The 237,232-nt window shown below is 40.5% G+C and overlaps 2 protein-coding genes across 2 annotated transcripts; one reads left to right on the top strand and one right to left on the bottom strand.

Annotated features, from left to right (window-relative positions):
- Window positions 1-3,344: 3,344 nt before the first annotated feature.
- Window positions 3,345-15,549, bottom strand: LOC126480923 (phosphoglycerate mutase 2). The gene is made up of 4 exons (XM_050104334.1): window positions 15,351-15,549; window positions 14,856-15,088; window positions 3,968-4,232; window positions 3,345-3,852 (listed from the first exon to the last, which is right to left on the bottom strand). Exons 1-4 carry the CDS (start codon window positions 15,484-15,486, stop codon window positions 3,686-3,688), a joined length of 801 nt encoding a protein of 266 aa, XP_049960291.1. The 5' UTR covers window positions 15,487-15,549; the 3' UTR covers window positions 3,345-3,685.
- A 58,827-nt stretch (window positions 15,550-74,376) lies between these two features.
- On the top strand, window positions 74,377-174,896 carry LOC126481901 (protein D1-like). Its single transcript, XM_050105859.1, has 6 exons — window positions 74,377-74,458; window positions 127,727-127,819; window positions 155,380-155,500; window positions 155,683-155,820; window positions 174,669-174,745; window positions 174,795-174,896. Exons 2-6 carry the CDS (start codon window positions 127,760-127,762, stop codon window positions 174,894-174,896), a joined length of 498 nt encoding a protein of 165 aa, XP_049961816.1. The 5' UTR covers window positions 74,377-74,458; window positions 127,727-127,759.
- The last annotated feature ends 62,336 nt before the right edge of the window (window positions 174,897-237,232 follow it).

Below are 237,232 nucleotides of genomic sequence, written 5' to 3'. Positions count from 1 at the left end.
TGACATCTCCACAGTTTCAGAAAAGTGTAATCTGGAGATTTTCCATATTTTGCGTGATATGTGCTGTGTTATTTAAGTAAAGGAAAGTTACAGCCATCAACACAACAAATATCTGAGAAATACATTTCAGCAACTTGCCAAGTGAAAATGAGCTTATTTGTCATGAGCAATCTCCAGATGCGCTAGTTCTGCAGCATCATAGGTTCAGTGGATCTTTTAAGGACTGGTTAGAAACCAGCAACAAAACGAGATTTAATCCACGAGATGTGCCTGAACAGCACAATTTTGATAGAAACTGTACCCCAATTGTCTAAGTCCACCACACAGTTAATTTTCACTTACAATTACCAATGTTATACTCCATTACAGTATACTGTGTGTTTCTTTACAGATAATTGTTTTTATTACAGTTTCATACCAAATAACAATTAGTTATTTAGAAAACATTTCATTTCAGGATCTACAATTAAAGAAGAATGTAAGGAAAAGTCAAAGGCTTCTAAGCACTGATGCAGCAGCAGTGCACTGGCTGGCCTCAAGATAAATTTCATGAAAGAAATTTCACAATGAACAATGAAGGAATCTAAACCCATAGAATGAAACATTTATTGTTTTTACATTTTCAATGTAATATTACAATCTATCACCTTAAAATGATGAAATAAGGGAATACCTCTCACTGGAGGTACTTAAGTGACAATTTTTGTATAGAATAATTAACAAAGTCATTGAACAGTGGCCCATAATCTCTACACATATGAAGGAAACTTACACCTAAAGCAGCCAAAATAGTGTTGAAACCTGCTCGGTCCCATGAGCAGTTCTGAAGTGGAGGGCTGGGATTCATCTCTTTTGCGACATCTAAATGACCTCCAATTACAACATCCAAGTCAGGGATCAGAACCAACAATTAACTAAGACAATTACACCACACACCAATTACCACTCCGCAAGGCTTAATTAACACTATACGTGTTTCACTATGTGCTCAGAAAAGCAACCCTGGTCAACTTCATATACACTAAGGTATAACCTCATATGCAGACCAACAACTAAATACAGCAAGTAAGCCATTTTAACCAAAACAAGGTATCACGCGTTAGCTCCACTCCAATTCAAACCTATCTTAAGGACCCCAAAGATTAATCATAAATAACCATTAACAAGCTAAAGAGATAATCTCTTAAGGACCCCAAAGATAATTCGTAAATAACCATTGAAAAGCTATAGAGAGAATCACAACACTAATATTAGAAGAGACTTCATCTCTCACTCGCTACTCCCGTGACTGACCCTACTTAACTTCAAGAACCAGTGAGCCCCAGATAAACCTAATCTGAAAAGCCACTGAAGCACAGACGAGACATCAGAAAATTTTGGTGACCCAAGCCCACTCAATTCTCTATGCACTGCAATATAACCATAAGCAATGTCACCCCCATTACTATTTACTAACAAGCAGTATAAGGAAATACTTGCAACCAAAGGCAAGCCTCTTCACAGACATGCTTGTATGGGAATCAACATATCACCAAAAGTTAAATTCTTAGCCCCTACTCGTATTTATTTAACACCAGCACAGAAACTTGCAAACATTGGCAGCCAGAAGCTAACCGAGGTAATTAACGATCTCTGACTGAGCAATACTTCAAAGCACCTCCACCAGAAAACAAACACATAACCACTCATAGCAATTCTCAAAGACGATGTGTCTATGACCCACCAGATATGCCACCCAGAAGATTCTGTCCAACTCGCCGCCATTGCTCACCAGGCCGCCACTAGCACTCCTCTGCCTAACGTTAGAGGGCACTGCCGCTTATCCAGTATGCAACAGTTTGAAGCAACAAGTCTTTTAAATTAACACTGTAGCCCACCAGGGCGAAAGGTGAAAGAAAAACTTGCAAAGAAAGATCATACAGCACGGTGTACTGGAGGAAGTAAGTTTATATTACCATACTCCGAAGGAACAATAATTGGCACTAAATGTGTTGCTCTGCGTACATAATGCACACTTACTCTGTCAAAATTGTGAGAATAGCTCAGATGATGAAAGATGGCTTCTGTATTATCATAAGCTCACATCTTTTTATTTTGTCTGTAACATTGCTCAAATATCTTGATATTTGAAGATCTGACAGTATTTTTGAACAGGTAATAGTTCTTGTATATTGTTAACCAATATTGTTTAATCCCCATTCTCAAGGGACTGCACCTGTAACATATCTTTACTACTGAAGGTAGCAACCAAGTATGCTGACTTAAAGGCCACTTAAGAATTTCTTATGTTCAATTTACTACTGACTTTCACCACCAATGATGGGGAAAATTTTGACACTACTTTGTGAATGTTTTAGGATACATAATCCTACACTAACTTGGTTTTACTGGATCTTTAAATTGAATTTTTTATTTAAATGTTAGATGAGTAACTTAAAGCCAACACACAAATCACCATTTGTTGTAACCAAGTGTTTCTATATCCTTGAGGCAGGATATAAATAACCCCCTTAACATGAGACATTTCTACAATCTAAATTGAATGTGAGTACTGAATGTAATTAACAGCCCTTATTCTAATTGTGTAACCTTGTAATGTGATCAGACAACCTATTCTATTTCTAGGCAGCCTAAGACAAGGCTTGCAGGCCTTTAACTTGGCTTTATTCCAAACCTGCTGCTTTGATGTAGTGCACATGGAATACGCTGTGGTCCATTACAAAAGCTTATTTTTAACTTATTTGCCAGATACTGTGAAACTCTGTATAATTACCATAACAAAATTTGATGATTTGTGGAACTTACTAGTAAACCCATTATGTATCTCTCATGACAAGAAGAAAGTTTTACTATTTTATAACTGGCGCATACGACATACTCATCAAAATTTAAGTCTCCTAAAGATCAAACAAATGCGTGCCTCACAAAGAGCAAATTTCAGCTCCAACGTGTCTTCATCAGTGATTAAGTAGAATGTATCTGTAATTAGTGTGTGAATGAGAATCTTATCAACCTGAAAAACCCCTCTTGAATATATTACAAGATATAGAAATTTCAATACTTGGATAAACTTTACTGCCAAGAAAAAGAGGACATGAAGGAGATAATGTTGGAGGAAGCTGGACTACCCACAGAACAATTAGTCAAACACTGCTCAGTGTGTGTGTACGGAATCTTGTATATGAAAGCCCCAATAACTGCACCTTTAATTAATGTGTAAGCCTACTACACAAATGCTTAAATATTTTATGCATGATTCATGTTCAATCTGATATCTTTTATTATCAAATCAGAAACAGATTACTTGAACAAGGGCAAAATAGTAGATAGAATGAAACCACAAGTATTGTGACATCTTTATTATGTAATTAAAATTAATATTTCAACAGGTAACATTTATTTTACCTCTCACTATTCTGGTCTTACAATTTCTCTATCTACCAAAACATATCTGGTAGTATATATTTTACATGACAAAGGTTTTAGTAGGTGTGATCTGAAGAGCATAAAAGTTGTACCCAATTTATTCTCAACAATCCTTTTTTTCATAAATATCAATTATGAGACAGCAGCTCAGCAACAGGTTTTAATTATGCCTTCAAAATTCATAATTTACTATCACATTTCACATACATACAATAAAATAAATAAGTTACCTTTTATAATTTACATAAGTTAATCGATTTTATTTCGTTTTTCCTTGAGCTGCAACTGCTTCCATTGCTGCTTTCACTGTAGCCTCATCTCCCAAAAACTTCATCGAAACAACTGGTTTTAAATTGGCATCTAATTCATATACAAATGGTATTCCAGTTGGCAGATTCAGACCCATAATTGCTTCATCTGACATTTCTATAAAAAAAGATATTTTGAAATCAAACTGATGGCACAAACAAGTAACACCAACAACAGTACCATTTATGCAGCAAAATTTGAGGACAAATTTAACTGGGATATTTATACTCACCATCCAAATGTTTTACAATTCCTCTTAAACTATTTCCATGAGCAGCTATCAATATTCTTTTCCCAGCTTTAAGCTGCGGCACTATAACATCATTCCAGTATGGTAATGTTCTTTGAATTGTCAGCTTCAAAGATTCAAACATGGGAAACTCTTCCTTCTTAGGACCATTTGCATATCGAGGATCTTCCAATATTGTCTTGTAATACGGATTTTCTTCATCCATTGGAGGGGGAGGAACATCAAAGCTTCGTCGCCATATCTGCACCTGTAATAATATAATTAGTACTGCAGACCTGAGTGTTAATAGTGATAATAAGACACTACACAACCCTCACATGGAGGTGAAGTGAAATTCATGGTGATGAACAGTACACACAGTAAAGTGCTGCATGTCCAAATAAGCAAGCATGAAACATGAGATGGGGTGAGAACAGCAGAACTATACAGGCTGCCCACACAAGTAAAGATGGTCAAGGATAGAAGTCCTGGCCAAATTGTGGGTAATGTTTGAATCTAAACACTTCAATGTCTGATTACGACCAGCACAGGCTTCTTATTTGTGGTTTTTATCTGTAACCATGGAGTGAGAAGGAAGCACCACTGTAAGGAGTAAAACAAACAATGTGTACACACTGAAGAAATGGAAGGGGTCCAAAGTGTCATTTGGAATAAATTTCTGTTGGTTGTAGATGAAAAGAAGTCTACTGGATATGAATCATGCATCAACTGCTCTACATTATTATATTCCCAGTCTGCTCCTTCAGTGATAACAGCACAGTAATTAAAGGTAGTATTTCAGTAAAGTGTACTGCAGTGTGCACTCAAGATATGAGACCTTTCAATGCCGTTTCTGTTAGAGGCTACAAAGAACTAGGCCAACAATTAATAGATCTGGGTACATGTTATGGAGGAGTCAGCATATCATATGCCACGGAACATCTCCCTACTGCAAGTACAGATTTCAAAGAACAGGCCAATGTAACTTTGAACAGCATAATGCCTTTCACTATTGCAGAATTTAGTAACAGAAAAACAGCTTTTACAGCATAAGCAGCACACTAGCTTGAGAGATAGGAAGGTGGGCCAGACCAATAATGAATCCACATAGCAGATTCATGGCAATTGCAGATAACCAGCCAGCCTGAGAGTTGTTTTTGACAGTCTCCACCAATCATTAAGGCAAATGCTGGGGTCTTTTCCACCTCAAGGCACTGTCTGCGTAGAGACAGTGATCCATTATTTCAACAAATGTTTATTTTTGTAAGATTGCATATAGAAAAAAACATAATAAAACAAATACAATTTTGAGTAATATAAAAGGTACTACACAGTTAAATTATAAATATATGTCAGTTTCAATGTAAGTCACTGGCCTCTGCCATGCACACACTGTTCTACATATTTTATACTTCTATAAACTTCTACAAAACTTACGCATTCCAGTACTTTTTATACTGACTAGCAGTATTGCATAATGTTTTTGACTACAGTATGCACAGCACACAATGACTGGGTGTATACATTAACCTGGACATCAGTAACTATAAGCTAGACATGCAGCACTGTTTTGTTGTACCACTGATTCATATGTACTTCGTTTCACTGGTCTTAATCTTTAGTATTACCTATGCTTTCTTATATTTTAGACATGTCACTTAACTGATTGCTTTTCTTTACTCCATTGTAATGGATCAATGCATTAAGTTGTATGGTATAACGAAAATCTGTAGTTGATGTAAAAATTCTGATAAACTATTCATATTCTGTAATGTACACTAAGGTTGACTATCAGATGTGGATTTGCATAGTTATTGTCTGCTACAGAAACTTTTTAAACCAGAGCCTTATATCATATAAACTTCACTTTTGTTGGGACATTTTGTCTCAGTCTTATTTTACACTAGCTGACAAACCTGGCAGTGCCCGGGTATTCTTTTCGCCAATTTTCTATTAGAAACAAAAACAAAAATGAACGGTGTTTGTAAAGTGATATTGAAAAACTCATTTCTATTTATTTGTGGAAACACCTTTGAAATAATACAGTACACTATGCGAGATGCTTCCAGACAGCTTCTGTACACTAGGTGCAAATGCTTTGCTTGATTACAATGCAATTCTGTACGCATCTCCATGGCACCACTCTATCGATGGCTATTATTTTCACATATAGATTCACACTTCACAATTGAAAGCTGTCAGAAGTGCTGCCGAGCTTCAGGGATTTCCTTATGGTGACCTGACTGTAGGACTTTCTTAGTAGTAAAAAATAGCTGTTTTAGAACTTCACAAATGATGCGGCATTTTTTAAAAGATTTCAGTGTTTATGAGCTCTCTGGATCTTTGTGCCGTACAATAACAATTTAGTAGGTACACTTAGTGGCATATGTGGATACTATCTGCAAATAGTGTTAGTAGAAGCAAATGCACAATGCAGCAGTTTTTCACACATCTCAGTGTTTATGAAGTCTTATCTCCTGAACTACGATACGCAGATGTTCTTATGCCCACAATGATAATTGCCTGACAGAATAGGATACCATGTACCATGTTTGGCTGAAATCAGTCCAGTGGTTGAGGAGGAAATGTGGAGTGTACAAACATAAATAGATTTTTATAATATCTATTGATTTTGGCTGTTATACACATCACGGTAATTGCCACTATTTTGTTTATTAGTTTTCTATCTCTAACATCATAGAGATGTACGTTGACACTGCTTATTGATAATGAGCAAATACATTAGCCATCTTAATATTTTGTGTAATTTTTATGCCAATCAATGCTAATGAGATTTCTTTTACCTGTGCACATAAAAAATACTTTTTATGCAGGTCTATGTAAATTGTTATACCATTACACCAACGAAAACAATTTTTGACACAATAATTAAATTGGATGGATTACAAATCAACTCACCAAGCAGTGGCAGAACAAACACACAAAAGAAGGTTGTAATAAGGCAAGCATTTGGAGTCAATTGCAATTTTAAACATTTTTTGTTTTCATTTTATAACTTAATTGTATATTAACAATTATACAACTCGAAATTGTGCTATACTTTGCTGCCACCTTCCTCACTTTAATGTCAGTCAGTCTGTTTATGACCAGCTCATGGAAGCCATTACTGTCACCATACAGCATGGCTATCACCGCTGTCACTTTGAATGTAGAACAGTGCCTCTCTATACTTCCAGTATGCTCATGTTACAAGAAAAAGTTAAGAGGTATGCCTTTAAAGTTTTTCCATGTAACTTTCAAGTTATTATCTTTTGATTCATGGCGTGACTGGCTTACATTATGATATGTCTACATCAATTTTATGTAAAATTTTGATAGCTGATTTATATATGCTTCATAGCTGACATTCCGTTGCATTGTTAACGGCCAACTGACAAAATATCCCCATATCTTACACATGGCTTTTTATATTTTAGTATGTACAGTTCAATATGTTTTTTAGAATATTATGTAAATACCATTGGTGTTAGGCAGTTCCTGTCTTGTTACCCTACATTTCAGCTTCTCTCATATATGACGATCAGAAATACTTTAAACTAGTAGGCTATTTTCATACACTACCTTTGCTGTTAAACATTTTCCAAACAGTTAAAATACCACCACACAGAGATCAGAGTTTACACAATTCACAGACACGTCGTGTACACAACTCCCCTCCCTCAGGTAACTGAAGGCCGCATCAACAGGAAGGGTATTCGGCTGCAAAGTTCAATACAGCAAATTTGCCAAATCTTGAGTAATGTGTACCTCGACTAGGTGGGATTAACACTCAGTCAAAGAATGAAGAAGATTAATAAGATGTGGGCTTTGAGAGTTTCGTTTGTACAATCAGGTACACTATTTGACACTTCTAGCACATTAAGTAAATAGATTTCTCTCTTGAGAATAATTTTTTATTTACAATCAAATCCAGAGATTAAGGAGAGTAGTAAATATTATGGAAAAAACAGCATAGAGAAAGGCTCATTGGAATGTATCGCCAGATGTGTTGTGTAACTGTTTTTGTCTGACTAGTGTATTACTTTAACTGAAGCTTTGGAAAACAATGAATAGACTCCTTGTGCTACTTACTGTATTAACACAGCACACACACACTTTCAATGTAGATAACTTTGGGTTAAAGACTGCTCAAACATTGCAGCAACAATAAATATTGCTAAATTCATTGAACAGTACACAAAGTACATCTTCTCATCTTAGCATTCACATGTAAAATCTAGAATGTGAGTTCCACTATACTGGAGTCCTTGCCCACTCAGTTGCTATTTTAATGATGGACAATTATTCCACTTACAGAGTGCAGGGACACGATAATATTATTGCACGATGAATTATGCATTTACTGAAACAATTAAAAGAGACCACATAAGAAATAGAATGTGAGAAAGGATTCACAATAGAGTTCTTTGATTTCACAAGCCACAACAAATCTGCAGGGACATCAACAATGTCTGAAGTGAGTAATTACAGCAATTAGAAGTACAGTCTCATATGAGGAAAAGACACGATTTGTGATTACTAGTGTGACTTAGTTATACGATTACTTCCAAATAAAAAATTGCCTCATTCCTTTGTCTTTCTATGACCTCAATATTAATAAATGAAAAGCCATATGTTAATAATAAATCACCACAGCCTATTAATTACAGACTGTGTCACCAATCTATTGCTTATCAACAGTAATTATTTATTTTCTTTTCTTGCAAGCAAGTGAAAACTGAAGAATTCCAGCTATAAATACTTGATGGTTTGGTATGATTCCTTTATTAGGTCAGACTTCAGCTGAAGTATACTTATGATGTTAGCAGCTCTTGTACTGCATGTGATGTTGGCAGTTCCTTGACATTGGCAATAGTTGATCAGACGATAGTATACAGTAGCTAATATCAATCTCTGACTAATGATTTTCCTGCAGGAGATATGAACTAATTATATTTGTTTTCGATATATAAAGCACCAGAACAACTTCTAGTGATCTGTTCATCTGGAATTTCTGTGGTGACTGAAGAAACAAGATGTGCTGATGCAGCATAGCCCAAAGCCCATGTGAAATTACTTTAGTGTTGGCAAAGCCAATGAAGCCTGACACAAAAGATTGTCATTAAGTTGACATGTAATGTAGGCACACATGTTTGTCTTTGTGATAACCTGCTTATATATCGTCATCATGATTTAGCTGACAATTCTAATAACATAGTTAAATTTTTACTGATTGCCAGCTAACTTTATTGTCAAGGTAAAAGAAATTATGAATGAGCATTCTGATGGGCTACCTACATCCGATTCCTGGTTTATTGTGTTGATTTGCCATGAACTGTTACCAACAGCAACACAAAACAGAAAAGCCACAGACACCATAAGTGCACCTTTACCTCAGTACCCTAGATTTCAGGGATATCATCTGTTCAGATATGAGTCATTTCTTTTTCTGTGACCATACTGTGGGGGATATATATAGATATATATATATGCAAATTATTATCTCAATTATTTTGGCTGTGAGTGTTAGCAGTAATTCTTTCGCTAGCACATGGATTTAGTTCAAATGCAATTCAACTACTCCTGAGACAAAATGCCACTATTTCACTAGATGTGTTAAACCAAAATCTTAAGAACTGACTGCATATTTGTACAGTTCTTGTTCCTGACAGCACTTCAGCACAGGTAAGCACGTTCTTTGCAAATCTCAAAAATCTTTTAACACGAGTTCTGCACTATCACCATGCAGTTGTCAGAAGTTTTTGAATGGGCATGAAAAATCCAAATACACTCCCAACAATGACCAGAGCACTTACGAAAATGACAAAAGAAGGTGATCTGCATAAATTGAGTTTTACGCTAACTTGATGAGGCAAGAGCAGGCGTTATCTAAGGGCACTGTCACACACATCTACATTTATACTCTAAGCTACCACATTGTGTGTTGAGGGTGCATCTAGAACTATCATTTCCCCCTTCCCTCACTGCAGACGCGAAGCCTCTATGTGAGATCCAATATCCATTTTTCTCATCATTGTCATTTTGCAATTCTTCTACGAATTTCAACCATAAATCATTCTACAATTCACTACTCCTATGTAGTAGCTTTTGACACTATAGTTTCCAGATCATCTCTGTAATGCTCTCACACTCTCTAAACAATCCTATGGCTAGCGCAGCTGCTCTTCAATGTACCTTCTCTCCCATTAATGCAACATGGTAATCAGTCAAATGACTTTTGTGGAGGAACTGCATTTCCTTGACATTCTTACAATGAATTTCAACCTGACACATGCTTTTTCCTGTAAGTTTTTGCAGTCTTTCTACTTCATATCTCTGCAGATGATATCTTCCAGGTATTTTATAGTTTTTACTGGAGTACACTTCTTGCAAAAATCTGGAGCTAGCAGGGATAAGAAAAAAAGGTTATCTACATCTTTTCCATAAAGCAGACTACCATTATAAGAGAAAGTACATGAAAAGGAAGCTGAAGTCCAAAAGGGAGTGAGATGGGATTGTAACCTAATGTTATTTTATTCATAAACTGACTGAATGTAAAGTAAACTCTTGAGGAATGGAATCAAAACTTTGAGGTTTGTTGATTACATAGTCATTTTGTTGGAGATGACAAATGTCTCCCGATTTTGGTTATTCCCTACAGAAACATTACTCCATGTTTATTACTGGAAACAAGAGATAGCTACTTAGTCTTAAACTACAATGAAGTAACTTTTACATCACCAGTACACACTTTTTTTTTTCATTCAACTGCACTTTCCTTAAAGTGCCAGATTGTGGACTCATAATTAAAACAAGTCTTTTTGCCAGAAAAACAGTAGAATAAGACCACACACCTGTTGCTTTAATTTCCTTTACATTTAGTCAGATTTGTTATGTTAAATTTTATGAAAGTTTGGATTACTAGGTAATAGATAGTAGGAGAGTTTGGTTAATAGAAAATAAGGCTCTTTGATGGAAATGTCAGCTTATTTATACACAGAATAAAATGTTGACATATAATGGACACTAGTGAAGTTTTGCAATACAAGGCTTCAGAGAAAAATCTCCTCTCACTATTAAATATATTTCAACCTGTCCATGAATGCACTGTAGCCCTCCCATTCTGCTTTGCCATGGTTTAAGTAGCAGTGAAGTGGGTTGGGTTGGCTTGTTTTGGGGAGGAGACCAGACAGCGAGGTCATTGGTCTCATCGAATTAGGGAAGGACGGGGAAGGAAGTCTGCCATGCCCTTTCAAAGGAACCATCCCGGCATTTGCCTGGAGCGATTTAGAGAAATCATGGAAAACCTAATCATGATGGCCAGATGCGGAATTGAACCGTCGTCCTCCAAAATGCAAGCCTAGTGTGCTAGCCACTGCACCAGTAGTCAAGTGAAAATGAGAGAGGGGAAAAAAGTGAACTGATATTTAAAAAGTAATCACCATAACTTTTAATAGCAGTATCCCACAGAGAGGCAAGATGTTCAATGCCTACACAGAACATTATTTGCAGCTGCCTATGGAACAGTCACTGTATCCAACTGCGTACCTTTTCAACCAAAACAAGTCTCTTCAGGGGACCAAAAATAAGGAACTCACTTGTGGAGAGATTGAACAACCTTGCCAAGTGTGGGTGGGTCCACTTGTTGCTAAGGTTGTTTCTATTACACTGCAGAAGTTTTGCTGGATAGCCCTTATACATCCTCCATAAATTCAGAACTGCTCACCACGCAATTTCCCCATTTTTTGAGCCCTGAAGAAAAACATTGTGGCCAGAGATTTGCTTTGAACAAAGAGGTGCACCTGGATGCAATGAAAGTTCTGGAAGAAACCACAAATATTTTTCCAAAAAGGCATTAACCATTTTGTCTCACAGTGGGATACATTAATTACTAGTTACACTGATTACTTTTGAAATTATATATAGTTTTTGTGCCCTTTTGCACCTGTCTCGTTTTCATTTGACTGCTACTTATAGATCAGTTAATTCAAGAGTTGCAACTCAAGAAAGATCAGAGAAATGTTGAGTGTTACAATTCTTTGAGAGCCAACCATGACCATGTACTTCAGGAAAATGTCACCAATGATTGGAGGCAATGTTTCAGAAAGGTAACTTCAGTGTGATGTATGCTCCCAACTGAAACACCTAGTCACAGTGTTCTGCTTTATAACATACCATTAGAGCATGGAAGTTTTGTCCATTACATGTACTACAGTCCTTTACAGAAGCTACAATCGCATAGATATGGCCATATTCTAGAAGCTTCCTTCACAATTTGCCCACGAGATCGTTCTGAACAATAATAAAATTACAACCTCTTATTAAGTAGAATATTTTTGTGTTTAAGGGTAAGCACATTCATGAAAAATGTCTACTATTTATTGTTCAGATGACAGATGAGCTAGTTTCTAAAAATGTTTGTGTTCATTGAAATATACTCAAGGCTGGATATTCAAACGCTCACACAATATGTTGACATTTAAAGTTTATTATGCACCTCTCCTCATACAAAATCCCTGATCTGACAAGAAGGGAAAAGTGGGACTTCAGAGCGCACCTGTAGTGAGACAGCATCATCAACTCTTGAAAACGCCGCAAAGAGATACACAGGATCAAAGGTAGGTGTTTAAAATTTTCTTGTGATCAATATATACAAAGAAGCAAAATCATCTTGTTCTCTTAACAACTCAAACAATGTCAGAGCCTATAAACAGGTAATGTGATAACATGAATAGTTTACTGTAATTTTCATTGTACTATTAACATCACAGCTCTAGAGGGTCTTTTACTTAAATGAAACCAGAGAACATGATATGTATCCCTTTTCAATTTTAGCGTCTGTGAAATCAATCTTGTTTTTACTGCAGGTGAAGACTGTTGCAGAGAAATACACCATAATGTTATTTCAACTACAACTTAATAGCATTGAAAACTTACCCCACCAAACTTAGCACTGATCTGTCGATACCATTATTAAGACTTGCAAAATGAAAATCTATTTTTTCTTTTCAGTGTTACTCTTATGGCAGAAACTTCAGGTGTCCACATCAAAGAGAATTTAAACTGTAAAAATCACATTTTGGAGCTCCTGAAACAGCTTGGTTCAGCCACATTTGCACTTAGAATTATTGCAAATCTTGGGAAGATGAATCATTAAGTTGATAAATTTTCATTCAACCATATCAAACTTAACATTTTACAGTAACTCATATTTAAGAAGGCCTTCTTTGCCCGCAAATGTGCTTTAATGTGTGTCCATCCACTATTACCTTGTAGACACCTATTTATAAGGAGCTGGGCATTTTTATTGCTGCTTCACAGTAGACTTATTCCGTCAAGTTTGTTGTAAATGATCCACTGCAGTTCAACATGAACAAAAATTCATTTTTTTAATAAAAATGGCACCCATTACTCCACATTATGGTTTTCTTTACCATGTTATATAAAATATCTGACAGACAGCAAACTAAAGTTTGAAAACAAACTGCAGAAGTTTCTCCTTGACTACTCTTTCTCCATAGAATAATTTCTGTTATTGCAATGTGTGAAAGGTGGTGGGTAGAAACTACTAATTCATGACCAAAAACTTAATAATAAACAAAAATGTATGAATTAGCCACATTTACAAATAAAGGTGACTGAACTCTCTTGTTCCATGTTATTACAATTTACTGTGCATATGATCCATGGAACACTAACACCACCCCTTTATAATTCCATATTTTGTTTCTCAGGTGTGTTTTCTTTCTATAGTTTCTCAGTATATCAGAAACAGTAAAATGACATTTTCACTGACAGTCATATCTAAATGAGGCAGAAGACACAGCTGTCAACCCAGGCATGGTTCTATTGTAGGTAGTATGCTCTAGTTTTGGTTTAACCTTCAGACTGAGTTAACTACTTATGAAAGGAGTAGCAGGTTAATACCGATTCAGAGATCATGAAGTAATTTTATTTTCATGAGCGAAAAAATAAGTCTGAGAAAAGAAGGAATAAGTGAAAAATATTACGGCCAACTAATAATTGTACCCTGATATTTGGATTTGTAAGTTGAAACTTAACCACTGATACTGAGTCATGCCCAATTTAAGACTCCCTTTTTTTACTGAAAATCACTAAAAATTCATTGATGCGTTTTAGATAGGCGCAATACCCCAATTTTGGATGACATTGGCAAACTCAATTCCATGACTGAAACATTGCATTTAAATAATTGCTGCATGATATTTTATTTTGACACAGTGCTGTTAAACCAATTTTCATTACAATAAACCAATACGGCCTTCAGTCTTCAGTACTGTTGACACTTTAGGAGATGAAAACCTTGTGCTGAATAAGGAGATAAACTCAGACCGTTTGGGGACATTGCTCTAATTTTATAACAGTGTTTAGAGTTAATGTGAGGCAAAAATCAAATTTTAATAAATTAGGGAAACAAAGAGTTAGGAACCGTTTATATTGATATTTGTTCACAGAAAAGCACAAGCAGCAGACTTCACGTAGGCCTATATATTCATATGACCACACAATGTTTACCAACAAAAATTTTAATATTTTTTGGAATCGACATACGGATTAGGTATTACAGCAACCATCATATGCCAGATTAACTATGCAGAATCTTGCATTATGATAACCCTCGCGTTAAAACAGTCTAATACTTTCCTGCAGCCATTTCGAGGTATCATATATCTTTAATAGAACATTTGATGCGAGCTGGAGTTACACTTCCTATCATACACTGAAACTAAGCCAAAACTTTACCAAGTTTATGACAAGTCGCTACCGTTCAAAGTACTTTAAAAGAGACAGTCTCTCTTAAAATTTAAGATTCCTGTGGGTAATAAATGTAACTATCAATTTGGAAATTATTTGCATTTTTCCGACATACCTGCTCTTCTCCATATTTTGCAGCTGTCTCTGCTTTATTGAGCCCCGTGAGTCCGCCATAGTGCCGCTCATTTAAACGCCATGTCTTTTCCACCGGCAAATCTGTCTGACCAATTTCTTTCAGTATGGCTTCAAGAGTCTTTTGCGCTCGGGTTAAAACTGAAGTATGGGCGATATCAAACTTAAAACCAGCATCCTTTAAAGCCTTCCCTGCATTTGTAGCTTCTTGCTGACCTGATTTAATACAAAAGAATGATAAACACGACACACACATACACTGCATGTACAGGAAGACAAGTGATAAAAGTACTGCGATACTCCAATAATTACATACATTTATCAGTGAATCTATTACTAAAATGTCCACTTAGCGCAACGCGCGGCATCAGCACTTCTTCGCTTATTATCAGCTTACATGAACCTGATTCACTTCTCTACAAAACTTAAAAGCCGCTAGTGTCAAGTGTCACGTACATCAATTTGTGAAGCATCTTACCTTTCTCACTCAAGTTGGCATCATACCATCCACAGAAGAGATTTTTCTGATTCCATTCGCTCTCTCCATGCCTCACCATAACAATCGTGTATTTTGCTTGTTTTGGATCGGTTTTTCCCGAGCAAGGGCACGACATCCTGCTGCTTTTTGAATGACCTCTGCAGACACTGAGCAAGGTCGAACTTCGTGAAGTATCGCATATACAGAACCTCCGTGCAAATGTTATCATTGTTGAACTCGAAGTCGGTGGAATCGAAATTATGCTCAAGGTTTCGAATCAACTTCCATATTTATGTATTATATAGTTCGATAGCAATTCAAAGCTACAATAAAACATAATTAAAGTGGCGTTAAGAATAATTTTGGAAAAAAATACAATCATAATACCACTTAGCATTTCTTGAAACAATTGATGCTATACATGTAATTTCCGCTCCGGCATTCCATGTGTATAACGTGATCGCCAGAGGTAATTACATTTCCAGACATATACCGTAATTAATAATTCAGTAAAACTTTAAAAACATGCCAGATAATTTCATCTGGAGTATTTCAACACCTAAGAGAGTATTTTTATAATTTGTTTTCTTTTCGTGCGAGGGCTACTCCTGCCCTTGACAAAATCACGGATATAGCAACGTTTTAACATACATAGATGACTACTGGGTGATAAAAAACATATTTTTAAACAAGCGGCAGCACGATTAAATACTCTTAATAATAATGAAATAAAATTATCATGATATGGAGATATTAATATTAACTCGTCAATCGAAAGTAAAGAAAATGACAATGTTTGAGTATCTTAAACATATATGTGTGTGTTGGGGCTTACGGGCGCTCAACGTCGAGGTCATCAGCATCCAGACACACATTAAAAGAAACGAATGTGGACAAATTTAGTAAAATGGAAGCACACACGTAAAGAAAGCGGGAAAAGATACCAAATGCTGTATAAGAAAATAAAACGTAAGGAAAACGAGAAAGGAGCGTCAAGGATGCCATAGGAAATTGTCACTGGCTGGCCACTTAAGTAAAATATGGGCGAGCCAGTCATCCTGTGAACTAATGAAGACTCTCTCCCTAAAATCTTGGTAAAAACATTGGACAAGTCACAGAACTTTAAAACTTTAACCACATTCGTTTCAGTATTTCCTAAAAGAGATGGCATATCCGCCAGCAAGTCAGCCGCTGCCCACCGGTCAGAAAATAAAACACAGTCCAATAAAACGTAGAGCACAGTGACCTGGACGCCACAAGTACCATACATTGGAAGGTCCTCTCACAGGAGTAGGAAACCATGCATCATAGGACTGTGGCCTATCCGAAGACGAGTTTGGAGAACCTCATCCTGTCTACGGGGCTGGAAAGAAGTACACCATACTCGTGTTGTGGGCTTGACTAAACGGAGCTTATTGTCAGTCATTTCCAACTCACCCTCCCACCGACGCATGACTCGTGAGCTCAATAGCGAGGTGTGTGAGTGCAGGGGGATGGCACACTGAAGTATTTGCTGATCGAAACATGCCTCCTTGGCTGCGATATCTGCCCTTTCGTTCCCAGCAAAGCCGACGTGCCCTGGAACTCGGCAGAAAACCACCTCCTTCCGCAGTCCTTGTAGTTGTAGGAGGGCATCCTGGATGTTCTGCACTATTTTATCTGCTGGCTATAAACATTGCAATGAGTAAAGGGCACTTAGTGAATCGGAACAGACAAAAAATTTAGGATGGGAAGAGCATCTCATCTGCTCCAGTGCCCACAAGCGAGGTGTGTGAGTGCAGGGGGATGGCACACTGAAGTATTTGCTGATCGAAACATGCCTCCTTGGCTGCGATATCTGCCCTTTCGTTCCCAGCAAAGCCGACGTGCCCTGGAACTCGGCAGAAAACCACCTCCTTCCGCAGTCCTTGTAGTTGTAGGAGGGCATCCTGGATGTTCTGCACTATTTTATCTGCTGGCTATAAACATTGCAATGAGTAAAGGGCACTTAGTGAATCGGAACAGACAAAAAATTTAGGATGGGAAGAGCATCTCATCTGCTCCAGTGCCCACAAGATCGCAGACAATTCTGTATCAAAGACAGTAAATGCTTGAGGCAGTCGGACCTTGTGGACAGGATCTGGATAAACAACAGACCAACCAACAGAATCCTCCTGTTTCGACCAATCAGTAAAAACGGCTACATGGTCTTGGAGCACAGATAAAATGATAGAAAATGTTGCATTAAAAATGATAGCAGAAGTGCAATCTCTCTTGTAATGCACCAAATCTACAATCACTCTGGGCCTCTCCAGTAACCAGGGTGACAGGCGGTTAAAACCCTGGAGTTGGGGCTGTACAGGGTCCACACCAAGGGACTCCAGCACACGCTGCACAAGGATCCCTAATGGCATCGTGGCTTGTGTATGGTTGGAAAAAAGGTGCTCCAGAGGCTGACAAGCAACAATATGGTAAACGCGTGATGTTGGAGCTGCAAGAAACTTACAAGCCTGGCGCACCAACAGGAGCTGCCGCCGGATGGTAAGTGGCAGAGGCTGGGTATTGGAATAGTCTGATAAGCGCTCGTGGCCAGTCGAATCCCTGCATGGTGGACAGCATCAAGGATCCGCAAAGAAGAGGGTCTCGCACCCGAAGTTCAGCTGCGAACGCACAAAAGCCCCATAAAATTGGAGAAGACGCGCTCTATCCGCTCCCCAAGACTTAACGCTAAGGCACTTGAGGATGTTCAGCGCCTTCAGGGTTCTGGCTTTCAGTTCTCGCAGGTGTGGCAACCATGACAATCTGGAGTCAAATATGAGGCCCAGAAACCCCACTGTCTCTAAAATGTAGGATAGTGTCCCCTATATGCAAGGCAGGCACATTAAAAGGACAAAGAGAACGATTAAAATGAACGCACACACACTTATCTGCAGAAAACTGAAAACCCGTCTTTGCAGCCCCCTCCTCTAACTGCCGCACTGTAAGTTGCAACTGACAGCTCGCCATTGCAACACTGAAGGAGGAACAGAAAACAGCAAACTCGTCCACAAATAAGGAGCACTGTACTGAACTCCTTACAGTAGATGTTATACTGTTGATGGCTATGGCAAAGAGGGTAGCACTTAAAACACTGCCCTGGGATACACCATTCTCCTGCTCAAATCGATCAGACAGTGTATGACCAACTCAGGTCCGAAAAAACCTCTGAGACAGGAAAGACCAAATGAAAATTCTGAGGTGGCCACGGAAGACCCATTGATGCAGTTGTGCGAGAATACTGTGTCTCCGAGTAGTATCGTACGCCTTACTGATATCAAAGAAAATGCTGAAACAGTGATGCTGACGGAGGAAAGCCTGCTGAATAGCCGCTTCTACGAGTGTCAGGTTGTCGACTGTGGACCAAAACTTTTGGAATCCACACTGAGAATGGTTAAGGAGTTGCCTAGTCTCTAAAAGCCAGACCAGACGACGTTTAACCATCCGTTCTAGGGTCTTTCCTACACAGCTCGTCAAGCCAATACTCCGATAACTATTGGGACATGGGCAGTCCTTTCCTGGTTTGAGGAGAGGGATTAGAATTGCCTTCCTCCACGAGTTGGGGAAGACACCTGTCTGCCATATTAGATTAAAACATTCGAGGAGGATTTCCTTTGACACAGCTGGCAGATGTCGAAGCATGCAGTACCAGATGTGGTCGTGGCTGCATGCAGTATCAGAAGTCTCAAACAGTGCCGATTTGCGCTCCACATCGAGAAAGGGGAGTTGTAGGCCTCAGAACTGTTCGACCTTAAGTTCCACTTTTCCCTCTCGACAGTAGCGCGTAGTGAGGAAACGCTGGATCCTGGCTTGCATTGGCAGTAGTTTGTGCAAAATGATCGGTCAGCATCTGAGCAATGTTTCTAGATTTTGTTTGGAGGCACCCCTGGTTCAACACTGCAGCTATCCCATACTTTTGAGGAGCAAGTGGAACGATTGATGGAGTTCAGGAACTCATGGCATGACCGCTTTTTGCTCTCTTTAATGACACAGCGACCCTTGGGTCTCGCTATTCGAAAGGTTGAGATTTGTCCGCTGTCAGGTGGCATTTAAACCGTCGAAGATCCACACGCCTGTCCCAGATGGCTAAATGGCACCCTTCTGTCCAACAAGGGACAGGTCGCCTCTGAAGAGGGCCGAAAGACGTTGGTATGGATAGATCAGCAGCGTGATGGATCACATGCGTGATGTGACCCACCCATTCTTGTACGCTGTCACGGTGTTCATACCCAGCAAACTGGCCATACAGCGTCCAGTTAGCCCTGCCAATTATCCAGCAACACGCCATCGAGTAGCTGAAGGCGGATCAGGAAGTGGTCGCTGGAACGAAGGTCGTCAGTGACCTCCCAGTGAACAGAGTCGGTGAGAGCTGGAGAGCAGAGAGAGAGGTCGATGGCTGAGAATGACCCAGTAGCACCACAGAAATGAGTCAGAGTACCTGTGCTTAGGAGGCACAGCACTTGAGATGTCAGGAGGCTCTCCAAAACTCGACCCCGATAGCAAATAGACGTCGAGCCCCACAAGACATGGTGGGCATTGAAGGCTCCCAGGAGGAGAAATGGTTGGGGGAGTTGCGCGATAAGATCTGTGAGGGCCTCAGAGTCTACTGCATCCAGTGGAGGTAAATAAAGAGAACAACTGTAAGCCGCTGATGTGAAGAAATTTTAACGGCAACTGCTTGCAGGTTGGTATCCAGGGAAAGAGCAGAGAATTGGTGCACATTATTGACAAACACAGCAACCCCTGCTTTGGCTCTTTCCCCAGTCAGGTCATCCTTCGATATAGGGTATAGCCCTATAGTGCAGGGGCATCAGATGCTTTGAAATGTGTTTCCTGCAAACACAAGCACAGAGGGCGTTGCTGCACTAGCAGTTTCAGTTCCTTCATGTGCGTACTGAATCTATTCATGTTCTACTGTGTAATGGGAGCCATCTATCAGGGAGGTCGTACTTTCATCCTGACTTTCTGACGGGGAGGGGAGTCTACAATGGGTGGAGGCTCAGGTTTGGAGCGAGATGGTTGCCCCAATACGACATCAGGCTCCACAGCCTCTAAAGAAAAATCGACTGAGATGTCAGAGAGGTCGATGTCGACATCATCAGGCTGTTTTCTGCCCGATTCCACCGGTGTTGGACGTTCTGCCTTGGATTTTTCCCCCTGGGTAGACTTTGCAGCCACAACTGCGGTTGAGGGTGTGGCAGCATTGGACAGTGTACCAGATGGAACGCCTGTTCCACAACGTCAGCAATCACAACTTTTTCTGAAGTTTTCGGGGGAGAGACAGGCTTAGACACAACTGCAGCAGCACAAGTGCAGGGACACATGCAGGTGCTAGTGCTGACAGCAGCAACCTCCGTTCGTGTAGTGGCATCAGTTTTCAGGACCGGCTGTTTGAGAAATGAAGAAAAGGAGGCAGCAAACGTGGATGGCTGCATGGACTTATATAGCTCCTTCGCTTCACCACACGGGATGCGCTTTGTGCTTTTAATTTCCTGGATCTTCCGTTCCTCAAGGAAAACTCTGCAGTCCCTGCTCCACACAGGGTGATCCCCAGAGCAGTTGACACACTTGGGAGGAGAGGAGCAGCCAACTCCCTCATGGCCGGCTTTACTGCATTTCCCGCAAGCGGCTTCTCCTCGACAGCTGAGAGTAGTGTGCCCAAGTGCTGGCATTTAAAACACCGCGTTAGGTAGGGGTAATAAGGCCATACACTGAGTCGTAGGAAACCTGTCTTCACATGCTCCGGTAGTTTGGTGCTGTTAAAAGTAAGAATAAACGAGTCTGACTTCACGAGAGCGCCATCCACCCATTTCATAACGTGTTACACGTCTACAATGCCTTCCTGGGACCATTCAGCTTTCAGTTCTTCTAGGAGAATGTCAACGAGATGCCTGAAAGTCACATCACCTTTGCTGTAGTTCAAGGTGTAGCGAAATTCAGTTTCTATCTCAAACTCCCCAAGGCATTGTGCTTTCTGAAGGTTCTTGACTTATTGGAAGCTAGATGCTTCAACCAAAAAGGTCCCATTTCTCAAGCGCTTAACAGATTCCAAGGTGCCAGCAACGCCTTCTGATCCTTTCTGTATATAAAATGGTGAAACTTTGTCAGAACTCCCTCTTTTCTTTTAACTATAGGAAACACGTTCTGCGAAGCAGCATGCATTCTGTTGCTACTGACTGAATCAGGACGACTGGCTACAAGAGCCCCTTGTTGGATTGGATATTGGTACCTACCAGCGGCCCATCCTTTCCACTGGGGGGAAGCAAAGAAGATTTCGAAGGATCCATCTCAGTCCCACGAGCAGCTAGGGACCTAGAAGTCCACCTAGACAGAGCCCCGCATGCCTAGGTAAGCCTTATACAACTGAGGTGCAGCATGTTTCCCAGAGGTTGCCTGCTAACGACTCTTCCACCTCAACAGCCACGCAACTCATCAGCATGCAACACACCTTGAGATTGATATTACTATTCAAAGTTCAGCAAAAGAAACTGGGGAAATGTGTTTTCGAAATCAATAACTGATGAATTATTTGTTGCATTTTCTAGTACATTTATTTGAGATGTGTCACATAAATCAGTGTCATACCAGAGCAGTCAGCAGATATCATCTGCTATCAGAGCATCTATTCAAACTGTTAACACAACCCAATCAACTCGAGGAAGACAATAAAGACCAATACTTTGTAGGATATGTTAAGACATATAAAGAATTTATAGGAAAGTGATTAAAGAAGATAAGAAAATGCACAACAACAGAACAACTACAGTGAAGCAAAGAAACCAAAGGCAATATGGAATGCAGTAAAAAAAGAAATAAACAAAAATCTTAAAAATTAATGTGAAAATGTTTTAAAAGATTACCATGGAATGTTAACCAGAAATCGAACTCTAGCAGTTATGTAAATGACTACTTTGTCAATGCTCCAGTCACCTTAGGTGACTGTTTAAATACGACTCTACAGTGTGTTTGTGGTGTAATGTGACTCATGATACAAATAGTGCTTTTTTGCATAAAAAAATCTCTTTTAATCTTGGCTTGGTTTTGCCCAAAAAACTTATGACGTAGCTTGCAACTGACTGGAAATTACCACCAAAGTACACAGCTCTAATACATTGTGGGCTACATAAATTGTATGTTATTCTTGAGACAAAACATGTTTAACTGATTTGCTGAGTGAGATACACAACACATTAGTTCTAGTTTAAATGTTGTTCAATTTGCATTCCCCGAAACTTTGAAGCACACATCTTTTCTATTTGTTTGTTTTCCGATGTCATGCACGCGTTTTCCTCTTGACACTTACTTCCATAAAGATATTTTTTTGTATTTAAAGTCAGCTTATTTGAATAAAACCATGACTGTTAAATATGAGAGCACTTTTCCTGCTGTAGTACACAATGAGTCTTTTATATCGCTAATTCTGATACGTGTATCATATGCGAATAACAGAATTTTGGCTAATCTGTCTGGAACCTGTTCATCATTGATATAAATGAGGAACAATAATGGACACAGGATTCTGCCTTGAGGAACATCCTGTTTCGGTTTGTTTTGGTTATGATATGAGTTTAAAATGATGAAAATTGTGAGACGACCTCACCTCAAAACATGTGACCTGTTCTGCAGTTAGGATTCAAACACTACCCCTAATGGATATTGCTTCAAGTTTCTGTAGGCCTACTGCTGTTTCATGGTTCACAGTATCGAAAGCTTGGACAAATCTGTACTAATTCCAACAAAATGTTTATTGGACTCCAGATTTCTTACTACTTCTGTTGTGTTGTCCAAGGTGGCTGTTTCTGTACAGTACACTGCTTGAAAACCGTGTTGATTGTTGTTCATTAGTTTATGTTTTTCTACATACTTTGTGATCGTGATTTTCATTAATGCCTCAAGTATTTTAGAAATAGAGGGGAGAAGACATATAGTTTGGAAATTTTCTATTTTGTGTCTGTCGCTATTTTTGTATAGTGGTGTAATTTTGGCGATTTTTAAGCTTATCAGGAAAGATCCCTTCACTAAAACACACGTTTACTGTGTGTGCTATATGTTTAATATGATGCAGTTTTCTTAATTATTAATATAGATACTTCATCCACCACATATGAAATTTTGGATTTCAAGCTTTTAAGAACTTTTAGAACTTCCTGTTCAGCTGCTGGGATTGCCACCATGCTGATATTTACCACTGGAACCATCACTGTTGGTTGTTGCTTAAAGTTACTATTTAAAATATGGGAAATATTTACAAAATAATTGTTTATATAGCCTGCCACAGCTTCTTTTTCTGTCGAGATATTTTCATTATTTTTGAGATTTATTTCCTGTTCTTTTGTTTCTACTCCAGTTTCTTTTTTTATAATTTCCCACATCATTTTTGACTTGTTCCTAGCCTGCATTATTAATCTGTCATTGAACAGTAATTTTGCTTTTGCTGTTGCTTTACGATAAGTCTTTTTGTGGATCCTCACATGCGCTTTGACCTACAGACTGTGACATGTTCTTAGCTTTAAACTTGGAATTTTCATAGTTTCACTTGACAGTCATTAAACAAAGAGTAACAAATTACCTTACAAATTACCTTGAAAAATTCAGTCTCTTGTCTGTAAATCAACAGAGTATTTGCAGAGGCATGAGTACAAAATAAGCTATTATACAGTACACTGAAAATATTGCGACTAGACACAAACAACAGGACAATAGGAATAAATTTGACTTTATTGAAGGCATTCAGTACTGTCCAGCATGATATCTCGCTAAATAAAGTAGAAGCTATGTTATATGAGAAATAGTGAAGAAATGGTTTGAGTCACATCACCACAATAGGAGACAGACGATAGGAATTACTTCAACAAACTTTAAAAACTAAAATATTGTTCACAAATCTGATATTCAGACTTCATCAATAGGAGTACCACAGTGCAGTGTCCTGGGACCTCTCTTACCTCTTATTTATGTAAATGAAATAGAGATTCCAATCAATGGTACTCCTATTACTCTGTTTGCCGATGATACAAATGTTTTTGCAACTGTTGTGAACTGGGTACTGGTAAAAGCTCCAACCATAATTTTGAAATGTACTATATAAAGTCGGTTTGAAATGAAGAAGTTAACGCCAAATCTTTCAAAAATTAATTACATTCATTACAGAACAACTGAGTCAGATCTTGATCTGGACCCCAGAACTCAAAATAAACAAATTTAGAGAGCAGTCACCAAATTTTTTGATGTGCATATTAACAGAAATTTCGACTGGAAAGTTCATATCATCTAACTCACTTACGAGCTTAGCACTGCCTCCTTGTATTATATAAAATTAGTATTGTTTGTAGTAGACAGTGTAGTAGAATTGTCTACTTTGCACACGTCCATTGTGCTATTACGTATGACCTCATGTTCTGCGGTCATGGTAAGACAAACTTGAAAACCAACTTCACTCTACAAAAACGAGTTGTTACAGTAATTATCAACTGTTCAAGACTAACACCTTCCAAACAGTTATTTCAACAGCTGATTATTCTACTCTTGCTGTGCCTCTATGCAAAAAAAGTAATTAATACAAAAGGTACACTGACAGTGACTTGTGACCTGGCTTGATTTTGTATGGGAAATATTTATGTTCAGATTAAGAGCACTGTTATTCTTAAGTTCTGAACAGCTGCATCTTGAAATAATGTACATAGAAACTGTGTATCTTGCATTCATGTGGACATCTTTACCATCTTCAGCTTTCTGCCAGATAATAGAAAGCACTTCCTATAAAACTGTGTCATATTGCTTCTTCTGGTACAATAAGTCAATACTTCATGCAAAATAGACGTACATACATTCACTACCACATTACATGAATTAAGCATGAAGTTAATGAAAGACAGTTCATACTAACTTCTGAGCAGGCAAGACTTCATTTGTCTTACGTGATGTTAGCTCCATCATTGTGGCATGCCATATTCTCGATGGTGCTCCCCATATTCCAAGCCAGGACACTGCAGCATTGAATAATGCCAAGCCAGCAGGCATAGTGAAGTGTAGTAAAGCTGCTATTTTTGTCCCACTGTGAAGATGCGTGGCGTCGATCCATAACAGTTTTCAACCACAAACAACAAAAACTTCCAGAAAATTTGATAATTCAAACTATTTTATTAGTAAAAATACTTTTAACTGTTCACAACAGTTGTGAACATCATTCGTCCATTTAAGTACACAATGGGTAACACATCACTTTACCAATGTGATATATTACACAATAACAGTTTCAGAACTAACTCAGATCTTCATTTTTGCATTACTTTTGGAAAAACTACTGTGTTGTGGAATTAGAGGGAAAGGCAATGACTGATTTAGATCATATTATTGAGATAGATTACAGAAAGTAGTAATCACTCAAAAAAAGGTGTAAGTATTCAATCAAAGGAGTAAGTACTAAAACGAGGCATTCATCAAGGTTCTGCACTTCGTCCACTTCTATTTCTAATACCTGTCACTGACTTGCTCCAAAAGCATTCAGGAAGGCCTGCCAGTAATGTTTGTTGATGAACCCAGCATAGTGTTTTCTAATCACAAACGTCATTGACTCAACACCAAAATTTCTGACACAAACTGCAGTCTCGTAAACTGGCAAAAATAAAAACAAGCCTGTGCTAAATAAAGATAAAACAGCGAATTTATATTAATTTTCAGTCTTCATAAAAGCTATCTTCAGTGATGGATGATCTCAGGATAGAGAATAAGTCCATAAATCGATAAATAACCACAAAATTCCTCATCTCGTCGATAGATGACACACTACTGTTGGACATACACAAAGATAAACTGGAGGGTCATATTTCACATAGTTCAGACACATTAAAGACCTGAAAAATTATGATCATTACATGCAAGTGCAATGAAAATTGAACAACACTGTCTGATCACAGATGATATCCATACAACAGTCATGCTTCATTCAACTAAGAATTATGTTGTACACTATTAAGAGAGAATGTTTTTAAACAGAATTTTAAGCATCTCACTGATCTTCTGACATTCCTTCAACACCATAATCTCAAATCCTCTGAGTTGCTAAATTAAAAAAAAAAAAATCTTCGTGAGTAGGTGATGCATTGATTCTAGGGCATTCTCTGGTATATTTGAGATTCAGGACAATGCTGTTGAGCTCAGATGGCTGACCCTAGACTTGTTTAGTGAAACTCACTTCATATTAGGTTTACAACTTGGGAGTAAGCGATTGGCCCCCGTCTGCAGCGCGCAGTGTTAACTAGCGCGGCCTCGGGCGCGAATATGTCTCTCTTCTTAGCTCAGCCTGTCGATACGACCGTAATTAGCCGGTTTTAGGATGTCAGACACAGTGATGATGGGTGTGCGTAGCATGCATGTTTTATAATCCGCCTTTGTTAATAAAGCTGCTTGAACTTACTTCTCGTGTTCGCGTATTGCCGTACCTCAAGGACCCACCGCTTACAAATCCTGACAAAATATTCGTGTAATCATCATCTGTGGCAACAACACAAACTATACCCCCTCATATTGTCTTAATTAAAGTCAAACCAATTTAAAGAACAGTCAACAGTAAAATTTACTGGGCAGACTTTAGAAAAATGACTTTTAAACAGCTGACTCTAATTTTGAGCCATAAATCATTAACTATACACCAAAGGTACAAAATTTTAAAAACAGTTAACTACAGTTAACATTTTTGTAACTACATGACATTTAAACAACGACCATTAATAATTAGGCCCCTGTCCTTCAGTAGACAGCAAGGGCACAGAATTTTAAAAAAACACCTGACCGTCACTGAATAGTTAACTACAGTTAACCAAAATCTCCTATTCAGGTTTTAAGCAGATTACTTTTAAACAGCTATAATTAATTGTGAACCCACTGACATTCAGTAGACAGCAAAATAAAGAATTTAAAAAAAAACAATTAACAGTCACTTGATAGGCAGCTGCAGTTAGCTAAAGATCACTGATCAGATTTCAAGCAAAGGCTTTTTAAACAGCTGCTATTAATTATGAATCCACTGTCCTTCAGTAGAAGAAAAATACGGAATTTTAAAAATATTTAACAGTCATCAAATAAGTACAATGCAGTATGTGAACAGAATGAAAAGTCATTGAGGTGTGTTACACTATTCGCCATATATTGCTAAAACTAGGACAGCTGAAGTGAAATAATACTATTTCAGAGACGTTTAGGCCAGTATCCGAAAGTCTTAAAAGGATCTCATACACTAAGTAGGTCACCCGATATCATAAGCTTTAGAAATGGAAGTCGAAGAATCAACACGGTTACACCTTTCAGTAATTTTCCATTTAACAGTAAGAGTTAAAGTTTTATGCTTACGTTTAGCGTTTTTACTTGTGCTCGCCATCACACAGCACTTTTCAACACAAAAATAAAAACAGAACAGTTAATCCATGTATCAGAATTCAAATTTGCTAATAACGTGAAAGGAGCCAAGTGTATGGCAGGACATGTTGTATGCACATGTACACACTGAAGAGACAAGAAACTGGTATACCTGCCTAATATCGTGTAGGGTCCCCGAGAGCACGCAGAAGTGCCGCAACACGACATGGCATGGATTCTAATAATGTCTGAAGTAGTGCTGGAGGGAACTGACACCATGAATCCTGCAGGGCTGTCCACAGATCAGTAAGAGTACGAAGAGGTGGAGATCTCTTTTGAACAGTACGTTGCAAGGCACCCTAGATATGCTCAATAACGTTAATGTCTGGAGAGTTTGGTGGCCAGCGGAAATGTTTAAACTCAGAAAGTGTTTCTGGAGCCACTCTGTAGCAATTCTGGACGTTTGCGGTGTCGCATTGTCCTGCTGGAATTGCACAAATCCGTCGGAATGCACAATGGACATGATAGGAAGTAGGTGATCAGACAGGATGCTTACATACGTGGCACCCATCATAGTCGTGTCTAGACGTATTAGTGGTCCCATATCACTCCCCACACCATTACATAGCGACCACCAGCTTGAACAGTCCCCTGCTGGCATGCAGGGTCCATGGATTCATGAGGTTGTCTCCATACCTGTACACGTCCATCTGATCAGTACATCATCTACATCTACGAGATTACTCTGCTATTCACAATAAAGTGCCTGGCAGAGGGTTCAATGAACCACCTTCAAGCTGTCTCTCTACCATTCCACTCTCGAACGGCGCGCCGGAAAAACGAGCACTTAATTATTTTTGTGCGATCCCTGATTTCTCTTATTTTATCGTGATGACCTTTCTCCCTATGTAGGTGGGTGCCAACAGAAAGTTTCCGCAATCGGAGGAGAAAACCGGCGAGTGAAATTTCATGAGAAGATTCCATCGCAACGAAAAACGTCTTTGTTTTAACGATTGTCACTCCAATTCACGTACCATGTCTGCGTCACTATCTCCCCTACTTCTCGTTAATACAAAACGAGCTGCCTTTCTTTGTATTTTTTCGATGTCATACGTCAGTCCCATTGACGCGGATCCCACACCACACAGCAATGCTCCAGAATAGGACGGACAAGCGTGGTGTAAGCTGTCTCTTTAGTAGACCTGTTGCACCTTCTAAGTGTTCTGCCAATGAATAGCAGTCTTTGGTTGGCTCTGCCCACAACATTATCTATGTGATCGTTCCAATTTAGGGTATTTGCAATTGTAAACCCTAAGTATTTAGTTGAATTAACAGCCTTCAGATTTGTGTGACTTATCGCGTAATCGAAATTTAGCGGATTTCTTTTAGTACTCATGTGAATAACTTTACACTTTTCTTTGTTCAGGGTCAATTGCCACTTTTAGCACCATACAGATATCTTACCTAAATCATTTTGCCACTCGTTTTGGTCATCTGATGACTTTACAAGACGGTAAATGACAGCACCATCTGCAAACAATCTAAGACGGCTACTGATATTGTCTCCTATGTCGTTAATATAAATCAGGAACAATAGAGGACCTGTAACACTTCCTTGGGAAACGACGGATATCATTTCTGTTTTACTCTATGACTTTCCGGCTATTACTACGAACTGTGACCTTTCTGACAGGAAATCACGAATCCAATCGCAGAGACGATATTCCATACTGAGACGATATTCCATAGGCACTCGGTTTGGTTAGAAGAAACTTGTGAGGAGCGGACTCGAAAGCTTTCTGGAAACCTATAAATATCGAATCAGTTTGATATCCCCTGTCGATAGCACTCATTACTTCAAGAGTATAAAGTGTTTCGCTAGAACGATATTTTCTGAATCCGTGCTGACTATGTGTCAATAAATTGTTTTCTTCAAGTACTTCATAATGTTCAAATACAGTATGTGCTCCAAAACCCTACTCCAAATCGACGTTAGTGATATGGACCTGTAATTTAACGGATTACTCCTAATTCCCATTTTGATTATTGGTGTGAGTTGAGGAATTTTCTAGTCTTTAGGTACGGATCTTTCTGTGAGGGAGCGGTTGTATATAATTGCTAAATATGGAGCTATTGTTTCAGCATACTGTGAGAGGAACCTGACTAGTATACAATCTGGACCGGAAGCCTGGCTTTTGTTAAGTGATATAAGCTGCTTTGCGACACTGAGGATATCTGTTTCTATGTTTCTCATCTTGGCAGTTATTCTTGATTGGAATTCAGAAATATTCACTTCTTCTTCTTTGGTGAAGGAGTTTCGGAAGATCGTGTTTAATAACTCTGCTTTATTGGCACTGTCATCAATGACTTCACCGTTGTTACCGTGCAGTGAAGGCATTGAATGTGTCTTCCCACTGGTGTGCTTTATGCATCGCCAGAATGTCTTTGGGTTTTCTGCCAGTTTTCGAGACAGAGTTTCGTTGTGGATACTACTGAAAGCATGTCGCATTGAACTACGCGCTATATTTTGAACTTCAGCAAAACTTTGCCAGTCTTGTGGATTTTGCGTTCTTTTAAACTTGACATGCTTTTTTCGCTGCTTCTGCAACAGTGATCTGACCCATTTTGTGAACCATGGGGGATCAGTATCATCACTTATTAATTTATGTGGTATATATCTCTCAACTGGTGTCGATACTATCTCTTTGAAATCATTCCACAACTTTTCTACGCTAAAATCATCAGGTCGGAAGGAGTGCAGACTATCTCTTAAAAAGGTTCAAATGGTTCAAATGACTCAAATGACCATGGGACTTAACATCTGAGGTCATCAGTCCCCTAGACTTAGAACTATTAAAAAAAAACATAACTAACCTAAGGACATCACACACAACCATGCCCAACTCAAGATTGGAACCTGCGACTGTAGCAGCCGCGTGGTTCTGGATTGAAGCACCTAGAACCGTTCATCCACAGCGGACGGCTCTTAAAAAGGCAGTACCCAGGGCAGCCACAGCAGTGGACCAAACGGGGGACATGTGGGACGTGCTCGACGTCTCTCATGTCCCTGCGTCCGACCCCCCATAGAGATGCCCTTTGGCAGCAGCCTCCAGTTGTGTGACGGAAGCCTATGCAACCTGGAGCTGTGAGCGTAGGGTCGCCAACTCAGCTCGCATCTGTACACAGCAATTTGAAATGAGACTCGTCTGACCAGGCAACACGTTTCCAGTCAGCAACAGCCCAATGTAGGTATTGAGGGGCCCAGGCGAGACGTAAAGCTTTGTGCCATGCAGTCATCAATGGTACACGAGTGGGCCTTCGGCTCCCAAGCCCATATCGATGATGTGTTGTTGAATAGTTCGCACACTGACACTTGTTGATGGCCCATCATTGAAATATGCAGCAATTTGCAGAAGGGTTACACTTCTCCACACTGAACGATTCTCTTCAGTCTTTGTTGGTCCCGTTCTTACAGGATCTTTTTCCAGCGGCAGTAATGTCGGAGACCTGATGTTTCACCAGATTCCTGATATTCATGGTACACTCGTGAAATGGTCATACGGGAAAATCCCCAATTCATCGATACCTCAGAGATGCTCTGTCCCATCGCTCATGCGCCGATTATAACACCACGTTCAAACTCACTTAAAGCTTGGTAACCTACCACTGTAGTAGCAGTAACTGATCTAACAACTGCGCCAGACACTTGTTGTCTTATATATAAAACCATTTTCCACAACAACAAATGTAATGTGTGATGACATCTTGGTGTCATGCATTAAACGGAATATGCTCCAAGTGGCTGTTAAACAGTCATTTAATTGAAAACCTTGTTGGTATGCTGCGACATATTAACCTCACTATCGCCTGTGGTCTCGCACAGGTGATCTTTGGAACTGTGTGCGTGCTGGAGTGGTTTCTATGCCTGTCTCTTGCGCGGACGTTATCTTATAATAAAGAGATTGCTATGTCATATTGAGACGTGTTATCCGCCGCCCTGATCCTAACCTGGGGTAGGACACTACCTTAGTGACTCATGACAATCACGTACTGGTCTGTTTTCACGACGATTCGGATACTACTCGTCGTCAGTGCAGCTATTGTGCAACCGTTGTGCGCCGCTATCCACAAGACAAGACAATGATTTCAGTGTCGCATTGAACTCTTCAGCAGCCCACATTGTAGTGTTTCAAGAGTGGACAAGAATGTCGGACAGTGGCGTCTTGCAAACGATTTACTGTGTAACTTCGTTGCCACTCCTGCTTCACATGAAAATCTCACGCGTACTGAGCCACAACAATCCGACCTGTCAGATTTGCGATTGTTAGCTCTGGCCAATGTGTCTTTCATGCTTAGTGTGAAATCGGTCAACCCAGTGCTGGTGCAACTGTCTTCACAGTCTCTGGACATTACTACTGTGCCCCCCCCCCTCTCTCTCTCTCTCTCGCTCTCTCCCATCCCACCCCTCTCAACTGTGTTTTGAACAGATATGGAACATTTTCCCGTCGTATCCCTATGGATGTCGCCCTAGCAGTCGGCAGAACTGCCCACCGATATCGCCTCCACCCGCTTTACTGTCTGTCCTAAAATGCCATCACATTGTCCGAACAATCCCACTGTCTGGTTTGAGATATTCGAAAGCACCCTCGCTAATCTGTCCCGTAGTAGGGAGACATCCACAAAAGACGACAAGTAGTCACCATCTCACAAATTTATTGATAAACACAGATCTGACACCTCTCAAGAACCTGTGAGTCTGAATAGAATAAAAGTCTCAAAAACAAATTTATTGAAAGTTTTTTCACCAAGTTCACAAAATAAATAATTAAGTTTCTCAATGCTTAAAATATTCAATCACTTTAAGTAACCAAATAAAGCAATATTCAGAACTTTAAGTTGAATAGAAAAGCTTTTCTCAGTTCAGGTATAGTAAACAGGTCTGCAGCCAACTTCAATTTACAGAAAAAACAAACACTTCACGAAATCTTACACAGGTACTTCTCTTGCTGAAGTGTGACGAAACAGTAACGAAAATTTAAGGGGAATTAGAATGGAATTTTTTTTTCACTATTTTCAATTTTTTCTCATTATAAAATTTGCAATTTTCCGAATAAAATGATATGTATGTCACTTATAAACTCACATGGGAAGTATTTTATTTTATTTTTTAAATATAATCTACACCAGTTGAATATGTTAACATTTTGATGCACATTACTTCAAGATAATAAAATCGGTAATTTTTTGTATAGAAAGCTGTGGATTGATGTGTTATACAGGTCATATCCAGAAGAGGATGGGCACTAGTTTGAGAAAGTTGAAACAAAGTTTGAGAGACAAAAAACTTTCTGATAGTAAAAAAAACCATAAGATGCAGGCTGACTGACAAAATGATTGATGAACTACAGCAGATGGCCGCAGTGGCCGAGCTGTTCTAGGCGCTACAGTCTGGAACCGCACGACCGCTACGGTCGCAGGTTCGAATCCTGCCCTGCGGATGGATGTGTGTGACGTCCTTAGGTTAGTTAGGTTTAAGTAGTTCTAAGTTATAGGGGACTCATGACCTCAGAAGTTAAGTCCCGTAGTGCTCAGAGCCATTTGAACCATTTTTTTTAACTACATCAGTATTATGGGATGGCCATTAGAAATAATACAGAGAATTTCTTGAAAATGAGGCAGGCACTCTGGGCTACCTACTTCCACAGACTGTTAACTGATGAAAAGCCAGTATACCACCTTTGCCCTCCTGGACCTAATTCATGGTGCCCTTACTCAAACAGTTCATGCAGCCATAAACATTCCATCCCAGCAGCAGTCATGGATATCATAAAACCCATTTACAGAAACCTGGCAAATCCTGAATTACTGAAGTGTCTGCATGGTCAGACTCGAAATCCCGGTGAGCCGTTCAATAATCTTTGTGGGCTCATTTACCAAAAAATGGTTTTGTTTTAATGAAGACACTAAAGTGGGGGATCAGTGATGCTGTTATTGCTTTTAATGATGGCAACATTGGTAGCATGAAAGTGCTACAGCATATGAGAATTAATCCTCATAACTGCATCAGAGAACTTGAACGGATGGACAAGGTTCACATTGATAATGCAGAGTAAGCAGCACAGTTGGCCACTAAAAGTCCAGAAAGAAGAAAAGAAAGAAAAAAAAAACTTGGAAAAAGATCAAGAGGATGATATGCAGTATAATGCAGGGTGTTTCTGAGTGACTAAAAGTAAAAAGTTAAGCGTATATTAAGTGAGTTGCAGTCTTTTGAAACTTCAGAAGCCGTTCCTGAAAATTTATATTTTCTGTTGCATCTTTCCCTAAATCTTAGAAACTACTCTGAGTAGAGTATTCAAATTTTCAAGGAGTAATAACATACGTACCCTGAGCCTACAGAACTAAAGGAAGAACATATAGTTACGTATAATTAAAATTATTTAGGGTAACTTATAAAAAAAGTACACAAAATTTTAAAATTTCCTATAGCAGTGGCCGAAATGCAATTATAGTAGTTCAGTAGACTCAAAACATAAAGTTTAATGTCCTGTAAAAATTTCATGTCAATGGCTACAGTTGTTCCTGAAATACAGGGAAGCCAAGTCACTAAATTTAACATTGTCGTGATAGGGTGTTCCAACTCCCCTTAAAAGTCCAACAAGGACAGAAAACCGTAAGTCTGCCACTATCTTGTCAGTCAGTGGGGCAACAGTGCAATTGATACCAAGTCCCAGAGAGCATTTCACTGACACTTGCTGTCTGGAGGCCATGGAGGCAGCATGCTGTGCAGGGCAGTGCCTGATTCCTTTGCATGGCATATGTGAAGGTCTTCTGGTTGCTCGCTGCTGTCCAGAGCGCATGCACTGGGATCATGAATGGATATTTTTTTGCCTGTGACATGGTAGATGCATGAAGAGGTGCAGTATGTCAGTGACCTGTATGGTGGCTGTGTATGACATCCGGTAGCCTGGCTGGAACGCTGTTGATGCCCTTTACTGGACTGGCCACCAAGTTATGGGGTTTTCGAGTCCTGCATCATCTGAACTGTTGGGGCTGAGCTTCCTGCAACCCACAAGATGTACATGTTTTACATGGTGTCATCAGCAGTTGCTTTCTAGGGAGCCACACTATTCCTCCCCCATGATGGGTGAAGGAGGAAAGGCAGAAGCAGTCATCAGAATTTTCAGCGATGTATGAGTCCTCCATCCTGAGCCGGTCATGGGTCAGTGACCATAGAATGTCATACTGTGATAGCCAACACCCCACAGTGCGCCGATGTGTGTCAGCAAAAGTAGGTGCCAGAGACATGACGTCGGTGGGAGGGTCCATACTGGACTGTGTTTCTGGAACAGAGAGTTGTGCAAGATTTCCAACAGGAGGTATGTAAGCACAACCCTGTCGATCCTGGTTGATATATTTTCTGCATCAGGTGCCATCCTGCAATTCGACCTTTATTATGGTGTGGCTGAGGAGGTGTGTAACGCTAACAGGAAGCTACGAGGGGTGACCTTGTCAGAATGTGAGCGCCCAAGCAGAATCTTGTACGGTAAGGCGGTGATGGCGAGCCTGTGGAGGATGGGGGGGTTGCCATCTGGGGTTGGAGAATGGAGAGTTCACAATGGTGTGACTGCCCATTCAGTTTTTGAATGGCCGAAGAGACATCCTGCAGGGTGGCTTGGTAAGAGTTGAGGAAGAGAGTAAGAGCATCAACGGCAGAGTGATCGACAAAATTTCGCCAGATGCCTTTTGAATGTTCTAACAAATCTCTCAGCTAGGCCATTGGAGGCTAAATGAAATTATGCCAACTCGATGCAGGAGATTCTGTTGGTAGCAAGAAACGTAGAGAATTCAGAGGATGTAAACTGGGGTCCATTGCCTGTGACAAAGGACTCCGGGAGGCTCTCCAAGGCAAAAATGGGTGTAAAGACTTTGATGGTATGGGTAGAGGATGTAGACGCCATCTTGGAGGCGAAAGGGAAGCCAGTTCCATCGTCAGTGACCATGAGCCACGTGGCTTCTGTGAAGGGACTGTCAAAATCTATGTGCAGCTGTGACCATGTAACAGAGTTGGTTGGGAGTAATGTCAAGCTGGAGTAGTCTGCTTGCTCTGGCAGGTGGAGCATATCTGTGATAGTGGAGTCTATATCTCACCAGCAGACATGTTGGCATGCCTGCCTCTTTGTAAGGACCAGACCCCAGTGGTCATCCTGGAATAGATCATGGATCCAGTGCTAAAGTGTGCGAGGGATGAAGATGCATGTCAATCCATTGTGTCTTCTGCCTTGGAATCCATATGGGAGCAAACTTCTGGTTCGAAGTCGAATTTGGGATCCTGTCCTAGAGGCAGATGCAACAGCAGGTCAGCATGATGCATCATGGGTCGATATTTGATATCATACCTGTACCAGGAAAGGAACAATGTCTTGTGTTGCAGGCAGCATGCCATCGTAGTGGGGATGGGTGTGCAGGACTTGAATAATGGCAGCAGATATTTGTGATCAGTAAGAAGGATGAATTTTATGCCAAAGACTTAGTTGTGGAATTTATTGATGCTGTAGATAATTGTAAAGGCCACATTTTTTATCTGGCTGTAATTACCCTGAGCAGCAATCAGAGTCTTGGACACAAAAACAATGAGACATTCGACACCTTCAATTACATGGGATAACACTGCCCCCAGTCCATAGTCCAATTTGTCAGCTGCTAAGACGATGGGTTTTGAGGAATCATATACAGTCAAGCAATTGGGTTGCAACAGCTCTTGCCTTAAGTCCCAAAAGGCTTTGTCACAGCTAGGCGACCACTTTCAGGGAAAATTTTTTCAGAGAACGTCACAAAGATTCCGCAACTGCCATGGCGTGTGATATGAGCAGATGATGATAGTTCAGTTGCCCAAGGATGGGTTTCAACTGGGACTTATGACTTAGCACAGACAGCTTCTGAATTGCCTCAACATATTGTGGAACTGGGTGAATTCCTGAGGTACTGAAGATGTGGCTGAGGTATTCCACTTGGTGCACTAATAGGTCACACTTATATTTATTACACTTCAAGTTCACTTGATCAAAAATTGAAAGTAATAAATCCAAATTGTGGGCAAGGATATGCTGGAGACCAGAATATCGTCCAGATACTTTGCAGTGTCAGGAACAAAACGAATTAACCATCGAAGGTACTGCTGGAAAATGGCAGGTGCACATTTGATTCCAAAGGGGAAGCAGTTGTATCTACAAAAGCCGAAGGAGGCACTGATGACTAAAACTTTACAGGATACGGCGTTAAATGTAAGTTGAAGATATGCATCACACAAGTCAATTTTTTGCAGAAATATTTGTCTCCTGCAAGCTTCATCAGAATGTTTTCCACCTTCAGAATTAAGTATGAGTCTATCATTGATTGAGAAATCACCGTTGTGCTAAAATCATCAAAAATCCATAGGGCCCTGTCAGGCTTTCTAACGACAATGATGGGGGTTTCCCATAAGCTGTTGGAGATGGCATCAATATACCTTAATTCTGAAGTCACTGTACCTCATGGTGGAGATTGCTGTGAAGAGCAAATAACATTGCACGAGCTTTGGAAAATTTACAGATAGCCGTTGGTAATAAGGTGATGTGTGCTTACAAGACAGTGACCCCAGTGAGAAAACATAAATGGGAACTTCGGAAAGAGTCCAGAGGTGTATGGGCCATGGTCCACAGTACTGAAGGTGAGGTCAGTATTGTGATTTTCCAACCCCAAGGCAATGAAGTGATCGAGGCCAAGTAAGTTAGAAGTGCTGGGCACAGTGACCACAATGATGTAGGAAGTTAGAGCCACTTGCCCTTATTGCATCCAGGCAGAGAAAGCACCCGTGACTGCCATGAGGCCGTTATTGAAGCAGTGTAGGAGCATATCAAAGTTCTAACTTTTGATAAATGGGCCATCTGTGATGGTGGTGGAAGAGCCAATATCAATTTGTAACTCGACAGGAGCCACTTTTTTTTAGCTTCACTGTAATCGACATCAACTAAACGAATGTGGGAAAATAGATCGCACAGACCTCTGCCTTGTGGCTCGATTTCCCACATTCTGTGCATTTCGCCATCAGCTTGACAGCTAGTAAAGCACTGGCTACACGATGGAAGCGAAAACTTCCATGGTTGTAGGGACAGGGGAGGACCACCGTGAGACAGCTAGGATGCAGAAGGGTCTTTGAGTTTTAGCAAATTGTGTTGCGGAGCTTCCTCGGGTGAGTGGACCAGTGCCATATCTCTCACAAGGGAGGATCATACGACTGTTTGCACTGATTGTTGCCACAATAAAATCGACACTCTCGAGATAAACTCTGCAGACGCACATTTCATTCCCAATAGGATTCAGAAGAAAACTTGTGACAACTGAAAAACCTGCCCTGGGCGTTCGCAATATTCTCTTGAGAGTGAAAATACACCAACAGGCTTGCTTTCAGCGTGGTGTAAAGCAGGGAATGGGCTTCAGCTTCAGGGTGCAAATGCTGGATCAGCTGGCAGACCGATGGACCTGCATTGGCTAGTAAAAATGCGCATTGCTGTGTGTAACTTCTGACGTCGTGGACAGGTAAGTGTTGTTCCAACCAGGCAATGTAAGAGGACAACACTTCCACCTTGCTGTTGAACTCTTGTAAAGAAGGTAGTATTGGCCAGATGTTGCTCACAGAGGAGTGACCATGGAGGTAGTGTGCTGTCCAATGTGGCGCTGAGTCCTTGGTAAGGTGTAGATGAAGGTCTTCCAATTGCTGGCTGAAGCGGAACTGCTGTCCAGAGCTTGTGCACCAGCCTAAGTAGCCACCTCGCGGATAGATACTTGTGGGCTATTTTCGGCATATGACATTATGACATGGCAAATGGATGAAGAAGTGCAATTTGTCAACAACCTCTGTCTTTGCTGTGTACGCCGCCTGGTGGCCTTGTTGGAGTGCTGTTGTTGCCTTCTGCTGGCCCAGCCGCCGAGTCACACATCGTGTGAACTGTAGGTGCTGAGCTTGCTGCAGCTCGCACAATAAACGTATTGCACATGGTGTCCTCAGCGCCTGCTGTGTAGGGCGCCACGGTATCCTCCACATACGATGTCAATAGCGATGGTGCTAAATTTGTTATGGTGCTCAGTCACTTAGGAAGCGTGCGATAGCAGACTGAATATTTGTAGTACTTCAACATCTACAATGCATTAATACCATCGAAAATAATACCACTGCTCATTGAGTGCAGCACCAAACTTGGTACGTGTGGTGTCACCGCCAGACACCACACTTGCTAGGTGGTAGCTTAGATCGGCCGCGGTCCATTTAGTACATGTCGGACCCACGTGTCGCCACTGTGTAATCGCAGACCTAGCGCCACCACAAGGCAGGTCTCGTGATACGAACAAGCACTCGCCCCAGTTGGACGGACGACCTAGCTAGCGACTAGATGTACGAAGCCTTTCTCTCTCATTAGCCGAGAGACAGAATAGCCTTCAGCTAAGTTAATGGCTACGAACTAGCAAGGCGCCATTAGCCTTACAGTGATTGTAATTAAAGTCTCCTGTGTATAGTCAAGAGCGATGTACCACAATGATTGATTAAAGATAAGTATTAATCCAGCTACGTACTTTTCTTCATAGCATTAATTACGTAGCCTGTTCCAGTACTTCACGCCCGTCTGCGTTAGTCTAGTGTGCATTTTCAGCCATCTCGAACTACAAGGTGTCGGCCCAGCTGCCGACACATCAGTACGCCCTCTATACTGCAGCCAAGTACAGCTGACCTCAACTGATTTCTGCCAAATCTGACGTGACAGCCACAGCCTGGGACAGTGGCCTTTATGCAAACACAACAACTTCCCTTGCATGTGGCAGTCACACCCCTCACGACGCCACACCCGTGCAGAATTGACTTTGCTGGTTTCATACAACTTTTAGCAACACCGAGCGTCAAGTGCCGCCCATCGTGTGGCCACCCAGACGAATCATGCAGTTACCAATAGGAGCGTCAGACCAAGGAGGCTATTCAAGTCATGTCATCTTACATCGCAGCAATGAATTGTCTCTGATGCCACTGCTGCAAAATGGCAGCAGACCTTACATCCTCAGCCACTCACACCAACAATATTATCTCATAGATTTAGGTTCCAGCATGAGTACCTCACCTCCTCTCGTTCCTCTTGCGTCACAAGGCAGTTCCACTATGTGGCAAACGACTCTGTGATCACCTTCTTTGGTTCTGGGTCTCACACACTGTATCTAGGTCTCAAAGATGCGATCACATGGAACTTCTTCATCGCAGATATCAGTGAACCTTTATTCGGCTCTCATTTCCTTTGGAATTTCCGACAAATAGCTCTGAGCACTATGGGTCGAGCGGTTCCAGTCTGTAGCGCCTACAACCGCTCGCCCACCCAGGCCGGCGGCATTTCCGACAACTAAAGGATTTAGCTAGCAGTACATTGACTCACCGAGACAACAGCTGCTCTGTTGCCAGCGTCATTGGCCATGTCCTTGCAACAGCACAGCACAGTCTCAACGCATCTCCTTCTGACAACACACAGTGTCATACTTCAACAGATGATCATCGTCACTACAAGACTTGTCATGTCACTCATAAAAATCCAACAAGTCCAACCCTCCACTTCGAGACACAACTGGATTCCCTATACCTACTGCAGGGAAATGACGCAACATGACGAGGAATCAATTTGTAGACGGCACTGTGCTGCAGTGAGTTCCTCTTATGTTTTACCAGAGGAACTCGCTGCAGCATGGCGGCATCTACAAATTTATCGTACACAGCAATCACCTCCACTCAACCAAGACCACTTTGTCTCTCTATCTCAGTCTGGTCTTCACATGGCAATGGCAGTCTCCTAGGGAGTGCCTCTGTCAACACAACCTTCATTCCTCAAGAAGATCGGTAACGTGCCTTCTGCTGATGTCTTTCCCACTGAAACTCCATGTGTTTCTGCACCCTCTGTTTCTCAGCGAGTGTTGTTAATGCAGTGCGCTCTCAGAAACAGAACGGTATACAAGATTACAACCACGGTAGGCCCTCTGGCCTGCCACAGATTGTGGAAGTTACCACTGGACAAGCCCTGTGCCGCTGAAGCACAGGTCAATGAACTCGTAAAAGCTAGCGTTGTGAGAACCTCAGACAGCTCGTGGGCTTCACTCATTAAGACAGTTCCCAAGAAAGATGGGACTGTACGCTTATGTAGAGACTGCGGGACTCTGAATGTTTGTGTAGTAACAGTCAGTTACCTGACAATAAACATCCAGAATTTCACCCAATACCTTGTGGGCGCTTCTGTTTCCAGTGTCCTGGACTGCAAGCAAGCGTATCTGCAGATACCAGTGAGTGTGGAAGACGTACATAGTCAGTCATTATCGTGCGCTTATTTAAGTACCTGTTTATGCTACACAGTCACAGAAACGGGGCTCAAACATGGCAGCGATGTTTTGACAGCATTTTGTTCAAGCTCCCTTTCTGCTACACCGACGTAGATGACATTCTCATTTTCTCCCCAGCCAAGGACACACGTAAATTGTATCTTAAACAAGTTTTCGATGTGCCTGCTTATAATGGTGTCGTGATTAACCAAGAAAAATGCCAACTATGACCAACTGAGGTCATCTTTCTTGGACATGTCGTCAATGGTGACAACATTCGTCCTACGCCACAATGAAAGGTTTTTGTCTGGCAGCTGCTACCAGTGCTGGTCTTCCAAAAGTTCGGGATGATTAATTTCTATTGCCATCACCACCCGCATGTAGCAAATTCAGGCCTCCTCTCACGGAGGTTCTCATGGCCACGAATATTATTGGTAAGCGTGAGCGATGGTGGCATGGACCCCCCCCCCCACCCCCCACATGCAGCACACCTTTGACTAGCTTAAAGATTGCTTTGGACAAGCCATGACTTTGGCACATCCATTTCCGCAACCTCAACTCACTGGTATGTATGATGCAAGTGACTTTACTATTGGGGTGCTTCTCCAGCAGGAATCAGAAGGTGTGTAGCAATCACTTTGAATTTTCTCATGTAAACTGACAGCTTCACGGCATAAGTGGTCCACCTTTGACTGCGAACTTCTAGCGATTTATGAAGCAGTTCACCAGTTCAAAAATGATGTGAAGGCAAACCACTACACATTTACAGGGACCATCGCTAGTGGACTCAATCCGAAGCATATTGAAAGACATGTGCCCCAGGTGATTACGCTATCTGGACTATTTTGCACAGTTTATGACTGACGTCCTCCAACTGAAGGGTGCGGACGTGGTTGTTGTGGACTATGACTCACGGATCAATGCTATCTCCACATGAATCGACAATGATAAGTTCATGGAGGCACAGCTGAAGAACTAGTAAAAACAATCGTACTACTAACCTCAAAATTGAACATCACCTGATACTGGGGGCAACTAGACAGATCTTGTGTGATGTACCACAAAACCAAACTCATCCTCTCATCTGTTAGTCACTTCAGAAGATCATCTACAATCAGTTGCATAGCTTGTCGCAATGTGGAGCCCATCCGACGGCATGCCTCATCACAGATAGCTTTGTGTGGCTTTATGGAATGATGCTAAGAGTGGACACATGTGTTCATGCCTTGTCAACAGTGAAGTGGGACATTACATGCATCCACCTCTTGCAGTTTGAGATCCCAAAAGGACATTTCGATCTGGTAGGACCTGTCCCAAAGTCTGATGGCAATCAATATATTCTTTGGGTCGTCGACCGCGAAATGCAGTGGGTAGAGACCCTACCTCTCACGTGCATCGTGGCAGATTCAACAGCCAGGGATTTCACTGATGCCTTGCATCTTTAAGCATTGACCATGGTCAGCAGTTCGAATCGTATTCAGTGAACTATCCAGTCTTTACCACACTCATCAATATCAGAAAACTGCCTGTCACCTGCAGAGTGATGGCCTTGAATGGTGCGATTATATCTTGGAAGCAGCACTCATATTCCATGGAGGCCAATAGACCAAAGACCTGCTTTGGGTGCTGGTAGTTTTGTGCCCAGAACACAGAGACAACTTAGGGGCTTCTCTGGCAGAGACTCTGTATGTTGAAACAATATCTTAAGCAGCTGATTTTGTGCTTGCATCAAATGCCGTGTTATGTGCCTCCATGTCAAGTGCTTAATTTTCTAAAATAGTTTTAAGTGCCAGAAAACACCTCTTCAACCATGCAGTCCCTCCCTCCCCCCCCCCCCCCCCACCCTGCAACAATAAATATCACATGATTAGATTTTTGAGCACTTGTGATAAAACTTTCAGTGAGAAACAATTTTTTTACAAAATAATGTTCTGAAATTCATGTTTTGAAAATATAATTTCTTATAATCAAAACAATAAAATTGCAAGCTTTTGCAGGTGCTATCATCTGCTTCTGTCGCAATGTTACCTGGTTCAGCTCAATAGATACCAGCACAAATCAGTAGTCTTCGTGACTATGACATCATGATTTCAACTGCTGCCAACTACAACATTCATTGTAGGTGCTCAGTGAAGATGCATCTAGTATCAATTAAAGCTGCATTACGATCAAACTTTTAGATTGGGAGCTATATTGGCGCAGACAGATATACAAACGGAGGTATCATACATCTAATATGCATCTGTTTTGCATTGGGAGTTAAAAATAGCCCCCACTGGGAGCTCCCCTCTACTGTATAGATAACCAAAGATACTTTGAGTGTTTGATCTATGTTCTAAGAAGGGCATGGAGCAGGGCAAGAGCACCAGAGGCAAAGGGACATTATATGGGTCAGATGCTTACATATGGCTCAAATGGCTGCCAACTTTTAGCTGTGCACACATCATGAATGCATCTGATCAGCAGCTATGCATAATATTTCGCAAATGCATGTGATACAGGCACTCATGTTCAAACGCTCCTTACTTTATTTATTTAACATTGACAATATAACACGAAATGCTACCATGCTACTAGATCACTGAAGTTGCTGGTAGCGGTAAACAAATGCAGCTGCAACAAATGTACTGATCACAACTCTGAAATGAAGCTCAACATATCTTTGTTATGCTGTAGATCTCTGAGGTTACTGGATGTTGTACTGATATGTACTACTCACAACTTTGGAATGAAGCTCAATTTAGCTTAAGTATACTGCACACACACAGTACCTCTCTCACACCCCTGCCCATCATATCATGTTGGTCACCCATTGTTCACCGGTGTTGGTGCCGCAGCAAATTGCAGCTACCATTACCATTTAAAACACATATACTATTTTAAACCTGTAGTGCTGGCATGTTGCAAGGAGTTAAAAAATAATTCCCTGGCAGGTGCGAGAACGTCATTCTGGGGCGTTCTGGCCTAAATTAAGCGCTGTCCGCATCCCACATCTGTGGCCACATAGTGTGCCAAATGTCTTCATAGAAAATGTGCTGGCTAATGGTGATTTCGTTATCCTGAGTGACGAAACAATGCATTCTGCTTTGTAGTCGCCATACAATGACCCACACAAAATGCTTAAATGAGGGTACACATTTTCGAAATATTATTGAACAGCAAGCCTGCAACACTGATGGCAAACCTTCTCAAGCCCACATAGTCCACGGACAATGATCCGTCCATTAATGATGGACAACTTTCTTTGTGCCAGGAAACCCCAAGCCCTGCCACTCAGCTGGGCAGCCTAATAGCACACACAGATGCTCGCAACGATTTCAGGGTATGCCTTGATGTTCAAAACTTCCTGCCTGATGACCTGAGTGTCAAATGAATTGTCATTGAGGAACAACACCTGCAATGACACACTGAGGATGGCTTCATCGCCTATCACTTCAAACTTATATATAACCTGCCAAATGATTTGGACTTGGTTGATATTCCATCATGGCTACCAACAGATGGCTACCTCATTCTCACAGCACCCAGTACATTGCATCCACTCCACACTTCTTCTGAAGAGTCTGACAGCTGAAATCTACGACTAGTCCCTCTATGACCGGATTTGGCGATCTCCAGTACATCTTCAGAACTATCACCTCTACACAATGTCCTTGTAACTGCTGCAACATACAGACATTTCAGTTAGCACAGACACAGCTTCCACTGACATTAACAATGACTCAGATCTCTCCCTGCCTCTCTTGCCTCACAGGTGTCATACCGTTTGAGCATCGTTAGATCACAGCAGTCACCTATTGGGAAGGGGTGGGAAGGTCACTGTGGGGATGCTGTGACATATTAACCTCGCTGACTGTCGACTGTGGAGTCGCGCATGCAATCTTTGGAAATGTGAGTGTGCTGCAGTGGGTTCTACAGTAGTCTCTTGTAAGGATGCTGTCTTCTGTTTCGGTAGCTCATGTAACAAAGAGAGTGCTATCTCATATCAGAATGTGTTATTTGCACCCTTATCTTATCCTGGGGTCGGTTAAATACGTCTCACTGTAGCCTCTCTTGGTGATAGTATGCTATGGGCCAGAATTCGTCCAAGAAGGCAAGCTCAATTTGTTCATAAGTATGGCACCACTCAGCCATATTGGTTGCCGATAGTAAATCATTGCCTTGGGTGTTTCCCACAATGAACTTGATCTTCTGTGTCTTGGTCCAGTCGCATAGCAACATGTTATGGAAGACTCTGATGAATACCAGGAGGTTCGTTCTTTTACCCTCTGTGGTAAAAATGGGAAACCAGGTGTGCCAGAGTAAAAAAGTAACCCTTCTTTAGATAGAAGATACGACAGGGAGGAGGTACCATCTGCCACTGCTGTTGTGTTGTTCGGCTGCATAAGGGAATACTCTGTGTATGGCAATGCATTTGGTACTGACATTGGCAGGGCCTGTTGCATTTTTACTCCCCTTCCTCTCTGGCTGAAGGACTAGTAGCAAACAGTGCATAGGTATTGCAGCTCTGTAATCTGCCTGACTGCACCTGATTGCTGGCGACTACTAACTCCTTTGTGTATCAGTACCAAAAGTTAAACTGTTCCACTATTTTTCTTCTGCTGTCTTTAAACCTGATTCATTCATGGCAATTAATTGGTTTTCCTTCTCTAGGAATACCTCTTCTAGCACTTCCACATAGGTCTTATGCTCTTGCAATACCTTCTGTGCTAGTGTTGTACCCTTATCTAGTAATCCTGATTCAGCTCTCTCCATTACGTTCTTTATGTCCTTATCAATTCTTTCTTGTGTTTACTTTATGAACTCACTGCTCAGTTTTAAATTGTTCAGTTCTACAAGCAGTTCCTGTACTTCCCCAGACAAGTCGTTACATTTAGCTTGCAACTCGCTACTGGTATCTTACATCTCCCTTACACTGTTATTAATTTCTGACTGAGTCTCCTTCATTTTAAACTGTGAGTCGCTCACTTTTCAGCTTACATGCTATTTCCTCCTGTGCCTTGTCAACATCCGATACCTTTTTAAAATGGCTCTGAGCACTATGGGACTTAACATCTATGGTCATCAGTCCCCTAGAACTTAGAACTACTTAAACCTAACTAACCTAAGGACAGCACACAACACCCAGCCATCACGAGGCAGAGAAAATCCCTGACCCCGCCGGGAATCGAACCCGGGAACCCGGGCGTGGGAAGCGAGAACGCTACCGCACGACCACGAGATGCGGGCGATACCTTTTTACCTAGCTTACCTAATTCCTAAGACAAATCTGTGAATAACTCCACTTTTAATTCTTCTCACATTTCGGACAACTTGTGTGTTAAATCATTTGAAAGGTCAGTTCACAACGTTTTACTTAGGAGATCAAACTTTTGCATTTCTGTTTGTTCATTCCTAAAATCGTTAAGAGTTTTCATCATCCCTTGCGTATTTGTATCAATGTTGGGGTATCATTTTGAACACTTACTGAGCCATATCTCATTACATTCGGGTCCGTTCGGCCTGACACAAATATTTTAGATCCACTTCAATCTGCACTACCATGTCTTTCACTAGCGTCACAAGAAAAAATGTTTCCCAATGATATTCGCTAGTTTATGTTGTCTCTTGCAAGTAAAGTCATGTCATTAATCACAACATTGACCATAGATCATAGATCATGTCATTAATCACAACATCGATCATAGTTAAGCTCAAATAACACTTGCAATTGTCATCTGACTTGCCTACATGTTCATGTTCACTATCATCTGTCATCGCATAAGTCGGGATGACATTTTGTGCTTGTTCATTATTTACCAAATATTCAACAATGGTTTTATCTGCTGTATCCATTTCTGATCCTGTGATTTATTAATTGCAGAATTTTAAAATGAATATCCCTTTCTTGATTACTCTGAGAAAATTTTCTACATTATCCTCTGATGTGTTGCAAATATTTACTGCAATTCATTGCTGTCGCACTACACTCACTCAAAATTATAAAAAAAATTATTTTTGATAAATGCCTATATGATTAGAATTTAAAGTGTTACAGTTTTTAGGGCTGGAGGCAAGAGGTATTACTACTATTAGGTATGAGTGAGGTGCTACCAAACACAGCCATACTAGCTATAAGTTAGAAATTTCATACCTTTCTGATGGGTTTCACATTTTTTTTCTGGTGGTTTCCATACAAATTTTATTTTCTATACATGCATATCCTTCTTTTGCGATCCTTCTTCTCTTTTTCTTGGCAATATTATTCGTTTCATGTAACCAAGGAAACAAAAGATAATTAATACAACAGAAAATTTTAACATATTTTATGTATTTTAATTACTTTAGTTATTTATACCTGGCACCATTCTTTTTACGGTCACCAGTTGTACTGGTGTTTGAGAACTGGCGCCATAAGGAGGTGTGAATAATGTGGATTATTTATAAGTGTGTGGTTGGCAGATACTTTCATCAGCAGCAATTCACATGTCTGAGTTCGCACCTCCGCAGTCTCTCGCTATGATTACCACTGTAACAATCTAAATTGAATGATATATTAACTCTCCTTTGGACTCTCCTTCTTTCTTGAAGAAGAAGGTGCAGCGTCCAGCTTCATGATAATGGAATACAGTATTATATAGGGTGTATAAAAAAGAATAATCTGATTTAAAAAAAAAATCATAACAATTATGTTATTTGAGATAAATGCTTGAACAATGTACTGTTGGAAAGAGGAAACTCTCGAGCCAAACACGGTACCCTCTAAGTAGCAATAGTGGGCGCCCACTTCAGTTCTGGTAAAAATGGTGTGGGGATAACTGAAAAGTTTTGTATTCTAGGTTTTACGCAGTGCGGGTCAGTAATAACTGTTCAGTGTTACTTACGTGCTAGCTATGGTGTGGATACTCCTACAGCACAGAGCATTAGACGATGGCATGAACAATTCCGAGAAACAGACTGTTTGTGTAAAACCAAATCGCTGGGACGTCCCCGAGTGTCTGGTACAGACATCGAGCGCATCTGCTTTAGTTTCACAAGGAGTCCGCAGAAATCCGTTCTTCATGCAGCTCGACAGTTCAACATGCCCCTGATGTCTGTCTAGTATGTGTTGCGTCGACGTTTACACGTGAAACCATACAAAATTCAGTTACTGTAAGGTCTTCATGAAATTGACAGATAACAGTGTATGGAGTTCTGTAATTTCGTTCTTGGTAAGATAGGGGATGACAGTCTTCTCCCACACTTAGTGTTTAGTGACGAGGCAACATTCCATTGAAATTGAAAGGTGAATCATCATAATGTGAGAATATGGAATACAGAACAACCACATGAAGTTGTACAACATGAGAGGAACTCTCCAAAATTTAATGTGTTTTGTGCAGTTACACAGGAAAAGGCGTATGGTCCATTTTTCTGTGCCAAGAACACTGTTACAGGGAGCGCATATATCGATATCCTTGAGAACTTTCTTTTCCCACAGTTGGAGACTGATTCGAGCAACTTCATTTACTAGCAGAATGGGGCACCACAGCACTGGCATCTGGAAGTGTGGGAATTTTTAAATCAAAGGATTACTGGATGATGGATCAGTAGCACTGGACCAAATGATTCAGCCTTACATTACTGGCCTCCAGGGTCACTAAACCTGACTGTTCGTATTTCTTGTAGGGGTTTATAAAATACTTTGTTTATGTGCCTCTGTTACCAACAATAATGAATGAACTGAGACATCGCATAACAGCAGCTGTGGAAGCTATAACTCAAGACATCCTTACTGCAGTGTGGGAACAATTTGAATATTGCACTGACATATGCCACACATCTCAAGGGACACATATTGAACAGCTCTGAAACGGTATGGAAAATAACTTGTAGAGTTTCTCATTCATCAGAAAACAAAATTCATTGTAATGTCTGTTAGTTTCAGAAATATACCAGGTGTAGAAGTATGAAACCAAAATTTCCGCATAGATGGTGCTAGCCGTCAGTGGATGGCCTGTGAGACTGCGTCTGCAGCTCCATCTGCTTCCTGCAACTGCTGACGACGAATGTCAACATACAGTAACCCATGTTTCATACATCGGTATCTGTTACAAATCCGTAAACATGTCGACATTTGTGCCTAAGAACTATAGATTGTGGACAGCATTGATTTACTGTTATCATTTGAAGAAAACTGCTGCAGAATCGCATCGAATGGTTGTCGAAACTTTAGGCGAACATGCTCTTGGGAAAATGCAGCGTTTCGAGTGGTCCAAAAAATTTACAAGTGGTGATTTTGACACGAGAAATGGCGGATGCGGGAAATCACTGAAAAAGTTCGAAGACAACAAATTGTAGGCCTTATTGGATGAAGATGATACTCAGATTGAACAGGAACTAGCGGAACAATTGAATTTGACGCAGAAAGCTGTTTCTCTTCGGTTGAAAGCTATGGGAAAGGCGCAGAAAGTGGAAAAATGAGTTTCGCATGAACTGAATGAAAGGCAGCAAGCAAATCGAAAGACCGCTTGTGAAATGCTGCTCGCAATTTACAAAAGAAAATCGTCTCTCCATCGAATAGTGACATGTGATGAAAAACGAATTTTTCTGATAATCCTAAGCAATGTATATCATGGGTGAATCCAGGAAAACCATCGACATCCACTGCGAGACCAAATCACTTTGGAAAGAAGACAATGCTCTGTGTTTTGTGGGATCAGAAGAGTGTCATCTAATATGAACTGCTAAAACCTGGTGAAACCGTTAACACTGATCGCTACCAACAGCAAATGGTCGATTGGAATCGAGCATTACGTGAAAAATGACCGGAATATGGAAGAAGGCAACACAAAGTCATATTGCTCCATGATAACGCCCCATCACACAGAGCAAAACTGTTCAGGGAACCGACCGCAGTGTTCATTTGGGAAATACTAGGACATGCAACGTATCATTCCGAAGTGGCAAAAATATGGAGTCAGCCATAGTAGAATTCACAAAAGTTGTACTTGATGCTCTTGATACAGATGAGTGTGTCCCAGGAGTATTTTTGGATCCTTTTTAAGGGGTTTGATACAGTCGACCACAAGATTCCATTACATAAATTAGAAGCATTAGGAAGAAGAAGGGTAGCTAATGACTGGTTTCAATCATACCTATCAGTTAGGGTACAAAGAGTAGAGATAACACATACTTCAAATAGATCCAAACATTTAGTAAAACACTTTTCAGAACCAAAATACATTGATATAAGAGTTCTGCAAGGTAGCATATTAGGACCAATACTATTCTTGATATACATTAATGACTTTCTCAGTAGTGCTACTCATGGGAAAAAATACTCTTCACTGTAGACAGTAATATTATAGTCACCAAGAAAACAAGAGAACTCCTTGCCGAGAAAGCAAATGAAACTCTCAGGGAAGTTTATGATTGGTCAATAAGCAATAAAGTGACATTGAACATAAAGAAAACTAATGTCATGAATTTCAGTTGAAGAGGAAAATTGACAATGTTAAATTAAATGTAGATGGCAACTCTATAGACTGTGTAATAAATGCAAAATTTCTAGGAATGAATATTGAACCTCAGTTGAAGTGGTGTGTACACACAAAGGTACCTGCAAGCAGAATGTCATCAGCATGTTGTGCCCTTAGAATCCTATCATCAGTTTGTAACATGCAGTATCTTTTAGTTACATACTATTCATATGTACACTAAATTGTTAGCTATGGAATACTCTTTTGGGGAACAAACACACAAAATAACACAATTTTCAAACTCCAGAAAAGAGCCATAAGAATAATAAGCAAAAATATTGATCAAGCTCATTGTAAGGGTCTGTTCAAAACACTGGCGATTTTAGCTGCTCCTGTGAATACATTTACCAGTCAGTTGAACACATAAAAATAGCATTGGTAACTACTGTACAAACAGGTCTGTCCATGACCATGCAACAAGAGATAGACTCAACTTACATTTACCAAGAAAAAATTAACATAAAACTCAAAACATCATTTTCTATCAATGAATAAAACTGTACAATAAATTACCAAAAGACATTAAAGAAATTCCAAAAATACACTTATTTAAAAAGGCAGCTAAAAAGTACCTGATATGCAATACATTTTATACATTGAAGGATTACTTACATAAAACAGAGTAGAGGTTTGATAAAAAATGTTATACAAATGAATAATAATGATTATAAAACATCCAACATTCCACATAACACCTTCACTTTATGTTTTTTCCTTCTGTTTTTCCTTTCTAGAAATACTTACCCCCGAGCTATGCATAGCACAATACTAAAGTGCGCGTCATTTATGTTGGCGGCCGAGTTTAGGTTCCTACTGCGCATCTGACGTCACAAAACACAGTCAGCCAATGAACAGAGAACGACGTTGCCAGATCTCGACTGCAGAGCAGAGCATGGACGAGTGTCCTCAGTTTTAGAAACGTTCAGTCATAAATAGAGTAATAGAACAAAAGACATGTCTTGATAGCAGACTTTCTTTTATAGAAAGTTAGGAAAAAGCATTCTTTACACCAATTGCTTCATATTCTATTAATTAATTAAACCAAACAAGTAATAAGACTCCTAATTCAGGCGCTAGCAAGGAAAGGCGTTTGTATCAATCTCACGAACAGCTTTTTCGCAATAAAGAACAGCGGTAATTGTTTATTTCCTATTGTACTTCGACGAAGCGTGAGTAATTCATAGTCATACCAACAGTGCTTGTCAGTAATTTGCGTGACGTGTTAGAGTCCTCATGGAGTTACACCATGGGACAAGCTGCGTTAGCGTAACGGTTAAGGTGTTGTGTTAGTAAGGAAAGTTGAAGAGTTCAAACCTTGTGTGGTGCTTAATAATTTCTTTATTTAAAAACAATATCGAAGTGTCTTACTTCACGAATTTTATTCGTTTGAATGCAATTTTTTGAAATTTCTAGTGCTTTGCCTCTTGATTAACCCTTTCGCTGCTGCAGACACGAGCTCCCCGCATTCCGCGCTGTGCGCGATTTTGTCATCCCTGCACTGCTCGCCTGTGCAGACACATGGTGTTCCCACTGCTTTGACACACTTATCATTCGATTTCACAAAAACTATTTGGCCCAAAAATTAGATTTTTACACATCTTCTTGACTGATACCTTCCCTCCATAAATGACTTAATTTTGTTTCGATGTTCAACCCAGTTATTGTGCAGCATTAAATGTAGTAAACTATTGCACGAAATTTTGAAGAGTTTGCAGAGGTAAAAGTCCATAGTGTATACTTTCCGTATGGTCGATTTTAGTTGCCACAATGCTGAGAATGAAATGTGGACAAGACACCTAAATTTCATATAAAATTTACTGTATAACAATATCTTATTTAATTTAAGTACCACATAGGTGTCGTATGTAATATTGAGAAATATTCCGTCTTTCGCGACCGTAATAAAAGTTTTATTTACACAAGGCGCATTTGGCTTTATTTTAAAGCACGTCAATCAATGAAAGGTATGGCACATACACAATGGTACTCATGTTCTCTTTCTTGTTTTTGTTCCACAATCGCAGTTTTACTAATGGTATTGAAATATATTCCTCTTCTGCAGCTATAATAAGCGACTTATTTAGACCAGACGCGTTTCTCTCTTTTGAAGCATCTTCAGTAGACAGTATTTTGTCTCCTCCATTGCCAAGTCACCTTTCGTATTTTTGTGCTGCGGTAACACAATATTCAACGTTTTTGTCGGCTGATAAGTGTTTTAGCAAATAAATGCTGTTTGTGTGTGCCACACACAAAAATTATATTTGACATAGCTCAGAGCACTTCACTGATAGACGGCATATTCAAGTCCTAATGTTTTTGTAAGTCCACAGTTTTGTTTAATGTATTTTGTCTACTTCCTTTCGATTGATTGAAGTGCTTTAAAATAAAGCCAAACGTGCCCGGTGTAAATAAAACTTTTGTTACAGTCGCGAAAGATGGAATATTTCTCAATATTACATATGACACCTATGTGGTACTTAAATTAAATGAGATATTGTTATACAGTAAATTTTATATGAAATTTAGGTATCTTGTCCACATTTCATTCTCAACATTGTGGCAACTGAAATCGACCATACGGAAAGTATACTCTATGGACTTTTACCTCTGCAAACTCTTCAAAATTTCGTGCAATGGTTTACTATATTTAATGCTACATAATAACTGCGTTGAACATCGAAACAAAATTAAGTCATTTATGGGGGGAAGGTATCAGTTAAGAAGATGTGTAAAAATCTAATTTTTGGGCCAAATAGTTTTTATGGAATCGAAATGATAAGTGTGTCAAAGCATTCGGAACACCATGTGTCAGCACAGGCGAGCAGTGCAGTGACAAAATTGCGCACAGCGCGGAATGCGAGGTGCACGTCTCTGCAACACCGAAAGGGTTAATGCGGCCGTGGTGGCTTTACTTCATGAACTGCGCGCTCTCCCCTAAACGTAAGCTTGCGAACTATGCTATACTATGGCTTCTCTTGGCGCGTGCGTCGTGTGCAACTGGCAATGCAGCAATCTCCCGCGTCTGGGCGGGCATGCGCGAGCCGCCAAGATAAAAGAATTGAACTATAACACCACTTCCTCTTTCTGAGCTCAACATCTTACTCATTATGGAGGGATGCTGACTCAGTTTTTCAGGATAGCAAATGGGAAGTTGCGGTACAGAAAATGGCCCAGAGAACACCAGTGTCTGCGTCTGTGTGTGTGTGTGTGTGTGTGTGTGTGTGTGTTTGTGTGTGTGTAGTGAGTGAAGTGTTATGAAACAATATTTGTACAGTGTGTGCAGTGACTGATAGTGAGATATGAGTGAACAGTGTGGCATTAAATTATTAAATAAGTTATTTGTAAAAAAGTATTATATACCAGGAGTAAATCCAATGATTGTCTCTAATTAGAAGTCTGTAAATATATATGAATACAAATTAGCTTATTTTAAATTGGTATCAATAGGTAAATACTTTGACATGTCCTACATCCTTGTAAAAAGAGATCTACAGATGAATAAAGCTACTACTACTACTACTACTACTGTTCTCCATATTTGGATCTGTCCGATTACCATCTGTTTGCAACAATGGGTGACGCTCTCGCTGAACAACGCTTCAATTCTTATGAAAATGTACGAAAATGGCTCGCTGACTGGTTTGCTTCAAAAGAAGAACTGCTTTTTTTGTGTGGGATTCATAGGTTGCTGGAGAGGTGGGAGAAATGTATAAATAGCAATGGAGATTATTGTGAATAAAATATTGTTTACCAGTTTCAAACTATAGATTTGTAATTATTGCACCCAAATTATGGTTTTGTACATCTAAACATAGTAGATGTGCCAAATCAGATGATTCATTTTGATACATCTGTACAATCATAAACAATGTCACCATGTGTTCCATAGTTTGCAGGCTATGACGTATCCAGGCATCATTTTCGGGATGAAGCGGTTTAGAAGTGAAATAAATTGCATCCCTTTTGCAGAGGTTACATTGTATAAAGTCTTACACAAATCTATATTCTTGTCTGGTACACATGCAATATAATCATACAGAGTCATGGAGAAAAGAAATCGATAGTTGAAGATTGAAAAATTTAATATCAGCTTAAGGAAACGTTAGAATACGAATATATGTTAATCTATCTTTTCGTGCATGTCTCTTTTTGGTGTGTACATGTTTATATTATATCGTTGTCCCACACAATTTTCTGATACTTACTAAATGACGTGTACTTCATGGCTAAACCAAAATAGGATCTATCACAGTGGCCACTTTGTTTGAAACTGCAGTATACTTTCCATGTGGTACTTGTGACATGAAGTAACAGCTTTGTGATGTATTCAAAAGCAAAATGTTCGTGAAATATTCCTCTCTTGGTCAGATATGATATTTTGCTAAATAGAGTAAAAATACTGAAAAACCAAATGTATTTGTGTATGTGTGTGTGTGTGTGTGCGTGTGTGTGTGTGTGTGTGTGTGTGTGTGTGTGTGTGTGTGTGTGTGACTGTGTGCATGCGTGCTAATAGGAATGTGAAATGAAGATATGTGAAGTACTGTAAATGAAAGCTGGAAAATATGATATGATGCGTTTAGCGAAATTGTAGCATGTATTTTAAATACTTTTTCTGTGGAAGTCTGGTACAGAACAATTGCTCTCGTTATTTTCATCACAAGACGGGCATCCTCACACCTAGGTTGTATCTTCCACTTTGGAAGTAAGTCATTAAGAAGGCAATAGACTCAATGTGAATCATAACAACAGGGGACAAATATCAAACATAAAAATACACACACTGTAACCAAAGTAGAAAACCATCTACGTTGTTGAATTTTGCTTTAAGTTTATTGTCTTTACCGTTTGATTAACAAGCATAAAATATTCTTATGTCAGATGCTCTAAATGTGTGTCATTCACTTCCCTTGATGCTGTTAAATGGTGTGACACTAAAGAGCTAAAGTAAATGTTACAGGAGCAACCACATTATAAACATAGCTTTCTGGGTTCCTTCATTTCTCTTCAAATGGATTCATTCTGGGTTTGAAATACATATTGTATTTATGTTTATGTTACGTCTATACCAACGCCATGGCACCTACAAAGAGAGTCTGTCTATATCAGTGATGTTATTACATTCTAAATGTACAGGGCCCTTTATGGACGAAGCTGTGGCGTCCTTAAATCACGGGATCACGCTGGCGATGTATGTTGACAACCAAAATCTGTTCTGCACATCCAAATGCCCACTCCAGAGGTATTTCTGAAGTTAATGGGCAGGACAACTGGCCATCTTTTTAGAACCAAATAAGGGTTCCCCCTTAAAAAGCCCTTTTGAAACTTGCTGTCACTACATAAAGTCACTTAGTTGACAGGCACATCTGGATGTATTCATTGACGACATCGAGGCAAGACAACCGGTCGTTTTAATTTTGGTCGAGCTATAAGCTATAAGAGTGAATAGTTCAAATGACACATAATCATTCAGATCGTTTATCTACCAATATGTACGATTTTCAGACTGTAAACTGTAAAATGACGCTTTTTAGTCAGTAGAACATGACATTACTGTATGAAAATTATTGTTTGAGCTTAGGTGCAATTCAACATTACCACTAAAATCAAAAGCTTACACATAGAGTCAAGTAAAGCCTGTCTTTGTCTCTCTCACACGTTTTTCCTATTATAAGAATGTTTAGGTCGTTCTAGACATTATCAGTTTCGTTTGATAATTTGCACAATTGGAAAAATATATTTCAAACCTGATTTAAGCTTACCACTACAATCAGCAGTGTACATTATTCAGTTATGATACCTGTAAAAAGGAATTTCGTCAACAAATGTATTATAATCTTAAATGTTTATTTTACATACAGCAAAACAAAACTCCAGTGACACCTGTTCTAATACAACACTCGCGCTCTTGATTACTGCCTCTACCATCTTCATCAGGTGTTAAAATCACTAACTGCTGCAGCTGCCACCATGAAAGACTACAAGGACACAGTGCTGCGGTTCTTTGTGAAATCAAACGTTTATCTCGCTTTTGCAAACAAAACAAACTTGCAACTTATTAACTGGTGTACTTTTTAACAAACCTAGTTCACTGTTCTTCAAAGATAACTAGATTATTCTATTGGCATTCACTTTTGTTTTGTGAGTAACAGACCGCCAGCATTCTCACTGCATGGGTCATACTAGACCATCATGCCAAGTGATTATCAAGTGACCACTGAGAACTCAAGCTCAGAACTAAAGACTTGTTTGAACACTTACTCGTAACTTCGCTAACCATTAAATGAATGGTATTTCATGGACATACATACTGCATCACTTTTGAAGACTAATGCCCCACTTTGCTACGGCTTTTGTTCTGGGATATGGTATGCAATTATCGAATTGAACCCTGACATAATGTTGTATGCTCTTATACAATAAAAGCTAAATATTGATGCAAAAGACCTCAAAGTTGAGCGACATTTTCTAGGAATGACAGAACATGTAGTTCTGGCAAACTGACATGACACCTCTTCATTCACACTGGATAGACTTTTAAGCATTGAAATACTCCACATCTGTGTAGTTCTTCTTCCACCAGGCCTTTATCATGTTATTCAAATGACTATTATGCTGCACAAGGCAACAGTTTGGCTGCTGAAGAAGCTGGATTTCCTTCCTGATTTCTGTGTTTACTGCAAACATAGTGTAAAAGTTTCTCTTGATATGAATAATAGTGTCATGAGATAGTGTGTTTGCATTGAGGGAAGTCTTTTGGCAACATTAGAGAAAAACCAGATGCATGAATCAGCATTACATCTCAAATTTTCTGATGCACATAAATTATTATTATGTTCTGGAGCAGCAGTTCCCAACATAAAGAATACTATTCCAATCTAATAATTGGCACAGAGTAAAGTAATCACATATGCACAAAACATTAGTGTGTTAAAATTTTAAATGAGTAATTTGTTTAGTTATAAGATTCACTCTCTGTGTTATCTCAAACATAAACATTTAATTAAAATATACAATGCATAGACAGGCTCTGTGACACCAACTACCAACAGCAAAGAAAGAGTTTAAGATCAAATTCTTTCAAATGAATAGGTATCATACACTAAAACATTACAATCATTTACAAAAAATATAATGTAGCTTACATATTGCATGTGTGAGAGGAATGATGAAAAAATCAAAAACTCTGATATGTATACATAACGTTGAAGTTTGATGAAACTAAGTTATGTGGAAGTGCTGTGAACATATTGTGCTGCACTTGACTGGTGTTGTATATTTCATCACAATGTTTAGATCTACAAGTTTTTCCTTGTGCTGTCCTTCAAGAGCCTACAAACTATAAACACAAATGTCAGTGGGTACACAAAGCTCCACTATCGTTATTAAGTGCTTTTTCAGTTTTTTGCGATTAGTTTTGTGGCTGTTGGATTATCAGACTCAAGTTGTGGAACTTTTAATAGAGACCATGCTTTGTTACGAAATAAAGCTGATCATGTACCTAATATGAATGTGTGTCTCTTTTACTTTTCAAATATTAATTTAATCAATTAAAGAACGGAAGATGTCAGTTTGTAATAAAAATAGTACAGCTGAAATTACTTCCTTTCTCGTGTAATGCCTACAATTAATGAGCCTCGTATTAACATCTATGTTGGTTTCACATTTACACTGAAGTAAACATTGCTATGTTTAAGTTCTATTGTGAACATGTTTTCCCATGACACCGATTCACAAGAATGACACTGTTTCAACCACAAATTACATAATTAATCTCTCCTGCCTTTACACGAAATAACTGAAATACTTTTCTTATAGAAACTGATTTAACACTTTCAGCTATTAATAAATTCCACTTTCTGCTTCCTAGTACTTAACTGAGATGTGGATGTGCATGACTGCTCTGCCAGGGAGCCTAATACTAGCTCTTCTGCACATGCAAGGAGTGCGCATGACAACTAGAACTGGGGCTTTGTTGTCATTACACAACAAGACTATGCTTCCTCAGAGAAAAGGCGCACAAAGCTCCAAAGGTTCCAGAAGCCAGTAACAAGTAAGGAATACAATATCAGTACTTTATGATATCAAATATAGCAGCATTCCTTCCATAACCCCAGAAGAATTTTTTTCAAAAACATGAGAAAATGTTTTTTATGAAAACCCAAAGGAATAAAATTGCAACCCCACACAAATTTTGACCCAGCAACAAGATTCCCACAAAAACAAATAACCCATGAACAACACAGCAGTGATTCACTCTTGAGTTATACTGTAATATGACAGAAATGTTGTGCACATTTCACACTCTGTCCCTACACCAAAAATTACAGTCTTCGCATTTTTTCTTTTTGTATGTGATAAGCAGGCAATAAACATACCTAAAAATCCAATATGTCACACAATTAAATAGCTGGAAAAATACGAAAATTCCTTTACAGCGTACCACACATCCTAATCATATTACTGTGTAATGCATAATCACATAAATCTACAGAAGTTGTGTGCACAAGCTGCACACTAAAAACAGTACCATTAGCAAATCATTGCGTCACTAAATATACTTTTTGTGACTGCATAACTTACTGTAATAACGCAGTTCCATATGATTAGAAAATCCGATATTTCAGCAGTCTTTTGTATTTTAACATTGATCAGTCTACACAAAGGAATATTTTCATATACAAATAACTGCCGCTCAGTATATAGATTGAATCAAGAAAATATCATTACTCGCGTCAGTATCAAGCTAATTTACTCTGGTTACATCAGTAGAAGAACTCTGACATTTCTCTTCTGAATCTTGTTTTTGTTTCATAACAGTTTGCTCAATATTTCATGCAAAGATAATTTTTACATCCTCTGTCTGAATATTCTACTCTGAAGTATGCTCCTTATCCACTGAAAAGACATCTGTATTTGTGCCAGGAAAGTGTGCATCCGATAAAGCATTATCACAGTCTGGACGTTTTTGATCATTCCACCATCTGCTTGCTACCCCTGTTTCAAATTATATTCTTCACCCTCTGTATCCATACTGAGAATGTTAGCATCCTATTCCCTACTATCACTGTTAGTGTATGTACAAGTCATTTAGTCATCTAAGATTGCATTAGCTGGCGTTCTGCTTAACACGTTCAGGTCAGAAGTAGGTGTTTTAATTAAAAAGTAGATGTCTTAAGTTGCAACTGATTGTGACTCCACAGGTAACGCATGGTCTGTAAGAACAGGCATATTTTGTGTATCTTCATGTATGTCTGTGCATTTATCTTCTTGTCCCTCTTCTGTTATCTTTGCCATTCTCTTGTCACACTCCTGTTCAACCTTCTGGATTACTTTTCCCTGCTTCTTCTCAAAATCTTTAATTAATTTTTTGACTTTCTTAGTGTTTTTTCTTTCCTTTCTTTTAATCCTTTTATTTTCTTCTTTAATTCTCTCATGATTTCTTTCACGAATTCCTTCGTGATTTCTTTTTGCTTTCTTCTGAAATTTTCTCAATTTCCTCCTTGAATTCATTCTTAGATTCAAATGTGATTTCGTCTTGATTATCCTTTTATGCATTGAGTAGTGCCATTATATCTGACTGACATCTGTTCTTAGGCGACTGGTGCTCAATTTATAGCCAAGTCTGCGCCTATGTCGTTGGTACTCAAATCGTGAATTTTTTATCGCTGCACAACTCCATTCTCCTTCTTTATTTAGCTGATTTCCCGCTACAGTATCAGCTGGTATTTGGTCCTTTAGTAGCGACAATTTTAAACTTGAAAGTCAAAGGTACCAAACACAATGCTAACTAATTTCCTCTGTGAAAAATTCGTGACACGCCAGATAATTGAAACGTTTCACCTACAGTAGTAATTTCAAACTAAGCACAGTTGGCATTATTTCAGCACTTATGTTTATTACTGTGACTCGTGGTTGCATGTTGTGGTGGGATGCTGCAGACTGCATCACTCCCTTGTCATCAAGATGGTCATCTCAAACCACTGTACTACAAGATGATGTGGAATGCCTAATCTCATCTTGAACCATTGCAATCCAAAATGTTGTAAATTTCACACATATTTTCTGTCAGTGGTGATACACACTTATTACTCTCTCCATACCATGATTGTATCTCTATTTTTCACCCTTAATTCTCGTTGTTGCGTTTCAAATCAACATTCTGCAACTAAGAGCACTCATCCTGCCATGGTCGCCAAGCGTAAAGATCCACTCTCGTCATTAAATATCTTTTCAGTTTATTTTTTGATTAATTATGCGGCTATTGGACTGTCAGACTCAAGACTGGAGCTTTACTTAGGGAACAGACTTCGTTATGAAATAAATCTGACTAAGTGCCTGATATGAATATGAGTCTCTTTTATTTTTCAAATATTAAAATTACTCAGTTAAGGAGTGAAAAATGTCAATTTGAAATAATGACAGCACATCTCAAATTAATGTCCTTTATTGTTCCTTTTGCACATAACATACTTCTCTAACAATGCCTATGCTGGTTGAATACCGCATTAACGGCTATATTTGTTTTGTATTTGCAATGAAGTAAACACTGCTATGTTTACATTCTGCTGTCAATGTGTTTCTCCACTATAGTTACTGATGCAAGAACATGACACTGTTTCAAACAGAAGCGTCATAATTAATCCCTACCACCTTTCTGTGGAATAACTGAATGCTGAAATACTTTTCTTCTACAAACCAATATAAAACTTTCACTATTATTACACTTTTTAACAAATTTTTCCTGCTACTTATCCTCGACGTGTCTTTGCACTACTGCTCCAAGTGGGAGTCCAACACTGACGTTTCTACACTTGCCAAGATGGCACATGATGACTTTCACTGAGGCATTGTTCTAATTATACAGCAAGATAACGCTCCCTCAGATAAAAAGCGTGCGTGACTCCGAAAGTTCCAGAAGCCAGAGGTATGTAAAGACTACAGTATCGATACTTTATGACATGGAACATAGCATTACTTCTTACAAGTGAATAATCCATATTTAAACCAAAAGTATAATTTTAACTATAGCGTCTACCTGTAGAAAGTAACAGCAGATTTTCTGCTTCTTTTTGTGCATCCATGGGTAACATAAGTTACCATTTTTACACCAATTTAGGTTTGTATTTCGATGAATAAAACTACAGTACACACACAATCCTCACGATGTTTTGGTCTCACATGTATGGTGGGTAATAAGTCATCGACCTAACATTTATGGAGTAAGGGCATCTCCACAGATTTTAACCTCTTTGCATCTATTATTTCATTTGGTAGTCCAGTATCACCATTTGGGCTCCAGCTAGATGCTTATCTTGACCATTGCAGAGACACAATTCAGTTCGTTTTATAGCAGAGTGTATCTGTGGATGTTGCCACTAAAGTGCGCATCATTTATGTTGGCGGCCGAGTTTAGGTTCCTACTGCGCATCTGACGTCACAAAACACAGTCAGCCAATGAACAGAGAACGACGTTGCCACATCTCGATTGCAGTGCAGAACATGGACGAGTGTCTTCAGTTTTAGAAACGTTCAGTGATAAATAAAGTAATAGAACAAAAGCAATGTCTTGATAGCAGACATTCTTTTATAGAAAGTTTGGAAAAAGCATTCTTTATACTAATTGCTTCATAGTCTATTAATTAATTAAACCAAACAAGCAATAAAACTCCTAATTCAGGCGATAGCACGGAAAGGTGTTTGTATCACTCTCATGAACCGCTTTTTCGCAATAAAGAACAGCGGTAATTGTTTATTTCCTATTGTACTTCGACGAAGCGTGAGTAATTCATAGTCATACCAACAGTGTTTGTCAGTATTTTGCGTGACGTGTTATAGTCCTCATGGCGTTTTGTAGTTAGATGAGGTGCCTTAGCGTAATGGTTAAGGTGTTGGGCTGCTATGCGAAAGGTTATGAGTTCGGACCTTATGCGGTGCTTAATATTTTCATTATTTAAAAACAATATCGAAGTGCCTTACTTCACGAATTATGTTGAATTTTTTGAAATTTCTAGTGCTTTGTCTCTTCATTAACCCATTCGCTGCTGCAGACACGTGCTCCCCGCATTCCGCGCTGTGTGCGGATTTGTAATCACTGCACTGCTCGGCTGTGCAGACACATGGTGTTCCCACTGCTTTGACACGCTTATCATTCGATTTCACAAAAACTATTTGGCCAAAAATTGGATTTTTACACGTCTTCTTGACTGATACCTTCCCCCCATAAATGACTTAATTTTGTGTCGATGTTCAACGCAGTTATTATGCAGCAATAAATGTAGTAAACCATTGCACGAAATTTTGAAGAGTTTGCAGAGGTAGAAGTCCATAGTGTATACTTTCCGTATGGTCGATTTTAGCTGCCACAATGTTGAGAATGAAATGTGGACAAGATACCTAAATTTCATATAAAATTTACTGTATAACAATATCTCATTTAATTTAAGTACTACATAGGTGTTGTATGTAATATTGAGAAATATTCCGTCTTTCGCAACTGTAATAAAAATATTATTCACACCGGACGCGTTTGGCTTTATTTTAAAGCACTTCAATCAATGAAAGGTATGGCACATACACAATGGTACTCATGTTCTCTTTCTCGTTTTTGTTCCACAGTCGCAGTTTTACCAATGGTACTGAAATATATTCCTCTTCTGCAACTGTAATAAGCAACTTATTTAGACCAGACGCGTTTCTCTCTTTTGAAGCATCTTCAGTAGACAGTATTTTTTCTCCTCCATTGCCAAGTCACCTTTCGTAGTTTTGTGCTGCGGTAACACAATATTCAACGTTTGTGTTGGCAGATCAGTGTTTTAGCAAATAAATGATGTTTGTGTGTGCCACACACAAAAATTATATTTGACATAGATCAGAGCACTTCACTGATAGACGGCATATTCAAGTCCTAATGTTTTTGTAAGTCCACAGTTTTGTTTAATGTATTTTATCTACTTCCTTTTGATTGATTGAAGTGCTTTAAAATAAAGCCAAACGTGCTCAGTGTAAATAAAACTTTTGTTACAGTCGCGAAAGACGGAATATTTCACAATATTACATACGACACCTATGTGGTACTTAAATTAAATGAGCTATTGTTATACAGTAAATTTTATATGAAATTTAGGTATCTTGTCCACATTTCATTCTCAACATTGTGGCAACTGAAATCGACCATACGGAAAGTATACTTTATGGACTTTTACCTCTGCAAACTCTTCAAAATTTTGTGCAATGGTTTACAATATTTAATGCTACATAATAACTGCGTTGAACATCGAAACAAAATTAAGTCATTTATGGGGGGAAGGTATCAGTTAAGAAGATGTGTAAAAATCTAATTTTTGGGCCAAATAGTTTTTGTGAAATCGATTAATAAGTGTGTCAAAGCAGTCGGAACATGATGTGTCTGCACAGGCGAGCAGTGCAGTGACAAAATCGCGCACAGCGCGGAATGCAGGAGCACGTCTTAGTAGCAGCGAAAGGGTTAATGCGGCCGTGGTGGCTTTACTTCATGAACTGCGCGCTCCCCCCTACACGTAAGCTTGCGAACTATGCTATACTATGGCGCTGCTTCTATTGGCGCGTGCGACGTGTGCAACTGGCAACGCAGCAATCTCCCGCGTCTGGGCGGGCATGCGCGAGCCGCCAAGATAAAAGAATTGAACTATAGTTACCACAGTCTAACAATTTATTAGACTGTGGTGTTACTTAAACATCGATAGTTTGAATATTTGATAGTATCGATAGTATTTCTTGAAACTATTGATATTTCGACTATTTTGGACAGATATTTCAAATGAAAATTAAATTTATAAAATTTTTATTGTTTAAATTAGTAAATTCCGTTACAAGATTTGCAAATTTTATTTTATCAAAAATACTATATTTAAATTCTTGTCCTTGGAGTTTGTCGCGTTTTTAATTAATTATATCTCTTGTTTTTGAAAACACCTTCTACACAGGCACTGACGCCACTGGACAACAGAAATATTTACTGTCCATTACAAGAAACATACTACCGTATTTTGCACAAAATTCAAATACATAAGCATACTGGTCTATTGCAGGCCATAGGTCTGTTAAAGAATCGCTGACTGGTTCAAAGAAGTCGAAGTTACGCTGTTGCTGGCTGGGCAAAAACAAAAGATCAACAATTTCAGACTGATAGACATATCACTAGACATATTAACACTACTCAGGTATACTTCTGTTTAAGGTATTATTCTTGGTGTCGATGTGATGATAGCGGCATACTCTTACAGATGTAATTGTGCAACATCATTTGCCTCTTAAAAAGTACTGAAACAAAGTTTTTGAACCTTCAATCTAATAATGTCAAGAGCTTAATTAACAGTCCATGTATTAAATGGTGTCAGTCTCTCACTGACTGATTTAAAAAGCAGTCCAGAACAATTGATGCTTTATTAGTCGTGAAGGTGCTTTTCTAGTCTGACAGCCTTACAGAAGTCCCTGATATAGGAGTTATCATCAAGGAAGGAAGGACATATGACTACCTTGAGATTGTTGTTGTTGATACTTCAGAAGGTTCAAGGAGACCTATTACTTATTGCATAGCTAAGTAATCTTCTACTGCGAATGTAGGCAGTGCTTTTTAAATTTTATTGATCGTAATTACAATCTCAATGCAAACTTCCAAAATTATATTTTGAGCATGTAGTATGAGCATTTCCAATGTGACAACACCTCTTTTTCGGTTTCAGTTCCTTTTTGTTTGCTCTTTTCTGAGAATTGCACAGTTTGTTACTGGCTAGTGTGGAGATATGAAAGAAAGCCACAATAGCCTTTGTTTTCAATAAAATTTCGGAAAAGATTCTACTTTGAAGCAATCTTGTACCGTTAAGTTGAAACAGTGGGCAAATCAGGGTGAACGTGGAATCTTTAATATTTCAGCAGTTTTTTTCATAACTACAGTGCTGTCTGTAGCTGATACTACTTTCTTATGATGAATATTGTATTCTTATAAGATATGATTCATGACCTGAAGAAAAGTCATGTTAAATTCGACTACGAAGATATCTAAAATTTTGCATAATACACTAAAAAAGAAACGAACTGTTTTCTCAATGTCTTGTAGCCTTAAAAGTTACTTTCATAACTAAAAAGATTAATTATCATGACAATTGGGCCAACATGTTACTTACTGAGGCTTAGTTGAGCTTCGGCTTCTTAGAAGTGTGGGGAATCCAAGAAGAAGAAGAAGAGGGCCACCTCGAGGAGAAGTGGTACAAGAGGTTGAGTATAAGCACGTTAAGAAGACCAAGAGTGGCTTCATCATGCATTACATTTATCCTCAGTTGATTTAAAACACAGTGCAAAACGACAGCGTCATCACTCTATTGTAGTGCTACAGCTGCTAGATCGTTGAAGTTAGCAGCACTTGTGATCGTAATCCTGTCTACGTAAAGTGTACAGCTTGTCAAAATTTTCTTGGCAGTTTCATGGAGGGGAGCTTGCAGAGTGGAGGAAAGAAAACAGTGGTAGTGAACGTTAGGGAAAAGTATGAGAGAAACGGCAGTGCTGGCACCATCACCGGTCATAGTAATGTATTACTATAATATATGGTATCTAGGCCATTCAGAGTTTGCTCTTGACTGATCATGATAGATAGCATTTCATTGGCTACACTATAGATGCGATGCAACAGCTTCCATTACACAGTAGCTGACAGTTTTTCATCATCTTTTGTAAATGTAGATTAATGAAGGTATCTATAATAATTTATTCTTGAATTAAAGCTATCGCGTAATAATACATAAAAAACCATAATGAAGGAAAATTTTCAATAATAGCACAAAGATATACAGAAAATCAGCGTTGGAAGATGAGTGATACTGCTAAAAGCAATAACAGTTTCCTAATCAATGTCAATGGATGCTAGTGATAGTGTATGTATGAATTGTATGTACAGCAATTACCATAATAATTGCAAATATATTGCTCAGCAATAATATAAACCTACGCGTAATAAAGAACACGTTCTGGCAATGGAGCACAAAGTGTGGAAAAGATATGTTTGAAAGTAAGTGAAAGCATAAAAACCATGAAGATGTAATTTTTGAAGTTAACAGTAAGCAAATTTTATATCGTTTCAGTAATCGATTTTTGACGTCAAATAAGTCACCATCAGTTGCACTATCTAATGATAGGATAATATGAATTAATACATTTACCCACATATTTATGCAGGAAAATACTTCAAAGCGTAGCAATATGTGCGTTTCCTAACACCTCTTTGCATTCATGCAGTGTTTTACATCGGAAACCTATATCTTTTAGTAATAGTTTTAGTCACCTTTCTGTCTCATGATGATTCAGTTAACATGACCTATATTCACAACTTTGGTTTGGTCAGTAGACCTTCACCAATTTCGAAATGCATTAATATCGACGCCATTTTATAAGCACCTGTTGTTTTAATTCTGCTACAGTTCGCAAACACAATTGGAAGCACTTCTCCATAAATTGTATGCCACAACACATTGTTTATACACTTGGAAGACAACAACACAGCAGCTGTGGCGCCACAACCAGCTGATTTTGGGGAGGAGTGGCAGGGTAATATGCCAAGGAACAATTTGTAAGCTGTACCAACATGTTCCAATCAGAGGCATGAGACCAAATTTCGACATAGCGTTGACAAATTAAAGCAGGATAAATTTTAAAAAATGTTTCTTATATGTGCCATAAATTCCATGTTGTGATTACCTGCAATTTTTGTCAAAAAAACTGGCAATGGCCAGGAGAGTGGTGTGCTGAGCACATGCCCCTTTGTGTCCTAATCTGGTGACACCTAAGGGCTCAGGAGGACACTGCAGCCAGTCGGTGCAATTGGTCCTTCAAGACCTGTTTTGGATGGTGTTTTATCACCTTTAATATGGGTGAAACTAATTTTATATTCACTATAAAGTGGCGAGTCAGGGCCAATATGCTTTCATTTGTCACTTGTCTACATGTCAGTTGTAAGTTGATCCCTCGCCTTTAACTTCTGTTACTAATCCTTGGATCTCTACTTTTTCCCCATACTTTCTTTTTAGGCAGTCTCTTAAATTAGTCATATTCCCTGAATGTTCATATTCTTTATTGCAGAAGTACATTTCACAAACTATTACTATCTAATTTCTTTAAAAAAAATCCACCCAGAGATTAATTTTTACGATTAATTTACAAAACTATAACAAAATAAACTCTATTTATGCATTCTCACATATACAAAGTAATCTTGGAAGAGCGGTGTGTTCTCTGTCAACAGAGACTGTTGGTGGCGCTCGAAAAGCTGGCTAGCGTCGACGATTCACTACGAAGTACTGATCGTTCCATGTCGGCACGATTTGAAACACTTCATGGCGACTGAGCTCTTTGTCTCATTGCTGTCTAAACAAGCGAGGCAACAGTTGCAGCACTATAATTGTGTGAGGCAGAATAATTCTCTTGTTGTGTGGCTTTTAAATAATGAAGTGAGTGACGAAGAAGCCACTACTGCCACACTGTAGTGACCTCTTACAATACTCGAAGAGCAAGGAGCTTTAGGGGCAGCATTCTTCCTAGTGACACGCACAGACTGCTGCAAACCGAACAAAATAAAAATAATGGTGAGTTGATTCACCCACTGTACAAGTTTCATCAAAGGGTTGCAGCACAAAGGGGGAGAACTGAATAACTGTCGAGAGCTTAAGAATTATCTGCAGAATTAGGAAATTTTGCAAAACATTCCCGAACATTCACCGTCAATATCTGGCAAGAAGAAGGTAGTTTTGTCTCAGATCCATTGAAACATTAGCATTTCATCCGAATTACTTATGAATATGCTTTGCAATACTGTAAAAGCAGATACCATGTAAATATAGCTGTAAATTTTAATGATTATGCCCAGCCGCTATACAAATAAAAATCCTGACACTCGACAGATTGTGGAATCGTATGATTTTGCAATATTCAGTTTTGTAGAAACTGACGCGTCCTTGAGGCAACAAACTCCGTTATTCGAGCACAGTGTAACTAACCAACATATGTATGGGATTTGCACTTCTACAAAAGCAGAAGTGACATACAGGCGTTAGGACTGTGTCGATGTTTCTTGTTGTCCAATCACCTTATGCATTAACAGGTACAAATGAAAACACTTTTAAGTACAATGAGGACTCAGGAACAGGGAACGATAGTAGGTGTGCTTAATTGATAATGATAATAATTGTATTTATTTTAACATTCATTATGTGACACAATTACAAACTGAAACACTTAACGAATCTTTAAAGTGTCATTTTTCTTCTATTAATAGCATTGTATAAAATTAGCCATAATTACATTTGTAATCAATCAATCAATCAAATTTTATAGTCGTTCAGCTCATAAAGCAATAGACAACGTCAAGATAACTTACATTTTTAACATTAATTACTAAATACAATTTAGTTTGGATTACATAAGACCATCCGCTAGATACAGTGTTGAAAGACAGTATTTTCAGTTTCAAAAAATTCGTCTACTGTGTAGAAAGGATTATTTACTAGTATTCTGTACAACTTAGCTTTGAAGACATTGACAGGTAACTCTGTTAAATCTATACTTAACTTATCGTACAACTTAAGTCGAAGAACTAAATATGAATTCTGTGACTTGGATAGTCTTTGATATGGTACATCTAAACATGATTTGTTCCTGGTGTTATGGCTATGCACATCCCTTCTTAATGATATATTTGAAATATTGTTCCTAACATACAATAGAACATTATAGGTGTACAAGTTAATTACCATCAGGTATTGCAATTTAACAAACAAAGGTTTACAGTGTTCTAACTTATCTGAGTTGGTTATTATTCTTACTAATTTTTTTTGTAAAAGTAGAATGCCCTGTACGTGACTGCTGTTGCCCCACAATAAGATTCCATATGATATGACACTTGGAAAGAAAGCAAAACATGCTGATCTTATATAACTATTAAGGACATGTCTTTTTAAGTTTCTAATTAAATAGATAACTCTTGAGAGTCTGGCAGGTAAATGTTTGACATGTGGTTCCCATGTCAACTTGTTGTCTACTATAACACCTAAAAATTTTATACTTTCTAAGTCATGATTCTCTCTTAAGCTAATGGAAAGTGCCTGGGTCTTACTTTCATTTAGTAGAAAACCGTTCGCTCTAAACCATAATGAACTCTGAGCAAGGGTATCTTTAACTATATTTTTAGTGTGTTTAAATATGAGCTTTTATTTCAATAAGTTGTGTCATCAGCGTACATTATTGTGTGAGATTTTACAAAAGATGGCAGGTCATTAATCATAAGTAAAAACAATAGAGGTCCAGGTACTGAGCCCTGTGGCATACCAGATCTAACATTTATCAGCTCTGACTTCTCCCTGTTAATGCATACAACTTGTTGGCGGTTCTCAAGGAAGGATTTAATGATATTTATGCTGCTATTAGCAAAACCATAATAGGATAGCTTATTCAGTAAAGTATCATGGTCCACACAGTCAAACGCTCTGCTCAGATCACAAAATGTAGCCTGAGCAAATCCCCTAGCCTCAAACACATCCAGAACAAATTTTACAAGAGAATCCATACCATATGTTGTGGATTTACCTTTTGTGAAGTCATGTTGTTTGTCATTTATTAAGTTTAAGTTATCTAAATACGTGCTAACTTGATTATACATAATTGTTTCAAAAATTTTTGAGAAAACAGGAGTTAACGATATTGGTCTGTAACTAGTGGGACAGTTCTTATCACCTTTCTTATATACTGGGACCACTCTAGATATTTTTAGTACATCAGGAAACTTGTTTTCAGCTAGACATTTATTTACACAGTAGGTTAAGGGATCAATTATGCAGTCAATAATATCTTTCAATAAGTTACATGATAAATCATAGTAATCAACGCTCTCTGAGGCTTTGAAATTTTTAACTATTTTCAGAATTGTATTGGTACACACCTCTGAGAAGTTGAAAATGCTCTGGTGGGGCCTTTCAAAATAGTTATCGATGAAGTTAAGGACATTTTCTGGAGGTTTGTCTATTGAGCTGCATATTTCTTCAATAGATTGGACGCAGAATTTATTGAATTCATCTGGGGATATGTCAATAACGTCTTTTCCTTTAGTGTGTGCCACAGAGTTAATTATACTCCAGGCCTTTTTTGCATTTATTTCTAGACTTTTCAATGAGGGCTGTATTATATAGCTTCTTAGCATCATTAATAGCCTGTCTATAATTGCACTTAGCTCTGGAATATAATTCTTTATGTAGTTCAGATTTGCTTGTACATACCAGAATAGAGCGTAACAGTGTTTTTCATTTGCCCTAACTGTGGAGTATACCATTCCCTGTTTTTCCTTCTCTTATAACAACTACTATCCTTAATATTTAGAGTACATTTTCTCAAAGGAATATTATTTTCAAATGTATATAAAAATATAGAGAAAAAATCAGTAAAAACAATGTCGGAGGAAGAATGTTGTAGTCTACTAAATAGGGCATCCCAACTGATGCAAGTGAGGACAAGTCTAAATCTATCTGTCCTCTCTTTGGTCTTAGGTCTCAAGGTTACACTTTTAGCTTTTGGGCTGGAACAGTCTGGAGTTACATTGCTTAGACTAATATATACTGCATTATGGTCTGAGAAATGAAAACTAACTACATCTGAAGACATATGAGTTCTATTAATGTTTGTAAATATATTATCAAGACAAGCAGGGCCCCTGGTAGGTTTGGAGTTAGTATAGTACGGGTTATATTGCCTAAGTACATTCTTGAAATCTGCCACAGTTTTTTTGTCCTGCAGAATATCGAAACTTGAGTTGACGTACCCTCCAATGACAATAGTATATTGTTCCCATTTTGGTGTACAGAGGGACATTAATAGGTCATCAAATTTCTCAAGAAAGATGCTGGGGTCCCTACTAGGTGACCTGTAAACTACTACTACTAATATTTTAAGGCACTCTATTACTATACCCGATGTTTCAAAGTGCAGTTCATGACAGGGAGTGTTGAGATCTAGTTTACCATACTTTTGTGTAGGCAGTGCTTTTACATATATTGTTACTCCACCATTCAAGTGGTGTTTCCTACTATAGCAATTAACTAAAGTATAATCATCCAGTACTTTGTAACCTAGATCTTCCTCTTTGCACCAGTGTTCACTTATACATAAGATATCAAACATGTTTTCATTGGAAAATTCATTAACAATTAGGTTTTTATCTGTCACACAATGTACAGGGTGATTCAAAAAGAATACCACAACTTTAAAAATGTGTATTTAATGAAAGAAACATAATATAACCTTCTGTTGTACATCATTACAAAGAGTATTTAAAAAGGTTTTTTTCACTCACAAACAAGTTCAGAGATGTTCAATATGGCCCCCTCCAGACACACGAGCAATATCAACCTGATACTCCAACTCGTTCCACACTCTCTGTAGCATATCAGGCGTAACAGTTTGGATAGCTGCTGTTATTTCTCGTTTCAAATCATCAATGGTGGCTGGGAGAGGTGGCCGAAACACCATATCCTTAACATACCCCCATAAGAAAAAATCGCAGGGGGTAAGATCAGGGCTTCTTGGAGGCCAGTGATGAAGTGCTCTGTCACACGCTGCCTCGCGGCCGATCCATCGCCTCAGGTAGTTGACGTTCAGGTAGTTACGGACAGATAAGTGCCAATGTGGTGGCGCTACATCCTGCTGAAATATGAATTGTTGTGCTTCTTGTTCGAGCTGAGGGAACAGCCAATTCTCTAACATCTCCAGATACTGTAGTCCAGTTACAGAGCACCTTCGAAGAAAAAGGGACCAAAAACTTTATTGGCTGAAATGGCACAGAAAACGTTCACCTTAGGCGAGTCACGTTCATACTGAGTTGTTTCCCGCGGATTCTCAGTGCCCCATATACAGACATTGTGATGGTTGACTTTCCCATTAGTGTGGAAAGTTGCTTCATCACTAAACACAATCTTTGAAACGAAAGATTCATCTGTTTCCATCTGAGAAAGGATAAAATGACAGAAATCGATTCTTTTAATCTTATCAGCTGCAGACAGTGCTTGAACCAATTTCAGACGATAAGGTTTCATAACTAACCTTTTTCGTAGGACTCTCCATACAGTTGATTGTGGAATTTGCAGCTCTCTGCTAGCTCTGCGAGTCGATTTTCCTGGGCTGCGAACAAATGCTTGCTGGATGCGTGCTACATTTTCATCACTCGTTCTCGGCCGTCCAGAACTTTTCCCTTTGCACAAACACCCATTCTCTGTAAACTGTTTATACCAACGTTTAATACACCACCTATCAGGAGGTTTAACACCATACTTCGTTCGAAATGCACGCTGAACAACTGTCGTCGATTCACTTCTGCCGTACTCAATAACACAAAAAGCTTTCTGTTGAGCGGTCGCCATCTTAGCATCAACTGATTCTGACACCTAGTCAACAGCGCCTCAAGCGAACAAATGTACAACTAAATGAAACTTTATAGCTCCCTTAATTCGCCGACAGATAGTGCTTAGCTCTGCCTTTTGTCGTTGCAGAGTTTTAAATTCCTAAAGTTGTGGTATTCTTTTTGAATCACCCTGTATATTGAGGAAACCTATTTTAAACTCCTCTTTACGCTTCACTTCATTTACATGTTTACCTGACTCACTTAACATACTGTTACCATAAAGCAGTTGACCAGGTTGTAACCTAATGGTGCTGGAGTATCTAACCTGATCTAGCACTGTAAGTTTTTTGACATCTCAGTTGAAACACAGCTCAACTTATCTAATACTATCCTGATATCTAAGTCACTTAAAACACGTTTGCCTAATTTGTTAAAATGTTGACCATGCTTGGTGTGACAATCTCTGTGACAGTTACTAGTGTTTATTATAGAGACATTTTTGAAGTGCTGACCACTGAGGCAAGTCGTGTCGATGAGGCACATTGACAACAATCACGTTGGTGTGGGTCAATATTTCCAGAGTTTTCTTCAGTGTTGATGTTGCTGTCTCCCTCTCGTTTCTATTGACGTCATTTGCTCCAGCCATTGCAACTACAAAGTCTTTATCTGTCAAGGTGTTGCAGTCTTTCTTGATTGATGCTGATACATCTCGAAAACCTGCTCCTGGTTTTACGATTCTATCTATTGTGCATTCATTAATCGCAGAAGGTCCTCTTTCTGTTAACATAACTGCTAATCCTCGTGCATGGCTGTCAGAATAAGTCTTGATTTTCCTATTCTTCTTGGGTGTTAATACCCTATTTGCTGGATTTTGAAGCTCTTTCTGATTCTTCTTAGATGCGACTATGTTATTCCTTAATACAAATAAGTACATGTATACATTTGAAGTTGTCCATGTTTATAACGCGCATTCACTATTCCATTTTATTTACGTGTGTAATTTTTACCATAGTAACTAATCGGTACGAGATGCACACGCCTGTGAGTTGCCGGTACTGGAAGCAAACAACAAAATCTTTTTTGTCACATCCCCTCCCCTGCAGCGGCCAATGTACTAACATAACAAAACAGCATAAACTGCCCAAGGCGCCGCCAAATTTGATATTGATGAAACACCTTCTTGTTATCCACTTGCCCTCTGTACCTCTCACGCCTTGGATGCAAGCGTATAGAACAACTGTTTCTGTTTGCGTGCACTTACGGGGAATCATATTTCAACGATGTGACTATCGATAGTCAAAGCGATGATCTTAGCAGCGCTGGCACTATCGATTAATCGATAGCGTATCGATGTTTAAGCTCAACTAATGTCGCCTGTGTCAGTGCCGCTGGCGCGAATAGCAAGTGTGATTTGAAAGATACTAATTTCAGCGTTTAAAATTTAATATCACAAGTAGGTTAGCTTATGACATAATATGAGATTCTAGCATTAGTCGAAACTATATGCTTCCTCCAGTAATCCAATTAGTCTTCGTGAATAGTAGTACGTGAAGATTGCTGTTTTCCTGATTGTTACAAAACTTCATTTTAAAATAAGAACGGACGAATCGGATACCGAGACGCTGACAGGAAAAATTTAAAATCAGTTTAAGTGTTCGTATGGTAGCACACTTGGCGGGTATCACATCGTTACCGAATCTCTTAGTAGTGTACAATGCGAGTCTGCTGAATATTCTTGGAAGTGTGGCTTCGTCCGTTACGTAGATGGATTCTGCGATGTTTTGTGTGTTTCGAAAAGGATGTTCGTGTGTTTTGTTTACTATCTGAGGCTTAATTACTGCGGGGGACTGGCTTAGATCATATTGTTTACCAAGCGTACATAGGTCGAGCGGAGATCGTGTATGAATATGATGGTTGCACTAATGCCGTTCAGATTTGAGCGTAGATGCCCTTCAGACTGGTCTATACCGTAGCTGTAGATGTTTTCGCGTTGAGGTTCCATTAGTTCGTTGTTGGTTTAGTAGTGTCAACCATTGGATTTTTTATTCAGTGACTTCTGTACGACTGAGTGTTGCGGTTTTTTGGGAATCGTGGCTCCGCCTCGTTAATGACGTCATCGGTATATAGGCGTGATATCTCATTTTTTCCTAAGACCCATTGAGCCAGTGAACCCCAACGACTAACGACAATACTCCGCACATCTATGCGCTAGGTGACAAAAGTCCTTCGATACCTCCTAATAAGGTCTCCCACCGTTTGCCCAGCGTAGTGCAACAACTCTACTTGGCGTGGACTCAATCAGTCATCGGAAGTCCCCTGCAGAAATATTGAGCCGTGCGCCTCTATAGCCGTCCATAATTGTGAAAATTTTATGAACGAGCTGACCTCTACATTATGTCCTATAGATGTTTAATGGCATTCATATTGGGCGACCTGGGTGGCCAAATCATTCGTTTGAACTGACCAGCATGTTGTTTAAACCAATCGTAAACAGTTGTGGCCCAGCGACATGATGCATTGTCGTCCATAAAAATCCCATCGTTGTTTGGAAACGTGAAGTCTATGAATGGCTGCAAACGGTCTCGAAATAGCCGAACATAACCATTTCCAGTCAATAATTCATGCAAACATAGCCAGCACCGTTATGGAGCCGTCACCAGCTTGCACAGTGCCTTGCTGGCGGCTTGGGTCGATGGTTTCATGGGGTCTGCACCACACTCAAACCCTACTGTCAGCTCTTACCAACTGCAGTTGAGACTCATCTGACCAGACCATCGTTTTGCGGTCATCTAGTGTACAACCGATATGGTCACCAGTCTGGGAGAGGCACTGCAGGCATTGTCATTCTATCAGCAAAGGCACTCGCATTGGTCGGTCTGTGCCATAGCCCATTAGTGCCAATTTTCGCCACTGTGGCGTAACGGATACATTTGTTGTATGTCCTACATTGATTTCTGTGGTTATTTCGTGCAGTGCTACACGTGTGTTAGCACTGACAACTCTACACAAATGTGGCTGCTCTCGGTTGTTAGGTGAAGGCCGTTGGCCACTGCATTGTCTGTGGTAAGAGGTAATGCCTGAAAATTGGTATTTTCGGCACACTCTTGTCACTTTGGATCTTGGAATATTGAATTCCGTAACGATTTTCAAACTGAATGTCCCATCTGTCTAGCTCCAACTACCATTCCATGTTCAATTTTGATAGTTCCTGTCATAATGATGTTGGAAACCTTTTCATTTGACACCTTTGCCAATGCGCTGACCTTTTATACGTTGTACATGTGGTACTACTGCCATCTGTATATGTGCATGACTTTTGTCGTGTGTGTGTGTGTGTGTGTGTGTGTGGGCGCGTGCGCCCGCCCACATGCTTGAGAGAGAGACAGAGAGGAAAAGAAAGTGTCTCTATCTCACTCTGTCTTTGTTGGCATTACAGAAGCATCCGATTCCACCCTTCTGCCTTGACACATGATGTCGTCAGTTTGGCGGAAACAGCTTGGTCCAGCATATACAATATGGCGACAATGAAGTCAATACATAAACACCAAGGTCGACATCAGCTTTGTAGTGCTACGGCCGAAACTCGGGCCTCTGGTGACCCAGCTCTGCATGCACCGACTCTCGAGTGTTTGTCGTTTCTCCTTCTTTAAATTACTGTTCGGTGATTATTATTTACTCTTGATATTAAAGGAATACTGCTGTCAGTAATACTATTGTATTTAAATTACTTCAAACTTTTGGCCTCAAAAGAGTTTGATTAATATATTTAACAACACAATGCAACAGTTTCGATGTTTTATGAAAAGAAAAGGCGTGGCACTCACTCACAGTGATACTCATAAATAATTGCTTTATACTTCACTATTGCATTTTGTTTATCAAATAGTCTCTTTCTCTCTCACACAGACAGACACAGAGAGAGAGAGGCAGAGAGAGAGCGTGGCAAGTTACATAACAGGATAACAGTGCAAAAAAATTGTGAAGTGTTTTTGTTTTATGTTTCACACTAGCATATTTAATGTGAAACATTGTACTTCATATTCTGTCTCAGCACTAAATTTCACTCATTCACTGTGGAAATGGAGTGTTTAGCTCCTAATATTACACAAACTAACCCCAAAAACTGTATAAGTCAAACATACAACCTTTAAAGTGAAATCTTCCGTCTTTCTTTGACAGAAACTTCATTAAAATTTGAGCTACAAAGTTGTTGTAAAGGGCAGGGGGAAATCAATTATATTTTAAAAAAGAAATGTATTGAGTATTTACATAGTAACTTGTTGAAAAACTACACATTCCTTGATTTTTAAAGTAGTATAATACATTATTTATACCTGTCATTGACATATTGTGGTGGAAAGTATAATGACTGTGTTAGAAAACTGTATTTATTTTACCACATATTAATTAACAGTAGAAACTTCTCCACTGATGCAGTGAGTTAACAAATTAAAAAAATTCAGCACAAAAATACTCTATGTTGTCCTCAGTTTCATTAACCGCCTGGCACATTTATTACTGCGTATAGAATCATTGACATTTTTAGGTTGGTTGTTTATCATTACTTAATAGGATAGGAGGTTAATATTTTGCGGTATGTTCTTCAAAGTTCTCTGACATTTCCAGGCATTACTTAAGTCAACTTCACCAAGATCACAGCTCTCCAGCTTTAAGCAACATATTTTGTGCAAGACAGAAAGCTGACGTGAATCACCAATGAAACTACCTGAATACAAATGTAATATTGCTTTCAGCATGCACCAAACAAGGCCAGTCACCATAACAGCAGTCAACTTTCCTTGATCATATTCTCTTACAAAGTAATTTGGGATGGATATTTCAACTTCCTTATCAGGAAGCATCAAAGAGGTGCAAACCTCACATTTTTTTTTTTTTTTTAGAAAAAGCCCCTTCTTTACAGCATAACCAGAAATGTACATCAGCACCAGCAGGAAATTTTCTGGTACCTGTGACACTTCAAAATTCTCCTGTAACATTGCAGAATATTTTTCAGCAGTCACACATTTATTGGATATTCCAGAGCAAGGAGGCAGTGTACACAGAGGAATATTTTTATTCAAAGAATTTAGTAGTACCATATCTTTAACCCTTTAACTGGACGTGTTAACGCGCACGCTTTTGTACCTGTCGCTGTGTGCTCTGAACGTGTTTATGTGCACCACCAGTCCTTTTACCTGGTACTCTGAACGTGTCTATGTTTCATAAACCATAGACACATTCCGAGTACCGGGTAGGACTGGTGGCACACGTAAACACATTAAGAGCACACAGGGACAGGTACCAAGGTGCGCGTGTTAACACATCCAGAGCAGACACGTACAGAGTACCAGGCAGAAGGACTGGTGGCACTTAAACATGTTCAGAGCACACAGGGACAGGTACAGAGGTGCGCGTGTTAACATGTCCAGAGTAGTAAAAGGGTTAATTTCCTTTCACTTTCATGTGTCTGAATGTAACTTACTAATTTACCCCACTCATTTGATGGTAACTACTAAAACTATCTTCCAGATTGTCATTCTGAAACTTACTCAGTAATATATTAATCTGGCTTATAATGATCAAATTCATGTGGAATCAGTAGTAAAAACCCATCAAATGTACTGATTAAGAGCTCAAAGTGTTGGAGTTATGAACACTCTACCTCTAGTTTTTTAACCATAAAGCCATTTTCTTAAAAAAAAAACTAACTGTAACGAGCTGTTTACCATAATAGGCTGCCTATATTGATCATTAAGCCTTTCACCTTCATGTGCACCTTTCACATTAACAGTGTGCCACCAATTACAAAGATGAAGTATGTTCAGAGCCTGCAAAATCTGTCTCTCATGAAGCTAAGACCTTTAAAGCAGCAACATTTCAATCATCAAATATCTCGAGTGCAAGGTTAACGTTTTGGTGCTGAATATTGGAAGGCCTTAAATGACAATGAATGACTGTGTCTCACCAACGAACCATTTCCTTCTTGTACAACAATTCTAAATACTCAAAGTCGGCAGTAACTACAACTTCAAAATTGTCAAAATTTGGAAACTTCAAGAATCTAGTAACCCAGTTAATATGGATACATTTCAGTATATGTACTGTGTCAAAAATTAGGAACAACTTTTTAGTACTGTCATTAGGATGTTGACCACAGGGCTGCAAAATACCACTGAAAATGAAGTCCCATGCTTCTTGACAGAGCGTAGAGGAACGATGCAGGAGACCCACACCGCTTTGCTGGGCAAGGTCCTAGTGGAGGTGGTTTGCCATTGCCTTCCTCTGACTGTGAGGGGGATGAATGATGATGATGAAGATGACGACACAACAACACCCAGTCATCTCGAGGCAGGAAAAATCCCTGACCCCGCCGGGAATCGAACCCAGGACCCTGTGCTCAGGAAGCGAGAACGCTACCACTAGGGGTCAGTAACTCATAAGCTTTCCAATTTACTGTATTATTATCTGAAATTGAAGATAACACAGTAAACTTCTTTTTCTACTTCAGTAATTATATTTAGTAACATATTTCTTAGCTGTTGATCAGTTAAATTATTACCTGGTATGACAGTTACAACATCTTTAAATTTTGAAAATACGCTGGATATCATGAAAACCTGAGCTGTTTCGGCAAGATCATTGCTATTAATTGTACTGGCACCATAAATTGTATCTCCTTTAAAGATCAAACAAGGCTCGATGTAAATTACATTGAGGAATACATTTACCACAAGTGATCTTTCAAAAATATTTTCGTAACTTTCAAATACTCTACACTGCGATCTACAGTTATATTATTTAAACTGAACTTACCTGTCAGCTTTCTGGTAGTGCATGGATGTGGAAAATATAGGTAACCAATATTGTCCACAGCTGCGTATGCTGGCGGTGAATGAACACACAGAGAAGTTGGCAGTAATGTGTTCCCACAGTATCTACGACTGTTGTCAGTTCTTGTTAGGAACTGAATCTGCTAAACTATCAGCTGCAGCTGTGAACATGAGTCACCTGAAAATTTATCTTCTAACACTTTCACTATATTGTCAACCACCAAACACTTGTTTAAGTTGGCTCCTTCAGATGCTTTTGACTCAACATTTCAATAATCTATCAAATACATGCTTGGTATTAATGACTTATATTCAGGGGCACTTTATGCTGGGGAATTTAGTATCTACTGACAGAAAGCAGGACACTTAAATCAGTGTTAACAGTTACAGAGTCTAAAATAGTTGGCAGTTCATTACTGATGTCAATAAAGCACAGCACTGCCTTCTGTTCACACTTGATACAGCACTCCTGTTTCTTGCTGATAAGGCCTGCACGTGAAAAGTAATTGCATATGTTCCCCAAATTTTTAGTAGCATTTGTTCTTCATATTGCCTGTGATCTTCCAAACTTCTTGTCACTGCTTTCTCAAGAATGTCACAGTCTACATCACATAATCTTCTACATGAGGGTCCAGATGTTGTCAAGTATTCTGGTAAATTTGGAAAAATTGAAGGCACTGCTTTTGGTTTTACCTTGGGATACCTTCTTTCAAATGTTTTTATTTCTCCATCAAATACAGACTTTTCTGTCTTGATTATGCACTATTCAGTAAGACATTTTATGTATATTACTGGTTTCTTTAGCTTTGAGAAATCGGTGGGAACTTTCCTTAGCCACTTTTTCTTTAGTTCCTCATCACTTGGTAATGAAAATGTGCTGACAGCTTCATTTTGAGATCTGTAATTACTTTTACAGCCAGCCACTCTGCAGCACCTTGGCATTTCTAGTACCAGTATCTGAAAACAGAAATTCAATGTAGTTTTTGCAATGTACATATACATATTTCAAAAAGTATTTGAACACATTTACTTAGTTTACGATGCAGCATTCAGCATAACCTCTCAATCAGACACAAGTGTTCTCTGCCTATCAAGTAGTCACAAAAAGTAATTATATTAGCATTTATGAAGTACTTGTTGTTCAAAGAAATGCAAATTCATGAACTTTTCTTTGGAAACAGAAGATTGTAGCAGCTAATACTTAATCCACAATTCAATACAAAGTTCAGCTTACTGAGCAACACATCACAAGCCGCACGGCTTATGAACAACAGATCTACTCTGTCTGATTCGCAAACAAGATGGCTTCCAGTGCCCACGCCAGTATCTTTAGTCGGCTGTGATCACACGCCAACAAACACGAACAAAAATAAAAATGACACAATAACGTCTCACTCCAAAATAAAAATGATACTAATGGGACAACCACAGGAAACTGGGAGTTTAGGGCAGGGACAAGCTAAATATACAATAAAAAACACCACACAATCCTAAAACAAATGATATAACAAAATTTAAATCACAGTATTTCTATACACCAACAAAACCGCACGAAACAGACATTTCCCTTGACCCGTATACCTCAACCGCAACTATTGATACCAAAAACTCAACACGTACGCCCCCTGCGGGTTCGGGGGTAGGAATAGGCCCGCGGTACTCCTGCCTGTTGTAAGAGGCACCTAAAAGGAGTCTCAACTGTTTTGGCCTTTAATGTGATGGTCCCCTAAGGGGTTTGACCACTCCATTTCAAAATTTTTCGGTTAGTGCGTACCATTTGGGGAAGGACGCCTTACGTGGTGCACCTTGCCCTAAGATCTGGCACTCCCGATATTGTCATGGAGTTGGACTTACACCGAGCTTCTGGCCACATCAGCTGCGGTGTGTTCCAGGTAGCATACATTCCCTCTATTGCGCAGATCCATCTTTGCCCTCGTGATATACATGGATATTCGACACGCGACATCCAGCACGGTAGCCAGTCTGTTGTGGTGGGGTCGTCATGTACCCTCTTGGTGGTAGCCCCCTGACTACACAGGGATTGCACTGCTGATGCCTGAGCTGCTACCTCCCCATGTATGCCAAGGAGTAGATGCCTATCCCTCTGGGGCATCAGGACTCCCGGCAAAGGCCATCCTGCCAGGTGGTCTTTGCTGTGGCTGGGCGGCGCCCACGTGGAGAGTCCCTGGTCGGAGTGGGTGGCATCAGGGCGCATGACCCGCAATGAAGCATGGTACATCATCTCTCGCTGGTGGGCCTCCACCAGCAATCTCGAAGCAATCGAGGTCTAACCTCAATGGCAAGCAATATGATCCGAGATCATTTCCCTCCCTGGCCACTCCATGGGAGGAACGTATGGCTAAAGACGGCAGTGCAGATTATTCACCCCGGTACCTCGTCTGTACGTGAGTTGATGGTGAATCATTTATGTTGAGAAACCCTCAATTTTTTGTGGAGCATATGGAGGACCCATTCGGGGAGGTGGAGGGCTTGTCCAAAATGCGCTTTGGTTCAGTTCTAATCAAAACAGCATCCTCTGCCCGGTCACGGAGGTTGCTCGCTTGTGACAAGTTGGGGGATGTTTTAATTACCATCATGCCCCATAAGAATCTAAACATGGTCCAGGGTATTATATTCCATAGAGATCTTCTTCTGCAGTCAGATGATGAACTACGCGCCAACCTAGAACAACGAGGTGTTCACTTTGTCCAGTGCGTCCATCAGGGTCCGAGGGATAATCAGGTAGCCACCGGTGCCTTCACCTTGGCCTTCGAGGGTGATGTCTTACCCGAAAAGGTCAAGGCGATGGTTTACCGCTGTGATGTGAAGCCATATATCCCTCCTCCGATGCGGTGTTTTAAATGCTGGAACTTTGGGCATATGTCATCCCGATGTACTTCCGGCATCACGTGTCGAGATTGTGGATGTCCTTCGCATCCCAGTACTCCATGTGCCCCGCCTCCCATCTGTGTTAACTGCGGAGAACACCATTCCCCCTGCTCGTCGGACTGCCGGGTATTCCAGAAAGAACGGAAGATAATAGAATATAAGACCCTGGACTGCCTGACCTACACTGAGGCCAAGCAAAAATATGAGAGGCTACATCCTGTGCCAATGATGTCAACCTATGCTGCTGCTGCATCAACGATTCTCCCATCTCCCGTGTCGTCACGTACGGTTGGCTCTATGATCCATCAGAATCCACCGGCCCCCTTGATTGTGGGGGCCCTTCACTCCTTGTTGCTCCTGCTCCATCTCCTTCAGGAGCAACACCCCTCCAACCATCGGGGACATCAGTTCCCACTTCCCAGCTGGAGAAGCATAAGACTTCTTCGGCTCCTCTTGCCAGGAAGGGGTCCCTTGGGGACCTCCCTTCGCAAGTTCCGACCAGCGGAAAAGTGGACACCCGCAAGTGGCTGAAACAACCACCGGTTGCTGGTCATAGGGCCTCACGGTGGTCGTCCGTCCCTGAGACTGATCCAGAGAAGCCCTCCCAGTCTGAACCACCGAAGGCACATCACGAGAAGCAGAAAAAGAAAAGGTTCCCAAGAATCCCGACATTGCGGTCCACCCGTCCCACCGCTTCCTACAAGCTCAGCGTCTGAGGATGAGGTCGAGAGTCTGGCGTCTGTTGAAGACCTGGATCTCGCCGGACCCTTGGACGCAATGGATGTCACTTACGTGGGTACTGAACTGGTGGCAGCAAGTGAACCAGCGGCGTAATCTGCCTCCCCAGTCCCTTTACGCCTTTCTCAGCCATAGACAATGTAATCCTCCAGTGGAACTGCGGCAGATTCTTCCACCATCTTGCTTCTCAGCCTTCACCCTTTCTTCTGCATTGCTCTTCAAGAAACTTGGTTTCCAGTGATGCGAAGCCCCGCCCTCCGTGGCTATCGGGTTATTATAAGAATCGGGCAGCTTATGAAAGGGTATCTGGTGACGTCTGCATCTATGTCCTTCACTCTCTTCAAAGCGAGTCTGTCCCTCTACAAACACCTATAGAGGCTGTCGCGGTTCGGGTGTGGACACCACAGGCTGTTACTGTTTGCAGTCTCTATCTTCCACCGGATGGTGATGTCCCGCAGCATGTCCTGGCTGCGCTGATAGCCTAATTGCCGCCACCTTTCCTGTTACTGGGTGACTTCAACGCCCATAACCCTCTGTGGGGTGGGTCAGTGGCAACAGGTCGAGGCGCCACCATTGAGCATGTATTGACACAGCTCGACCTTTCCATTTTAAATGATGGTGCCTTCACACATTTCAGTGTAGTGCATGGCACGTACTCAGCCATCGACATTTCGATCGGCAGCCCTAGCCTCTTACCGTCTGTCCAATGGAATGTGCATGACGACCTGTGTGGTAGTGACCACTTTCCGATCTTTCTGTCACTGCCACAGCATCACTCTTCTGGGCACCTTTGCAGATGGGCTATGAATAAAGCTGACTGGGACTTGTTCTCCTCCATGGCCGCTTTTGTGCCTCTTTCTACTGAAGCCATTGATGCGTTGGTTCACTCGGTCACCACCGGCATCATTACTGCCGCAAAATCTGCCATTCCCCGTTCTTCTGCGTCCCCTCGGGGGAGGACTGTGCCTTGGTGTCGCCTGCGATCGCTGAGGCGATTAAAGATCGCTGGCGGGCGCTCCAGTGTCAGAAGCGACATCCCTCAATAGAACACCTCATCGCCTTTAAACGGCTGCGAGAGCGGGCCCGCCGCCTTATTCGCCAACACAAGCGGGAATGCTGGGAGCTGTATGTCTCCACCATTGGCCTCCATATCTCTCTATCGCAGGTTTAGGCCAAAATTAGGCGCCTCTATGGCTATTGGACCCCTGTCAGCATTCCTGCGCTCTCACTGAATGGAGCAGTTTGTACTGACTCCGACGTAATTGCAAACTGCTTGGCAGAGCATTTTGATCTGAGTTCTGCTTCTGTGAATTACCCACAGGCCTTCCGCTCCATTAAAGAGCAGTTGGGATGTCGGAGCCTTTCATTTCACACCCACCATCCTGAATCCTACAATGTTCCATTCAGTGAGTGGGAATCCCACACTGCCCTAGCCTCTCGCCCTGATACAGCTCCTGGGCCAGATCACATCCACTGTCAGTTGCTCAAACACCTTTCAGTGGACTGCCGTTCTTTGCAAGTTGCTCGAACGCATGGTGAGCCGGCAGTTGAGTTGGGTACTCGAGTCTCGGGGCCTTCTAGCTCTGTCTCAGGGTGGGTTCCGTAAAGGCCACTCTGCCGCTGACAATATGGTGAGTCTGGAGTCAGCCATCCGTATGGCCTTTGCCCGCCGTCAGCACCTCGTCGCTGTCTTTTTTGACATGCGGAAGGTGTACGATATGACATGGCGCCATCACATCCTCTCTAAGCTACATGGTTGAGGTCTTCGGGGTCTGCTGCCAATTTTCATACGAAATTTTCTTTCGCATCGTACCTTTCGCGTGCAAGTTGGGGCCTCCCACCATAGTTCCTCCCCCCCCCCCCCCCCCCCCCCGAGTTCAAGAGAACGGGGTACCGCAGGGGTCATCTTAATTGTCTGCCTGTTTTTAATTGCAATTAACGGGCTCGCTGTGGCGGTGGGAACATCTGTCTCGCTTCCTTGTATGCTGACGATTTCTGCCTCTACTATAGCTCCATTGGCATTGCAGCTGCTGAATGTCAGCTGCAGGGTGCTATCCACAAGGCACAGTCTTGGGCTGTAGTGCATAGCTTCCAGTTTTTGGCTACCAAGACCCGCATTATGCATTTCTGCCGGCGACACACTGTTCACCCTGAGCCGCGGCTTTATCTTGACGGCGAACCTCTTGCTGTGGTGGAGACACATCGGTTTCTGGGTGTGGTTTTTGATGCCCGGTTGACTTGGCTCGCACATATTTGGCTGCTTAAACAGATGTGTTGGCGGCATCTTAATGCTCATCGATGCTTGAGCCACACCAGCTGGGGCGCCGATTGATCTACCCACTTACGGCTCTACTAGGCGTTAATCCAGTCCCGTCTGGATTATGGGAGCCTGGCTTATGTTTCAGCATCCCCTTCTGCGTTGCGGGTGCTGGACCCAATCCTTCACAGCGGAATCCGACTTGCCACTGGTGCTTTCGGGACCAGCCCTCTGAACAGCATACTTGTGGAGGCAGGTGTCCCTCCACTGCAGTTACGGCGCCAATGTTTAATGGCTGCTTATGCTACACACATTTGTAGCATGCCTGGGCATCTAAATTATCGTCTCGTGTTCCCTCAGTCGGTCGTCCATCTCCCAGAACGTTGGCCCCGGTCGGGTTGTTCGATCGCGGTCTGCGTCAGAGAGCTTCTCTCCAGGCTTGGGGTTTTCCCTCTTCCACCTCCTTTCCGGGCCCCCGTGCGTACACCACTGTGGTGTGTGCCCCACCCTTGCCTTCGGCTTGAATTGGCACAGGGCACGAAGGACTCACCCCCTCCGGAGTTCCTCTGCCGCCGCTTTTTTTCCATCCTTGCCATGTATCAGGGCTCTGGTGTTGTTTACACTGACGGTTTGATGGTTGCTGGTCGTGTCGGTTATGCTCTCACTCTAGGGGACCATTACGAACAACATTGCCGGCTGGCTGCAGCGTTTTCACTGCTGAGCTGGTCGCCATATTTCGTGCCCTAGAGTATATCCGCTCCTGCTCAGGTGAGTCCCTCGTTATCTGTAGCGACTCCCTGAGCAGTTTACGAGGTATCGACCAGTGCTACCCTCGCTCTTGTCTGGTGATGGTTGTCCAGGAGTCCCTCCATACTCTTGCCTGTTGCGGCTGCTCTGTGGTCTTTGTGTGGGCCCCTGGTCATGTTGGCATCCCTGGCAATGAACATATTGACCGCCTGGCCAAACAGGCCACCACTGAACCAACTCTGGACATTGGCCTCCTGGATACTGATTTGCGAGCAGTCTTACGCCGCAAAGTTTTTGCGCTATGGGACGCTGAATGGCGCGATCTGATCACACCCAATAAACTCCGTGCTATCAAGGAGATGATGACTGTGTGGTGGTCATCCATGTGGGTCTCTCGCAAGAAGTCTGTTGTCCTCTGCTGGCTGCACATTGGGCACACATGGATGACGCACGGCCACTTATTGCGCCGTGAGGTCCCACCTCTATGTCGTTGTGGATCTGTTTTGATGGTGGTCCACATTTTGTTGGAGTGTCCCGTTTTAGCTGTGCTCAGGCAGACATTTGCGCTGCCTGATATGCTCCCTTCCCTTTTGACAGATGACACTGCCATGACAGGCTTTGTTTTGCATTTTATTCAGGCAGGGGCTTTTATCACTTAATCTAAGTGATATCTTTTTTGTGCTGAGTCTGGCCTTTGGCCTACGATTTTAGACTGAGTTTTTGATGTGTTTCTCGGTGGTTGGCTTTTCCTTTTTTGTCTCTATGGTCGGCCAACCACTGTCACACTCTGTGTGATTTTAATTCCTTTTTTTCTGGTCTCTGTCTAAGTCTTTCTTGTCCTGTGTTGTCTGCCGTCTTTTCCATTGTTCGTTTTTAATATGTGTCGGAGTTTGAAATTTTGGAAAAAGGGACGGATGATCATAGCAGTCTGGTCCCTTCAATCCCACAAACCAACCAATCAACACGTACGACCCCGAAAAGAGGAGTCTGACATTTCCCTTGACCTACATAGCTCAACTGCAGTTTCTGATACCAAAACATCAACACCCGCAACTCGGAAAAGTGGAACCAAAACCCCAACAACTCAAAAAGTCAAATGCTCCGTACTCACTACATGAATTAAAACACAACTGACCTATCATAAATATACAACAGACAAAACATCACAATTACTATAGAATAAAACAAGAAAAAAATTACTTACCAACAAAAGCCTACAGCAATACCACCTAGGTTGGCCACCACACGCATGTGCACACACACACATACACACACACACACACACACACACACACACATGCACATTCGTACACAAACACCCACGTAACCGCACTGACTACCTAAACTCAAGACCACACTAGCACAATGACAATAAAAACTCAAATGAACACATTAAACCCATCACGTCCACATGCACCATCAGAGGACACCATAAAATACAACAAAATTACATCTACAAACACAACCAAGGAAAAAAAACACCATGTTGTAGCGACATCACACACAACACCACCAATACGTCACGGGGCAAAGCAGATGGGTGGAATTGGACACTTCCATTGGTATGTGTGTGTGTGTGTGTGTTCTTTTTTCTTTTTTTGTGCATTTGTGGGGTGTAAAGAAACTACAGATAGACAATTTTGGAGTGTTTAGAGGGGATAAAAGGATATTTTTTTGTGACAATAAAGTCAATGAGGTTTTCACTCTCAGAGATGTTCGGAGACTGTGTGCAAACTGCCATGTGATGAATATTGTTGTAGAGATGTTGCTGAAAATGTCAGTTTATTTGAATGCACAATTGGTATCCGTGTGCTAATGGTTGGCTCACACTCTCAAAGTAAGCGAGTGTCTCATGAATACTGGCTGCCGCTTCAGTCAAACCAGAGACCAGGTTTTCTGAAGTGTCTGTTGATGTCACATACATCAGATTCCTCATTCACCCCCCACAAAAATAGCTGTATAGGCGTGATGTCTGGAGGATGTTGTGTCCATGAGACAGGCCAACCCCTCCCAATTCATAATGGGACTCAATCACACTGGAACCGTAACTGTTGCTTGACCGCTAGTGGGACATTTCTTAACATTTACAGTAGTGCTTCATAGGAAAATATACAGCAATTTATTCCACCAAGGATGTTACACACAAGATACAGAGCAATCAGATGGTCTTGAACAATACTAGCCCACACATTTATGATAAATCTGTTGATGGTGGAAAACACAAGTTGCCTTAGAATTTTCCAGCTCACAGACATGGCTGTTGTGGCCTTGTGAAGCCAGCCTTGTTAGTAAGTGAAACACAGTTGGAAGTCATGGATGTTTGCAATGCAGTGCAGATACCATTGACAGAGTTCCAGACACTGGGGAAAGTCATCATGTGATAGAGCTTGTACCTTCTGATACTTGAATGGATGCCCATCTGGCTGATGCAGGATGTTCCACTCATTGGCATTGGAGGTATTTAGTTTCTTGACTATGGACTGTGTGCTGGGACTGTCCTCAATTTCTCGTAACTCAGCTTTCTCGAACTGAGCAGTTTGCATACTTCAAGATCTACCCGCTTTCCATCCATCTGGCCTAAGGGATCCTGTTTTATAAATATGACATCAAGTCTTCAAAATGTGACATGATCTTGTAACCTCCTCCATGGAAATTGTTTTGCATACAGGTGATTTGCTGCTCAACTGTTGCATTGTGTCTCCCCATAAATAAGATGCATGTCAGTCAACTTCATTAGAGTGTAATCACCCATCAAAAAACTATAAACATCAGTAGAAACATAACATAAACAATAATCACTCTTTATTTATCCAGGGATAAGGACATGGCTAGCATTAATTGTCGGATTATATATTTATGCAGTAAAATATTATTGATGGAGAAACACTATGTAGGAACATAAGTGTATTTAATGTGTTTTTGGCAAGTTACAAAGGTGTACCACACAAGGACATACACCAAACATGTAAGACAGAAACCTGAGAATACATATAATTGGCAGAGAGGTCTATACACATTGAATCACTGCCAACAAACATAACAAATATATTTTGTTCACCAAAATGCCAACACCTTCTCTTGAACAAATATTTTATATGATCGCAATAACCTTGAACACTGCATCATATCAAAGGACTATGAATGGCACTTTATGCTGTTAAATCATATAATTTTACTGGTTTCTGGAATTTGTCTTCACTGAGAGGCCTGGTCAATAAATCAGAAAGCATTTCCTGTGTACACAAATAGTTTATAGTAACATCCTTCTGCTTTAAGTGGTACAAAATTAAATTGTTCATAATATCAATGTGCTTGGATTGCACACTTGTTATTTGATTCTGAGCTAACTTCATAGCTCCTATGTTGTTGCAAAACACTTTGTTCGACTCAATAATCATATGAGCCTCAGTTTCACCCATTAAAGTCCTTAACCATAACACCTCTTCTATATTGAAAGGCAGTGCCATATACTCAGTCTCAACAGTACTCAAACCCACTGTTCTTGGTGTCCTCCAAGACCAAGATGTTAATCCTCTCACCATCTTGAAACAACTACCTATAATAGAATTTCTGTTAAACAGTTCATTTCCCCAGTTTGCATTGCTACTATAACATTAATGTTTTCTGACCTACAGTACCTTAATTTGTAATCAGCAGTTCCTTTTAAATATTCTTTTAACAGCAACCCAAACTTTAATTTTAGGGTCTTTGCGAAACCTGCTCATAGTATGCAAAGGCACTACCTGGCCTAAAAGTTTGATGTAAATATAAAAAACTTACACTGCCTCCAAATAAGGTACTTCCTTTCTACACACTTCGTCTTCTGTTGCTAACTGGCTTACAGTTATTTATGCAAATTCCTCTAATATTTTCTTTGTGCAAATTGACTGGTCAATCTACAGTTTTTCTCCATTGTCACTTCTTGTGATATTTGTAACAAGACATAGTTTTGCTTCGCTTAAAAGATGCATATCAAATTCAGATTGAAGTTGTTTTTGGAACTATTCGTTTAACTTTCACTTTTTGACAAAATAAAAATATCATCGACCCATAAGGCCAAAATTACAGTTTCTTCCTCATTTCTTTTCTGAATATGTACTATGATCAGTTGCTGGCTGACTCATGCTCTTTCTTGTTAATGCTTTATGTTATGGTATGTTAATGCTTTATGTATGTGCTAATTCCGACAGCATCCATTCTGTTTAAGACCTACATTCTCCATTTCAGACACCAAATTTTGTTCTTTTCTTGGTGTCCTGAGGCGGATTCACAAAAATTTCTTCCTCCAGTCTTCCATTGAAATATGCAGTCTTTATATCCACTTGGTGATAAATAAATTTTGTTCAACAGCAAGGGGCAGGAGATATCTTAAAGTGTGTTTCTATATATTCTGTGCTCTCTGTCTAAGAGCAGCCAATACCTACCAAACCGGCTTTAAAATTTGGCATAGCATCTTCAGGGTTTTTAATAGTAAAGACTCATCTTACTCGCAATAGTTTCTTTCTTTGTGGTGCATCAACCTATTTGTAAGTATTGTTCTTGGCAAAAGGACTGAAATTCCTTTTATGTAGCTTTCTCCCAATTATCTGCATTTGGGCTGACTAAAGTCTCGTCAACTGTAAGAGGTTCATTGTTGAATGCCTGAGCATTATATACATCTCCCGAGGAGATCACGAATGTAAAATTAGAGAGATTAGAGCGCGCACGGAGGCTTTCAGACAGTCGTTCTTCCCGCGAACCATACACGACTGGAACAGGAAAGGGAGGTAATGACAGTGGCACGTAAAGTGCCCTCCGCCACACACCGTTGGGTGGCTTGCGGAGTATCAATGTAGATGTAGATATACATCTCATAATCCGAATGTAATGTTTACATGATGTATGCCATAAATTTATGTCCTCTGCTGCTGGAGTTTCCTGGACCTCATTATCCATTTCCTCTTCAGTAAATATATGTCACTGTTCCAGAGCAATTTCTTCCTGGTGTTTTTGTATGTTTTTGTGCACTTTCTTCAGTGTTAATATTTACACATCCTTTTTACCATTTGTTTCATTTTCCCATATTCTAAAATTATTACACATCTACTAGTTATTACCTCTTTGTTTTTAGGATTTATGAATCTGTAACCTTTGGTGAAGAGTTTGAGAGAGCACTGAAAGACCTGAGTCGGAACAAGGCCCTGGGAGTAGACAACATTCCATTAGAAATACTGACGGCTTTGGGAAAGCCAGTCCTGACAAAACTCTACCATCTGGTGAGCAAGATGTATGAGACAGGCGAGATACCCTCAGACTTCAAGAAAAATATAATAATTCCAATCCCAAAGAAAGCAGGTGTTGCCAGATGTGAAAATTACTGAACTATCAGTTTAATAAGTCACAGCTGCAAAATACTAGCACGAATTCTTTACAGATGAATGGAAAAACTGGTAGAAGCCAACCTCGGGGAAGATCAGCTTGGATTCCGTAGAAATGTTGGAAAACGTGAGGCAATACTGACCCTACGACTTATCTTAGAAGAAAGATTAAGGAAAGGCAAACCTATGTTACTAGCATTTGTAGACTTAGAGAAAGATTTTGACAATGTTGACTGGAATACTCTCTTTCAAATTCTAAATGTGGCAGGGGTAAAATACAGGGAGCGAAAGGCTACTTACAATTTGTACAGAAACCAGGTGGCAGTTATAAGAGTCGAGGGACATGTAAGGGAAGCAGTGGTTGGGAAGGGAGTGAGATAGGGTTGTAGCCTCTCCCCGATGTTATTCAATCTGCATATTGAGCAAGCAGTAAAGGAAACAAAAGAAAAATTCGGAGTAGGTATTAAAATCCATGGAGAAGAAATAAAAACTTTGAGGTTCACCGATGGCATTGTAATTCTTTCAGAGACAGCAAAGGACTTGGAAGAGCAGTTGAACGGAATGGACAGTGTCTTGAAAGGAGGATATAAGATGAACATCAACAAAAGCAAAACGAGGATAATGGAATGTAGTCGAATTAAGTCGGGTGATGCTGAGGGAATTAGATTTTGGGGAGCAAAATAACTGATGATGGTCGAAGTAGAGATGATATAAAATGTAGACTGGCAATGGCAAGGAGAGCGTTTCTGAAGAAGAGAAATTTGTTAACATCGAATATAGATTTAATGGTCAGGAAGTCATTTCTGAAAGTATTTGTATGGAGTGTAACCATGTATGGAAGTGAAACATGGCCAATAAATAGTTTGGACAAGAAGAGAATAGAAGCTTTTTAAATGTGGTGCTACAGAAGAATGCTGAAGATTAGATGGGTAGATCACATAACTAATGTGGAGGTATTGAATAGAATTGGGGAGAAGAGGAGTTTGTGGCACAACTTGACAAGAAGAAGGGACCGGTTGGTAGGACATGTTCTGAGGCATCAAGGGATCACAAATTTAGCATTGGAAGGCAGCGTGGAGGGTAAAAATCGTAGAGGGAGACAAAGAGATGAATACATGAAGCAGATTCAGAAGGATGTAGGTTGCAGTAAGTACGGGGAGATGAAGAAGCTTGCACAGGATAGAGTAGCATGGAGAGCTGCATCGAACCAGTCTCAGGACTGAAGACCACAACAACAACAAAACCTTTGGTATCTTCACAGTGTCCATTAAAAACATATGTTTCAGATTTAGAGTTCCATTTTATTCTAAGTTGTTTGGCAACTTGTACCAAGGCATTACATCCAAACATTCTTAGATCTAGACCAGGCTCCTTTCCAGTCCAAATTTCATATGCCATCTTGTTTGGTACAGCTTTACTAAGCAATCTGTTATTTGGATACACTGCAGTTGATACTGCTTCTGCCCAATAACATTTTGGTAATGCTGCTTCCTTTAACATGCTCCTTGCTTCCTCTACAATTGTTCTGTTAGCCCTTTCTGCTGCTCTGTTTTGAGCAGAACTGTAGTTTTGTGTCTGATTCCAAATTCACTTGATTGTTGCCTAAACTGTTTATTAACATATTCGTTACTATTGTCTGATCAGAGAACTTTTATCTTCTTACCAGTCTGTCTTTCATCTGTGGCATGAAAACTGCCAAATATTTTGCTCACTTTATGCTTGGTACTTTGAAAATAGACATAGATACATCTTGAAAAATTGTCAATCAAGGTAAGGAAATAACAACTGCCTCCTCTAGATTCTTTTTCCATAGGCCCACAAGGGTGAGTGTTTATCAGCTGTAAAAGATCAGCAGATTTATTTTTACGTGTTTTAAATGGTAACCTGACTAGCTTTCTTTTATACTAATTTCACAAGGTAAGTTACAACTAGTACCCTGGCCATATCATTTAACAAGGCCATACTTTTCCTATTAAGGTATCTTTGATGTCACAAAAAACTTTTTGCAGAATACACTGTATAACTATTTCCGATGTGGAGAACATCTAATTTATAAATATATCTTTCTTTAGTTGTTCTGACTATCACACTGCCAGTCATATCAATTATTTCTGCACCAATAAAATAAAAAATTATCTTGTTGCCCTTATTCGCTGTATCTTATTCACTGAAAGTAAATTTGTAGCCACATTCTTCACATAATGTACATTATGTACTGTCATATCTTGTGAGTCACTTTTAATGCTCAAATTAAAGTTTATCTCTCCTACCAGTTCACACTGAAATTGAGAAGTATTCACACCTAAAACTGATTGATTCTTGGTAATATGTGTAGATGCTCCAGAATCTAGAACCAGTCTGTACTCTTTCTTTCAGTTTTATTATAAGAATAATATGCAGTAAGTACTTTGCATTTATTGCTTTCTTTCCTCTCTGAACCTTTTGAAACATCACTCTTTTCTTTTTTTTTTCCTGTGCAGTGGAATGCAAAAGTCCCATTTTTTCACATTTATCACATTGAACCGGTTTCTTCTTTTTGTATTTTGAAAATAAAGCTGTTTACATGTCCTGAATAGGATATTCTTGTGAATTGTTAACATCATCTAATATCTTGACTTTATTGCTGTCACCTGTGATTGATATCGCTGAACTCTGTAAGCCCATGATCATGAGGAGATACTTATCAGGTAGCCACACTAGTAATCAGGTACCAATCCAGTCTTCGGCAATGTCAAATCCAATATTTCGTAGATGATTTTAAGTGGAGATGATTTTGTTACATGTTCATCAATATTTTTACATTCGTCTAAAGGTTTGGTGATAAGCTCTCTTAGCAAATCTACTTTTCTAGTTAAACCTCCATTATCAGAATCTCTTCTTAAATTGTCTCAAACTTTCTTCGCTGTGTCAGCCTTTTCTATATGAGCGTTAACTTACAGGATGGACTACAAGAATTAATTTAGATTTTGTTTTACAATTTTTATTCTTGGAAATCTTAATCTGTTGACCTAAATGTTCCATCAAAGGCAGCCCAAAGGTTGTCCAGTTGTAGATGGACTTCTACCACAAACTTTCAAGTTGCATAGTTTTCTAAACCAATGAGGTTCTCAGTCTTTGTTGTTGGGCAGAAGCCATTTGTGCAGTTACAATTACTGTAAAATATAAACTGCTCACAAACAATATTAAGTTTTCCACCATTCACTGGTTAAACTTATTCAATTGAATCTTCATCAACCCGTAATCTGTTGGATTATATATTTGTGCAGTAAAATAATACTATTGGAGAAATGCTATTTAGGAACATGTATTTTACTATCTTAATATGTTCTTGGCAATTTACAAAGGCATACTACACAAAGGCATATAACACAGAACAGATACCTAAGAATATTATAGGCAGAGACGTCTATACACCTTAACTCACTGCCAACATACGTAACAAATATTTCATTCACAAAATCCCAACAGTAACAAAAACTTACACTCCCTAGCGGTAAGACATACCTAACTGTGTGGTCCAATCAGATTCCATTGTCAACAAATTGCATATGAAATAGTCAAATTGGATATGAATGTTGGCCTAAGGGAAGTCCAGCATCAAACCCTTCATATTTGTGACACTTAAAAAAGGTTCTTTCTATCTCTTCTAATAATTCTACAGATTTGGATATGTAGGTTTTTACACCCTGTGTTTTCAGTTTGACACGAATTGCCAAAAGCATTATAAAGTGGTATATGTAGCCGTTCCAATGCCAAAACCAGGTTTAAGGATACTTTTGTCTTGTTATGAGGACCATACTAAAAGTTACGAGCAACCAATTATTAACCCTTTAACTGTTCTGGACATGTTAACGCGTGTGCCTTTGGGACAGGTACAAAGGTGCGCGCGTTAACACGGCCAGAGCAGTTAAAGGGTTAAAATTTCAGTTGCAGACTGAACAAAAATACCACCTTTGGCCATACTGAACATCATAAGCGTATATCATGTGACCACGGGCAGTACTTCCGATCAATGCCTCTTTTCGTCAGCTTGCTATAATTGAATACATGTTAAAGAAGGAAGAAGTACTGCTGAAATTTGCCTCAGACTTCAGTGTGCCTGTAGAGATGACTGTATGGGTGCCAGCAATCTTAGAAGATGGGTGAAATGTTCAAAGATGGAAAGATGAGTATTCATAGTAAGCCTCATAGCAGTCGCCCTTGAACTGTCTCCACAATATGCAATGAGGAAAGAGGCTGACTGATTTTGTTAAACCTCGACAAATCATAAATGACACCCACTATCTCCAGACACTTTTGTACCTCCTTCATGCATTGGATGATAAACTCCCTGGGAAGAAGATCTCCTACAGCAGAATAACACGCCTCCTCACCTGGCTTGTTTCACTGCAGAGAAGATATGGCCCTCTGGGTGGAAACTCTTCCACCATCTTCCCTACAGTACCGAGTTGGCATCCCCCAACTACAATCTTTTCGATTCTGTTAAGGAACATATGTGAAGTTAATGCTACAAGACAATGGAGGATATTTGGCAAACAGGGTGTCAGTGTCTTCAGGAAGTGGGAACAGTGTTTTATTGTAAACATATTTTCAAACTTGAGAAAGTGTGCAAAACATTGAGATTAAGATGAAAAGTGGCAGAAAGTATGTAGATTAAGATGGTATACGTGGCCTGTGTAAGATAATGATTAAAATTTTCAGAAATTATTGCTCATTAACTTTACTTTTGTTGTCTCTTGATTTGGAAACTTGGACAAAGTACAGTACAAGACCTATGATGACAGTAAAGGTAATGTAATGGAAAGACAGCTGTAGCAACACCGAGAGTCCAAACACAGTATTAATTATATCAAATAAAGCCACTAATATTAATGTTTTTCATAAGCTTTACAGTGTTGCTGTGGCGTCACCTAGTTTTTGTGTAAACTTCTAGTAGCCTGTATGACAAACTGTAAACTTTGTTATTGGTAAAAGATATTATGCAGCTTAACTGTGATGAATAGTTTCAGTATTCTGACAGTTTGGGAAACCTGAGTCAATAATAAAATGATGAGTGCATACTTTCTTTTTACATTTTATGAGTATTAGGTTTTGCATATTATTCGTATTCTGATCATATTCCACTTACATAATTTGATTCTTTGGACTACTTCATCTTTCAAGCTTTCCTCTAGAAGTACCTGAGTAAGCCATGTTGTTGTTGTGGTCTTCAGTCCTGAGACTGGTTTGATGCAGCTCTCCATGCTACTCTATCCTGTGCAAGCTCCTTCATCTCCCAGTACCTACTGCAACCTACAACCTTCTGAATCTGTTTCGTGTATTCATCTCTTGGTCTACCTCTACGATTCTTACCCTACACGCTGCCCTCCAATACTAAATTTGTGATCCCTTGATGCCTCAGGACATGTCCTACCAACCGATCCCTTCTTCTAGTCAAGTTGTGCCACAAACTTCTCTTCTCCCCAATCCTATTCAATACCTCCTCATTAGTTACGTGATCTACCCACCTAATCTTCAATATTCTTCTGTAGCACCCCATTTCGAAAGCGTCTATTCTCTTCTTGTCCAAACTATTTATTGTCCATGTTTCACTTCCATACATGGCTACACTCCATACAAATACTTTCAGAAACGACTTCCTGACACTTAAATCTATACTCAATGTTAACAAATTTCTCTTCTTCAGAAACGCTTTCCTTGCCATTGCCAGTCTACATTTTATATCCTCTCTACTTCGACCATCATCAGTTATTTTGCTCCCCAAATAGCAAAACTCCTTTACTACTTTAAGTGTCTCATTTCCTAATCTAATTCCCTCAGCATCACCCGACTTAATTCGACTACATTCCATTATCCTCGTTTTGCTTTTGTTGATGTTCATCTTTTATCCTCCTTTCAAGACACTGTCCATTCCGTTCAACTGCTCTTCCAAGTCCTTTGCTGTCTCTGACAGAATTACAATGTCATCGGCGAACCTCAAAGTTTTTATTTCTTCTCCCTGGATTTTAATACCTACTCCAAATTTTTCTTTTGTTTCATTTACTGCTTGCTCAATATACAGATTGAATAACATCGGGGAGAGGCTACAACCCTATCTCACTCCCTTCCCAACCACTGCTTCCCTTTCATGCCCCTCGACTCTTATAACTGCCATCTGGTTTCTGTACAAATTGTAAATAGCCTTTCGCTCCCTGTATTTTATCCCTGCCACCTTTAGAATTTGAAAGAGAGTATTCCAGTCAACATTGTCAAAAGCTTTCTCTAAGTCTACAAATGCTAGAAACATAGGTTTGCCTTTCCTTAATCTTTCTTCTAAGATAAGTTGTAGGGTCAGTATTGCCTCACGTGTTCCAACGTTTCTACGAAATCCAAACTGATCTTCCCCGAGGTCGGCTTCTACCAGTTTTTCCATTCGTCTGTAAGTAATTCGCGTTAATATTTTGCAGCTGTGACTTATTAAACTGATAGTTCGGTAATTTTCACATGTGTCAACACCTTTCTTTGGGATTGGAATTATTATATTCTTCTTGAAGTCTGAGGGTATTTCGCCTGTCTCATACATCTTGCTCACCAGATGGTAGAGTTTTGTCAGGACTGGCTCTCCCAAGGCCGTCAGTGGTTAGAATGTTGTCTACTCCTGGGGCCGTGTTTCAACTCAGGTCTTAAGGAATTCAAAAATATCATTTCCAGAGCCTGGCTCTCAGTTGAACCTTTTGTGATATGCTAAGCTGGCATCCCATACCATCCAGAGTGGTTACTGAAAGTAAATGTTGATCAGGCATGAAATAACAGTGAGACTAAATGAATACTAAGGTAATACACCAGTCTGACAAAGTATGCATCATATATGTTCGTGCAACATTTTATTTTCCAAAGACGATCACACTGTTGAAACCATTAACATTGAGAAATTATGTAGCAATTTTGTAAAGTGAATAAACAGCGTTACAAATATATCAATTCCAGTAATTCCCATTACAACTTTGTAATACTTTGCAGAAATTGAGTAGCAAGACTAATGGATACATAAGCCTTTAGATTCTCAATAATATTACACAATGTTATTTACATTTATGATACAGGGAGCGGCAAAATGATCTGACAGTTTTCGCTGCCATGCACTTGAGTGAGGAGGTGGTGAGGGGAGGTGGGGATAAGTGCGTTTCAGAGCCTACACATGGACAGTTTTGGTGCCCATGGAGCAATGGTTGATTGAGCATCGCGCCTTTGTTGTAGAGGCAGTTTTTAAAAATGGCGATTCCTGTGTTGCTATGCAGTGGCAGTTCCGTAGCCATTTTAATTTAGATCCATGAGGAAAAGTTCCGAAGTGCAACACAATTATGCTGTGGGTGAGTAACTTCAAAGCTACCGGTTCACCGTTGAAACGGAAGTTGATAGGCTGTCCAAGGTCAGCCCGGATGCCAGAGAATATCGATAGAGTAAGAGAAGCTGTGGAAGCCAGGCCTCAGCAGCCGACCCTTAAACAAGCTGCTGCTTTGCATATATTTGACTGCCCTGTTAGATGAATTTTCGGTTCGATATGCATTTCCATCCATACAAAATGGCTATTGTTCAGCAGTTAAAAGCCCAATGACTATTCAAAGTGAAAAGCATTTTCAGAGCAAATGATTGATTTGATGACAGAAAAAATTTTCATAATGAGAGATGAGGCACATTTTCATCTGGACTGTTATGTAAACAAACAGAACTTTCATTATTGGTCAGTTACAAATCCTGAAGAACTGCATGAACGTTGTTTGCATAGTCCTAATGTCATTGTGTGGTGTGGTGTAACAAAAACTTGTGCCATTGGGCCATATTTCTTTGAATAGGGTGGTCAACTGTTACAGTCAATTCACAACATTATCTATGACGAAATAAATCTCGGGTGAACAGCCTGGTATGACTGTGCACAGGATACAATATTTCGGCAATTGACCACGTTGCCATCATCAGGTGCACTGCTGTACTGACGGGCGGTGGGCCGGCTCATGTATATATAGTACGGTCCCCCTCCTGCTCCTCCCTCGGGTGCTTCCTATGAGTCGGTGCGGTTCACGCCCCATGCGCGGTCCTGGTGCAGTGTCCGTTCTCCTGCCGTTTGGTTCAAAAAATGGCTCTGAGCACTATGGGACTCAACTGCTGAGGTCATTAGTCCCCTAGAACTTAGAACTAGTTAAACCTAACTAACCTAAGGACATCACAAACATCCATGCACGAGGCAGGATTCGAACCTGCGACCGTAGCGGTCTTGCGGTTCCAGACTGCAGCGCCTTTAACCGCACGGCCACTTCGGCCGGCCCTGCCGTTTGGGCGCTGCGTCCTAGGTCTTCTCGTTCAGGAGGGTCTGCCCATACCGCTCTTGTTGTTCTTCCCTTCTTCCCCAAAGTCGGTACACTCTAGGAAATATCCTTTTTCTTCTTAATCCGGGTGATCGCGGGTTCACCTGCCTTGCTAAGGATGTAACTGCTGTCACGATTTAGTTGTGGCTCCCTTACTTTGACCTCTATGGCTTCTTTGATGACACAGTCCCAGTATTTGGAAGTCTGTGTCAGGACTTTGGTTTGGTCATAATCCATGCTGTGGAGTTCCGACAGGCAATGCTCAGCGATGGCCGACTTACTGGGCTGTTTCAGTCTAGTGTGCCGTTGATGTTCTCGGCATCGGTCCTCAATGGTACGAATGGTCTGCCCCGTGTATCCACTACCACATTGGCAAGGTATCTGATAAACCCCTGATTTACATAGACCAAGGTTGTCCTTGACACTACCAAGAAGGCTCTTGGTTTTGCTTGGAGGACGGAAGATGGTTTTCACTTGGTTACATAAAATGTGTCCAATTTGTCTGGATAAGGCCTCACAAAATGGAATAATAGCCAAGGCCGCCTCCTCCTGAGGTTCATCCTCAGTTTTTGCCGGTGCTGCAGGTGTGGGATGTAGAGCCTTCTGAATTTGCCCTTCCTTGTAACCGTTCCTCCAAAACACGGTCTTCAGATGGTCCGATTCTTGCTGGAGACTTTCCCTGTCGGAGGCTCTACATCCCACACCGGCGGAAACTGAGGCTGAACCTCAGGAGGAGGCGGCCTTGGCTATTATTCCATTTTGTGGGGCCTTATCCGGAAAAATTGGATGCATTTTACGTAAACACCAAGTGAAAATCATCTTCCGTCCTCAAAGCAAAACCAAGTGCCTTCTTGGTAGTGTCAAGGACAACCTTGGTCTACATAAATCAGGGGTTTATCAGATACCTTTCCAATGTAGTAGTGTATACATAGGGCAGACCATTCTTACCATTGAGGACCGATGCCGAGAACATCAACGGCACACTAGACTGCAATAGCACAGTAAGTCAGCAATCCTGAGCATTGCCTGTCAGAACTCCACAGCATGGATTATGACCAAACCACGTCCTGACACAGACTTCCAAATACTAGCACTGTTTCATCAAAGGAGCCATAGAGATCAAAGTAAGGGAGCCGCAACTGAATTGTGACAGTGGTTACATCCTTAGCTTGGCGTGGGAACCTGCGACACCCGGATTAAGAAGAAAAAGGATATTTCCCAGAGTGTAGCAACTTCGAGGGAGGAGGGAAGAATTACAAGAGCAGTGCCAGCAGACCCTCCTGAACGAGAAGACCCAGAATGCAGCGCCCAGACGGCGGGAGAACGGACGCTGCACCTGGATCGTGCATGGGTTGCAGACTGCAACGACTCATAGGAAGAGCCTGAGGGAGGAGCGGGAGGGGGACTGTCCTATATATACATGGCACCGGCCCACCACCGGTCGGTACATCAGCGCACCTGATGATGGCAATGTGGTCGATTGCCGAAATATTGTGTCCTATGCACACACATACCAGGCTGTTCACCCGAGATTTATTTCATCATAAAATATGCCTGGAGAAATTGAAGAATCACATCACATACCTCTACAGGGAGGAGATGTATCGCAGCATGAAAAGGATCGACAAGCTGCGTCATCGAGAAGTCGTCTGCTGTGTTCTTTTGTTTCTCTTATGAAGTGCTGAGAAGAACATGTAGTACTGAATTTTGCTAAGGTCAAGCATCACATCAACTCAGTGGCAGCCAGAAGAATCAAGAAACATGCCAGCCTAGCCTTGGTACGAGAGAGAGTTTGCTTCACATGGTGGCGCTTGGACACTACCAACAAAGAACTCCTACAGTCACATCTACAACTGGCCAACCGGTTCAACCCCTGGACGTGGGATTGGGTTGATTGTGTCACATGTGCCACAGCGGACTCAACCCAGAGGAAGTCAGCCGAACGACAGGCATCCAAGTTTGAACATACACTCCTGGAAATTGAAATAAGAACACCGTGAATTCATTGTCCCAGGAAGGGGAAACTTTGTTGACACATTCCTGGGATCAGATACATCACATGATCACACTGACAGAACCACACGCACATAGACACAGGCAACAGAGCATGCACAATGTCGGCACTAGTACAGTGTATATCCACCTTTCGCAGCAATGCAGGCTGCTATTCTCCCATGGAGACGATCGTAGAGATGCTGGATGTAGTCCTGTGGAACGGCTTGCCATGCCATTTCCACCTGGCGCCTCAGTTGGACCAGCGTTCGTGCTGGACGTGCAGACCGCGTGAGACGACGCTTCATCCAGTCCCAAACATGCTCAATGGGGGACAGATCCGGAGATCTTGCTGGCCAGGGTAGTTGACTTACACCTTCTAGAGCACGTTGGGTGGCACGGGATACATGCGGACGTGCATTGTCCTGTTGGAACAGCAAGTTCCCTTGCCGGTCTAGGAATGGTAGAACGATGGGTTCGATGACGGTTTGGATGTACCGTGCACTATTCAGTGCCCCCTCGACGATCACCAGTGTAGGAGATCGCTCCCCACACCATGATGCCGGGTGTTGGCCCTGTGTGCCTCGGTCGTATGCAGTCCTGCTTGTGGCGCTCACCTGCACGGCGCCAAACACGCATACGACCATCATTGGCACCAAGGCAGAAGCGACTCTCATCGCTGAAGACGACACGTCTCCATTCGTTCCTCCATTCACGCCTGTCGCGACACCACTGGAGGCGGGCTGCACGATGTTGGGGCGTGAGCGGAAGACGGCCTAACGGTGTGCGGGACCGTAGCCCAGCTTCATGGAGACGGTTGCGAATGGTCCTCGCCGATACCCCAGGAGCAACAGTGTCCCTAATTTGCTGGGAAGTGGCTGTGCGGTCCCCTACGGCACTGCGTAGGATCCTACGGTCTTGGCGTGCATCCGTGCGTCGCTGCGGTCCGGTCCCAGGTCGACGGGCACATGCACCTTCCGCCGACCACTGGCGACAACATCGATGTACTGTGGAGACCTCACGTCCCATGTGTTGAGCAATTCGGCGGTACGTCCACCCGGCCTCCCGCATGCCCACTATACGCCCTCGCTCAAAGTCCGTCAACAGCACATACGGTTCACGTCCACGCTGTCGCGGCATGCTACCAGTGTTAAAGACTGCGATGGAGCTCCGTATGCCACGGCAAACTGGCTGACACTGACGGCGTCGGTGCACAAATGCTGCGCAGCTAGCGCCATTCGACGGCCAACACCGCGGTTCCTGGTGTGTCCGCTGTGCCGTGCGTGTGATCATTGCTTGTACAGCCCTCTCGCAGTGTCCGGAGCAAGTATGGTGGGTCTGACACACCGGTGTCAATGTATTCTTTTTTCCATTTCCAGGAGTGTATATTGGAGAAACAACCTTCTGATGGCAGCGGAAAGACCATCATCAATCTCACTTACAAGGAACTGGTAGATGACGCTATTTCGGTTCTTAAGAAAGGATTGAATTTTGCTCCGACTCCTAAAGCTGACCGAGAGAGGTGGCGCAGTGGTTAGCACACTGGACTCGCATTCGGGAGGACGACGGTTCAATCCCGTCTCCAGCCACCCTGATTTAGGTTTTCCGTGATTTCCCTAAATCACTTCAGGCAAATGCCGGGATGGTTCCTTTGAAAGGGCATGGCCGATTTCCTTCCCCATCCTTCCATCACACGAGCTTGCGCTCCGTCTCTAATGACCTCGTTGTCGACGGGACGTTAAACACTAATATCCTCCTCCTCCTCCTAAAGCTGTACCCGTTGCTGACATCATTAGCACAGTGGAACATACAGCTGCTTGACTTCCATCTGAAGCTGCTGAAGAAGTTCGTCGCAAAACCTGCAGAGCTCTAACCAAAACAACGCTGATGAAACCAAACATCTCCTACAGGGAGAGGGCCGCCATACGGGAGTAAAGAGAAGATCCAGACATAGTAATATTACCTGAAGACAAGGGCAAGGCAACAGTGATCCTATCCTGACAGGATTGTACTGAGAAGATGCGGGGCCTACTTGGTGACAGCGCATACCGCAAGATTGACACCGATCCTACCAAGAGGGTCGAGAGGAAGACTCTGGCGCTTCTCAAGGATTCCGGCTTTCCTGACGAGATTACCAAGATGCTATGCCCAAGGGCTGCTGTTTCTCTCACACTTTACGTACTGCGAAGGTGCACAAGGAATCGATTCCATTACGTCCCATTGCCAGCAATATTGGTGCCCCAACGTACCTTCTCGCCAAGCACCTCAAACAACTGCTTAGCCCCTATGTTTGGAGATTTGCACACCGTATCCGTAAGTCCGTGGATTTCCTGGTACACATCATCAACCTTGCGCTTAAGGAATCTGACATACCGGTGAGCTTCGATGTGGTGTCTCTATTCACTAAAGTTCTGTTACAAGAATCCTTGGAACTCATCAGCCAGAAATTTGACAAAGAGACCACCAACCTTTTCAGACATGTTTTGAAATCAGTTTACTTCTTATTTGATAATAATGGACATACAATAAGCTGTGTTTTCCTTTTGACTATTTTTAAGCTGGCTGTAACATTCCGAAAAGCTGATAGTCTTGTACAGTGCAAATCACACACACACACACAAACACACACACACACAGATATATATATATATACATATATTGAAGCAGCAAAGAAACTGGTATAGACAGGCGTATTCAGATACAGAGAAGAGATCAGAATATTGCACTACAGTCATCAACATCTATATAAGACAACAAGTGTCTGGCGCTGTCGTTGGATTGGTTACTGCTGCTACAACGGCAGGTTATCAAGATTTAAGGGAGTTCGAACATGGTGTTATAGTCAGCGCACGAGCGTTGAGACACAGCATCTCTGATGTAGCGAGGAAACGGGGATTTTCCCATACTACCAGTTCATGTGTGTACCATTAATATCAGGAATCCAGTAAAACATCAGATCTCCAACTTTGCTGTGGCCAGAAAAAGATCCTGGAAGAATGGGACAAAAATGACTGAAGAAAATCATTCAACGTGGCAGAAGTGCAACCCTTCTGTAAATTGCTGCAGATTTCAGTGCTGGGCCAACAAAAAGTGTCAGTGTGTGAACCATTCAATGAAACATCATCGATATGGGCTTTTGGAGTTGAAGGCCGACTTGTGTACCCTTGATGACTGCACGACAACAAGGCTTTATGCCTTACCTGGGTGTGTCAACATCGAGAGTGGGCTGTTGATGACTGGAAACATGTTGGCTGGTTGGATGAGTCTCGTTTCAACCTCATGGGTCCATGGACCCTGCATGTCAGCAGGAACTGTTCAAACTGGTGGATGCTCTGTAACGGTGAGGGGTATGTGCAGTTGGAGTGATATGGGACCCGTGATACGTCTAGATATGACTCTAGCAGGTGACATGTACATAAGCATCCTGTCTGATCGTCTGCATCCATCCATGTTCATTGTGCAGTCCGATGGACTTGAAAAATTCCAGCAGGTCAATGCAACAACCCACACGTCCAGAATTGCTACAGAGTGGCTCCAGGAACACTTCTGAGTTTGTACACTTCCACTGGCCACCAAACTCCACAGACATGAACATTATTGAGCATATGTGGGATGCCTTGCAACATGCTGTTCAGAAGAGATCTCCACCCTTTCTTACTCTTACGGATTTATGGGCAGCCATGCAGGATTCATGATGTCATTTCTCTCCAGCACTACTTCAGACACTAGTCAAGTCCATGCCACTTCGTGTTGTGGCACTTCTGCATGCTTGTGGGGCCCTACTTCATATCAAGCAGGTGTACCAGTTTCTCTGGCTCTTCAGTGTTTATTAGACACTGAAACAATTGTAATAATGTATTGCAGGGTTAAAGGGGGAGAACCCTAGATCAGGTGTTCTGGGAGACATTTCCAAAGTCTTCCCATTTCCTAAACCCCGCCAGTCCTTTTCCTTCATCCCTCTTCGTTCCCCCAGTGCTTCTGCCAGAAGACGTAGCCAGTGGCCCTGAAAGCTTGCACATTTCCTTAACCTTTATATGTGTTCATCTGTTTTCTCCTGCCTCTACGTGGTGAGCAGATATTTTATCTATCCAATTATAATTGTGGAAATTGACTATTTTCAGTTTATTGATATCTTATTGTGCATTATATTTCAAGATTTATGTAACACTGGTTGTACAGTAATACTAACATTCTGGAGACCTCTTCAGAAAACAGAATTGATTGTTCCCTTTTTTAGTTTCTCCTTATAGATCTTGTAGGACTCCTTTCCTGCAACATGCAGCTGATTTCTGTGGGAACTCCAGCAATAGTCAGCAGTTATGTTGATGTCCCATGTTTCATGGTGTAAGTATTCCATCTCGTGGACCCTTCACTCAGCTCCTCACTGACATCACCAAGTTGTTAGAAAAAGTAGTTCAATTGTGACGGGAGGAACTGAACTGAACTTTCAAATTCATTGAACAACTCAGTTTTTTTAAAAAAGTCACCATATTTCTAACTGTGCTATAAGTCCTGTGTTGTGTCCATACACTGACAGGACAACTACCTTCTGTCCAACCGAACTATTGTTAATTACATTTTTGCTTCCAGCTTTTAAGTTATTCTGGAAGAACATTATTTTTTAATCCATTGTTGTTCTTTTCACATAAAGGGAAGGACTACTTTATGTAATGTCCATGTTGACCATCAAAGATCTATGTGTTGCAGTTACAGGATCTTTGTTTTTAGATATATTTTTCCCGCGTGGAATGTTTCCCTCTATTATATTCATATGCATAATATATTTTTTACAAGATCATTAATTTTTTTCTTTGAGATTTTTTGACTGAAACTACCATCGATGTAACAGAAATTGTCAACTGAATTAATGCAACTTTTTAAAGTAATATTTGTGCATTAAATTAAATGAATCACATCCATACATATTATAAAAATGAATGTGTGTTCCACATCTCCTCCTAAACCATTGGACCAATTTCAACCAAACTTGGTACACATACCCCTTACTGTCAGGAAACAGTTGCTGTCAGGGTAAGAACCACCTACGTATCATAGTTCAGGAGACATGATGTCATAAGCAATTAGATACATGAAAACCTGCCACATCATGCATGATGTGTAAATTTGTTACTTCTGTGCTGATAACTCTACTTGCAATAAATTTTGTAGGCAGGATCACCATATAGCCCCAAATACACCTACAAAATTACATAATTGCACCACACACAGTTCAGGAGATATTACGTCATAAATACTGAGATTCATGAAAAATTGCCACATTGTACATGACATTTAAATTCATGAAACACATTTTGCAGATAGTATCCACATATGCCACTGATTGTACACACAAATATATTGCAGTTCAAGAGATATGATGTCATAAACACCGACATGCATGAAAAAATGCCACGTCATGCTCAAAGTGTTAATACATGCATTCTTTACTACTAAGACACTCCTACAGTCAAGACAACTTAAGGAAATGATTGACACATTTTTGACAGCTTTCAACTGCAAAGCAGAAGTAGCTGTATGTGAAAACAACTGCCATCTACAGGGTGATTTTAAAAAAGTTTACAAACATTGGTATACAACAGGGTCAGTAATCACATAGGGACCAAGGGTTGCAAAAGCCATATGGGGCTACCAAATGGCATCACAGTTATTTAGTGCCATAAAACAAATGGATGCCCACTTCAGGAGATTGTATTGTATTGTATTGTATTGTATTGAACTGGGGACTTAGAAACGACAGAGAGGCTTTGTCTCTGCCGTAGCCCTCAGTGGTTTACAACCCCACAAAAGGCTACAACAGCCCACTCACTCCACTGCCGCCCCACACCGAACACAGGGTTATTGTGTGGTTCGGTCCCCTATGGACTCCCCTGGGAATGTCTCACACCAGACGAGTGTAACCCCAAACGTTTGCGTGGTAGAGTAATTATGGTGTACGCGTATGTGGAGACAGTGTTTGCGCAACAATCACTGACATAGTGTAACTGAGGCGGAATAAGGGGAACCAGCCCGCATTCGTAGAGGCAGATGGAAAACCATCTTAAAAACCATCCACAGAGTGGCAGGCACACCGGACCTCGACACTAATCTGCCGGGCAGATGTGTGCTGGGGACGGGCATGCCTTTCCTCCTGGCACTTGAGGAGATGCTTAAAGTGGTGTCTAGATGCATCAAGACAAGCCTGACATCGATGCTGCATTGAATGGTGCACCCTCTCAAAGATACCTGGTGTATATTGAAGCATCCCGCTGCTGCAGCAGTCCTGCCCACTAGGTCCTCCAGCGATGTAACACATGTTTCATACACAAGACCATTCAGATACTGGGAGAGGAAAAAATCAATTGGGGGCAGATTGGGTGATGGTGGCGGTCAAACGACTGGCCCGCCACGACCAGTCCAGTGACCGGGAACATTACCTGCAGTTTGTACCCTCATTTGTCAGCTGAAATGCGCGGGAGCTCTGTTGTGCAGAAATCAAATGTGGTGACAAATAGGCATGGGAACAGCATCAGAATATCTGACAAAACGTCTGGCAGGAATACAAGATAAGTGTGAAAGTCAGACCGGGAGAATGTACAAACCAATTAACAGTCACTGATGATGCCAGACCACACATTAAGGGTAAATCTGCATTGTGAGGCATGCGAACGCATAGCATATGGGTTCTTTCGACCCAATTATGCAGGTTGTGAATGTTCATCATACCCTTGAGTGAGAATGCAGCTTTATCAAAGAAGAGGACACTCGCTGTGATGCTGCGGTCTCCAGTGAATTCCTGCAGAAAGTGATGCACTGATCCCAAATGCTTATTGTAGTCCCCCAACTGCAATTCCCAGCCCATTACAAATGAAACCGATGCAGTCCTTCATCATGTCCAAGCACCAGATGGTGGGTTTGGCGGTATCAGTGGCATGGGATACACCTTGTGTGCTTGTTGATGGCGTACACTGCACCCTTTTGGGAGTGCTCTACTCCATGGCTATCTTGTTCATTGGTGACCAGCATCTGGCTTGTGACATGGAACAAGCTGATTTCACACAGTTGGTGATGCAGGGTGGAGAATAATGTGTGGCATGGCACCTTTCTATCAGGATGTTTTGCATGATTCGATCACATGGCTTCTCATCCATTGCAGCTTGCCACACCATAAATCAAGTGCATCTGAGCTATTTCCTAGTACATGTAGCTAGCCATTTTACCCCCAACACTTCCACAGCATGAATGACAAATGTCTATGTGCACTCCGCCTGTGTTTTTATACCAATGCCCTGTTGTGACCGTATCACCCTCTTGGGGTGTTTGCAACCTCCCTTTCCTATGTGATTATTGATATGCCATGTCAGTTTGTAAAGCTTTTTTGAATCACCCTGTATAGAGCTATGATGAGGCATTACCGTAAAGACCTTTACAAAATCGCATTGTAGAAATGTGAAGCAGCTGTGCCGAGTGTATGGAAAATGTACAGGATATTACACTACAAAAACTGTTCATTTTTTGTTTTAATTTCTAATAGAAAATTGGCAAAATGAATACCCAGGTAATTCCAGGTTTGTCAGCTGATGTAGCAATATAAGAAAAATGTGAAAATGGGTTATGTTGTTTGTGGTTTTCAGTCCAAAGGGTGGTTTGATGCAGCTCTACATGCAACTCTATCCTGTGCAAAACCTCTTCGTTACCCCCCCCCCCCCCCCCCCTGCCAACACACACACACACACACACACACACACACACACACAAACACACACACACAAACTCTCCCTCTCTCTCTTCCATCCAATACTAAATTGGTGACTTGTTGATGTCTCAGAATATGTCTTATCAACCTATCCCTTCTTCTTGTAAGATTGTGTGCCACAAATTTCTTTTCTCCTCTATTCTCTTCCGTACCACCTCATCAGTTTTGTGATCCCCCCAACTAGTCTTCCACATTCTTCTGTAGCACCACATTTACAAAGCTTCTATTGTCTGCTTATCGTGCATGTTACACTTTGATGCAAATTTTTCTTCAGTATGAATAAATTTGTCTTCTTCAGAAATTCTTTTTTTTGCCATTACCAACCTTCATTTTATATCCTCTCTACTTTGGCCATCATCAGTTATTTTGCTGCCCAAATAAAAAAATTCATCTACAATTGTAAGTGACTCATTTCCTAATCTAGTTCCCTCAGCATTACTTGGTTTAATTCGACTATATGCCACTATCCTGGTTTTGCTTTCGTTGAGTTCATCTTACATCCTCCTTCCCAGACACAGTCCATTCTATTTGACTACTCTTCCAAGTCCTTTGCTGCTGTCTCTGACAGAATTACAATGTCATTGGCAGACTTCAAAATTTTTATTTCTTCTTTCCGAACTTTAATTCCTGCCCCAAATTTTTCTTCCATTTCCTTTACTGAAAATGTGAACTACAAATTTTCTTAGAAATAACAAACTTAGATTCCACTAAATTTATAGAACTTGTTTCAACTAAATACAACAGTGCATCAGTTTATGTAAGTTGACAATTCATCAAACTGCATCCAAATATGTTGCACCATTCTCTCATTCTTGGGAAGAAATAGAAACAATTGCATTGTGTTGTCTCTGTATAGCACTTTCTTCAGTTTTTTGTTGATATTTATCATGATGTATAGGCATGCCGAGAAAAGTAGCGTAGAAACTCACTAAAAGTAGCAGAAGAGTTTTGCTATTTGGGCAGCAAAATAGCTGATGATGCCTGAACTAGAGAGGATATACAATGCATGTTGGCTGTAGCAAGGAAGGCCTTCTTTTTTTTTTTTTTAATGTATTTATTAACATAGAATTTAAATTTAAGTGTTAAGAAGTCTTTTCTGCAGGTATTGGTCTGGAATGTAATCTTGTATGAAAGTGAAATGTGGGCAATAAGCAGTTCAGACAAGAAGAGAATAGAAACTTTTGAAATGTGGTGCCACGAGAGATGAGCAGACTAACGGATAGGGAGGTACTGATACAAACTGGGGAGAAAAGAAGTTTATGGCACAATGGTCACAGCAAGTGGGTTCAAACTGATGTGTGTTGCAGAAGTTATTTGGAAATGAAGATGCTTGCTCAGGACTGACTTAGCATGGAGAGCTGCATGAAACCAGTCTTCAGACTGAAGACCACAACAAGATCGTAATTTAGGAAAGGTCGCCAGGTATTTGTAATTATGGTGTACTGACATATAATGAAGTGGAGTACTGAGAAATGAAGAATAATAATGTGTGTTAGAAGTTACCTAGGGCTGTAGATAATATGACAATAAATACCACAGCAGATAGTTCAGTCGAGGAGACATGAACATTCATAAAAAGGATAATTGCAGAAGTAGAACAGCAAATCTATGGTATAATGAAGATGCAGTCTTTGGTCTTAGTCTATCTTGTGTAAATCACTTAACTTCTGCTTAAGGACTGTGACAACCAATGTCCACCTGCACCTGGTTACTGCCTTGGTCTCCTGCCCTGCTACATTTCTACAACCCCCCCCCCCCCCCTTCCCGCCTCCACCCTCCTCCAAGACTGCACCTCTCCATTACCAAACAGTTTTGGCAAAGACCTGCTAACAGTTATTTATGAGAGGTAGTCATGAAGTTTTAATCATCCCACTGAAAAAAAGAGTTACGTAATAAATTTTTCATTTGTTTGCAGGTAGGAAGCAAAAGAAAATGGCGCCAACCATTGATAAAGTAGAATATCGTGTGCTAATTCGCTTTCTATATTTGAAGGGGAACAGCACTGAACAAATCTATGCTGAGTTAATGGAAATGTATGGCAAAAATGCACTGTCATATGACACAGTGATTAAGTGGCGCAAATGCTTTGAATCTGGTGAAACAAGTCTTCATTCACCTGATGAAGAACCAAGTGAAATGCCATTGCTTTGTGAAGGACAGGAAATGAAGAGAGAGGTAGAGCATATTGGATTGTAACATATTTATCGTTTTCAGAAAAGATTTTTGTATTGTTGCCAGTTAGCTTTTCAAATTCTCTTTACTTCTGCCATCATAATTAAGTTATTTTGCTGGCTTAAATAGCAAAACTTGTCTACATTTTTAATCTCATTTTCTAATCTAATTGCCTCAGCATTTCTGGTGATTGTACACCATGACCTCCTTTTTATTGTTGCTGGTGTTCATTTTTTAAATATTTTCAAAGATACTATCAGTTCTATTTCATCCGTCTTGTAAGTCTTTTGCCAACTCGGACACCATTTCATCTTAATGCCTATTAATTCTGTTTCTAAATTTCTCATTGGTTTCATATACTGTTTGCTTTATGTACCTATTTAATAATATGGGGTATTTCATTCCTGATAACCTCACAATTTCAAAGATTGCATTCCACCCACTAATTCATAGGACCAATATTACTTCGCATGTTCCTACCTTTCTTTGGGAAAAAAATGTATATTCTCCCATGTCATCTTCTACCATTACCTCCATTCTTCAGCAGATATTTCATATTAATATTTTGCAAGCATTACTCATGGAACTGATGGTTTGGTAATACTTATATACTTATGCTTGTCAGCACCTGCCTTCTGTGAAATTCTGATTATTACATTTTACGTGATGTGTGAGAATATTTTGCACGACTTGTATATTCTGCATACAAAGTGGAATGGCTCTGTCATAATCGGTTCTCTTAAGCATCCTGCTCGACTTAGATATCTCAGTGTGCTGTCACATTCTTCTCACAGTACTGCATCCCCTGTGTTATCCATTTCCTTTTCCCATTCCATAATATTGTCTTCAGATTTATTTTTTTAATATGGATCTTTTAGAGGGTGAACCCAATCTCCAATGATAAAATTATGTAGGTTTTTCAGGGACATTTTCTGAGCATTTTGGTAGAAGAGGCCATTGGTCTCTAGTGGCCTGTTACACCTATTACCATCATTTATCTGTATATCTCATACAATTATTCTTAAAATATCTTCACGACATGGGAAATAATGACAGTATGTGTTGCATGTCTTGCTTGGAAACAAACCTGTACCATTCACTCACAATGCTCACTGTTAACAACCATAAAACCCAATTTGCTCTTCACCTGTAGTATGCTTCTATTCATGGTAACAAATGTTAGATTTGTGTGTGGAACACAGGAAGGATTTCTGCTTAAATGCCTCTGTGAGTCTAATCTCATATTCACAGACCCCAAGGGAATGATACATTATGAGGCTGAGTATTCACTTAATACAGAAACTTTGTAGGTACAGTTTTGCAGAATAATTGACACCTATCTTCTAATCCAGAACTGATTGTGGCCCTTTGGTTCTGGTTCTGAGTTGATTGGAAGGACTGAGCCACAGACTTAGAAGGTTCTGTGACAAGCTCGACTGTGACTTCCTGGACTTGCGCTATAGGGTTGAGAACTTTAGGGTACCTGTAAATGGGTCATGTCTGCACTACACATCAGAGCTGCTACTGAGGTAGCTGTCTGTGTGCGGGTTGCACACAAGGGTTTTTTTGTCTGGGCAACTGTCCATCCAATCCAGGTAATGACAGCTGCAGGAAACCCAGATGTATCAATGTAAGATCAAAAGAAGTGCCTCCCACAAGTGAGAGTATTAACATCCTAATAGTAAACTGCCAAAGCATTCTTAAGCTGGTACAACAAGCTGATTGAAACCTGAAATTGACAGCAGTGAGATTTTGGGGAAAATTTAAGTGTATATAGAAACGGTAGGCAAATGGAAAACTGAGGTGGTGTATTTGTCACAGTAGACAAGAAACTCAAATCCACTGAGATAGAAATTGGAGCTGCATGTGAGATTGTTTGGGCAAGTTTCAGTATCAGGGGTAGTCATAAAATGATAATCAGATCCTTTGGTCGCCCACCAGACTCATCTCGTGATGTAACCGAAAGCCTTAGAGAAAACTTCAAATCACTTGTACGTAAGATCCCAAATCATACTGAAGTCATTGGTGGAGACTTTAATCATCCAACAATTAATTGGGAAAATTACAGATTTATTAGTGACAGGTGTGATAAGACATGCTGTGAAACATTATTTAATGTCTTCTCTGAAAACTGCCTAGAACAGTTACTTAGGAACCCCACACATGGTGGAAATATGTTGGATCTAATGGCAACAAACAGACCTGACCTGTTTGAGGATGTCCACATCAAAACTAGTATCATTGACCGAGACGCATTTGTGGCAACAATGGTTACCAAAGTACAACTAAAACAAGCAGAAAGATATATCTATATGTTCAGTAAACTAGATAAAAAAATCAGTAATGTCATATCTCAGGGAGGAAAGTGAAACATTCAGCACAGAGCAGGAGCATTTAGGGGAAATATGACCCCCTCATGAACCATGGACTTTGCCATTGGTGGGGAGGCTTGCGTACCTCAGCGATACAGATAGCCATACCGTAGGTGCAACCACAACGGAGGGGTATCTGTTGAGAGGCCAGACAATGTGTGGTTCCTGAAGAGGGGCAGCAGCCTTTTCAGTAGTTGCAGAGGCAACAGTCTGGATGATTGACTGATCTGGCCTGGTAACACTAACCAAAACAGCCTTGCTGTGCTGGTACTGCGAACAGCTGAAAACAAGGGGAAACTACAGCCATAATTTTTCCCAAGGGCATGCAGCTTTACTGTATGGTTAAATGATGATGGCATCCTCTTGGGTAAAATATTCCAGAGGTAAAATAGTCCCCCATTTGGATCTCCGGGCGAGGACTACTCAGGAGGACGTTGTTATCAGAAGAAAGAAAACTGGCGTTCTACGGGTCGGAGTGTGGAATGTCAGATCCCTTAATTGGGCAGGTAGGTTAGAAAATTTAAAAAGGGAAATGGATAGGTTAAAGTTAGATATAGTGGGAATTAGTGAAGTCCGGTGGCAGTATGAACAAGACTTCTGGTCAGGTGAATACAGGATTATAAATACAAAATCAAATAGGGGTAATGCAGGAGTAGGTTTAATAATGAATAAAAAAAGTAGGACTGCGGGTAAGCTACTACAAACAGCATAGTGAATGCATTATTGTGGCCAAGATATATACGAAGCCCATGCCTACCACAGTAGTACAAGTTTATATGCCAACTAGCTCTGCAGATGACGAAGAGATTGATGAAATGTATGATGAGATAAGAGAAATTATTCAGGTAGTGAAGGGAGACGAAAATTTAGTAGTCATGGGTGACTGTAATTCGATAGTAGGAAAAGGAAGAGAAGGAAACGTAGTAGGTGAATATGGAATGGAGTTAAGGAATGAAAGAGGAAGCCGCCTCGTAGAATTTTGCACAGAGCATAACTTAATCATAGCTAACACTTGGTTCAGGAATCATAAAAGAAGCTTGTTTACATGGAAGAAGCCTGGAGATACTAGAAGGTGTCAGACAGATTATATAATGGTAAGACAGAGATTTAGGAATCAGGTTTTAAATTGTAAGACATTTCCAGGGGCAGATGTGGACTCTGACCACGATCTATTGGTTATGAACTGTAGATTAAAACTAAAGAAACTGCAAAAAGGTGGGAATTTAAGGAGATGGGACCTGGATAAACTGACAGAAGCAGAGGTTGTAGAGAGTTTCAGGGAGAGCATTAGGGAACAATTGACAGGAATGGGGGAAAGAAATACAGTAGAAGAAGAATGGGTAGCTTTGAGAACTGAAATAGTGAAAGCAGCAGAGGATCAAGTAGGTAAAAAGACGAGGGCTAATAGAAATCCTTGGATAACAAAAGAGATACTGAATTTAATTGATGAAAGGAGAAAATACAAAAATGCAGTAAATGAAGCAGGGAAAAAGGAACACAAACGTCTCAAAAATGAGATCGACAGGAACTGCAAAATGGCTAAGCAGGGTTGGCTAGAGGACAAATGTAAGGATGTAGAAGCATGTATCACTAGGGATAAGATTTCCTGCCTACAGGAAAATTAAAGAGACCTTTGGAGAAAAGAGAACCACTTGCACGAAATCAAGAGCTCAGATGGAAACCCAGTTCTAAGCAAAGAAGGGAAAGCAGAAAGGTGGAAGGAGTATATAGAGGGTCTACACAGGGGCGATGTTATTGAGGACAATATCATGGAAATGGAAGAGGATGTAGATGAAGATGAAATGGGAGATATGATACTGTGTGAAGAGTTTGACAGAGCACTGAAAGACCTAAGTCAAAACAAGGCCCCGGGAGTAGACAACATTCCATTAGAACTACTGACAGCCTTTGGAGAGCCAGCCCTGACAAAACGCTACCATCTAGTGAGCAAGGTGTATGAGACAGGCGAAATACCCTCAGACTTCAAGAAGAATATAATAATTCCAATCCCAAAGAAAGCAGGTGTTGACAGATGTGAAAATTACCGAACTATCAGTTTAATAAGTCACAGCTGCAAAATACTAAAGCGAATTCTTTACAGACGAATGGAAAAACTAGTAGAAGCCGACGTCAGGGAAGATCAGTTTGGATTCTGTAGAAATGTTGGAACACTTGAGGCAATACTGACCCTATGACTTATCTTAGAGAATAGATTAAGGAAAGGCAAGCCTACATTTGTAGCATTTGTAGACTTAGAGAAAACTTTTGACAATGTTGATTGGAATACTCTCTTTCATATTCTGAAGGTGGCAAGGGTAAAATACAGGGAGTGAAAGGCTATCTACAATTTGTACAGAAACCAGATGGCAGTCATCAGAGTCGAGGGGCATGAAAGGGAAACAGTGGTTGGGAAGGGAGTGAGACAGGTTTGTAGCCTATCCCTGATGTGCATATTGAGCAAGCAGTAAAGGAAACAAAAGAAAAATTTGGAGTAGGAATTAAAATCCATGGAGAAGAAGTAAAAACATTGAGGTTCGCTGATGACATTGTAATTCTGTCAGAGACAGCAAAGGACCTGGAAAAGCAGCTGAACAAAATGGACAGTGTCTTGAAAGGAGGATATAAGATGAACATCGACAAAAGCAAAACGAGGATAATGGAATGTAGTCAAATTAAATCGGGTGATGCTGCGGGAATTAGATTAGGAAATGAGATGTTTAAAGTAGTAAATGAGTTTTGCTATTGTTTGCTGCCTTGAGCAAAGTATGGTCCAAGTAGAGAGGATATAAAATGTGGACTGGCAATGGCAAGGAAAGCGTTTCTGAAGAAGAGAAATTTGTTAACATCGAGTATAGATTTAAGTGTCAGGAAATCGTTTCTGAATGTATTTGTATCAAGTGTAGAAATGTGGATGATAAATAGTTTAGACAAGAAGAGAATAGAAGCTTTTGAAATGTGGTGCTACAGAAGAACGCTTAAGATTAGATGTGGTGGATCACATAACTAATGAGGAGGTATTGAACAGAATTGGGGAGAAGAGAAATTTGTGGCACAACTTGACTAGAAGAAGGAATCGGTTGGTAGGACATATTCTGAAATATCAAGGGATCACCAATTTAGTGTTGGAGGGCAGTGTGAAGGGTAAAAATCGTAGAGGGAGACCAAGGGATGAATACGCTAAACAGATTCAGAAGGTTGTAGGTTGCAGTAGGTACTGGGAGATGGAGAAGCTGCACAGGATAGAGTAGCATGGAGAGCTGCATGAAACCAGTCTCTGGACTGAAGACCACAACAACAACATGACTCAAGTTTAAAATAGTAGTTGGCCATGCACTGTATAGATGTGTACTCAGAAGAACAGTTCATAATGGGAGGGAATCTCCATGGTATACACTCACTGTAAACAAACTTCTGCGGAAACAGAGACTAATGTTTAATAGGTGTAAAAAAGTGCAGGCCTGTAGATAGAAAGATGCTTAATTAAATGCATTTGACTGTCCAGAGCAATGCGTGACACCTTCAATGACAACTGTAGCAGAATATTATCAAATGGTATTCCACAAAACTCAAAGGTGTTAGTGGCACCAAAGTTAGTGTCCAGTCCCTAGTGAAAGAGACAGAAACTGAAATTGAGGGTAGCAAATCAAAAGCTAAAATGCTTAACTCTATTTTCAAATGTTCGTTTACAAAGGAAAACCCAGGAGAATTGTCCCAATTTAATCCTTGGCTTGCAGAGTATAAATGTAGATGTAGATGTAGTTGTAGAAGTATTAGTGTCAGTGGTACTGAAAAGCAGCTGAAATCTTTAAAATTGAACAAAGCTCCAGAGCCCGATGGAATCCCTGAATTTGTGGATGAGTTAGCCCCTCTGCTAACAGTAATCTGTCATAGATCCCTCAAACAGAAAACCGTGCCAAGTTCTTGGAAAAAAGCACAGGTCATACCCATCTTCAACCAGGACAGTAGAAGTGATCCATAAAACCGCTCAATATCCTTAGCATCGCTGAGCTCAAATATAGTGAGGTATCTTGAACAGAATGACCTCCTTAGTGCCAACTAGTGTGGATTCTGTAAACATCGATTATTTGAAACCCAACTTGCACTTTTCTCACGTGACATACTGAAAGCTTTGGATCAAGGCAGTCAGATAGATGCAGTTTTTCTTGATTTCCGAAAAGCATTTGACTTGGTACCACATCTACACTTATTGTCAAAAGCATGATCATATGGGATATCAACTAAAATTTGTGAACTTTTGGTAGGGAGGACATAGCATGTTATCTCAGATGGAGAGTCATTGTCATATGTAGAAGTAACTTTGGGGTATGCCCCAAGGAAGTGTGTTGGGACCCTTGCTGTTCATGTTATATATTAATGGCCTTACAGACAGTTTTAACGATAACCTCAGACTTTTTGCAGACAACGAAATTATCTATAATGAGGTGCTATCTGAAAGAAGCTGCATAAATATTCAGTCAGATCTTGATAACATTTTAAAGTGGTGCAGTGATTGGCAACTTGCTTTAAATACTCAGAAACATAAAACTGTGCACTTCATAAAATGAAAATACATAGTGGCTTACGACTATAATATCAGTGAGTCACTTTTGGAATCGGCCAATTCATACAAATATCTGGATGCAACACTTTTCAGGGATATGAAATGGAACGGTCACATAGGCTCAGTTATGGGTGACACAGGTGGCAGACTTTGGTGTATTGGTAGACTACTGCTACTGAGGAAGTACAACCAGTGTACAGCAGAGACTGCTTACAAATCACTTGTGCAACTGGTTCTAGAGTATTGCTCAAGTGTGTGGGAGCAGTACCAAATAGGACAACAGGGGATATTGAATGTATACAGAGAAGAGCAGCAAGAGTCGTCAAAGGTTTGTTTGATCCATAGGAGAGTGTCACTGAGATACTGAAGGAGATGAACTGGAAGAATTTTGAAGATAGATGTAAAGTATCCCAAGAAAGTCTATTAACAATGTTTCAAGAGCTGGCTTTAAATGATGATTGTAGGAATATTCTACAATGCTCTACATTTTGCTCATATGGGGATCATGAGGATAAGATTAGAATAATTACTGCAGGCACAGAGGCATTCAAACAATTATTCTTCTGTGCTTGATACGTGAGTATTGGGTCATGGTGGCAAAGGGTACTTTCCATTGTACCAGTTACTAGGGTTTCTTCCTGACATTACTGATTAGTTAACAAATAACTTTAATGAATCATAAGGACTATTTTATTTCTATTCCTTTATTCAGTTTACTTTGAAAAGCTTATAGAAGATACAAAGTAGGTGAAATTAGTTCAGACTAGGATGTACCAGTTTATCCTAAAGCATGTAAATTCTAACTGGGAAAACTGATTCGACATAGGCTTAACTGTTTTATCCTACCGGTAACAGGATGAAAAAGTTTTACCTAGGCGAAACTAGGTCAATCGGGTTTGGCCGGTAACATGTGCATCCATCTTTCATTAGCATAAATGATGGTTTTTTTTTGCACTTTTCTCATTTTATCTCATTGTTGTAAGAAAGTTTGCATGCAGTTCTACACTCTCCTCCCTCTCAACCAGAAATGTTTTTCTATTTTTACACATATTGACAGCAAAACCCCATATCCTTCAAAATTTTCCAGAAAGTGATTTTTTTCCCAGTGAAATTAATGCCTGTATCTTCCTTCATCCAATTGCAATGCTTTCAAGGGATGGGTAATTCTCTTTCAGTGTTGTAATATTCTAAGAGCTTTCTCTTCGCTAAACACTTATCAAAGTCATTGAGACAGTTAATTTTCTTCCTCAATCTCTTCTTCCTTGGTATCACAATTTTCTGACGACTCCATCTAGAGCAATTTTCTGATGACTCCATCTAGCATCCTTGAAATCGTCCACAGTATTATGTACTGGCCTTACACTCTTTCCTACTGCGGCTGCTGCTATCTCTTTAGGTCTCTCTAATGGTATTAGCAAACCTTTCCGTTTTTGTTCTCAACAGAACTGAACTGTGTTATTCATCAACACATTTACATCAGAGTATACTCTTTGATAATACATGTTTGTATGATGATCACCATTTCAGCAGATGCTAAGAATCCACAGCAGTAGTAATGCACTGTGACTATAACATGAATGCACAATCCCAAGCCACATGCGTCAGTCATGTACTGTTGAGTATTATCAGATGCCTTCAGTCCGATCTGTAAGTAAACAAAGTTTAGTTCCATGTTCTGCCATAGTCAATTGTAAAATGAACAGGTTATGCAATGGCAGTGCCCTGACCACACAAGGAATGCTGTGTTGATGCCTGAGCTGCTGCCTACCTATGCATGCTGAAGAGTTGGTGCCTGCTTGTTTGGAGGCGCTGGGGCTCTTGGTGTTGCCCATAATGCCAGGAGGTGACTTTTGCTCCAACTGGGTGGCATCTTTGGGGAAAGAGGGGGGGGGGGGGGGGGGGACTCGTTCAGAATAGGAATCATGCTGGTGCCGACATCATGAAATGACCAGAGTTATCAGTCATTGGCCACAAGGCTAGACACTCACTCCCTCAGTTTCTGGTTTGTACTGAAACAGATGGAGCGTCTTTTCTCTCTAATAAGCCAGTGTTCCTTGTAGGGAACGCTGAGAATGTATTTGGAAAATTCTCATCTTGTTAGTAATTTATGAAATGGTTTTATCTTAATTAAGACAGCAAATCCTATGCACTGCTGGACATTACTCACTTGTAAACAGCTTGGTAATATACATGTTACCCTAACACCCCATAAGAATCTAAATATGGTACAGGGAGTAATTTTTCACTGGGATCTAATGCTGCTGGTGGATGAAGAGCTATGCATACAGTTGGAGAGATAAGGGATCCACTTCATATGTTGTGTGCACTGAGGCTTGCCGGACAACAAGGGTTACCACCACTGCCCTCATTCTCACTTTTGAGGGGATCTGCTTTCAGAGAAAGACAAAATCATGGTTTACTGCTGCAATGTGAAGCAATATTTCTCAACCCCCACCCCCTCCTCAATGTGGTGCTTTAAATGTCAGTCCTCCAGGCATCTGTCATTCCTGTGCACAGAAAAACCCAATTTATGTAGCCCTTTCAGGAACTACACTACCACTCTCACTGATCCTGAAGTGTTCTATCCTAGTCAAGGAACATGAAACTGAGGAACGAAAATCACAGATCACCTCTCATATTTTGAAGTTTGGAAAAAGTATGATCATTTGTCTTCTGTCCCAGTGGTACAGACTTTCACCACAACTGTGGCCAATTTGTCAGCAGTACTTGGTGTATTTACTTTCTTGATGTTGACCTCTGGTAGTCTTGCAATAAAGTTGACCATAAGGGTGAAAGGCCATCGCATTTTTTGGTTCCTGTGGCACCATGTTTGGGAACTAATCCCCACACCCAACTGGAAAAGCAGCACTGACCTCTGGCATCTACCAGTGACAGTGGTCTCTTTTGGGAACCTTCTCCTCAGAAATCCCTGGATCATCAACCAGACACCATCCAGTGGTTGAAGAGGTCACGGACCGTGGGTCCCAGGGTGCCCACTCTTCTTCCATTCCTACAGCCATAGCGGATAAGCTCTAACAAGTTTCTCAACTGCCAGAAGTTGAGAAAGAAAAATGAAGACATCTCGAGAGAAAGCTACTCTGATGGCCCTGGAGGTGCAAGACTCTCCACACTGCTGGACTCTGAACCAATGTTTTTTAATGTTCTTCCACCCCCACTAGACACAGACATGACTTGTTTTCCTGGTCCCTTCACATCCAACCAGAACACCCGCAAATTGAAGTGCAGTGGATATTACTGTCACCTTCAGAACTACAAAAACTAATATCCTCTTGTTCTGTGCCTCTGTTGCTCTCCAAAAAAACATGATTTGCCGATGACCATTGCCCAACTCTTCAAGGTTGCTGTGCATTATGTGTTGTCAGTGAGTGGACTGCCCTCCATACCACTTTGAAAGCAATAGCAGTGCTAGTGCCTATAATACTAGCAACCACCATTTATAACGTTTATTTGCCTCCAGGCAGGGCATTTATTTATATTGAGATGACCACCTTAATCTGACAGCTCTACCCTCTTTTTCTCCTACTTTGTGATTTCATTGCACACTGCTTCCTGTGGGGAACTACTACTTTGTCTGGTAGTGTCCTTCTGATGGTCCAGCTTTTTTTCCAATCTTGATCCAGGTCTCCACAATGATGGTACTATACCCACTTTTGTGCTGCCCATGGCACATTTTTGGCTATCAGTCTTAAGACCTATTACCCCAAGCCCATGCGTCATAATGCAATGACCACTAAGTATCAGTGACCACTTTATAGTAATCCTGCCACTTTCTTGTCACTGGCTGATGGACCACTTACAGTGTAGGCTATTCACAGAGCCAACTGGCAGTTTATACCTCTGCCATCACCTTTACCCCTCTTTGTCAGATTGCATTGATGAGGTTGTTTGGGATGTCTCTGACACGATTACCCGTGTCACTGGAACAGCTGTCCCCTTTCCTGGCACTGTGCCACCAACCAGGGCTATGGCAGAAAAAAGGACATTGAAATAGCTATTCAGGATTAGCAAAGGGCCCTGCAGTGTCTCAGCCGATGTCCTTCACAGATGACCGTCGTCATGTTTAAGTCGTTCCACGCTAAGGCTCTCTATGAAATTGAATGCAGTAAGAACATGTTCACAGTAACCTGAATGAGTTGGTCGAAGCCATGTATTCGCAAAACATCACAGAACCACCTCCGACCTGAACTGCACTCTCCACACACTCTGGATTAAATGACTCACTGAGCTATCAGAGCACTAGGTGTCTTGAAAAGAGGCAACATATATTACGTGCTTATAGTCAGCTACTGCCCAGTTTCTGTGTTGTTTTGCCTACTGCAGACTTGCAGCTTGATGTGCTTCTGTGAACAGTGGCCTTCCATGAGGTACTAAACTCCAGATATCCATTGCATACAGTTTCCTTCACAATGTGCACTCAGAAACTGGATGAGATGGAGGCACACACATTTACAGCAGCATTTCCTGTTGTCTTTGAAACCAATTGTCATTGACAAGACATGTACTGGTCTTCTATTTCAGTTGTTTTGGTTCTTTATGTGACCAAATATTATGCTGAGTTACATGGCCATGAGTGGTATGCCTAGATGCAATGGGCAGCACCAAAAAATCAGGAAACTTGATTCATAGTTTGGTCATGGGTACATCCAAATGTGTAGCTCCTTTCTGCCATTCTGCTACATCTCCAGATTGACCCATCTTACTGCATAGATTATGTGCATGTCACACCATTTCACTGCCATGATTTATGTTAGAGATGGAGCATCACGTGATTGCTTGGTACTAGTTCTGTACCATTTACACTGCTATAAAATGAATAGTTTGCTCTTTTAAGAGGATAACTGTTATTATGTCCAGTGAATTTATTTTTCTTTCATAAATTAATACAAACACTTATACTTCCAGTTATTGGCTACAGTGATGTTCTTCTGCAAGGTCTTTCTCAGTAAAGTTCAAGGCACCTGGAACTGGTTATGAATGAATGCTTGTGTCAGTCAAATCCTGATCACATTTCACCATCATATGCTATGTCAGACAAGTGCAGAGATTTCCATTCCCTCTGTCTTGTCTACTGTCTTATCAATGTACACTGTACCTCATACCTCTCCTTGGCCTTAATGTTCTTATATGAATAAAATGGCAGAAACACCAGTTCCCATCAGAGCAAAATCCTTTCTGCCCCACTCCATCATTCAGCCACTTTTTTGAACTCCTCCTCAGTAGCAGGAACCCTGTTCTGGACTACCTTCCTGCATTATATTAGTGAACTGAATTAGATCTCCAACTTCAAAAAACAACAGATGACAGATCTACTTAATCAATAATAATGATTACCATTGTCCCTGTACATTCTCATTACCCTTGTACATCCTTCTTTCCAGCGAGATCTTCCTCATTTCCGAATACTCTTAGCTGGTACTCCTTAAATTTCCTTACCCCAGAACTCACTATATCAGGAAACATCTTTTTTGTAAGCCTATAAATTCTTTTTATATCGGCCACTATCAATGCTGTTATTCTTGTCATTATTATTATTATTATTACTAATGCTACTATTATCACTATTAGTGGCAGCAGCAGCAGCAGAAGTACTGCCAGTATTAACTTTAATACACTCCTGGAAATGGAAAAAAGAACACATTGACACCAGTGTGTCAGACCCACCATACTTGCTCCGGACACTGCGAGAGGGCTGTACAAGCAATGATCACACGCACGGCACAGCGGACACACCAGGAACCGCGGTGTTGGCCGTCGAATGGCGCTAGCTGCGCAGCATTTGTGCACCGCCGCCGTCAGTGTCAGCCAGTTTGCCGTGGCATACGGAGCTCCATCGCAGTCTTTAACACTGGTAGCATGCCGCGACATCGTGGACGTGAACTGTATGTGCAGTTGACGGACTTTGAGCGAGGGCGTATAGTGGGCATGCGGGAGGCCGGGTGGACGTACCGCCGAATTGCTCAACACGTGGGGCGTGAGGTCTCCACAGTACATCGATGTTGTCGCCAGTGGTCGGCGGAAGGTGCACGTGCCCGTCGACGTGGGACCGGACCGCAGCGACGCACGTATGCACGCCAAGACCGTAGGATCCTACGCAGTGCCGTAGGGGACCGCACCGCCACTTCCCAGCAAATTAGGGACACTGTTGTATCGGCGAGGACCATTCGCAACCGTCTCCATGAAGCTGGGCTACGGTCCCGCACACCGTTAGGCCGTCTTCCGCTCACGCCCCAACATCGTGCAGCCCACCTCCAGTGGTGTCGCGACAGGCGTGAATGGAGGGACGAATGGAGACGTGTCGTCTTCAGCGATGAGAGTCGCTTCTGCCTTGGTGCCAATGATGGTCGTATGCGTGTTTGGCGCCGTGCAGGTGAGCGCCACAATCGGGACTGCATACGACCGAGGCACACAGGGCCAACACCCGGCATCATGGTGTGGGGAGCGATCTCCTACACTGGCCGTACACCACCGGTGATCGTCGAGGGGACACTGAATAGTGCACGGTACATCCAAACCTTCATCGAACCCATCGTTCTACCATTCCTAGACCGGCAAGGGAACTTGCTGTTCCAACAGGACAATGCATGTCCGCATGTATCCCGTGCCACCCAATGTGCTCTAGAAGGTGTAAGTCAGCTACCCTGGCCAGCAAGATCTCCGGATCTGTCCCCCATTGAGCATGTTTGGGACTGGATGAAGCGTCGTCTCACGCGGTCTGCACGTCCAGCACGAACGCTGGTCCAACTGAGGCGCCAGGTGGAAATGGCATGGCAAGCCGTTCCACAGGACTACATCCAGCATCTCTACGATCGTCTCCATGGGAGAATAGCAGCCTGCATTGCTGCGAAAGGTGGATATACACTGTACTAGTGCCGACATTGTGCATGCTCTGTTGCCTGTGTCTATGTGCCTGTGGTTCTGTCAGTGTGATCATGTGATGTATCTGACGCCAGGAATGTGTCAATAAAGTTTCCCCTTCCTGGGACAATGAATTCACGGTGTTCTTATTTCAATTTCCAGGAGTGTAGTTCATAGTCAGTATTATTTATTCTCATTGTCACTATAGATACTACAATCATTGTAATACTGCTTGTCATATTAAAATTGCTATTTCTTAGGTAACTGTGATGTAAAAAAATATTAGAGAAGGAAAGTTGCTACTCACCATATAGCAGAGATGCTGAGTCGCGAAAGGCACAACAAAAAGATTCACACAATTATAGCTTTCAGCCATTAAGGCCTTTGTCAGCAATAGACACACACACACACACACACACACACACACACACACACAAATGCAACTTGCACACACGTCTGATGTAAAAAATGTATTGTATGTTTGAAACCCTGGTCTGGTGTAAGAAAGGGCCTGCCTCAATCAAATTGGATTAAATAAATAAAATAAACTCAGCAGCTCTTGAGGCATTCAAGGCTTTCTACTGGGGTTATCTATGGCTACATGTCCCTCTGTTCCTCCACTATTTTATGTATGATCTATGTATATTTTTATCCATTTCATTTAGACATTGCCTAATTCTCCCTTCAAAACCTTTCACCTCTGGTTGTTTCAACTTAAGTTCCTCAGAATGTTATAAAGTTTAAAATTTGATTGATGAATTCATCATTGTGTAATCTGTCTGAAAACTTCTGGTGCCTAGGTCTCTTCCACAATTTCAGCTTTCATTCATGGTTCTTAAACCAAAAATTAGCAGCATTTAAATTGAGATTTGTGAAAAATTGTATCTGGCAGTTTGCTGCATCATTTCTTTCTCCCAGCCCATGTTCTGCTACTACTTTTACTTCTGCTTTTCCTACTATTGAATTCCAGACCTCCCTACTTTCTCCCACCACAATTAAATTTTCTCTCACATTAGTAATTTCTTTCATGTTACCAACAATTTTTCAGTCTCTACCTCATAAACAAAGCTAGTAGACCTTAGCTCTATTGTGGTCTTATAGTTTGTCTTGACTTTGATGATGCTTTCTCTATGTTGTTCATAATAGTTCATGGTCATTACTGTTTCTTGTTTGATTAGACCTACTCCTGCTGTACCAGTACCCTTATTTGATGTATTGAAAATCGTGTACTTACCTGATCGAAAGTCTTGTTTTTCACTCCAGCCTGCCCACCTACCAACAATTCAGCTTGCATCTTTACCAACCATTCCTCCAACCTGTGTACCAACCATCCCTGCTACCCTTTGTCCCATAATCCCTTCAACCTTTGTACTTACCATCCTTCCAACATGTCTACTTACCATTCCCCAGCACCCCCAACCCAGTCAATTCAAGCCCACTGGGCCTCATCTGTTCAAACAATTTATCACTCTTGTGCATCATACTATTTCTTGTGCTCAAAGTCCATTCCGTCTTCACTTCTTTTGGCTCTTTCCCCTTCCCCCATACTTACCTGGTCTCACTTTTCCCCTGACATGGCCTCAGTTGGTGCACCCTTCATCACGTGCACTTTCCCCTCTAAGCTAGTGTAGTTAATTTGATAAAGTTGCATCTGATTTCATGCATTTTGCTTTTCCGGCCTGAGTTTGTTCTCAGTCAGTAATGATCTTGTTGGTGGTGGGCAGTATACCTTAATTTTCCTTCCTTCTAATTTCTTCACTCCACCCACCACTTTTGTATGACTGGTATATATTTCATTGTGCAATTGTCTTTAATGCTCCAGTTTGCCAAATGTTTTAGGATAACAACAGCTTGGATCATAAACTTAAAAGTATGGATGAGCACCAAGTTGTACCTGATGTTGTTGATAAAGCCCCTCCTCAGATCTTGGAGGTAAGTTATTTTTGCTTTGATGTGTTACATTGTTAATAGATTATGTCATGGGCTCTCTGTGACTTTAACTTACAGGTTAGGGTGTATATCGTGAATAATACTCCATCTTATTTCCAACAAGTTTCTTAGCTACAGCCCCATTTTGAAGGTCCGTACAGAACAATGGATGTTATATCTGCTTCAGATTTTTTACATGAATCTCTGCAGCCTGTAGAAATTGAAAATACGCCATATTAATAATTATGTGGTTGACATAAGCTGCTTTTAGACGGTAGTTTATTTTACCATACCAGTTTTGGGCATTCACTCATCATCAGTGGTAGCAGTATTACAAAAGACACATATTACTTATAATAAGTTATTTATTGTTTATGCAGTAGTGTTTTATGAGTTTGTGTGTTTTATGGGAATGTGTGACCATTATCATGTCACTTGCCTTGTATTTATTGCTTTTTAGCATATGCCAAAGACAGTACTTCATAATAATTGTACAGTAATTCAATTACATAATAGTTGCTAATTGTTATTAATACACTTGTAATTGTCAATAAAACCAAGGCCCCCCCCCCCCCCCCCCCCCCCCCCCCCCCCCCGCCAAACACACACCCACAGTCGTAGTCAGTGACAATTACTGCACATACAAAGATTATAATTTGTTTTTATAGTCATCCAAAAGCACACAAAGAAGCATATTTTCGAACCTGTATAGAAAGATTAATAAAACATCCACTGATTAAAGAAAACATTAAATCAGAAAAAGACACACAGGTAAAAATAAAATAAAAGACAAAATTACATTAATGAGGACAAATTATAGTAAAAATAAATGGTTCACTATAATACCATATTGCGAAAAAATTTCAGATAAAATCAGACTTGCACTTAGAAGACCAAGCCAAAAATAGGCACACAACACATTCCAATCACAAATTTGTCATAACATAGGACAGTCCCATAAATTTTCCACATTCAGTTGATTAGAAGTCAAAGTACGAGATTTATGAGAAAATTAACTTAGGTCTAACTGTACAAAGTTTTGAAACAAGATTTAAAGAACATCCTAACCTGCCTGGCATCAACATATCTTCATTTAGTAGACACTTACAAGAACAAAACCATATGACTAGTGATGTGATATAATGCCTATCAGTCCTAAATGTTGCTGAAAAAGGCAGCTTACCAAATATATTGGAGAAAACAGAAATTTTCACATATAGAATGAAATATCTTCACATTATTTTAAATGAATAGACTGATGAGTAAAAAAAAAAATTCGTCAAAAAATTCAGAAGTATTCTTTCATGTAGAGCACATTTCTTTTTTCTGCTAACAGAGATACAATAATACAAATTAGGAGTCACATTATAAATAGTCTGTATTATATAATAAACAATAATCGTTGCATGTACAGCAAGCAATTGCCACTGATAACTGCATATTTTCATAAAAATTCCTTATGCTGATTGCATATTCATGCAAATCTAAATCACTAACTGTATTGTAAAAGTAAAATATTGTTTTAGGAATGTGCTAAAAAGCTATACATATAAGTCAAGGCACATTATGATGATATCAAAAACCACATACTTATAAAATACTATTGTGTATACTATAAATAACGTATTACAGTGGAACCTTGCATAGCGAGCAGAATCTTACTCGTAGTATGAAACACAGGCTGTGGCTAAGCCATGACTCCACAGTATTCTTTCTTCCAGTTTGTGCAAGTTTCGCAGGAGAACTGTGAAATTTGGAGGGAAGGTTGTGAGGTACTGGTGGAAGTAAAATTGTGAGGACAGGTGGTGAATTGTGCTTGGGTAGCTCAGTTGGTAGGGCACTTGCCTGAAAAAGGCAAAGGTCCTGAATTTGAGTCTTGTTCCAGCACACAGTTTTTATCTGCCAGAAAGTTTCATACTTAAAGTTGTTAACATTATTATAATCTTATGTAAGTAATTGAATGTCTTTCTAGATGTGAATTATTGTTAAGAGAAGTGTGAAACATTAGAAGTGCTGTTCAGTGTGGTTTGAATGAATAAATGAAGGTCTTTAAAATAAATCTTAAATTAAAAGATTTTACAGTAAGCAAAATCCAAATAAGAATATGAATCAGCCCAAGGTAAAACCTCAGGAATTCTGCAGCAGAAGTAAACAATGTTTGAATACACCTAACAATCTCCAGACCTCCAATTCAAGAAGATGAGTATCAGAGAGTGGACAAAGTACCATGACATCAAGGAAATCTGAGACATGGGACTCCAATTAGTGTCAAAAAGATGTGGAGCTGACAGCAACAATGCAAGCCTTCGCCACCAGACAACCAAACAAATGGTCACTGGGGCATTGTTTACAGGCACAAATTGAGCCTCCAGTCAGGTTTGAGATGGCAATCATAACCAGATGCCTCTGTGTTTCTTGCATCTCCCCTCCCCACCTCCCAATCCCTATTCTCTCCTACCTCCTGAATGATGTGCTGGACAGCCTTTGTCATTGTCAGCTCGCCACTTATTACATGCTGAGGTCCAGAGTTTGGGACAGCTACCTTCACGTAGCTGTCCAGCACTACACAGAAGATGCAGCCAGCATCAGCCGAGCTGCAGGGGCCTTGAATGCCTGCTGCTGTGTCATCACTCAGTCCAGCAGCAGTGTTGAACTACCATGCAGCCATCCAGTCCATGCACCACAGTGCAGTGCAGCATCACTTTGCGTGACCCAGAAATTGGTGCCTATCCACAACTGCAGAACATGGACATTGTGGATTGATACCAGATAGCACCAGTGGATGAGGTCACATACACACCTGTATCTGATCTAGGTTATGAACAACCATGAACTATGGACCTTGCCATTGGTGGGGAGGCTTGCGTGCCTCAACGATACAGATAGCCGTACCGTAGGTGCAACCACAACGAAGGGGTATCTGTTGAGAGGCCAGACAAACGTGTAGGTCCTGAAGAGGGGCAGCAGCCTTTTCAGTAGTTGCAGGGGCAACAGTCTGGATGACTGACTGGTCTGGCCTTGTAACACTAACCAAAACGGCCTTGCTGTTGTGGTACTGCGAACGGCTGAAAGCAAGGGGAAACTATAACCATAATTTTTCCCGAGGGCATGCAGCTTTACTGTATGGTTAAATGATGATGGCGTCCTCTTGGGTAAAATATTCTGGAGGTAAAATAGTCCCCCATTCGGATCTCCAGGCAGGGACTACTCAAGAGGACATCATTATCAGGAGAAAGAAAACTGGCATTCTACAGATCGGAGTGTGGAATGTCAGATCCTTTAATTGGGCAGGTAGGTTAGAAAATTTAAAAAGGGAAATGGACAGGTTAAAGTTAGATATAGTGGGAATTAGTGAAGTTTGGTGGCAGGAGGAACAAGACTTCTGGTCAGGTGAACACAGGGTTATAAATACAAAATCAAATAGGGGTAATGCAGGAGTAGGTTTAATAATGAATAAAAAAATAGGAGTGCGGGTAAGCTACTACAAACAGCATAGTGAACATATTATAGTGGCCAAGATAGACACAAAGTCCATGCCTACTACAGTAGTACAAGTTTATATGCCAACTAGCTCTGCAGATGACAAAGAAAATGAAGAAATGTATGATGAGATAAAAGAAATTATTCAGGTAGTGAAGTGAGACGGACATTTAATAGTCATGGGTGACTGGAATTCGTCAGTAGGAAAAGGGAGAGAAGGAAACATAGTAGGTGAATATGGATTGGGGCTAAGAAATGAAAGAGGAAGCCATCTGGTAGAATTTTGCACAGAGCATAACTTAATCATAGCTAACACTTGTTTCAAGAATCATAAAAGAAGGTTGTATACAAGGAAGAATCCTGGAGATACTAAAAGGTATCAGATAGATTATATAATGGTAAGACAGAGATTTAGGAACCAGGTTTTAAATTGTAGGACACTTCCAGGGTCAGATGTGGACTCTGACCACAATCTATTGGTAATGAACTGTAGATTAAAACTGAAGAAATTGCAAAAAGGTGGGAATTTAAGGAGATGGGACCTGGATAAACTGACTAAACCAGAGGTTGTACAGAGTTTCAGGGACAGCATAAGGGAACAATTGACAGGAATGGGGGAAAGAAATACAGTAGAAGACCAATGGGTAGCTCTGAGGGATGAAGTAGTGAAGGCAGCAGAGGATCAAGTAGGTAAAAAGACGAGGGCTAGTAGAAATCCTTGGGTAACAGAAAAAAAATTGAATTTAATTGATGAAGGGAGAAAATATAAAAATACAGTAAATGAAGCAGGCAAAAAGGAATACAAATGTCTCAAAAATGAGATCGACAGGAAGTGCGAAATGGCTAAGCAGGCATGGCTAGAGGGCAAATGTTAGGATGTAGAGGCTTATCTCACTAGGGGTAAGATAGATACAGCCTACAGGAAAATTAAAGAGACCTTTGGAGAAAAGAGAGCCACTTGTATGAATATCAAGAGCTCAGATGGCAACCCAGTTCTAAGCAAAGAGGGGAAAGCAGAAAGTTGGAAGGAGTATATAGAGGGTCTATACAAGGGCGATGTACTTGACGACAATATTATGGAAATGGAAGAGGATGTAGATGAAGATGAAATGGGAGATACGATACTGCTTGAAGAGTTTGACAGAGCACTGAAAGACCTGAGTCGAAACAAGACCCCGGGGGTAGACAACATTCCGTTAGAACTACTGACGGCCTTGGGAGACCGAGTGTAGTGGGACGAAATTGAAGCGTCACCCGTCCACCAGTGTGAGCCCAGTTTGCAGGTAAATATAAGTTTAATTTAGTTTTGTTTATGTATTTTTGTAATATTTGTAATGGTTGTGAATTGTCTAAAGTTTTTGTATTTTTTTTTTTATGTTTCATGTACGGTGAAGGCGGCACAACGAACGGAGACAGCATCTTCGCTGCCGGGACCAGAGAGAAAATTGCTGACCACTATACGTCGCGGGTCGACAGCCAAAGAGCAACAGAAGATCCTGAAACCGAGTTGATGCGTTGTGCTTCTAAAAATCAAATAATTGAGAATTTGTAATGTTTTGTACAACAATGATATCATAGGAAGTTTAATCTTATTGAAAATGTTAGTTTTGTCTCGTCAAGGCTCAGGTTCATGTCTGTATGTAGGAAGATAATAAACTAGTGGATGCTACTAAAGTTGAAATACGTGTTCCGAGGATTTTTTTATGAAGAATTATGTGAATGAATTAATAATATATTTGACAAGATTATTGAATTTTGACAGCGTTCATCGCAACTTTGAATCTCAAAAAGTTTATTCAATGTGGTTCTAATATCGATTAAATCAGATAACGCGTATCAATATAATTTCTGAGGAGAAACAAACGACATCTAAAATTGAAAAAGTTTACGCAAACCAATTGGCCCGAGTGACGTAATTCTGTGCATAGGACTCAAATGATGTTTTACAGTTTCATTCAAGAACCATTCTGAGACAATTTAAAAAGAATATAAATAATTTTGAAGTGGGTTGTAACTGACGTAGGTGACGAAGTCTACACACAGTCATATGTCCAAAGAAAATCATTTATAAACAAATCTATACGTCGTTACACTACACCGTGGCGACCTTGGAAACAGGACTTGTGTGTGACTAAGACACACAGGTACGAAACAAAACATCAAGAGTCCTTCGAAAGTCAACGCGAGTTTTCGTGGAGCCTTCACCAGCGGCGACTTCGCGGGTGAGGGCATCTGACGGAGCGCAGCCAAGCAGTACGGTCACGCAGTTATTCCACGAGAAGGCGCATCTGTTGGGCAGCAGCTGAACGCTGCAAACCCCGACAACCTTTTTCTCCCTAAACTAACAGGCCCAGTACGTCAGCTGGGGGGCGTTCCTCCAGCTGGTATTAGAAGTGTTGCTGAGGGCTTCGCCTGTCTACAGTGGTGCCGGGCGTGGTTGCAGCCAGTGACGTCTCCGGTGTTCGACTCAGCGTCCTGCCGGTTGCGGAAGCGGGGTCGCAGCAACTCAGCGGCTGCACCGACAGCTGTTACTTCTGCAGCCCATAGCAGCACACTGATCACCGAGAACTACAAACTACAATATTAGTGTCCGGTGAGTTTGTTTCAAGTTGGAAGTGGAGTGTTGCACATAGGGAGTGTGCTTTTACAGGATTGTTGATTACAAGTCTGCGTGTGTAACTAGTTAATATCTTACAATAATGTCGGGAAGTGAAATGTCAGACGAAGAGCAATCTATGTCCGATAGGAGCATGAGATCCCTTTTTAGGGCGATCGCTAAATTGAAACAATCTAACGAGGAATCTACTGCTAGATTAAAAGAGGAATTAAAACAGTCTAACGAAGAATCTACTGCTAGATTAAAACAGGAATTAAAACAGTCTAACGAAGAATGTATGGCTAGATTAAAACAGTCTAACGAAGAATCTATTACTAGATTAAAACAGTCTAACGACGAATCTACGGCTAGATTAAAAGAGGAACTTAAAGGGGAGCTAACAAAATCGACAGACAGGTTACAGGAACATCTTAATGAAACCGGTCGAGAATTAAGTGATAAAATAGAGGCTTCTAAAGTTGAAATGCAGAAAAAACTAGTAGGACTTAGTAATAAGATTGCTGGTAATTGTAAAAGGTTAGAAGAACATATCCAGGGATCACGTGAGGAAAAAGCTCGCATGCGAAATGATATTACTGACTTAACCGAGAGACTAGATAATGTCAATATCTTAGTTGTAAATGAAATACAGAAAAATAACGATAAGTTACGAGATGAATTTTCTATGCAAACAGAAACTGTTCGTAGAGAATTATTAGAATCTATTAAAGAGGTCTCTACCAAACCTGCAGAGATTTCTTCAATAGATAATGTAGAATTAGAGACATTAACTCATCAAGTAGAAAAAGATCATACTGATATAGAAAACATGAAATTTTTAATTACTGAAATATGCAGTAACCTTGAGACCTCCAAAGATAATAACACTGACGAAGGTACAGAGTGTTCACATCGTGAACACAGTGAAGAATCGATATTAGCTAACCGCGTATCAGGAAATTACTAAACGGTTATTGGAATTAGATAATAATGAAAACATTTAAAGTAGTAGAAGTAATAACGTAATCAGAGACAACAGTCGCATCGTGTTTGCTAGCTCGGACGACAACAGTACAAATAAAGAAATCATGGCAAGCAAATCCGAAGCAACTCCGTCTCTGCAATCTAAACAAAATCCAACTATGTCTCTCGCAGAATGTTTGGATGATATAACGACAATTTCAAATGCAGCAAGTCGATTTCCTGTATTCAAACTAGGAGGCGAACTTCACCCTATAACCTTTATAAAAGCTTTGAAATTTCATTATCTCCTAAATGGAGTAATGAAAAACGGATTCAATTTGTAATAGGACATTTAGAAGCAGAAGCTGCGGAGTGGGCAGTACTGCATAGAACTGAATTTAGGGACTGGGATGATTTCGTTAAGCAGTTTAAACAAAATTATTGGTCAAGAGGAAAACAACAACACTTAACTTTAGAGTTGTTAGACCCTCCTCCATATTCTAAATGGTGGGGAGGTTATAGGAATTATTTTGAATGGCATTTAAACTGTGCTAAATTAATTGAAGAACCAATTATTGAAAGTCATTTAATACGAGTCCTAATTAGTAGGTTACAGTATTATGTAAAGGAAAGAATGATAGAAAGGGAGTGGTCACAACCTTGCGAATTATTAGGGTATTTAGAACAGTTAGATATACTTAATAGAGAACGGGAAGACGAGAAATTTAGATTTGGTAGAAATGACAATCCTCGAAATAATAATAATTCAGAACCACGAAAATTTAACAACAACAATCATAGCCGGTTTTGTTATATAAAACGACAGTCTAAAGATAAAGAGCGCCAACAAAATCTTGGTAATAACTCTAAAATGCGGAAATTACGCAATAACGATAATGAGATAAATCATCCTCAAGTAATTAATGAAGGTCAAGTTGTAGGTGACGTTATCATAGAAAGTTCGGAAAACTAGTAAAGTCCTTTAGCACGGATCAACTAAAGGGAACTGTTAGTCGAGATTATACAAGACCCAATTGCAATTTATCATTAAGCTGCCAAATGGAAGGTGATTGGCAACAAGATTTACTTCAGGAAGACAATCAGGTAAGGGAGAATATAACTTATAAACCCATTATTAAAGGTTATATTAAAGATACCGAAGTAAATATTATAATTGATTCGGGTAGCGAAGTAAGTATTTTATCTAAAGAATTATTTCAGCTTAAAAGAAAATATTGGAATTTCCCAACCTTACCTGTAACTGGAGTGAAAATTATAGGAGTTACTGGTAAAAGAAGTCAAAATATTATTGAGGAAGTTTATTTAACTTTTGAAATTGCTAAACAATTAATTGCTCACTCTGTACTTGTCATAGCCAACTTAAATGTGGCCATAATTTTAGGTATAGATTGGCTGTGTAAATATAAAGCTATATTAGATTTTAAAGACTCTTCCTTAACCATCCATAAGGAGGCATGTGCTTTTAAAGTGAGGTTTTCTGATAATCGAGTACCTGAAAATTTCTACGAATCCCTACAGATTAAGTACACACAGACCATGAACCTATTAATAGATTCTAGTGATCTTGAATATGAAGTATACCGATGTGAGGCTGGTAATAGTATCAAAACCGAAGTGAAAGAAAAAGTTATTCTATGAATTGTCTATCCGAACAACAAAAGGAAGAGTTGGAATCTTTGTTGTTAGAATTTAGAGCCGTCTTCTCAGATGAACCGGGGAGAATTAAAGATTACGTTTGTAAACTTAAGATTAAAGATCAAAAACCATTCTTTAAGAAACCTTATCCTATTCCAGTACAATTCAAAGAACCGGCTAGTAGAGAAATAAGTAAGATGCTAGAACAAAACATTATCGAACGATCATGTAGCGCTTTTAACAGTCCTTTGTGGGTAGTTAAGAAAGCTACTGGTGGGGTACGACTGGTTCTGGATGCCCGTGAATTAAATAAAATTATAGAGATGGAAAGAGACAGACCTATTCCTATGGAGGACGTACTTCTTAAGATTGCTGGTTCTTGGTATATGAGTACAATGGATTTAACTGCTGGCTACCATCAAGTAATATTACACCCGGATTCACGGCAATATACGGCTTTTCTTTTTGAAGGCAGATCTTATCAGTTCCAAGTTTTACCTTTTGGACTTAATATATCAGTGTCAACTTTCATTAGGACATTAGATTTTGCTTTGGGTCAGCAATTGTTACAAAAGATTATTTTATATGTAGATGATATTTTGGTAGCCACTAAAACGTGGGAAGAACACGTAACGATATTACGGGAATTGTTTGACCGTTTAATTGATAGAGGAATTACGTTAAAATTACCTAAGTCTTACTTCGGAAAGGAGGAAGTGAGATTTTTGGGGCATATAGTGGTCAGTAAAGATATTAGGCCAGACCCAGCAAGTATTGAAGCTATTGCTCGATGCCCGAGTTCTAGAAATCGGAAACAACTGAAATCATTCTTAGGAATGGTAGGATTTCTGAGAAGGTTTCTTCCAGGGCAGGATATTGTTAATCCTAAATTACTGGGTTTATTAAAAGAGAAGTCAGTATGGCTCTGGGGAAAAGAGGAAGAGGAAGTTTTTAATAAGATAAAAGGAGCGTTAACAGAAGCCAAAATGTTATACCATCCAGATTTCAATCAGGACTTTTGTATGTGTACTGATGCCTCTGATTATGGTGTGTCTTGCGTAATATTCCAAGGTGATCTGAACAATGAAAAGGGATTATATCGGCCTATTGGATTCGCTAGTAGAACTTTAAATAAACATGAAAGAAATTATTTTGTAACCGAGAAGGAAGTTCTCGCAGTGGTATGGGGTTTTCAACGATTTAGAGGATTATTAATGGGAAGAGGTAGTGTACAAAGATCATGACAATGTCCTCCAGAGATGGGAATAGCAAACCAGAAACTCTGGAACTTGAATCACACAACAGTGTAAGTGATGAAGAGAAAGGACCGACCATCATAATGGAAGAAGTAAAGTCTGCCATTGCTGCAATGAAAAATGGCAAAGCAATAGGTACAGATACAATACCGGGAGAAATACTAAAATGCTTGAACCACAATGGAATAAGAGAAATATTGAGGTTATGTAATAAAATATATGACAATGGTGAATGGCCTGAGGACTTTTTGACAACAGTAATGATTCTATTACCGAAAAAACAAGGAAGCAAGAAATGTAGCGAGCACAGGACAATCAGCCTCATTTCACATGCAGCCAAAGTGATGTTAAGAATAATTAATAAAAGACTTGAGAAAGTAATAGAGGAGAATCTCGGCGAGGAGCAGTTTGGCTTTAGACGGAATACGGGCACCAGAGATGCAATAGGGCTCCTACGAATCTTGGGAGAAAGGTTTATTGAAAAAGGAAGAGACCTATATATGTGCTTCATTGATTTAGAAAAGGCATTTGACAATGTGGTTTGGGACAAGCTGGCGACTATTATGAGGGAAAAGAGAGTGGACTGGAAAACCAGAAGACTTATAAACTCATTGTACCTTAATCAAAAAGTTTCAGTTAAAGTGAGAGGAGAAAGTACAAACTGGATCAGACTAGGGTAAGGAGTAAGACAAGGATGCTGTTTATCACCTACTCTTTTCAAACTGTACTTGGAAAATATGATTGACCAATGCTCATTAGATGACAAAGGAGTAGAAATTGGAGGAAGAAGAGTAGGGTGCTTGAGATTTGCTGATGACATGGTCCTTCTAGCCACAGGGGAAAAAGAATTACAGGATTTGGTGGACACCATTGCAAATAACGGAAAAAAATATGGAATGAAAATTAACACAAATAAAACAAAAGTATTGGCAATAGGAGGAAATAAGGAAATAAAAATTGTGCTGAATGGAGAAACACTAGAACAGGTGCAAAATTTTAAGTATCTTGGAAGCAGGATAGACACCGACTGGAAGTGCACCACAGAAATTAAAACAAGGATAGCAATGGCAAAAGAGGCGTTTTATAAGAAAAGGAGAATCTTCTGCAGCGGTCTGGACAGAGAACTCAGAAAGAGACTCATAAAATGTCTTGTATGGAGTGTTCTTCTATATGGCGCTGAAACATGGACTATGAGAAAAAAAGATAGAGAAAGGCTGGAGGCTTTTGAGATCTGGACATGGCGGAAGATGGAAAGAATAAGTTGGATGGACAGAGTAAAAAATGAAGAGGTACTGAGAAGAGTGGGAGAGAAAAGACAGTTACTAGATGTAATAAAGAGAAGAAAAAGAAATTGGATTGGGCATATATTAAGAAAGAATGACAGACTGATAAAAACAGTTTTGGAAGGTTATGTAGAAGGGAAAAGGAAGCGAGGAAGGAAGAGATTCCAGATACTTGATGACATGATAGACGGTACAACATACAGCAGCCTTAAGAAGGAAGCAATGGATCGCAGAAAATGGAGAGGCAAAGGACCTGCTAATATAGCAGATAACTGATGATGATGAATGGGAAGAAAAACAATTGTATATACTGATCATCAGGCTTTAATCTTTTTGAACAATTGTCGGTTACTTCACCGTAGACTATTACGTTGGGTATTATGCTTGCAAGAATTTCAGTACAAAATTAGGTATATAAAAGGATCTCAGAATGTAGTTTCGGATGCTTTGTAGAGACTTCCAGTAGGAATGGAGAATATTAACATTGTAGAAGAACCAGGAACAAATTACCATGTTTATTTCCTTTTGACTCAGGAGAACGAACGTAAGGTTAAACGGATAGTAACTGCTATTAGGTGCAATCAAAGAAATGATGATCAATATAGGGACCTTATACAAAACCTTAATAATGGGGACGAAACAGTTAACACCTGGGGTGTGTGGTAGTCTGAGGATGGGGGTACTGTTTAGCAGCATCCTGTGTTGATCTGGCGTCCGCACTGAGATCGCTATCAATATGGTCGATAAAGAGGAGTCTTGGGTGACCAGGTTAGCTAAGGAGGAAGTGAGATTTTTGGGGCATATAGTGGACAGTAAAGGTATTAGGCCAGACCCAGCACGTATTGAAGCTATTGCTCGATGCCCGAGTCCTAGAAATCGGAAACAACTGAAATCATTCTTAGGAATGGTAGGATTTCTGAGAAGGTTTCTTCCAGGGCAGGATATTGTTAATCCTAAATTACTGGATTTATTAAAAGAGAAGTCAGTATGGCTCTGGGGAAAAGAGGAAGAGGAAGTTTTTAATAAGATAAAAGGAGTGTTAACAGAAGCCAAAATGTTATACCATCCAGATTTCAATCAGGACTTTTGTATGTGTACGGATGCCTCTGATTATGGTGTGTCTTGCGTAATATTCCAAGGTGATCTGACCAATGAAAAGGAATTATATCGGCCTATTGGATTCGCTAGTAGAACTTTAAATAAACATGAAAGAAATTATTTTGTAACCGAGAAGGAAGCTCTCGCAGTGGTATGGGGTTTTCAACGATTTAGAGGATTATTAATGGGAAGAAAAACAATTGTATATACTGATCATCAGGCTTTAATCTTTTTGAACAATTGTCGGTTACTTCACCGTAGACTACTACGTTGGGTATTATGCTTGCAAGAATTTCAGTACAAAATTAGGTATATAAAAGGATCTAAGAATGTAGTTTCGGATGCTTTGTCGAGACTTCCAGTAGGAATGGAGAATATTAACATTGCAGAAGAATCAGGAACAAATTACCGTGTTTATTTCCTTTTAACTCAGGAGAACGAAAGTAAGGTTAAATGGATAGTAACTGCTATTACGTGCAATCAAAGAAATGATGATCAATATAGGGACCTTATACAAAACCTTAATAATGGGGACGAAACAGTTAACACCTGGGGTGTGTGGTTATATTTCAACGACTTGTTGTATTGGAAAGCACAGAGGGACCACCAGAGATGGAAAATCTGCATTCCGAAAACTGTTGTGTACGAGTTAATTACTTATATTCATGAAGGTTACGGGCATTTTGGAATTCATAAACATCTAATGAAGTATTATTATTTCAAAAATATGTCCCGTATTGTGAGAAGTATTATTAGGGCTTGTGAAACCTGTCAAAAGGTTAAAGTTAATAACAAATCTAAGCGTTATAAATTATATGCTGTAATTCCTCGAGGTCTGTGGGATCTACTGTCATTAGATTTTTTCGGCCCTCTGCCTCGTAGTTCAGGAGGATTTACTTATGTGTTTGTTGTAATGGAATGTTGGTCCAAACATGTGAAGCTATATACTTTGAAACGAACGAATACAGCAAGCATTATACGCTGCCTCACCTGAAATTACTTTGTTAACTGGGGCATTCCTAAACGACTTATGTCTGACAACGGAAGTGCCTTTATTAGTCAAAAGTTTCAAGATATGATAAAACAATATGGAATCAAACATATCTTAATTTCGAAATATCACCCTCAAAGTAATTTAGTAGAAAGAGTCATGAAAGAATTAGGACGATTATGTAGAACTTATTGTGCACATAAATATACTCGGTGGGCCAAACTAATGCCTGAATTCGAAAAGATATTAAATGAATTGCCTCACCTAACGACGGGATTATCACCTATAGAAATTTTAGGCAAATGAATTATAGGTGAGCCTTTACTAGCTGCTCTACCTTGGCCACCAGTAAATGAGATCCAACAATGCATCCCAGACGAAATAGTTTGCGAACAGATTGTTAAAAATGCTGAACGGAGAATTAAAAGTTATAATCAACATGCTATAGAACCCTCATTTCAGGTAGGAGATCTTGTATTAGTACGATCTCATCCTAAAGGTTCGAAGATCAATAGGGAATGTAGAAAATTCTTCTTTATCTTTGAAGGTCCATATGTTCTACGTAAGATTGTACATCCCAAAGCGTTACTTCTTATGGAACCTTCATCAGATGTAATTAAAGGATTATATAGTGTTGATCAAATAAAACCCTTCATTCCTAAATAAGTTATTATTTAGTATATGTTACATACGGAAGAGCGTTCATAGTTTATTCATGTGAAGTTTTTCGTGATAGTTATGTGTTATTTTAAAGAAATAACAGAAAGTTTAAATAAGTGGTCTACAATAATCTACCGGTACTTCAAAAGGAGAAAGATAACTAAAAGGGGACTTATATGGAAGAAATTTTGTTATTAGGTCAGAAGGAATTTTGTATATTTTATATTTACTCGGATAGTAGGAACCAAAGGGGATGGTTAATAATTTTAGGGACCATGGGCGTCCAGAGCTATGTGGCTCACGAGAACATAGCAGAGTGCCTTTAATAGAGATTTGTAATAGTGTTAATATAGAACACACCAAACGGGGCTCTCTCGCTTGTTTCTCCTAAATAAATTGCCATTACCCAACAAAGAAAGCCGTGCCGAGATTCTAAAGAAAGTTTTGCCTGATTTCTTCTTGACCTCAGGCATAAATAAGGCATTAGGGAAAAGAATGACGCAAAGTAAATAGTACTATTAGTTATTGTGAGAAACTTATTAGTAATATACATTTTTGGAAAGAATAACTCTAGTAAATAAATAAAACTGAAACTAATCTATCACAATTTGAACGCTCTGTCCTAATGTAACAACGTTAAAGAACGTACTAAATTAGTATTTACTAGCAACTATTAAATGAAAAGGAGTAATCTCCATATATTCGGTTATGAATTACCATAATAGCACAATTAAGAGTAAATGACAAATAGTCACAACAATATCGTAGTAAAAGGATTAGATCTATCTAAGAGCAAGGACTCTAGAGTACGTAAAATGTGAGGAAAATGTATTAACAGTTAAATATTGTATATAGAAAAAGTTTTATTTTCGGTTAAAACCTGACAAACTGAGCTTGTGGGTGGGGTATGTAGTGGGACGAAATTGAAGCGTCACCCATCCACCAGTGTCAGCCCAGTTTGCAGGTGAATATAAGTTTAGTTTTGTTTATGTATTTTTGTAATATTTGTAATGGTTGTGAATTGTCTAAAGTTTTTGTATTTTTTTTTATGTTTCATGTACGGAGAGGGCGGCGCAATGAACGGAGACAGCATCCTCGCTGCCGGGACCAGAGAGAAAATTGCTGGCCACTATACGTCGCGGGTCGACAGCCAAAGAGCAACAGAAGATCCTGAAACCGAGTTGATGCGTCGTGCTTCTAAAAATCAAATAATTGAGAATTTGTAATGTTTTGTACAACAATGATATCATAGGAAGTTTAATCTTATTGAAAATGTTAGTTTTGTCTCGTCAAGGCTCAGGTTCATGTCTGTATGTAGGAAGATAATAAACTAGTGGATGCTACTAAAGTTGAAATATATGTTCCGAGGATTTTTTTATGAAGAATTATGTGAATGAATTAATAATATATTTGACAAGATTATTGAATTTTGACAGCGTTCATCGCGACTTTGAATCTCAAAAAGTTTATTCAATGTGGTTCTAATATCGATTAAATCAGATAACGCGTATCAATATAATTTCTGAGGAGAAACAAACGACATCTAAAATTGAAAAAGTTTACGCAAACCAATTGGCTCGAGTGACGTAATTCTGTGCATACGACTCAAATGATGTTTTACAGTTTCGTTCAAGAACCATTCTGAGACAATTTAAAAAGAATATAAATAATTTTGAAGTGGGTTGTAACTGACGTAGGTGTCGAAGTCTACACACAGTCATATGTCGAAAGAAAATCATTTATAAGAAACTTATGTCGTTACACTACACCAGTCCTACAAAACTCTACTATCTGGTGAGCAAGATGTACGAAACAGGTGAAATACCCTCAGACTTCAAGAAGAATATAATAATTCCAATCCCAAAGAAAGGTGTTGACAGATGTGAAAATTACCGAACTATCAGTTTAATAAGTCACAGCTGCAAAATATTAATGCGAATTACTTACAGACGAATGGAAAAACTGGTAGAAGCCGACCTCGGGGAAGATCAGTTTGGATTCCATAGAAACGTTGGAACACGTGAGGCAATACTGACCCTACGACTTTATCTTAGAAGAAAGATTAAGGAAAGGCAAACCTACGTTTCTAGCATTTGTAGACTTAGAGAAAGCTTTTGACAATGTTGACTGGAATACTCTCTTTCAAATTCTAAAGGTGGCAGGGATAAAATACAGGGAGCGAAAGGCTATTTACAATCTGTACAGAAACCAGATGGCAGTTATAAGAGTCGAGGGGCATGAAAGGGAAGCAGTGGTTGGGAAGGGAGTGAGATAGGGTTGTAGCCTCTCCCCGAAGTTATTCAATCTGTATATTGAGCAAGCAGTAAATGAGACAAAAGAAAAATTTGGAGTAGGTATTAAAATCCAGGGAGAAGAAATAAAAACTTTGAGGTTCGCCGATGACATTGTAATTCTGTCAGAGACAGCAAAGGACTTGGAAGAGCAGTTGAACGGAATGGACAGTGTCTTGAAAGGAGGATATAAGATGAACATCAACAAAAGCAAAATGAGGATAATGGAATGTAGTCGAATTAAGTCAGGTGATGCTGAGGGAATTAGATTAGGAAATGAGACACTTAAAGTAGTAAAGGAGTTTTGCTATTTGGGGAGCAAAATAACTGATGATGGTTGAAGTACAGAGGATATAAAATGTAGACTGGCAATGGCAAGGAAAGCGTTTCTGAGGAAGAGAATTTTGTTAACAGTGAGTATAGATTTAAGTGTCAGGAAGTCGTTTCTGAAAGTATTTGTATGGAGTGTAGCCATGTATGGAAGTGAAACATGGACAATAAATAGTTTGGACAAGAAGAGAATAGAAGCTTTCGAAATGGGGTGCTACAGAAGAATGTTGAAGATTAGGTGGGTAGATCACGTAACTAATGAGGAGGTATTGAATAGGATTGGGGAGAAGAGAAGTTTGTGGCACAACTTGACTAGAAGAAGGGATCGGTTGGTAGGACATGTCCTGAGGCATCAAGGGATCACAAATTTAGCATTGGAGGGCAGCGTGGAGGGTAAAAATCGTAGAAGGAGACCAAGAGGTGAATACACTAAGCAGATTCAGAAGGATGTAGGTTGCAGTAGGTACTGGGAGATGAAGGAGCTTGCACAGGATAGAGTAGCATGGAGAGCTCATCAAACCAGTCTCAGGACTGAAGAGCACAACAACAACAACAGCAACATGAACAACAACGAGTTTTCCTCAGTGCTCTCTGTCTTGTGCCAGCTGCCTTCATCTCTGACAGATTCCTGCAGTCCCTCGCCAACCCATCAAGCCCACAACACCCAGGTGGGAGTGCTGAATGCCATGCTGACAACTGGAAGAACGACTGCTCTGCTGCCATCTGTAGAGATCCACAAACATCGGACACCTCCACATTAGTAAAGTTTTCCTACTCAGAAGTTCTGTTTTGTGAGAACTATGATTTTAGATTGTGGATACTAGAAGTAGTTAATTTTTTAAAAACTGAATTTGTGATGTAATTCTTGTCTATTTTGTGAATAGAAATGTTGCAGTTTGCAATGAAACAGCAATAATAACACTAATCAACAGTGGTTTTGGTACAGACAAAATACGCATAAAATTTAATTATATATTGTAATGTGACATAAAATTTGAAATCAGAAAGTGTCCATCACGTCAGGATTAAAAGTTAAGTGTCTATCACATCAGGATTAAAAGTTATGACTGCAAGTTATATAACATAGTTGAATTTACAGTATAATTTTTAAGTACTTTGTGTTTGAAAGGAGTGTGATAAAAGTTTGTGCAGTGACCTTTTTTGTTCTTAACTTTAATGTGAACTACTTCTTAAATGTAATATGTAAAATTAGTGTACTTGAGATTGTGCATTTAAAGCCTCCAGTCACATACATTTGCTTACTCTTCCTTCTATATTATCTCAAGTCCTTGAATTTTTCTTTTTTTTTTTCAGGAATTGATCTGGTAAATTTCATTTGACAGAAAAGTGTTTTATAGGCATTGAAAATAAAACTGAAGAAATCAAAACGTGAATGTACAATCCATCCGTATTCATTTTGTTATATATGTGGTGAATTCACGACAAGGAAACAAAGACAACCAATTTCTAACTGAAGACAATTTCTACTGAAGATGTCGTATCATTTATACTTTAAATGCCAACTGGGAGATCAGGATAAAGATTGGGCACCTCACATAACTTGTGCACTAGGTGCAATTCTAAACTAACACAATGGCTGAAAGGAAAAAAGAGCACTTACCATTTGGCAGATCATTGGCATCCCAATGATCTGGTGAGTGCCTCAAAATCATGTTGATAATTGCTACTTCTGTTTGTCTAATGTAACTGGCTTTTCATCAAAGAATAAGAAGAATATTAAGTACCCTAAGCTGCCCTCAGTAATTAGACCTGTTCCCGACAATGAAGACCTGCCAGTTCCAACTTCTCCACTAGTGTGGGAAGAGGTTGCCAATTCTGATCATGAATCTACAAATGCTGTGGAAGCACAATGTCAGTCAAGTGAAGAGGATCACTTTCCAGATCAAAGACCACATTTTCATTACTCAAGGAAACTTGAATGATCTAGTTCGTGGTTTATACTTATCCAAGGAGCATGCAGAAATTTTATCTTCACATATTAAGGAATGGAACTTACTTCATGAAAAAACAAGAATTACTCACTTTAGGCAATGTTAATAAAAATCTGATGATATATTACTGTATGGTCAGCAATGTTTGTGCTTGAAGTGATGCAGTAGGATAAAATGAAACAGTTAAACATACCATACAATGTTGCTGAGTGGCACTTGTTTATTGACACTTCCAAGATAATTCTGAAGGCTGTACTATTGCATAATGGTAATATGTTTCTGTCTGTACCTGTAGTGTACTCTGTGACTGTGAAAGAGAACTACGTAAATTTGTCAGAGATACTTGAAGCTATTAAGTATAAGGAAGAAAATTGGAAAATATGTGGTGATCTTAAGGTGATTGGTTTTCTAACTGGTGTCCAAAGTGGTTTCTCAAAGTATTACTGTTTCTTTTGTCTTTGGGACAGCCACACAACAGATAAACATTATACAGTTAAACAATGGCCACTGCTAGAGAAATTGGTTCCAGGGAGAGAAAATGTGAAATATGTACGTTTTGTGGATTCTCAAAATGTTTTCCTTCCCCCATTGCATATTAAACTCGGCCTTATGAAGAATTTTGTCAAGGGAATGAACACAAATGCTAATGGTTTCATGTACCTACATGAAGTGTTCCCTGAATTAAGTTATGCCAAATTGAGAGAGGGGATTTTTATTGGGCCACAAATTAGGAAGAAATTAAGTCAGTCAGAACTTGCAGCCTGGCATCCTTTTAAAGATGTCATTGAAGGTTTCCTAGGAAATGCGAGAGTACAAAACAGTGACACATTAGTTGGAAGTCTTTTAGAGAACTGTAAAAATCTTTGGATGCAGAATGTCACTAAAAATACACTTCCTTCATTCTCATTTAGATTTCTTCCCTACCAATTTCAGAGCAGTTAGTGATGAACACAGAGAAAGGTACCATCAGTACGTCTTGCAAATGGAAAGCCACTATAAAGGTAGATGGAACCCTTCAATGTTATGTGACTACTGTTGGTTTTTGAAGCATGGAGGAAATATATCCCACAGAAGGAAGTTGTCATCAAAAAGACTCAACCCTCCACCATCAACATCATCATTGAGCAAATGCATGTTGCAATTTTTCTGGTAAATATGTACATTAGTCCCAGGACACTAGAGTAAGATAGTTTTATGGCATTAAGTATCTTACATATTGTCTAAATTTAGTGTAGACCGCCCTAGTCTCTGTTTTTAGATAAAGGCATTTAAAAACCTCTGTAACAAAAAATTAGAGGGTGATGGCGAAAATCTAACTGCATTTTCAGATTCAGCAAGTGCAAATTAGTTAGGTCTACCATGTTTTATCTCTGTACCTGAAAAAAATTTTAGTCATTGTACAGTGTAATTGATCTTAGCCGGAAACACTTTAGGTCATGTACATTTGTGGGTGGTTGCATGTTGTTGAGTGCCGAGACATAATCTCTGGTTGCTCCAACTCCATTAGCTGAAAGCTTGAACCCCAAGTACATCAATGATAGTCCACACAAGCACACTTGCACAAGCTGCATTTGGGTCCTTTTGCTACCAGCCTCTGAAAGAGAGTGAGGCTGTGAAGGTGGCCCTCGTATCACTTGTAATGATGATATACCAAAGTATGTGGCACAGTTTGGAATATATGGTAAAAACTGATCAATAAAATACTGGAATATGGACATTCTGTTAACAGTAGATGCCCTATGGTATATTAAGCAGTAGGTAAGCTTGTGAAGTTGCATCCAGGGAATTTGGAAAGTATGCCTTTGTGAGGTCAATTTTACTGAATAAAGTGCTCTGACTTAATTTTGTAAAAAGTTCATCTTGGGTCAGCAGGGAGTAACTTTTCACTTCATTTTGTTCATTTAGCATTACTTTAAAATCATCTCTGTTGTAACTAGGAATACGAGAAACACATAGCTGTAAAAGAGATACAGTTTATTAAGTCACAACAACAAATAAAAAATGAAAGTTTACGTGTATTGATGACATTTCCGGAGGCCTGTGCATACCGTTACAAAGACACTATCCATGCCAAGTGTCCCTGAAATAATGCTGTGCATGCACTACACACCTGGTGGCGGTGGTTGATGTCTGGAATGTCTCTGGTGGTCACTTAGGTTTCTTGCATGCACATCATTTGAATATTGACCCACAATACACTTGCCGTAGTGGTCCAACTTACAACTACTGTCTGTGGTAGGTGTAGTAACTGATGTGTTTCTACACTCCTCCTCCCTTGTTGGAAGGGGGAGAGGGGGGGGGGGGTGAGACCAAATGGCACCATCCACAATGCTATAGCTGAAGGGACATCCATGGCAATGCGATGACGGCAAAAGCAGTGATGATGGAGGACTGGAGAGAAGAGGCTGTGGCAGCAGAGGCTGGGCTTTGGGCTTCTGTCCCCACTGATGGTGGCACTTGCTCAAAACAGTGGGAGGCACTGGCATCAGCCACAGGTAGCTAGCCCACTGTCAGTGCTGATGAAACCCTAACCACAGTGTTAAGGGGGCGACTAGGCCTGCTCAACCGTAGAGTGGCCAGGGCCAACGAAGAATGAGGCATCGGGTCATGACCCAAGGAGGGGACCCAGCATCCATCCTGGGTCACAACTGGTTCCAGTGCCATGCCACAAGTCAATCTTCAGTGTGACCCGTGAAGACATGGTGACCACACTGCTGTGGATGATGGTTGTAATTCGATGAGGGCACCATCCAAACATCCTAACCCAGACTGGTGTGCCAGGCTTGAATGTCCACAAAGTCAGTGTCACTGGGAGATGCCTGCCTGGTAGCAAGAGGTTGAGTTGCATCTACAGCTGATGGCCCTGCAGGATCTCAGCAGGGCTCTTGATCACAATTGACATCATTCTGTAAGGGCTTAGAGAAATGTGAGAGCCTCCTTGGCTGAGAAATCTTCTATGTACTTGCACATCTGCATCCTCAACGTTCAGACAAGGTGTTTTTCCTCGCTGTTAGATGATGGATGGAAGGGAGGCACTGTGATGTGGTGAAACCCATTAGGTATACCAAAGTCCTTGAAAGATTGTGCCACAAACTGTGAAGTATTGTCTGAAACCAGGGTGCAAGGCAAATCTTCTATGGAGAATATCTTTGACAGGGCCTTGACAGCCGCTTCTGCAGTCACAAACAGACAATGAATGACCTAAGGATAACGAGAAGAAGCAGCAGCAGATGCCAGTAACCAGAAAGTGTTAAAAGTGCGCACTGCCATCTGCTGGCCTAAACACTTGCAGATGGCCACAACAAAGTGTTCCCCATCGCGGTCAGTGCCCGGGAAAAACACGACAGCGCACCAAGCGTTTTGTGTGAGGGATCTGCCATTGACCCTGGTGTAATAAGCAGAGGACCTCCCACCACAGAGCCTCTGGAACCACTATGCGGGGGAGTAAACCCTTCCATTGACAGGAGAATAATGTCTTCCAGGAGGTAGAGGTGTGGCACAATGTATAAAAATTCCAAAGTGACTCCAATGCCCAGCCCCTCTGAACAAACATGCCACCCATGTTGTACCATGCGTATGGCCTGCCAGAACATTGAATCTGCTTCCACAGCAGAGGCATTAAAGGTACTGGTATGGGGAAGCCATCCATGATGCACCTTGTCTCTGTATTCAGTTGAAAAACAAAGCATTTCCTCATAGTCAAACAACTGGTCAGGGCCCATGGGGAGCCAAGACAGAGCATCTGCATTTGCATGTTGCAAAGTGGAATGAAAATGGTTCTCATAATTGTACTGGGGCAAGAACAGAGCCCAACACTGAGGCTAAACAGGGAAACCAAGGGTTTTTGGTTGGTAATTAAATGAAACTTGGTACTATACAAGAACACATGAGGTTTTTTTTACAGCATAGACAATAACAAGAGCTTCTTTCTCCACCTGAGAACAATGGTATTCAGTAGGCTGTTCAGAGCCATCTGAATGGTGATGGGCTAGGATTGCCCCCACTCCATACTGGGACGTGTCTGTGGCTAGGATCAGATGCTTGCCAGGTTGAAATGTTACAAGACTAGCATTAAGCTGCACAAAAGCACACTCATAGGTTGCAGATAAAACAAAAGAAGCACTTTTCTGAACCAACAGAAGCAAAGGGTGTGCGATTATAGTAGCTGCTCCCAGAATAAACTTGTGATAATGTGCCACTTTGCTGAGGAGTGCCTGAAGTTCTCGTAGATCAGATGGACAGGACTAGATCAGTTGCACAGGACAAAGCTGTAACAGCAGTGACATGGGATGCAAGCCGTGCTATGACCCAAATAAGCAGTGGAAGGATGGAAAAAGTGAGACTTAGTGAGATAATGTGTGAGGTCCACGGCTGCAGAACAGTAAACAAAGAATGGTGTTTACATAGGTTATCCATCGTGGTAGCACCTGATATCATAAAGATACTTAATGCAAACCAGTGTTTGACACATGATAATATTGGGGACCATAGCTTGGCGTACATCTGTGAGTTGAACAGGGACATGGCAGCTCTCGTGTTGGCCTGTGTGATTAATGCCTTATCCATCATCCACACTTCAATGAAACGTTTGTTGTGGTCTGCAGGCAACAGAAAACATGATGAAGAAACAGTATGAATATTGACAACCATTCATTTCTACAATGACTCTGATGGGTGAGGGGGAAGGGTGGAGATTGACAGCTGACATACTGCTGCTATGTGACAACTTTTTTTTACATTTATGTCCAGAGGCCCACCACATGCTGTGTGTGAGACCTTTCTGTACAATGCTTAAAACCTCTTCTAATGTAGGGTCTTCAAACTGAAGGGCACATTGAAGCACCTCTGTATTTGGCGCTTTATGAATGATTGGGTCTCGGACCATGGTGTCAGCATAAGACTCCTGAGACTTAGCTGTGATGAACAGACACTTACGACTGAGGCCATGATGCTGGCTGTCCAAGCTCAATATGATTGCTGTGGCTGTTTGTGACACTGATAGAATTCAACACTTGCAGTGACCACATGCATACACTTGTGGTGAAGGAGGGCAGCCGACAACACATGCCATCAAAAGAAAGCAATGCTGGTTCATGCAGAGGAGCTAACCGGCACAGTAAGTGATAAACATGAAGAGGCATCCATGATAAGAAAAGAGCGTTACAGATGTCCATGTCACCCACCTGGAGTACCACAAAATGTTGGAGGATGCAACTGATTGTGTTGGTTTCATTTTGCTACAAAAAGTATAACAGGCACTTGTTATCATCATTTGCCAAATCTTAGTGCCATATGATGATAACAAGTGCCTGTTATACTTTAAAATGAAACCAAAACAACTAGCTGCATCCAGCTGGAACACACGTAGCAAGGTATCACTGTTTTTTGAAGATGAGAGTACAAACTCTCGAAACGTGTTGTGGGAGAAAATAAAAAGTGACTGACTCAAATAAATTGTTTTATTTGAACTTTTACTGTCAAAACAATCGCAGTTTTCTTCAAAAAAACAGCCTAACATGGACGACATAAGGTTATGCAAAATTCTGATTCTTGTTGTTGCCATTTGTGTCCTAACTAGGAACACAAGAAAATACATGACTGTAAAAGAGATACAGTATGTTGGGTCATGGAGTAACATCAACAAGAATTCAGTGAAAGTAGTTTACATGTCTTGAACACATGTAGCGACTCATGGAGACCTGTGCATGCTCTTATAAATATGCTATCCACGACAGGTGTCACTGGTGTAGTGCTGTGTATAGCGCTGTGTGTGCTTGGGGGACATGGTGATGGTGGTTGGTGACCAGACTGCCCCTGGTGGCTGCCTCAGGTAAATGCTGGTGCCCCATTTGAATGTCAGCATGCAGTACACTTGCCTTCGTGGCCCAGATTGTATGTGGACAGTTAACCCCAAAGTGTGAAGAATCTACCCCAAAATCATTCTCCACCTTCGTGTCAGCTAACACAAGAAAATTCAGTGGGTGAGTGACTTGGTTGTAAGTGAGTAAAACTTAAAACTTCCCTAGCAAGGGCACATGATGTCCGTAGGCCCAAAGATTTGTCTTGGCTACCTGCAAAGACAGTGACCTGAAACTTAAGTATGTGGGTTGATTTAGCAAGGGTACAAAAGCACCAATGTCCAGAAGTAACTACTGGGGGTTTGCCTATGAACACATCAACCATATTTTACGGACTATAAGATGCACTTTTTTCTTCAAAAAACTGCCTCCAGAATTCATATGCATCTTATACTTGAAATTAATAAAAAAAATGGGCTGTTTGATTTAAAATTCCTGCCAGTCTTAAAAATGGCCACATATTCAGTGCCATGGGAAACCTTTCTTTATCTGGCAACATTGGATTCAACTGGCACCAGCAGTGGACCGATGTGACGAACATGAGTTGTAGGGATTCACAAGCTTGCTAACACTATCTCCCTCCTGCCCTGCTATCACAAACCCAGAATACTGTCTAGCCTATGATGTGTCATTGCAGTCTACAGTGCCAGTGAACTTGAATTGAAAGTGATTTGTGTTAGTAGCTAGTTTTGTAATGGAAAAAATAAAAGTTATTCTTATGGTGCAGGCTATAAATTGAAAGTAATAGAATATACAGAAGAACATGGAAACAGAGCAGCTGAGCAGCATTTCTGACCTCCACCAACAGAAAAAAATCATTCCCACCAATTGGTGGGCTAGTAAAGATGAACTCAAGAGAGAGAGAGAGAGAGAGATAGAGATAGAGATAGACACTAAATGTCCAAACAGAAGACTGAATGCGAAATGGCCAAAGCTAGAAGATGACATATCGAAATTGATTCAAGTACACCATCAAAATGGCCCTGGAATTAATACAGAAATGATTCAAATCATGCTTGCAATCTAGGGCTACAATGGAACTTAACAGACTTTAAGGGTGGAGTTGGTTGGTGCTACAGGTTCATGAAATGTCATGGACTTAGGTTGCAAACCAAAACCAAAATATCTCAGAAAGTGCCATAAGACTATAAGAGAAAATATTATCTGTGCACCACTTTATTATTCAACACTGAAAGAAAACCAGTATGGAATTAAACCAAATAGTGAATATGGATGAAATTTCTCTGACATTTGATGGGGTAAGTAACAGAACTGTTGCCATGAAATGTGATAAGACTGTAACTAGAAAAACAAGTGGACATGAAAAAATACACTGCACTGTTGTCCTTTCATGTTGTGCTGATGGTACTAAACTTAATCCAATGATCATTATCATGTGCAAAACAATGCCAAAATCATCTGAAATACTTCCAGGTAGTGTTGTTCACATATATGACAAGGGTTTGAAGGATGAGGCTGTTATGAGAGAAGGAAAGGTGGTTTACTGAAGAATTCTCTTTCTTGTGCTACACCACTTTAGTGGTCATTTGAAAAATTCGGTGAAATAGAAACTGAGACAGGGAAATACAGAGCTTGCTGTTATTCGGGGAGAATTTACTTCACAACTGCAACTTCATGATGTCTTTGATAAGTAAACTTTAAAGTGTATATGAGAGAGGAATGGAACAAATGGATGGTGGATGAAACCTAAGAAATTCGTTCTCAAGGGAGCTTTAAAATGACCTACAATCAAATAAGTGTGTCAGTAGATAAAACAGTCTTGGTCTAGAGTGAGAGAAGACATTATTGCGAAATCTTTCAAGAAGTGCGGCATAAGTAATGCTCTTGATGGCAGTGAAGACCATCTTATATCTGAAGAGGACAATGATGAGGAAGAAGAAGAAGAAGAAGAAGAAGAAGAATGTTCAGTGACAATTTAGTTTCATAAACTACGATTTTTTAAATCTGGCTTTGCAATTTAATAATAAAAATGGTAAAAACATAATTTTTGTACAAAATTGTTAAAATACAGTAAGTATATTTGATGGGATGCATTCTCAGAATTCTGCCACTTCCGTAGATTTATCACTACTTGGTTCACGTCTGCTGGTCACGGCATGTTTGCAGTGGAACTGCTAAAACATACCTCTTGCAAATGTTCCTCTATGCCACACCTGTAACATGTTGTGCACTGATGGGGGCATGTACGGCATGTGTAGCAAAGGAAGCAACGTTTACTGGCAGGCAAAAATGTTGCGACGGATGTGACCTGTCGCTGCTGGTGTGATTGTTTGCAGGGTTGTGCAAGTCATGGAATAGGTGAGACCCCCATGGGAGGTGGCATGACCACCCCTGTGACGAGTGCCAGAGATCTGATTGTCGTGATGTCTTCTTCCATTTCAAACATACTCTGGGCTGCATGAGCACTTTCATAGACTTGAGCTCTGTGCATTACTTCCATCAGAGAAAGATTAGATTTCCTCAGTGCATGGCTTCTTATTTCTGAATCTGTGGTAAGACGCACAGTAGTGTCCCTGATCAGTGGTAAGGTGCACTACCGTTTCCCTCATCATAGAATCAGTGTAGTTTTGCCCACACAAACATTTAAAACTGGGACTGTTTTTCCACTTCAAGAATTCCAAGCTGGCTGCTATAACATTTTTTGGTTGAAAAATGTTTTTGTGATAAAGAAAAAATTCTAGGGAAGTTCTCCTGGATTCGTTAGTTGCTCTAGTTTCTGTATTAGGTGATAAGAGTTCAGAATTTCCCAATGATAACATAGCCTTTTGTCTTTATATGTCAAAAAATTTGGCAAACTGCCTGTATATGCTTTAGCAGTCTCTACAAACACAATCTCTCAGATAATTTTAACATTGACAGCTGTTGACTTACTGGTCGTAAGTTTTTGGCAGGTGCTTATCTTTACCAGACTTTGTTATGGCTAATAATTTGGCTTGTTTGCATCCTTCCAGACAGTGTCTAGTATGGAATAACTTACTGAAGATTTGTGTGTTCTTATTAACTGTTGATCATTTTATCCACTAATGCCTTCACATTTTTCATACGTTTTCATATTCTTCTTTAAAGCTATCCACTCCCTTGCCATCATGTAAATGTTACATTGCTGATTAGCACCTATATCTTTGTAGGTGTCCTATGGAGTAAACAAAGTTAATCTTGGAAATGAACTGACTCCAACTCAAGTTAAGGATATGCCAAGTGTGACATGGAATGCAGAAGAGGGAGCATTTTACACTCTTTGCATGACTGGTATGTCACCATTTTTATGGATCTCTTGTGTGAATATTTCTGAATGTATTTGTGTACTGTTATGTGATGTATTGACAAAGAACATTTTTAATGTGGCCCTGTTTCAGACCTAGATGCTCCAAGTAGAAAAGACCCAAAATTTATATTGACAAAGAACTTTTTTTAATGTGGACCTGTTTCAGACCCAGATGCTCCTAGTAGAAAAGACCCAAAATTTCGTGAGTGGCATCATTGGCTTGTGGTTAACATTCCAGGTTCAAATATTACTGCTGGAGAGACACTTCCTGAGTTTGTTGGCTCTGGTCCACCAAAAGGCACTGGTAAGAAGTATTTTTACCATAGCCATGTGTGAATGTTTAGTCATGTGTGGATGTTTAGCCATGTGTGAATGTTTTCTTTTCCCATCCACAGAAAATAATCTGCCTTTAATGGAACAACAAATAAAACGCAGTGAGGGTGAGTGGTAAGATTAATTGTAATTTGTAAAACATAGGTTGAAAGATTGTAGATAATGGAGATAACAGGGAGCTACTTCTGTATTGAACAGCTACGAGGGCGGCTCAGAAAGTAACCTCCGATTGGTCACAGTGCGGGTTGTGGGGGGAGTAGCGACGCCATCTGTGCGTTCACGCACTCAACAGGTCAGTCGGCATCAAGCTGTGGTCGAGTGAACATCGTACCTGCGCTAGTTTAGTTTTTGTGGCAGTTTGAAATGTGTGCTGCAATAGAAAAACCCGCCAAATGTGAAGTGCGTGCTGTCATAAGGTTTTTTGCAGCCAAAGGATATTCTGCAGCAGCTATTCATCGTGAGCTTTGTGCCGTGTACGGACCAAGAGTTATGAGTGAAGGAGTTGTCCGTGAATGGGTACGTTTATTTAAAAGTGGACGAGAAAACGTTCATGATGAAGAGAGGAGTGGTAGACCATCATTGGTGACTGACGAACTCGTTCAGACAGTTGATGCAAAAGTTTGTGAAAATCGACGTTTCTCAATGTCGGAGTTGTCTACTGGTTTTCCACAGATTTCTAAGACTCTCTTGTACGAGATAGTGACAGCAAGATTGGGTTACCGTAAGTTCTGTGCATGATGGGTGCCCAAAATTCTTACCGACCACCACAAAACTCAAAGAATGGCCTCTGCATTAGACTTTCTGTCACGTTATGAGGACGAAGGAGAACCATTGTTAAACAGAATCGTGACCGGTGACGAAACCTGGATTAAGTACGTGAACCCTGAGACAAAAGAACAATCAAAGATGTGGGCACATTCAAATTCGCCTACCAAACCAAGAAAAGCCTCGCAAGATTTTTGTGCCAGAAAACTGATGGCAACAGTGTTTTGGGATGCCAAAGGGGTGTTGGTGGTTGAATTCATGGAACGTGGTACGACCATTAATCAAGACGTGTACTGTGAAACAATAAAAAAGTTACGACGGGCTATACAGAACAAATGCCGTGGTATGCTGATTTCCGGTATCGATTTTTTGCACGATAACGCCCGTCCTCACTCTGCTCGCAGAACAACGGCCCTTCTTGAGTCCTTCAAGTGGGACGTTATCAACCATCCACCTTACAGCCCAGACCTGGCGCCAAGTGATTATCACCTCTTCATGCATTTGAAGAAATGGCTCGGGTCACAGCGGTTTGATGACGACGAAGAGCTCAAAGATGCGGTCACAGGCTGGCTCCAGGCACAAGCGGGTGATTTTTATGCAGAAGGAATTTCAAAGCTTGTGAAGAGATACGATAAGTGCCTCAATCGCTATGGAGACTATGTAGAAAAATAGTGCAAAGATGTAGTTGTAAGATGTATATATTAAAATATTTTTATTTAACTTGGTGTATTTTTTCCGAACGGCCCTCGTATTTACATTGACTGTATTCATGTTAAATCCATAGGCTTTGTAAAGATTCTATAAAATATGTCTTGCTATTAAACTGAAATGAAATGAAACAGTGGAAAGTACTGGATGGAAAACAAATTATGTGGGAAGGATAGATTGGCACTCACCACATAGAGGAGGCAACTGAGTTTCAGACAGGCACAATGAAAAAGACTGCTAAAAGATTGGCGAAAACATTAGGAAACTGCATTGTGTTTACGATTAGAATGTTAGTATTAAGAACCATTTGAGTACTCCACAGATTAGGGAGTTCCATGGAATCAGAATGTAAGACAAGAAAATAGTACAATTAGTTGTTTTCCACATTTTGGACATTTGTGTTTTAAATGAAAATTTTCTGCACAGGACCATAATGGGGTGCAATAGCCAGTATCAGACCTTTATCTCTCTTTGAGATGAAAGAAGTTCTAGAAACTTATGTAACAAAAGAGAGAAAAGTAGAGAAAGATGCTCAGATTATAAAACTCACCAAGCAATTTAGTAGCATTCACTTTTGAACTCTAAATGAACTCTCCAAGAAAGGTATTTTAATTCTCAGATGCAGAATTTGCTCAAAGAGAAAATTAAGTGAGAAGCCTAATATGAATGTGAAACATGTAAGACATATTAGGATATTTTGGAATCACAAAAAGAGAATTGCTTATCTTCTGACAGTGCACAAGAAAGATGACATTATGCAGTATTTTCAAAAGCGTATTTAAAAAATACAGTTCCTTAAATAAACAAAATTAAATATCCCAGTTCTGGTCTAAAGTCCTGATTAAAAAGTAGAATTACTGAAAGCATTATCAGATGGCGAGCATGAGAGAGAGATATGTCATAGACCTTTAGTTCGCAGCCAGGTCTGGTCTTTCTAATGTGTTATCAATGGCATGGGAAATAATGACCATGATGCTATTATGGTAGAAGCTTATCAAAGTATCTGAGATTTAGTTTCTTAGAACAAATAGTCACTGACATAGATATGAAGAACTGAAAACAAGCACGTGGTGGGATCTATAGAGACATAATTTATGTTTTTTAAAAAAACTTGATACAAAGGGGAAGTTTAGTTAATTTAAACCAATAACTACAAGGTGTACAACTCTGCTTCCACCGTTTTTTCCCCAACATTTGAGGCTTTAATGAAACAAATTGATTACACATGTACCATTCAAAGTATTTTCCATCATTGGCCACTACTTTCTCCCATCTTTCAGGCAGTGTATGAATCCCACGTAAAAAAAATTGTTCATTTTTTGAAGCGATCCACAAATCGATCCAATTTGTGACTTCTTCATGAGATCAGAAGTGTTGGTCAGCCAGGCCATGTGCCATTGACCTAAACAGGTGATAGTCAGAGGGAGCAATGTCTGGAGAATACGACGGGTGGGGTACAACTTCCCATTTTAATGTTTCCAAGCACGTTTTGACCTCTTTTGCAACGTAAGGTCGAGCATTGTCGTACTGCAAAATCACTTTATCGTGCCTCTCACTGTATTGCGGCTGTTTGTCTTTTAATGCTCTGCTCAAACACATTAATTGCGTTCAATAACAGCTATGATTGTTTTACTTGGTTTTAACACCTCATAGTAGACAATGCCGAGCTGATCCCACCAAATGCAGAGCGTGATCTTGGAGCCGCGAATATTCGGTTTGGCTGTCGACGTGGAAGCATGGCCAGGATATTCCCATGATTTTTTGCATTTAGAGTTATCATAATGAACCCATTTTTCGTCCCCAGTCACAATGCGATGCAGAAATCCCTTCTGTTTTTGCCTCTGAAGCAACTGTTCGCAAACACACAAATGCTGTTCAATGTCTCTTGGTTTCAGCTCACATGGGATCCAAGTTCCTTCTTTCTGAATCATGCCCAAAGCCTTGAGACATTTTGAAATGGCTTCCTGTGTCACTTCCACTAATTGTGCCAATTCTTTTTGAGTTTGACAAGAGTCTTCACTCAGCAATGTCTTCAATTCTGCATCTTCGAAAATATTCTCTCTTCCATCAATATTTGGGTCTACAATGTTAAAATCACTTTTCTTGAAGCACTGAAACCACTCACGACACATTCTTTCACTAATAGCGTCCTTACCGTATGTTCTTGAGAGCATTCAATGAGACTCAGCTGCTGTTCTCTTCATATTGAACAAACAGTAACACCTCCCACAAATGATGAGAATTTGATGAGAATTAGGCTGGTAAACTGACATTTTCAATCAAGAACAACTTTATGATGCAGACACAAATCAAGTAATGTTTGAATGAGGTTATGTTGACTGTGGTCCAAGCTAACTGCCTGATGTCTGCGATCTGTTTCAATCGACTGCTACTTACCGTTGTCGCCACCTATCGGCAAACGGCGGAAGCAAAGTTGTATGCCTTGTACAATTTTTACAATGCAATCTATGGTTATAAAAATCAAGTGTAACATACAATTAGCAAAGTGATTAACCAAACAAATCAGTCATTATGGGCATTGGTTTGGCTTGAAGATGTAACATCCTGCACATACATTTGGTGTCTACAAAACACCAAGAACGTCAGCTTGTGAGAAAACACAGTCATCTGGCACATTAGGAAAAACAAATAACTCTGAGCACCTGCTTGACTGGCGAAGAAATGTTGCATTATATTGGCCATTTTCCTTATCAACTTGAAGAACCTGTCTACTGAACACATTCATACATTTATAATAAGAAAAATGACCTTAACCCCGCCTCCTTTAAATTGTTTACTACTTCATTTGCAGTCCCCGCTTCACCACATTGCCCATCTTCTACAGAAGACTCTAAGTCATCTGGAATAATTCCTTGCTCATCATCAGGAAATGGTTCTGGATCATCTACAATGGTTTTTTAAAAGTGTGCTAGAGTAACTCAGTTGGGACATTCAGCCTCTTTTTTTCCGGCTGCTCGTCTGCTCTGTTTCATCATTTCTGTAATGCTTTACTTTCCCCAAGAGTTCTGCCAGACTGTTCATTGCAGTAGCTGGGGCAGCAGTTCCCTCATTTTCTTCATGTTCAAGTGCCAAGTTGTCTGTTTCTTTCTACTAGTTAAGAGGAAATATACCTGCCTTTTAAAAGTCAGATTGGGTGTTATCTTTCAACTCTTCAGCCATTAAATTTGACTTTTTTTAAAATTTTTCCCTGGAAAAGAAGGAATATGCTTCTTATCAAATGCTCTGCTTTTGACATTTGCTTTGGATTTACTATTCTCAATAACTTTTCTGCAGCTTATCTTGAGTGGTCAGAATAATGCAACATCTCAATGTTGTTAGATACACTGACTTTGCAGAAAGGAATACAAACAAGATGTTGTGTTCCTCACAGAGCCTTACAACTGTTGGAGGTTAGTGAGAACTTATTTCATCACCTATCACATGCTTCCTCCCCTCATATTGATGGCAGTAAAGCATTATACTTCTTTGGAACCAATAAATAAACCAATTTCCATCCATCCAGTCAAACTTACTGCAGTTGTAGAAGGCACATGGAGGGCCACATTCAGTCCACAAGTCATACACATATCCAGATCTGTAACTTACGTGAGGGGGCAGAAGCATCTCAGAAGCAGACGCTGCAAACATGTCTGATACACTGGACTTAACTATGTCTCAGCATCCTCTCAGGGTACTTGCACCCTCTTCTAAAAATAAGTTTACGTCAGCCTGGGTCATCAGTGAGTGCAGACTTGTCATAGTTTATCATCATATTTGGTGGTACACTATCTCCAGTGCTGTCAGTTCATGAAAAAAAAGTGTTGATGATTACTGGGGACACTCCTTTTAACATTTTGAAATATGCATTGAGAGAGTTTAGTTTTGTGTCTAGTCAGAAAGCCAAGTGCCCTCTCTGTCCAAGTGATATTTTATGAAGCAAAGCAAGTCAAGGCATTTAAAAGAAAGCCCCAATCTGCAAAGATTATAAGGCATTCAACAAGGCCTTCTTCAAGATTTTTAGGAAGACAAATGTGAGCACCTTACTTCTTGAATTCAATATTCCCAACAGGAGTGCCTCTTGATTGTTTCACATAATGGTGTAGGGCTGACATAGAAATTTGATACTTTTGCTCTGCTTTCCTTATGGACATTCCAAGAGCAACTGTCTGAACAGCCTGCATTACCATGTTCATTGTTAAATGTTCAATCAAAGGTCTCTTTTGTAGGTCCTAGGCATCATGAATCACTGGAAGGATGTCAACATTGAGGTTAGGTTAAACAATAAGTAAATAAAGTTGTTAAAAATTAATTTTGTTTATCATCTGAATACATAAGTTTAAGCTAAATATGTACTAGTAGTACTTTTGGTATTTTTTTTATCTTGTTCACCCCATTCTAACTATACAAACTCTACTTAAAACAAAAAATTAAATGGTTGCTTTCAGAATGAATCCGAGCGAGGTGGCGCAGTGGTTAGCACACTGAACTCGCATTCAGGAGGACGACGGTTCTATTCCGCGTCCGGCCATCCTGATTTAGGTTTTCCGTGATTTCCCTAAATCGCTCCAGGCAAATGCCGAGATGGTTCCTTTGAAAGGGCATGGCTGACTTCCTTCTCCATCCTTCCCTAATCTGATGAGACCAATGACATCGCTGTTTGGTCTCTTCCCCCAAGCAACCCAACCCCCCCAACCCTTTCAGAATGAATTATTATCTATTATCTATTATGTCTAGGCAGTTACCAAAATACACTGAAATGAGAAAAGAACTCCAATAACACATCTGTCTAGTCTCTGGCTAGCACCAAACAACAGTTCAAGAGGTATAAAAGTTCTATGCAGATGATCAGAAGATTAAAATGTCTGCCAACATGTCAAAAACAAAAACACGATTGTGGCATCAAAACATCTTGTAGGCAACAGATTGGTCATTTTAACTGCAGTCGTTCCATCACCTTAGATGAAAACCCAAAGCTTCATTTAATTATATTTTCCCAGTTCTTGTCCCTATACATTCGTGTGTCCCTACTCACCCCAGTTTACGAAGTAATAAGAAGAAAGTACCACCTTGGTTTATTTCTACCATTTGAAGAATGTTATGAAAACAAAGACTTATATCTTGCTCCAGAAGAGAATGTAGGGAAACTGATGGAGAACACATAAAAGCAACTTGTGCACTTACATGAAGATAACAATCATAGATTGGTGAAAAATCCTAGGAAGTACTGGTCCAATATAAAGTCAATGAAACTTCAGTCCAGCTTCCTGTGGATCCATCTGGTAGCAAAGCTGAAGGCAACAGATACAAACCCAAAATATTAAACTGGTGTTTACAAATACTCTCACATATGGGGAAACAGCAACTATACCATTGGTTGAACACTATACCATTGGTTGACTGCTGCACACACAATTGAGTGAATCTGAAACAAGTACTCCTAGTCTTGGAAAGCAATTGATCCAGATGGATTTATTACTAGTCTTGAAAAGCAATTGATCCAGATGGATTTCTTGCTAGATTTTACATCTAATATACTACACAGATTGCCATTTTTAACTAATATTCATGGAAAATCTGTAATATAGTGAATAGTCCTGCAAAACTGGTAAAAGAGCACGTCATTCCTATTTACAAGCAGGGCTAAAGAAGATACACAGAATTACAAAGCAATAACCCTAAACACTGTCTGTTCCAGAACTGTAGAACAAATTATGTTCTCAAGGATCGACACTTTTGGAGGAAAAGTAGTTTTTCTCCAAGGACTGTTGGAGTTTAGGAAGCAGCACTGGTCTGAAATGGCTTGCTGTTATAATGAATCATCTTTCAAATAGTTAATCAGTTGAAGAGGTATATTCTGTGTTAAATTTGAACAAGTGTCTTGTCACTATGCCACACTGATATCTGATAATCAATATTTGATTACACAGAGTATCTTCTCATGTATGTAATTAGCTATGTCTAAACAGAGAGTTCAAAGGAAATGAAAGTCCAGGTGTGCCCAAGAGAAGCATAATAGGACCAACCATTTTCTCAAGATGCATAAAGTATTAATCAGATAGATAGCTACTTTTGATTGTTGTTGGATGATTCTGGTGGCTACAGGAAGATATCATTGGTGGATCATTATAAGGAAATGCAGAATGATTTGTATGGTAATTCCACTTTATGTGCTCACTTTAAATGTGGGAAAATAAAAGGTCATGAGTTAAGGAAAGTACCCCTGTCACTAGTTAAAACCCAGTCTCACACCATTCCTTATATGCCATCTAAGCTATAGAATCTCCCCCCCAACCCACGAATGATCTAAGCAATAAATTACATTCTCTGGATCCTACCCCTCCTTTCGCAATGACCTTCATGTTTTTAGATTCCACAAGTACTTATCCCTCACAACTCTGGCACTAAAGATACATATCTCGTGGTCCTGGCATCATAGAATGACATCTATTCCTTCCACAAGATATTGTTACTGTGCAATCCCAACTACATACACCACACCTCCAAAACTGAAACCCTTGCCCTCCAACACCTGGAAGAGTACTCCGAAGACCACCTCCATAAATTATCCAACTTATTGACACCCTGTTCCCACCTTGGAGCACTACTACCCATCAACATCTATTCTATTCACAGTCAGCCCCTCGTCAACCCCTCATAGCACTCAGATCCTGCCTTGCTGACCTTTACAATTTGCCACATCCTCAAAACTTTCATAACAACAATCCACAACATCCAGAAACAAACCCAAAATACTGTGATTAACTTTCTCATGAAAACTTCAATAATACAGAAGTTTCAGTTTTTTCCAACGGCCTCACTTTCAGCATCAGATACAAGTTTAACCATGTTGGACTCATCAAAGACCTATTCTTCTTCCAATCTCTGTAAAGGAAAAACAGCCATTCACAACCTCAAAACAGACCTCGATTTAATCATTCTCCTCACAGACAAAGGCTGCAATGGATTGCAGTGACTGTTGAACAGATGGCATCCACCACTGCTCGACTCCTCCGCTGACAACAGCTTGCCACAGCGATCCCATCCCAGACATCCAACATAACCCCCAATCCCTAATGAAATCCTTACGCCCACCCAGAATATCTCCCCTGAGTCCATCTACCTCCTCAAAACGACCCCCCTGCAAACCCACCTTCTACATGCCTCCCAAAATTCCACAAACCCAACAATCCTGTGTGCTCCATTGTGACTTGTTATTTTGGTCTGACTGAAAGACTCTCTGCTCTTGTCAACCAACACCTCCAACTAATTGCCTGCAGCCTAGCCTTTCATATCAAAGATACAAACCACTTATGTCATCTACTCTCTTGCATGACTACCCGTTTACCATCTGGATCCCTATTCATCACTGTTGATGCCATCTCCCCATACAGAAACATCCATCAAGCCCATGACCTGGCCACTAGCAAACATTACCTCTCACAATGTCCTTCTGACTCAAACCCACTACCTCATTCCTTATACACCTTGCTAACTGTTTACTCACACACTACTACTACTCCTGTGAGGAAAAAGTATATAAACAAATCCTCAGCAGAGCCACAGGCACCCGCATGGCCCCTCCTATGCCAGTCTGTTTACAGGCCATCTAGAGCAGTTGTAGTCAACCTGGTCCCTTCTGCCCACTAGTGAACATCATAGCTTTCATGGTGGGTGGTAGGCAGTGGGGATTTTATAACATTTTCATTCAGTTTTTGTAAAATTTTGATATACTTTTTTGTAAGTAATTATTATTATTATACCTTTAACTTGCAGTAACTCTACTTTATAAATTTTATACAGTAAAGTTACTACCTACTTTATAAGTCACCTTTATTATGGAACAGGTGGGCAAACTTTTACTGCTAACAGAGATATAAAAGTGGGCAGTGGGTGAAAAGGTTGACTACCCCTGATCCAGAGGGAACATTCCTAGCCTCCCAAAACCCCAAACCCCTTGTCTTGTTCATGTTTGTTGATGATGTCTCCATGATCTGGATCTAGGGCAAAGAGTTGCTATTCTCATTCCTCCAACAATGTCAACCCTTCTCTCCGTACATTTTATCTTGTCTTCTTCAACCCGAAGTGCCACCTTTCTAGACATTGACCTTTATCTCTCTGATGGGTCCATCCACACCTGTGTCCATATTAAGCCCACTAACGAACAACAGTAATTGCATTTTACAGCTCTCACCCATTCCACACCAAATACTGAAGATCTCACAAAGGCCTACACAGACAGTCACTACCACTCAAACATACTGCAAATTGTAAATTTATTTCCCACATCATATTCTCACGTCTCTAATCCTTCCCTCCCCTCCCATGAATCAGCTGCAAAGGAGTGCCCTCCTCATTACGCAGTGTCACTCCAGACTGAACAATCGAATCACTTCCTCCACCAGGTATTTGATTATTTATCATCATGCATTGAAATGAGGGACATTCCACCTGAGATCCTACCCATCCCTCCAAAAGTGGCATTCCATCACCCACCCAACTTAAACAACATCCCAGTCCATCCCTATGCCACATCCACTCCCAGTCCCTTACTGCAGGGGTCATATCCCTGTGGAAGACCTGGGTGCAAGATGTGCCCCATTCACCCTCCCCCCCTCTCCCCCCCCCAAAGCACATCTTACTCTAGTCTTGAACATGCTTACACTATTTCATCAGAGGCAGGGCCACCTGTAAAGTAACCATGCCATTTACCAGTTCTACTACAATTACTGCACAGCAATTTACCTGGCCATGACTACCAACCAGCTGTCCACAAGCACAAATTTGGCTACCCACTGCCACTACATGCAGCTGAGCACAACAGACTCTAGTCTGCTTAAAATTACTGGATAGTTGACACTTCGTGTGATGGAGCTGGTTTCCTCTAACCAGAGCACTCAGCGTCACACCCGAACTGTTTGATGTTGCCCAACTGCCACAACAATTGGTCAGTTCACTTCCAGTTCCTTGTCTGGCATTCTTTCTTGATGTATTTGGATCCCGAATCAGGAGACTGGCACTTATATCTCGCATCTCATCATACATGATAACCACACCAAAAACAACATGCACACATATCAATGCTAATGAAATACAATTGTTTTATACACAGCACTAACTAAAGACTACTGGATACTTCTGCACAAAATGTGATTTGGTGTCACATATATGGCTATCATAATCAAGAGTTTGGCTTACATTAGATAAGCTTTGGATGATCACAGTCACAAATATATCGACTTGGCTGAATGTGTATTATAGATTAATGGTTAGCAGAATAACCTGCCTTGTTGAAGATTATAGGTTTGAATATCAATAAATATTGCAATTTTTTATTTACAAATCTAATAAAAAGAGTTTGCTTGTCATTTTTATTCAGTTAATTGGATTAAATGAATTTTTTTATAATTTTTTGGATAGAGCTGAAACTGAACTCTTTCTATCTTGAGTCTGCTCCTAGAGGTTAGCTGCGAACAAAGCAATCATGATTTTAGTTGTACCGCAGAATGTTGACCACTACTTTCTCAGATAAATTGCACATCACGAGGCTGTGGTTAGCTTAGGACATGAGTTTAAATTCAGGGTTGCAAAATGCATCTCCTGCCACAGTTCATCATTGGTCACTAAAAATCATCTTTTGACAGAGCGTCTCTCATCTCCAACATACTTCACGGTGCCACTTCCAACATTGCTCTGCATTACACATTAACAGCATTTGTGAAGTGATGTGTGTTTGTGTATTACCACTTACCTGTGACCGAGCAGTATCTGGTGGCTATCGTGGCAACACTGTAGTGGCAAGTGACAGGCGTCAACTATCAAGTAATTTTAAACAGACTATAGAGTTCAGTGGCTGATTTACAACCATTCCATTCCTTTCCTCAGCATCATCTTTTATGAACTTCGCTCCTTCAATCCTTCTGGCCTCAATCTTCGCTAACCCACTGTCCTCACATCCTCTAGCCAACAATTTCCCCTTCCCCTTCCTCTGCCCTGACGTCCTCTCACAATTCATGTTTGCCTCATTGTGCACCACACCTCATTGGTTCTAGTACCCGTTTATTGCATGCTTAACACATGCCATTTATTGCATGCTTCTTAACACATGCACATGCCACACACCCCTCCTGCATTCCTATCCTGCACACCAGGTGCTTTCCTCTGAGCTTCTAGCTACCTTTCCCTAATCACTCTTCTTCCTGCCTCTTTCTCCATTTTCTTGCTCTGTCCAGCAAACACCACCCAACACCCTCTCTCCCCCTCCCCAACAGACCTGACACCCCAGCCCACTTGCTGAAGTGTGGTTTCCTTACTAAATGTAAGATGCCTCTACAAGATAAAGATATTGGCTTAAAGTGCAGTGGTCCAGGTAGTGTACAGGAAGCTTCTGAGTATGTATGAAGATGCAAAAATCCACCCTACTAGGGGGATGTTTGTACTTTTACTTTTATATTATGGAAACATAGTAGGAGTTGGAGTAATTGTGTGTTTTACATTTAATAAGTACATGATCATTTTGACACAGGAGCATAATGCATGTGCCTTGTGTGTTAATTTGTCTTTTTATGTGTGGCATTCTTGTAGTGAAATGCCTTACAGTAATTAACAAAGATATTGCCAAAGTTTTGCCACACCGAGATGAAGCTATAGACTCCCTGTAATTAGTGAACTTTTCTGTTATCATAATCAGTCGGAAATTCTGATGAGGCTGTTTCTTTGTCTTTGCTCTTTTTGTATAAATAAAGATGTTATAAACTGAAATGACAGTTATATGGAAAAGTGTATTTCAAAGCAGATTATTTAAATTTGCAATTATGGCTGTATTCTGGATAAGACCCATTAGTGCTTAGAGTACAGAAATGATAATCATATGTATCAATGCTCCTCCAATGACAAAGCATTGGACATGATTTTGCAGCAGTTTGTGACTTTATAATCAGCATCAAGATTAGTTTCACAGCAGTTGTTGTTAAGACTGTGTCCTTGAAAAAGAGTTAGACTGTGCTTGCTGCAGAGCTTATTTGTTTCGTGTGTATATGTTCTCCATCATATGGTTTATAAAGGCACATAAAAACAGTCAACTTCATCCCACATTCAACCTCTTTCACACTGTGTACTTTTTAATATGAAACAAAAGTGTGTCCTACTATTATTTCTAATTCACTTCTCTTTAACATTTTTTGCATGCAGCTTGTTTGATTATGACCTTTGGTAATGGTGTTAATATACTGTCATAGGTACTAACAGTTCCAGCTGTAGGTTGAGCAGAAAGAGAAGTAATTTGATCCTTTTTCAATGTGCATGAAAAATGGTTCTGCGCCATGTCATCTTTGACAGAATCTATGTTGACAAAGTATAACATCTGTTACAGGGTGTTTCAAAAATGACCGGTATATTTGAAACGGCAATAAACACTAAACGAGCAGCGATAGAAATACACCGTTTGTTGCAATATGCTTGGGACAACAGCACATTTTCAGGCGGACAAACTTTCGAAATTACAGTAGTTACAATTTTCAACAACAGATGGCGCTGCAAGTGATGTGAAAGATATAGAAGACAACGCAGTCTGTGGGTGCGCCATTCTGTACGTCGTCTTTCTGCTGTAAGCGTGTGCTGTTCACAACGTGCAAGTGTGCTGTAGACAACATGGTTTATTCCTTAGAACAGAGGATTTTTCTGGTGTTGGAATTCCACCGCCTAGAACACAGTGTTGTTGCAACAAGACAAAGTTTTCAATGGAGGTTTAATGTAACCAAAGGACCGAAAAGCGATACAATAAAGGATCTGTTTGACAAATTTCAACGGACTGGGAACATGACGGATGAACGTGCTGGAAAGGTAGGGCGACCGCGTACGGCAACCACAGAGGGCAACGCGCAGCTAGTGCAGCAGGTGATCCAACAGCGGCCTTGGGTTTCCGTTCGCCGTGTTGCAGCTGCGGTCCAAATGACGCCAACGTCCACGTATCGTCTCATGCGCCAGAGTTTACACCTCTATCCATACAAAATTCAAACGCGGCAACCCCTCAGCGCCGCTACCATTACTGCACGAGAAACATTCGCTAACGATATAGTGCACAGGATTGATGACGGCGATATGCATGTGGGCAGCATTTGGTTTACTGACGAAGCTTATTTTTACATGGACGGCTTCGTCAATAAACAGAACTGGCGCATATGGGGAACCGAAAAGCCCCATGTTGCAGTCCCATCATCCCTGCATCCTCAAAAAGTACTGGTCTGGGCCGCCATTTCTTCCAAAGGAATCATTGGCCCATTTTTCAGATCCGAAACGATTACTGCATCACGCTATCTGGACATTCTTCGTGAATTTGTGGCGGTACAAACTGCCTTAGACGACACTGCAAACACCTCGTGGTTTATGCAAGATGTTGCCCGGCCACATCGCACGGCCGACGTCTTTAATTTCCTGAATGAATATTTCGATGATCGTGTGATTGCTTTGGGCTATCCAAAACATACAGGAGGTGGCGTGGATTGGCCTCCCCATCCGCCAGACATGAACCCCTGTAACTTCTTTCTGTGGGGACACTTGAAAGACCAGGTGTACCGCCAGAATCCAGAAACAATTGAACAGCTGAAGCAGTACATCTCATCTGCATGTGAAGCCATTCCGCCAGACACGTTGTCAAAGGTTTCGGGTAATTTCATTCAGAGACTATGCCATATTATTGCTACGCATGGTGGATATGTGGAAAATATCGTACTATAGAGTTTCCCAGACCGCAGCACCATCTGTTGTTGAAAATTGTAACTACTGTAATTTCGAAAGTTTGTCTGCCTGAAAATGTATTGTTGTCCCAAGCATATTGCAACAAACGGTGTATTTCTATCGCTGCTCGTTTAGTTTTTATTGCCGTTTCAAATATACCGGTCATTTTTGAAACACCCTGTATATTACAGTTATGTCTTTCTGATGGACGTTTACTATAATTGAACAAAGATATACCTTTTTCTGTATAACCACAAAGACATAGGACAATAAGGCACTTTCATCTTAGAGGCTGAAATTTGCAATTAGGGCTATCATTATTGCACATATAGGAGCTTTTGGCATGAAAGTACATACTAGCGCTCTACATTTACTTCTACATCTATATACATACTATTCAAGCCACTGAATGGTGAATGGTAGAGTGTACCTTGGGCTGCTAGTAGTCGTTTTCTTTCCTGTTCCAGTCACGAGGGAAAAATCACTGTCTATATGCCACTGTCTATATGTCCTAAGACTTATTTTGCTTTCTGACTCTTGGGTGAAATGTACGTTGGCAGCACTAGAATAACTCTGCAGTCAGCTGCAAATGCCAGTTTTCTAAATTTTCTCAGTAGTGTTTCTTAAAAAGACTGTAATCTTTCCTCCAGGGATTCCCATTTGAGTTCACAAAGCACTCCACACCTCTAAATTTCTGCAATATCTTCCTTTAATCTGATATGGTAGAAGTACTAAACAGTAAAGCAGAACTCAAGAACAGGCCATACTCATGTTCTATATGTTACAGTCAATACCCGTTTTTTGTTAGAACACGTTCTTACTAGTTAAAACTAGTTTATACTGAGTCACTTTGTTAAAACGAGTTTTGCCTAGTTAAAACTAGTTTTAACTGACTTTTGCTTTTTATCAGCAGTAAATTCTAGTTGTAACTAAGGCTATAAGTTTCAACTAGTAAGAACACATTCTAACTAAACTAGAGAGAACTAGTGTTCACTAAATTTATTTAGGGGCAATTATTAAAATTAAGAGCAACTACGTGTTGACTGAAATAAAAAAACAGCATTTTTGTATTGTGCAATCATACATCTAAGTCATTAATATTAACTACAGCAATACAAAAATAACCATACACTGAAGAAACATTTTAAGGAACATTACAGAGCCATATTAACAGTATTAGTTACAAAAGTGGAAACAAAATAATCTTACAGTAAAAGTATATTAATTACTAATACATTTGACAAAAGTTGCTACAGTCTTAATAAAAGAGAAATGAACCAAAAAAATTTAACAATTAAATTTTGATTATTTGTTATTGCAATACAAACTGTCATGACATTTTGAGTTACAAAGGTTTACTTTTTTCCTACAAAAGCACCTGTTTGATTTACATGCCTTCTTACACACACAGCAAACAAATCCTTGTCCTGATCCTAAAGCTGCCATATTGGCAGCAGTTCTTAATGATACCTTTGTCTCTGGTACATCTTCCAGCAGCAAGAATTTCTCTTTGGACACATCAAATTCAGATCTGGTAGAGAACTTATAATTAGCTTGTTTGAAAGGTGATTAGGTACTTAATACATATTATAAAATATATTACAATGTATGTATTAAAACTTTAAATATTAATTAATTACTTGAACAGTTAGCAACAATTTCAGAGCATTAAATCAATGAAGTAATGAATATGTCTGAAATTTGTCCTTAATTATTGAAATCAATTCAGAAATATATACCTGCAATACAATTTGTCGAGTATCCCAATTTCGTTCCAATCTTGTGCAAGCCCTGTTCATCTGTCTGAAGAACAACTCCAATAATATTGGGGAAATCTGCTTTTGCTCTGTTGATAACAGGAATAGGTATAATTATATTGTCACTGATTTGGCCTGTTTCATCAGGTTTTCATGAGCGTTTTCTCTAGCTGTTCGTATTTGAGATTGTCTTTTTGTTATAGCTTTAGCTTCTGGATGACAAGCTGGAGTTATTTGAGGTTCTGCACTCATACTAGCTATGGCTGCTGGATCCTCTTGATTGGCTGCTGCTGTTGTTGGAGACTGTATACTTGTACTGGGCAAAGCTTCTGCATCTTCTTGTCTGGCTGCAGCTGTAGTCTGTCTATTGCTACTAGCCATAACCGCTATCTTTTCTGAGTCGTGTAATAGTTCCAGTTGATCATCTCATTTACTGCATCTACCACATTAATTTTATTTAAAGCCTCTTTAAGACCATCTTCATCTTGTATCTCCTAAATAACATCTAGAGGCAAACTCGAAGTCATAAGCCCTACTCGTGGTTCTGTGCATGTTGTGACAATGCCACGACATTTAACAGTGCCGCCACGACAGTACGCGCAAACGGCGATAGAGGCGCTCCGCAACTCGGCTGAGCGCGGGAGCGCCATCTAGCTACGAACGGCAACGGCCACATGTCATGGCACGGCAGTCGAATAAGAGATACTGAGTTGTTATCATGTAACGAGCCATTGTTTCTAAGTGAGTGTGTTTGAATATCCACGCAATTATTGGTGATTACAGGTTATAACAGTGCAAAACATCGCTTTGTAAGGTGTTTGCTTGATACCAGAATGATATGCCCGATTTTTCGTAAACTGTACAAAGTGAAGACCGTTTGACCAGTTCGTGGTAATGTTTTCTTGCATCCATGAAGCCAATATTTTTTCAACGTCTTGGTTGGCGCGTTCAACAGAACCTTGGCTTTGGCTGTGCCTCGGTTTTCTGTGAACCAGTTTATACTCGGGCCAAAATACAGCCAGCTCATTTATGACAGAATTAACAAATTCTCTGCTGTTTGTCAGAGTGTAAAATACAAGGAGCACCAAATGTCAAAAATATATCTGCTAAATGATGTGCCACTTCCTCTGCCCTCTTGCTTTGCAGTGCACATAACAAAACAAATTTTGTCTAGTGTTCCTTATACACCATTAGATACTTAAATCCATGATCTTCTTGAGCTTGCATGTCGATCAGATCAAATTGTCAAGGACTGTTCATTTCTGAATGAAGTATAGGTTTAGAAACATGCCCCCTTTTCTTAATGCTCCTTTTGCACTGTTAAGTCTCACACATAGACAGATAATGTTTATCATCTCCACTGTTATGTTTGCGTATTTTCTTGACGTTTCAACCTTTAATCTGTCTCAACCTCCATGACCAATGACCTGATGAGCTGCTTCAATAACGTCAAAAATTTCTTCAACATGTAAGTAGTACTTCACAGGCTCTTTTCTTGTCACTAACTTCCTGGTCCCACAAATATTAATAACCTTGAGTTGACTTAATCTTCTCTACTGCTTCTGTGTCTTTTTCTCAGCTGATTGTGCTTCTTCAATTTCGTCCACTAATTTATCGTAAGATTCTTTTGTCATAACATTGTAGTGGTTTTCTCTTTTGTCGTGTTCTTCAATCTGTAACATCTTTCTCACAAATTCTTCTTTCCATCGCCTTTCTTGATTTAGATCTGTCATGATAAATACGTACAAGCTGATCTGCATGTGCTTAACCCCTTGACCGTGTTGTTTGTTGTAGCGAAAAGCGCCCAGTGGCGGGCTGTTGTTGATTGCTGCAGTGTTGCTCAGGCAGGGCGTTTTGGCACCTTGAACTGTTCCTGCGAGTGTAATTCTTTACGTACCTCTAGCGCTTATTGTAGCGGTGCGTATTTGACTCGCTTATGTGTGATTGTTGTGGGGGCAAGTGATTATCTAACAACTGAATACCTGACAATTCCAATGTTTTCACAATAGTAACGCTGTTGCAGAATTAAAAATTATTTATTATTAATTTTTATATAACGAGGAAGGGTTCTAGTGGTACATCTAAAGGAAACACAGTTTCTTGAAGAATATTTATTAGAAATGACTCTTTGTATGGTATAGCTCAAAGCATGGTATTTCACACAATCCAACATCGCGCTCTTCACAATACACACGTGTTTCTCTTCTTATGTTTTTCCTGTTGTCATCCAGTTTGCAGCAACACTCGCCACTTTTGTGTCAGCGCCATCTTGTTTTCACTATCTGGAATGTGTTTGGATGTATGATCAATATTACAATAAATATTGCATTGCACAATACAAAAATGCTGTTTTTTTATTTTAATCAACATGTAGTTGCTTTTAATTTTAATATTTGCCCCTAAATACATTTAGTGAAAACTAGTTCTGTTTAGTTTAGTTAGAACGTGTTATTACTAGTTGAAACTAGCTGATACTGATAGCCTTAGTTACAACTAGATCTTACAACTTCCCTTCAGGACTCATGATGAACACACACCATCGAAGACAGTGTGCTGGGTTCTGTTACTTAAGAAGCCTTCAAGCCACTCACAAATATCCTTGGAGGATGGCACTGACTAAAGGTAGTGGAAAAGATTGTCTCTCAATTCCGTTATTATGTGATCATTCCGTATGTAATATGTACTCCAGAAAGGTAGTAAAAGGTATTCTGTGCACAAAATGCTAGTGTTGGTATCACGAAAAGTGCATGAAAATAAATCTAAAACTTGTACATGATGGAGATCAGTGACAATACAATGCTGTATGTGTGTCAAGTGTCTAACAGTAAACAAATTAAAGAACTCCCTAATGTTACAGAGGAGGAATTTAATACAGTGAAAGAACTAGCTGCAATACTCTCTAAGCATGAAGAACTCCTGGAACATCACAAAACAGTGAGCCAGCTTAATTGCAAGCAATCTCAACGTTCTCTTGGTATCACAGGAAGAGGGAATTAATATGCCAAAAGAAGATTTGGCTGCAACTAGTTTGGAATATGAAGACAACATTAAGAAATGTGAAGAATTAGAAAAAGAAACTGCCTAAAACTGAAAGTGATCAGCATGTAAACCATGTGAGGTCCACGTATGGCTAGGAATGACAGTAATAACAAGCTTGTTACTGTGAACCAGGACCACGGTTAGTGCTTCAAACACGATTTCCAGGAAAAATGTGTGTATCATCAGCAGCTCAGACAGTTAAGTCAAACCATGTCTGTTGTCATCTAAATGTCAATATTCATCCAAAAACAATGCCAGAACCGCTCACAAACCCAAAATTACCTGTCAGTGCTTCCCAAAACAAAGCCAAAATAAACATGAAATTTCATGAAAAATGAAAATTGTGTGGAGAGAAGCTCAAGGTTGTCACCTTAAGTGACAGCCAAGGCCACAATTTATATAGATTTTTAAATGAAGATGTACAGATTGAATGTTTAGGCTATGCAATGCAAGTTTCATAGTAAAAAACGTTAATAAAACATTCCCAAAACATACACCTCCGATATTGTGGTAATTGCAACAGGAACGTACAATATTGCTTGCAGCGTCGGCCAACATCTAATAAAAACATTAAAAACCAAATTACCGTGCCTTTCAGAGATGACCTTCTAAACTGGTCATGTGTAAACACAGAATTAACCAGTGTAAATTCACAGATATACAAACTGTGCTCAAAATTCATGAATAATACAATAATTACATGCAAATTTTGCATTAGAGACTGTAAAGAAAGAAAAAGCACCTAACAGGCCCCATAATACCAGTCAGTTATAGAGAACCACGCATCAGTAAGGAAAGCATTGTACCCAAAACCAAGTACAGTGTGCAACATATTGAAAATGCAATTGAGTGTAGTACATTTAATCTCAAAATTTTTTTATGGCCAAGCCTCCTATCCAGGCAACCAATACCACAGGAACTATAAGCAATAATACAGTATGCCACATCCTTCAGAAGTGCAAGAGAAATAACTTTTCTGTGTGCCACCACAATGTGCAATCAATAACAAATAAGCTTGCAGACACTGAACTTATGGGGTATAAGTAGGTACTATAATACCGAATAATACACCCATTACTAAAAACACTGATTTATTGTACTTGATGGCACAATGTATACAGCACAAAGACAAAGAAAAGGGCGCCAAGACGTGGGTCTCTGCTTAACACTCCAAAGAACATGGCAAAGAGAAATCAAACCTTCGTAGCTGGTAACGGTAAATGTTTAACTACTTCTGTGAACGTCGCCACATAGCCCCTCCCCCTGCAGTATGGAGTACTCGTCGGTGGGCGGGGACAGCAGGCCAACAGGCAGATGCGTGATTGGTCACTCCTTGGCGTCGTCTGGGATTGGCGGCGATGGCTGTGCTCGCAGCTCTAGGGGGGGCCACTGGACGGTGTAGTCACCGAATCTCTGAGGGTGGCGAAGGCGTCAGCCGGCCCTGGAGTGTGGGTGTGGTGAGGAACCCATTAGGGAATCGAATGCTCTGATAGCATCGACAGATGTGGAGGGCGGGAGTGGGAATCGTCGCACTACTGAAGTGGCTGGTGTAGAAGTAGGGGGCGACGCACTCGATTTTACCAACAGTATGTAAGCAGAATCACCTCGGATGGTGATAGAGAAGTTCGTGATGTCCTCCGGAGAAATGTCCGCCCGCAGTTCAATCATGCCGGGTCTCCGATGGAAGGCCCTGGTCAGTTCTGGGTAGGGGTGCTGAGAGGCCTCACAATGGTGAGCTGGGAGGGGTCAGGGGTTTGTGCCGACCTGGCGAGGGGCCACGGGAGTGTGGGGATTATATGTGCTTGGTTGGGAGTACCTTGATGTTCCCGGCGTGGGAGGAGAGGTCTGAGAGGGGGTTAAAGAGCTTGACGGAGATGTTGGGTGTCACTGGACTTGGCTCGGGATGAACTGGACAGTGAAGGTCGGGGCGAGAAACCTCGGAAGGGTGAGCTGGGAATGCTGCAAGTTGCAGGTGGCCTAGAAGTGGGAGCAGCTGCGGGTGAAATAAGGGAGCTCGACTGTGAGCTGTGAATGTGATTATAGGAATTTGCTGGTTTTACCCGGCGGAGTGATACAGTGACTGGGTTGCCTTTGACCTCGATGTCTAATGTCTGGTCTGTGCATTTAATAATTTTGTGTGGGCCAATATAGGGAGGCTTTAGGGGAATCCACACTGTGTCATCGCGGAGCATTACGTGTGTACAGGTTTCCAATGATCGTGGGATGTATGTGTGCTGGGGAGTGTGGCTGGAAGGGGGGGGGGGGGGGGTTGTAGGAGTTTAGAGCAATGCAGTTTGATGCGTTCGAGTAAGGTGGGTAGCTCGGAGATGATGAGTTCAGGTGAGGGACTGACCAGTTCACCAGGTAAGACGAGTGTCTGTGTCGTCGCGGAGCATTACGTGTGTGCAGGTTTCCAATGTTCGTGGGATGTATGTGTGCTGGGGAGTGTGGCTGGAGGGGAGAGGGTGGTTGTAGCAGTTTAGAGCAATGCAGTTCGACGCGTTCGAGTAAGGTGGGTAGCTCGGAGCGGATGGGTTCAGGTGCGGGATTGACCAGTTCACCAAGTAAGATGAGTGTCTGTTCGTACACGAACTCAGCAGTTGTGCCCTTCAAGTCTTCCTTGTTGGTGGCGCGGAGGCCAAGCAGTATTAATGGCAGTGCCTCTGTCCACAGCTTTCTGTGGCATCGAATCGCAGTCTTTAGCGTCCTGTGCCATTGCTCAACTAATCTATTGGATTGGGGGTGGTAAGCTGTAGTGTGAACACGGGCAAGACGCAGAGCGAGTTGAACAATGTGGACTCGAATTGATGACCTTGGTCGGTTATGACGGTGGCAGGGGAACCAAAACGCGCGATCCACACCGAGAAGAATTCTCGTGCTACAGTCTCTGCGGTAATGTTCGGCAGGGGCGCTGCTTCCACGCACCGTGTCATCCTGTCAATTACTGAAAGGATGTACCTGTAGCCCTCGGAGATGGGGGGGCACTAAGTCTATGTGGACATGTTGAAACCGGCTTGTGGGTGTAGGGAAACTATGCAATGGGGGTATGGTGTGGCGTGATATTTTGTTCTGTTGGCATGGTGTACAGTTGTGGACCCACTCTTGGCAGTTACGTTTCATGTTGTACCAAACAAAACATTGCGTCACGAGTCTTGTGGATGTGCGGATGCCAGGGTGCGCTAAATTGTGGAACTTGAGAAACACTTACATGCTGTAAGGTGCGTGGGATGAACGATCGTAGGGTCCTGGTGGATTCATCGCACCAAATCTCGTCAACTACACCTGTGTAAGTAGTGAGTACTGGCTTGAGTGACGAGTTTTGGTCGGAAATCAGTGTCAAGAGATCTCGTCCGCTGCTTGCAAGGCAGCGAGGTTCGGTATACCGAAAAGTGAGGTCACCGCGTCCACTCGTGATAGGAAGTCTGTGACGATGTTGTTGGTGCCACTGATATACCGCACATCAGTGGTAAACTGTGATATGAAGTCGAAATATCGAAAACAGCGTGGGGGTGGGTCTTTCAGGGGGTTCTGTATGGCAGCGGTCAACGGTTTGTGGTCCGTGAGTATATAGTCCCTCGGCCCTCAATCTCTGGACGAAAATGTTTGATGGCCTCTTAGACCGCTAATAGTTCACAATCGACGGCGAAGTACTTCTTCTGCGCGTTGTTCAATTTCTTCGAGAAGAAACTCAGTGGGGAGGTAGAGTCGCTGACCGTTTGGCTCAGGACGGTGCCTACTGCATTTTCGCTAGCGTCTGTAGTTATGAATAGTTCTGCCTCTGGGTGAGGGTGTGCTATGGTCACCATTAAGGCCAAAAGCTTTTTAATTTCTCGATGAAAGCAGAGTTCACTTCTTCTGTCCAAGGGACGGGTCGTGTGCCTGAAGTTAACCATCCTGCAAGCGCGTCCGTAAGCACAGCCTGGACTTCTGCCACGGCAGATAGGTGCTCCAGTAATAGTTTTTGTTCCTAAGAAACAGCGCAATTCCTTGTAAGTGGTCGGCCGTTGCATCTCTAACACTGGTTGCACTTTAGCCGGCGGAGGAGGGGGGGGCGGGGGGTAATGCCCGCTGATGACACCATGAACCCTAGGAAGTCAACAGAGGTCCGGTGTAACTGCAGCTTCCTATTGTTTGTTTCGATACCTGCTGCCTGCAAGGTATTGAGTACAGTATGTACATGGGTTTTGTTGTCCTCTAGTGAAGGGCTGAACATGAGGATGTCGTCTAAATAAGCGAAACAGAAATCAAGGTGAAAGAGAACCTCATTTATGAATCGCTGCCAAGTCTGGGCTGCGTTACAAAGACTGAAAGGCATGTAATGGTATGCAAACAGGCCAAAAGGTGTGGTAATGGCCGTCTTTTCAACATCTTCGGGTGCCATAGGTACCTGATGATACGCACATTTGCAGTCGATGACCGAAAAATAACTACAGCCAGACAGTGCGTGTGTAAAATCTGCTATGTTGGGTACAGGGTACTCGTCAAGAATAGTGCGGGCGTTGAGTAGTCTGTAGTCTCTGCACATTCTCTTGCTACCGTCTTTCTTATCTATGAAATGTATCGGCGTAGACCACGCACTGGAGGAGGGCTCCAGGACTTTGGCTTGTAAAAGCTCAGTAATTTGCTCCTTTGCCGTCTGCATGAGTTCAGGTTTTAAGTGTCTAGTTCTACAAGAGATTGGAGGTCTGTTGGTTAGGCGCAGTTTGTGGATGGTTCTGTTTGTAACGACCTAGACTGTGGGGTTGATGCGTGCGGCTGCATACTTGTGAGCAACGCGAGGTCAATGCGCCCGGTGTGGTTCGGCAGGTCCGAAGTATTCTGAGAGTGCTGTTCAGTTGTCTTCGGGTCAGTTGTTTGTGTCCTTGCTGACATAGTGTGCTGTGTGGCCGTAATATGAGTTGGTGGCGCAACGGGCGTTTCTAGGGAAGATGTCTACCGCATAGGGGTGACAAACGCTTCCGGAGTCTGAAAAAAAGTGCGTTACGCTTGCGTGTAGTGGCGGACTTGTCTTTAGTTAGCGGGTCCGGTACAGGAGGCACGCTGGTGGTGAGGGAGTACGAGCCTCAACTGCGGTGTTGGAAACTGGCACTTGTGGTGACGAGACGTCACTGTTTGTGCACGCGGTTGTCATGGTAACGACTGAATGTTTACAAATATCCGTGTCTGTGGGTTGCAGTTGTGCGGAGTCTGCAGAGGGAAGATTAGACCTATGTGTGGGTGGAGAATAACTGTTCGCGCACTGAATCGATTCACTGGTATTAACCTTAGTATCGTGCTCTGTGATGCGTTGCTGTAGCATCTTGATGTGGTGTCTTGTGGCCGTAAGCTCGAGCGTAACCTTTTCCATGCAACGTTTGATCTCATGCTGTTCCTGTTGCAAACGTGTCCACTTGTCTGTCTCGGTGAACAGTTTGTCACTAGTTTGTTGTAAAGTGGTTGAGAGCGAGTCACACAAACTTATTAGGTGGGAGTACGAACTCAACTCAGTATCACACGCACTCGCAGTGGCACACTGGAAATGTTCGCCTGAAGGTTCGTGAAAAACAGTATCGTGCCCTATGATGTTTAAGAAAGTCAGTGCCCAGAATCGGTTCTGGAATGTCTGCCACCAGAAAAGTCCACTTCAGCACGCACTTGGGGGAAAGGTGTACGGAAAATGATGTCGAGCATACACACTTTAGACGGTGTGGCCGGATGTTTGCTGGTTTCATCGACAGTGGTAGCAAAGACACGTCTGCGCCAGTGTCGATGAGGAAACGAATGCCTGTTACACAGTCTTTGATGTACATGCAAGTGCATTTAGAGAGTGGCTCCTCTACTGAGTGGAGGGACAGCTGGCGCCTGGCTTTTTTGTTGCAGGTGGCGGCGCCTAGACCCACCTGCGCGGTGCGTTTGGGTGGTAGCAAGGAGGGCTGCATCTCTTAGTGCCTGATCTGAACTTGGTGTGGTAGTAGCAGAATGGGTAGTGTTGTGGGTACTCTTGGGGCTCTGGATCATCGGAAGGGGGAAGGGGCGGAGGTGGTGTAGTCGCTGCTGTTTGTGCGGCTTGTAGCTGGTTCGGCTGGCCCAGTGAGTTGTGCCCGGCATCTAAGTTGTGGCGTGTCGTCTACGGCCTGCCGCTGGGTGGGGAGGGGGGGGGGGTAGATTGTAGCGCGGAGGGGAGTGGGTGAGGGGGGGGGGGGGGGTTGTTGCACGCGGAGTTCGTGCTGGAGAGCATTGTGCGCTCGGTCAGTGGTGCGGATGCGTTCTTCAGTTGATTGATCTTCGTGGCTGGCGATGACAGTTTCCCGAACCATATCGACATTAGGGTGTCATTGGGCAGGCCTGTTCATTTACGAGGAGTTGTGTCGCCACAGCTGTGATGGAGTTTTACCACAGAGGTGCTCCTGGTAGGTGTGGTTCTGAACCTTTTCCGTTAACGTCTGGGTGATGCATTCCAATATTATCTCGTTGGCAGTTGTGTATTTGTCTACCTGTGAGGGTGTGCTTAATAAATCATGGATCAGGTCTACAAGGTCGTGGAGGTTGGTCAGCAGAAAGATGAATCTGAAGTCATCGTTGAGTGAATAGTATTGAAAAGTTTGTTCTGTGAGAGCGAATCAGAATTCGGAGTACTCTATAATGTGAACACTGGTAGTTTCTGTAGCCTCTCGGGTGGCGGCGGTTTGGAAGCGGCCGATAGGTTAGGTGCGAGCACGGATGTCAAGTCCCATATAGGGGGGTTGCTGTATCTTCGAGCCTTCACGGCGCATCTGGCGTGCTCGGTGGCACTGTAAAAATGGGCGGTTGGGCGGTAGGGTAGCTCGGTGCAACAAAGCAGTCAACCAACACAGCGGGTACAACACATATTGCGGTACAAGGCTGAGCACTAGGCCAGCGTTCACAATTGACGTTACCTGGTCCCCTGGCGGAATAGTTCACTGTGCTCAACTGGAGCGGCTCGGTACTACGTGGCCACGGTGCGTTTTTTACAATGTTCACATGGCACGTATAAAAAGAGGTTCCATGAACTGGTACGAGAAAGTCCTGAGGTACGTTCACTGGCAAAGGTATGGTAGCACTCGCATTATTAGAGTAACTGCCTGACAAGTCGACACGCGTTTGTGAACTGTGCAACTTGTTGCTGTGCCATGTTCGTGGAAGGATACTGTTGAAGTCAATACGGGACAGAAGCAGGCCCATCTACAAAATTAACACTGTCTGGTTGCACACTGTAATTAATGTTTTGTTGCACTGCTGTAGATGTAGGAGACGCGAAGGGGTTGTTCTGCTGGTGGGATTCATATTTTGGCGTAACGTGGGGGAAGCATGGTGTCACAAAACCAGAGTCACTCGGATTGTTCTCTAGGATACGTACTCGAAGTGGCATGGAAGAAGGTTCTGGCGATGTAGCGTGAGCTGATTTCACTGTAGCAGGGTGTTGGAAATCCAACGGGTTAAACACGCTTTCTTCATTGCCCGTGGTCATGGTCTCCATCATGCGGTTGAGTCGATGAATGTAAATAACATTTTTTGACATGGTAGTCCCGAACACTTAACTTGTCTGAAACAATGGAATAACGAACTCGGGATCACCAATATGGGGTATAAGTAAGTACTGTAATACCGAATAATGCACCCATTACGAAAAACACTGGTTTATTGTACTTGATGGCACAATGTATACAGCACAAAGACAAAGAAAAGGGAGCCAAGATGTGGGTCTCTGCTTGACGCTCCAAAGAACATGGCAAAGAGAAATCAAACCTTCGTAGCTGGTGACGGTCTATGTTTAACTACTTCTGTGAATGTCGCCACAAACTCTTATTTACAAGAGACTTAAAATATGTAAATGTCATATGGATTACAAAACACCGGCTAAAGCCAGAACAGACTGGCTCAACTAAAATACCTGGCTACAAATTAGCCAGGCTAGCCTGGCTAGAAATTAGCATCTCATTATTGCAGAAAAGGTCAGAAAGGTTGAGGTATTACCATATCTATAAAAAATTCCATAAAATATAAAAGTTTTGACCAGTCTGATTATTTAAATAAAGTGAAGGATTTTGAGTTAAGTACTACTGAAGTGCTAGGAGAAAGAAATATAATCATTCTATGATTTTGTGCTCCCCACAGGCAATGTGTATCTCATTTTTCAAAATCTTGAAATACTGTTAAACAAACTCCACCAAAAAGAAAATACTGATTTTCTATGGTGACTTTAATGTTGATTACCTGTTCCAGGTCATATGAGAGAATCCCTATTGAACCTTGTAATAAGACTGGTTATGGTGAGACCAATGTACTAACTGATCTTGGATCATATGAAATGACTGATTCCCAAATTGAAGACTCAAAACCCAGAAATCCATGACCATATAACTATACAGAAACATATAAACATCAACATATATAAGCACTTAATGTTATTACGATGGTGGTTATGGACTTCTTAAAAAGATAAGCAGTGATAAACAATTATTTGTACTTTTTTTTTTAAATGTATGTTTAAAAGATGATTTTGCACAAATAGATCGATATATGATAGTATTTTCTTTGCAACATATTGTTAGAGGTAAATCTTTGTCTTTGGGCAGTTCGTAGTACAAGTTTGAGGTGCATGGATGGAGTACAAGTTACGTGTGTTGTGTTAGCATGGTGGTTGATGTTGATTTGTATTGTGAAATGAAATGACTGAAAATATATCTGTTCAACAACAGAAAGCCCACCAGTGCTCATATTACTTAAAAAAATGAAGCCGAGCATCCTATAGACCAGTATACAAAGTTGCATTTCAGAAAGGATTGTTGTTGTTGTTGTGGTCTTCAGTCCTGAGACTGGTTAGATGCAGCTCTCCATGCTACTCTATCCTGTGCAAGCTTTTTCATCTCCCAGTACCTACTGCAACCTACATCCTTCTGAATCTGCTTAGTGTATTCATCTCTTGGTCTCCCTCTACGATTTTTACCCTCCACGCTCCCCTCCAATACTAAATTGGTGATCCCTTGATGCCTCAGAACATGTCCTACCAACCGATCCCTTCTTCTGGTCAAGTTGTGCCACAAACTTCTCTTCTCCCCAATCCTATTCAATACTTCCTCATTAGTTATGTGATCTACCCATCTAATCTTCAGCATTCTTCTGTAGCACCACATTTCGAAAGCTTCTATTCTCTTCTTGTCCAAACTATTTATCGTCCATGTTTCACTTCCATACATGACTACACTCCATACGAATACTTTCAGAAATGACTTCCTGACACTTAAATCAATACTGGATGTTAACAAATTTCTCTTCTTCAGAAACGCTTTCCTTGCCATTGCCAGCCTACATTTTATATCCTCTCTACTTCGACCATCATCAGTTATTTTGCTCCCCAAATAGCAAAACTCCTTTACTACTTTAAGTGCCTCATTTCCTAATCTAATTCCCTCAGCATCACCCGACTTAATTAGACTACATTCCATTATCCTTGTTTTGCTTTTGTTGATGTTCATCTTATATCCTCCTTTCAAGACACTGTCCATTCCATTCAACTGCTCTTCCAAGTCCTTTGCTGTCTCTGACAGAATTACAATGTCATCGGCGAACCTCAAAGTTTTTATTTCTACTCCATGAATTTTAATACCTACTCCGAATTTTTCTTTTGTTTCCTTTACTGCTTGCTCAATATACAGATTGAACAACATCGGGGAGAGGCTACAACCCTGTCTTACTCCCTTCCCAACCACTGCTTCCCTTTCATGTCCCTCGACTCTTATAACTGCCATCTGGATTATGAGCCCATAATTTACAACAAAGAAGAAGAATAAAAGATGAGTATTATGAAAATTGGTTATACAAGTTCTACTGTTGCTGCCTCTCCCTGCAGTGTGTCACTAACTCACTGTGCCAAGCGCTGTGAAAATGTGACCAGCCACCCAAATTATTAAGTTATTTAAAAATTAATAAACTGCCTTTGGGATACAAGAGCGTGGTGACAGTCAGAACCTCACAAGCTCATTAAATTTGAAAACTACAGTAACTTCCCCCATAAGATGCAAAAATAACACCAAAACAACTCTAGACCAGATTTTTATAAATTGTCACTACCAAGCTGTAGAACCTCTGGATACAGGCTATAGTGATCACAGTGGCCAAGTCCTCCACCTTATAAGTGACTCCCTTCAAGCTGCAACAAAAAATACGCAACTGAAGTAAACAAAAAATACACAACTAAAATAAGAAGTTATAGCAGTGAAAATGTGAAAATAGTAAATGATTCCCTAGCAGCAGAAAAATGGAATCAGGTGTTTGGAGCAAATGATACAGACAAAAAATTGGAATCCTTCTTAAATATGTTCCTATATCACTTCAACATTGCTTTCCCTGTCAAATTGAAACATATTAAAACAAAAGAACCCAAAAAGAAGCCATGGGTAACAAATGGGTTATGAATTTCCAGCAGAAGGAAGAGAGATCTGGTGAAGTACTAAAAAAATGGCAACCACATCCTCTCTCAAGAGAGATGTATTAAGCAATATGTAACCCACAAGAAGTTGCAAATATTTTCAGCAGGTACTACAGAAGTATTGTAAAGCAACTACTATAAAGGTCAAACAGGTCCACACCTGCACCAAGAAGCAAAACAAAATAAAAATTTCCAGAAAATATATACCTTCTAGGAAGCTGAACAAAGTGTGCTACACCTTACGTATCCTCAGTTACTGCACAAGCACTGAGACTGTCTGCACTGATTAATATGCACAATTTCATAGTGTAACGTAGTATGGTATCATATTCTGGGGAGACTCCACACATAGCAAAGACATTCTCCTCACCCAGAAGAGAGGTATGAGAATAATGAACAGGGCAAAACCAATTGACAGCTGCAGACTTCTAATCCAAAGTTCACTCATTCTTCGACTTGGCAGTCTCTACATATTTTGAAACATGTAAGTTTGTAAAAAGGAATGTTACTAAATTCAACACAAATGTGATGGTTCATGATCACAGCGCAGGACAAAAAATGAAACTCCATGTACAAAATATATGTACCTCCACCTTAAAAAATTCACCGTTTAACAAAGGCATCCAACTATACAATAGTCTGCTTCCAGAAATAAGGAACAGGAAGTCTCTGCCTTTGTTTAATAAAACTATGAAAACCTTCCTGCTTGATCATTGCCTTTACACAGTATCTGAATCTTTGGCCCATATTCATGGAAAGAAGTATGAAATAAATTGAAGGAATGAATTTTGTACAAGTAAATATTAATGTAAAATACGTGTAAAATAGTTTTGTGTTTATACCATACATAAGCAAATTGTGTTCTCTACTTTAATTATGCCAACCAGGCATGTGTTTTGTATATATGTAAGAAAGAAATGGTATTAAAATAATTTATAACTATTTAAAATTATGTTTGACATTCCCATAACATCACCTTGTGTCATTAAATCATCACATCAAGATACTGAATTGTCCAATGCCAGTTATATGTTTGTGCATCACCCTGTGTGTATTGTACAAAAATGATGCACAGGACAAATAAGCAAATATGGGATCCTATGCCGTATGCTTTTTGCAGTTGGACACCATGTCAGACACTTTCCAGATATCTAAGAATGTGGAATCTGACTGTTGCCCTTCATCCGTGGTTCCCAGGGTATCATGTGAGGAAAGGGCAAGCTGAGTTTCACATGACTGACGCTTTCTAAATCCATGCTGACTAGTGGACAGAAGCTTTTCTGTCTCACGGAAATTTATTATATTTGAACTTAGAATTTGTTCAAGAATTCTGTAGCACACCAATATGAAAGATATTGGTTCACAATTTTGTAAATCCATTCTCTTACCCTTTTTATATACTGGACTCATTTGTGATTTTAAGTTGTCACTTGTGCTGGATGTGAAATTTATGATAAATGCAAGCTAAGTAAGCGACCACTGCCATAGAATACTCTCTATAAAATTATATTGGGATTCCATCCACGCCTAGATACTTACTTGTTTCAACTATTTCAGTAGCTTCTCCATGCCAGTTATGCCTTTCCTTCATACAAAAGTCTGTGTGACAGTCAAACCACAGTATGTCTTTAGGATTATTCATTGTGAGTGAATTCTTAAATGCAAAATTTAGAACTTTAGTTTTCTTTTGATGTATGTAGTTCTGCAGTACCAAATTCAGGAGCAAATATCCTTGATCATGGAACATGTCAGTACATGAAATTACCATCAGGAAAGTAAAATCAAATGTATCAAATGTACATGAATCCTATGCAGTGACAAACTGTGAGTACATATTAGCATAATCAACACTATAACACAAGAATTGATTCCCCCCCATGAACCATGGACCTTGCCGTTGGTGGGGAGGCTTGCGTGCCTCAGCGATACAGATGGCCGTACCGTAGGTGCAACCACAACGGAGGGGTATCTGTTGAGAGGCCAGACAAACATGTGGTTCCTGAAGAGGGGCAGCAGCCTTTTCAGTAGTTGCAGGGGCAACAGTCTGGATGATTGACTGATCTGGCCTTGTAACATTAACAAAAACGGCCTTGCTGTGCTGATACTGCGAACGGCTGAAAGCAAGGGGAAACTACAGCCGTAATTTCTCCCGAGGACATGCAGCTTTACTGTATCATTAAATGATGATGGCGTCCTCTTGGGTAAAATATTCCGGAGGTAAAATAGTCCCCCATTCGGACCTCCGGGCGGGGACTACTCAAGAGGACGTTGTTATCTGGAGAAAGAAAACTGGCATTCTACGGATCGGAGCGTGGAATGACAGATCCCTTAATCGGGCAGGTAGGTTAGAAAATTTAAAAAGGGAAATGGATAGGTTAAAGTTAGATATAGTGGGAATTAGTGAAGTTCGGTGGCAGGAGGAACAAGACTTTTGGTCAGGTGATTACAGGGTTATAAATACAAAATCAAATAGGGGTAATGCAGGAGTAGGTTTAATAATGAATAAAAAAATAGGAGTGCGGGTTAGCTACTACAAACAGCATAGTGAACGCATTATTGTGGCCAAGATAGACACAAAGCCCATGCCTACTACAGTACTACAAGTTTATATGCCAACTAGCTCTGCAGATGATGAAGAAATTGATGAAATGTATAACGAGATAAAAGAAATTATTCAGGTAGTGAAGGGAGACGAAAATTTAATAGTCATGGGTGACTGGAATTCGTCAGTAGGAAAAGGGAGAGAAGGAAACATAGTAGGTGAATATGGATTGGGGTGAAGAAATCAAAGAGGAAGCCGCCTTGTAGAATTTTGCACAGAGCATAACTTAATCATAGCTAACACTTGGTTCAAGAATCATGAAAGAAGGTTGTATACCTGGAAGAATCCTGGAGATACTAAAAGGTATCAGATAGATTACATAATGGTAAGACAGAGATTTAGGAACCAGGTTTTAAATTGTAAGACATTTCCTGGGGCAGATGTGGATTCTGACCACAATCTATTGGTTATGAACTGCAGATTGAAACTGAAGAAACTGCAAAAAGGCGGGAATTTAAGGAGATGGGACCTGGATAAACTGAAAGAACCAGAGGTTGTACAGAGTTTCAGGGAGAGCATAAGGGAGCAATTGACAGGAATGGGGGAAAGAAATACAGTAGAAGAAGAATGGGTAGCTCTGAGGGATGAAGTAGTGAAGGCAGCAGAGGATCAAGTAGGTAAAAAGACGAGGGCTAATAGAAATCGTTGGGTAACAGAAGAAATATTGAATTTAATTGATGAAAGGAGAAAATATAAAAATGCAGTAAATGAAGCAGGCAAAAAGGAATACAAATGTCTCAAAAATGAGATCGACAGGAAGTGCAAAATGGCTAAGCAGGGATGGCTAGAGGACAAATGTAAGGATGTAGAGGCTTGTCTCACTAGGAGTAAGATAGATACTGCCTACAGGAAAATTAAAGAGACCTTTGGAGAGAAGAGAACCACTTGTATGAATATCAAGAGCTCAGATGGCAACCCAGTTCTAAGCAAAGAAGGGAAGGCAGAAAGGTGGAAGGAGTATATAGAGGGTTTATACAAGGGCGATGTACTTGAGGACAATATTATGGAAATGGAAGAGGATGTAGATGAAGATGAAATGGGAGATAAGATACTGCGTGAAGAGTTTGACAGAGCACTGAAAGACCTGAGTCGAAACAAGGCCCCGGGAGTAGACAACATTCCATTAGAACTGGCCTTGGGAAAGCCAGTCATGAAAAAACTCTACCATCTGGCGAGCAAGATGTATGAGACAGGCGAAATACCCACAGACTTCAAGAAGAATATAAGTAGACAACATTCCATTAGAACTGGCCTTGGGAGAGCCAGTCATGAAAAAACTCTACCATCTGGCGAGCAAGATGTATGAGACAGGCGAAATACCCACAGACTTCAAGAAGAATATAATAATTCCAATCCCAAAGAAAGCAGGTGTTGACAGATGTGAAAATTACCGAACTATCAGTTTAATAAGTCACAGCTGCAAAATACTAACGTGAATTCTTTACAGACGAATGGAAAAACTCGTAGAAGCAGACCTCGGGGAAGATCAGTTTGGATTCCGTAGAAATGTTGGAACACGTGAGGCAATACTAACCTTACGACTTATCTTAGAAGAAAGATTAAGGAAAGGCAAACCTACGTTTCTAGCATTTGTAGACTTAGAGAAAGCTTTTGACAACGTTAACTGAAATACTCTCTTTCAAATTCTGAAGGTGGCAGGGATAAAATACAGGGAGCGAAAGGCTATTTACAATTTGTACAGAAACCAGATGGCAGTTATAAGAGTCGAGGGGCATGAAAGGGAAGCAGTGGTTGGGAAAGGAGTGAGACAGGGTTGTAGCCTCTCCCCGATGTTATTCAATCTGTATATTGAGCAAGCAGTAAAGGAAACAAAAGAAAAATTCGGAGTAGGTATTAAAATTCATGGAGAAGAAGTAAAAACTTTGAGGTTCGCCGATGACATTGTAATTCTGTCAGAGACAGCAAAGGACTTGGAAGAGCAGTTGAACGGAATGGACAATGTCTTGAAAGGAGGATATAAGATGAACATCACCAAAAGCAAAACGAGGATAATGGAATGTAGTCAAATTAAATCGGGTGATGCTGAGGGGATTAGATTAGAAAATGAGACACTTAAAGTAGTAAAGGAGTTTTGCTATTTAGGGAGTAAAATAACTGATGATGGACGAATTAGAGAGGATATAAAATGTAGACTGGCAATGGCAAGGAAATCGTTTCTGAAGAAGAAAAATTTGTTAACATCGAGTATAGATTTAAGTGTCAGGAAATCGTTTCGGAAAGTATTTGTATGGAGTGTAGCCATGTATGGAAGTGAAACATGGACGATAACCAGTTTGGACAAGAAGAGAATAGAAGCTTTCGAAATGTGGTGCTACAGAAGAATGCTGAAGATAAGGTGGGTAGATCACATAACTGATGAGGAGGTATTGAGTAGGATTGTGGAGAAGAGAAGTTTGTGGCACAACCTGACTAGAAGAAGGGATCAGTTGGTAGGACATTTTTTGAGGCATCAAGGGATCACAAATTTAGCATTGGAGGGCAGCATGGAGGGTAAAAATCGTAGAGGGAGACCAAGAGATGAATACACTAAGCAGATTCAGAAGGATGTAGGTTGCAGTAGGTACTGGGAGATGAAGAAGCTTGCACAGGATAGAGCAGCATGGAGAGCTGCATCAAACCAGTCTCAGGACTGAAGACCACAACAACAACAACAACAACAACACAAGAATTAGCCTAATTCTTTTCAGGATCTATTCAATAGAATAGGAATAGCAAGCAAACCATGAGGAAGTTCTTCCGTTTAGTCTTGAAAGTGCGAGGATTACTGCAGAAGGTTTTCTAATTCTTGAGATAGCTTATTGAAAATGATGCAGCAGAATACTACCCATCTTTGTGCAGTCCAAATGAAGACTGGTTTTCTGGTTAGTATTAATTGAATGAAAGCTCTTCATTCTTTGGGATAATTCATACCATCAACAAAATATGGCATTAAAGAAAATAAAAAGTAAGGGGTCAGTGTTGAATTCCCAGAATCCTGTGCAGGGGTTGACAAGGGGCTCAAGAACTTAAACCACATATTGCTCGAACTATCCATTTCTGATCCAAAAATAGCCTTTATGAATGGGAAGAGTTACCCAGAGTAAAATGAAAACAATCAAAGGAGACTAATTTTTATTTTGGACTGTCACTTACTGTGATACTGTTCTAGTGGTAAATTTAGCAGCAGTCAGTTTTTGAGCAAGATTCTGAAGATGGGCTTTCCATGACAGCTTGCTATGTAAATGTACACATAGACATTTGAAACTGATACACCTGCCTAATATCATGTAGGGCTCCTCCCGAGCACACAGAAGTGCCGCAACACGGCGTGGCATGGAATTGACTAATGTTTGAAGTAGTGCTGTAGGGAATTGACATCATGAATCATGCAGGGCTGTTCATGAGTACGAGGGGGCAGAGATCTCTTCTGAACAGCATGTTGCAAGGCATCCCAGATATGCTCAATAATGTTCATGACTGGGGGGTTTGGTGGCCAGTGGAAGTGTTAAAACTCAGAAGTGTTCCTTGAGACACTCTGTTGGAATTCTAGACATATGGGGTGTTACACTGTCCTGGTGGAATTCCTCAGTCCATTGGAAAGCACAATTGACATGAACGGATGCAGGTGATCAGACAGGATGCTTACGTACATGTCACCTGTCAGAGTCACATCTAGACGTATCAGGGGGCTCATATAACTCCAACTGCACATGACCCCACACCATTACAGAGCCTCCACCAGCTAGAACGGTCCCCTGCTGACATGCAGGTTCCATGGAGTCATGAGATAGTCTGCATACTGTACACATCCATCCACTCGATACAATTTGAAATGAGACTCGTCCGAAAAGGCAACATGTTTCTGGTCATCAACAGGCCCAGGCGAAGTGTAAAGCTTTGTGTCGAGCAGTCATCAAGGATACACGAGTGGGCCTTCAGCTCCGATGATATTTCGTTATGGTTCGCACACTGACATTTGTTCATGGCCCAGTATTGAATTCTGCAGAAATTTGTGGAAGGGTTGCACTTCTGTCATGTTGAATGATTCTCTTCAGTCATTGTTAGTCCCGTTCTTGCAGGATCTTTTTTTCGGCTGCAGTGATGTCAGAGATTTGATGTTTTACCAGATTCCTGCTATTCATGGTGCACTCATTAAATAGTCGTACGGGAAAATCCTCACTTCATGAATCTGAGGTCATGTGTCCCATCGCTCATGTGCCGACTATATTACGTTCAAATTCACTTAAATCATGATAACCTGCCATCGTAGCAGCAGTAACCAATCTAACAACTGCACCAGACACTTGCTGTCTTGACCGACCACAGAACCATATTCCACCTGTTTACATATCTCTGTATTTGAACATGCCTGTACCAGTTTCTGTGGTGCTACAGTGTAGTTTCATCAGCAAACAGAAATATTTTTGAATATTAGAAAGTATATAACAGTAGCTGTCTGAGCACTGACCCTAGAGGCAATCAAGGACAACCAACTTCACGGTGCCCCAGTCAGATGCCACCTCATAGCCATTCTCATTACTGTGGAGAATGACTCTTTGCTCTCTGTCCTTAAAGTATGAGAAGAACCAGTTGTGAGCTGCTGCTCTTATTCTATACTGGTCCAACTTATGCAGAAATATTTTGTTGTCAGCACAATCAAATGCCTTAGTTAAATCAAAGACGATGCCTAGTGCTCACAACTTTTTGTTTACTCAGTCCAGTGCCTTACTGAGAAAATGGAATATAGCGTTTTCTAATGTTAAGACTCTTCTAAAAACAAACTGTATATTTGACAGCAAATTATATGAACTGAAATGATCAGTTACCCTTTGTAAAGCCTTTTCACTAACTTTTTTGAACATTGATGGGTCAGAAATTGGTGCAGAATTGTTTACATTATCCCTTTTTCCATTTTTTTTAAAAGCTACTGAATACTTTAACCATTTAGGAAACAGACCATTACTAAAGGAAAAGTTACAAATATGGCTAAGCATTGGACTGTGCAGCACAGTGCAATAGTATCCTGGCAGATGCTCCATCTTATCTGTGAGAGTGTATTGCAAGGGTTTGTCGCGTTCCCACTGTGCGTTAGGCTCGCGACTAACTATTTCATTATTATTGTGGTAGAAGTACGTCTTCTACGTTTATCATGTTTTTATCGAAGATCACTCAGGAAAGAACACATAACATAGGCAGTGATTACACAATAATAACCAATGGAATGTTACAAAAAACTTGGGTAGAACTGTCCAGAAATGTTCTGTGAAATCAACAGTGGAACAATTATAACATAGCACATCGTTTAAAAGTCATGGAATGCTTGTGCGCCGTGGCAGTGCTCCTCGGGCCAGCACGCGAACCTCATTGACACTTGCATTCTGTCAGCTGATTGCGGCTGCCAGCTGCGCTACCACCTTAGTCACCACACAGCCCCCCACAGGAGAGCGGAGCACCGTTGTTGTTGGTAATTGCCTCAGATGCTGTCCTTGAATCTGGCCGGAAAGTGCACACGGCATCCGGACCACGTTGTATGTTGTGTCTGTGTCAAAGGAGCTGCGTGAGGTGCTGGATTATCAGCTGGTGAAAATGCCGTTCGGTGCAGGGAAATGTATGCATCTAAAGATTCCTCCAAGACAAAAGCAGGTTTAACTTGGTTGACCAACAATGTGTTCTGTTTTCCATTCACCATAATGTCCATCGTTTTGTCCGTCTAGTTATTACACAGTATGGTCCAGTGTAAAGTGGCGTGAGCGTTAGCTTAATGCCGTCTTTGCATAGCATGATATGGGTGCCATGCTTTAACTCTTTATGTACAAACATATGCGGTGTCCCATGTTGCAATGCTGGATGTGGTCACATGTGTGAAATACGCAATTGGATTATAAACAGAGACGACTGTGATAAGGCACCTGGATCAATAAACTCGCCTGGTAGCCGCAGGGATTCCCCATAGACCAACTCAGCAGGGGATGCGAAGAGGTCTGGCTTAACGATGCTGCGGCGGAGGCAAAGTAGCTCACATTAGGGCGGCTTTGAGGGATCAGTGCCACGGTTCAACCATGCTGTTGCTGGCTGGATGACATCTTGTTGTTACATGATGTGATGCGCTGCAGAACTTGCTCAGCTGAGTAAACAATTCAGACTCGAACTGGCGTCCTATGTCAGTTGTTATATGTAATGGACAGCCGAAACGAGTGACTCAGATGGACATAAATGTGGCAGCCAGCGTTTAGGCAGAAATGTTGTTAATAGGAATAGCTTCTGTCCAGTGAGTGAATCTATCGATGATGGTTAGCAAATATCGTCGACCCTCTGAGGGTGGTAAAGATCCCACGACGTCCAAGTAGACGTGGGCGAACCTCTTGGTCGTGTCTTGGAATTTGCCTACTGGCGCGCAAACGACGTGAAATTTTGCTGCGTTGACAATTAACGTACGCGTGAGCCCACTGATAGCAATCTTTTTGTATCTCTGGCCACATGTAATGACCAGATACGAGCTTTGTTGTCGCCTTTACCTCTGAATGCCATAAATTGTGGAGGTTATTAAATTTTTGCAGGTCTGCTGGGACTGATGGGCACACTTTGTTATTGGAGGTGTCGCAATATATCTTAGTGTCTGAGCCAGGTGCATCAATGTGCTCGAGCTGCAGGCTTGCTGTGTCATCGTTTAGGCAATTTTCAAGTTCTTGATTTGATTGTTGTGCTTGGGTCAGGTGTGCGAGGTCGATAGTCTCCGTGATTGCATTTACGCGCGCAACAAACAGTCTGCTACTACATTGTTCAACCCAGAGATGTGTTTAATGTCAGTGGACAATTGAGCAATAAATTCCAACTGATTAAACTGCCTCGGCGAGCATTTGTTGTTATTCTGGCGGAATGTGAATGTCAGAGGTTTATGGTCCGTATAAATTGTAAATACTCTCGCCTCCAGCTGTGATTGGAAATATTTCACGGAAGTGTAGATGGCCAACAGTTCCCAGTCGTAAGCACTCCACTGCTGCTGAGCAGGCAATTATTTGTTGTAGAATTTTAGAACATGTTTTTTGCTCGAGTATCATGTCATTTCTGGAAACCCAGAATCTACTATGTAGGAATCAACATGGATTTCGGAAACAGCGATTGCGTGAGACCCAACTCGCTTTATTTGTTCATGAGACCCAGAAAGTATTAGATACAGGCTCCCAGGTAGATGCTATTTTTCTTGACTTCCGGAAGGCGTTCGATACAGTTCCACACTGTCGCCTGATAAACAAAGTAAGAGCCTACGGAATATCAGACCAGCTGTGTGGCTGGATTGAAGAGTTTTTAGCAAACAGAACACAGCATGTTGTTATCAATGGAGAGACGTCTACAGACGTTAAAGTAACCTCTGGCGTGCCACAGGGGAGTGTTATGGGAACATTGCTTTTCACAATATATATAAATGACCTAGTAGATAGTGTCGGAAGTCCCATGCGGCTTTTCGCGGATGATGCTGTAGTATACAGAGAAGTTGCAGCATTAGAAAACTGTAGCGAAATGCAGGAAGATCTGCAGCAGATAGGCACTTGGTGCAGGAAGTGGCAACTGACCCTTAACATAGACAAATGTAATGTATTGCGAATACATAGAAAGAAGTATCCTTTATTGTATGATTATATGATAGCGGAACAAACACTGGTAGCAGTTACTTCTGTAAAATATCTGGGAGTATGCGTGCGGAATGATTTGAAGTGGAATGATCATATAAAATTAATTGCTGGTAAGGCGGGTACCAGGTTGAGATTCATTGGGAGAGTCCTTAGAAAATGTAGTCCATCAACAAAGGAGGTGGCTTACAAAACACTCGTTCGACCTATACTTGAGTATTGCTCATCAGTGTGGGATCCGTAACAGATTGGGTTGACGGAGGAGATAGAGAAGATCCAAAGAAGAGCGGCACGTTTCGTCACAGGGTTATTTGGTAACCATGATAGCGTTACGGAGATGTTTAACAAACTCAAGTGGCAGACTCTGCAAGAGAGGCACTCTGCATCGCGGTGTAGCTTGCTCGCCAGGTTTCGAGAGGGTGCGTTTCTGGATGAGGTATCGAATATATTGCTTCCCCCTACTTATACCTCCCGAGGAGATCACGAATGTAAAATTAGAGAGATTAGAGCACGCACGGAGGCTTTCAGACAGTCGTTCTTCCCGCGAACCATATGCGACTGGAACAAGAAAGGGAGGTAATGACAGTGGCACGAAAAGTGCCCTCCGCCACACACCGTTGGGTGGCTTGCGGAGTATAAATGTAGATGTAGATGTAGATTATTTCCGAGAGAAAAAAGTGAGGGGCTGCCATGCTTCATCCACATATTGCTGCAATGCTGTGCCAATGGCCACCTGGCTAGCATCGACCACGAGCACAAAAGCCATGTCTAAAGCAGGGTGAGCAAGAAGTGTTGCCTCTGCTATGCTTTTCTTGGCATTTTCGAAAGTGTCTATCATTGTCTGTGACCACTGCACAGGCACTTTGCCTTTTGTTTTCGGACCGGCCAGTGCAGAGTGTTTCTTGAAGTCTGCCGCATGTGGCAGATGGCAGCGATAGAAATTGAGGATTCCAAGGAATCTACGTAATTCTTTGGCTGTCTGTGGGCGAGGAGGGCGTGATCCTGTAGCAGAGATTAGGTGACCCAAAAACATTATTTCCAGTTGTCCAAATACACACTTAGTGATGTTCAAAACAATGCTGTACTTGTCAAGGCGCTAAAAAACTTTAATGAGATGCTGTTCATGTTCCTCTGGCGCCATTGAGAAGACGAGTATGTTGTCTAGGTAGGCAAAACAATATGGTAACCCTCATAATACAGAATCAATAAATCATTGCCACGTTTGTGCGGCATTTCTCAGGCCAAAAGTCATAAATAAGCTTTCAAACAAGCCAAAAAACATTGTAATGGCTGTCTTCTGTATATCTTTCTCAGCACCCGAAATTTCTGTGTATGCTTTGGCACAATCCAACATACTAAACACCTGCTTGCCACACAGTGTGTGATTGTAGTCTTTCAGGAGAGGCAGTGGATAGTGGTTTGGAATTGTTATCACATTTAAGGCTCAGTAGTCGCCTCACAAATGCCGTTCTTTTTAGGCACCAAATGCAAGCGATCATGTACCGGACGTGAGCTAATCGTCTGGGTCTGCATGAAATCGGGGAGCCAACCACCATATTAATGTAGTGTACTGTATCATGACATACCTTTTGTGGGGCCCTTGGAGGCTTCGTGAGACCAGGGAACCGCACTACCAGCTTAGAGTACCTGTCGTCCACAGCCTGGATCGTCTCGGCATCGTAAGTTGCAGTGTGGCGCCAGAATCCGGCGGTGGACATCCCTGTGACTGTGTCCAGCAACCGAGCATTGGCGACGTCAGGCATCAGGCGGTAATGCGCCAAGAGGTCTGCACCAATGGTAGGCTCCATCACGTCTGCGACTATGAAGTTTCACACCAAAGAACGTCTCAGTCGGAGGTCTAGTTCCAAAAGCTGTACTCCATAAGTCGTGATTGCAGAATTATTAGCGGCAGACAGTTGAAATGCGGTGCCCAGACGGTATTTATGTAGCTTATCGCATGTTAGAATGCTGAGGTTGGATCCGGTGTCGATCAAAAACTTTCGGCCTGTCTTGCGGTCTGTTACGAATAGACGTACAGAAGATATGCCCGATGCGTTTATTTCTGTGTGATGTTTGTTGCTGGTATATGCACAAGGCAGATTACATTTGCATGCCTGCTCTCCATATTGCTGGTGATACCAACATATGTTAGTAGGCAATACGTCACCAGAGGCATGCGTGTGTGATGAAGAGTGGCTTAGGGATCTCCGTTGCAACTGTCCTTTAACATACCAGTCAGTGAGAAATTCATTCATTTGTCTACTGAGGGTGTCGACCTTGCTTAATAAGTTCTCATTCAGCTGTTTGTTAAATGTTTCCACTTTATTCGCAAGACTATTGTAGTTGAGTTTAGTTTCAATTGAAGCCTTGGAACACACTGTCGACAGATCAGAATAGGAGGTGGGCACAATTGTGTCTTGAATATGGTCGGCGAGATCGGCTATGGCGTCAGCGACATATCGGTTTGTGACATGATGATGGATTTCACTTGAGCCGGCAATCTACTGCTCCATAATGAACGAAGTAGTGTATCTGGGGCCGTGCCTGCATCGACTTCGCTCCTCAGGTGATGGAGGTATTGGGACGGTTTTTTGTCTCCAGTGGAACTCATGAACTTGCTTTCTCTTTCATGAATTGAAGTTTTAGTGGCTGTGGATTGACATGGTGTCTTAGCTTACGATAAAGATGTCACAGGAAAAGAAAGAGGTGAAGGATTTATGATTTTAAATTACTTGGAGTGGAGCAGTGTTCCATCAACCACGCAAGCTGTGAAATAATGTGGTCCATCCATATGACACTTCTGCTTCCAAGATATGGCTCCTATCTATATGAAGGAATCAGTTCCCTATTAATATATCCATCACATCCTATTACCATTTTGCGAACAAGCGAAGTGGTACAGAGGTAAGACACTGGATTCCCAATTGGGATGACGATAGTTTAAATACCCATCCGCTCGTACAGAGTTAGGTTTCCCTAAATCAAGTAAAACAAATGCCAGAATGGTTTCTTTGGACAGAGCTGATTTTCTATCCTATCATTTTCCAATCTGACCCTGTACTCTGCCTCTATTGATCTTGTTGTCAATACAACCTTACCAAACCTTCCTTCCTTTCTGTTTCTAAGACTTAAAGGCTAAGAGAAGCACCCAAGGTAATTACTCTACCAAATAGACTGTCACTGGAAGTTATGCCTGCTCACGAGGCAATGAGACTTTCTACCCTTCAGTCTGAGTCACTTTGAACAACCATTGCCATCACCACTACAGTCACCAAAACCTTTTGCCACCTTACCTCTGAGCTTGTGCAATTTTTCTCTCATATTTACTGATACATTTCTAGCAGCCTTCACGCTACTACTGCTAACAAAGCCCTTGTAATTCCTCAAAGTTTGGCCTACTACCAGTACTACCTGCTAGGCCAACATTGTGCATGACCACAAGAATTAACAACAGTATTGCCATGAATCTACATTTAAAGTCATGGTACTATGTAAAGGATCCATTTTTTATCCACAAGGTAAGTGTTTTCTATGGCTATTACACAAATAATTGTCATTTCAGAAAAGTTCTTGGCTCTGTTCACATAGGAAAATTTATAGTACCGTTTCTTTCACGTCAGACTGATTCATTACTGTCCCCACAAACACACCATGTATGGCCATTTATTTCAACACACATGATTTTAGATGTTATCTGAAATGGTCCTTGCAAGGTCTTAATTCAAGGAAGGAACTGAATTTATGGTATTTCTGTGTTACTGTACGAAGAACAAAGCTCCAAGTATGTTTGAAACATGGGGAGGAAAAAATTCAATCTCTTGTGTACGACAAAATTTGTATCTTAAATATATGATTACCGGAAGTTTGTTAGCAATGGTGCATCTGCATTTTGTGGGAATATCTGATTTCTTTTTACAGGTCAGGAGAGAATCGCGCGAATTTCTCTATTCGAAATTTTGCAAAAAAACATGGCCTTGGAGACCCAGTTGCTGGAAATCTGTACCAGGCCCAGTGGGATGACTATGTCCCTAAATTGTATGAACAGCTCAGTGGAAACAGTGGTAAATAAATGAAGTGTAGTGCACTGTTGTATTAGTTGGTGTCTTGAATCTCTCTCTCTCTCTCTCCTGTGTGTGTGATTATTAGTTTCATTGGTTACACATAAATAGAAAAGTTACACTGATGCATTCATGCTAATGAGACTATTTTTTTCATAATTAAGTATCCTTCTACACAGTTTGCTATGTGACAGTACTGGTGACTATTCACTACATATTTTGTAATCATGCTTATTGTTGTGTTGTGTTTTACATTGTAATCAATATTGCATTAAAGTTTTGTTGTTTTGAATCCGTTCCTCAACTTCTTGTTTGTCTATTGTTGCTTTATTCTTCTGACTCTACCTGGGCTAAATTTTAGGATTTTGTAGTAGGTGCTATGTCTTACTCTTAATTTTTTCCTTTGAAACTTGAGTTAACTTACATGAATTTCAGTATCTATCTTTGAAAATAGACATCTGAAAAATGCTGCTCAGTATAACCATTCTGGCAACATAAAGAACCCAATAAAACCGAAGAATATTTAAAATTGCAGATCCAAAAGTGAACAACCAAAATGAAATGCATGCTAGTGTGTTAGGTCATACAGTCAAAAGGGTTCAGTTGACTAATGTATGAAGAGAAAATATTGTATCACCAAACAGAAATAATATTTGTTTTCCAAATATATGCTTGTATCTATAAACAAAAGTGAGTCTTTCAAATAAAACTGCATGGTGAAAGCAGAAAAAGCTAAGGGCAGTTCTCAGGAGAAACATTAAAGTTATACAGTATTGTGACAGGAGATAAGTGTTTACTAACCAACTGCTGTAATTGAAAGTCAGCAGACACATTTAAGAGTAGTTGACTTCCTAGTTTATGAAATTTCTTAGAAAAGACCATTAGGAAAAGGTGCAAGTGCAAATAAAACAGGTAAAGGGGGGGATGTGCACACTACACCTAAAAATTATAGCTAAAAGAAAGGGAATTAAGGAGATAGGATATGGGTAAACTGGAATAACCAGACTATAAGAACTGAAGTAAAGGAATGCAGTAGAAGATCAGAGGGTAGCTTTGAAAAATGACATTATGGGGGCAACAAAGGAAAATCTAGTCTTTAAGTCAAGGCCCAGCAGAAATCTTTGGAATACATAAAACATTATAATTAATTGATGAAAGGAGGAAATATAAAAACACGCCAAATTAAGCTGCTAAAAGGTAATAGGCACGAAACTTCCTGGCAGATTAAAACTGTGTGCCAAGCTGAGACTTGAACTCAGCACCTTTGCCTTTAGCAGGCAAGTGCTCTACCAACTGAGTACCCAAGGACGACTCACAACATATCCTCATAGCTTCAATTTCACCAGTATGTCATCTTTTACCTCGGAGACATGGCTTAGCCACAGCCTGGGGGATGTTCCCAGAATGAGATTTTCACCCTGCAACAGAGTGTGCAGCGATATGAAATGTCCTGGAAGATTAAAACTGTGTGTCGAGCCGTGACTCAAACTCTGGACCTTTGCCTTTCACACGCAACTGCTCTACCTACTGAGCTACTCAAGCATGGCTCACGACCTGTCCTCACAGCTTCAATTCCACCAGTACCTCATCTCCAACCTTCCAAACTTCACAGAAGCTCTTCTGTGAAACTTACAGAACTAGCACTCCTGGAAGAAACGATATTGTAGAGGCATGGCTTATCCACATCCTGGGGGATGTTTCCAGAATGAGATTTTCACTCTGCAGTGAAGTGTGCACTGGTATGAGACTTCCTGGCACATTAAAACTGTGTGCCAGAATGAGACTCGAACTCAGTACCTTTGCCTTTTGCAGGCAAGCGAAAATCTCTTTCCGGAAACATGCCCCAGGCTGTGGCTCAGCCATGTCTCCGCAATATCCTTTATTCCAGGAGTGCTAGTTCTGCAAGGTTCGCAGAAGAGCTTCCAAAAAGTTTAGAAGGTAGGAGATGAGGTACTGGTGCAATTGAAGCTCTGAAGATGGTTTGTGAGTCGTGCTTGGGTAGCTCAGTTGGTAGAGCACTTGCCCACAATAGGCAAAGGTCCTGAGTTTGAGTCTCTGTGTGGAACACAGTTTTAATTTGCCAGGAAGTCTAATATCGGAGCACAGTCCTTTCTGCAGAATGAAAAATCTCTTTCTGGAAACACCCCCAGGCTGTGGTTAAGCCATGTCTCTGCAATATCCTTCCTTCCAGGTGTACTAGTTCTGCAAGCTTCGCAGAAGAGCTTCTGTGAAGTTTAGAAGGTAGGAGACGAGGTACTGACGGAATTGAAGCTGTGAGGATGGGTTGTGAGCCGTGCTTGGGCAGCTCAGTCGATAGAGCACTTGCCCGCGACAGGCAGAGACCCTCCCCGAGCTCGAGTCTCAGTCCAACACACAGTTTTAATCTGCCAGGAAGTTTCATATCAATGCAAGGCTTCTGCAGAATGAAACTCTCATTCAGGGAAAAGAGACTTAGGAAATGAATTTGACTGACATTCCAACGTAAGAATGGCTAGAGGAGAAATGCAAAGCTGTAGGAGCATGCGTAACTATAGCCTTTGGAGAAATGAGAAGCACGGTTATGAAGAACAGAAGATCAAATGGCAATCCAGTACAAAAGAGAGCAGAAGTAGTATGCTATCTTGCTGCATGACAACAGAGCTGGCATAGGGCAGGTGGCTTCTGTGAGCTACTGGCAGTACTGTTACTTGAGGCTCAAGTTGGTGTGTGGTTTTTCCTTATCAGATAGTGACTGTTGGAACTGTCTTTGCTTGTTGCGTTTTGCTTATGGTGTTATGCGTGAATTTTTAGGGTGTAGGAAACAGACATTTTGAAATGGATGAAAGCAAATTCCCCAAATGGACTCAGTTCTTTTGTGTGTCATTCTGATTTTGGATATGAACTTTTGACAGGAGCTGACTTACTTATCAGTGGCAATCAAGTTGGAGTTCCAAGACAAAAATGGTCTCTGAGTCCAGTAACTGTTCTGTATTTTCCAGTTTACCAAAGTACCTACACAAAAGAAAATCATCAATAAAACATTCACAAAAGGAAAGTTGAGGGCAACATCACTGTAAACCAGAACAACTTGTTTTTTACGTATGGAAGAATTAGTACTACTATACACAACAGTAATTTCATTAAAAAGAATGTGGAAATGTGAAAAGTTAGAATCAACTCTGAAATGAAAATGGGAAGATGACCCAATCAGATGTCCCAGATCATTCTAAGCTCAGTAAGGAACAGAAAATTATAGTTGACCCAATGTTCAAAAGAAACCAGTCGAAAAATAGTAACTGAATATGTGCAAAGGTCTAGTTTTGTGTATTACTTTGAAACAGTTATTCCTGGTTTAGAGCTTTACTTCCTGGACTTCATTTCCATTTAAACTTACTTAATGCCTCTATTCTGGAACCTCGCCTGGTTTCTTGACTTCCAATTGACAGTGTCTTAAATATTTCTTCTGGTGTGTCAAAAATTTCAAAGACAAATTCCATCAATTATTATTATAATGATTCCATCATTATTATTTACATCAACATAAAGCTTCCACAAGCTCTGGTCAGCATGCGAGGTCTTACAGAAGAAAACTATCATCACATTTTCTCTTAATCTGTTCTTTCAAAACCTCTATCTGACCATCCAGCACTGGCTGGCACCTGTGACTTGGAGGTAGCTCTGAAATCCACAAGCTGATCGAATCATTTACTTGCATGGTCTATGATCTGGATGATCAGACAGTCATTTTGTAGAGGACTATATATTGTGAGCAGTCATATGTTCAGTTGAAGAAATGGACACTTCCAATTCTGCAGTGCCCCACAGCCTCTTAAGAATCTGCAGATGCTGCCCGCACCAACGGCTAAGGTGGGGGCCGGGGGAAGGGAAACTTTGATGGTCGTTCACTTGGCGGGCAGAAGGGCGGGAGGCGGGAAGGGAAGGGAAGGGGGCCGCGTTGCCAGCTGACAGGGAGGGGCGGACTCGCTGCATGTGAATAGCTGTAGACAACAGCGGCGGTATTTACGCAACTCCTTCCATGGCCTTTAATATGCAGTAACACGTATTATCATAAAAACTTACCTTGTTGTCTTTTCAACATCGCATTATGAAACAATAAAATAGCACCTGAGGAAGACTCCTTTCACTTTAGAGTAACATATTTGTTGTTTAACTTGGGCATACCTACTCTTGTTATTATCGTTGCATGATCATTTAGCAAAACATACATGTAATGGGGCATATTTCAAATGGCAGGTAGATAGCAGCATGTAGTCACTGATATGCTGCCAGTTACAAAGGCATGTTACTAACATGTTTCTATGGTAAAGTTTCATCAGCTGTGTCAGTGCACTAGTCTCTAAATCAACAGGTGAAGTGTGAATCCATTTAACATATACAAGATTAAGTCATTCTTATCTCTGCGTGTTCTTTTGACAAGGACAACTTTCCCATTAATTCCATGATTAGAGAAAATTTGTGTTTTTAATTCTCGACTGCTACGATAACATTACTGGAGACATTAAATGACACAAGACAAAATGATTACAAAACTTCAATCACTTCCATTAACACGTGACATCATGAATTCTGTTACCAATGGTTGCCAGTTCTTACGTCTGCTTATAACTAACATACACAACTTAAATAAATGTATAGTAACAACGGTGTTTTCCGTCAATTAATTCTCTTGCTGCATGCAGGACTTTTCCAACTGTTTGCATGTAATCTTGGACCTAGTGGTGGTGGCTATGCATTTGGTGAGAAAATAGTGACTTTGTGGGGCAAACATTATTGGTATGACCTACACTCTGGTTACATTGACCAATAGATCATCCAGCTGGGCACATGTGCGACCCACATCACAAATACTTTGTAGGAACACAGCCATATTTTCGTTGGACTTCCCAGAAAAGGTGGGAATGAAATTAGCCGCAGGAAAATTGCTTACAGTCATCATGTTAGCAGCAATTGTAGCATTTGCATTAAGACAGAATTAGTGTTAGTTGCCACTGTCTGAGCATTTGTTACGAGGGTGGAGTTAGCCACAGGTACGGAAGTTCGCACACTAGCTTCCAGTGTCTGTTTCAAGACGCGGTTTTGTTCAAGTAGCTCCTGATTTTGTGCGAATAACTGGCGCATTTGTTTATTTATGGCCTCAAGCGGGTCTTGCGAGGCAGGTGCCTCTGTGGGAGTATCCTGTTCCATCACTCGTGTTCCCATCAGCATGTTTACAAATTTTAAGGGGCACTAGTGAGAAAAAAAAAAGAAAAAAGATATAAGAAAATAGTTGGAAACTATCCTGCACACAAGAGAACAAACAGAAATGGTGTGAGACTAATAGAACTTTGCCAAGCACACAATTTAATTCTTAAATCCACAGCTTTCAAGAAACTACCACAAAGACAAAAGACATGGGTATCCCCAAATCCTAGCCTTGGGGAATTTCAACTTGATCATGTGGCAATTAAGAAGATTTCTAGCAAAGAAATCATGAACGTTAGGGTACTCAGGGGTGCAAACTTCTTTCTAAAATAGTTCAAAGTCATCCCAAACAGGAAACGCAGCATGAAACAAATTAAGGGTCGGAAGTATAGCACAGAAAAGATATTAAAATCAGATGAATTCACAAAAGCAACGAAACCATTCAGACACAAAGCAGGGAGGATATAAAGGAAAACCTCATTACTACAGCTGAACGGATAGCACCCAACAAAAAAAGTAAAAAACATGCCTGGTGGTCACTGGAATGTGATGCCCTCATTGAAACAAGAAAATAGGCATGGCAAAATTGGCAATCACAGAAAACAGAAGAAAGTAGACTGAATTTCATTACAGTAAGAAAACTGGTAGATAAAAATATAAAAAGGATTAAGAAGACACATGAAAACAAAACTCTCCTCCAAATTGATGAAGAATTTGCTAAAAACAACACAAGGAGCTTTTACAGAACTTTCAAACAAAGGTTATCAAGATACAAAGCACCCACCCTCCAATTTCGAGATGTAAATGGGACCATCGCTCACAACAACACGGAAAACTGCAAAATACTAGCAGGCTACTTTGAGAAACTCTTGAATTGTGAACCCATCCTTGAAAAATTTGAATCCATTCCAAACAACCATGAGAAGCCGGATTCAGAACCACCGACGGCTGAAGAACTACAGAAGGTCATCTCAGAACTTGAAAACAACAAGGCGTCCGGAGAAAATCAAATAGTGGCCGAACTATGGAAAAAGGCTGACAAAAATGCAGTTACATCCCTAAAGTGTGTTTTCGATCAAATCTGGAAAGAAGAAGAGATCCCCGCAGAACGGAGAACAGCTCTCATCCACCCTATCCACAAGAAAGGTTTGAAGACAGACCCCAACAATTATAGAGGAATATCACTGCTGGATATAACGTACAAGATTCTTTCTAAAGTCCTTTTGAACAGGGCAGAGCCGCAATTGGATCCGCAAATCGGGGAATACCAGGGAGGTTTTAGAAAGGGTAGATCATATTCGGAACAAATACTAAACCTCAAAAACATAATGGCATACCAAAAATCAAGGGCAAAGACATACGTAATCTCCTTCATTGATTTCAAAAAAAGCATATGATTCGATTGATAGAGAATCTCTGTTATCAGTCCTGGAAGAAATGGGTTTGGATAAGAAAACAACTAATATTATAAAAGCGACCCTTACAAATACGTTTTCGAAAGTTAAATTTATGGGCGAACTATCGGAACCCTTTGAAATAAAAACGGGAGTGCGACAGGGCGATGGGCTCTCACCGTTGCTGTTCAATTGTGCTCTTGAGAAAGTAGTCAGAGAATGGAACACAAATATTAAGAGTGGTATAAGACTGGGTTGCAAAAAGAAGAACCTTAAAGTAAATTGCATTGCTTTTGCAGATGATATGGCCCTGTTTGCTGAAACAATGGAAGAAGCACGGGAGCAAATTCTTGAACTAAAAAAACAAGCAGCTAAAATTGGTCTTCACATCTCCTCTGAAAAAACTAAGATATTGACAAACATCAAGCACTCATGTAAATACCTCAAAGTTCAAGAACAGAAGATTGAAATAGTAAAAGAATTCAAATATCTCGGAGAATGGATTACTTGGAATGCTGGGGAAAGCAAAGCAATGGAATCCAGAAAAAATAAACTTGAATTGGCCTTCCAACTAACAAAAAATACATACAACAAAAAATCCCTTTCATGGGGGTCCAAAATTACACATTACAAGACAGTGATTAAGCCAGAAGCACTGTATGCAGCAGAAACACTTAACATGAATTTCAAAGGCCAAATGGAGAAACTTGAGGTAAAGAAAAGAAAAATTTTAAGAAAAATCATTGGGCCAAAATTTCAAGACAATAAGATTATATACATCAAAAATGAAACTCTCTACAAGAAAATTGAAAAACTTTCAGATTCTATGCGAAAAAGGAGAATAAATTTTTATGGTCATATGGTCATCTTCTCAGAATGAATTCCAACAGATTAACTAAACAAATCTTTGACTTCTTCCGTAACCGAAAAATGAAGCCCAACTGGTTTAAAGAAACTGAGAAAGACCTAGTGGAATTAAATATTTCAGAAAATTTACTTATTGATCGAACTGCTAAATTAATTACTAAAGATGAAAACATAAGGTTCCAAGACAAATCCACACAAAAGTCCAAATCCTTCATCTCGGAAGAAGAGAGGAGAAGAAGATCAGAAAGAATGAAGAAATACTGGGCCCTAAGAAAAGAACAACGCACAAAGAAATGATTGATCCAGCGTACCCCAAAGAGGGTGAAACGAAAGAAGAAGAAAATAAATAAATAATTGTTACAAAAAGGGACAGCCAAAAAGTTTCCTAATCCAGCGGTGGACGATCGACAAAGTTAATGTTGGAAGCGTCGCGGCAACTTACGTAGTAATTGAGTCGGCACGATGCGTTGGTGGCAGTGATGGCATGGTGCAGTGGCGCCCGGCAGGCGGCAGCGGACGGCGGCTGCGTCCGGACCCTCGGGTGGCGACAAATGTGTTGGTGGCGGACAGCGCTGGCTCGGCCAGTTAGCAACGGCGGCAGGCCCCTGGCACGTCGGCGACAGCAGCAGGCGACGGCGAGCCGTGCAGCGATGGATGACGGTGGCCCAGCGGGTTGCGCAGCGCAGGCCCCTCGAACTCACGCAATGGGCAGCGCGGTGACGTCCGGGTCACGCGGATGACTAGTGTGGGCTGCCACACTGCAGTGCGTGCTCTGTGCGTGTTTACTGGAGCAGCCATGGCCTGCGTGGAGCAAACGTGGTGGCCGGTTGGCGCATTCCATGTATGGAGTGCAGGGTGTCTTGCTGGAAAGAATTTAGTGTAGCAACAAAGTCACTATGGGAATGGATTCGCACTCCTGACACCAGCTGTACAGGATGGGCGTCTGGGAAAGTGTTGGCCTTATTGAATGAATAAGATAATTTTAGATAAAGGCCATTTATTGGTGAAAGCATGTTAAAGAGGGGTCACATTGGCCTAGCGAGGTGAGGGTGAGCCAGAGCGTAGAGTTTGGCGAAACATAGTTTGAGAAGCTAATGAAAGTTGGCGTCTGCCAATCAGGTCAGTCCGAGCGGTATGCCAGCTGTGAAAACTAAGTCCACAGTGCCGCAGCACCGGGAGAAGCGGGAAGGTCTACACTGCTATAGGGCGCACGTCCAACTCGCAGATGAGCGAGAATACATGAGAGCGGGCCCGGCAACGAGCGGCCAGGTATATTCGATGCACCATGCGGCTTCCTCCGCCCTAACTGTTCGGGATCGAGAAAACCGTGCGGGCGGCATAGAATTTTCCAGAGCATTGCCTGTTAAGCGACGCCTGGGGCGATGTTACCTCGTAAGCACATGAGGGAGGTGCATGATCAAGGTGCCCTTCCTTGGTGCTGACTTCCTGTTACTAGACCGTGAGACAAAAGAATTTACAAGCAACCGATACTGCTGGCCGTGGCTTGGCCGTACTGGAAAAATGAAGTTACCGTTTGAAAGCCCATATAATAAAGTAAAATCCCCTACTGTCTGGCTCATCCTTTACAGTTGCCTCCCGTAACTATGCACTGCTGTGTTCTGTGATACATGTCTTGGAAACTTTACACAAAGTCTTCCTTTGGGATGGTGTTCAAAAGACGTGTCAAGTTTCATTGGATGTCAGGCGTATCTTCAAATCTCTTTCCTTTCAAAGCGAGTTTGAGTCGAGCAATAGGAAGAAGTCTGGAGGACTGAGACCGATGAGTATGGTGTATCTTTAAGTTGCACCACCCCCTTTTTTGCCAGGAATTGTTACATGATATTGTCGTGAACAAAAAACCAGGAACCTTGTTGTGCATACGGGGATCATAACCTGTGTAGATGTTGCATAAAACGGGTAAAAATTTCAATGTACTGCGCAGCGTTTAACATCATTCTGTCAGGTAGAAATTACTTGTGGGTAATGCCTTGACTATCGAAAAATGTGATGAGCATGGCTTTGATGCGTGATTTTTTGGGTCTGGCCTTCTTCCAACGAGGTGACGTCGGAGAATGCCATTCCATGCTCTGCTGTTTCGTTTCAGGGTCGTACTGAAGACACCAGGTTTCATCCTCAATGACAATCTGGTTCAAGAAATTGGATGTCACATACACCGTTTCGAGAAAATCCTGTGAAGCCTCTAAACGTGCGTGATTCTGATTGTAAGTCAAGTGATGAGGCACAAGATGACAACACGTTCTCCTCTTCCCTGACTCCTGGATAAGGATTTGTTGCACGGATTCATGGTTCATCTGCAATCATGTGCACAGTTAATCGACAGTCATTCATAATTAAAGTCCTCACTTTCTCAATGTTTTTGTCACTGATGGTGGTCACTGGTCTTCCACTACGGGATTGTTAGAAACACTTTCCCGGCCTCCTCAAAAACGGGTGAACCACTCATACACACACTTCATGGCAAGTGCTTGATCCCCATAAACATGTACCAGCATTGCACGTGTTTCTTTCGGTGTCTTGCCAAACTTAAAACAAAACTTTAAATTGATCCTTTGCTCGTTCATTGTCCTGTTCTCAGTTCAGAACCACTTCAGACTGTTCTGACTTCATTCACCGAACTTTATTGTCAGAGGTTGTACATGCATGGGTTACAGCTGGTAACAGGAGCTACTTCACACTGATTAAAGAATTTAAATCAAGAAGCCTTAGTAGGAATCTGAAGCTGACAGTGTATCATACAGAAGTGAGACCTGTGGTGATGAAAGGTTTGGAGACTTGTACAATGATGCGAAATGATGAGGAGTTGTTGCAGAGATGGGAAAGGAAGTTACTTAGAAAAATCTTCAGGCCAGTGAATGTTAGGGGGTTTCGGTGAATCAGAAATGATACGGAGATCAAAGAGTTGTACAACAAACCAGATACCATAACAGAAATAAAGAGAATTAGATTACTTTGGTTGGGACATGTAGAAAGAATGGTGGAGAGCAGCACAGTCAAGCAAGTTTTCAAAGGAAAACCAGGTGGATGCCTTATAAGTGACAGGCCAAGGACCAGATGGCTAGACAATGTGAAGGACGACTTGAGAAGAATGGGAGTGAGAAGATGGAGAGCCAAGGCAGCCAGCAGAGACGAGTGGATGGATATTGTCCAGGAAGCCAAGGCCCTACACAGGCTGTAGTGCCAAGGAGTAAGTAATTAAGTGTGAGACCCGTACCAGACAGGACTAATAGAGAACACTGAATGTATACAAAGAAGGGCAGCACGATGGTCATTTGTTTGTTTAATCCATGGGAGAATGTCACAGGGATATTGAAGGAACTGAACTGGAATACTCTTGAAGACAGATGTAAACATTCCTGAGAAAGTCTATTAACGAAGTTTCAAGAACCGGCTTTAAATGATGACTCTAGGAATATACACTACTGGCCATTAAAATTGCTACACCACGAAGATGATGTGCAACAGACACGAAATTTAACCGACAGGAAGAAGATGTTGTGATATGCAAATGATTAGCTTTTCAGAGCATTCACACAAGGTTGGCGCCGGTGGCGACACCTACAACGTGCTGACATGAGGAAAGTTTCCAACCGATTTCTCATACACAAACAGCAGTTGACCAGCATTGCCTGTTGAAACGTTGTTGTGATGCCTAGTGTAAGGAGGAGAAATGCGTACCATCACATTTCCGACTTTGATAAAGATCAGATTGTAGCCTATCGCGATTGTGGTTTATCGTATCGCGACATTGCACATTGGTCGAGATCCAATGACTGTTAGCAGAATATGGGATCGGTGGGTTCAGGAGGGTAATAGGGAACGCCGTGCTGGGTTTCAATGGCCTTGTATCACTAGCAGTCGAGATGACAGGCATCTTATCCGCATGGCTGTAATGGATCGTGCACGCACGTCTCGAACCCTGAGTTTGCAAGACAACAACCATCTGCATGAACAGTTCGACGACGTTTGCAGCAGCATGGACTATCAGCTCGGAGACCATGGCTGCGGTTACCCTTGACGCTGCATCACAGACAGGAGCGCCTGTGATGGTGTACTCAAAGACGAACCTGGGTGCACGAATGGCAAAACATCATTTTTTGGATGAATCAAGGTTCTGTTTACAGCATCATGATGGTCGCATCTGTGTTTGGCGACATCGCGGTGAACGCACATTGGAAGCATGTATTCGTCATCGCCATACTGGCGTATCACCCGGTGTGATGGTATGGGGTGCCATTGGTTACACGTCTTGGTCACCTCTTGTTCGCATTGACGGCACTTTGACAGTGAACGTTACATTTCAGATGTGTTACGACCCGTGGCTCTACCCTTCATTCGATCCCTGCGAAACCCTACATTTCAGCAGGATAATGCACGACTGCATGTTGCAGGTCCTCTATGGGTGTTTCTGGATACAGAAAATGGTCAACTGCTGCTCTGGCCAGCACATTTTCCAGATCTCTCACCAATTGATAACATCTGGTGAATGGTGGCCGAGCAACTGGCTCATCACAATACGTCAGTCACTACTCTTGGTGAACTGTGGTATTGTGTTGAAGCTGCATGGGCAGCTGTACCTGCACACGCCATTCAAGCTCTGTTTGACTCAATGCCCGGGCGTATCAAGGCTGTTATTACGGCCAGAGGTGGTTGTTCTGGGTACCGATTTCTCAGGATCTATGCACCCAAATTGCGTGAAAATGTAATCACATGTCAGTTCTAGTAAAATATATTTGTCCAATGAATACCCATTTATCATCTGCATTTCTTCTTGGTGTAGCAATTTTAATGGCCAATAGTGTACTACAACCCCCTAAGTACTGCTCACACACGGATCATGAGGATAAGATTAGAATAATGGTTGCATACTCAGTGACATTCTTCCTGGGCTCCACACGAGAACGGAGCAGGAAAAACCCTAATAATTGGTACAGTGGGATGCAGCCTCTGCCACACACCTCATTTCACAAAGAATTATGTGTGATTCCTGATCATTAATTTGCACACAGAACCCTTTATAACTCCTAGCCATAACAAAAAAACAACACCATTGCTCCTCAGAAGATTTATTTCATGTTTGGTGATCCATGTTGTGAATACATCAGGATTATGGAATATGTCAGTTTTACAATTTGTTTGTGCTTACTTTTTACAGTACTATGTAAGCTGTACGAATCAGCTTTATGTAAAGATTTCTACTATTTAAGTTCTACTACAGAAAAAATAAAAATGTTTAAATATGGTTTGGACACAAATAAAGATCTTGGAATGTATTTGAGTATTTCAAATATATCGATACTCTACACTGTAGTTAAGGAACACATTTAAATATTTTTATTTTTTCTGTAATAAAACCTAAGTGGTAGATTTCTTTACATAAAGTTGATTAGTACTAACTACATACATACATAGAATATACATACGTACACACATACATATATAGAATATACATATGTAGAATATAACCACAAGCAACTTTTTATTTTTACAAGAACATATCATCCAATAAACACTTAATTTGTAAAGCGGAAGCATTACAAGTCTTGCAGCCACTGAAATGTATTCTAGGCTGTACCATTCTCATACTCAAGTTTGTATGTCTACGGTGTATATCTTGTTTTCATTTGGTATCATGACTGTAATACACAATATTAAGTTTAAAAAGGGACCTTTTTTCCTTACAAAACACATCAGAGAAGAAAATGTAATGTACAGTGTATGTGAGGATTTCAAGTTCCTTAAAAAGATTTCTCCATGTGGTTCTAGGATGGACTTTGCTCATGATTCTTATGGCCCTCTGGTTCTCTCATGTCCGTATAGCCCTTTTTGATTGAGTGGCTGATATCCCTGATTTATGTTCCATATGCCAAAATGGCATGTCTCTTTATCTTTAGAGATTGTGTGAAACTGAATACAGTTTTTATTACTGTAATTAACAGAAAGACCATTTATATTAAACTATTTCATAACAACGCAGTGAGCAGTGTTGCATGCAATGTGGTGTAATGATTAAGTGTCACTTTCTGGCATCCTGTGTTGCTAGTTCAAACCTAAACACCAGCAATTCTTTGTTATTTGGTATGTATCATTACTGAAAGATTCTTGAAGTTTCTTATATTTGTAATGTTTGTATAGACTGTAATATCCTGTATTTGCATGAATAACAACACACTCTGTCCAGGAGTTCAGTTCTCTTCTATCCGTTTGATGGTATTCATAATAAATGTGTGTTCAGTGCTGAGTGTTGTACATCATTGATGATATTGTTTTCATCTTTTAACTTGACTGTCATTACAACATGACATTGTTTGGTGGAGATGCTGCGTACTGCAAAACATTTACATCATTATGGTTTCAATCACTTATATCAACAGGAACCAGAATATTAGCAGCACATCATTCTCATGGCCCGTATAGTAAAAAGACTAATTGATTGCAAAACAGCAATAAGTCAGTTGCATGTCAGACATCCATCACTGTTTTTCTGGAGACTGAAATGGACCAACATTAAGGGTTATTAGACCAGCTGAATCTTATGATACCACTTGCTCTTGTAAAGAATTTGGACCCATTTAGTCGTAAAGTTCATGATACTCCGAATCATTTTCAGGTTTTATATTTTCCATATTAATTTATAAATTATGAAAATGTTTGTGTGAGCTGCAATGTGTACACACAGAGTCATGAAAATATGGTAGTCCTATGGATTTCACCTTAAAAGTAAAGAGAAACATAACTTCGAACAAAATTTATTTCTGTAAAGAATGTAATTTGCCCTCATTTCCATCATAGAGTTATAATGAATGCCATTTAAATTGTACTAAACTATAATTTGCTATCTGTTAGATAAATACCACACAGTTAACTTTATTAGAAACAATCTCATCTGATACAGAAACACAGTATGTTGAAATGCAAACAAACTTTTTCATGTAGAATATTTTGGAAGTTTCAATTCTTAAATCAAGACTATATAACTATTCTGATCCAAAATTTCCTTGACCATGCGTAAAGCTTGTACTGTCGCTAGCATGTAGACTTGTTTTGTGAGCCTGAGTAGTTTGCAATTGGCAGAAACTTCACAGTTTAACTGGGCATCTAAACTGATGTCTGAAACATCACAGGTGATTTTTGGCTAACAACATTTTCAATGGCAAATAACTGTCCAGAGCAATCTTTGTTATTGGTTGACGGCATAGCTTTGTCAATCTACAATTCAGATTTGCCACAGTCTATGGCTGTTTCTGATGCCTACAAGAAGTCCCATCTAAGAATAACGTTACGGGCACATTCTGCTAAAATGACAAATTTGAAGGGCTGTGTTCTGTCATTCATAGTTATTCTCGCAATACATGTCCACCTCGGCTGGATATATTTCCCTGCTGAAACTTTCAGCACAATTGTTTCATATCATGGAACATTGTCTTCTTGAGCTAGCAATGATAAGAAAAAATTACAGAAAAAAAGAAGCCTAAGTCGACTAGCACCTGGACTGCTTGGCTGTCAATGATGACACCTAAAAAGTTTTCTGACATCTTGGTAACAGTCATCAATGAAGGATTTTCATCTGTTGTGGCCTCACCTCTGTAGATGACACCCTGTTTATTTTGCCTGAATTTGGCAGCTAGGCAAGTTGCTGGTACCTCTGTATGGTGTCAGCGAATGGATGTTGCAGTTGGGGAGTGACCTCGTCCAGGGTAAGATGATGAGCTTCATCACACAGGTCAACTATGATTATCTGTAGTTGACTAGTGTGAATAGGATGGTTGTGATCGTTGACATCTTGGAACATAGCAGTTATCAAAAATTTGTCATATTTCTCTGAAGTAGCATATGCATCCATGGCGTCCACACTGAAAACATACCATTGCAGATGTCTGTTCTTCTGTGGGGCATTATACTTGGCAGAAGAGTTGATTGTAAATGTGTTGTTCAGATCCTGGATCCAAGTTGACCATGTACTTTCTTCCTGGTGCATTCAAACAGTGGCAGAGATTGGTGCTGAAGATCGATATGCCTGTTCTTCAACATTCTCTATTATCTTCTGATGTATGGGTTCAAAGTTAATGGCTGCTATCTCTTGCTTACTTGGTCTGACAAGTGTGGCTGTCATAAACTACTGTAGTTTTTCTCTTGCTACCTGGTGCATGAGATTGGTGAGGTCATGATGGTCTTCGACTGCCATAGGGAGCACATTCGGAAATTGGTCATAATTTTTTTGTCTGACCTTTTTCTGTTGCATCTCCTTGGTACATTGGCACCAATTAATGAATTCTTCTGTTGCTGTGAAATCATTTACCAGAAGAGTTTGGTATGTGTCATCTGTAACTTCTTTCATTGAGTATGAGATTTTGTTGGCTTTTGTCATATTCAGATTCACAATGTGGTATAGGGCCAAAAGTTCTGTATGTAATATTGTGTCATTTCCCAATGACAATGGGCCCTGTTCTTAAATTGTTCTTCTACTAAGTGGATTTATTGCCGATTGTCACCAAATGGTCTCTCCAGTTCAGCCTGGAATTTGTCCCAGGTAACAAGCTCCTCTTTATTGTTCTCAAACCACTACTGGGTTGTGCCATCCAAGTATAAGTACATGTTTGCCAAATACATCATGTCATCCCATCTGCTGTATTTGGTGACTTAACTGAATCTTTTAGCCATTTCATCAGGTCGAGATCAGTATCTTGAAACTCATCCGATGTATAACATCCTGGACAAGTGAAACACTTGGAACCATAATACTGAGAACTTTCTGTCACAATATACAAGTTCAAAAATGTTGACATTTTACATATGCACTTATAGCTGATATATCACTAATCGGGTGTACTTATTGTTTGTAAGTATGAGATGTTGATCAACACACTCATCTCTTGCTGATCCTTGTTGAATCATGGCTCTAGTTGACTAGGCAGTATAACAGGTCACTCATGAACACTATGCTTTGTTGTATATTCAATATTTGATTCATTTGTGTACTCTGTCTTTAATCTTTGTCTGCACTGTTGCACAGTTACTTCAGGAATTAGAGAACACAATAAACTGTCACATTTAAAGAGAGTTCACTTTTTTTACACCCAATTTTGTTGTTCACATCATAAAACTCTTACGACAACTATGTGCATACTTGTAGCCAAGAAGCTTAATTCCCATGCACTTTTAGTGGACAAAAGATGTATGAACTGTGAACTACTTGCAGACATGTCAACTGTGATGTGTGCTGGTACAATTTAAAATATGAACTACTTGCAGACATGTCAACTGTGATGTGTGCTGGTACAATTTAAAATATGAACTGCCTTGTTCGGCATGCATTCAGTGATATCAACTTATGTTTGCTGCCAGAATATTCTGAAAATTTCTTTGTCAAATTAATTATGGCGATAACATATGGTTTTAATAACAGTGAAAATTTAGGTAAAATTATATGTATTTATAATTATAAAAAGTTGAGAATCAAAATATAACAACAAAAACAATCAATTATTGATAAAATTATTTAACTGTATAGATAAAAAAATCCACTCACCAAGCAATGGCAGAAAACACACACACACAAACACACACACACACACACACACACACAAAGCTGTTGTGATTGGCAAGCTTTCAGAGCCAGTGGCTCCTTCTTCAGGCAGAAGGGTTGAAGGGGAAGGAAGAAGGGTGAAGGCAAAGAACTGGAGAGGTCTAGAAAAAGGGGTAGATTTTGGGAAAGTCACCCAGAGCAGCGGATCAGGGGATGAGAAGGAAAGACAAGCAGTGACAACTCACTCTTAGGTATATCCACTTGCCATGCTGATAGTGGAGTGTATTCTGTAAACACATGAGGCAGCCCTAGTAGAGGCAGGCTGGGTGCCGAGTTGGTGAATGGCAGGAAGGGACCTGTTGTTTGGGTTTCCAGGAATACTGGAAGTGGGGAAGTGATGGTTGGAGACACCAGCAAAGAGTGGAGATGTCAATGTACCAGGCTACCTCAGAATACTACGAAGTTAGACAGTAAATCATAGAAACATAATGTCAAAAATCCAAGTATGTCATGGTAATCATAACATTGAGGGGCGCGTATTACAATTTTAATAATAATTTTATTGTAAGTATATGACAGTTATGACGGCATAAGATATGATCCATACTGCTTAACCTTTCAACATTTATAGCTCATAAATACTTTTAGTGATAGTTACAGTCTAGGTGTTAGGTCATAGCTGAAGATAGTAACTAACATCACTGAATGTTGCACATCACTGTCATACAGACCAAATTATGCCATGATTTACTGTAATTAATGTAATTCATGCAGATGTATCAATGATTCCACCACACACACACACACACACACACACACACACACACACACACAAACACACGTATGTCCTATTTTTCAGTATGTTGTATGTATAGTTTTTAGACTGAGTTATTGGTTAATTAATTAAATATTCATTTGACCTTTAATGAAGACATAAGTCACACGAAAATGATGCTACTTATGTAACTTCTAAAGCCACCACTGAATGGAGCTCAAAAATGTGCTTCTTATGAGCACACAATACTTCTTGTGAATCATTTGTTCATAAGGTTTTTTTGTTGTAAATGTTGAGTATATGGGCATATAATTTGTATTGACATTATTTGTGACAAAACAATTGGGCTTAGAATGTCACTTGTGGTCTGAGAAGGACTGGCAGGAAGAGGCACTCCTCTCAGCATGTACATATTATTTGTAAATTGAATTATTTTGAAAGATGGTTCAATTTCTTTATTTCAAGTACTCTCACAGGCTTAAAAAAGGGCATAAAGGGGGGTTTGGATGACCACTCTTGGTAATTCTGTTCTGAGCCAGTGTGTGTTTTGTGTGTCTGTTCAGACTGATAGAATTTGGGCATGTGATACTTTAACATTCATGTGGACTTAGCTGAAATTAGAATCTGGCAGCCAGTCAGAACTCTAACTTTTCCCTCCTGATATACAGCACGGGACTTAGAATTATTTCTGTTGTTTTTGAGAATTGCTACAACTTAGTCTGAAAGACTCTCTACATCTACATCCACACTCTGCAAACCACTGTGGGGTGCATGGCAGAGGGTACAACCCATGGTATCAGTTATTAGGATTTCTTTCTGTTCCATTCACACATGGAGTGTGGGAAGACTGATTGTTTGAATTCCTCTGTGTGTGCAGTAATTATTCTAATCTTAGCCTCATGATTTCTGTGCAAGTGATGTATAGGGGGTTGTAGTATATTTCTACAGTCATCATTCAACGCCGGCTCTTGAAACTTTGTTAATAGACTTTCTTAGGATAGATTACTTCTACCTTCAAGAGTTTCACAGTTCTTTTTCTTCAGTATCTATTTATTTATTTATTTAGCATCCAGTAGATCACACATGTGATGTAGGATTTGTCATTTGATTACACGTAACACATAACAACACATACACATAATAAATGGACGAACATAAACAAACAGAAAAACAAATTACATACACATAGTACATAAGTAATGTAAAAGAACTTATTACACAAAAACAAAAGTACGTGCACATGATAAACAATTATAGATCATGAACTACACCTTATACACAAAACGTATTACAGATATATAACAGATTTTTCATAAGTATTATAATTACTAAGTTGAAAACATAATTAAAAAAAAATAAGTATAGGTTTCAATCCACAGTCTGAGACAGGTATCCATTTACACTGTAGTAGCATTTTTCCATCAAGTATATTTTTACTTCACACTTGAAATTATTTTTGCCTTTCAATTCTTTGATTTGAGATGGAAGTGCTCTAAAAGCTTTGTTCCTAAGTGGCTAACATGTTTCTGACTACTAATTTTTGCTACATAGGGAATGTGGAAGCCTTTACAATGCCTTGTATTGGATCATGGTAGCTTGAGTTGGTTCGGAGATCGCAGTTATTTTTACTGATCATTTCCAGACATTTAAAAATATATATCGATGGTATTGTCAGTATCTTTAGTTGTCTGAATAAGGGTCTACAGTGAGTTTGTGGTGGGCTGTGTGTCATGATACGAATAGGTCTTTTTTGCATAATAAGAATGTCATTTAGTCTTGACCTGTTTTTTCCCCAAAAACTTATGCCATAGCTTGCATCTGATTGGAAATAACCAAAGTACACTGCTCTAATACATTTCTTGCTACATACCTTGGATATTATTCTTACGGCAAAACATGCTGAGCTAAGTTTCTGAGTAAGATATACACTGTGTTCATTCAAGTTTAAATCTTGATCGATTCGCATTCCCAGAAACTTTGTGGTGCACACTTTTTCTATTTGTTTGCTATCCAGCATAAGGCACATATTTTCCCCTTGACACTTGCTTCCATACTGTATAAAGTTTGTTTTCTTTGCATTTAATGTCAGCTTATTTGAATAAAACCATGACTGTATGTATGAGAGCATTTTTTCTGCTGTAGTACACAATGATTCTTTTATATCACTAATTATCATACTCGTGTCATCTGCAAATAGTAGAATTTTGGCTGAGCTGTCTGCAGCCTGTATATCATTGATATAAATTAGAAAGAACAATGGGCCCAGAATGCTGTCCTGTGGAACACCTATTTCAATTTGTTTTGGTTCAGATATGAGTTTAAAATTGTGAAGATTGTTGGATGACCTCAGCTCAACAACTTGTGACCTGTTCTGCAGATAAGATTCAAACCATTTTTTAACAGTACCCCTGATGCATATTGCTTCAAGTTTCCCTAGTAATATTACATGGTTCACAGTATCAAAGGCTTTGGATAAACCTAGATTAATTCCAACAACCTGTTTATTTGACTCCAAAGTTCTTACTATTTCTGTTGTGTAGCCCAATATGGCTGTTTCTGTACTGTGCCCTGCTCGAAAACCGTCTCGACTGTTATTTATTAGTTTATGTTTTTCTAGATATTTTGTAACCCTGATTTTCATTAATTCCTCAAGTATTTTGTAGAAGGGTGGGAGAAGAGATATAGGTTGGTAATTTTCTATTTTATGTCTGTCACCATTTTTGTATAGAGGTATCACTTTAGAGATTTTAAGTTTATCTGGAAATATCCCTTCACTAAGGGACAAGTTTGCTATGTGCATTACAGGTTTGACAACACATGGAGCAATTTTTTTAATTATTGATACAGGTACATCATCCAACCCAGGGGACATTTTGGATTTCAAGCATTTAATGACTTTTAGAACTTCATGCTCATCTGTTGGGATTACCATCATGCTGGTATTTGCCATTGGAGTCATCACTGTTGGTTGTTGCTTAAATTTACTACTTAAAGTAAGGGGAATATTTACAAAATAATTGTTTACATAGTTTGCCATGGCATCTTTTTCTATGGGGATATTTTCATTATTTTTAAGATAGACTTCCTGTTCTTTAGTTTTACCCCCAGTTTCTTTTTTTACCATTTTCCACTTCATTCTGGACTTGTTACTAGCCTGCCTTATTAATCTATCATTACTTAATAATTTTGCTTTTGCTATTACTTTGCGGTAAGTCTTTTGTATGTCCTCACATACTCAACAAACTGCTGATCATGACATGTTTTTAACTTTAAACTTAGTAATTTCATGGCTTCACTTGACTTTTTGATTCCGGGTGGAATCCAGGTCCCTTTGGATCCAGATGATCTATAACTCAAAAACTTTTTTGGGAAACACATTTCAAAGTATGTCATAAAAGTGGAAGCAAATGTATTGTAAGCATCATTTGTGTTTGTTTGTGCCAAGACCTCCGACCAAACTGCATTTTTTAAATTATTTTTGAACTGATTACAATTTTCAGTAGAGAAAAATCGTTTGTGTACTACTTTTTATTTTCCTCCTCCTTGGGAGTTGCAGTGAGATTAGAGGTTAGTGCAATATGATCTGACAATCCTATATTCACATTTGTAACTGCAACTTCATGTGTAACCACATTTGAGATGTTATCTATTAGGCTTTCACTGGAATCTGTGTTCTAGTGGGAGCTGATATGTGGGGGAACATGTTGAAGCTTTTTAGTATGTCAAAAACTTGTTTTTTACTGAACTCTGGACCAATAGATTAATATTAAAGTCACCACAAAGAATTATGGTAGAGTTCTCATTTGAGAAAATGTTGAGCATTTCTTCCAAATTCTTAATAAAGACTTCAGTATCTCCAGATGGTGATGCTGCAACAATTATTTTCTTCTTTAAACTATATAACTGAATGGCTACTGCTTCAAAATCCTTTTCTATGATTAATGGTTTAGCCTCATATCTTAACTTAAATTTAAGCTTGGGATTTAGATAAATGCGTACACCACCACCTTTATCATTTTGCCTACAGTACTGACTGGCAAGTTTATATTGGCTTAAGTTTATGCTGTTTAGTTCACTGTCCCTGCACCAATGTTCCGTAACATGTAAACAATCAATATGGTCACTATTTGCTGCTACCTCAATTTCAAGATACTTATTTTTAAGACACTTAATGTTCAGACTCATAATTTTTAGCTGATTTGAACAATCTGACTGAACTGTGACTTTACACTCTGTTGATGCATTAGCTCTTACACCGTTACAATATTTCATATGTTGTTGTAGATTCCTCTGCTTGCAAATGTTTACCTGTATCCCTGTTATGTGCTGTTGTTCACTGTTTTGCCCTAGCAAAAATCCTGGTTTCTCAATGGTGGCTGCCTCCTTCTGGTGTGATGACTGCTCCTATTACCACTGCTGCTGCTGTATGCTGTTGCAGTGAATGCCAGTGATTCTGGTTGCTTGGTTATTGATGTTGGAACTACTCCTTCTGATGTTACTGTGACTGCTAATGATTCTGGTCGGTTGGTTTTTGATGCTGTAACTATAGCTTCTGATGTTAGTTCTGCTGCTGCTGCTAATATTGGTTCAGTAGTAGGTTCCTCTGTTGCTACTGTTTTTTGGATGGTCCATTTGTGTGCTGCTGCTGTTTGTGCTGGTGTTTCTGCTGCTGGAGATTTATACCATCCCAGTTCAGTGGCTGTCACTTTGGAATTGCATTTAATTGTTTCCCTTATTAAGTTTCCTAACCTGGCCTTCCCATTTCTGTTAAGGTGAAGCCCATGTTTCATAAAACATTCTCGGCAAGTGTGCCCCCCCCCCCCCTCCCCTCTGCATGAACCATGGACCTTGCCGTTGGTGGGGAGGCTTGTGTGCCTCAATGATACATATAGGCATACCGTAGGTGCAACCACAACAGAGGGGTATCTGTTGAGAGGCCAGACAAACGTGTGGTTCCTGAAGAGGGGCAGCAGCCTTTTCAGCAGTTGCATGGGCAACAGTCTGGATGGTTCACTGACTTGGCCTTGTAACACTACCCGAAACGGCCTTGCTGCGCTGGTACTGCGAACGACTGAAAGCAAGGGGAAACTACAGCTGTAATTTTTCCCGAGGGCATGCAGCTTTACTGTATGATTAGGAACCAGATTTTAAATGATGGCATCCTCTTGGGTAAAATATTCCAGAGGTAAAATAGTCCCCCATTCAGATCTCCGGGCGGGTACTACTCAAGAGGACGTTGTTATCAGGAGAAAGAAAGCTGGCGTTCTACGGATCGGAGCGTGGAATGTCAGATCCCTTAAGTGGGCAGGCAGGTTAGAAAATTTGAAAAGAGAATTGGATAGGTTAAAGTTAGATATAGTGGGAATTAGTGAAGTTTGGTGGCAGGACGAACAAGACTTTTTGTCATGTGAATACAGGGTTATAAATACAAAATCAAATAGGGGTAATGCAGGAGTAGGTTTAATAATGAATAAAACAATAGGAATGCGGGTAAGCTACTACAAACAGCACAGAGAACGCATTGTTGTGGCCAAGATAGACATGAAGCCCACACCTACGCCAGTAGTACAAGTCCATATGCCAACTACCTCTGCAGATGACGAAGAAATTGAAGAAATGTATGATGAGATAAAAGAAATTATTCAGGTAGTGAAGGGAGACGAACATTTAATAGTCATGGGTGACTGGAATTCAACAGTAGGAAAAGGAAGAGAAGGAAACGTAGTAGATGAATATGGATTGGGGCTAAGAAATGCAAGAGGAAGCTGCCTGGTAGAATTTTGCACAGAGCACAACTTAATCATAGCTAACACTTGGTTCAAGAATCATGAAAGAAGGTTGTATACACGGAAGAGCCCTGGAGATACTAGGTTTCAGATAGATTATATAATGGTAAGACAGAGATTTAGGAACCAGATTTTAAATTGTAAGACATTTCCAGGGGCAGATGTGGACTCTGACCACAATCTATTGGTTATGAACTGTAGATTAAAACTGAAGAAAATACAAAAAGGTGGGAATTTAAGGAGATGGGACCTGGATAAACTGATTAAACCAGAGGTTGTATTGAGTTTCAGGGAGAGAATAAGGGAACAATTGACAGGAATGGGGGAAAGAAATACAGTAGAAGATGAATGGGTAGCTTTGAGGAATGAAATAGTGAAGGCAGCAGAGGATCAAGTAGGTAAAAAGACGAGGGCTAGTAGAAATCCTTGGATAACAGAAGAGATACTGAATTTAATTGATGAAAGGAGAAAATATAAAAATGCAGTAAGTGAAGCAGGCAAAAAGGAATACAAACGTCTCAAAAATGAGATCGACAGGAAGTGCAAAATGGCTAAGCAGGGATGGCTAGAGGACAAATGTAAGGATGTAGATGCTTAGCTCACGAGGGGTAAGCTAGATACTGCCTACAGGAAAATTAGAGAGACCTCTGGAGAAAAGAGAAACACTTGCATGAATATCAAGAGCTCAGATGGAAACCCAGTTCTAAGCAAAGAAGGGAAAGCAGAAAGGTGGAAGGAGTATATAGAGGGTCTATGCAGGGGCAATGTTCTTGAGGGCAATATTATGGAAATGGAAGAGGATGTAGATGAAGATGAAATGGGAGATATGATATTGCGTGAAGAGTTTGACAGAGCACTGAAAGACCTAAGTCAAAACAAGACCCTGGGAGTAGACAACATTACATTAGAACTACTGACAGCCTTGGGAGAGCCAGCCCTGACAAAACTCTACCATCTGGTGAGACGACCTCGGGGAAGATCAGCTTGGATTCTGTAGTAATATTGGAACACGTGAGGCATTACTGACTCTATGACATATCTTAGAAGACAGATTAAGGAAAGGCAAACCTACATTTCTAATATTTGTAGACTTAGAGAAAGCTTTTGGCAATGTTGAGTGGAATACTCTCTTTCAAATTCTGAGGGTGGCAAGGGTGAAATACAGGGAGCAAAAGGCTATTTACAATTTGTACAGAAACCAGATGGCAGTTATAAGAGTCGAGGGGCATGAAAGTGAAGCAGTGGTTGGGAAGGGAGTCAGACAGGCTTGTAGCCTCTCCCCGATGTTATTCAATCTGTATATTGAGCAAGCAGTAAAGGAAACAAAAGAAATGTTCAGAGTAGGTATTAAAATCCACGGAGAAGAAATAAAAACTTTGAGGTTCACTTATGACATTGTAATTCTGTCAGAGACAGCAAAGGACTTGGAAGAGCAGTTGAATGGAATGGACAGTGTCTTGAAATGAGGATATAAGATGAACATCAACTAAAGCAAAATGAGGATAATCGAATGTAGTCGAATTAAGTCGGGTGATGCTGAGGGAATTAGATTAGGAAAAGAGACACTTAAAGTAGTAAAGGAGTTTTGTTATTTGGGTAGCAAAATAACTGATGATGGTCGAAGTAGAGAAGATATAAAATGTAGACTGGCAATGGCAAGAAAAGTGTTTCTGAAGAAGAGAAATTTGTTAACATCGAGTATAGATTTGAGTGTCAGGAAGTCGTTTCTGAAAGTATTTGTATGGAGTGTAGCCATGTATGGAAGTGAAACATGGATGATAAATAGTTTGGACAATAAGAGAATAGAAGCTTTTGAAATGTGGTGCTACAGAAGAATGCTGAAGATTAGATGAGTAGATCACATAACTAAAGAGGAGGTATTGAATAGAATTGGGGAGAAGAGGAGCATGTGGCACAACTTGACAAAAAGAAGGGACCAGTTAGGAGGCCATGTTCTGAGGCATCAAGGGATCACAAATTTAGCATTGGAGGGCAACGAGGAGGGTAAAAATCGTAGAGGGAGAACAAGAGATGAATACAGTAAGCAGATTCAGAAGGATGTAGGTTGCAGTAAGTACTGGGAGATGAAGAAGCTTGCACAGGATACGGTAGCATGGAGAGCTGCATTAAACCAGTCTCAGGACTGAAGACCACAACAACAACAACATACCAGTTTGTTTGGCAATTCAGTGTATATCTTGCATGCCAGGTGGAAAAATTTTCTCATGACTGCATCTCCCAAAGATCTCAATAATTTTGTGGGAATGTAACTTAAGTTACTCCAGGGATCTTCTTTCCACTTAGGTCCTTCAGTGGTCTGTCAAATTCCCTTCATAGTTCATATTTCCAAGCTCATCTTCTCCTACTACTCTTCTTTTCCTGCAGTTCTGTTGTCATGTTTGTTTCCCTCACTCAGATCCTCTGTTTCCCTTCTTTGCTTAGTATTGGCTTCCCATCAGAACTCTTGATATTCATACAGTTACTTCTCTTTTCTCAATAGAGCTCCCTAATTTTCACACAGGTAGCATCTTTCTTTCCCCTGTCCTGCAATTTCTTACAGCCTTGCATTTGCCCACTAGCCACTCCTGATTAGACATTTTACAATTTCTGTCAATCTCAATTTTTAATCATCTGTATTTTTGGTCACCTGCCTTCCCTTTAACCTGCTTCTTTTGCTGCATTTTTGTATTTTCTCATTTCATCAATCGAATTCAATATCTGTTGTGTTTTTGCTAGCATTGTCTTAATTATAGAGCTATGTTGTGGCTGGACTAGTGAATGATTCTGAAGACAAAGTATAGCTCTACAGTAACGGAGGCGATTTATATGTGCCAATGAATATGCCTTAGTAACAGCACAGCTGTCTAAAATAAGGTTTATCAAGCAGGCATTGACTCACATATGAAGTTAGACATATATTGCAAGAATAAGTTAATAAAAAATGTAAATAAAATGACTGGTAAATTGGTGGAAACAAATAAAGAATTGTAGTCAATACAGTGGCGAAGTTAAGTCTGAATTGTGTATATCATTCAATTTGAAACACACAAGATGTGATGGCCTTACATCAAGTAATTAAAAGCACAGGCTTTCCACATTAAAGATAAAGAAATAAAATTGCAAGTGCAGTCAAGACTCTGTGAGTAACATGTAAACTTTGTCCGACTCCCCAATTAAATAAACTACTATGTAAGCAGAACCACCAATAATGTTCAGGCTGTGCATTTAGGTCAAAGTTCATCAGTGATGTTTTACCATCTGCAATAGTTCATCACTAAATGTAACTATCACTCGTGCAAAACTAAAATATTACATTCAGAGAAGTTTGGACAATTCAAAGCAGTGTGATAACTTCTAAGTTCCAATGCAATGCCAAAATTATATCAGCCATGACATTTTCAGATACTGAAATGTTGTGGCTATTGTCGTCCAGAGACTTTCAAGTTGAAATCATACCAAAAGGTACAAACTGCTTTTGACACAGACTTGTCATGGACTGCCTCTCCCAAGATCAGTCCAGTCAATTAGTAGATATACCTTGCAAAAGGTGGGGTAGAAGAGTTTATTTTTTCAACTCGTTCATATGGTTGGAAAGATTAGAAAACCGAGTTTTGCAACAAAATTTCGCTTGGGAAAACTTTCTGCAGTCAAAAAACGTGGAAAATTTCGGCCTTTTTTCAGTTTTTTCAAAATATCTCAGTTTTTTTTGCTCCTATTGCTTTAACATCTATTTTCTTTTTTAAAGAGCACAAAATTCTCTACAAATTTGATTCTTGCCATTTTTTCTACTCCTAATATCTAAGGCGCTACAGCTCCTCAAAAAATACCAATTTTTCTAATTTTGAGCATAGTGGCAAGATACACACACACACACACACACACACACACACACACACACAAAATAAATTGTCTCAGGAAGCTGAACTATTATTAGCTGCAATAGGCAATCTAATTAGGTAGGTTTTGAACACTATTTTTTCAGTTTCTGTTTGCGTAGTATAAATACATTATACATCATGTTATATGTTGGCGTTTAGCACCTCACTTTCAGGTATTCTGTTTCTCTTTATGCAACATGAGGATTGCTGGGCACCCAACTATTGTGATTCTTACATCACTACCTGAAGTTCACTATGGGCCACCTCAGCCCTGGTATTTGTAAAACTATAAATATAAAAATACATCATTAAGACACACACACACACACACACACACACAAAATAAATTGTCTCAGGAAACTGAACTACACTCCTGGAAATGGAAAAAAGAACACATTGACACCGGTGTGTCAGACCCACCATACTTGCTCCGGACACTGCGAGAGGGCTGTACAAGCAATGATCACACGCACGGCACAGCGGACACACCAGGAACCGCGGTGTCGGCCGTCGAATGGCGCTAGCTGCGCAGCATTTGTGCACCGCCGCCGTCAGTGTCAGCCAGTTTGCCGTGGCATACGGAGCTCCATCGCAGTCTTTAACACTGGTAGCATGCCGCAACAGCGTGGACGTGAACCGTATGTGCAGTTGACGGACTTTGAGCGAGGGCATATAGTGGGCATGCAGGAGGCCGGGTGGACGTACCGCCGAATTGCTCAACACGTGGGGCGTGAGGTCTCCACAGTACATCAATGTTGTCGCCAGTGGTCGGCGGAAGGTGCACGTGCCCGTCGACCTGGGACCGGACCGCAGCGACGCACGGATGCACGCCAAGACCGTAGGATCCTACGCAGTGCTGTAGGGGACCGCACCGCCACTTCCCAGCAAATTAGGGACACTGTTGCTCCTGGGGTATCAGCGAGGACCATTCGCAACCGTCTCCATGAAGCTGGGCTACGGTCCCGCACACTGTTAGGCCGTCTTCCGCTCACGCCCCAACATCATGCAGCCCGCCTCCAGTGGTGTCGCGACAGGCGTGAATGGAGGGACGAATGGAGACGTGTCATCTTCAGCGATGAGAGTCGCTTCTGCCTTGGTGCCAATGATGGTCGTATGCGTGTTTGGCGCCATGCAGGTGAGCGCCACAATCAGGACTGCATACGACCGAGGCACACAGGGCCAACATCCGGCATCATGGTGTGGGGAGCGATCTCCTACACTGGCCGTACACCACTGGTGATCGTCGAGGGGACACTGAATAGTGCACGGTACATCCAAACCGTCATCGAACCCATCGTTCTACCATTCCTAGACCGGCAAGGGAACTTGCTGTTCCAACAGGACAATGCACGTCCGCATGTATCCCGTGCCACCCAACGTGCTCTAGAAGGTGTACGTCAACTACCCTGGCCAGCAAGATCTCCGGATCTGTCCCCCATTGAGCATGTTTGGGACTGGATGAAGCGTCGTATCACGCGGTCTGCACGTCCAGCACGAACGCTGGTCCAACTGAGGCGCCAGGTGGAAATGGCATGGCAAGCCGTTCCACAGGACTACATCCAGCATCTCTACGATCGTCTCCACGGGAAAATAGCAGCCTGCATTGCTGCGAAAGGTGGATATACACTGTACTAGTGCCGACATTGTGCATGCTCTGTTGCCTGTGTCTATGTGCCTGTGGTTCTGTCAGTGTGATCATGTGATGTATCTGACCCCAGGAATGTGTCAATAAAGTTTCCCTTTCCTGGGACAATGAATTCACGGTGTTCTTATTTCAATTTCCAGGAGTGTATTATTAGCTGCAATAGGCAATCTAATTAGGTAGGTAACTGTTCTTGTTTATAAAAGCCACACAGTTGACATTAAAAATAAGTAGCTTTATTACAATTAAAATGCATTGTCAGTTACTAAAAAATGTTGACAGTTCTGGGTATGTAATACTTGTAATATTGCCCTTTAGCCAATTGAGACAGATATGAGCATCACTTCCAATGTTTTGATGGGCCAGGTTCCTCAGTGTCACCAAAAATACCTTGAGTTACGGATTCAAGGTCTGCACATGATCCCAGATTGACCTCTTCTTTAAACAGCACACTGGACTTGCATTCGGGAGGACGACGGTTCAATCCCGCGTCTGGCCATTCTGATTTAGGTTTTCCGTGATTTCCCTAAATCACTCCAGGCAAATGCTGGGATGGTTCCTTTGAAAGGGCACGGCTGACTTCCTTCCCCGTCCTTCCCTAATCCAAAAAGAGACCGATGACCTCGCTGTCTGGTCTCCTTCCCCGAACAACCCAACCCCAACCCCTTTAAACAGCGAGTCAGCCTCAGCAAGTTCGTTGATTTCGTCAGTGGTTTCCTCAACATCCTCCATAACATCTTCTTCACTGTCTTCATATAAAAATTTTGGCACGTTTTCACAGTTGACCCCAATACATTTCTGTCAAATTGAAGAACATTTCAAACCCGCTTTTCTGAAGGAGTGCGCTCCGCCACAGTTCAGCTTGCATGAGAATGAAACAATATGAAGAAGTTATTCAGGTGCTGGATCTTGGCTCATTATAACGGGTATTGGACCGTGGTCACTGTGATTCCAGCCCCATTTCTCAGGAGGTTTCCAGTTTCCCATCCAACTTTGGACTTGTTGGTAAGTCCGCAACGAATGATGTTGTGCAGCATCTTGTGTAGGTGGCAACCGTGCAAGATTCAGTTTGCTTTTTGTGGCAGACTTGGCGAATAGCTGGTACCGCAAACGGTCTAGTGTGTGGGAGCTGCTGACACCTCCACTATATAATGCGATAGTAACCTGTTCTCCTGCTGTTATTATTTCTTCACGGGTAGCATGTGGTTTATTGAATGAGCAAAGCGCTGAGGTTAGGTGTTCATTTTCCGCAAAAATATTGCAGCACTTAATTTTTCCTTGACCAGTGAAAGCAAATGTTGTATCACATCCCCTAAAGGCGTGAGTGGACAGAATATATTCACTGTCAAACTTGTAAGATGCAGTGGAAAACCACTTGTCTTCTGCGTTTCCTCTTCCTGGCTTTAAGAAAAATAAGTTTTCAATGCCTTGCCCCAAACCGGTCACGAACACAAGCCGGTCAACATCTTCTCCTACAATGACAACACTTCCAAAATCTTTGGTTCTTGAAATGGCAGATGTTACAATCATAACATCAGCATCTTCTTGTGCCTGGTGCACTTCAATGCTACACTCCAGAAATTCCTTTTTAAGAAGTGTGATCAAATGCATCTGTTTCGTTCGTTGTACAAGAACTTGTCCTGTGGGACTTGGTTCACCATCTCTGATTCAACCACAACGTCAACCGAAGAATGTTTTTTGGACCTATGAATCCTCTCAGCACTCTTTGTGCTACATTTGTCTCCCTCACATGGATACCATCAAATACAATAGAAAATTGAAATCCAAAATGACGTTGCAGGTAAGAAACATAGCTTTGGGCTATTGACTTGAAGCAAACATTTCGAGTCCAAGTCACTTTGTGGATAAGGTACCCTCTATCAATGACAAAAAATTTACTAGATCCACCTGACTTCACATCTTCCACTGGAACGGAGGCATTGCAGAATGAAGATTTTGTTCCTTTTCGCATGCCTTTTTATGAAAATAGGGACACTGGGTGCAGAGCAAGTTCATATTTCAGAAAGGCTTTTAACTCTCGTTCACTTTGTTTCATTAAACAAATCCTTTGGAAAAGAGTCAAAGGATCAATAGGAGTAATTTTAGGGCTCCCAGCTTTTACAGAATTGAATGCAGAAAGGAGAGTCACAACTTTATCTTTTCTATGGAACTTTACATCGTGGAAATTGTCACCAACTATTCTTTTCATGCCATTTCCCCCATCTTCGTGACACATAACAATTAACATCCTCCGTTCCGACAACACCACTGCTGATAGACATTATAAAATCACTTTCAGGGAAGGGAGGGTGCACTGAAAACCAATCACGCAGCTTACGCAAGTCTATGCCGTCTCGTTCGATGCAACAACTTCTTGCATCTACATGCTGTTCTGATGTTACTGCGCTCCCTTCGCAATATGACTCAATTTCTTCACAAATGTTCTACATGTGAATCATACCCAATATCCATCTGATTAATACACTATCTGTAATTCCTTGGCCAGAAGTAAGTCCTCCAGAAATCTTCATGGTTCTCATCAATGTTTGTTCTATAGTCATGTCAGAAGGAACCACTGACCAATACTTTTCTGATCGCAGGATTGTAAAATGTCCTTTAGTTGTGAGCTTCTCATATTCTGATAAATCCATTTTTTCCTCGAGTCTCAACATATCCTGTAAGTAGAGGTGGCCACTTTTAGCGTACATAAAATGTAAATAAATAAAAATATAGCCCCCATAGCCTTCATCTACTTGTGTTGCAGGTCAGTAACCTTGTTTCTGTCCAGTAGCTGAAACATGGTGAAAGAACTTTCTGTAGCAAAATCTGTGGTACCATTCATCTGCAGCAACCAAATCATTTACATTTTGAATCCGCTCTATCACTTGGTGACCAAATTCATCACCACGTCATTTAGCCTGTTCTAATACTGTCGATTGCACTTCCAATTTCATTACTTTGTAAACAAAATTTCGTTTGGCATATGGCAATCTTAACTGCTTGGTTAAAAAGTCATCAGAGTTCCCTTTTGCACATAATAAGCATTTCCCTTTGAAATTGAACTGACCTTTTTCCTGCGACCGACGTAGCACGCCTGTTGGTTCCTGAGGATGTCGAAGGCTAGCTGCTATCATTCTCTCATTAACATATTTCTTGTAGCATGCTTCATGCACCATCACTTCACTGAGCATTTTCAAAAAACGTGTGTGAGCAGACTCCCTGCGTTTAGCACTACAATCGATAAGTGTGCTCAGTCCTTTCTTTTTCACATTGCGTCCACCACTCACCACAGTTTTTTCGCAAATGAAACACAAATTCATGACAGATATACTCATTTTCAGCACCACAACATAGGCTGAATGGAAGCGACTCCAAACTGTAGGAACCTTATTGTTGTGTGCTAATAGCTGTCAGCACGCTGTGAACAATCGCCAGAGTTAATCGCCTTCCGCCCGCCAAAGAATAAATACGCTTTTGTCCACTAAAGAACAATTCCTACATACTTTCTCTTATAACTGATCATTACTGTCAATCAACTGTAGAAAATGTACGGCACCTGCATGCAATCGTATTACATATTGTAACACAAATAAACTTCACGCAATCCAACGTGAATGTGTTCGTAGTCACTGAATATGATGCTGTTTGTCCTGGCCCTGCACCAGAGTGAGATGGCAAATTCCAATGAATAACATGATGAGTAATATGTTTATACTACACAAACAGAAACTGAAATAACAGTGTTCAAAAATTAGGTAATTTGCCACTTTGCTCAAAATTTGAAAAATTGGTATTTTTTGACGCGCTGTAGCGCCTTAGATACTGGGAGTAGAAAAAAATGGTAAGAATCAAATTTGTAGAGAATTTTGTGCCCTTTGAAAAAGAAAATAGACGTCAAAGTGATAGGAGCAAATGAAACTGAGATATTTTGAAAAAACTGAAAAAAGTCCGAAATTTTCGAAGTTTTTTGACTGCAGAAAATTTTCCCAAGAGAAATTTTGTTGGCAAAACTTGGTTTTCTAACATTTCCAACAATATGAACGAGTTAAAAAAATAAAATCTTCTACCCCACCTTTTGCAAGGTACAGGCTTTTTTCTGACAGTTTGACTGGACTAGATACCATTGTAAAGAACCCAAGACATGTGGCCATACATGTAATAAATATTAAAAAAACACATAAAAGGTTTCCATCACGCACAGCTGTTAAAAGTAATAAATATATCAAATATTTTTACATACACGGGTGTTAAAGTGTTGCCAACCTATTTTTTACATCTTAAGTCTCACAGGACTTCTTCTTTAACTGTCCTTCTACGATTACTGGATATAGTGAGCAGTTATTGAATAAATGTACATCACACTGTAAAACTTGCTTTTCATTCTCTTCACTTTTATCATAACTGAATTCAGTTTCAATGGTCATATGTATTGTATATCTGAACATCAACAGTAGTGTGATCTATTCTTGAGTATTGGTCGAGTGTTTGGAATCCACATCAGATCGGGTTGAAAGAAGACATTGAAGCAATTCAGAGGTGAGCTGCTAGATTTGTTACCGGTAGGTTTGATCAGTATGCAAATGTTACGGATATGCTTCAGGAGCTAAAGTGGGAATCCCTGGAAGGAAGAAGACATTCATTTTGAAGAACACTACTGAGAAAGTTTAGAGAACCAACATTTGAAGCTGACTGCACAATTATTCTACTGCCACAAGCATATATTTCATGTAGGGACCATGAAGATACAAGAAATTAGGGCTCATGTGGAGGCATCTGGACAGTTATTTTTTCTTCGCTCTATCTGCGAGTGGAACAGGAAAGGAAGTGACTAGTTGTGGTACAGGGTACTCTCTGTCATGCAGATGGATTGCAGAGTATGTATATACATGGAGATGTAGATCATCAATATCATAACACAGATCAGCAAGCTACACCAACTACAAACTTCACGAAGTTCAGAAGCGGAAATGTGTAATATTGGTGTTTGCATTATAAATGGCAGATGACCACAATAATGAAAGCCAAATACTGGGCATAATACATACACATTTTAACTATCGGGTACCAAACTTGATAATATTGAACATAAGATTTGCAATTATTGATGATTAGTTACCAACTACCCAAATTTTTGTGTATAACACCTATGTAAAGATTAATGTAGTACAGGAATGACAAAACAGCAAAATAGGTAAAAAATCCATTCACCAATTGGTGGCAGAACACACACATAAATTTTTGTAATTAGGCAAGCTTTTGAAGCCAGTGGCTCCTTCTTCAGACACAAGGGTTGAGGGGGAAAGGAAGAGAGGTGAAGGAAAAGGACTGGAGAGGTCTAGGAAAAGGGGTGGATTTCGGGAGTCACCCAGAACCCTGGGTCAGGGGGAACTTAACAAGCAGGATGAGAAGGAAAGACTGATTGCTGGGGACTGCACCAGATGAGATGAAAAACTGAGAGCTTGAAGGTGGAAGACAGGATAATATGCAAGACAGAGGTTACTGCTTAAACTTTGTGTACACGCTAATACGAGTGAAAAGCTAAGTGTATTTTACGTAACAGAGGAAGGAGGGTGACGGGGGGGGGGGGGGGGGGGGGGGGAAATAAAAATAAAAAAAAAAATGTAGATAACTAAAACGGAGTGAAGAAAGGAGTAGTACTATGAAGAAATGCTGAGGCAGAAGAAATTACCATAAATTAAGGCCAGGTGTGTGGCGAGAACCATGGACATTTTTTAATGCTAGTTCCGCAGGTGGGAACTAGCATTACAACATATCCTTGGTTCTTGCATTCAGAATATTCAACAAACTTTCTGAAAGCCAGAAAGCCAAAAAGAAAATTCATAACATTTGCAAACATATTGGGCATAGCAGTGATCACAGTGAACAGTAATAAAATGTTATACACAAGAGTCTTTATTGCATAAATCGCTTTTATTCATTAATGGTGACTGGTTTTGACCAAATGTGTGTCATCTTTGGGTCTACTTCAGATGATGGCATGGAGCAAGAAATGTGGGTACGACCCACTGATATCAACTGCTCACTGCTCACATCAGCGGTTGGCATCCACAATTCCTGCTTCGTTCCATTATCTCCACACGCCACCACTGGAGTATGTTCAAAGATGATCCACATCTGGTTAAAACCAGTCATCTTTCATGAATAAAAATGTTGTATGCAATCAAGACTGTTCAATATAATATTTTAATTACAATTCAGGTTAGAGAAAATCATCATCCCCCACTGATATCACCAAGGTGTGCTCTCGATATTTACTTTTTGATGCTTATTGTGGTACACTTGTTCCTCTGTTGTATGACCTAATAAAATTGCAAGATATTAGTGGCATGTACACATAGATGATGGTAGAAGGCACCTAGTATAAACCCATCAGTGGCCTTTGAACCAGCTAGAGTGAGATCTTAAATCTCTGAATCACATCATTGCTCAGTCAACACGAAGGCTTACCTTACTCAGGCTGCAAGAATCTGTGCCCTTCTTTGTGTTAAACTTACATCTTAAGAAAGAAAGAAAACTTCATAGAAAGGAGGAAAGAATAGTATGACTCATTCCTATGAAGGCAAAGCATAGAATGTAGAGTTAAAAATGTCATTTTGGAATGATAGCACATTCAGCTCTCAGCATTCAATCTCTTTGTTACTTTCCAACTCGTATTCTATGTGAGTGGATTTAGGATGTTGCTAGACGGACACACAGTACTGATTTTAGTGGGAAGGTTGCCTTACTCACAAAGCCAATTGTGTTGTTGGAGTTTTTCTAAAGAGTCCATCCTTACACACAAAGTATGATGCAGTCTAAACTAGTTGAAATGGGCTTTGCATGTGAAAGGTAAAGGTGCAAATTCTTTCCGAACTGTTTAGCCACTGAGGATTAAACATAAATTTGTTCCTGGAGTGGAGCAGCCCTCATGAGATTTTGTTACAGGTGAAACTAAAAATTTTTATGGCATTTAATTTCTTACATTTCCTCTCCACATTATTGAAAGGCAGCTGAGAAAGAGATGAAAAAATGTAAAAGTTTGCTTGCTAGTAGCAGTCAAGGTATAAGTAACTGCTGTAGTGTGTTGGGTGAGCAATGACCACTATGGAGGGGTGAAAGAGCAGTTGTTTTAGACATTTTGGTGGCGGGTGCGTTCCCACCCAAGGTGTTGTAGGTTCAATGGGTCAGTAAGGGGCATGGGATACCAGCATGAGGATGCAGCGAGACAGATGGTGAGCATGTAAACTATTAATTGTACCACCAAGATACAGCAGTTACAGGTGCTCTCCCTCATCTGGTGGTGCAGCTCAACATTGACCCACGGCATCAACAATCCACGGCATGGTCAGGTATCGATCTTTGTCCAGGTATTATAAAACTTAAATAATTTTTCGCCTCCAGATATCTGGTCTCTTCTGTGGCAGACCTTGCGTACGAAAATGCATCTAAAACCTCATGGGTCTTTTCTAATGTCTCACGAAAATAAAACAAAGCAAACAAGAAAATCAAGGCGATGACATAGCGACTGCACACACAAAATCTGGCGAAACAGAGCATACATTAACCAACGATTTAACAGTTTTGAACGAGTAGTTATACAAATGACTTTTGTTTCCTGGTGCCAGCAAACTGAAGTTTCAAACTATACAACAGATACGCTAACCATTAACTCGAGGTATGAATCACAAACCTGTCACTGTGACACAACCACTTTCCAAAATACCCAGTAGTTACCCTAAAATCCCCAATACCATTCATGAAACATCTGACCAACAAGGCTGGTAAAATAAGAAACTGTGCGACTCGGAAAGAGGTTCGTGGACCAAGATCTGTGGAGGCAGACTTAATCTAAACAGCGAACTGTCAGGAAGCAGAAATACACAGCTACAATTGTAGGCACAATATTTATTGCACAAATATATTGTGTCCACGTATTGAGCGGAAGTGCGAGGCCAAGAACGGCAGACTATTATTGAGCAATATTTGTGCCCCGGACGCGTCAATTAAGACTCTGCCTTTGCAGCGAACACGTCGGCATTCGATAATGTAGAAATTAATGCAATAAGAAAACCTAGAGGAAGCGGCATTCGGCGAAAAACTGGCTTGGAAGGCGGTTTACAGGCATCCATAGTAACACGCAGCCTATTTATATTCATCTGCCGTCACTGTATCTTTGTCAGCATGTCTCCAAATCACGATAACTAGGAACTGCCGTGTATTGTCAATACATGGCGCAATACTGAGCTACCATCAGTATTTATATAGCTTCTCAGTCACCTTCAATACACTGCGCGAACCGCCAATGTCGCTCTCAGGCGGTCTGCATTATTGCGCAGCACACATTGTTGCGCAATAAATATTGAGCGTGTAAGTTGTAAGGGCTCCTAATTGCAATGGCGCTGTCGGTGGATGTTGTTTGTAGATCATCAACAAGGCGAATTAACAAAAAGAGCTCTCCCACTTGGATCAGAACTACCACACAAGTACTGAGTTAGACTAATCAGGCTCCGAAATTGTCACGAAAGATGTGCGAATGCATAAATGCGGCATGGTTTGGACACCTTCATGACGGCTAAGACACAAAATCCGCTACTATTA

This window comes from Schistocerca serialis, chromosome 5 (assembly GCF_023864345.2).
Source record: "Schistocerca serialis cubense isolate TAMUIC-IGC-003099 chromosome 5, iqSchSeri2.2, whole genome shotgun sequence".
NCBI lineage: Eukaryota > Metazoa > Arthropoda > Insecta > Orthoptera > Acrididae > Schistocerca > Schistocerca serialis.
The sequence above is the reverse complement of the archived record's forward strand: the minus strand, read 5'-3'. Positions and strand labels throughout refer to the sequence as shown.

Coding starts and splice junctions, on each gene's coding strand:
- LOC126480923 (XM_050104334.1), bottom strand. CDS start 15,486: ATGTCGTGCCCTTGCTCGGGAAAAACCGATCCAAAACAAGCAAAATAC. Junction 15,089..15,350: donor TGCCAACTTGAGTGAGAAAG/GTAAGATGCTTC, acceptor GTATTAAATCAG/GTCAGCAAGAAGCTACAAAT. Junction 3,853..3,967: donor AATTGTAAAACATTTGGATG/GTGAGTATAAAT, acceptor CTTTTTTTATAG/AAATGTCAGATGAAGCAATT.
- LOC126481901 (XM_050105859.1), top strand. CDS start 127,760: ATGGATGAGCACCAAGTTGTACCTGATGTTGTTGATAAAGCCCCTCCT. Junction 127,820..155,379: donor CCCCTCCTCAGATCTTGGAG/GTAAGTTATTTT, acceptor ATATCTTTGTAG/GTGTCCTATGGAGTAAACAA. Junction 174,746..174,794: donor TCCTGGAACATCACAAAACA/GTGAGCCAGCTT, acceptor TTGGTATCACAG/GAAGAGGGAATTAATATGCC.